Source organism: Micrasema longulum, unplaced genomic scaffold (genome assembly GCF_059751315.1).
Source record: "Micrasema longulum isolate JH-2025_06_02 unplaced genomic scaffold, ASM5975131v1 h1tg001067l, whole genome shotgun sequence".
Lineage (NCBI taxonomy): Eukaryota > Metazoa > Arthropoda > Insecta > Trichoptera > Brachycentridae > Micrasema > Micrasema longulum.
The window spans coordinates 1-288,358 of record NW_028278255.1 but is presented as its reverse complement, the minus strand read 5'-3'; the positions used below and the strand labels follow the sequence as shown (position 1 = coordinate 288,358).

The 288,358-nt window shown below is 33.0% G+C and overlaps 5 protein-coding genes across 12 annotated transcripts; 2 read left to right on the top strand and 3 right to left on the bottom strand.

Moving 5' to 3' along the window:
• The first annotated feature begins 84,629 nt into the window (after nt 1-84,629).
• Nucleotides 84,630-87,873, top strand: LOC148277225 (actin-5C). Of its 2 annotated transcripts, none has more exons than XM_088233156.1 (3): nt 84,630-84,678; nt 86,484-86,844; nt 86,926-87,873. In XM_088233156.1, the coding sequence occupies exons 2-3, from the start codon at nt 86,495-86,497 to the stop codon at nt 87,704-87,706; spliced, it is 1,131 nt and encodes a 376-aa protein (XP_088089282.1). In that variant the 5' UTR covers nt 84,630-84,678; nt 86,484-86,494; the 3' UTR covers nt 87,707-87,873. The 2 variants fall into 2 exon arrangements, with proteins under 2 accessions (XP_088089282.1, XP_088089281.1); XM_088233155.1 differs by lacking the exon at nt 84,630-84,678 and adding an exon at nt 85,379-85,473.
• Nucleotides 87,874-94,967: 7,094 nt separating this feature from the next.
• Nucleotides 94,968-134,017, bottom strand: LOC148277224 (klaroid protein-like). 4 transcript variants are annotated; one of them, XM_088233151.1, is made up of 10 exons: nt 133,362-134,017; nt 123,648-123,855; nt 110,833-111,059; nt 107,613-107,883; nt 104,756-104,987; nt 104,199-104,282; nt 97,980-98,681; nt 96,930-97,100; nt 95,972-96,084; nt 94,968-95,407 (listed from the first exon to the last, which is right to left on the bottom strand). In XM_088233151.1, the coding sequence occupies exons 1-10, from the start codon at nt 133,502-133,504 to the stop codon at nt 95,153-95,155; spliced, it is 2,406 nt and encodes an 801-aa protein (XP_088089277.1). In that variant the 5' UTR covers nt 133,505-134,017; the 3' UTR covers nt 94,968-95,152. The 4 variants fall into 4 exon arrangements, with proteins under 4 accessions (XP_088089277.1, XP_088089278.1, XP_088089280.1 ...); XM_088233152.1 differs by lacking the exons at nt 110,833-111,059; nt 123,648-123,855; nt 133,362-134,017 and adding an exon at nt 108,219-108,431; XM_088233153.1 differs by lacking the exons at nt 94,968-95,407; nt 95,972-96,084; nt 96,930-97,100; nt 97,980-98,681 and adding an exon at nt 102,839-103,307.
• A 2,557-nt stretch (nt 134,018-136,574) lies between these two features.
• LOC148277223 (monocarboxylate transporter 12-like) lies at nt 136,575-267,049 on the top strand. Of its 4 annotated transcripts, XM_088233180.1 has the most exons (5): nt 136,575-137,071; nt 168,610-168,679; nt 258,134-260,287; nt 264,383-264,665; nt 266,757-267,049. In XM_088233180.1, exons 3-5 carry the CDS (start codon nt 258,290-258,292, stop codon nt 266,993-266,995), a joined length of 2,520 nt encoding a protein of 839 aa, XP_088089306.1. In that variant the 5' UTR covers nt 136,575-137,071; nt 168,610-168,679; nt 258,134-258,289; the 3' UTR covers nt 266,996-267,049. The 4 variants fall into 4 exon arrangements, with proteins under 4 accessions (XP_088089306.1, XP_088089303.1, XP_088089304.1 ...); XM_088233177.1 differs by lacking the exon at nt 168,610-168,679; XM_088233178.1 differs by lacking the exons at nt 136,575-137,071; nt 168,610-168,679 and adding an exon at nt 213,751-214,133.
• A 6,623-nt stretch (nt 267,050-273,672) lies between these two features.
• RpS24 (ribosomal protein S24) lies at nt 273,673-276,110 on the bottom strand. The gene is made up of 2 exons (XM_088233182.1): nt 275,987-276,110; nt 273,673-274,119 (listed from the first exon to the last, which is right to left on the bottom strand). The coding sequence occupies exons 1-2, from the start codon at nt 276,034-276,036 to the stop codon at nt 273,771-273,773; spliced, it is 399 nt and encodes a 132-aa protein (XP_088089308.1). The 5' UTR covers nt 276,037-276,110; the 3' UTR covers nt 273,673-273,770.
• A 6,338-nt stretch (nt 276,111-282,448) lies between these two features.
• On the bottom strand, nt 282,449-288,351 carry LOC148277221 (monocarboxylate transporter 14-like). Its single transcript, XM_088233158.1, is given in 6 exon segments — nt 282,449-283,464; nt 284,436-284,721; nt 285,669-285,890; nt 285,991-286,440; nt 286,442-286,522; nt 286,612-288,351. Coding segments are annotated over 6 exon segments (2,565 nt in total). The 5' UTR covers nt 287,944-288,351; the 3' UTR covers nt 282,449-283,270.
• Between the last annotated feature and the right edge of the window lie 7 nt (nt 288,352-288,358).

Sequence of the window (288,358 nt, the reverse complement as noted above, 5' to 3'; positions counted from 1 at the left end):
GCTTGCATTGGTATACAAATCGCCGCGTATCGTAATCATTTTAGTTACATGAAGATAGATGATCAGTCTTACGTGTTTTATCATTTATCATTTATCATTTATTTATTCATATATATGTACATTACAAAATAAAATATCTTAATTCATACATATAGAAATAATTAGGTAAAATTAGGTATATATAAAAAAAACACATTAGTATACATAATATCCAAAAAATAATATGTTAAAAAAGTAAGAGAATCTTGTAACGAAAAACTCCCTCAGAGACGTGAAAAATGTCAATGTCCAAAGTGATATTGTTCAACATAGAGATAGCCCTTCCAACAGGCATAACCATTGGCAGATTGGTCCTGTATATTGGAATGTGAAACAGTCTATGTTGACGCTGTCTAAGGTAATTATCAGGAACATAAAAGCTAATGCTCCGCATAATTTCAGGGTTGTCAATAATACCGCGCAACAATCGAAAGAGTGCGTTGTTAAATACACATTCTTTCTAGTATTCAAACTGCTGTAACCAAGCATACCCTGGAGGAACTCAGTGGGATAAAGCCACGGATAATATCCGTATCACGTGCCGATGTAGTGTAGCACACAGAGAATAAATATTCAAAGTACAACAGATCAATTGAGACGACACGAAGATGTTGTGTATTATTTAAAAGACATTACAAAAAGCCATTATACTGTTATACTTAAAAGCTACCGTATTTATTTAAACTAATACCCGTATGCAGATAAAAAACTTAAGGTGAGGAAAGTACGTTCTAATTTCAAATGCAGAAAATAACCCGAAGGTGAAGACAGTAGAATGTACTTTCCTCACCTTAAGGTTTGTCTCTGCATACGGGTATAAGTATTACTAAGTACATATATTAACTGGGCACTTTAAACACAGTGTAGCACTCATTATTCTGCCTGTATTTGAAGGTATATACACCTTCAATTCTTCTGTTGACGTCTTTAACTTCACTAACGTCAACAGATGGAAGAATCTTAGGAGTAGAGATGTTTAAATATTGTCAGAATGGTGAATCTTACACAGTATGTAAAGTGGTCACTTGAACCAGCCAATGATAGGTCATAAGCCCTGTGGATGTCTAGACTTCCACATTCCCTTCTATAAAGTGTTCTTTATCTCTATTGTATTGTGTTAATTATCAATTATACTTGACTCAGATTTACACTCTCGCCTGATTTCATCATTCGTAACCCTGTCGTACATTGATTTCCCAGACATTCGTAAAATATATCTCGTTTCAACCGCGTTCACTCGGCTTTCATCCTTCCTCCGCCAGTTCCATGTTTCACTTCCATACATAAGTGTTGGGACTAAATTTATGTATGATTTAATGGGAGGTGAAAATGCCTTCTATAAGAGAGGTCAACAGCCGGTCCGAATTCCAAATCCGAAATGCACAAATTCGCAAATTGTGCATTGCGGAGATATCGCGGGCGAGGGGGGTAGGGAAGGGAGAGAAGCGATATAAGTTGGGTGGAGAACTGGAGAATGAGTGGATTCTACGTGGAGTTGGTTGGATAGTCCTACAATCCACACTAGTGACGTGAAAAACAGATAATTATGTTTTTCTTGTTCGATGGAAATAATCGAATAGCCTATTATAACGGGAGCATTCGATTAATTGATTATATCCAAATGAATCAAGCACGGGGATTCCGGTCTCGATCCCGGTGTGATCTCAGTTATTTAATATAGTTTTCTCAAGCCCGTTATGGCGTGATTCACCAGTGTAATTAGATTTTGGTCCATCGATTGAGAGAATAAAATATGAATCCGTTAGTATTTTTCATAATCTGTTTATGGAATTTTTTCACGCTGTCATTCCCTCCCCGTATTATTGGTGCATGGGGTACTGCATTGGTGCACTAATCACAGCGTATCTTGATCATTTTTGGTACAGGAATGTAAGTGATGTGTTGCTTACATAAATAATGAACGACTAACTGAAATTGAACATGTTAAATACTTAGGACTAACAATAGACAGACAATTGACATGGACAGTTCATATCAACAATTTAATTAGCAAAGTGGCGACTTTATCGAGTATTTTTTTTAAATCAAAAACTTTGTTCCAATAAAATAAAAAATAAAAATATATGATGCCTATGTAAAAACTAAAAAAAGTTATATGCAACTACTATAGGGACCAGGAAATCAAAATGACACAACCAGACTACAAAGACAACAAAATAAAATATTAAAGGTAGTAAATGACCTACCCTATCTAACAGCAACTAAAGAACTTTTTAAACAAACTAAACAATTAAATGTAACTGAACTCTTTAAACTAGAATCCTTAAAAATTATTCATAAATTAGCAACTGATGTAATTGTAGACGAAGAATTAAAACTTGAAAAAAACTGAAGTAAACATGAACACAATACGAGAATATCAGAAGAATATCATATACAACCTTTTAAAACGAGAAAAGAACAATCGAGACTAATAAACCCTGGACTAAAATTATACAATAAACTACCAGACAAAACTAAACAAAAGACTCAGACAACATTTACAAAAGATATTAAAAATATTATTATTAACAGTAGAATTTGAATATTAAAAGTAAAAATATATATGAAAACACCTTTCCCAATGAATATGTTATGCCAAATATTTTGGGAATCGAACCCGAGACCTTTTGCTTGGTAGGGAAATGCGCTGACCATTATTACACTACGAGACGGACAGAATACATCCAATATAAATTCTTCATAAGTATAATTATTATTTAGAATTATTTATTTGACGCCATTTTAGTAGAAGTCACCTCAAAAGCGCTCTACAATAAACATCACAACACCTCTTACAGCTACAGAGAATATAAGCGGTTGAAAATCTAGTTCCTCGTTTAAAGTTACAATAAATTATGGTAAATTTAAATTATAGATAAGAGTTAGATTAAACATGTCTCCCTCAGAGAAGATATAATGCATAGGTATTAACTTATACAAATTCTTATAATATTTTCATCAAGTTGTTTGGAATTTAGCTTTAAAAAGCATCCTCTCATTCAAGTTGATGATTAATTTTTAAGGAATATAAAAAAAAACCTCAAGAAATGTAGACGTTTTTCAATTTTTAAAAGTTTTTTTCGGGTTTCATGTTGCTATTTTAGCCAAGGAAATGGAAAATTTACATATATTTTTTGGTAAAACTCCTTAGGTAATCTTTTAAACTATCTTAAAACCTTTTGGTTTTGTTCTACTTATTGTTTATCGACCAAAGAGCGCTTTCGCCTAATTAGGTATACTTATTTGACTATTATAGAAAACGCCCGCTTATTCGAAAGCACTAAGAATTATTAGTTAAACAAAATTAAGAACATGTCAATGCAAAAGAAAGGAAAATTGTTATAATATGAGACATGAGGTGGCGGGAGAATTTCATTTTACAAAAACATTAACATGTTATTTATCAGAAAGCGTCAAACTGTATTCTACCCATCACCTGTATCGAATAACATTGTCTTTTCTTTTGCACTGAAATATTATTGTAATATATTTGTTCATACCGTTTATGATAACATAGGTGATTACTTAATTACAACGGGATTTCGTGAAGAATTGTCAATAAATAACATACTAAATTAAGAACTTTTATAGGGTAGGTAGGGAGCAATTGAAACCACGATGATCAGTATGGGCAAGAAGACATATTAGCATATTTCAAAAAATATTTAGAAGGATAAACGTGCCAATATGACTTCTTGTTCATACTGATCATCGTGGTTTCGGATGTGACAGGGTTTAAAGAACACCCTGTATGTATATAACGTGTTTAAATAAACTCATACTTTGTATCAAAATTATTGCTCTTATACAAACCATTACGTCAAATCCCGGTAGGCGTAAGCAGAGAGGATATAACGCCATTATTATGTTTGCATACAGATCTTGCTTATTTTACATTCATAATTTTTCTCATGCATACGCGCCGAATATTCTGACTTTTGACATGTCTATTTTGAAGTATTTGTTGAATTTGATAATGTGCTCTTTTGCCGTCTATTCACTTTATGTCCAAACCAACGCAAAACTCTTTTCTAGATTTTGTCGTAATGCTTTTCTCTGCATGACGTAATGTACGGATTTAAACATTTTTAATGCATTTAGAGTTTTTCGAACGCTGTAAGTCTTGTTTTTTATTAATCCGTCATCTCAATAATAATTTTATTACCGATTCTTGTCGATTAAAATTGGGGGTTTACTCGAATACCTCCGTTATGAAAATAATCGAATATTTTATTGTTTTCAGTTATAAGCCGTTGTGTCCATTGCTATTGGTTACAAAAAAGGACTCACGGGAAAGAGCAGGATAGAGATGTATCAGGTATAACAACGAATAAAAACGTGGCTATAGAATAGGATCCGTCGCGTCATATAACTGCATCGTCTGACTGTCTGGGACAGGGATGCAAAATTCAGGCACCAGACACACAAGACGCCAAAAACGGCGAGTCATCATTTTTTAATAGAAAAAATGCCTTTATTTAAATTACAAAAATATTTTGATTTTGAGCCCATTTTCAAACAGTTCTTAGTCGTAAATAATCGTGACAGAAATAATTTCGGAGTTGCGATAGAATAGAACTCTAACTTCAAACCTCTGCTCCGTGAGCCGGCGACACCTACGTACAGATCATCTGAGCACTTTTACCTGTAATTTACACTGTACCTAATCCAAAAGTACATAACATGCACTTCGTTGGATTGAGAATAAGAGACACGAATATTCTCTGACTGGGATGAAATTGATTGGACCTGATCATTTTGCCGAAATAATTACAAAACTTTTTTAGAGTCTTTAAATTCTTTTTGGAAGCCACTAGATCTGTTTATCCGACAGGACCTATAAAAGGGCCAACGATAATAGCAAGAAGCTCTATTTTATATTTATAGAGAGGGAAAGTAACTTAAATTTCGTCCATGTCGTAGGCATAAATTTTAAAAGTTGTAAGAGAGAGAAGTAAAAAGAAAGTTAAAAATATTACTATCTACAACCATTACCTACGCCATTTCCCTATTAGGGAGAGGCGAGAGAGGATGGAACTTCAGCCCGACGGGAAATTGAATACACAAAATGTTTTCTTGCGCGCGGTATCAATTAGAGCATTAAATTGTACGGCAAAGTTTCTGGAAAATCTTCGAAAAAAATATTTTTGTAAAAACGCACTACTTTGATTGACGTCACTGGTTCATATGAACCAACCAATGATGCGAGAGTTGGGAAGGATATCCGGTTGGCTTACCGTAAACGAACCAATGGGAAGAACTAACAGAGAACAACCTCTGACATCATACGCGGAGTTATTTCAGAAATATCAAACTTTAAAAAATCATAGCGCTGATAATACGATAAGTAAAAAAAAATTGGCTTAGTTTAATATTCTTTTAACAAATAAAACAAGGGAAAAAAAGACACTGATCTCCCTCATTTCACACGCGTCTGACATAAATTCCTTGCATCTTCTATGCAAGTACCTACATTAATACTTTTAACTAGTCATACACGCCCTTCGGTTGTTTGTGCTTTTGACATGACCAGACATAAGATTTTGGTATATCTGATCATACCACATCATTCTTGGTCGTCCTTGTTCTACGTTACCATTTATTCGGGGCATATACAGGATGTTCTTTAAACCCTGTCACATCCGAAACCACGATGATCAGTATGAGCAAGAAGACATATTGGCACATTAAAATATTTTTTTAGAACAAATAAAATTTAAAAAAATAAAATATCAAAAAATCCAATGGTTGCTTACTTCTGCAGGGGTGAAACGATGAGGGGGAAGGGGGGGAGTCTGACACTGCGCCGCGCTCCCCCCACTTCTCCCCTGCAGAAGTAAGCAACCATTTGGTTTTTTAAAAATATTTTTTTCAAAAATTTCTCGGTCTTCCTCGTTTTCTTCATCCATCAACATTTGCATCGTAGATCCTTTTAGATTTTTTTTTGCTGTCTATTTGCTCTACATGTTCAAACCATCGCAGCACCCCTTTCTTGATTATGTCGATAATGCATATCTCAGCCCTACATAGTTCATGGATCTCGACATTTGTGCACCTATAATGCATCGTTTTACAACACATTCGCCTGAGGGATCGCATTTCGACAGTATTTTTTTAAAAATTGTTTTTTAATTTTATTTATAAATCGTAGTAAGTATAGTACGTTGAATTACATTCCCAGGAGTTACAACTCAATTCGGGACATAAATAATATTAACATTTAGAAAATAACACATATTGAAAACAACAAAGAAACAAAGCAAGTTTAGCATCTCTATAACTAAATATAGCACAACAATATATACGCCAAAACCCCTTTCTTACACAAGCAGAATAAATATATTAAAAAAAACGTTTTTAAGAAAAAAAAAAGTAGTGAATCTACAAAGGAAGATAAGGTCATTAACATCACATGACATGCAGATGATGCAGCCATAGTGATGATGAGACCATATCCATCTCAGTTAGTAAACATCTGGATGCCTAAGAAATATCGTATAGTGCAATAAACACATGATTATTGGAAACATAATTCGGATATACAAAACGTGTGTCAGACCAAATCATGGTGTAAACAACAGAAGCGAGGATAAATAGAGAGAAAATAAAAAATACGAATAACCAAGAAAAAAAGTAAATAGAAAAACATTTAACCTACTTTCATCATCATTTTTCCAATTGCATACTTCGCTCCCATCCATTAGAGTAAATGTTTATGTACATAATGTGAATGTTATTTGTACATTGGCGGGCTTATTGCCAAATGGCAATTTCTTCCAACCAACCAATAAAATAAAAGTTTTATTTTTATTATTCAAGTTACAGAACATGTACGAGTATATAAAGTGTTTAAATAGTAAATAATAATAAATAGCTTCGCTCGCGGGGTTTCGGGTTAGATCCCTAATATTCTGATAAGGTAAAAATAATTAAAATGCAGTTTTTCTCAATGCGGGTGCTCTGTGGCCAAATTTACCACACAACGGTGGTCCTACTAGCCTTTTGTGGCGATTTTTTAATTGAAATTCTTTATTCCGTATGTCACGGTTGAAAGTTGGAACTCAGAACGTACATAGTATGAAATCTCCTCAAATGTACGCGTGTTATTTATATTCAATACATCAAATGGGTAGGTACAAATATTTTAATGGTCAAGTGAAGACGCACGGAGAGCAGAAACGGTTGGAGATGACATCACCAATAACCGCCAAATTTTACCAGTACAACGGGTAACCATGGCGCAAAAAAACATGTTTAAAAAAAACTTATTAACTCCGTATTTTTTGTACTTCGATTGCAGCGAATGGCCGATTTCACAAAGGTCGTCGAAATCCACAGCACCGTATTCTTCATCCACCTGGAAATGGTGTTTTGAAAAAAGTTGTTCTGTGAAGACATTTTTTTAATATATTATTTAAACGGCTTACTATCCCTTTGACAAAGTAAAAAAAACAATCATAGGAGGAACACACAAAACTCTTGTGAACATAAACAACATAAAACAAAAGAATTCAGTGGCATAGGTACATAGAAAAAAGAACATAATCATTTAAACCCAAAATTATATTAGTACATATAAAAAAGAAACATAATCACTTGAATCCAAAATTCTGTGCTTGGGTCTAGAAGGTCCATCGTCCAGATTTCATATTTTTCATGCCTCTATTTTGTAGAGCGTCGATGTCAATTAAAAAACTTGTAAACTAAATAATTACTCTCCTGTAATATTACGATTAACGACATTGGTCCTTATAGATCCAAGCTACAGGACTTTAGCATGCAAGACAAAATCAAAGTCGTCATTCCCTTTCCGCACCTAATGGTGCATAGGGCACTGCATTGATACACCTATCGGAGCGTTTCTTGGTCATTTTTTTTTTATGTGAAGATAAGATGACCAGTCTTACGCTTTAGGTGCCAGTTCAGGGACTATGAAATATTCTAGTGTAATAACACCCCTTTCAAATAAATATTTCAATGTCCAATTTTTTCCAAAGTTTGTCCAAACTCAAAATATTGCTGATAAATCCACCTGGTCCATGAAGAAGTATAGATAGATTCAGCTCTTTAACTTCACTTAAATTAACAAATGGAAGAACTGATGAAATATGGATGTTCAAACATAGGCAAAATGGTGAATGTTACACAGTGTGTAAAGTGGCCACTTAAACCAGCCAATGACAGGTCATAAGCCCTGTAAATGCCTTGACTTCCATATTCCCTTATTTAAGGTATTCTCCATACCTGCTGTAATTTGTTAATCTTTATAACTCCCGAGGGGGTGAAATCCAGTCTTTTGTCTACGAACATTTGTATAAACTCAAATATTGTTATTCATCTTTGTTGTAATATGTTAATGTTACAGCTCCCCGGGAAACTGAATCCAGTCCTTGTCTACAAAACTTTGGACAAACTCAAAATATTGTGAATAAAAACACGTGTAAATATTTTTTTAAATATATATTTGTAGGTTTTTCTTGAATCCTGCACATAGTCGATGTGTTGAAGCTTACTTATGATTCATACCATGGTCACCTCACCTCAAGCCGCGCAAGGATACGAAATATTTGAATTTTTTATTCCACCAATAGCCAACTTGCCAAGGTTCCGTCTATGGCGAAAATTCCTCGACTGCAATAAAAACATTATAAAATTAATGATTGTGCAAATGTACCTAAGCAACCGAAGACAAACTTCGGGAAGAAAATTATTTTATATCCTACCCTAAGGTCCCTACGTTATTTTTATGTAAATTAATATTGATTTATTTACACTTTTTATCAAAATACAATTCCATGTTCACTTTGCCCAGCTAACAAGGGTACAAACCCCGTTCCAAGCTAGGCAATTACATTTTAATATATTATAATAGTCAACAAATTAATATAGAGCACAGACAAACAAAATATAAACTTATTCGTATACACATTTTGGTACATATACATACACACATATATATACATACACACATTTACACATGTACATACACACACACATACATACACTCATGCGCATACACATACATACATTCATAAAAACATAGACAATTTATTTATGCGAAACTTCATGGTTGCCATCAAATATATATTTTTTAATTATTCCTTATTTTTATATTTTATTTTCGACATCCAGTAAGAACCTTCAATCCGTAGCATGCATCAACTTTTCTGACTCCCTACGACCAATGTCATGAAAGAGCGAGGTCAACACCTTCCGCAACTTGACAACACTCCCGTCTTTCCACGATTCTGGCTAAAGGTTATGGACCTTTTTGCCTAGGTAATAGTGTTGTCTCGATGCCAGAACAGTGCTGACCCCTTCACTTAGTATCAGATCCCTATTAGAGTATCTTGTATTACAGTATGTTTTTTTTATTTTAAACCATTTTTTTTATTATAGTATTGTTGCCAGTCTAATGAGGGTTTCGTAATAAGTGTTTTTTTTTTCAAAATGTAAATTCCGTTTATACAATAAAGTATGACGTACTTCTTTTACATCTTCAAATTAAAATATTTTTTGCAACCATAAAATAACGAGAGCTTTAACAGTAAGAGAAAAAGATTTTTGCCAATTTTTTTTGTCTTTCTTTAATAGTCCTTAATTCATCTGACTCCCCCGACGCATGGCAATAACACGAAGAAATGACTTCAGGGCCCCGATTACAATGGGAAGTTATCATTTATCTTCAATTTTATTTACAAAGTAAAATTAAGTTTTCTGTATGAAAAGCAAAGTACGCATACCATTTTTTATTTTAAACATGTTTGATTATAGGTTACCGACGAAGATACTTTAAATGTTCACGAAAATATACTCATTTTCGTACACAATTATTGCTTTTTCTTTATAGACAGTCGAAGATAACTCTGTTAACTTCCCCATTGTAATCGAGGTACAGCATTTGCTTTAGCTCGACAACACCGCCACATTTCCGTGTTATAGGAATAAGCTTGTATTTCATTTATTTATTTATTTGCATACGTAACTTTATTGTCCATTATTTGAGACATAAGTCCCAACTCCATGGGACTAAAAGTCCTGTGTTGTGATGGGACTAGCAATTTGTTGACACAAACACATGAGTAAAGGAATAAATAAATAAAGGAATAGAAACATATATATATATATATATATATATTTTAAATACATATTTATATGGCACATCAATATGGTAAACAGTAAACTCAAACATTCGGAAAATCATCAGGGCGTTTCCTACTCAAATCCCTTCCACTAAGGAAAATCCAGTCAACTACTTTTTTTGAAAATAGTATTTGTCCTTGAGAGCTTAATACGCTCTTTCAAAATATTGAACACTATCGGTGCGATAAATGAGAAATGTCTCTGAGCAAAATTCGTTCATAATTCATGCTCTAGGAAAACCTCGTACGGATATTTGTTGTCAAATGTAGTAGTGTTGCCTTTGTAAAAAGAGTTATTGACCATTTTTTAAAGAATCAGATTCTCATTGGAATTTCTAGCAGAGAAGATAAAACACCATATAACGTTCTTTGCATACAGACCTCGCTGCCTCTATATTCATACATCTTTTCAGGCACGAGCGCCGATTTTTCCGGCTTTTGACATGTCCATCTTCAAGTATTAGTTGGGTTTGGTCATGCATGTCTTTATCGGTCTTCTTCGTTTTCTGCATCCATCAACATTCGCATCGTAAATTTTTTTAAGCCATTTTCTTGCCGTTCGTTCGCTCTTCATATCCAAAGCAGCGCAGAAGTCCATTCTTGATTTTGTCGGTAGTGCTTATCGCTGGCTTACATAATGCACGGATATCGACATTTTTTGTACTCCTCTTGAACATAGTTTTACCATTCGTGTTCACCCTCGTATTTTCAATTCCATAATTCGCTTCCATAGGTAAGGGTCGGCAGCGGGGCTCCATTGTGAACAGCTTAATTCGCATTGCAAGCCAACCGCTGGTGTTAATGGATGTGCAGTCCGCTCTGAACAAAAATCACTACATCTGAAGAAACGACGGGCGAGCATTCTACGAAACTGTACGGTGGCATCGTGCGTTCGATTCTCGCCAGTTGCAAGAAAAAAAAATCAAACAAAGTTTTTTTGCTCAATTGGTCCGGGTGTTGGTGGTGGATAATTTCATATCATTTAATAATAATAATAATATTTGGCTGATTTATTTAGGGCCATTTTTGTAAAAAATCACCTCAAGGGCGCTTTACAATTTTATACCTAAACATACATTCTATCTGAACTAAAGTAATATATTATATTTCCAGATTTAAAATTGAGAGTATAATAGTCTAAAGAAGTGGGATTTTAGTTGGGATCTGAACTGACTGGGATTGTCTATGATTCGTAAGTTTGAAGGCAATTGGTTCCAGGCAGAGGGGCCGGCAACGGCAAAAGCACGATCTCCAAGTTTTCCTCTCCCTGAATCAAATGCTGACCTTAGAGTAGATTTTCTTTGACATGTACTTCCCTAATACAAAGGTCCGATAGGTATTTTGGAGCCATTTATTTCCTAGCCTTTATTTCCTACCTGCTGACAAGCCTCTAAAATAAAGGCCTAGCGGGATATTCCTTAAATAAAAAATATTCGAAATAATTTGCTGACTTTTATTATATAATCATTCGAATCAAAATTCAGTTGAAGATAAATATTACGATACTGCCAAATTTTGTTTAACACGTTTATAAAACAATATAAACTAATCAATCATCATTAGTAATTATCATGAGATTACATATTTCAGGCGCCGATACGTAGTACGCAGTTCTATAAAAAAAATGACTAATGCATGGTAACATATACATACATATAAACATTATATCATTATAATATTTATCTGCTTAAGTTCTCCGGAGAAAAGTAAAATTGGAAATACTAGACATGAAATTACTTTATGATAATTATTACAAAATTATACACACATACACAATCACCTATTTCATTGATTTTCTAATCGCACTAAGTGGTGCATAGGGCATCTCATTGGTATGCCAAATGCAGCGTATTCAGATCTTTCTCGTATTTTATGATTAGCGCTTTTGGTCTAGATAAGTTGGAATTTAGGAGACAGATTTTAGACTTGATGTGTTTTTTTAATATCGATTCGACTTTTTATTTAAAAATGTACTCCGAATGTCCGCAGTCGGTGATTGAGATCGTACACTACATTTTATTTTTCAACCTTCAATAATAATATGGCGCTCTTTACTGCATTGTCACGTATGTTAAGATTATATATAATTATGTAGAAAGTAATGCTAATATTGATATCTTTAATGATACATGAAATAATTATATGCGGACTGAACGCAATTTAAATAATCAAATAGTCCCTCATATTAGGTAAAATTTATTGTAATAACTTTCATTATATTAATATTATTTAATTAAGCTAGTTAATTTCATCATCATCATCATTCCCTTTCCGCACATAATGGTGCATAGGGTACTGCATTAATACACCAATCGCAACAGGTCCCGTGGCTAGTGTCTCGGACTCACGGCTCAAATGTCACTGGTTTGAATCCCGCTCTACCCCAACTTGATTCCCATTTTCTAATTGTGAGTTATTTAAAACTCGTTGAAATGGCCCTCAAATTTAAATATATTATAAGAACGCAAATATGACTTGTTTATTACAAAAAAATATAATGATAATTTTTTTGTTATATGAAGGTAAGATGATCAGTCTTACGCTTCAGGTACTAGTCCATGGACTATGAAATATTTTGGTGTAAAAACACCGTTTTAAATAAATATGTCATTTCAACCATGTCGGGAATCGAACCCGAGACCTGTTGCATGGTAAGCAAGCAAGGTGACCATTACAAGTCAATTTTAAAAAAATAAATACAAATAAACACTTTTTTCCTTATTTGTGTATGTTGTGTTTACATAATTGTTAAACAATATCTTAACACAAAAAAATATGATTATTAGACAAATGTTTATTGTTTGTAAAACAAAATAAATCAAATAAAATATGTTACAAGACGGTAAGTCAGAAAGACAGTAAAATATTGCAGTAAACAACCTTCAAAATAAATATTGCACCTAGACCCGTCAGGAATTGAACCACGATGCACACGTGCCAACCACTACTCTACGAGGCGGACTTAAATATCCGTTTCTCAGATTTCTTTATTCAAGATTTTAACCTGAGAGTAGCCATCGAGTAGAAATCGCTCGTCCAGGTTTCTGGTTTTTTTTTATACACAGAACTGTATTCATTTTGCCTGGACACGAACACAAAAAGGAAATATTTATAATAAATCAATAAATTATTTATATTATATATAATTAAATCTTTTATTGAGTAACTTTATTCAATAATGATTTGAGTATATCTAAATGTTTGCTGATAGGCTGAATTTCCTTCCTAGAGAGTTATTTAGATCTTAATTTGTCGCAACATAGAGAGAAAACTTTTTTGTGAAGGAAATATGGAAGTCTACAAGGTTTATGACCTGTCATTGGCTGTTTTAAGTGGCCATTTTTCACACTGTGTAACACTCACCATTCTGCCTATGTTGAAACATACTAATTTCCTCAACCCTTCCATCTGTTGACTTTTGTGAAGTAAAATAGCCTAAACCTTTATCATGTGGGTGAGATTCATCCGGCTGAACCTATTCACCTACTAGTCAACGCCTGTAGCTCAATCACAAATAACTATCGACGTGCTAATAAGCGACGTGATAACAATTTCTCACCATGGTTGTTTATCATATTCGCGATCACAATGGAACATCCGTGAACACCTAATATTAAATGTCAAAATATTTACGTTTCGTGACGTATAATCCTGCTGCGCAATCACATATTTGAATTTCAAAATTCTAAAGCTGCTATTTTTATTTATTTATTGTTTATTTATCATGCTATTTATTGCATTTAGCCTGTGGTTGGTAAGCCAAATGTCATGAAAAGCAGTCGCCATAGTAATTGTATTTTAATTTTTACTTTTTTGTATTAGATACTCCTTACTATTTTGCAAATGCAATATATATTATTGTTTTTTATAGTAAACGCCGATTTTTCACCAATGAACTGTATTTATTTACGAGGAAAACAAAAAACAAACCGACACGAGCGTTGGCTTAGAGATTACACACGCGTTGGCTTATGACTGCGATAACTTAAGCATGTTCATTATTTTTATTGTGATCGCTCACATGCTTAGCGTGTTTAGCTCTTCGATAGTTATTTGTGATTGAGCTACTGGGCTGGTATTCCGAACGCATTTACAGCGCGCTATAACACTTATTTTTAAAGTAAAAACGCGCTTTACCGCACTATCATTGCGTTCAGAATACCAGCCCTGAAAACAATTATTGCGAGCAATCTCTGTTGCAACAAATTTATATCTGTATATCTCCCTAGGAAGGAAATCTAGCTTATCACAGACCACCATTTTTTATAATACGAATACCTCCAGGGCGTAAATAAAATTAATTTGCCGGTTATAAAAAATTGTAGAAAATTAAAACATTTTATATTGGCTAATTGACTTAAGACTAATAATTAAAAAAAAGCTTATTTCCTTTGTATTTTCACTACTTTGACCCATTACTAAACCTTAACTCTTCTCTAATTTCATGTTTCGAGCTACAAACATACACAACTAAAAAGCTCGGTCTAATCTAAAGCGATGGTATATTTCGACCTCCGAGTGCTCGCGGTAGTGTTCACCTTGACTTCCTTTCCATTCAAGTGTGGCCTAAATGTTTCCATTACTTTCTCCACATGTACATAAAAGAAATATATCAACGAAAGCTTCGTGACAAGATGTCGTGTGAACAAATCACAAATGTACATCACTTATCTACTAAATAATGCGTTAATACAATAAATCTTTCACATATATCATGGAAGTTAAGTAACATCTTCATCACTGTCCCCTTACCAAGGTGCATAGGGCACTGCATTTTAAACTTATAACATATATTTTTTTCAAAAATTATTTCTTTAATCGTTACAATAATTGATAAAAAAATATTTTCGTTTTTGAATTCATTCTATTTTTCTAAATTTGTTGCAACAGAGATGAAAAACATTTTTGAGAAGGGAATATGGAAGTCTAGGCATCCACAAGGTCTATGACTTGTCATTGGTTGGTCTTAGTGGCCACTCTACACATTATGTAAATTCCCCATTTTGCCCATGTTTAAACATCCACATTTCCTCAACTCTTCCATCAGTTGACTTTTGCGAAGCAATAGAGCTGAAACCTTTATCATATGGGTGAGATTCATCCGGCTGTCCAATTCACCCACTAGGCAAAGCCTGAAAACAATTGCAAGCAATCTCTGTTGCAACAAATTTAGATTTTAATAATTCCCTAGGGAGGAAATCCAGCCTGTATGCAAACATTTGAACATATTCAAAACATTGGGAAAAAATCTTCTTCCACAGAATCAACGTATATATCACCATACAATCCTATTCTTTTTTATTAAAAATATCTTTAACTTCTTTTGTAAAGGTTTTTATTATTGTGGAAATACTATCATTTTCGTAATAAAATACCAATAGGCCGGCCGCTTTAAACATTTATTTATTTATTCACACTCTTTATCAAAATTCAATTTATATTGATTTTAATTTTATCAAAAATTTAAGCTAAATTTTTATTAAAACCGTTAATTTTTCCATTGCATTTTTCGGATTTAATCAAATGATTTAGTGAACGGGTGGGTTTTCTCCCACTTCACTCTTACAGTTTCGCACTTCTGCTGAGAGAGCAATCTGAATTATCTCTTTCTTTTATTGAGTCTTTCGTTTAGTTTGGTCTGATAGTTTGTTGCATAATTTCAGTTCCCAGTTTATAAGTTTCGACTGTCCTTTAGTTACTATTTTTTGTTTATTTTATGGATACATTTTTAAGATTCCAGTTGAAAAAAATCATTTCCTTTTGGCTAGTGTTTAAAAATTACCAAGAGTACCAAAAAAGTTTAAGTAGAATTTTCACCACATTTTATTTAAAATGGACCGAACGTTAGGCATCAAAATATGTAAGACAATGAAAGTTGCCCATTTTGATGAAAAAGTAACGCTTATTTAACTTACTTTAACTTTGTTTTATTTTGGTTTTTTTGTAGGTACTTTTTATTCATTTATTTATTCACACTCTTTATCAAAATACAATTTTACATACCCCGTTCCAAGCCAGGCAATTACATTTTAAATATTATAATAGTTAAAAAAATAATAGAGAGCACAGACAAATAAAATATAAACTTATTCGTATACACGTTTTGATACATATACATACACACATACACATATATACACACACATATATATACACACACACATACATACACATAAAAACATAGACAATTTATTTATGCGAAACTTCATGGTTGCCATCTATAAATATATTTTTTTTAATTATTCCTTATTTTTATATTTTATTTTCGACATCCAGTAAGAATCTCCAATCCGTAGCATGCATCAACTTTTCTGACTCCCTACGACCAATGTCATGAAAGAGCGAGGTCAACACCTTCCGCAACTTGACAACACTCCCGTCTTTCCACGATTCTGGCAAAAGGTTATGGACCTTTTTGCCCACGCAATAGTGTTGTCTCGATGCCAGAACAGTGTTGACCCCTTCTATTAGTATCAGATCCCTATTAGAGTATCTTGTATTATGCTTGTGGTCGACGCTTGGGTAAATGTCTATATTTATGTGTGTAACCACTACCGTTCTCAATATATACTGTTGAATAATAATCAGAACTCTGAATATACTCTTACAAATGATCAAACAACTCGCACTTAATAAAACCATCAAAACTTTTAAAATTACATATCTAAAAGCCGCGTGAGCACCACATGACTTTTTATAGGAACTTTGAACCCTATTTTAAAAAAAAAAAATTCCGGCCTTCCGCTTAGCCCAGTATGGTCACATAACTACACACTACTTGGTTTGTAATGTCTAAAACGCTGATTTGTCTGTTTAGTTCATTATTCAATTGACCCCGAAAAGTGCGAATGTGTAGAACCAAAATAAGAATACATGGTCATTGCGTTTATCTTCTGCATCTTTGGTCGTGACGTTAAATTATCTATGAATAATAGGCGCATGCAATGATCCGGCTCTGTGCTAGTACTTCTTTGCGATTGCCCTTTCCTCGCCACATGTCAAAGCCTTTACTACCCCCGACGGACACTAAAAAAGGCTGTGGTTTATGCAGCCTTGAAGTTTAAATTCACACCTCTTGTGTTAAACCGTAGTATGTGCAAAAATAGTGTAGTTTAGATTTTTGGCGGCTTAAAGATTTTTTTCCCCTTTTACACTTTTAAGCTTGTGACAAATGTGATTATTTTTTATTTATGCCTCCAAAATTAGAAATTTGCGCTTTAGTACGCTCATGCTCGCGCAAAACATACGATTTGACCAATCTAGCTGGACAAAAATCCAAATCAGACTTGTAGGGTTTTAAATTACTCGAAGTGACAGTTTAGAGATGTGCCAGCAAATAAAATACAGAGTGTTCGTTAAACCCTATCACATCCGAAACCACGATGATCAGCGAGAAGACATTTTGGCACATTGAAATAATGTTTTAGAACGACTAAAATCTTAAAAAATAAAAAATAAATAAAAAACAAATGGTTGCTTACTTCTGCAGCGGAGAAACGGGGAGGGGGGAGTCTGATACACCGGCAACTGCACGGCCGCGCCCCCCTCGCTTCTCCCCTGCAGAAATAAGCAACCATTTGTTTTTTTCAAATATTTTATTTCAAAAAAATTACTTCGTTCTAAATATTTTTAAATATGCTAATATGTCTTCTTTCCCATACTGATCATCGTGGTTTCGGATGTGACAGGGTTTAAAGAACACCCTATATAATTTCGTTGATTCCACTCAATTTATTTTGATTAAAAAAATGTTTTTATATTAGTTAAATATTTCTTGCTGCTTTTCTTAGACGTTTTCGGCTAGAAATAAATATAGGAATCAGATGACATCTATACAAATTTAATTAAACTATAATTTATACGAACACGAGTAGTTTTTTATGTGTGACCCAATCTAACCTTTTTAATTTCTTTTTTGTCGGTGTCTAAAGCCTTTTCGAACATTACCATCCTATTGGTATGACAAAATATTTTCTCATTTCTGCTTCGTGCACTAGGATCTTATCTTTTGTGTAAAAGAATAGAAGATCGCGGGTTTAGGTAATAATTTTTTTTCTTCTTCTTTATACGCGGGCACATATAAAGAAAATTAAAAAAAAAAAATGAAATCACAAATAATCGCACGAAATAATAATACATATGTTGAGTCCTTTTTCATGCCGCGACTTAGCTTGACTACATACTTTAGGAGCATCCGAAATTAAATTATGCTATTTTTAATGTTTTATTTATTTATTTTATTTTATTCCAGTAAAATGGCTATATAGTGCAGAGCCAATTCTACCATATAAACATAAACATCATTATAAACATAACCATAAACATAAATATAAACAAAAATGTAACAATAAACATAAATATAACAATAAACATAAATATAAACATAAAATAAAATTTTAAATTTGCAGCACTTATGGTGGTCTTAGCATATCGCGCCATCGCTCGAACAACGGGGATTGGATTTCGTTATTAGAGCTTTTCAGGCGTTCCCATAGGTTCCAGGCTCTTTGGCAAAGAGGGCAGCGAATGTGTTTATTCGTCCAGCTGTAAATTTTCAGAGGCACTGCAGTACCTAGGCAATCCGAATAATTGTCTGTATGAATTATTATACGTGACCCTTAATTTATTCCACGCTGCTTGCGTATAGTTGATCCATAGTTCCGCTGTATACATGGACGTCAAATACGAAGTAAAGATGATTTTCTTCACTTCGTTACTGCATTGAAAGAAGCGTCTCGCTAGCGTAGAGGCCCTGACATTGATGGCTCTTCTCTGTCTCTCTATGTCCTGATCGTCTTTACAATCATCAGTCAGTATGTGCCCTAAATATTTGACTTTTGCAGTTACCGTTAAACTGTTGTTGTCTAGGAATACAGGTGGTGATGGGTGCACGAACTCAGAAAGTGACGTCTTGTGTTTAAATATAAGTACGGCAGATTTTTTTGCATTGTATGTCATATTGTTGTCATATTGAGATCAATTGCATATTTTATGACAGTATTGTTAAGTTTCAGCGAATATTTTGGTAAATTAAAATGCAATAATAAATAAATTATTACCTCTACTTGAAGAATCCATCAGTGGAGAGTTCTTCAAGTTACATAAAACACAGTTATACTCGCATATGCCTAAAGTTAACGTTCACGGTCGCCCCGAGCGGGCCGCCGCGCCGCGCCAGCTACATGCATCCGAAACGGCAACTTCACTCATTGTTTTTGCCGAGACCATGGCACAATAAATAGTTTGGAGCGCATTACCGGTTGAAGGAAACATTCAAGGAAACATCCATATTAAGGAAAATCAATATTAAACATTTCAATTGAGGACTTTTGTCTCTCTTTCAAATCGTATGCTGTGTCACGGTACGCTCAAGGAAGCGCCACAATAACTAAAATTGAGTTTTAGCCCCATTTTACATCATAGTAAAAATCCACACGACATGATCAAATAGCATGAGGCCGATTGATTTTTAATGTATTATAATCTTTATCACCTCTATTAATCGTCTATAACACATATTCTCCTCTAGCTGTCTCAGAAGAATCTTGGGTGTACGGCGCTTTAACTTTGAGCGGAATGAAGTATGAATAAGAGATGAATGAATAAGAGAACGGACGCAGCAAATCCCGGTGACAACTGTCGTCAAGCTAAGGCGATGTGGTCGGCTAGGCCATATACTGCTGACGCCTCCTGAGAGCCTTAACTACGCTTGCCTACTTCGTCTGGACGTCCACTGCTGGCTGTTCGTCGGCAGTTGTGCCAGTGTCTCCACTCCCATTCATTTTGCAGGATTTTTAGCTGAATGGTTTTTTAATACATCATATTTATTCCCCTTTTTGCACCTAATGGGGCATAGCAGGGGCGAACCGTGTATATAAGCGATTATGCGCAATATTTGACTAACTATAATAATGTTTTATTGTAACTTTATTTACAGAAAAACAAATAAATAATTAACATTCGTTTTAAATCATTTCTACCGTTTGTATTTTTATCCTAATATAAATATAAAATTTATTAATTCGCGCCCAGCGCCTGTGGTGAGCCAAGAAACTAGCCGATTATTCCAGCTTATTTTTTCATACAAAAAGCATACTATATTTTTAATGTATTAACCCCAGTGCGGGTTTTTTCTCCTAAATTAAACTTGCATATTACACAAATTATTTTAAGATTCTTGATTTAGAAAACAGTATTTCAAACATTATTTCTTAAGGGCTCTTTGAGATGGTACTTTTGATATAAGACCATAATTACTATATCGACCAAATTCATAGTGGTATTTTTTATTTATTTTTAATGAATTATACATGAAAATCATGGATAATATTTCTATATAATATAACATATCACAAAGTTACATCGTTTGAGATGATTTCATGGATGAGAGTTGTTATATCACACAGAACCACAGAAAAATATCAATTTATAGTATGTATTACTTACATTATATTATGTACCTCTTATGTTGGTACAAATTTATGATTTTTATATAGCTTACTTGTAAATAAAATCATCATTCGCCACTGGGGCATAGGGCACTATTAGTACACTAATTGCAGCGTATTTCGATCATTTTTCTTGCGTTTTGAAGAAGTGGGATAATTACTACTGCTAGGTAACTTCAAAATCAGAATTTTTCAGTTAACATCTAAAAGCACTTTTTTGCATGATAGTAGTGCATTCGAATCATAATATTATCATTATTTGAATGCACCACTTGTCTATTTCTAGCATTTACAAAGGAGGATACAAAGAAGTGTTTTTAGCGGTTTACTAAGAAATTCTGATTTTATAGTTACCTAGTTGTAGTGATTACCTGTCCTGGGGCAGTGAAATATTTCAGTGTTACCTTTTAAAACAATATTTCGAACCCGGGACCTCAAGAACGGTAGGCGAATGCGCCAACCGCCGCAGCAAGGCCGACTTAAGTATTATAGGACCTTTCTTCTAAGGAGTTATTAAAAAAAACTCATTTGGGACGGTACATTAAATCAGTTAATACAATCTAAACCAGTAAGAAAACATATAATTGAAAACAAAAAACCCAGTATTATACACTATCTATTTATTTAAATTGTATTAATAACTATCACTATCGAAGATATTTATGTAATATTTTTTGATTGCAACACTTTTAGATTTTAGATTTTAGATTTTCTATTAGCTTTTTTTTGTTTTTTTAGTTCATCGGGAAGTTTATTAAATTGGAAATGGCCAATATTTTCCAGAGACCTTTTGGTGAAATTTAGGTACATGATTTTTTTTTGAGTTTCGTGTACTGTGGTTTTGAATATCATGATTTAATGCGAATTTTAAATTTGGATGAGAGGAAAAATTCATAATATTCAAACTAATGTTAATGATGTCATGCAGTGGAAAAAATATTTTAAGAAATTAGATTAAATCAACAGTAATTTATGACACGTAATAATTTAACGACGTACGTATTCTTACGATGGGAATGATTAACAAATTCCTCGAGATAAACCACGTTATTGGAGGTGTTAAAGTACGCGAGATAAACCGATTACCTGTTCTGCTTTATCGGGCTATTCTCATTATACGTGATTATTTAAAAACAACTATTTATTTGATAAAATACATCCGTGATAAAACAATAATGCAATATTACACATATTTATGATCCCGGGAATAATACAGTCGTCCAATGACAAAGGGTATAGATTCCTTTTATACCAAAAACCTTTAGTCTGATAATATAGGGAAGCCATACGATTCCGCTAAATTAAAACGCCGATCTTTTGAAATAGCGCCGTCAAAAAATGAAATAAATTAACATAATATAAAAACAAAAATCGTATTAGGTGTTTTTGTTAAAAAAATATAAGTACTTGCATGTTTTTTTTTTTACACCACAACAGGCCAGAAGGCCCAATTACAGTGGTGAATTACATCACAGAACACCCAGGCTTGAGAAAAATCACATTGTATTTTTTGTGTTCTCACCGGGAATCGAACCCGGAACCTTCCGTGCGTGAGTCAAGCGTCTTGACCATTACACCACGGAGGCCGCCAATTCTTTTTCCGCGGGAGATTACGCTTCTTAAAATTTAGGCTAAACTCGGTACCTTCTTATAATAAATACTTTGATACTCATATAAAGAGTAAAGTTCGTTCTATTTTATTTTTTTTAATTACGTTTTTTGTCTTTTTTGAGAAGAATGTTTTGGATGTAAATATTTCATTTCTACAAGTATTTTTAGCAAAATTGAAATGATTACATCGGCCATTCGACAGCCCCTGAAAGGGGTTGAAAATGAAATATTTTCGTAATACTATAAATATCTCAAGGGTGCTTTCCAAAGTAATTCTATGAATAATTTTTTTATTCGCCTTAAAATATTTATTGGTAAAACAGCTTATTTTGTGATTTATTCAAATGAAACGAGAGACAAATTAAATGCATACGCTAAAATTTGCCGGTTGATGCCGCCCGTCAATTAATAAATGCGTTCGTAGTTGCTAAAATTGATTATTGTAATGGTATCTATGCAGGTCAGCCAATGAACAAAATGACTCCCCTACAGTCTGTATTGAATGCTGCAGTGAGATTTATTTTCGGAATCTCTAAGTTCAGTCATATCACTCCACTACTTCGGGGATTGCGCTGGCTACGTTTTCCACAGAGGGTCGAATACAACCTCTTTTGGCTTATGTATAAATCACTGCACAACTCTGCTCCGAAATATCTAAGGGAACTATGCATTCCGGATGAACTAGCTGACAGGCGTCTCACGGTTAGATCAGCTACGTCTACGGCGAGAGGAAAAGTTATCATACCTCTACGTAAACAGCGCACTAAATTCGGCAATAATAAATACGATTTCGATTTATCCTTTTGCGGAATAAGAAAGAATATACTAAACGATAGCCTGACGTGCTAAGTGGTCAGTGGACGTCATGCGCGACAAAATTTATACATATTTAAAATTAAAATCCTGTATAATCCACGTGTATAAATAAAACCCGACTTACAAGATACAATTCAAAATGCGGTTAAAATGGTAGCCTAAATGTAATTATTGTGATATTTTTAATATCGTTAAGGCGGAGCAAGTGACGTCACAGACTAACGGATAAGGACATGAATGTATACGATGGCGGATGTCGTAACAGATGTTCAAGCAAATTATGAAAATTCCGATTTAATTCATTTTTTCTGCATTTTGCGTATTCTGCATACTAGAGTCCTTAAAATATAGCTTGATTAAAATGGCATTTGTCAGAAAAGGTGACAACATAACTTTGTAGTAACGTCATAGGAGTTATTTATTTATTTACACACGAAAAATCATTCATATCTGGCGTGTTAATTGAATTAAAAATGAGCGTTGTCGGGTGAACATTGTCGTGCAAAACGCGTAGTAGAGAAAAAAAGACTAACTGTCTATGCCAGTTTACTGTGAATTCAAAACTGTATGTCACGCCTTTTACGCTGCTTCACTCTTACTGACTACAAGTTAGGATCCGCAACTTAGGTTGAATGGAACACAAGACGGGTGCTTAGTGCCGCATCTATAGTCCTTAAATATAGCTTGATTAGAATGACATTTGTCAGAAAAAGTGACGACATAACTTTGTAGTAACGTCAAAGGAGTCATTTATATTGACACACGAAAAATCATTCGTATCTGGCGTGTTAATTATTTTTTTGATACAATGCATGACACATAAATCAACATTAATATATAAAATCAGCTTTAAAACTAAAAAAAACTCAAATAAACCTAATTATTAACGACGTTCTTACAAGGTTACATCATTTTGCAAAAACGTTAGAGATGGGACAAATTGATCAAATAAAAAAATAATTCATTTGAGTTTGTTCATGAAAAAAGTATAATTGTCTTATTTTTTGGTGAATAATTGAGTTAAACACACTATAATAGGCTTGTTTTTGCGTTTTTATATCAATTTTCGGAAACAGAGTTTTGTGATTGCATGAAATAACTGATACAATCAATATGATTAGTGATCAGTAATTTCCATCACTAATGAAATTAGTTTGACAGCTGTCATTCCAATCAAGGTATATTTTAGGGACTATAAGTAATTTATTAATGATAAGTCATTTCAACGGAAATTAAGAACCTCTTCGAGGAGGTGAAATTAAAATATAGGCATCTGCGATGTTCAAGACCTGTAATTAACTGATTTGAGTAATCAAATACCTTAAAACCATCAGGGGTGCTATTCCGAAACGCTCTCGCGGCACGAAAACAGTTTTTCTCGTAATTTCTAGGTAAATACGTGAGATAATACGGCCGCGAGAGCATTTGGAATACCACCACGGATATAATAATTAAACGTAGTTATGCAGAAAGCAGTCAGCCATAGAAAAGTAAAAGTGAATTAATAGCACCATTGTGAAAAGAGTGAATAATCAAATCTACACAACAGTTGTGGCTTTGACAAATGATAAACAATGAATACACAATTTTTTTAAATATTACAAACAAGAATCTAATTATGCATTTGACCAATTCTAATGATTTTAAAAACCGTAAGATTTTTCTAGTGCTGTGGGTGTTTTCTGCAAATTGAAAAATGCAATTTTTGTGATCGACGAAGGTTATTTATTACAGTATTACAGTTTTTGGCATAAAAGCGGTCTGACTGTTAGTAGCAGAACATAGAATTGACCTTACTACACCTGATAACACCAATATATATATATATATATTTTACGAAATTGTGGACTGGCTGCTTTCTGCATAACTACGTTAAATTGAATGTGAAAACATGGGCAGAATGGTGAATGAATACGTGATCACTTCGAAATATTTTGAAATTAGTTTTCTGTTATTATCTTATTCTTCCTCCTGTCACATTTACTCGTAGACGTACACATCGGACTAGGAGATTTGTTGTATGGTTTCTGTTTTACGACCGGTTGCCACCTGATGCCAATACGGTAACCCATCTTGCTAACTGGGGCTTAGGATGCCACCTATTGCTCCTCCGCTGCCATCCTCAACACAACGTCTTGCCCGACGCCGCTGTCTCCCAACAGCCCATTGCCCGAAGCACGTCCGGGTGGCCTGAGATAAGATTTGCGCCGCTTCCGCCAGTTCCGCCGCTGATGCACCTTATCTCCGCCATCGCAGCCGTTGAGGTCTTCACCCGTAGCCCCGGGCAAGGGATTGCGGCATACCCCGCAAAACTGGGTCCTCAACCAAACTTGACCACCTAAACACTTCGGTCTTCTGAAGTGAAAGGTGCCCACCCCCGCGACGTGGACGCGCTGAATGAGAATTACTCCAGCGAGAACTGAGAAGGTGACTCAGTCCTCCAGGAGCCGGGTTAATGTCCTTGTTTAGGTATGAGATATGACAAGTAAATATATGCCTACGAACCGTCGGCGTCGCCAAGACAAAGCGCATTTTTTTGTTATTAAAAAATAATTAAATTAATATCTTTAGCTTTTATGCTTTTGCTGTATCCTTTGCTATTTTTTTGTTTATAACTCATTGCATTCTGTAAATAATAATTATACATGGTAAGGGGTCAAGCAATATGACATATGTTGTATATATATATATGTTTGGATAATTTATATAGCGCCATTTTTTCGAAAATCACCTCAAGGGCGCGTACAATAAATAAATATCCTTGCACGTCTTGCAGCTACAGAGCGCATGGACGGTTGGGATTCTAGTTCCTCGTCTCCAATTATAATATATAACAATTATGATATATGGGAGCTAGATTACAGCACGTCTTGCAGCTACAGAGCGCGTGGATAGTAAGAAATCTAGCCACTATTTATTTATTTTAATTTTATTTTATTTGACAATGAAGTTTAGAGTTTAAGTGAAATTTTAAAAAACCAAATAAAAAACAAATTTATAAAAATAGAAGTTAGATTACAACAAGTCTTGCAGCTACTGAGCGCATGGACGGTTAAAATTCTAGACCCCATTGGCTAAATTTAGATATTTGATAGTTGATCACATTTACATAATATGATTTATATACTATGATAGCTAACATCACAAAAAGTCTTGCAGCTACAAAGCGCATCGACGAGTGGGATTTCAGCAACATAAGAATGATTTTGAAATCTTGTATGTTATCTAATTACTTATTATGTATGCCACTGTTCCTTGATATATATGTATATATATTTTAGGTAAGTTGAACTGAAAAAATTAAATTCTTTAAAATACACTTAAACCACGAGGCCAACTTTTGATTAGACGGTGAACATTATTTTATTACACAATTATTTCGGCATAATTTAATAACATGAAATCTGCCGGAATATCAGATACCTTAGTTTCACAAGGTTCTTCGAACAACGTAGCAATTATTAATTTAAGGTATCCCAGAGCTTCATTTTATTTTCTCATTTATACACGGTGTTTCAGGGATCAAAAGTCAGTTTAAATTATTAAAGCATTACTAAAAATCCATTAAAAATAAGTTGATGTGTAGAAATTAATAAATTGTAGGGAAATTATTTAGGCAATTCAGTATCCATTAAAAATATATTTTTTTGTAAACGTTAAAATTCAAACTTTTTAAATATACAATTAAACAACATCCTCCGATTTTTTCAATATATGCATTTCAGTCGAATGCAACCCTGGAAAATCGATGAAAACGCACTTGTTAAACAAGAATAAGCCGGTTTTGCATTAAATTTTAGCACGTTTCAAATAATTTGGAGTAGGTAAATCAGAATATGAAAAATTGAGGGTCAGGCCACTTTTGCGCTTCTACTTACTTCTAACTTTTTACTCAACATTTTAAAGATGTTATTATTTGTAAACCTAGAGGACGTGAATATTTGCGAAAAACCGCACGTAAATCTGTCAAGCCATTTAAAACAAATATCTTACGTCTACCCTCCAGAAATCAAACTCAAGACCTCAATGACCATGTACCGGACTTACCCTCACTCGATTTCCGTATTCGGGGCGTTCACCTGAGAGCAACCTTCGAGCTGATTACATTTGTCCAGGATTCCGGTTCTATTTCGCAAACTGAACTGTATTCTTTAACCGCCCGGATACAGAAAATAACCACTAATCGGCTTGATAAGAAGTGATAACGCAACACAACTCAGGTCACTCATCTTTTTAAACTTGTGTTATTTACGACTGCCAGAAAACGGCCAAAGATTGACATATTTGTAAATGTATTACAACAGAGAGAGAGAAATATTTTTTGCCAAGGGAATATGGAAGTCTAGGCATTTACAGAGTTTATGACCTGTTAAGGAAATGCGGATGTTATAACATAGGCACAATGGTGAATCTTAGACTGAGTGTAAAGTGGTCACTTAAACCAGCCAATGACAGGTCATAACCCCTCAAAATGCCTAGACTTCCGTATTTCTTTCTTAAAATTGCTTTCGCTCTCTGTTGCAATGAAAGTAGATCTCAATAACTCCCTAGGTAGAAAATCCAGCCTTTTTACAAACGTACCTATATGTATTTTACATTTTATTTTATTTTCGTATTTATTTTATTTTGTAAGGTAATTCAACATAGATACATACTAGAAAACATCTAATTCGAAGGTATTCGTCGATACAATTTCACATGCTTGTATATCTTCAATAGGGAAATATCACATACTACGAATACCGATAAAAATATATGAAATGGATGTAGAATAATTAATTGTATTTTCAAAATCAATATGGACATCGTGGAGACATCTTTTAATTCATTAATGCAAAAAAGAAATTCAATTAAAATACGTTCGTAAAAAAACGCGACGTGTTTGGCCTTAGTTGTTGTGACGTCAAGATTTGTGATATTGTTCTACACAAATTTCAATGACAAAGAACAGATAAACATGAATCGTGACGTATAAGGGGCGTGGCCAATGGAATCACCGTTTTTGCGGGAATTCTAAATTACAAATTTAAAAGTATTTTTTATGCTATTAATTATTGGCAAAATTTTTTTTTAGTGGATAGTATTTTATGGATCTTTATTACTTTTAAAATGTTTAAAGAAACGTGATATTTCCCTATTATAGAATTACATTGTTTTCATGAAATTGATTTTATTCGTGTACCACCTAGGTTAAGCAGAACTTTTACAATATTTTATCGTCAGAATTCTCGAACGGTAGCTCAATATAACTCACAAATTTTTAGATTACAGAATACCGGGAATGAATATGCATCATATTTTGATATATTTCGTTTATCTCTGCCTAACTTAAAAAAGAAAGTGACCAAAATATTTTTATCAAAAAGAGCAAATCAACTCCAGGAGATCGGGTTAGAATAGTTATAATTTGATTGGTTAAAGTATTTTGTTATTTTATAATTACTTTAAAACATGTATGTATTTCAAGTAATTTATAATGTGTATAGTACGAGTATATTAATAAATAATACTCGATTTTTATTTTTTTATTTTCGAGCACTCTTTATGCTACATATATGTAAATGGCAGAAATGCCGTATATAAATAAATATTTGTGTAAATCATAAGAACCTAAACATTTATTTTAAAGTAAGAAAATATTTTTAATAAATATTTACATTCCTGTTAGACCGTTCTGTTCAATTCATATTATTACGTGTAATTGGAACAATTTAAAAGAAGTGATGGAACTCGTATTCTGCTTTCACAGTTTTGGATACCGCAAGACACCTGTAATAATAATTTGCGTACACAAGATGTGGAGGTTCAATAGTAATAAAGATACACATCTGACCGGTTTGAAAGTGTAGTAGTGGTAACATCCATCACCTTCCTTTTTTCATTAAACAGTTACCATTGCTTACCTTTAGTTACCTTTGAATTCATACTTCGCATGCAAAATAGCAACCACAAGAAAATAAATTTCATAAAAACTTCGCATGCTATGCTTTCGTTTTTTCGTTCGACCAAGTTTTAAGGTAATAAGTACGAACATCGATACCTCAGAGTAATAATTCGTTCCCACTTACAGAGGTGCCCATTCGCTCTGTTGTACGGGTTCCTGACCAGCGGAACGCGCCTCACTCGGGGGGCGTAGAGTGGCCCACAGGGGGGCGCGACGGACGGCTCCAAAAATAAACTGCGCATTTAAATTATGTTATTTATCCTATAATGAGCAAAGAAGCACTGCGTGTCCTTTTGCCATTCTCAACTACCTATCTTTGTGAATGTGGTTTTGCAACTCTGTTAGGAAAAAATAATATAATAAAATCCCAAAATTCCACTCAAGTCATGGTCAAAATAACTTTGTCTTCAAAGGTGCCAAAAATTTCAATAATCTCCCCCAATGAACCAAAAACTATTAAAACTAATGTATTAAGTATATTAAGTTCAAAGTAAATTGAAAGTTTTTTTTTAAACAAGTGTAAAAACTGCATTCAATTTTGTTTAGTATGAATGTATTATTATTATTTTCTATTTTTCCTTTTATATTCCATAAGTTTTTTTTGCTCATGCACTTGTATATTCAAAATTATATCTATTCTAATAAAGAAATAATAACTTTGACAGTGAAGTCACTCTCCATGGACAAGAGTTGGTCACATTTACTAGATGTATAAAAGTAGATTTGTATGTTATAAAAAAAACATGTACCATTTATGAAATATATTGATTAATAAAAATTTAAAAAACAAAAATATTCTACATATTCTCAATAACTTTGAAGCCAAGGATTCACAAAATGGTTAATAAAGTGAAGCCACAGTACTCTCACTAATTATAATGAAACACTTTATCTGTCATTTAATAAAAAATAAACACGCCTATTATTATTTTAATCGTTCGTTAAAATTTAAAATGATGACGGGGAGGGGGGGGCGTTGAGATTTTAGGTGAAAGTTGGGGGAGGCGCGATCGTGGTAAAAGTTTGGTAACCGCTGCTCTATTGCATAGGACGTGTAATGGACCGTTTCGGTTTGCGCTTGCAATTCTCGACCTGAGTACCAACGGCCCGTTGTATCGCTGTAAACTGTATCTAACTTCGTGATTGATGATCATCGAATGATTTTTGTCCGAATGGGCGACTCTATAAGCGGGTGGCGTATTATTACTCTGAGATCGATGCCTATCTAGGGCCCCCGTAGTGCCGCACGGAACCCATCTTTACGCACCGGGAGTGACTAAAACCATGTCCAAGCGAGCACTTTTTGGTTTCATTGCAATTTAATTTATGGAAGCCTATATAAAATAAGCCAATATTATTTTGACAGCTAGTCAGCAGTGACGGCATCATCTACCGGTTATGATTTGAAAATTCGAGGTAGTTGCGGCGCAAGCGTCTCATTTGACGTTTAAGATGACATAATGCGCATGCGCTGTAAGGTGAAATTGCTGGTGGCAACGATTCGGAGGAAATGTTACCGCTATGAAAAATAAATATTACTTCTTTTTTTTTCATTTTAGCCATAATAAAAATTTGTAAATTTTATAGCGCCGTTTTCATGAGCAATCACGCTGTAGATTACACTTAATTTTGAAAAATAAAATAAGGTCAATCTACAGGCTAACTCTTAATTGATATTTCATAATCATCATTAAAATTCCCTTTTCGCACCTAATGGTGCATAGGGCACTGCATTGGTACACCAATTGTAGCGTATCTTCATCATTTTTGCTACATTAAGGTAAGATGATTAGTTTTACACTTCAGGTACCAGTCCAGGGACCATGTATTCTAGTGTAAAAACACCCTTTTAAATCAATATTTCATTTCAACCATGTCGGGAACCGAACCCGAGACCTCTCGCATGGTAGGCAAACGCACTTACCATTACACCACGAGGCCAGCAGATTATTACTATTGACTTACAAACAAATTTTACAAATATTATATTATTTGTACTTGTAAAAATTATATCTAAAAAGTAGCACTTCTGAAGTCTGGAAAACGATTTCACAAATAAACAAGTTTTTAATTAGTATATCTTCCTGAAAACTACGTATATCATTCTGAAAACACGCATCTATATGTTGGAAGATCCGGCTTCACCTCGGTAGATACAGTAGATAAAGATGGTAGAAAAGTTAAGTATACCGGATAAAAATAGCGTTTGTAATCTCGCCCCTGCATACTATCTTCTTATATTGTGTACCTTTGTGAATAAATAATGCCTATACGTACAACGTCTGGCGCCATCGTGTCTTTATATGGCTGTATTAATACAAAATGTTATATTATGTTAACAGACAGGTACCGTCATTATGACGTTCTCTGCAGACTTCTACAGATGTCGGTTGCCTGGAAAATAATATGACGTCATCGCGCCTGAGTAACGCGGCTGATTTATATAACGTCATTTTACTATGCATTATCTTATAAGTTCAATATTACCAAAACTCGATTATAAGCTCTTTTTACATTTCTGTTGTTCGTTCTCAATGCAAAAAATCCTTAATAATTCAAATAGTTTTTTTTCATTTCGATGGTCTAGTTCTAGAAAAAGAATCGTACGCTCGTTAGTGTAAATTTTTAATTTTCAGTTACGCTTCTTTTCTTGCCTAATAATAAAATGACTTCAATTATCGCGAAGTACTAATTTATAAGCACTCTAGTCTAGTAAAAAAATATATAAATACATACCCTAATAATAAATTTTATTTCAGTTCATTATTTACTTACGTATCGTAAACTTATGCACAGTATATATATATTTATTAATTTCAATAAATACATGTATGTCCATTGGCGGACTTGTTCCAATAGCAATATCTTCCAAACCAACCAATAAAGCAATATATCGTAATATGACATAGCTTTTATTTTAGATTATTCAACTTAATGTTTTAGTTTCATTATCTTTAATCCTTTTTTATTTTTTTTTATAATTTTAAAAAAGTAAATTTATTTATTTTATAATTTTTAGGGAATCATGTTTTTATTGATTTTTTCCTTAATACTTTATAGGGTCAAAGCACCAATGAATGACCGTTTAAGGTTCATCTTGTAGTTAAACCCACATCAAAGGTAAAAATTTCATTATTTAAGCGTACAAAATAAAAGAAAACAATAAAAATACATTAATTTTTCCAAGTACTTTTTTATTGAAATACGAGTATTACAATTACGATTAATATTACTTTAAAAAAATAGCAGAATCCCCAGTGCCTACTCTAGTAAAAATAATACTCAGATTTAGTTACATCATAACATTATAAAACACCCTAACACATTAGAATATGGATATATTCAAAGAATTGCATAAGAAATAGCATAAAATAAAACACTTTCCACACCTTTCCTTATAAAAACACTATCTATCTCAGAACAATAACGGAAAGACGCACTATTATCTTTTGACAACTCACAGTTCAAAACGGATAGATTTGTTTCTTATCAAAAGATGTGTCCGCCTACTGCTTTCGTCATGGTTTCTAATGTTAAAAGTTTTTTGACTGGACACATGTAGCAATTCTTATTATATTGTGTTTTATTAACCAATGGTCATTTACTGGGGGGTGGTCATTTACTGGTGCTTTGACCCTACTTCGTACTTTTATACGCGTGGTCCCCGATTACAATAGGAAGTTAACAGAGTTATCTTCGACGGTCCATAAAGGAAAACCAATATTTGTGTACGGAAATGAGTATATTTGCATGAACATTCGAAGTATCTTTGTCGGTAAGCTATAATTAAACATGTTTAGAAGAAAAACATGTATGCATATTCTAATTTTAACGCAGAAAACTTAATTTTACTTTGTAGGTAAAATTGAAGATAAATGTTAACTTCCCATTGAAATCAAGCCCTATGCGGAACTTTAGCCCTACGGGAAATGGGATACAAAAATTGCTTTCTTTCGCGCGGTTAAAATTAGAGCATTAAATTGTACGGCAAAGTTTCTTGAAAATGTACGAAAAAAATAATTAACAATATTTTAATTTAAAAAAAACTATGTACGTTTAACGACGCGACGTCACTAGTTCATATGAACTAATTAATTACAAGAGAGCTGTGAAAGATATTCGGTTTACTTACCGACAATGGACCAATCAGCAGAACCGACCGAAAATAAGCGGAAGAGAACCTCTGACGTCAAATGCGGAGTAATTTCAGAATCACATTACAAAAAAAATTAACGCGCTTAAAAATATATTTTTTTTAAATTTTGGCTTGGGTTATTAACAAACAGTTTTTTTTAAACCACAAACTTCCTCTTTAAGCTGGAATAAAAAAATACATAGGTATTATTAATATTCATTCAACTTCGAATGTTAGAAAATGTATTAAATAACAAATCTACACTTTTCTTAGGGACTATCATTCCATCTCAATACAAATATCGTTTTTCGAGTAAAACAAAAATATAAGAATATTTTTTGTGCGTAACATTGGAATGATATTTGTAACGCCTTATCATTATCAGTACGTAATGTGACCATAATCAGTATCACACCTCAAAACCACAAACTTCCACACTCAGTTACTAGTTATTTCTGATAACTGATAAGGTGTAAATATTTATTTTATTTATCTGCAGAATTATATACGCAGTACAAAAATGACTTGATTGATTTTTTTAAATCAATATTTCATGTCAACTATGTCAGGCATCGAATCCAAGACCTCTGGCATGGTAGGCAAACGCGCTGAACACTATACCACGAGGCTGAAAATATGTAACACATATTTTTTTTAATCTTTGCATATCTGTGAATACATATTTTGAATCTTTGTTTATCTGTCAATTTTTAACATCGTCCTGTTGCCTGTTTTCAGTATTTTGGTGTATCAAGTACCGAATCAGTGCGCTATGCACCATTAGTTGCGGATTATGATAAAAGTCATGAATAAGAAGATAATAAAAATAATTCGTGTGCACATTATTTTTTCCACATATACCTAGTTTTATGTATAATATGTACATGTACGTATATTATCTATGTATACTATTAGGGAGGAATTCGTTTTGTCGTTTACAAATAAAAAAATCCTCCATACAATGATATATTTTTTCGGAAAAAAGTAGGCTGTATCGATTGCCGGCCCTCTAACTATCGGTATGCAAATATACAATTATATCTGTACTAGGTTTTACCCGCAGCTTCGTTCGCATAATATTAGGGAGAAATTCGTTTTGTCGTTTAACATTTAAAAAAATCCCCACAAAATGAAATGTACCTAATTTTCGGAAAAAAGTAGACTGTATCAATTTCCGGCCCTCCAACTATCGGTATGCAAAAATACAACGATCCTCTATTTTAATTTGACGTAGCATCGTTATTCTGTTTTAATCTTATTTAATTTTCCAAAAATAATAATCTAGAGAGAGTGACATATTTTTTTCGGGGAAAAGTAGCTTTTGACATTTGTTGGCTCTTCGGCTATCCCTATATAAAAAAATACGTCAAACGGTCACTCCGTTGCGACGTAAAAAAAGATGTCATTTTTCTACCATAATTTTCCCGAAAAAAGGTTTGAAAAGTAGCCTGTTTTACTACTTAGCTCTCTGGCTATCTCTATGCAAAAAAAAATCATCAGTCAGTCGCTCCGCTGCGACGTGAAGGAAACACAAACAGACAAACTCACTTTCGCATTTATATTAGTATGGATGGATTTATGTGTACATTCAATAAAATTTCATTTCGATTAATTTATATGTTATATTAAATGCATGTTTTAATATGTATTACTTTTTAGTGTTGTTTTTGCGCACATGAATGCATTAATGTTTAATCGTTTAATTTATTAACGTAACAATTATTTCTAAACATTTAATCGAATTTCTACAAACGAGTTTGATTGAAATTTCCAAAATGTAAATTAATTACAAATCGATTGTTAATCTGCGCAGAAAGTGTGCTATGAACCCGCTACGAATAATGTATTATAAAGATTATTCGAGAAATTTAGCTGTGGTTTTGATAAATACATTTTTTTTTTTTTTTTAATATTTAACGAAATTTAATTATCTTATTTTAAACACGAAGAGCAAATATGTATATACGCAAATTGCGTGTGCTAAAATTTCTATTGAATATATTAAATGTTATTTTCTAAAATCTCGATTGAAAAAACTTCTGGATTTATGTAAAGAATAACACTATGTGCAACGAGCATTAATTAGTATCTTTATATGTGTCCGGACACAATTAATTTGCAGTTATAAACGAAATTTACCAAATCTAAGTTTAGGGATCCGCGCCAACCACTAACACTAGGAGGTGGATTTGTCTCCGCTCGATAAATCGAGCGGAGACAAATCCACCTCCTAGTGTAGTGGTTGGCGCGGTTCCCTAACTTTGTTTTAAAATGTCGTTTTACACTGCAACATTTAATTGTGTCCGGACTGGCACCTGTAGCTGAAGACTAACCTTACATTATATTTATGTAACAAAAATAATTCAGATACGCTGCAATTTGAGTAGCAATGCAGTGCCCTTTGCACAACTGGGTTAGGTTAGGGAAATGATGCTGATGATGATGATGTATAATAACCATAATTAATTTTTTTGCTTTATTTTTACTAAGATTCTTCAGTTTACCTCTTTTTCTATGATAACTTATATTCTATAATACAGCCAATCGCAGGTCATAAGCCCTGTAAAAGCCTAGAATTCCAAATCGCCTTCTCTAAAATCTTCTCCATCTCTGTTGTAATTAGTTATGTTTATTATAATTTCACTTTGAATATATACCTACCTATTAAATATACCTACTACCAAAACGTTAGAGGTCTGAATATATAAAAAAAATATATTTATCGTAAGAAATTTAAAATAAAAGATACACAAATGATATATACTTACTTTTTATTACATGCCTAAAGATATTTCATAAGCTTAGAGCCTATAAAAAGAATTAACTATTAATAAAAATAAATAATCATATGATTTTTTAATAAACATTCTGTTTTTATAATGACCGTTTTACTTTTTGCTGTTCTATCATATGAAATAACTAAAATTATCAAACAACTCATTAAATTTTTCCCGTTTTTTTTATTGGCTAACAGTGAATAATGTGGTATCAGTTAAAGGAAATGATGTGTACCGGACGCTGATAGCAAATATCAAGCAGAATTTTAGTTAAAATGGAAAAAAAAACTTTTAAACTGGTACACGAGATAAAAATGAAATACAACAAACTGCAAAAAGTTATTTTGACTAAAGCCGTGTTTATCGTGTTATTTTGAGCTTTGGGGATAATTATATACATAATATTTTAAAACATGTGTTTTTGATAAACATATTAATGCGTTGGCTTGGCATATGATATTGTTCACTTATGATAAATAATTCTAGAGAAATAAAAGTTAAATTAAATAGTTTATTTTTAACCACGTATAATTTATATTTAATTACCGATCAATTTCGGCACTACTACGTGCTCCTTATCAAGGTATATTTTAGAAATGAATGTTATCCTGTTTTATGATTTGCACAATGTATACATAAAATGAGTGTGTTATTTTAGAATACTAGCAGATTAAAGTTGACCTAAATGGTAAATAATATGTTTTAGTATAAATATCGTAAATCTAAATAAATTATCATTTAAAAAAAAATTTGCTAATAGAAGATTTTCCATTACAAACCGTTATTTTATTTGTGTACATTTTGAAACGATTTTTTTTAACAATAAAAGTTTGTTTTTATTTAATTTTTTTTTCTTGCAAAACAATAGGCCAGGATGCCCAATTGCAGTGGGGGACTACAGCACGGAATACCCAGGCTTGATAAAGAAATCACAATTATTTTTTATTAGTTTACCGATAATCGAACCCGAAACTCTTCGCGCTTGAGATATGTCTTCTTGCCCATACTGATCATCGTGGTTTTGGATGTGACAGGGTTTAAAGAACACCCTGTATAATCACTTTGTAAAGCGCCCTTGAGGTATTATATTACGAAAATGGCGCTATATAATTTATCCATAATAATAATGATAATAATAAAGGATATTATCTCACAATTACGTCCTGGACCCGTCAAGGTCATTAGTCTTTAAAGGACTCTCGCCTTTAAACGCATACCATTACTGAATACTGACTACTAACGTACTAACTACTAACCAGCGACAGCGAGGGGTACAGTGTACACTGTACAGTCAACTTCCAATAGCTAACAGCCCGTATATTAATGTAGGATACGTCAGTAAAGGATCGTACATAATATTAATGTGGAATATCCTCCGGAAATCACGTCCTACGGAGTAAATGGCGCCACGTCCCAGTGACAGGTCACTCGAATTATGTGCATTGTATTACAGTGATAAATTGTATAGAAATACATTTTTTATGGACGTAAAATAAACATATCTTATCTACTATTATTATTTATTATTTTATTAATTATTTATTTAGGAACACATCGTAAAAGAAATATCTTATATTCCAATGAGTTTTTGAAAAATACTCATTTATGGACAACCGAATTACACGTGATTTAGCACTCGATGATAAACTATTTATATTTTCATCATTTTTTTCGTTATAAACTATGATCAATAATAAAAATAATGTGACCTCACTGGGGTTGCCCATGCCGAGGACACCTAACAATATCCTTTTTTTTAAAAATATTTTTACATTTGAGAATAAACCAAGAAGACTTAATAAACAGAGATAATTAAAAAATATTCATACAGTTTTAAACACTACTTATTTATGGTAATAAAAAAATTATGTTCATCTATGACTGAATGTAAGATTGTAGTAAATGGAGATAGTTTGAAACAGGTCGAAGAATTTGTATATCTGGGTAGTATGTTTACTAGAGATGGAAATATGGACAAGGATATTGAAAGGAGGGTTAGTGCCGGTAACAGAGTTAATGGTGCCTTAAAGTCTGTCGTAGCAAATAAGTGTCTATCGCAAGAGGCTAAATTAGCAGTTCATAATGGAGTTCTGGTACCAACCCTAATGTATGGAAGCGAAGCATGGATTTGGAAAAAAAGGGACGAAAGTAGACTGAATGCTGTTGAAATGCGATCCCTCAGGCGAATGTGCGGAAAAACAATGTATGATAGGTGCCCTAATGTCGAAATTAGAGCAGAATGCAAGGCTGAGTTAAGCATTATCGACAAAATTAAGAAAGGTCTTTTGCGATGGTTCGGTCATGTGGAGCGAATGAATGATGAAAGAACGGCTAAAAAGATTTATGATGCGAATGTGTTTGGTTGTAGAAGTCGAGGAAGGCCGAGAAAGACATGGCATGATCAAGTACAACAAATTCTTGAAAGTGGTCATGTGAGAAGTCGGAATAATCGACGTGCGTGCATGAGAAGATGTATGAATGTGAAGGAAGCAAAGGAAGTGTGCCAGGACAGAGTGGTGTGGCGTTCTATCCTCTCTGCCTACCCCTCTGGGGAAATGGCGTGATGGTTAGTTAGTTAGTTAGTTAGTTAGTTATGTTCATCTATATTATTTATGTTACAAAACGCACAATGAAAGAACAAAAACATAACATAAGCCATACATTTGTAGAACACTTATTCAGAGGCGCGGTTTATCATTTATATATCTGTTTACTCTTTACTACTATATTTTAGTTTTTTTAATAAAATGATGCATGCATGTCTGTTTTTTTTTATTCTTTAACCGTAGATATAAAAATACAAGACCTTAAAAATAGTAAAAATAAAACCAAGAAAAATTCTCACAATGGTTGATAGTACCTTCTTAAAATTATAAAACTAATTAAAAAGAATTTTGAATTTCTTATTATTTACATAAATATTAAAATTTTCAGACTAAAAGTCTCTTAAAATTGTTTAAAGGTCGTCAATAACTTGTGTTGGAAAAATGGGAATCCAGTTGTGGTAGAGTGGTATTTGAACCTCGAACCTATTTATCCAAAATGTATGTAAACATAGAAACTTACTATATGAATATTCTAAAATAAATGGGAGTATTTTTTGATAAGATTTTTTAATTCAAAACTTTTGATAATATCAGTTTGAAAAAAATATTCAAAGTCGCAAAATCAAATACAGCATTTAAAAATACTAAAAACTTATGCAAAATTAACATACCACAATATTATGTAACGTCAGATTGATTCTTTATTGGAATGGTTTCCTTAAAACTGTTTTTTAAACTTGTAACAGCGCATAGTTAAATAATATTCCAGAATTTCAGAAATAATACCGTATTTATAGATAAGAATGTATTAATTTTAAGTAAACCTTATATTTTTATTGAATTGATCAGACATACGTACATATATGGTCGTTTTTAGTGGAAAGTAAACTTGTTGGAAGAAGAAAGTGATTTCGCTTTGCCGAGGTTTCGCGTTTTCTATGTGAAATCTACCAATCTAATAACTTATAAGGAATAGTTGCAACACATCAATCAATTTAAACATCAGTATCAGTTTCTGTTTGTCATATAAATAATAATTATGTAGGCGTTTGTACTTGGAGCAAAAAACATAAAAACCATATTTATTAAATCTATACAAAATCACCGTAGGGTACACCTCATTCAAAATAATTTTGATTTTATTACTCGTAGATATGAAATCGCAATTTTTCAAATTGGCCAGTTTGAATGCGGCTTACATTGGTTTGCGTGCGAATTCCAAATTCAATGATTTTTTGCTTTAAAGCCATGTTATTTTTTTAATAAACGAATTAGTCATTTCTTTTTTCGTCGTTTGTTTCCTCAGATATTTTCGTTTCGTTTGCTCAGATATTTTTTATGAGTTAAATGATTCGAATATTTTTTAACGGTCTTTAAGCTGCAAGAGCTTAAACTGGAGACTCTTTCACCCACTTTACTCGCTGGACCTTTCAAAATTTGGATAACCTTTTACAACGGAAAAAAATCACTTCGAAGTGTCGGGGAAAATACCTTTATAGCATTTGTCGACTCCTGCCCACAGGACTTTTAGAGGAAAGGCATCAATCAATAAACTACCATTAAAATAGAAAAAAATTGTGTATACAATATGTTAGTGGAGCGTTTTTCATCTTTTACCAGGGCTGCATTCTCCGAGAACGCGTACACAAAAAATGGAAGGACATTATTTTTTTGTGTTCGAAAAAGTTTATTTTTTAATGTTTACAAACAACTTTCGTTTATTATGGATCCTAATCAGATTATTTCGTTAAACTCTTTATAATTTCTACCTATTTATTTATTTTTACTGGATTTTTGGTATTAACTTACATTCAATATATTTTTGAAAATCGTATTTCTAAATAGAGTGCACCCCTGTTGATGATAAGAGAAGAGTTTGATATTTGCAAAAATAATAGTTTTGAAAATGAACTATTTTATGTTTTGGATATTCATAAATAAACAAAAACTTAGATACCTACTTTAATTCAATATAAGAATATTAATAATTTCTAGATTGGAATACAATTAATGCGTTGGGAATACAATTAATCGGGCATTTGGGTTTCAAATGAAATATCAAGAATACGTCAAAACTGGCTGGCGGTTAAAGAACTACTAAATACGCGTTAGCCATGACTGAGCGTTTGGGCATGAAGTAAGCGTCATAATTTTAGAGGGCTCAGGGTGCGTCTATGTGAACGTCGATGGTTTTATTTAAGAAAATCAAATCTGTTTCTTTGGATACGTAAAAACATTATGAAACAATATTTGTTAGTATGCTTAATCATGTTTAATCTTCAGAGGAAACGCGGCCTAACTTTTCTTTCTATATATCTAATTTTAACTTAATACAATAATTGATATGAAACTTCCGATTGTGTTCGTTTAATATATGTATATATACGAGTATGTACTCAAATCTAGCAATAGCAAAGCATTGCCGGGTTCGACTCGTATATCATATATCTTAAAATGGCAAAGTAAATTTGTACATGAAAATAAAAATCCCTATAAAGAGAAAATACTTCTAATAAAATACATTTTAAATGATTAATTAATTAAACACGTTATAATAGATCATTTCGCAAAAATCGAATACAATAAATCGTTTAAAAAATATGAAAATACAGTTGATACATATGGGCAGAATGAGTAAAAAAATAGCCTTTAAATAACACCTGCCAACGACAGGTCGTAAGCCTTGCAAATACCTAGACATCCACATCAATATTTAATAATTTAAGACAAAATATCCAATGGTTATGATTTATTATTTATGTAAAACAATTTTTTTTATTATTTTTTTTATTTCTCATTGAATACATTTTTGTTATTTTCTTAGGTTAACCTTTTCTTTTACTTCTTTCTTATTTCATTTACATTTTTTAGATCCTAATTTTAATATGTACTTTTAATTTTCTTATTATTATTTTTTATTTAATATGAATTGAAATTCTCGATTTACTTTATTTTGTTTAATTCATTTTTTATATTTTTTTGATTACATTTATGAGCACACACTGTTTATATACGTGTTTATTTTTTTTTCTTATATTTAAAATATATTCAAGTAAATTACTTTTCTTTAATTTTAATTGTATTATTTTACTCTATTTTCCTACTTAAAAAAATAAAAATAAAATTCTTTAAACTATTTTTTATGTTTATTATTTTATACGTATACAGTATTATGTCTGTACTCTTCTTATTTGATTATTAATTAAAACTAATGCCTGAGCACCCGATGACAAACTATTATTGAATAGTTTATCGGGACAAAATATATCTTAATTAAAAAAAAAAAAAAAAAATTAAAAAATATATTATAATATGCTAATATTTATGGCGCTCAAGCGTTTAAGAGTTTTTTGATATTTGTTTTTTTTTTATGAAATGACAATTAAATTTTCACCGTGTTTGTCTTATATAGGTAGTTGTTTCTTCAAAACCGAGACACGAAAGATTTTCTTTATTTTATCGTTAGAAACCTGTTATAGCGTTATCTATTTATTATGTTGACACGCTATAAAAGCATTGACCCGACATCGACATGTCGGAAGCGAGAGCCACTAATTTTCTCTGAAGTAAGGTTAGGAATACATATTATATTATACTCAATGTCTTATTTATAAATGGGTTAAATCAGATAGCGGTAAGTGGTAAGAATAAATAAGTGGATAATATGACACTCCAAGTATACACAATATGGTAAATAGCCTCGAATCTTTATTTAAGTTGATTATTGTGATACAATTTACTTTAAGATGTCAATTTACAAATAAACACAATGAAATTTGATGTAATACGCGATAAAAATTTGCAAAAAATGCTTCATGAACATTTTTTAAAACTAACAAAATGGGCGTATGACTAAAGAATAAATTCTAATAAAACAAAATATGTTGTGTATCCTCAATGCTAATTTTAAATCAAAATACGAACTGATCTAAGTTCTTGCCTTCGTGCAAATTCAAATATATAATTAGGTAAATTAATTATTCTATTATGGATGTTGTAAATAATCATAAATATTTAGGACCAATTATTAATTTCAGATTTAGTTAATAAGATCATATCGATAGAATCTGCGACGGACTAAGTCTAAGGTACTGAATCCAAGTTATTTACGGTGTAAAAAGTAAATTATCTTCAGAACATTCATATATATACCATGTACATACATAAATATACCATGTACATTGAATTGATTATATCTTACGAAATCGTATTAGAGGTCTCACCTACCTGGCCTATGCCTGGGGCATCTATGTAAAATTTATTATATTAAGGTAAGACTATTAAGGGTGACTACACCGAATTCTTTCGCCAAATAAATCACTTTTAAAAAATGGGAAACAAGTTGTGGCAGAGCTGGGTTCGAACCTCGGACGTTTGTTCCGTAAGTCCATCACACTAAACGCGGCACCACAACCCGCTTTGATTCCCGAAATAATTTAAGATGATTTTTTTACTTAAGTATCAACCTTGTTGGTTTAGATTTGGATAAGTTACCATAGAAGGCTTCCCGTTTCATAGATAATATTTATAATATACAGGATGTTCTTTAAACCCTGTCACATCCGAAACCACGATGATCAGTATAGGCAAGAAGACATATTAGCATATTAAAAAAATATTTAGAACGAAGAAAAATTTTAAAAAATAAAATATTTAAAAAAACAAATGGTTGCTTACTTCTGCAAGGGATAAGCGAGGGGTGCGCGACCGCGCGGTTGACGGTGTATTAGACTCCCCCTTCCCTTCTCCTCGTTTCTATCCTGCAGAAGTAAGCAACCATTTGTTTTTTTCTATATTTTATTTTTAAAGATTTTAGTCGTTCTAAAATTTTATTTTAAAATGCCAATATGTCTTTTTGCTCATGCTGATCATCGTGGTTTCGGATGTGACAGGGTTAAAAAACACCCTGTATAAGATTCAGATGTATACAAATTGTAAAAATGATTTTTTAATATATTTTTAAAATACTATTTTTTCCTAAATTAATTGTGCATTGTACAAATAAAAATGCACATATAACAAAACATATAGTATTAGAAATCTATTTGTCTATGTACGCATTTAAATATTATGCAGGTTTTTATGCTTTCTTCCCGCAACTTTTTAATTGCAACATAATTAAAACAATAAAAAACGTGTATAATAATGATGAAATAAAACCAATGCCATACTTACAAAACATAAATATTTATTCAGCCTAAAATTTTTGAAATTGTGCAATTTCTGATAAATGTTTAACTTGTAATATTTTTGTCATGGTCAGTACGTCAGACGACAAATTTGCGATGCATAATGATTAATTTGTGAATTCTTGCTGCCGACATATGAATAAATTAGGTTATGATCTTGCCATTTCAGGAAACATGTTCATAGTTAATATATTATTATTATTTAACAACCCAATAAAATTACAAATAATTTGACACTTAAATGTGAAGGTTTTCTCTGTTATGATTTTGTGAACAATACTTATACAAAGTTTCATTTAAAAAATCCACATAATTTATGTATACGTATTTTTAAAAATCATCATTTTTCCCCCAATATTAATATTTTTTCATTCAAAGTAACCACCATCGGATATAATATACTTATGCCAGCGTTTTCTCCGATCCTAGAAAAAATTCAGGGACGCACTGTTTGGTATGGCCATTAGTTCCGTCAGCGATTCGGTCTTTACTATTATTATTATAGTAGGATAATTTATATAGCGCCATTTTTGTGTAAATCACCTCAAGGGCGCCATCACCTCAACGGCGTTATCTCTTCTATGATCTCAAAATGACATACTTTCTTAGTCTTCATCTTTGGGAACAGGAAAATGTCGCGGAGGGGCCAAGTCTGATGAATACGTTGGCTGGCTATTATAACCTGTCATCATCTTAAACTTTACACATATCCATATTTTTTCAATTCTTCCATCTGTTGAATTGTGAAGTGAAACAGCCGAAACCTTTATTGGTGTGAATAAGATTTCGAATGAGGAAGTTCAGTGTTTTTATTTTTTGTTTTCTATTTGAAATTAATGGTCGAAATGCGATCTCTTAGACGAATGTGTGGGAAATCAATGTATGACAGGGTTACGAATGATGAATCAGGCGAGAGTGTAAATCTGAGTCAGGTATAATTGATAATATTCAGAAAGGGTCTCTGAGATGGTTTGGTAATGTAGAACGAATGGATGACGAAAGAATGGTAAAACAAGTATATATGTCGAAAATGAACGGTAACGTGAGATAAGGACGACCAAGGAAGACGTGGCATGATCAGATAAACTAAAATCCTAAGTCTGGTCATGTCAAAAGCAGGCAGAATCGAAGGGCATGTATGACAAGATGTATCCCTACGGGGAAATGGCGTGATGGTAGTAGTAGTAGTATTTAAAATTACTTACACGTATGACGTCTCAAGTTATCTTCCGCTTCTTTTGCTGATTGGTCAGTTGAGTTACCGTAAACACTTTTGTCATTGGTCGAAAAAAACTAATGACGCTATTCAAAGTAGTTCGTTTTTATAAACAAAATAATTATACGTTTTTAAGAAACTTCGCTTTATAATTTAATGCTCTAATTTTTATAACGCGCAAGAATCCATTTTTTATATCCAATTCCCGTGGGGTTGAACTTTTTTATTATTTCACAAACTAAGCAGCGTCCGCAATTTTCGTACCTTTTGAACGAATAGTGTTTATTGTTTTTTGGTTTGCTCGTCCCAACTCTACATGGATTTGGAAGTAAGCTAATTTTAGAATTGAGCCTTAGAATATTATGGATTGTCAAATTAAATTCAAGTTTTTTGTTTCCCGAGTTATAATTTCTAATATCCATCGGTTTTGAGAATTCGATTTTAATGCACCGCCTCCCAATCGATATTTGATTCTCACAAAATTTCCCATAGGTACTCGTAGTTCACCGCGTGCCAAGGACATTATTTAAATAAGGACGCATTCAAATAAAGGATACAAATCGTTTCATATTCATAGCCGACAGTGCTGTGGTTTGCCAGGAAATTTGCTTTGACTTTCATTGAAACGCATTTTGACGTCACATTTCTAAAATTGGATACGCTGTAACTTGTCCTTACATTTATGGATTTACTGTGTCAATTCGTTCGTGATTATTATAGATATTATTTATATTTTATGGATCGTGGTGAGTCAAGGTAATCTTAAAGTAAATCAATTCATTAAACTGCTATCTATTTATTTTGTTGTAAATCGATTGATACAGAATAATATAATGCGTATAATAAAGTGCAGTGGACGAACAAAAAATAACAAAACAATCGGTCAACAATATTTTGAGTTTGTCCAAATTTTTGTAGACAAGGACTGGATTCAACTCCCTGGGGATCCTTTTATATTAACATTTTACAACAGAGATGAAGAACATTTAAGAGAAGGTAATATAGAAGTCTAGGCGTCTACAGGACTTATGACATGTCAATTAGATGAATCTCACCCGCATAAATAAAGGTTTCAGCTCTTTAACTTCACAAACATCAACAGATGAAAGAATTGAAGGAATATAGATGTTCAAATATAGGCAGAATGGTGAATGTTACACAGTGTGTAAAGTGGCCACTTAAACCAGCCATTGACGGGTCATAAGCCCTGTAGATGCCTAGACTTCTATATTACCTTCTCGTAAATGTTCTTCATCTCTGTTGTAAAATGTTAATAAAAACAATCGGTATTATAATTATGTCAATTGATCAGATAATCTTTGCCATGTTTAAAAATTGGCTACCATACAAAGGACTAAAAACGGTGAAGAAATATCATGGCCCCGATTACATTAGAAAGTCAACAGAGTCATCTTCAATTGTTTAAAAAGTCAGTTTACTTCGGTTTCAAACTATTTCCTTTTTTTAATGCGAATATGTTAATATTCGTAATAAAAATTGAAATATCTTCGTCGGTAAGATGAAGTTAAACGTGTTTTAAAATAAAACAATACATTTTCGTTCAGAAGTTTCGATTTTACTTTATAGACCAAAAGATAACTCTAAAAGCTTTCCACTGTGATTGGGACCCTGGACCAAAACCTCTCTTTAAAGTATTTTCTGTTTAGAAATCTATGTTTTGCTAGGTTTCTTATAGGGATACATCCGATACTAACATCGATATATCGGCGATATTTCAGTGCTTCCCATATATCCGACATAGAATTAAGAATAGTCTAGAAACTGCATACGCACATCAAACAGAAGGCGACTAAACTACTCATGAATGAGTGAGTTTACGTTTTTTGACCCATTAAGTTCTTTGTAGACGTCGCTCAGTACGCAACTCCTGATTTGAATTCAACTACAACCGTGTTGTGTCCTTTTGAAGTGTAGAAATACTGCTAGGATCTTAGTGAAACCGGATGCAATTACATTTCATGTGTAATTAGCAAATTAATGTGTATGCAACAAATGCATTACTTCAAAATTTAATTATTTTTCCATCTGTCAGATTGTCGAAGACACAAAATGAACATTTCGTTAGTGTTGCCAGGGTAGTAAATTGTTTTACCCTACTTTGCGTATCTAATGAGAGAACTGATGAAAATTGGATTTCGGATTAAATATTTGTACATTTGACCGACATTATCTTCAAAACATCAAATATTATTACACATGATATAAAAATATCCGTTTTATGTTGACATAAAACGGATATTTTTATATCATGTATAATTTATTTGAATACAATTTGTATTATATTTTAAGTTTAAAGTTAATTAATTCAATTACTCTTTACTTATCTACTATGTTGTGTCAATCAATATTTCCGCGTGCACAATAAAATTTTAGAGAAATTAACAGATTGCTTTTTTTTACCTTACATTTGTGTTATAATTATATTTTTTCCCATCGTGCAACATTTACACGACGGCATCACGAAAGCGCGCGGCAAAAGTGAGGCATAGTGGGGGAATTATTGGACACAGTCCGATGTATTCAAATATGATTCTCCGCTCCTTTTGGATTATTCTTAATTCTATGATATCCGATATGCTTTAAATAATTTTGCCCTTTATGAAACCTTCGCACGTGCACGCGCGATTGTGTGTAGCAATAATGATAAATTGAATGAAATTTCGATTAAAACGATATTCATTGTAACTAAGTAAAAATAACTCGGTATTCCTCGAGCATAATCTTTATATTTACCCTTTTAGTCAGTTAAATTTACTATCCGTATAGATACCGGCATATTCGAAACTTTTCTATAAATGTCGGTATCTTATCGACAGAAACGCGTATAGATGCATCCCTAGGTTCTAATAAACTAGAATACGTTAGTACCACCTGTTTTTGAACATTAATCATTAGAGTGACCTTTAACACACATTCTGATACATTATCTTTGGAAATATGAAGCAGGGACAGTGAGGGCAAACGTCCTTATTAGGCACCTCCGAGGTAAAGCAGATAACAGCAACTTATTGTACATAATAAGACTTGCAATGCCCAAACTCGTCACTTGTGTCACCTTGGGAAGCTATTCCAAAATGGCGACGTTCCATTCTCGAGAGAACATCTGAATATCGATACCATATAAACTCCCGCCAATTACATAAGGTATTGCCACACTGAACGTACCGGAGAGAATTATAATGTATTCGAAACCTGGAGCCTACTTTGACCATTTATGGGAACTGTCACTGTCATATCTGGAAATGCGATTTGAAATTGGAAAGCAAATCATCTCCAAAAGTCACCAATAAATTTACACATGTTACGAAATCTTACGTAAACCGTGGACGTGCTTCAGATTATTAGGTCCATACACATGACATATGTATCAGGTGACTAAAATCGGAGAGATCTTTACACTCCCACAATTTAATCCACACATTAAAAGGAGAATATGGAAGAATATAATGTTAAATGGCTTTTGGTTTGTTCTAAGTAAATACATATTCGATGATATTTACATGTCTAAAAAATATTTATTTTTATTTATTTTATTTATTGGGGGTATGATGGGATGGGATATTCACGTAACAAATAAAATATACAGATAATAAAACCAATGACAGATATCCACAGAAATACATTAAATACACGTACAATACATACTAGTGTGTTTGTGTGAGTGTAAATGAGTGAGAGGGAGGGTGAGTGGGTGTTTGTGTCAAGTGTCGAAAATATAAATATGTATAAACTATTAAGAATTAGAGATAAAATAAAATAAAATAAAATAAAATAAGATAAAATAAGACTTTATTATTGAATCTAAGTATAAGACAAAAAAATATGTTTTAAGACGCGCATTTAAGATGTTATTTTTTTACAATCAAATGGATCAATAAGAGGAAAGTTTAAATTATATTCACGGGCAAACCGTATAAGTGGAGAGTTCAGGGCATAGTTCGTACGAACTGCTGGCACATGAAATAGAGAGCTCGACGTGTGACGGGTGCGGTAGCCGGGGACATTTAATGATAACTCCGACAAAAGAGCCGGACTATCAAGCCGTCCACTAAGTATGTCATGAAGCACCCCCTTGTCTAATAGTAGACGGCGATCTTCTAAAGTAAGCAAGTGGTGCTTTTTGCAGGAAGACATATAATTGAGATCGGTATTCCTGCATCTCCAGTTAAGATGTCTAAGAAATTTCCATTGAATTTTCTCGAACTTTTCTTTATGTGTGACATATTGTGGAGACCAAACAGAAGAGGCATACTCGAGCAAACTGCGAACATAAGCAAAGTAGAACATTTTAATACACGCGATATCTTTAAATACCTGACATGTACGAAGTACAAAACCAAGGTTTCTATGTGCACGGGTCAGTATGTCATCGAAGTGATTCTCAAATGTAAGTTTGCTATCAAGAATAACACCCAGATCGCGTACGGTATCAACTCTCTGAACAGGTTGGTTTTCTAATATATAATGATATGGGATGGGATGTCGACCTCGCGAAAAAGAAATAAGCAAACACTTTGATACATTGACGTTAATACGATTTTTCAAATAGTATCCTGTCAAACGGTTTAGATCATCTTGAAGTTTGAGACAGTCAAGGGAACTCTTAACTTTGAGGTATTTTTTTTTTATCATCTGCGTAGATTAAAAACTTTGCGTTCATAAATACAATATAAATATCATAGAGATACGCGTTATTAAACAATGGTCCCAAATGCGATCCCTGGGGTACTCCGGAGGAAATATCAGTAAACTCAGATCAAAAACCCCCAAGAACAACAGCTTGACTTCTATCGCTGAGATAAGATAAGATCCATCTGTGAACGTCACCTTGTACACCCAAGTTTAAAAGTTTTCTCATAAGAATTATGTGATCCACTCGGTCGAAAGCTTTTTCGAAGTCTGTATAGATTACATCAACCTGCTCGAGTTTGTCCATGCAATGAAAAACATAGTCTATTAATTCTATCAAATTGGAGATAGTAGATTTGCCTTTCAGAAACCTATGTCGTTGGGGAGGTATTCCTTTAATTTTTTAATATTTGCATACTATTATGGCAACCAAGTTGTTCAAAATTACATAAATACCAAATACCACCATTTGCTGAAAGCATGAATCTGTATAACATATTCATGAATATGATTTCCCGCTTGATATTTGTTAAATACAAACATAGTAAATACTGGTAAACTAAATATGTAACTTTAACGTTTACTCATTATTAAATGTTCATGTGATGGTATTTATAATCAAGTTATTTTTAAATGTCGTCTTTATCTTTCATACTAAAGTTTTGTTCAAATTACAGCTGATAACATACAACCCTTGTTGTCACTTGCACAAATAAAAGTTCAGTTAAATTACTGTAACAATGTTTTGCGTACTTCCAAATGCTTGCAAACTTGCTGGATTCCCCCCCTAGGGAGTTATTCATACCTAAATTTGTCGCAACTGAGAAGGAAAACATTTTGAGAAGGGAATATGAAAGTCTAGGCATTTACAAGGCTTATGCCTGTCATTGGCTGGTTTAAGTGGCCACCTTACACGCTGTGTAACAGTCACCTATCTGCCTATGTTTGAACATCATATACAGGTTGTTCTTTAAACCCTGTCACATCCGAAACCACGATGATCAGTAATGAGCAAGAAGACATATTGGCACATTAAAATAAATTTTTAAAACGACTGAAATCTTAAAAAATATAATATAGAAAAAATCAAATGGTTGCTTACTTCTGCGGGGGAGAAACGAGGAGGGGGAGGGGGGAGTCTCATACACCGTCAACCGCACGTTCGCGCCCCACTCGCTTCTCCCCTGCAGAAATAAGCAACCATTTGGTTTTTTTCTATATTAAAAAAATATTTTTTTTAATAAAATTTTAATTTTTTTTAACATGCTAATATGTCTTCTTGCCTATGCTGATCATTGTGGTTTCGGATGTGACAGGGTTTAAAGAACATCAGTCAATTAATTCTAACTTTTCTAAAAGATAATCCTTTTATTTTAATTTAATTCAACGATTTATAGCTTTAAACATTAAAACGAAATACAAAATACTTATGTTGGTTTATAAACAAAATGAACCAAAAATTAAAATACATCCAAACAGTGGGAAATATAGCAACTACAAAGAAATATCATAAATAATTTAAACCCATAACTTTAGCATAAAAACAAAATAACATAATATAAAAACAAAACTTTTTACATCAACAGAGGCAATGAATGTATCATAATGTATTACTTTATATTAAGCTCCAGAAATTGTATTTCACATGATTAATTAATAATTCTTTTGGAAAATAAATACTCAAAAGTAGAAATTTTAATTTTGAATAAGGACAAATTAAATGAGTCTACATTTCCTCGTTTTTCTGATTCGTTTACCTACTTGTTTTATATTTCTTTAAATATTTAATAGTAAAAATAGTGACGCGAGTTATTCTTAGTCACTATTCAGTACAAGTTCTGATGAGATAGTAACCTCGAAACTGGTCTACGTATAATTGAAAAGTAAAGTGGTCTATAATTTAGTAGCAAAACCGTATACACATGTACAGTTTATATTATTTTTAACTCCCGCATAATGAACGCTGTATAGTATTTTTACATTTGTAAATAAACGTTAAAATAGACGGATATCTGTTTTTATTCATTCGCGTGTAAACGTAATACAGAGTACGAGAAGAAGACGATGACTGGCAAATAAAAGCAAATAGACACACTACCGCTTCCATTACGAAACAATATAAACCTAACGAAAATATTGTGTAGCTCGTCTGCTCGCGCTTATATTTAGTGAGGTAATGTTCCAGTGTTTACGCACACTATGTTTGTACAGTTGTAGCCTAGAAAAGGAGGCCCATTAGGCAAATGTCATAGCGGAAGAAGGAATATGTTTCACCGTTGCCGGGCCAAGTAGGAAGCAATAATATGGATGGAGATAATACGTGGTGGGTTAATCAGTTCGGCGCGAATACAAAATGAAATAAATCCTCGAGAAAGCCCACGGCTGCTCCGCCCATTGGTGACTGGATTTGGTATCAGCTGGATCGACTCACGGCCGACTCTGCTTCGATCCGTAATCCATAATCCGACCATCCGCAGTTTCAGGTTCCCGATGAGAAAAGCATGATACTGATGGCACCCGTGAAACTCCAAAGGGGAATAATTTCTGTTCTATTAAAAACAAGCCACCCACTTCATCTTGAGTAACTTTGTTTTTTTTTTAATTAACGCAATAGAGAGGTTTATCACCTGTTCGGAATCCAAGTCCGGGACTCTGCCATTTGCGAATGTCAGCTTGATGAGGAAGATTTAAACCATGTTTTTTTGGATGCCCCATAAATGATTATTATCCTGATTTCATATCCGACCTCTCAGAGACTAATATCCCATTCCCTATTCACATTCTTACCGTCCTGCCCCCACCCAATAAACGTGTATTTAAAATTTTATGTAAATATCTAGTTATAAATGGTGTAAAGCTGTAAATATGTTATATGACTATATGTATATATTATATTAAATACTAACTTACTAACTTGTAAATATTATATTACTAACACATGTGTAAATACGTAAAAAAAAACAAAAAACTCGACACTGGCCAGAACACCCGAGTTGAGAGGTGAAAATGTAATGCCACTGCATGACATAACCAATACTATTTTTAATATCATCAACTTTTCTGCTCACTCAAATTTAAAATACACATTTGGTCATAATATTAATAATTACAATACGCGTTATTCGGGGAATCTTCATTTGTCTAAGTTTCGCTCAACAAAATTTGGCAGTAGGTCCTTGGAAAATATTGGCCATTCCGAATATAATAAACTGCCTGATGAGCTAAGACATAAGACATAAAAACTTAATAAAAAATCCAGAAATGTCGCAATAAAAAATATTTCTTAAATCTTTTTGACAGTGATAATTATTAATTAGTTTATATAAGATGGTGTTTTATGTTTTTTATAGAATAATTTTTTCTTTTTATTTCGGATGTATTAATTTGTATGATATTATGTATTGTCAAAAAAATGTTTTTTCTTATGTACGGTCCCAAATGAGTTTCTTTAATAACTCCTGGGAGTATAATATGTCATTTTTGTATTATATGTTTTATTAATAATAAAAAAATTAATTAAAAAAATAAATAAATAACTAATGAAAAAAAGAAGAAGAAGACGAGAGGTTTATGTTCATAAAATCATCATACTACAAATTCCGAAAATATTTTTTTTCCCCAGAGAGACAAGAGTCGGCAAGTTACATAATAATCGTCAAAAAGGGAAACAAGTTAAGAATTTTCTATATTTCAAAAGCGAACTTTGGTTCAATAATGCAATAAATCTCGATCATTTGTTACATGAATGTAAGATGATCAGTCTTATGCTGCAGTCGCCAGTCCAGGGACAGTGAAATATTTCAGTAATAAACACGTATCGATGGTCATCTGGCAATTGGCAATAGTAGATTGAGAAACAATGAAGTACTGTTCATCGATCAGCATAGAACAAACTATGGCCTTAATTCTCCAATGACCCGTCTTTGTCGTATACATACTCAAGACAAGATTTTGACTTTTTTGGTTTGAGTTTACAACGATTTAAACGAGCACTAAATAAATAGTCCAGATCTTGTCTCGATGTCCCTTATGTTTGTCAATGCTTCTTTTCTTTTTTTTAAATGGTTTAAACTATTCTTTATTGTAATATTTAAACCTTATAAATTGTATACATGGACAATGTCCGTTAATAAATAAATAAATAACATCGTAATATGTCACCATCATCTTTAAATGTATACACATAATAGTGTAGAAAGAGAATAGTGTTATAATAAGTAGTTATCACAGCCTATAGTTATTACTTTTATTACAAAAAAGTAAAACGTTCAGTCTTGCGCTTAGATGTCAGTCTACTATGAGATATTCTAGTGTATAAACACATTTTTTAATAAATACTGTATTTCGTGTTAATGAGAAAGTTCAGTATTAAAAAAATATTGATTGATAGACTATTAAACTAAGCCAAAAATTTTTTTTTAATTTTTATATATTGTATTATCAAAATATATTTTTTTCGTACAATTTCAACAAACTTTGCGGTTCAATTTAATGCTCTAACTTTTACCGCGCGTAAGAAAACATTTTTTGTATCCAATTTCTCTTAGGGCTGAAGTTCCTCATTATGCCGGGAATTGAACCTGAGATCTCTAGCATGGTAAACAAACGCATTAAGCATTTGACCACGAGTAATTCTGAACTTATTGGAAGTTTAAATTTAATCATTATAATTTAAATAGCTACTTTGATATTGTTAACGCATAACTTATTTGTATGAAAAACACGTAAAAAATATATAAGGACATATTGACAGATCACCAACGATATCAATAAATGTTTTACGTCAACCTTGGCGGGAATCGAACCTGGGATGTAAAACGTGGTAAGCAAATACGCAAATCACTACACTAGAAGGCTAACTTATCTACACTCAATTATTTTTTTCAGGATTTTTACTTGAAGCAGCCATTTAGAATTCAGTTAGGATTAACTAGATAACAGCCTAGATTTTTACCTTAAGGATATTCAGGAATATGACTTAGCAAGGGCAGCAAGGTCGACGCATATGTAAGTATATGGACGATTTTTAATTGCATTAAGTATTTATGGTTTTAAGACTGGCGTCTATGGGGTGAGACGTGAGACTGACCATCTTACCTACATATTTATTATACATTGACGGTGATAGAAATAAAATTAAGTCGAAAAATCGTCATTGACAGCTCCCAGGACGGCGCGGCGCTGCTGGAGCCCGCGGGTGTGAAGAAAAAGCGATTTGGGTTATTATTATTATTATGGATAACTTATATAGCGCCATTTTCGTAATATAATACCTCAAGGGCGCTTTACATGGTGATTCTATAGTTAGTTTTTTTTTATTGAAGCTTTTAAATTTGTAATTTAATTAAAACAATTTATTTTGTTGACAAATGCTACGGATTTATTCAAATGATTTAGAGAACAAGTGGGTTTTAAGTTTTTTCCGAAATATCACTTCACTTTTACAGCCTCGCATCTTTGCTGAGAGAGCATTCCATGCCATAGGGCCTGCGACCGCAAATGCGCGTTCACTAAATTTAGTGCGCTGTTCTCGCCGTAGACGTAGCTGATCTAAGCGTGAGACGCCTGTAAGCTAGTTCATCTGGAATGCATAATTCTCTTAGATATTCCGGAGCAGAGTTGTGCAGTGACTTATACATAATCCAACAGAGTTTGTATTCGACCCTCTGTGGAAAACGTAGCCAGTGTAGTTCCCGAAGTAGTGGAGTGATATGACTGAACTTAGAGATTCCAAAAATAAGTCTCGCTGCAGCATTTTTTGCAGGTTATGGTACTAATATGATTTAAAAGCATTTATATTTGTAATAATATAAAGATAAATTTATTCTGAAAGATATTGAAAGGAGGGTGAGTGCCGGGAACAGAGTGAACGGTGCACTTAAATCGACCTTGGCAAATAAATGGTTGTCACAAGAGGCAAAATTGGCAGTTCACAACGGAGTCCTGGTCCCATCCCTGATGTATGGGAGTGAAGTATGGACTTGGAAAAACAGGGATGAAAGTAAGCTGAATGCTGTCGAAATGCGATCTCTCAGGCGAATATGTGGTAAAACTATGTACGATAGATGCACAAATGTTGAGATCCGTACATTATGTAAGGCTGAGACAAGCATTATCGACAAAATCAAGAAAGGAGCTCTGCGCTGGTTTGGACATGTAGAACGAATGGACAGCGAGAGAACGGCTAAGAATATTTACAATGCGAATGTTGATGGATGCAGAAATAGAGGAAGACCGAGAAAGACATGGCATGACCAAATCCAACAAATACTTAAAGATGGACATGTCAAAAGTCGGAATAATCGGCGCGCGTGCATGAGAAGATGTATGAATGTAGAGGAAGCGAGATCTTTATGCAAAGATAGAGTGTTGTGGCGTTCTATCCTCTCTGCCTACCCTTACGGGGAAACGGCGTGATGGTTTGTTGTTGTTGTTTGTTAAATTTATTCTTAAGGCTGTTGGTAATCTGGTAAAACGTAAAAGGCACAAAAAGTTTAAAAAAACGTACGATTTTTTCATTACCGTTTTCTTCGAAATTGCGCCGTTTGCAAATAAACTGCTCAAAAATGCAAGGTTATTGCCTTTTTATGCCTTTTTTAAAATTATTATTATTATGGATAACTTATAAAGCGTCATTTTCGTAATGTAATACCTCAAGGGCGCTTAACAAAGTGATTATACAGGATGTTCATTTAACCCTGTCAAACCTGAAACCACGATGATCAGTTTGAGCAAGAAGACATATTGGCACATAAAAATATTTTTTTAGAACGAATAAATTTTTTTAAAATAAAATATTGAAAAAAACAAATGGTTGCTTACTTCTGCAGGGGAGAAACAAGGAGGGGGGGAGGGGGGAGTCTGATACTGTGCCGCGCTCCCCTCACTTCTCCCCTGCAGAAGTAAGCAACCATTTGTTTTTTTAAATATTTTTTTAATATTCTAAGATGTCTTCTTGCCCATACTGATCATCGTGGTTTCGGATGTGACAGGGTTTAAAGAACACCCTGTATAAATATATATATATATTTTTTAAATTTGTAATTTAAGTCAAATAGTTTACTTTGTTGTCAAATGCTTCGGAATTATTCAAATGATTTAGAGAACAGGTGGGTTTAAAGATTTTTCCGAAACATCACTTCACTCTCACAGTTTCGCACTTCCGCTGGAAGAGCATTCCATGCCAAAGGGCCCGCGACCGCAAACGATTACTATCATAAGTATTGTGTAAACATCTGTACGCTCAGCTCAAATGCACATTATTGCATTAATGTTCAATTGCTGGTAACAAAAGAAATAAACTGTATTATTTGATAAACACATCATCATTAATGAGAGTCCACTGAGAGCTAAGATTGACCAGTCACACGAGGAGTCATCGATTAAACAACTCATGAGTCACACTCGTGAATACAAAACACTGAATTTATCTGTTATTGTTTACAGAATCATGTTTACATTATTAATTTCGTATGGAAAAATGGCATCATCGAATTAAATATTATTTTTTTAAACACGCATTGTTTGTCAAACGACGCTTTATAACAAAATAACTCACTTAAATCAGCCAATGACAGGCCATAAGCCCTGTAAAATATAAATGGCTAGACTTTCATATATAATTCCACCAGAGATGGAGAACATTTTATAATAAGGAGTATGGAAGACTAGGCATTAACAGGGTTTTTGCCTATCATTGGCTGTAAGTAATTACTTTTATTGATTGATTTGGTGTTTATTTTGTAGAACTCCATATTTAAACTTATAATATAAGAAATCAAACACTGATTTAAGTCTACTGAACACTTTATTTTATTTTAATTCTAATAATAAATAATTATATAACTATGTCAGGACATTCAATCCATCTAATATTTACATTCGTTTGAAAATGCACTAACAAGGCGAAACAATTGTCACGAAATTTTTGTTTTAATATTTGTAAAAATAAAATAAAGTGTTCAGTAGACTCAAATCAGTGTTCGGTTTCTTATATTATAAGTTTTAATTACTTAAATACTGTGATTTTCACCATTTTGCCTACATTTGAACGTACGTATGTTTTCAATTCTTCTATCGTAATTTTTACCCAAAAATCTAACATGAACGCTATACTAAGCATTGTAGCATTGCATCATAGCAAACGCGCTGACCGCTAACTAGACTATGAAGCAAGGGCATGTTTAAAATGAAATATAAAGTTGTTTTATACATTCGTGGGTCATTTTTTCAGAATCCCTGGCGTCAGACTATCCTTCATGTTGGTACTTATCGAAAAATGATCGAGATAGGTACCCTGCGATTAGATTACTATTGCAGTGCCGTATACACCATTGGATGTCATGTAATATAAATATATTCAAAGCATACTCGTAAATGCATATTATTAAGTTTCTGTAGACGGATATAAAACACGGCTATATGTGTGCAATAGGACCAAAATTCTGGAGTGTTTTAGGCTGGACGACTGCTCTAAGGTAAAAATCCTAAAAAATCTGATCGAGTGGAGAATCGCCACGTTGTGCAGTGGTTGGCGCGTTCGCCTATCACGCTTGAGTTCCCGGGCTGAATTCCTGGGAAGGTCGGCATGAAAAATAAGTTTGTGGTGATTTTTTGACTAGGACATTTCGATGTCCCTGGGCTAGAACCTGAAGCGTAAGACCTATTTGATCTAGATACGCTACATTTTGTGCACTAATACTGTTCCCTATGCCCTATAAGTTATGGATAAGTTTTTGATGATGATGACTAGCTTAAATTAACTATCTAACATATCATTTGTCACAATAATCGTGTTTACTCTTTTTTTTGCTCAACAGGCCAGGAGGCCCAATTATTGTGGTGAATTACAGCACAGTCCCCCACCTAGGCTTGAGAAAAATCATATTTCATTTTTGTGTTCATAAAGTAAGTTGTATTAAAGTGCAAATATATTATAATATACCTGAAAAATGACTTACAATTTACTATCCTTAACTGAACAGTTTTGGTAGGTAGAAATAAATTGACATAAGGCAATATGTCCGCCCTTATATGTATGTAAAGTGTTTAATAAATAAATACAAAATGTTTATTTTATCAACTAGTGATTACTTCACAGTGCAATAATAATTTAAACTAATTGTTTCTTATTATTCAATTTAGGTTTTTTATTGACGATTCTTGATGGAATTCCATTGTAATGATATACTAACTTATATTAAAATATAAGTTACAAATTAAAGGTACACTTCCACTTATTCATATGACTAATTAGCGCTTTCAGCCTCTAATGGGCATCTTCAGACTGGTAAATATTATACAGTGTAAGGATTATCGGTCTCGAGGTGTAATGGCCAGCGCGTTTGCCTACCATGCAAGGGGTCTCGGGTTCGATTCCCGACATGGTTGACATGAAATATTTATTTTAAAGGGTATTTTCACACTAGAATATTTCATAGTCCCTGGGCTGGTACCTGAAGCGTGAGACTGATCACCTTACCTTCATGTAACAAAATTGATCGAGATATGCTGTTATTGGTGTACCAATCCAGCGCCCTATGCACCATTAGGTGCGGAAAAGGGAATGATGAAGGATTATTTTTATAAAAGTTAATATTCTCTTAAATATTATGTATTCTCTTAATAAATAAAATTAATTGTAGGTACATTAAAAAAAATATTAAGTCAAAAGATCTACAATACTAATGTAAAAACATTTCAAAAAAGCATATTGTTAAGTGTCCTCGGCACGGGTAACCCCAGTGAGGACACATTATTTTTTTTATTAATTACAGTTTGTAAGAGAAAAATATGAACAAAAAAAAAACATAATATTTCAATAAAACAGAGCGTGACAAAGTTATTAAAAACGTGTGTTGGCGGTGTACCTATTGTAAGGGAAGATTCTATTCTATAAAAATATTTATTTGCAAGGGAAGATTCTATTCTATACTACTACTACTACTACTACCATCACGCCATTTCCCCGTAGAGGTAGGCAGAGAGAATGGACCGCCACACACGTCTATCCTGGCATACAATCCTAGCCTCTTCCACATTCATACATCTTGTCATATATGCCCTTCAGTTCTGTCTGCTTTTGACATGACCAGACTTAAGATTTTGGTTTATCTGATCATGCCACGTCTTCCTTGGTCGTCCTCGTCTCACGTTGCCGTTCATTTTCGCCATATATACTTGTTTTACCATGCTTTCGTCGTCCATTCGTTCTACGTGACCAAACCATCTCAGAGACCCTTTCTTAATCTTATCAATTATACTTGACTCAGATTTACACTGTCGCCTGATTTCATCATTCGTAACCCTGTCATACATTGATTTCCCACACATTCGTCTAAGAGATCAATAGAAATATTTATTGTTTTATTGTAATGTACGTAGTTGTACTGCTGATTTATTACAATTCTATCGCTATTTTTTTTTATTGTGTTTATTTTTAAAAAATCTATCTATCCATATTTTTTCTTATTAATTTATATTAATTCTTATTAATTTAGACCAGAGGTTCCCAAACTTTTTTGTATCGTAGACCCCTTGCCATGTTTTTCGGTTTTTGGTAGACCCCCTACTTAACTATATTGATTTTTTATGAATGTCTAACTGTAGTGAAGTTTAATGTTAAAAACTTAAAGTTAAAACAAATGTTAAGTTTTATACCTTTATTAATTGAATTTAAATTAAAACTACTCAAAATATTTTTTTTTATCTGTTATATAAAATAAACGTAACATCAAATAAACATAAAATAAACTAGGCAATAAGTAAATGTTTTTAGTGGGAAGGATGAACCTGGAGCTTTAATAATAAATTATCAACATTAGGCGTCGATTTTGTCAGGTTTAATCTTTAATCTCCTCGGCCAATGATGTCCAGTCTGTTTCTTTTTTTCGTTAGGAGATTGGTAACAGCGCCGAACCCCCTTTCCACTAGGTATGACGATGGAAAGGAAATAAAAAATTTGCTCGCTCTATTCCATAATACAGGATAAGTAACGGGTATGTTTTTTTGCAGCCAGAAGTGCTGATATCCGTGCTTAAACTGAACCTTAAGTTCTTCGTTTTAACCTTTTTCAGTCAGTACCCCCTAGAGAGTTTATGCGTTTTTTTTACAATTGTGAGTTAAAAAGGTTCAATAAAATAATGCATTAAAAAAATAAATTACTAGGAGCATTAGAAATTTTACAAATTTTGAATTCCCGCAAAAACGCTTCATTGACCACACCCCTTATGCATCACAATTCAAAATAAATTTTGTCTTTCCAATACGTACTTTGTATGAAGAGACAGTCATATATTATTTCATCTGTGTTTATTTACATACATTGGTGATTTTACAACATTTTTTTTATGTGTTGTCTGGAAGAAAAGATTATAAATACTGCATAGTACCTAGATGCACAACAAATATATAATTCACAATGTCAAAACCCTTCATAGAAACCACGTGACAGAAGTACAGAAGTACTATCAGTGTATGTTGAGATCCACTTTCGTAGACCCCCATTTTCATTTCATGGACCCCCAAATTTTTTTTTCGTTGACGTAGACCCCTTGCAGGTTGTCTTAGACCCCTGGGGTTCGATATAGACCACTTTGTGAATCACTGATTTAGACTCACTCTGATGACACCGTTATAATAGTTAATTAGTTATATTTCGGTTTCTGTTCGTCCTTAATATTATTTTAATCAACTATTAATACTTGCTGATTATTCCGGCCCCTCACCAGCATATCCGTTCGTTCTTTAGTCCATTGGAAATGATCCAAGAATGATATTCTGATGACGAAGCCGATTAGTCATCAGTCATCGCGTCGGGTGACGTCACCGCTAGGATACCCCGGGCGCCGAAATGCGTCATCGGCTATTCCAACTATTTTGCCACTTGTTCTAGAGAAATGTGCTGGGCCAAATTACAAGACGCTGCCTCGCGCCGAAAACACGCCCTACATTAAGTAACCACGCTATTTCACGTTCGGGATACTTATGTTACGGTTGTATAATTTATTTAAAATTATGTTAGATAAATGTGCACTTTTATTAACATTTCTGTATTTAAATTCACAATAAAAGCATATTCCTCATTGTACAAATAATTCATAAAATATATCATAATTAGAAACGAGGAACTATAATCCCAACCGCCTATGCGCTCTGTATTTGCAAGACATGTTAGGATTATAAATTTAAAATTACGTAATTTTACCAAAAGTCGCGGTAAAATACCGTAATTTATGGTATTTTACGGTAATTTTCGGTAAGAAACGAATTTGACATACTAATTTTTATTTTTTAAAGATATTACAAATACGAGTAGATTTGTTTTAGGACACTTTACATGTCTGCGAAAACCAGGTTTAGATCCATCGGGTGGTTGTCGAGATTTATTATAAGTATGGGACGTTCAAGGTCATTCGGTATGTACTTTTTTCACTTTTTTTTATAAAAACGGTTATTATGTTTTAAAACTTAACAGGATCGGCGAACATAGGGTCCTTAGGAAAAAAGTTAAAAACCTTAAGTTTGTGACCTTGAACGACCACCGCTTATGCCGCGATTTAAAAAAAAAAGGTGCTTAAAATCAGTTTTTTGTGTATAATTACGTCCCTGAAAGTTTTATAGAGAAAAAATATACTAAAGTCTAAGAAAATAAAATCTACTTAAAAATCGTTTAAAAATGTTTGCTAGAAAGTCACAAATAAACTATGCACAACAGGCAATTGACGTTGGGTCACACCACATAGACAATGTCAATTCCTTTAAATATTTAGGTACTGAAATGACTAATGATAACAATTATCGTACCGAGATTAGAGCACGGCTATCGGCAGCAAACATATGCTATTATGGCTTGTTTAAACATCTGGGATCCAAATTGCTCACTAGAAAAACTAAGACCATTATTTGCAAAACTCTCCTCAGACCGGTCATTGTATATGGTACCGAATGCTGGGTTATGACCAAAAGAGGCGAAAATATGGTATTAGTATTTGAAAGAAAAATATTAAGGAAGATATTTGGTGCTGTCAACCATAACGGAGTGTGGAGGAGACGGTTTGATCGTGAATTAGAGGCACTGTATGGCGAACCCAACATTGCACAATTCATCAAAATAAGAAGATTACAATGGTTGGGCCATGTGCACAGAATGAATAATAACTGTACTGTGTGGAGAAGAGCCGTGGGGAGCAGGGACTAAAATATTTATTTAAAAATTGTTATTTAGCTCTGGTAAACAAGTTTAGTATTATGATTGTGTTCAATTTTCATACTAAAAAAAATCGCTCAACACAATTATTTACCTAATCAACTAAAATACGTTCAATATGATCCTTAAGATAAAAATAACTTTATTTAATTTACTTTCATATGATTTTGAATTATCTATCCTTACCTCTGTTTTGTATAAATACATTGAACTCCTTAATAAAGATACCGGTCTCAAAGATGTCGCGAAAGCGATGAAACCGGTCACTGTACATTCCAAATTTGTGGATTAAAGTATCACTTGTCTTTTATTTATATAATAAATTACAATGAACTTCCATCAAGAATTTTCACTTACAAACTTAAATGTTTAAAGTTATAAATGTTCTCCTTGGTTTGAAACATGGTCAATTATCATATTTTTATTTGTGAAGAACTTTAACTGGGTGTATGTACTATTTTTTATACTTATTTATTTGAATAATTTGTGTTCTTTTTCCTAATAAAAATAAAATAATGTTTACAATTGAATGCAGTAAATGTAAATAGTTATTATTTAAATGTTCTGTACCACATTTATCGATTGTAAAATTATCGTATTACTGATTACATATCAAAACCTGTTTTTCGCAGACCTTGGTGACGTTCTATCAATAAAATGTCGGAATGTTTATATTAACACCTTCTGTTTCATAAATTGTTTACATAATATGTATGTGTTTCAATATTTTCTTGGTGTTGATGACTTTTGTTTGCATTCTCTTCACGCTGGCAATATTTGAAAATGTATATTATTGCAATAATTACGCTTAAGGAATCTGTCATTCAAAACATGATTTAAACAATCGATAAATATTACAAACCGCCTTAAATAATCGCTTAAACCACCCATAGAGAAGTCATAAGCCCTGTAAATGTTTCATAAACTTATATGTACGATTATATTATCTTCTTACAGACTTTATTTACTAATTTCGAAAAGTAATAAGGTAAACTGTATTCAGTGGGTTTAGGCCCCTATTACAATGGGAAGTTAACAGAGTTACCCTCGACTGTATATAAAGAAAAACCGATATTTGTGTACGAAAATGAGTATATTTGCATGAACATTTAAAGTATCTTCGTCAGTAGCCTATAATTGAACATGTTTAGAAAAAAAAATTGTATGCATATTCTGATTTTCATACAGAAAACTTATTTTTACGTTGTAGATAAAATGTGAATTATAAAACATGTATGTATTTCAGTTTCAGTGCTGCAGAACAGCGTTTATTTGATATTTTTAAAATACACATAAAATTTGTTACCCACTAAGTTCTAAAGACTTTTCGGTGGAACACATTTTATATTTTTAAGACAGGTTTTTTTGCATTATTTTCATTATATTGTACATATCATTACCATTTAACAGAAACAATAAAGTAATTAGAAGATATTTCTTTAGTTTTTTTATTTTCAATTAAAGTTCTTTCATAGTAATGATGGTCTGTGGGGGATCATTGAACAACCTTGGAATAACGCAATTTAATGTTCGTTTTCCGAAGTAATTTGTAATTCGGGTTACGACCAGGGAACCTAAGTTTTTAATCTACTCTTTTGCGATTTTTCTTTATACCATCTCGATATGTACCGATGAAGATATCGTTTGTATTCACGGCCCTGGGCCTAGTACCTGGGTCTAGTACCTCGCGGTACACATATCTACTCATGAAAAGTGTCAAAAATTTTGTTCGACGGAGCAGTCTTTGCTTTAATCATAAATAATTTAATCGTTCTGAGGTGGCCAGATTTTTTCTTAGAAGGCCTATTTGAAATTTAAGAGGGAAATAAGTCAATTTTAAAGTCGAATTTAATTCTGACATAATTTTCAGTTTTTAAAACGAACGGCTAGAAGCACAGATAATGTGGCTAGACCCTGCCATATTAATATATAAGAACATCTAGCCGTAAAAAAGTTGCCACTATAAAAAATAAATTTCGTTATTGTATGTTTCTCAGCTGGTTTACTATCTTTCTGAGTGTACGCATCGAGATGTTAAAAGAGCCGGTTTTGTAATCGCTCGGTAGATAAATACAGACGGATGTTAAGCATACCGTCTTGGTAATTGACAAAAGTCATATAAAAATCATGTTCTCGCGAGCATTTTTAGTTTGAATTTGGATTTATTGGAGTATCTCTTTGCAGTGGCCACTTTTTATCACAGAAGCCAATTTAAAATAGAAATGAGAACTATTTCAAATGTTAACTAAGTAAGGAACGTGGACTATATTTTCGGGGTTATTCATTGGTTCGATTCTATCATATGACGTCGACATGACAAGTCAGTAGAACATACCGATGTGGATAGAGATAATACAGAAGTTAAGTATACCGTCTCGGTATGTACTGATGAAGATAGCCTTTATATTTATAATCGCGGCCCTGGTCTATATCCGGATTGATAAAGAATACAGTTTCCTTTGTAAAATGGAAACACAATCCTGGACGAGTGTTTTCCACTCGATGGCTTCTCTCTGGTACAAATCCTAAAAAAAGAAATGGTGTGTAAAAACAAGCACCTCGTAACGTGATTGGCGTCTTCGCCTACCATACTTGAGGTTCGGCGTTCGATTCTTGGGAGAATCAAGATTACATATTTGTTTATAAAGTACACTGTTACAAAAGAGATATTAGGTATTTTCCACATGGGTCTTTTTCACACCTAGACGACGATTTGCCAAAGTTAGCGATAAGTATGAGGTATGAGTGATGTATATACGGCGAATTTCTCACGCAATATTCACAAACAAATAGTTATTTGAATACAGATTTGGTACGATAACTCGAAATTAAAATACTCATCGTGACAAAATATGTACGTAGGTGGCAATAAGAATATGCGCCAAACTCATAATTGGGAGACCAAGGCTATTATTTATATAAAAGGAACGCAGACTGTAGCAACGGTTCGCAAATTTAATTAATCTTTATCCTTAAATTTGTCTTCATGTAAAAAAAGAGTGGGAAAGCAGTAACAATATTTGAGTTTGCATCGGTTGGCGGTTTAACTATTATTTGATTTTCATTATCATGTCTTTATCCGCACTCGATGGTGCATAGGGAAGTGCGCCGATCATCTCTCACATAAAGGTTAGGTGATCAGTTTAAGTTTGTGAGAGTCTAGAAAGTATAAAAATTACTAAATTGTACGAAAAAACACGCCAATTTTACAAATACTTGAAAGTTCTGACGATAAAAATTTTACAGAGAATTGCATAGGAAGACATACAAATGATGGCTTAGCTGTAACCAAAAATGCTAACATAGTACGAGTACCAGATAACAACACAAATATAGTACGAGTACCAGATAACAACACTACAATGAACGGAGAATTGCATTGGGAAACATACAAATGATGGCTTAACTTTAACCAAAAATTTTAACATACACAAATATAGTACGAGTACCAGATAACAACACTACAATGAACGGAGAATTGCATTGGGAAACATACAAATGATAGCTCAACTTTAACCAAAAAATTTAACATACACAAATATAGTACGAGTACCAGATAACAACACTACAATGAACGGAGAATTGCATTAGGAAACATACAAATGATGGCTTAACTTTAACCAAAAATTTTAACATACACAAATATAGTACGAGTACCAGATAACAACATTACAATGAACGGAGAATTGCATTGGGAAACATACAAATGATGGCTTAACTGTAACCAAAAATGCTGACATACACAAATAATTTACCAGACAACAACACTGCAATGACTTACATGACTACTTGAAAAATATTTTGGAGACAAATTAAAAATCAACATGAAAAATCACATTATTACACCAACCAGACGAGACAAAACATGATTTGACCTAATATGTTTATTGATTGACCTTATTGAGGTCCTGGGTTCGATTCCTGGTAATGCGAACATGAAATAATGATTTTTAAGGATGCTCAAACTGCAATATTTCATTGTTTCTGGGCGTAAGACCTTTTCATGTAATAAAAATTATCTAGATTCTCTGCGATTGAAGTGTCAATGCAGTGTCATATGCACCACTGCGTGCGGATAGAGAAATTATAATGATGAAGAACGGGCTTCTAAAATTGAAAGTAAATCAAAATAAAAAAATATCTGTGCGAAGCCACCTAGGTGTTGTTTATATCGATCTTGCTAGTAGAAATTGAACCTAGGACTTTAAGCTTGATAGGAGAACACGCCAACCACTATACTACCGAGCCTTATCTACTTTATGTATTTATTTGAAACTTTAAGTACTTTGGCGGGCTTATTGATAAAAGCAATTTTCAGCCAACCAATGACCAATTGATTTCCTTTTTAAATAACAGTCGTCCCGAATTCAGGCTCGATTTCCCACGCAGAACAGTTCAAATTCTTCATCCGCCCGGACATGGAGACATCCATATTCCGTACTTCAAATTATTTTTTGCATCTTCGTCGACATCATTAAGTAAACTACATTACATAAATGCGATACATTATTTGTGACGTGATGATGACGACATTAGCGTCAAGACTACTATAAGTAAATAATATTGTATTAATCGCGATGCTGCGTAGCTTGTACCTTTGTACCTATGTATTTAGCATAGCAGTGTTGGCTATTTTTGGGAGATTCTGACGTCTTACAATAAACATAATATAAATGTGTTAATGTTCACACAAGCAAAGGTTTCACATGCGCATCTATTGCCGAAGAAAATTAATAGTATTACGCATTAAAATTCCACCAAATTTCGATATGCAACACGTTGATCGATAAGTGATCATAAAAAATATAATGAAAATATTTTAAGTCCTTTTTATTTTATGCCCAATAAAAGTTTTGATTTGAACTATGAGAGAAATTCGATGCCAGGCTAGACTCCCTGAAAATCTGAATATCTAGTAACCGGCCAAACCACTATCCGTTTCACCGGCAAAGATGCCATTTCGCTCTATTGTATTGAACAAAAGCGTTCCAAATTTTTGGTTTGTTTTTTGTTTTAACAACAAACTTGTAATGGATGGTGGCGCTAAATATAAAAAAAAACAAACAAACCATCAGTAGGCAGAAAAAATAGATCGCTACATTAATCTGTCTTTGCATACAGTCCTCGCTTCCTCTACATCCATACATCTTCTCGTGCACGCACGCCGATTATTCCTACTCTTGACATGTCCATCTTCAAGTATTTGATGGTTTTGGTCGTGGCATGCCTTTATCGGTCTTCTTCGTTTTCTACATCCATCAACATTCTCATCGTAGATCCTTATAGCCGTTCTTTCGCTGTCCATTGGCTCTACATGTCCAAACCAACGAAGCACCCCATTCTTGATTCTGTCGATAAAGCAAGTCTCAGCCTTACTTAGTTCACGGGTCTCGACATTCGTGCACCTATCATACATCGTTTTACCACAAATTCGCCTCGCCGTCGAGGGATCGCATTTCGACAGCATTAAACCTACTTTCATCACTATTTTTCCAATTCCATACTTTGCTCCCATACCTAAATAACTTCTCCCTAATTCCAGGTGAGCGAAGCCGCGGGTACTAATAAAATAAAGATATTTTCCTTCTTTCTGTAGACTACTGAAATGCTACAAAGGGGCGTAAGTCTTATGAGTCATTGTTAGTCCAAAGGTCCCCCGCACTCGTGTATAAATAAGGAAGGTATGTACTCAATTCTAATGAGTAACAAAAATGCTAACAGCATTCTAGGAAAGGGTGTCTGAGTGTCTGATCCTGGTAATAATAAATCCCTCTATATTCATGTAGCGCCGATGAAAGCCATAAAGCAGTTGAGATGCTATTTAATTGTACCACCATGTTTTTAAAATATGTCATTTTCATCGCTTTTCTTGTACGATATTTCACATAACGTAAATTGCTGAAACATCGGGAAGGATTGCCACAAGTCTAAGGATTAAGAGTATCATTTTCGAAATACAAAAACAGGACGTGCGGATGAGGAAGTTCGGCGCTACTGAAAATTAAAGCATTTAATTGTACGTCGAACGTCGAATTTTCGTCAAAACGTACGAAAAAATAATAAAAATGAACTACCTTCAACCACGTCACAAATTCTCAATAATCAACCAATGAGAGAATGTCGTGATAGTTTTCCGGTTTCCGAGAAGCCAACTAACCAATCGGCTGAGTTATCAGACTAATTTCAAATTAAAGTCATTTCAAAATTATAAAACTTTAAAAATCATCGCACTGATTAATACTACACATATTTTTTTTTGCTTATTTTGATAGTCTCTCAACAAATAGTAAAAAAAAGCTGACTTCCCTTATTATTGAAAAAATATTTTTTTAAGGAGAGTTTTCAATCTATAACATTACTTTAGTGGTCCAAAGAAAGTTAATTATGTGTGTGTATTTTTCATGCATGTTTAGCTTTGAATTTAAAACAAAATGTTATAATTATTTTTTCGATTCATTTATTCTGCCTTCCTTGGGAAGAGTGCAGTATCTACATTTTTGACGACATTTTGTTAAATACAAATTCGGAATCACGAAGAAAAATATTCATCTTAACATGAAAACTTATATTAATCACTCAGTTTTTTCTTTTAACTGCAATAAAAACATTTTATCTTTTAGCGCGTTTTTCTCAGAAACATGTCTGACTGAAATACTCTTTATCCGGAGTGCAGTGTTATTGTCTATATAATCATAAGTTTTATTCTGTTTTTTTACATAATTGCTAAAAGTGAAATTGTAAATACGTCTATAAATAAATAATGTTAGGGTTGTACAACTGTCGTCTATGCATTATGTATCTGCAATACGTGTTATATTCTGGCATTATCTGTTACTTTTATATTTACCATTATTTATTTTAATTGTAGGCAAGTGATTTTTTTAAGCCAATCAACAGGCTTATGGAAGCCCTAACAAATTGGCATTAATAAGTATATATATATATATATATATATATCATAACACTTAATCTAAACAATCTTAAAATCTATTCAAATTTACAAAAGGTATACCATAAGCATAATTTTGGTGGACATGGCAAGTGTGTCATCGCGAGTCAGGATCATGAGTGTCAAAACCACTTGCTTCTTAAATGCTTGCGCTTGCTGTAGGAACAAAACGACAGTACCGTTTAATGAGATTTTGTCACTGTTCTGAGGATCCTTAGCAGAGGGGAAAAGAATCCGATATTAGTTTTATAATTTCCCACGGCAAAGACAGCATTGGTACGCAAGTTACGGTGAAGTTTATTAACCTCTTAGCAGGGGCGAACCGTGTATAGAAGCGATTATGCGCAGCTTACCATTATATTTGACTAACTATAGTAATGTTTTATTGTAACCTTATTTACAGAAAAACAAATAAATAATTAATATTCGTTTTAAATAATTTCTACCGTTTGTATTTTTATCCTAATATAAATCTAAATTTTAATAAAGCGCGCCCAGCGCCTGCGGTGAGCCAATAAACTAGCGAATTATTCCAGCTTATTTTTTCATACAAATAAGTATACTATATTTTGAATGTATTAACCCCAGTGCGGGTTTTTTCTCCTAGACTAAACTTGCAAATTACACAAATTATTTGAAGATTCTTGATTTGGAAAACAGTATTTCAATCATTTTTTCTTAAGGACTATTTTTCTTTGAGATGGTACTTTTGACATAAGACCATAATTACTTTCATGCGTCATATTGCAGGACATATAGCGCTCCACGCGGCCGATTTTAGCACTATTAATTACTAAAACAATGCGGCCAGTTGACATTTCAATTGAATACCTAATATCGACTGAATTCATAATGGCATTTTTTATTTATTTTTTAATGCATTATATATTAAAGTAATGGATAATATGATATATCACGAAGTTACATCGATTAAGTTGATTTCATGGATGAGAGTTGTTGTATCACACAGAACCACAGAAAAATATCAATTTTTAGTAAATATTACTTACATTATTATATATTACCTTTGTAGGTACAAATATATGATTTTTTTATGGCTTACCTGTAAATAAAACCACCATTCGCCACTGCCTCTTAGCACGTACCGCCCCACTTGTGGGTCGGGAAAAATCCTGCTTAAAAAGCGTATGGCCCCACGGTTGGGACCAAGTATTATTTCTCTTTAAAACCCAGATACTGTCTAAAATTTAATTACTTTTGACATCTGTGGCGCTGTTGACGATTCGACAAAGAAAAATAAATCGTTTGTAAAATATTTATTTTACAGTCATTTTAAAATGTCTATAATATCTTACTACTGTAGCGGTTAAGGTGTATCTGAGCAAGGGTATCATGACCATATATCTATACAGTTAGATATTAATTTGTGCAAGAATATTGAACCAGCCAAAATCCTTCCGAATTCTAAACTGATGATCAAAATGTACTTTTATGATCGTCTAGAGTACTTTCACAATAGTTAACTATGAAAGTATTTTATCCAATTCTAAATATTAACGATTTTAAACACTCACGTTACGCCGATTCAATCCGCGTTATATGAATATTATAATTAGGAGACCATATTATAGAATTAAATTCAAGCAAGCAATTTGAAGAAAAATGTCGCTACGTAAATCATCCTAACTAATAATTATTATGAAAATATACCAAAGGATTTTCGTGAAGCGTTGTGCCTTATGACTTGTGGCTTATAGCTCGGTTCCCAAATAATGAAGTTCAGTGTTGCGTTTTGTGGGGCTCGAGATGATGAAAGATGAAAGGCCTATTTGGATTTGAATTCAATGGACGCGCAGGTTTGTACCTTACTTGACACCGATATTAACAATGGACGAGGACACCCACAGCTTTTGTTTGTTGAGCCCAGCAGCGCCACAAAAAATCCCCTTCAATCTATTATTCCTTCTGCAGTCTACACACCCTTTTTGAACCTATACTGGGTGATTCAGACAGTTCATTAATAACCAATACTTCATGAAAATAAAATTTTCGTTATAAATTAATGGCTCTTTTGAGTTATAGGTATTAATATTTTGTACGGGAACTATCGCCATACTTCGGCGACCCCTGTTGGGGTCTTGTTGGGGTTTACTAATTTAATATATTTTTTATAAGCTACTGCTACAATCACAATAGTTATATGTATGAAGAAACATATGTTCAAGAAACTTAATAAACTATGTAGCAAAAACAAACAAGGGCAATACGAGCAATACGGAAATATTAGTTCTTTTTTGACATTTTAAAAGTAATAAAGGTCTATTATATACTGCCCAGTAAAAAAAAAATTTTCGCTAATTATTAGTAGCATAAAAATATTTTAATGCTACTAATAAAAAATACGTTGCTAGAAAAATGTGACGTGTTTGGCCTTGGTTGCTGTGACATCAAGATTCGTGATATTGTTCTACGCAAATTTCAATGGCCAGAGACAAATAAACACGAAATTCGATTCACGAATCCTAATACGTCGTGACGTACGGGCGCGGCCAATGGAATGACCGTTTTCGCGGGAATTAAAAATTAAAAACTATTTTTTACTGGGCAGTATTTCATGGACCTTTATTACTGTAATAAAAAGTGATATTTTCCTATTGACGGCGTTACTTCTATTTTATGTTTCCTTTATTCATATACATATTTTGTTTAATATTATTAGACTTACATTAGCAGTGCCTAACTATTAGAGCATGGTAATATTTCTGTAGAATATTTTGTCCAGTTTTAAATTATTAATCCTTTAATTCATTAGGTGCATTCATCCGCATTCATATTTTATAAGGAATCTTAATAAGATAACATTACATTTCACTTTTTTTAACACTTTTTTATTCCGACCACGTTTCTTTCAGTTATCTTCTTATTAAATTAAACCCATAACGTCCAAGTAGAGTGTAGTGGGATAGTGGGAATGGTGGTATGTTCAATGTTCATACTGCATGCCACACACTCTTAGACATGATCATTGATTTTCTATTAGGACTGCCGCAGACAGTAGACAGTCGACACTTCCTACAATTCATCGTGTACTTCTTGCTCCCGCTATTACTATTAGGGTTAAACTGAAACTGAAAATATTTGTACTTTTGTCGCAATACAAGGTGTAACTTTCTTCAAAATATTGTCGTCATATAACTTTAGTTTATTCCTAAACACTTACTGTCACCATCACCATATAATAAAACAGGAATTATATTACATTTCATTCAAATCACCTCTTTATAAATATCTTATGATTTTCTATAAAAGCGATTAACAATTAATTTGCAAAAGCTACTTATGCTAATAATCTGCTGTTAACTCGTTTTACCTTCATAGTATACCGACTTTTTCATATCTTATGTATGCCAACATCCATATCTTCTTCTTCTTTATATATATATAATTCCTCGGTACGTGTGATGTCACCGTACTCCTGCTAAACAGCTTAACTGATTTACGTGCGGTTTTAAGAGAAATATAGATCTTTACGCTGTGCGTGTTCGTAGATATTAAAATCTTCAATCGAATATGTAAAAAATAAGTAAGGAGCATCGATGTTTTATTCATCGATCTACCAGGGTTGCATTCGAGGAGCATGCATTTGCAAAAAAATGGAAAGATGTTGTTTTTTGTGTATAAAAAAAGTTTGTTTTTGAATGTTTACAAACAGCATTTGTTTTTTGTGGATCTCAATCAGATTATTTCCTTAAATTCTTTATAATTTCTACCCATTTATTTATTTATATTGGATTTTTGGTAAGACTAAAATAATATTAAATTCAATACAGTTTGAAAAAATCGTATTCCTACATTAGTACACCCCTTTGTTGGTGAGACGACCGGAGTTTGACATTTGCAAAAAGAATGCCATATTTGAAAAAATATTTATTTCATGTTTTGGAATTCAACCAAAAACAAGGACCTAGATACCTTCTTTAATTCAAATTAACAATTTTTAGTTTTGGAATTCAACCACAAACAAGTACCTAGGTACCTACTTATCAATGAAAAGTATTTTGCCAACGTTCGGGCAGGACAACGTCTGTCGAGTCCGCTAGTATGTATATATATTTTCTTGTTATTTTTCTTTTTCTTTTTATATATCCATGTTTTAATATTATTTGTTTGTTTTTGTATAACTGAACTGTTTATAATGTTATATTTTATATTGTAAAAGGCACTTGTGCCGTATAATAAATAAAACATAAAAATTGGTGCAATATTGGCAATTTCACTAAACATGTTTTGATTTTAGCATAATTTTAAACTAAGTCAACAATTTTATGTTTAACAATATCCTCGCTAAACAGGCAAACGCCAATATCCCTACAAATACATTTTTTAGTTAAATATGCCATTCGAATTATAAAATTATGTTCTGTACGAGGCATACATCACCAAAGTAACTTAGAAAAAACTTGCGTAAATTAGAAATATTTGTTTTTCACTAGGTGACTTTATATAATTAAAACATTTTTGAAAAACATAAAAAAATATTTTTAGCCACAACATTATAATAATAATATTTCCTTCCTTTCACTAACTCTTATGGTTTACATACGTTGTCCAGGTTATAAACTACCAAAGGTCACATAACCACCTTTTAGCCACCTTGTCTCATTTAAAATCATCATAATTTATTTTTTTTCAAAAGTCATCATCATTACCTTTCCGCAACTAATGGTGCATAGGGCACTGCATTGGTACACCAATCGCAGCGTCTCTTGATCATTTTTTTTGTTACATAAAGATAAGATAGTCAGTCTTATGCTTAAGGTACCAGTCCAGGGACTATGAAATATTCTGGTGTGAAAACACCCTTTTAAATAAATATTTCAGATCAAACATGTCGGGAATCGAACCCGAGACCTCTTGCTTGGTAGGCAAACGCGCTGACCGTTACACCGCATGGCCGACAATATTTTTTTTTTATTGATTTATATTGAAATTTACAGTCATATATACAAAAATACGATTATAATATAATGGATACTTAATACTAGACTAAAAATGATTTCAAACTTATAATTAACAACATACGTAATGTGTCACAAATAAAGTTATAATATACAAGAATAGAATTTGAAAAGCCATAAATGAAATGTTTGTGCATATCTATCTTGTAAATTTAAAATTAAATTAAAAAATAATATTGATACCAGTAAATGCCTAGACTTCCATATCCCCTTCTCAATCTCCTCCACTTAAACCAGCCAATGACAGGTCATAAGCCGTGTAAATGTCTAGACTTCCATGTTCTCTTCTCAATCTTCACTACCTGGTAAAATAAAAAGTGTAACAATTGGAAAATTGATTTCGGGCGTTGCCTAGTAGGTGACTTGGTTCAGCCGGATGAATCTCGCCCACGTAATAAAGGTTTCAGCTCCTTTACTTCACAAAAGTCAACAGATGGAAGAGTTTTAGGAAATGTGGATGTTCAAACATGGGCAGAATGGTGAATGTTACACAGTGTGTAAAGTGGCCATTTAAACCAGCCAATGACAAGCCATAAGCCCTGTAAATGCCTAGACTTCCATATTCCCTTCTCAATAATGTTTTCCCTCTTTGTTGCAATAAATTTCAATAATATTTAATTTACTCATCACTACTCAACCCCGAAGACAATGCCTGCAATCGAAAAACCTCTCAGATATATTTTTATGTTTCAAAAGGAAAACGTTATCAATACAATGTATAAAAATACATGAACAAATAATTTTGTGTGCACAAAAACCTCTAAAACAAATATATCAGTTTTTTCCTTGGTCTCCAAACTTTCGAATCTCGATTTCTCAAAATGCTTTTTTGGGCTAATGTTTTTTGCCTAAGCGGCGACCAGTGGCGAATGGTGATTTTATTTACAGGTAAGCTATAAAAAAATATCATATATTTGTACCTACAAAGGAGGTACATAATATAATGTAAGTAATATATACTAAAAATTGATATTTTTCTGTGGTTCTGTGTGATACAACAACTCTCATCCATGAAATCAACTTAATCGATGTAACTTCGTGATATATTATATTATCCATTACTTTAATATTTAATGCATTAAAAAATAAATAAAAAATGCCATTATGAATTCAGTCGATATTAGGTATTCAATTGAAATGTCAACTGGTCGCATTGTTTTAGTAATTAATAGTGCTAAAAACGGCCGCGTGGAGCGCTATATGTCCTGGCAATATGACGCATGAAAGTAATTATGGTCTTATGTCAAAAGTACCATCTCAAAGAAAAATAGTCCTTAAGAAATAATGTTTAAAATATTGTTTTCCGAATCAAGAATCTTCAAATAATTTGTGTAATCTGCAAGTTAAATCTAGGAGAAAAAACCCCCACTGGGGTTAATACATTCAAAACATAGTATACTTATATTTGTATGAAAAAATAAGCTGGAGAAATGCTCACCGCAAGCGCTGGGCGCGGCGCGCTTTATGAAAAATTATATTTATATTAGGATAAAAGTACAAACGGTGGAAATGATTAAAAATAAATGATAATTATTTATTTGTTTTTCTGTAAATAAAGTTACAATAAAACATTATTATGGTTAGTCAAATATTATGGTAAGCTGCGCTTGCTACACGGTTCGCCCCTGGCGGCGACGACATAATGCTGGAATCAACAGAAATCATAGACGTGTTATGACAAAATGGTGAAATAATAATGACAATATTTTTCAGTCAATCAATTCATTAGTAACTAAAAATTCGCATTGATTAACAGCGTCGTAGCTAGAGGCTGCCGGCGGGCGGCTGTCAGGGGCGCAACCCTCAGGGGGCGCACTTTGCAGACCCACAGCCTTTTTTCCTTGTTCTCTTCCTAGAAAAGAAGTCTTGGGGGCGCAAAATTAAAATCTTGCTAGGGGCGCATAGTGATGACGCATCTGATTAATCAATTTTAGCCTCTTACGCTCGTCATCAGAACTGAAAATGTTTTCGAGAAGGAATGGAAATGTCGAAAATAAGATTTTTTTATCTTAAAGTGAAGTGTCAAAAAGGTTTATATCGCATTTAATCTTTAAAAAGATAAAAAAATATAAATGATTAAAGTAAGGTTAATTATGATAAAATTCATTCTAAATAATCAATGAAAGAAATCGACATTTTAATCTAATTAGTCATTTTGTAAATAAATTAAGCATTTCGAGAAAAAAATATAGATATTTGATCGGAGGGGTTGATTTTCCGAACATTGCGTTGGTTAGTAAATAGTAAATTACATTTTTTCACCCTCCAAAAGTTTCCCCCCAAGAAAATCGATACCTCTCACATTATGGTAACAGAAACATTTACAGCAGGTAAACTAAAACATTTAACACTATTTTGAGTTTGTCCAAATGTTTGTAAACAAGGACGGGATCTCAGCTCATAGGGAGTTATTAACATTAACATATTACAACAGAGATGGGTATCATTTTAGATATAATAAAATATAGGTATATAACCTGTCATTGGCTGGTTTAAGTGGCCACTTAACACTCTTCACATGTTTGAACATCATCATTCTCTTTTCGTATCTAATGGTACATAGGGAACTACATCAAATCGTATCTTGATATTTTTTATTACACGAAGGTAAGATGAACGGTCGTACGCTTCAGGTTCCAGTCCAGGAAGTAGGAAATATTCTAAAGTAAAAACAAATTTTAAGTTAATATTTCATGTCAACCATGTCAGAAATCGAACCCGAGACGTCTTGCGCGGTAAGCAAACGAACTGACCACTACACCACGAAGCCGACAAACATACCTGGGCCCCGATTACAATGGGAAGTTAAAATTTATCTTTAATTTTATCTGCAAAGTAAAATTAAATTTTCTGTATGTAAAATAGAATACGTTGACAATTTTTTTTTATAAATATATTTAATTACTTGTTACCGACGAAGAATTTTCATACACATATACGCACTTTCGTACATTGATATCGACATTTTATTCCTTAAAATATAGCTTGATTAGAATGACAGTTGTCAGCAAAAGTGACGACATAACTTTGTAGTAACGTCTAAGGAGTGATTTATATTGACACCCGAAAAATCATTCGTATCTGGCTTGTTTTTTTTTTAATACAGTGCTTGGCATATAAATCCACATAATTATATAAAATCAGCTTTAAAACTAACATAAACCTAATTATTAACGACGTTTTTACAAGGTTACGTCATTTTGCAAAAATTTTACAGGTGGGAAAGAAAACATTTGTTGTTGTTCATGAAAAAAAGTATAAAATGTCTTATTTTTTAGTAAATAATTGTCTTAAACACACTGAAATAGGTTTTTATATCAATTTTCGGGAACAGAGTTTCATGTTTGCATGAAAAAACTGATAAAATCGATTTGATCGGTACATGATCAGTAATTTCCCGTCAGTTTAATCAAGCTATATTTTAAGGACTATAGTTTATACCGTCTCAGTATATACCGATGAAGATAGTCGTTCATAATCCTTTTGCTGACAAGCCTTGAAAGGAGGCTTAGCGGGTTATTCTTTAAAAAAAACAAAAATCCTCATTGAAACGGTTATTAAGTATCCCAATACACATCAAAGTGTACTCAATTTTACTAAACGTTTATGTGTTTACAATATGCAAGTCAGTAAGTTTTATTCTTATTTGTTTGGATTAGAGATCCAATTAAAGAGTAAGTGGTTGAATTTACGTTTATTTGAGTACGTGGCCCCGGGCCCAGGCAAAGCGATGAAGAGAAAATAAGCAAGGAATTTTAAAAATATTGCAGCAAGGCTTATTGCGGGAGTACAAAAATATTCTCACATCTCACATCTTCGAAATTTGCACTGGTTAAAAAGCCCAGAGAGAATAAAATACAAGCTTTGCCGGACAGTATTCAAATCCCTTCATGAAATGGCTTCAAAATACCTATCGGACCTTTGTTTTAGGGAAAATACATGTCAAAGAAAATCTACTCTTAGGTCAGCATTTGATTCAGGAAGAGGAAAACTTGTCGAAATCCATCGCTCCCCAAACACTAGATTTCGAGATCGTGCTTTTGCCGCCGCCAGCCCCTCTGCCTGGAACCTATTGCCTTCAAACTTACGAATCATCGACAGTCCCAGTCAGTTCAGATCCCAACTAAAATCCCACTTCTTTAGACTATCATACCCTCAATTTAAAATCTGGAAATATAATATATCACTTTAGTTTAGTTAGAATGTAAGTTTAGATATATAATCGTAAAGCGCCCTTGAGGTGATTTTTTACAAAAATGGCGCTATACAAATCAGCCAAATATTATTATTATTATTAATACAGCGTCTACGCCGTTTACTGCTAACGCTGCCGCTGTCTGGCAAGAGAAAATGCAAACATATTATTATACTAGTTTTTACCCCCGGCTACGCTCGCGTAGTATAAGGAAGAAATAATTATAAAGGAATGATATATTTTTTCGGAACAGAAAGTAGTTTGTATCGACTGCCGGTCTTCCAACTATCGCCATGAAAAAAATACGAAGATCCGTAGTAAATGGCGACATTGCGTCGTTATTCTGCCCACAAATCCAAAATCCTACAACAAAACCAAAACGAAAAGCAACCGAACTAACCATTATAGAACTTTAAAGAATTAATTTCAAATTTATTATTTTTGATATCCCGCATACTCATTTTCAAATAAAGTTTTCAGTTTTTTTAAATTCAGGATAAAAAATAAGTGTCTTAAAACATTTAAGTTTGTAAGCGAAAATTCTTGATAGAAGTTCATTGTAATTTATTATATAAATAAAAGACGAATGATACATTAATCCACAAATTTGGAATATCCAGTGACCGGTTTCATTGCTTTCGCGACATCTTCGAGACTGGTATCTTTATTAAGGAGTTCAATGTATTTATACAAAGCAGAGGTAAGGATAGGATACTAAAAATGAAATCCTTAAACTCATTAAAATAGCATTATATCAACTTATTAGTTAACCTGAAAAAATCTTGATAATGATCCTTAAGATAAAAATAACTTTATTTAATTTACTTTCATATGATTTTGAATTATCTGTCCTTACCTCTGTTTTGTAAAAATACATTGAACTCTTAATAAAGATACCAGTCTCGAAAGCAATGAAATCGGTCACCGGATATTCCAAATTTGTGGATTAAGTATCACTCGTCTTTTATTTATGAAATAAGTATCTTAGTTTACTTCTCACCTCTGCGGCTATCCCCATGCAAAAAATTATGTCGATCGGTCCTCCGTTGAGACGTGAAGGAAACACAAACAAGCTAACACATACAATTGTAGACACCGAACCAGACAGACTGCATAGTACCCAATCGATTTTTAGGAAATCTTATTTAATTTTAAATCTTTTTTTTTTTTCACAATAATAGGTTTCCGTTCTGTGCTAAATAAAACCAGAATCCTGGACTAGTGATTTCGACTTGATTGCTGCTTTAGCAAATGGAGAAATGGTCGCCTAGTAGTGTAGTGGTGGGAACGTTCGCCTTCCACGTTTGGGGTCCTGGGTTCAATTCCTGGGAGGGTCGACATGAAATGTTTGTTTATACGGTGATTTTCACTGAAATATTTCATTTTTAAACCTAAATTTTCGAAATACACATATTTTTTAACTGAACAGCTACAAAGAAATTTAGGAACACGAAAGTTTTTTATTATTTTCATCATCACTATTCCAGGTCCGCTCCCTAGTTGGAGCATATGGTGTCCGCGAAGATCCTCCAGGCATTTCTGTTGGCTGCCAGCTCCTGTACATCATTCCGAGTCAGGTTCGTGTCCCGTAGTTCTGACTTGAACTGCAGACGAACAGTCAGCAGTGGACATCCAGGACGTCGAGAACCTGGAAACTTGTCAAGTAGGCAAGCGTGGTTAAGGCTCCCAGGAGGCATTTGCAGTACGTGGCCACGCCAACCGTATCGCCTCCGCTTAAAAGTGTAAGACCGATCGCCCCACCTTCCTGAAACAGATGATCGAGATATTCTGCGTTCAAACGCACAATGCGGTACCCATGGATTGATTTTGATGATGACTATTAAAATCATTTTTAAATTGTTAGAATTCCATCCTTGAATGTGCTCTGTAGCTGCTAGACGCGTAGTAATTAATCAAGTTACATGGGTATTTTATTTAAATGAAATCAACTATCAAATTATAATTCATTTTTGAATGGGGTCTTGAATTTTGTCTGTTTTATAAGCACGAAGTTTCATTTTTTTTTGCGTTACAATAATTTAGACTTTCGCTAAAGCACTCATATGTGAAAATGCGAGGGGAACCACCCAAAACTCGCCACGTCATTCTCCCTTTTCGTCCCCTATGTTACTGTTTCCGTGTTCTCTCCTACGAGGGGATGATTCACCGTCTGTCAGGAGTCGAAGGGGTCCTACCCTCACACAATTATAACAAGAGGGAATGTCAAGGTCGTAGAGAATCAGCTGTTTTAAATAATTTCGCTGACGTATTTGTGGTGGATTTTTCATAACCTCCTTCCATATCACCTCTTTCCCACCTGCTGACAAGCCTTTATATTGAGGCTTAATGGGTTAATCCTTTTTTTTTAAATAAAAAAAATAGTGCGTCCAAATTTTATCACCACCATTCTCTCATTGCATCCAACTGCATTGGTTATGCAATTGCATTCTATCTCGATCCTTTTTTTCTGACACGAAGGGAAGGGAAGATGATCGGTCTTACTCTTCTTATAAAGCGCAAGATTTATCGTTCTTTCAAAACAGTAGATCGAGACATCTTCACTACAATGTGTACAATGCAGTCCAAGGGGGCCATATATGTCCATCCTTATGGACCGCTCGATTCAGATATGGCTAAGAAGGACTAATTTACTGAAAAAAAAAAATATTTAAGTTCCGTAAAACTTCAACTATCCGGATTAATGGGTGCCAGATTTCATTGCTTTTAAAATAATATGGCGAATTGGAATAGCATTAAAAAATTACTCAAACGTGTCCAGCGAAGATTGCACAGTTCAATTAAAATTACAAACGCCTCTTATATTGTTAATATCGTGATGACGATCTGGATATTTGGTTCAGTGGATTTCTACCTATACATACATCTTAATAGAGACATTTTTGTGAAGTTTAAAAAAATCGGATTTTGAATCCTATCGTAATGATGCCAAGTTTTTAAAACGATAAAACATAAAATATTCATATCATGGCTAAGACACTTGACTCACGCACGGAAGGTCCCGGGTTCGATTCCCGCTGAGAACACAAAAATCTAATGTGATATTTCTCAAGCCCTGGTGTTCTGTGCCTCGCCTCTGTGTGTCGGCCTCGTGGTGTAATGGTCGGCGCGTTTGCCTACAAGAGGTCTCGGGTTCGATTCCCGTGGCGCTAAAAATATTTAAAAAGCGAATAGGTAGTCGATCGTGATTGTAAGTGTTTTGATTGTAAAGCACATAGAAAAATGTATGGTGATATTGAAAGCATTTCTTTTTTAATGTTCAGTTTTTAAAATTTATTTAGTTACAGGACCTTGACTCACGTGTTAATTAATTAATTAATTATTTCATTCATTCATTTTTATTCATCATAACGAAGTTTTTTCTGAAATTTAGGCAGCATGCAAACGAATTGTACCTACTCGTAATTAAGTATGCCAAATTTAATTTTTGTATGTTTTAGTAAATTTATTTAAAATTTAAATGGTTTTCTATTGCATTTTCGATCTATTTATATTTGAATTTATTATTTTTCAATAGAGCCTCGATGGTGGTTATGTGTTACCTATTTTTTTTTACACAGTAGAACTCTGTTTATCCAAACTCCAGTTATCCGGAACTCAGATCGTTATCAATAAATAAAAAAGAAAGGAGAAGTTTTTAATTTTAATTTAATTATGCAATTGACTTTGCTAGACACGTTAGAGTAGGTTTTTAATATGTTCGCTGTATTATTGAAAAAAACAATAAAATCTGTCACTCATTAATTTGGACAGTTGGGGTTTTACTGTATTTGCAATGATTTAATAAATCAACAATATTTTGAGTTTGTCCAAATTTTTGTAGACAAGGACTGGATTCGACTCCCTGGGGAGCTGTTAATATTAACATATTACAACAGAGATGAGCATTTAATAGAAAGTAATATAGAAGTCTGAGAACCACTCAATGGCAGGTCATAAGCCCTGTAGATACCTGGACTTCTGTATTACCTTCTCTGAAATGTTCTTCATCTCTGTTGTAATATGTTGATTTAATAAATAAAATTCACATTGAATATTATGAATCAATCAAATAATTTAATCATGTTTAATAAGTTGTATAAACAACGCCTCCGTGGTGTAGTGGTTAAGACACTTGACTCACGCACGGAAAGGTTTCCGGGTTCGATTCCCGGCGAGAACATAAAAAAAAAAAATGATTGTTCTCAAGCCTGGGCGTTCTGTGCTGTAATTTACCACTGTAATTGGGTCTCTTGGCCTGTTGTGATGAAAAAATATATATACCTACTCGTATGTACATTTTTTCCAATTCATGGTTTAGCTTAATTTTAAGATGTATTTTTCTTAAGTGAATTTTTGTAATTATACATCTTTGTAAATAATATGTGTATGGAAAAATAAACAAATAATTTTTTTTTTTTATATGTAACGGTATTTTTTTGTTGAGAATTTCTTTGCTTATTAAATTTGATTTATTAATTATTTAATAATACTTTAAGTATGGATAATATTTTCGTTTTTACTTCAATGCCGTGTTTTTTATGTTTATTATTGCCAAATAGCTCGTTTGTCAATATTATAATATTTATTCGGTATGCAGTATGTCATATATTATGCAGGTACTTACTATGTCTTATAATAGATAGTAAATAATATGCGATGATTTTTATAGTGTCATTTTTGTTCAAATTACAGTAAAGGCTCTTCTAAACATTAATTAGCATTACCTACCTAAATATTGAAAAGAAAAGTTTAAAAGCGTTTGAAAGCAAACGCGAATTCAATCTTGTTTTAATAATTTATTACGGATATTATTATATTACATTTAAAATCAATATAAATACCTACAATCTTAATTACTAATAATAATCTAACCTTAACAACAACAGGTTGGCTATTTTTTTGTCACGTTTGTGTTAAAAATCATACAGGTACCTACATTATGTGGTGAGGTTTTTTTATGCGCCCCATTTGCAAAAAAAAATGATAATGTCTACCTGTTAAACTTGCCCAAATATTAGGTAGGAAAAACATGTATATTGTATCGTTGTAAGTAGGTAGGTACCCAGCTAAAATTAATTCTCAATCTAATCTATTCATGTTCATATTGTAATATCAATTTTTGCAAGAATTTTCTTCTCATTTTAATGATTAGAATTTTGTCGATCAGCAATGTGAAACGAGTCTCTTTCCAGTTACATCCATAATGTCGCCCCTACTCACTACTCACGTGTAACCTAATGGGAAACGGTAGGTAGATACTTGCAATCTTGCATAGCTAGAATTCTCGCTTCTCAGCCATCGGCAGCATATTATGGCTATAGTAAGTCCGTATGGTGATACGCGAGAGAATAGAGAATAGTGAACTTGCTCAAATAATAGGTAATAGGTACCTACAGGTAGAAGTTTCCGATCCACGTCGGGTTTACTACTACTATCGCAGTGTACCAACGAGCATGCCCGCTCTCGACCAATCACGAGCCAGGATTTTCTTTATGCCCATATATGGTAATGCTACCGGCTCGATAGCGGTGGGGGAACTGGGCGATACTACTATTCAAATCGAAGGGGTTTTCCGAGAAACATATGATTCGAAAAGCGACAAAACAAAGGCTGTCTGCGCGTTTTTTCACTCGCATTGTCCGCCAAATTGGATTTGAGCTTGTCTTTCGATAAAATAATCCCTATTGAGGTTTTAAATTAATATTTATATCGACGATTTCCTATCTGCGTCCCCCGGCGATTCCAACAGGCGTAGGAGACGTTTGATTCAACCGGCCGTTCCCACTTGCGACAATATTCGCGCGTGGTCCGCTTGTGTTTAAGGAGACTCCGGTAAGTACGTTTTTATATCGATTCATAATTGAATTTCACGAATTGGGGGTGTTGTCTTTTAATGTTATAACGGCAAAGGAATATGTTTTATCAGACGTGCGTGTTAATGACGCGAAAAGTTGGCAGCCGGCCAAGGGAGGAGTGTTGTGTCTAGGCAGTGTCTGCAAGTGTCCCGACTGACGTTCGGGTTTGGCTGGCGGCCAACCGCCGCCCGCTGCAGGCTGGATGGGCTTCTACGCCCGAATATGTCAGCCCCAGCGCCGTAGCCGACGAAGATGTTTCCATGTTCGAGCGTGATGTGCCGACTAGCGGAATATGTATCGCGATTTCATTGACCGGGTTTTTAACCGGCACGAGTAATGGGTAATGGCCGATGCGGTCCGCCAATTTCTCGCGCTTCGTGTCCGCGGCTCGCCTTGTCATTACGCTCTTTTCGTGAATCATTATTACTTATGACCATCGTACGAAATTGTGTATTATCTCTCGACTTATCAGCGGGGAAAAGCTGTGTGCCGTATCTGCGGAATTGTAGTACGCGCCAGAAAGAGAGCTACGCCGTAGTATATGCCCCTCCCTGTCTAGCCAGGCGCGGTGCATTGCAATACCATATATGGTAAAGACGCTCGCCATTGGTCCGGACGGGAGGGAGGGGGCCGAGATAAGCGCGCATTTATATTGTCCTAACCGGGCATTTGGCATCATTCGTCGAAGAGTTCTTGTGTTGTGAGCTTTGTGCAGTATCTTGGCTGTGCAAACCGACTGTTATTAATTTATTGTTACCTGTAATTAATCAATGTAAGTTTGATTAGCTTTTTAGAATAATCGGTTACGAGTTTAGCGCCCCAAATTCTCGAATGTGTCTAGTGGTGTAGTGAACAAGTGTCCGAATCCCCCAGGTGGTCGCGCCTGTTACCCCGTGTCGGCCCAGTATCCTCGTGACTAAAATAATGGCGAATAATTGTGCAATTTGGATTAAATCATTTCGGAATCACCTTCACTCGGGAATACGAAGTTTTTCAAATATCTCGGAAATTCGGATTAGAAATTGCCGGTTCTCCGAAGTGCCGGACGGGGCGTGGTAGCGTGTGGCCGTTATTTTTTAAATTGAGCCGCTCGCGCTCGGCAGTTATCCATCTGATATTTAAAAAATTATGCAACTTAATCCCTAAATATCTGTCGGTGGGTCCGGAAATAATGTACAATCGCCATAAGTCCACTTATCCGTTATAAAATAACCGGCCGGTCTGCGGAAAGATCGCGAATTTTATCGATTTCATTTTAGTTTCACGTGTAGGTAGACACCTCCGGACGGAGGAATTTGCCCTCAATATAGATATCGCTTTCGCTACCCTCGAAAGTGTTTATTGGTATGGGAAATTTTCCTCAGACTTCGGGAATACTAATAGTTTATTGCAGTACTTATTTTTATAGCGCTCCTGTTTAATAAATGTTACTCTTTTAATTAACTATGAATATTAACGTATATTTTTTCGGTTTTTTTCATTTTTAATTTTAATATTTTTTTATTTAATAAACATACAGGACACTTATAATTTATTACGTTTTAACGTTTGAGATAAATCAATGTTTGTAATAGCTAACAATATATTTTTTCAAACGGCTAGTATGAACTCAACCGACAAGATTTCCTTTTAAATACTTTTTGTAAACCTTTGGGCGGAGTGAATAAATGTTTCGTTGAACGATAGATATTAAATAATATTTTATCATTATGTAATCTATTTTCAGTAAAATAGTTTGATGTGTGACGGTCTTTTACAATGTTTGTTTCGCTTTCTCCCCAGACTAACTCAATATGTGTGACGAAGAGGTCGCCGCTCTGGTTGTGGACAATGGGTCCGGAATGTGCAAGGCCGGGTTCGCCGGAGACGACGCCCCCAGGGCCGTGTTCCCCTCGATCGTGGGCCGCCCGCGTCACCAGGGTGTCATGGTCGGCATGGGACAGAAAGACTCATACGTCGGAGACGAGGCCCAGAGCAAGAGAGGTATCCTCACCCTGAAGTACCCCATCGAGCACGGCATCGTCACCAACTGGGACGACATGGAGAAGATCTGGCATCACACCTTCTACAATGAGCTCAGAGTTGCTCCGGAGGAACACCCCGTCTTGCTCACGGAAGCTCCCCTCAACCCCAAAGCCAACAGGTAACTAGCAGTCTGCTCACATCTCTTCCACCCCTTACCCCGTTCCACCCGGCCTCACTAACCTCTTTCTATCGTCCGCAGGGAGAAGATGACCCAAATCATGTTCGAGACCTTCAACACACCCGCCATGTACGTGGCCATCCAGGCTGTCCTGTCCCTGTACGCCTCCGGTCGTACCACCGGTATCGTGCTGGACTCCGGAGACGGCGTCTCCCACACGGTCCCCATCTACGAAGGTTACGCCCTGCCCCACGCCATCCTCCGTCTGGACTTGGCCGGCCGCGACCTGACCGACTACCTCATGAAGATCCTCACCGAGAGAGGCTATTCCTTCACCACCACCGCCGAGAGAGAAATCGTACGCGACATCAAGGAGAAACTCTGCTACGTCGCTCTCGACTTCGAGCAGGAGATGGCCACCGCCGCCTCCTCCTCCTCCCTGGAGAAGAGCTACGAACTCCCCGACGGACAGGTCATCACCATCGGAAACGAGAGATTCCGCTGCCCCGAAGCCCTGTTCCAGCCCTCATTCCTGGGGATGGAAGCCTGCGGCATCCACGAGACCACTTACAACTCAATCATGAAATGCGACGTGGACATCCGTAAGGACCTGTACGCCAACACCGTGCTGTCCGGAGGCACCACCATGTACCCCGGCATCGCCGACCGCATGCAGAAGGAGATCACCGCCCTCGCTCCCTCAACCATGAAGATCAAGATCATCGCCCCGCCCGAGAGGAAGTACTCCGTCTGGATCGGAGGCTCCATCCTGGCTTCCCTGTCCACCTTCCAGCAGATGTGGATCTCCAAGCAGGAGTACGACGAGTCCGGCCCCTCCATCGTGCACAGGAAGTGCTTCTAAGTCTCCTCCCCCCTCCCCCGCCACCCGCGGCCCGCCGCGGCTGGCGCTATGTTAGAAGCCGCGCCGCGGCCGGCCGCCGCGCGTTATTTATCCGCCAGCTCAAACCAAGCTTACTCTTCGTCATTTCTTGTAATTGTAAGATATTATTAAATACATTTTATTATAAAGTGTCGAGTTTTGTATTGGACCGAAGAATACAGGATACCCACCACCTCCCCGTGGTGGGAAAAGCGCGAGCCGTGATGACGATGATGATGATGAGTAGTTATTTATTTTTGTAATTTAATTTAATCCTCGAGTATGAAAATTGGCTCCTCGGAGCGTCATGGAAGTGTTTGCACTTACGCCAAAGCTTTTTTTTATATTTTTCGTACTAGCTGAACAAGACTTACTACTTTCTAGGTCATTTATATTTTCAAAATAAAAAAAATAAAACATAAAAATTGAAAAATAATCAGTCTTTTTTCTCACGACCTCATCCGATCCCCACCTCTTAACCCTTTATTATCTTGTTTCTCTTTATTCTTTGTTTTTGGTTATAAATTATTCGCCACATTATTTCCACTTGAAATCTAAGGGGAAATCTCTTAGCAGGCGATCGTGATTTGATTTTTTAAAAAGTAGTTGGGCTTTTCATGAAGGGTTAAGTGGAGGATTGCGGTCTTGGGATTGCCTGGTTTAAATCATTAAAAAAAATCAAAAAGTCATTAAAATTCATTGTCTTCCATATAAGTAGCGTTTTTGCCTTGCTCTAGTTAAAACCGCATTTTTTTCGCACATCGATATCGAACTCAAGGTTAAGAGTGAAATTGAGTCTGTCATTGCTAAAAGGCAGTATATACCGCATTTTGCGCGGCAAGTTTTTACTCATTTTTAAAAAAATAAATATTTGCATTGTTATTTACCCGAATGTTTCGATTTTGAGGCCATTTTTAATGAGTTTTAAATAACTCGTATACCGCATTTTGCGCGGCAAGTTTTTACTCATTTTTAAAAAAATAAATATTTGCATTGTTATTTACCCGAATGTTTCGATTTTGAGGCCATTTTTAATGAGTTTTAAATAACTCGCTATTAGAAAACGGAAATCAAGTTAGGGCAGGGTAGGGTTCGAGCCTCGGGCCTCTGATCCGCGAGGCAGCAACACTAGCCATGAGACCACAACCCGATTCACACATCAGTTAAAAAAATATATATCTTAAGATTTAATGACACTCAATTATTCTGGAATATCAATATTACTATTTCTCTGATTGTTTGAAAGAATAAAAGTATTTATGAATAATAAACTATGAGTATGAAGTAAATCGCTAGAAGAGATCATGGTCTAGAAATTAAACAAAGGTAGGTTAAAACAGTTTGTTTTAAAAATATAAGGCCTTTAAAAAATAACTAAAACTAGAATCGTCAGCTTGCTGCTATCTATAGGTGGATTGCTCATTTATTGAGGTAGGTGTTTTACTTAATACGATTTTTATCTTATAAAATTGACAGTTTGGCTGTTTTCTTAGCTTTTATTTGCACATTTTGGGTGCATAGGGCACTTCATTGGTATTCCAGCCACATATTGATCATTCTGGGTGTCAAATTTCAAAACTAGGTAAAGGAGGAATCGTTTGAAATCATATTGTAGCTTTCAAATTTTGTATGTAGTCAGTTTTTAGGGGTTTCAGGGTCTTAAATCTAGCAAGGAACAGTCCATTAAATTAATACTCGGTTATGGAATTACTACGTCACACACCAAGTTTTGATATTTTTTTACCGTTGCCTTCATAACTAATTCCTGTACATTCTTGTCCTTAACAATTATTCAAAACTTTCAAATTATTAAGTGGAAACGACTGGGTTGGTCCTGTGGTTAGTTCCTGAACCCATGGAACAGAGGTTCGAACCCCAGTCTACCCTAACTTAGTTCCCATTTTCTAGTATTCAAAACTTGTCTGTTGAAAATGGCCTTCAAAATTGAAATATTTGTTTTCTCATTACTTTACCTTTCATATTAGAAAAATGATCTAGATATGCTCTAATTAGTGTACCAGTGCCCTATACACCACTGGGTGCGGATAGGAAAATGATACATAGTGATAAGAAACAAACCTTTATTTGTTGGTCTCGAGTGATTATCAAAGGCAAGTATAAACACATGCTAGATTACAGAAATTATTTTGAAAAAGTAATATTTTGAGGATGTTCAGTTCTATGGAAAATTGGATATAAAATTGTTTTCTTACACATGGCATAATTTAGAGTATTTAATTGTGCAGTGAAGTTTTTTAAAAATGTATGAAAAAATTAATAAAAATGAACTACTTTTAAACATCACAAGTTTAATTATAATAGGTATACATTATGTGTTGCGATTTAGTTTCGGGGTGGCCATTTTTTTCTATGTTAAGTGTATTTTGATAGCTACGAGGTTCTACTTTTATATGTCAGCACAACTCACCGACGACAACTCGTGATTAGGGTTTCTAGTCTTGAGACTCGGAAACCAAGTTTCGATATCTTGAGACTTGGAGACTTTCATACTCACGATAATTCGCATAAAAAAATCACTTAATGAAACTTTTTATTAAAATGAATACAAATCTCTATTTATTGATAACAATAGCATAACTAAAATTTAACAGAAAAATCTTAAATCAACAACTATTTGAGGGTGAAGTCGGCTAGGAACCAGCAGCCATCATGCTCCAGACGAAGCTAAAGAGAAAATATGTGCAGCTTTGGCATACTTTGCCGCACTGATCCAGCCTCAGCCTAATTAAAAAGTGGCAGTTTGACCCGTTGAGTGTATTTCTTGCTTTGGATTCTTAGTGTTCCTACACTAGCACAGAGAATGTAAAATTCTACCTTGGTTTTCATTATTATGTTATATAATATGATATTGTCATTGTTATATTTTTTTATTAGTACGTAAATAATGTGCTAGTAAAACGTTTTCTACTCCCTTGAGAGTTTATGCGTTTTTTTTACAATTGTGAGTTAAAAAATATCAATAAAATGAATTAAAAAAATAAATTACTAGGAGCATTAGAAATATTACAAATGTTGAATTCCCGCAAAAACGCTTCTTAGCATTGACAACACCCCTTATGCATCACAATTCAAAATAAATTTTGACATTTTGTCTTTCCAATACGTACTTTGTATGAAGAGACAGTCATATATTATTTCATCTGTGTTTATTTACATACATTGGTGATTTTACAACAATTTTTTTATATGTTATATCTGGAAGAAAAGATTATAAATACTGCATAGTACCCAGAGATGCACAACAAATATACAATTCACAATGTCAAAATCCTTCATAGAAACCGCGTGACAATAACGGCCTATACAAATATAGTAAGAAATAAAAAATAACAAACATTATAGACGAATGTGAATCTTGACGTTAGGATTGTCATGATCAATCATGGCGCGTTTTCGTGAAGGGGTATTTTTTAACAATTTATTTATAATGAATTTTTTTAACATATGTGAAATGGATTCAGAAAATTAAAAACAGACGTTTCCCAATTAGATGGAAACTATTAAATTTAATCCACTTACGTCTTGTGGCAAGATTACCACTTTCATACAAGGTATATTCAGAAAGTATGTTCTGTTTGTATTTCCTGCCAACGCAACGCTGCGATAGCAGTTTTGCGTATGCGTGGTACTTACCCTAGCTTTTTGATAAGGAATTGACGCCATTATGGCATTATTAGCCAACCGAAAACTGACTGAAAGTGTTGAATAAAATTGAAAATTCCACCGCTTATGGGATTTGTAATTCGTTTCCTAAACACAGAGAACATTAAACCGGTCCACATTCATCAAAGATCTGTGAGGTATACGGAGAACATGTGACAATAAGATGATGATGGGTGAGACCAGTCGTGAAAATGATCACATACATTGGTTATTTTATATTATGCACATTAGTGCTCAGCAAGGAACGAAGTGAACGTCCCCTTTAATGAAGTGGGAATACAAAAGCTCGTGCCGCGCTTTGTCAAGTGCCTACAAAATGGTGGGAGTTATGTAGAAATCTAGGTCTAAAGATTTTTTCATATGTTTTTTTTCTGAATATTTACTTGTTTTCTTTAATGTGTCAAAGGGAACCTTACTATCTGGATATATATACCTCGTACACATGACATTTAAAATGGAAGGGTTTTCTACCGGAAGAAAGAAATAAAACATTCATTTAAAAAATTAGAATTATATATTTAAAATATTTTTTTAAATACGTACTTAATTATGAGACTTACATAAGTACCATGTATTATGAATCTAGCTGCTGTCAACACTAACATTTAAGAGGTGGTAACTGTATACCCTAAATCCGAGAACACAAAACGATTCTAGGAAATAAGATGCATTCTTAACACAATATATTACTAATAATTAATCCCCATCGGAATAATTGACTCACGATATGAAAGAAGTACATTTTACAAACAACATTACTGTGCATTAAACAAAACTACTAGTTTGCAACAAGAAAGATAAATAGATTGATGTCTATGTTAAAAACTCAAAATGTGTAGGTAAAAACAGTAAAGTAAGTCAAGAAAACGGGATCTTCAAATGAAGATGTGCAAAATGCACTCAATTTATATCATTGATATAGTTAATGAAAAACTTAGGTTTTGTAAGTTCTACTCTCAAGATTTATGTATGAATTTTTCACAATTTATATAATCATACATATTTTTTGTGACTGTTGAGTGGAAATTGATATGTTATCAATTTTTAAATCATGTATGTGGCATAGTAAGCTCGTCATATGGTAGCCATGAAATAATTCAGTGTATGTTTTTGAAAAATACAATTATTTTTATATATTAATATACAAAGTTTTTTTTAAACAAATGTTTGAAAAATAAAGCTATGTTTTCACAGGCATAATGCAAGTACCTAATATTAATAGTGCTCGGTATAAGTTTCTAAATTTGCTATAAAGCTGCTCAAACTAATTATTTTAAAAATATTATAGTACATAAGCATTAATGTTTTTTTCACAAGAAGTTAACTCCCCACAAATTAAAATATAAACTAATAAAAAATACATGATTTATGGCACAATCTAAGAAAAAATACTCACTAAATAATATTGAATAAATATAAGATCTACATACATGAATGGTGACGTTTTAGTACATACATAAATAGCTGAAATCTCATAGAAAGCATACACTGGTTATATGCTGTTCCATTTATTTAAACAAATATACAAGGATATTAAAGAGTTGGTAGCTCAAATAATGAAAGTTTCTTCCAAGACTGACTTTAGGAAAGAAAGGATAAAAATGTATATTTAAAATGTGTATTCCACATGCTTTTATGTATGATTATAGAAATAAACTGAGATGAATTAAGATGGGTTTATATGTATTTAAAATCACAGCAAAAAATATTTTAGCTAACGCAAATATGATGCATCACATTAGACATATATCAAATCAATTAATACAAAGGAAGAATTTTGCTAAGTATACGGATTGTAAAGGAAAGAACAACATATAAATTACACAAGAGAGAGATGAGAGCTTTACACAGCTTTACATAGATATTACGCTATATATTGCCAAATCTATTGCGAATCAAAGTACATAGTAATGCTGCAACAGATCTAACAATGTTTAAAAATAAAGGTTAAAAACTCAGAGTATATATAAATAAGGGTTGTACTCAAAATAAATAAACTTTAGAAAATACAAAGTATATATTAAGGATAGTTAATGATTTGTACTGACTTGTTAATAAAATATAAAAGTTTTAAGAAAAGAAAAACATAATTAGGAAAACACTCTGCCTTAATTATAATAATCTTAAATTTGTCGGATCAACGAAACCTAATCGTAGTTTGTACACATCTTAATCATAATTTTGTAATGCGGCACTCAATTTTCTCAAAATAAATTTACATAACGCACGCCTTAATTTGAAAAAGCACCATAAACAAAATAATTTGTTGGTAGTGCATATTAATTTGTGGATATGAATACATAGTAATGACAGTAGTAAAATGTTTTATGGTATTCCATTGATTCTATCGTTAGTATATAAAACATTAAACCAAATATAAAAATACCTCATTTTTAAATCATCAAAGATTATGCAAGGAAACTAATTTTATGTTAAAAAATATGGAATACTTTCAAGAGATTTAAAAAATAAATTTAACCTACTTCTTTTTTGTTATCAAATCCAATATGAAAAACGTAGGTTTATTGGTTTTAAAGGCACAGTTTTGTTATATCCTTATCATTTACTTATTCATCAACATCGTTAAATCTACAATCGAGAATAATAATCTTATGACTAGGCCGGGGAAAAATATAAATTACATTATGAAGTTATGTACTTTGATCAGAGTCGTATCTATAAAAATGTGTAGTACCACTACTCGTGACCAAAAACATAACTTGGAACTCGTGAAGGTTTTAAAATAACAAGCAAAATTATTTTTTTATATCTACACAATACAAATGCTCGGCATTTCCAAGAAAAAAGGAATTTCCAAAAGTTAAATCACACAAAAATATAATTATAACATTACTTTGTGAACATCGTGATGGTGTATAAATTATCATAACAAATACATTAAATCAATTCGTAACTTTTTGGAGTAAATAAACGCATCTTCAGAACTTTACAAATTCAAAAGAGAAAAAAAACTTCTTGCAAAAATTAAAAAAAACATCGAGTGCAAAAGTGAAATGTTCCTAAAAATTGTAAAGATGGTTTGTGCAAAGTGGAATCGTTGGGCCAGTGTCAAAGTTGCAGAAACTTCATTAAGATATTGAAGTTTTAAGTTTACAACTCTCATTATATTTTGTCTGTGTCCAGACCGATGAAGAATACAATTCTGTTAGCGAAATAGTACCAGAACCCCAGGGTCCAGACGAGTGTTTGGGACTCGATGCTATAATAAGGTAAAAATCCTGAAAAATAAAACAGAGTGAGGACAAGTCAACCTCGTAGTGTGGCGGTTGGCGCATTAGCCTACCATGCTGGAGGTGCCAGGTTTGATTCCTGGCAGGGTTGACACGAAATATTTGTTTCGTAGTGGTTTATTTCTATCTCAAAACTGGTACATAAAGCGTAAGACTGATCATCTTACCTTCATGTGTTAAATGATCAAGATGAACCACTGATTCAGTGACCTATGCACCACTGGGTGTGGATGAATGAATAGAATCTATTTGAATTTTAGCAAAACCAGCTTTGTAACATAATTTGATATCCGGTGTTATTTCAAAAATTTTTTGCCGTTTCAATTGTGCCTCTTTGAAATTGCATCTGTTTGTAATGCAGACTTGGCACAGCGCCACGACGAAACGTTATAAATATTGTAAGATTTATATTGTTATTGGACGGACACTTTAATTCTGAAGATATTGTTTAAGTATATCCAAATGACTTGGATCACTAGACTTTGTACCGCCACTATCTGTCAGGTCCGTCCCCGAAGAAGGTGAACTCGTCCACGGGATCCCCGTGCACCCGGAACCTGTAGAGGCACGTGTACACGGGGTTGCCGTGGTTGCTCTCCACACGGATCTCCACCAGCTCGTGGCCCGGGACACTTCCGCTCGGGACCTCAACGGCAGCTGCCGGGAAGTACTGGATGGCAGTGCTATCGTTCAGATACTCGTAACTTCCGAACTGAACGGGCTCGTGGTCAGACACGTCTTGGAGACCCTGAAATAAAAAAATATAAACATAGCTAAAATAAAAATTTTCAAAAAAACTTCATTTGAAAAATGTATATTAGAGTACATTTTATTTCCTGAATTTTATAGTAAATTTATCAAATTAAAAGAAAAAATCTTTGTCAAAAAAAACTTTAAAATGTATTCCTCATCACGGTATTTCCCAGTTAGGAATACATTATAAGATTGGTCCATGATTATTATCAATAATAATTTATTTTGTCGGCCTCGTGGCGTACTGGTCAGCACGTTTGCCTACCATGCAAGAAGGCTCGTGTTCGATTCCTATACTAGAATATTTTTATAGTCCCAGGACTGGTGCCTGAAACGTAAGACTGATCATCTTACCTTCATGTAACAAAAATTATATGCTGCGATTGGTGTACCAATGCAGTGCCCTTATGCACCATTAGGTGTGGAAAGGGAATGATGATGAATAATTTACTTAACGAATTAATAGATACCCATAAATTAAATAGAGAGTTGATAAAAATGCTTACATATTTATATTTAGTTCATAGTATAAATTTTAAGTAAAGAAGGAAAAACATACCCATACTGTAAACTTGTTAAGCGCTGATTCAATTTTACCGTGTGGCGACAGTAAACTCGGCGTATGTTCCAGAGTGAATCCCGTCACCTTTATTCTCTTGAACAGCTTAATAACTAGAAAAAGAAGAGTTTTAATAACACAGTAGACTTGATATATATTATTTATCATTTACATATTGTTGGCAATTTACGCCGATGATATTGATAACAATATTGGGGTCTGAAGTATTGAAGAGCTTTATGCGGGGGACAATGAAGCGTTGAAATGAATTGAAATACTTCTTGGCATGAACACTTGACAAACTTACTACTACGCTCTATTTTTTGTAAATTTATTGATATCATTCTAACTTTGCTAGAATTCCACTCGTCCATGCGCTTTGTAGCTGCACGATGATTGGTTATCTAGCTTTCATATATATACTTTAAAATACCTAAATTTTGTAAATGGGGTCTAGAATGCCAATCGTCTATGCGCTTAGTAGCTGCAAGACGTGTTGTAATCTTACTCCTTTTTACTATTCATATTATTTTATTTTTTTTAGTATCATTAGTACACTAAATTTATTTGTCAATTTTTAAAATGTGTAAATGGGGGCTAAATTTCTAACTGTCTATGCGCTCTGTAGCTGCAAGACGTCCTGTAATCTAGCTCCTATCTGTTATAATTTTTGATTGATCTTAATTGAAAACGAGAACCTAGAATCCCAAACGTCCATGCGCTCTGTAGCTGCAAGACGTACTGCGATATTTATTAATTGTACAGCGCCCTTGAGGTGATTTTCACAAAAATGGCGCTATATAAATTATCCAACTATATATATATAACATATCTGCAGTATCTGCGTGCCCACATAACCTCATTTCACGAGTCTCTCCTAAAGTTCAACAAGTTTATAAATAAATAAGTGTACTATATTATTATTTTCATGTTTGTGATTTAGTTGGACTGGACTTACCGAGATAACCGGGGAAACCCTTGAAAGCCCAGCACTCTCCGGGTGTGGTGCCCGGAGTGATAACGGTGCGCGGAGAGTTGGAAGGGTACCAGAAGGGAATACCAAACAGAGAGTACACGGCACTGTTGGGCTGGTAGGATTCCGTGCAGCGTGTTGAGACCACTTGGCCACCTGGAAAACAGATTCAACGGTTATACTTTTAAGATTTTTTAGAAACTTAGTTGTTTTTCTGGGTTAATAGATACATATTAAGTTATTAAACTTTTTAGCCTCGCTTGATAGTGTTTTTCTGCATTGTCATAGGGTGTGTTGTTCGCCCTTCGTATCAATGATTCAGATAGCGTGGCAACGTCCGTCATCTGGTCTGTCCTTCACATAAGAAAAATAAAAATCCAGAAAAATACAAGAAAAGATGTATGAAATAAGAAATTCATTATCTATTATAAAAATGTTTATATATTTAAATATGTGAACCCTCACTCTTATAGATATGCTCCACCATTCACGGGTTGGACAAATGTTTTACCAGAAAGATATAAAAATGTTGGAGCATCACCGAAAGAAATGCATACAATTCCAGGGGGGCAACGTTGAAAAATACAGTGCAAAAAGTTTTTCTCATCCTCTTAGAAATAGGACAGGGAGTGGAGTATATCAATCGACCCTCGTATTTACATTATGAATTAATTGTGTATTATTATGATTAGATCATAGGCTAGCAGCTGTTACTTGTTGAGCTTATAAAATCTAGTAAGTAAATATTTTGTATATGGTATTCTTCCTTCGAAAACAAAGGTAGTTACATAAGTAAAAACAAAGAAAAATTCAGAACATCAGACGATTAAATTATTTAGCATTTATGCAGACTATAAGAAACTATCTTAACTTGCACTTTTTATCTGAAGTTTTCAATTTGATTTTAACCCAGTGTAAACAGTTAAATAAGAAGTAGTACAAGAACTCTGATGTCCAGCGTAATATATTAAAATCGTAGATTGAAATAGATAAAATTCGCATACAGCGTATGTTATAAATAAATTGTTTACTAACCAGCTGATTCCAAAGCGTAATCAACCAATCCCGTTTTGTCAGCATCATATATCATCAGTTCTCTCAAAACAATCTTCTTCACCAATTCATCGCACTGGCAACCAGAGTCCATATGCACCACTTGTTGCGTCCCTCCCAAGACAGATGTAAAATCTTTCTTCACATCTTTAATTTCCATCTTTACACCTTCGGCAATCCTGCCTATATCATCGGTTACCGATCGCTGGAAACCGATCAACTTTTCATCTATGTACTGTTGCGATTCTTTCAATAATCCTCGCTTGACATCTTCCTTTGTAACGGTAGAACCATCCCCAGTTGACAGTCCTAATAACTGAACGATTGCTCTCGTTGTATGTTTTGAAATTAAAATGTTCCTCGTTTCTTCATCGTCAGGTTTGTTAGCTGCCTTGAGAAGGTTTATTTCAGCGGTAAGTTGGTCGATCAGCGCTTGTTGCCGAGTAATAAGTGAAGGATCAAAATTGTTTTCCGATTTTTCAATGATTTTTTCGATAATCTGGGGTGCCGAATTCTCCGTGGGTAAACTTTGCTTGACGCGCATTACGATTGCGTTGATGATGTCATCGGTAAGTTCAAATTTAGTGGATTGGTCGACCATAGGTAGATAATAGGTCTCAGAGGAGTATACTGTTCTCGGATACCAACTGGTGAGCATCGCCAGACTACCCCCATAGAGCCACCCTAAAAACCACAAAACTCATTCATTAAAGTTGCGAGAACTAGATAAGAGACGCAAGTTAAAATTTTGGCTATATTTTAAATAGAATATTTGTAAATGTGTGCTGCATTGAAGAATATTATACTTAATACTGTCTTAACTCAATTTCGTGTTTATGGATTTTATGATTTTTAATTAGATATCTTATTTTATGACTATAAAAATTAATTGAATGAACATTTGCCTCTTTGAAAAAAAATATTTAGTACGTTATGTTGATGAGTCGAAGCAGCATCCATAAGTCTAAACAACATATTATTTGGAGTTTTTACATTAAAAAAAAATGCAAATGAATAATTTTAATACATTGATAGTGGAATTTGCTGTAAAAATATGTAGAAAAAAAAACTTCGCCACAAGAGAAGCAAAACTGTCTATAGAAAACACCTGTGAGCATCAGCAGACAATATAATGACGAGTGCAGATAGTTTATGGTAAAAGGATACCTTACCACGGCCTCCAAGGTCGCCCCACAGTAATGGTGTTTTCTATTGGAGTTTTACTTCATCTTTTGAGGGAAGGATCGAGTGTAACATCTCAAAATGACTCACCGGATCCAAATCCAGATTGGCTCATTAAACCAATGTTACCCGAGCGTTTATAGACTTCCATATGCGATATTTCCGGAGAGCTGAAATCATATCACGCTCAACCCTTCCCTCCCTATCGCTTTTCTAAATTCTCTTCTTTCTTACTCTCTCCCTATTGCCTCTGAACCAATTAGTCGGATAGGATGAGTGGGTAGCGGATGAAAGAAGGTGTTAGATGATAAAAAAAAGGAAAGTCGGATAACGCACATTGTTAAAATATTCATAAATGGTATATTCCCAAAATGTTAATAGTAACAGCAATTAGAAACATTCATACATGGAACATAGTGACAAGATTCTTAGGTTAATTATAATTAATATTAATTATTTATTAAGCCAATTATACATATTAATTCCTAAAATTCACAGGGAGATAATTATTTTTATGTATTAACCATAATATTTAAGTAAAAATATATAAACTAAAGACAGAAGAAAACATAAATAGCACTGATTTTCACAACACATTAAGAATGGAATAACTATAAATATATTTGTGATATAATGGTTTCCTTCAAATACAAGAGATCTTTTTTACACACGTTAGATAAGGAAAATAAATTATACAAAATATTAAAATTAAATAAACATTTTAAATGTTGAAACTAAGTATTTTGTACTAAGTAAAAAAAATGTGTTTTAATAATTAAACATGGAGAATGTTAGAAGACTAGACTGAAGTATAACAAGGATTGCTTATGATGAATTGTGACGCCACACAAATACAATAAATATTAAATTATTATAGATACAGAGAAATATATCAATTTATGCAAAATAGTTAAACAAAATTATTTTTTTTCAATAAAAATAATACCAAATCAAAATTAGGTGGATGGACAGGTTGTAATATTAAAAATATAATTCTTAAAAAAATACTGATGTATTGTAAAAAAATAAACTAATACTATTAGATCATTCTTACTTGTAATAGTATTATATAAAGTCTTTTGTAATAAATCCCTTAGCTTATAATTATTTTATGACACATTGAATATTATTTAAACATACATAGAATTGATAATGTAAAGGCAAGAGAAATTTTAACAATTCTCAGTAAAATTGTTTAGAAACATTTCCTTGGCCTAAATCCACAAATGGTCAAGAATTATATTTTGGTGTTTTCTGTTAGGACTTCAAATTATTTATATGTGTGTAAAACTTATTTTCAGCATGTATGGAGGAAGATACAAATATGTGTTTTTAGAGGGCAACATTAAAATGCTGACTTTGAGGTTACATTTTTAGATTGAAGTCTCGCAAAGTTTTTGATTGAAGTCTGCTAGTCTATTATTTCGGTTACAGCAAACTTCCGCCAAGAATTTTCACTAACTAAAATGTTTCAAATATGTATATATATACGTACAACTGATAAGTTTATGGTTATTGTGGCACTTCAGTCATTATTATTCTGCGGATAACTCATATACTTTAATTTTATAGGAAGTTGAATGACTATTAAATCTCAGTCGGGTTGTGGTCCTGCAGTAGTGATGTGGTCAGAGGTTTAATCCCCACTCTCCACAACTTGATTCATATTTTCTAGCACAGCTACTCATGACTAGTTTAAAATAGCCCCGAAATTGGAATATTTGACTAAATTATCATAATATGAGGATGTAGTTATGTATTTTTCATTAAAGAATAGAGACTCATATCCTAATTCATTTTGCACACGGGAAGTTATGAAAAAATATTCAAAATCTATTTAACTAAGAATTATCAAACATTTCTCTGGCTATTAACCTCAGTTCTATTCAATTACCACGTAATACACAATATAATTACACATTTCCGGTATCATTAACTATCGGTTAACTTGTAGATTCCTTAATTAAACTAACTCGTAATTTAGTTCATAAATTAAACTATCCATCAACTAAACTTAGTTAGTAAACAAACTATCAATTGAACGTAGTTATGCAGAAAGCAGCCAGTCCACGATTTATAAAAAATTAGATATTGGTGTTTGGGTCCAGTAAGGTCAATTATATGTTCTGCTAAAAACAGACAAGCCGCTTTCATACAAAAAACTATGATAATCACCTTCTGAAAATGGTGGCGATCACAAAAATGGCATTTCTCAATTTGCAGAAAAACACCCACAAAATCTTACGGTACTTCAAAAATCATTTAACCCGTCAAATACGTAATTAGATATTTGTTTCTAATATAAAAAAATAATGTATTCATTTTTTATCATTTGTCAAAAGTCGAAAACATTCTAACTGTTGTGTAGATTTGATTACTTACTCTTTTCACAAGTGTGCAAATATCTCAGTTTCAATTTTTTATGACTGGCTGCTTTCTGCGTAACTACGTTCAATTATGTATCTTATAGTTTCATAACTTTTAAACACAATAAAACATATTATCAAATGGTTAGAATTTTTTAAAACCATTTAAAAGACAAAAGTAACACAAAATCAGTGTAAATTATCTTTCCAAAACAATAATAGAAAAATGAGCCACTGGTATTTTTGGCAAATAAACAGTAAAATAAATAAATACTTATGATACAATAATCAGTTTGGGACATTTACCTAAGATGTATTTTAATCTTGATTAAAGATAATGTCTTTGTAAAAGTAAAGTGACAGACACCTCTACATAAATATATTTTACCTTTACACCTTATATTTTAGCACATAAATATATATTTTAATGATGAGTTTATATAAGTATTTTATTATTCTACACAATCGATATTAATAACTCTACGGACAGTTGTTAAGCATTTCATTTTATCAGTGACTCAAAATGAGCTTTACATTCCAAACTGAAAAGCATTTTTTTTTAAAGATGTGCTAGATACATATTGTCATAATACGTCAATTCCATTATTATGGCATAAGCGTAATCAGACATAATTATTGAGTATCTCTCTTAACATTCAGACTGACCACTAATCTAATAAGAGATTCACATATCCGCAATAAATTATCCAAATAAAGGTAAAATAATTCTGATGGTGCAATTAATAAAGGTGTTTTTAATAAGACAGCCAAATTAAAAAATATCACAACTTTTCTTTCCGTATTTTTAAATGAAAATCGATTCATCGATTCAAAAATCGATTTAAAGAGAATTACGCATTTTTATTGCGCAAAGGGATTACAAGTTTTCTTGGATATTTATTTTTCATAAAATTGACAGAACATGTTTTAACTCTTTATAGGACACATATTTTGTGTTGATTTATGTCTTGAAAACATATTAAAATATATTATTTTTTAAGATAATAAATACATTGCATTTGAAAAAGCTGAGTGGAAGACTGCTCTACCAGTGTATGTTATTACGATACTCTTGTGACATAAGACTTATTATTAATATGAAATATTAGAAAATAAATACCTCAATTCCAGTGGTATTTTTATGAATCACTTTGTTATAGATGTCTTGTCTAATAAAGGGTTAATATGCATTGAAACTTATGAGAGTTTCAATAGTGAAAATATTGCCAGTACTCTAAATGCAAAACCCGCACAAATGAAAAATAACTTAAATTAACATTATACAATTTGCGCTTTTTATTTTTTGTAATATCATGTACTCGTAGTTTTAGGAACTATTATGTAATGTGCTATACAAGAGTTATCAGAAATGTTTGTTTACTATAAATGTATGTAATATAATAAAAAAACTAGTTTAAATTCTATGTTATGATACCGTTCCAAAGCTTTTGCATTTCATTGAACCAGTTTTGACCGACGGTGCTGATATAATCAGCCACGTCGGACATTTGATTTGAGGCCGCTGTTTTGTATTCGTAATAAGCCTCTGGCATTTCGACGTTTTGAAGTTTAAGAGCTTCCGGAATGGACAGTTCGGGAAATGTGATGTTGGGAATGGAAAATTCTGGAAGGGTTATGTTAGGCATGTCAGGGAGTGTAATATTGGGGAGCTTTAGTTCAGAGGCAGTGAGTAGTGCGTAGTTGTATGCGTCATCTTTATATTTAGATGCCCTTTCTCTGTACTCGGGGTATGAATAAAAAACTGAAAAAGTAGTAATACATATATCATTATACTATCTATAACTACTTATGGAAGAAAAAATAAAATTACATACATTACGCATATTATGTAACCTTCTAAAAAAATCAATATAAATCCATTAAAAAAAACATAATTTACTGTAGTCATAATTTAAATTAATTATAAGAATCCAACAAAAAGTACTGCTAATTACAATGTTTAAAAAAATAATTAGGAAAAGCTCACTGACAAACAACCCTGCCGCTGTTAAATAAATAATTCCCTTAATAAGATTTGAGGCTAAGGTATCTGATGAAATGTGGAAGTTCAGTGCTATGAAAAATTGGACATAAAAAATGTTTTTCAAACGTGTGGTAAAAATTATAGCATTTAATGGTACTGTCAAGTTTCTTGAAAATGCATGAAAAATTAATAAAAATGAACTAAATAGGTGCGAAGGATTTATTCCGACGTTTCGGCTACCATTGCAGGAGCCATCTTCACTCAGTTTACCCTGAAGATGGCTCCTGCAATGGCAGCCGAAACGTCGGAACAAATCCAACACACACGGTATCACCCAAAAAAGAAACATATTAAAAATGAACTACTTTGAAACATGGTTAATAACCAATAATTTAAAGCGTTGATAGATTTCTGAGAAGCGATGTTTTTCGACGTTGAGCGTATTTTGACGGGTACAGGATTCTACTTTTTAATTCAAAAACTCACTGACTTCAACTTGTGACGTCACGGGCGGTGTACTTGCAAAATTATAAAACTTTACAAAGTCATAACAATGATAGAATACGATACATAAATGTTTTTTTTTTTTTTTACATTATTTAAAAAATCGCATAAAAAGTAAAACCCTGCAAGTTGAGGGGATAGGTGAATAAAAAAAAGTAGTCTTACATGCGAACGGAAGAAGTAAAAGCAGCAATAGGAGAATCCACCAGCGCCGTTTTTTAACTGACTCTCCCACTGAAGTATACCAACCTGAAAATAAAATACAGTCACCACCCAATTGAAAAAAAATATTTATGACAATTACTTAATTTTTATTTATGACTTTTGCTAACAAAAAAGAGCTGCATATTCGCTGGAAAAGGAATGACAAGGGACACTTTGGTAATTCGAAAGATAAGCAAAAAATACATCCCCAACTCCAAGTATTTGTTGGATTTGGTCATGCCATGTCTTTCTCGGTCTTCCTTGTTTTCAGCATCAATCAACATTCGCATAGCAAATCTTTTTAGCCATTCTTTCGCTCTGCATGTCCAAACCAACGCAGGACTCCTTTTCTGATTTTGTCGATAACGCTTATCTCAGCCTTGCATACGGATCTCGACATTTTAGAGGGAAATTTAATAGAAGTACATAAATTCAAAACTAAACAACACATTATTACATCGCATAGTTTACGGATTGCATTAATTTATGGAGCACAAAAATACATAAAATGTTCTTACTTGTTTCCTCGGTAGTTCTTGTGGCGTATGTTCGATAGTTGGCGTTGTTGTTAGAGTACAGGTATCTTGGTCTGTCTCGTCCGAGTACCTTAGAAGTTATGGTGGTGGTGGTAGTGACTATAGTGGTGCACACTGTGATGATCATTTGTGTGATCCACCAATGATTGTCTTTGGACGATTGCGTCTTACTTCGTCTGACATCTACTTCATCCATTTCCGTGTCTGAGATACTCTGGAGACAATAAAATCTCATTTAGTGTTTTTGATCTAAATTAAATTAATTTCCACATGAAATTTATTGCAACAGAGGGAAAACATTTTAAGTAAGGGAATATAGAAGAATAGGTTTGAGTGCTCACTTTACACACTGTGTAACATTTACAAAAATTAGATAATTGAAATGCTGTGCATGACAAACTATAACAGAATAGTGGATATATATTGCTATTTTTATAGGAGGAAGTTTAATGTTTTCATCTTTTTAAGTTTTCACCTCATCTTTTTCACACCCATCACACCATATAGCACTGCATTGCATTGGTATATTAACCCATTGCACCACTAATAAAGATGACATAATTTGTTCACACTATTTAATTTTGACACATTTTTTTCTTACAATATAAGACTAAATGAATATTTTGTAATAAATACAGTAAGACCCCTGTTTTACGTTTTTCAAGGGAGCAACAAAAAAGTGTAAAACTGAGGAAAACTTCAAAGTGAGGAAATGAAAAATGTATGGGAAAAATTAAATTTCATTAAATTATAATTAAACCATACTAAATATACTGCAGACAAATTGTAAGAACTGTCATGATTGGGGATTATTCATATAAAAAATATTTTGTATTTTTTTAAGCAATACTACAATAATGTTTGATTATGTCCAAATGCTTGCAGACTGGCTGGATTTCCTCCCTAGGGAGTTGTTCATATTTAAATTTATTTCAACAGAGAGACAAAAGTCAACAGATGGAAGAGTTGAGGAAATGTGGATGTTCAAACATGGGCAGAATGGTGAGTGTTACAGTGTGTAAAGTGGCCACTTAAACCAGCCAATGACAGGTCATAAGCCCTGTAAATGCCTAGACATCCATATTCTCTTCTCAAAAATGTTTTCCCTCTCTGTTGAAATAAATTTAAATACTACAATATGTTATTTCCTATTGAATTAAAAAAACACGTTTAAATAATTTTATCTGGGTACTTAACCTTTAAAACACGAAAATAAAAATTTGAATTTGCATAAAATGCATACAACGAATTTTTCCCTTAATATTGGGAAAATTTATTTATAAGTTTAATTTTTTTTAGTATGGCACCACAAAATTACAACAGGCATTTACATCGCGGCAATTTCACACATTTATGATAACTGTTTGAACTATCTCCTCTTCACATAAATCAAATAATATTTCTATTGCCAATTTTTCAAACATTCTGCATCGCAATTTATTGATGTACAGACTAACCTTCCTAAACATGCATCAACTGCATGTCACTATTTAGTAAAATGTCAAAATTAGACACTTAAACAAAATGGTCAATTACACTGCACCTACTTTGAATTTAGTTTGAGACAATAATTTACACATTTTTTTATTTACCTCGATTTTATTTTCCATTCACGCGGCGGCGCGCGGCTCGTCTTTTGACAGATCGAATGAGTTATGGAAAAATTTCGACGTAAAACCGGGGTTATGAAAAACGTAAAAAACGTTAATTGGGGGGAATATTGAATGAGAATGTATGGAAAAAAATGGGACCTAAATATTTTGGTGTAAAAAGCGGGAAAACGTAAAATCGAGGAATGTAAAAACGAGGTTTTACTGTAATGTGAAATAAAATTATGATTATTACGTTTTATTATGAAATCAGTAACCGAAATATACTTATTTATGTCATTTTTATGAATAAAGTTATTGCCATTCAGTTTTAATGTTTAAAAAAATCACTTCAAAGACAAACTGGCGAATTTTTTTATTTTTTTTCAAAAGAAAAAGAAATATTTGAGTTCTTATTATTTACTCAAGTACATAAATTTTTAGACCATTTCCTAAAAGTAGTAAATAACTTGTGCTGGAAAAATGGAAATCGAGTTGTGGTAGATTGGGATTTGAACCTCGGACCTTTGCCCGAACCACAACCCGAAATGATCGCAAAAAAATCGCCAGCTTTGAGGGTCAGTGACAAATTGACTTTGGCCGGCTTTGTGTTGCAATGGGTTAAATACAGTGTATCTGAATATAAACTTTTGGTTACATGAAGGTAAGATGATCAATCTTACGCTTCAAATGCCAGTTCAGGGACTATGAAATACTGCAGTGTAAAAATACCATTTTAAATAAATATTTCATGTCAAAATGTCGGCCATAGAACCTGAGACCTCTTGCGTGGTAAGCAAACGCGCTGACCATTTGATCACGAGACGGCAAAAGCTTCCACATTACACTTGTTATTAAATAACTCAAATGAAAGGGAAAACTTTCTCAAAAAGGGAATATGGAGGTCTAAATATTTATTTACAATGTTCATAACCTGTGATCGGCTGGTTTAAACAGCCACTTTATGCACTACGTAACAAGAATCGAGGTACCTCAAATATCTGTATAGAGGGCTAAAGATATTTAATGAGTTGCCGAAAGAGATTAAGGATGGCGGGTCTATCGCATCGTTTCATAGGATGCGATGGTATTCGTTAAAAACAAATATCCATATAGGTAGAATGTCATTAAAAAACGTCAGAATAAATAAGACTTTTTTTAAAAATTATTTTGTACAACTATCTACAAAAACACATGACATTCACTATTCTGCTTATGTTTGTTTTATTTAGTAAATTGTTATATTTTACCTCGTATCTCCTGAGATGATTCCCGTAGCTGTTCCGGCTATTGGAGTTCCAGCGATTGCGCACCTCCGAGGAGTCAGAGAGCAGCGAGGATGCGGCTGAGCTCGTCAGCAGCGTGCGGCTGTCCATGTTCAGGTCTCTGGAGAAGGAGTACGTGCCCCGGAAGTTGTGCAGCGAGGGACGGGACATGTTGGGCACTGCCACCTGCCCGGGGGCCAGCTCCACCCTGTCCTTTGATAGCCGAGAGTAAGTGTAGTCTGTCTTGGGGTACTTACTGAAATAAAAAAGTATTATGTTATATTAGAAATTGAGAAACTTAAGCGACATTTAAACAGTTTTTAGCAAAATGGCCTCCAAACATATATGACTTAAAAAACTTAAAAGAACAGACTACAGTTGTTAATGTTACATAAATAAAAAGGAAATAAATTATGTAAACTGACAGCACATACAAATTTGGCTGTTATGTTTTTCTGGCATAATTTTTTATGCAAGTTTAATTTAGCTATATGGATTTTTTTTATTTATTTAGTTTCATATTAATACTCTCATTTAAATACCAAAAAAAGTACAACTTTACTTAAAACTTAAACCATATAATAATATAACCTGTTATTATTTCCGAATACATTATCTTCCTGGTTAGATGTGTTTGTTGATAATTTCACGGAAATCATTTGAAATTCAACTTCAGAAACATCGTCACTCTCTTCGTTGCTCATATTGAATAACACTCAACAATTACTGCATAATAAAATTGGCATTACATTTGCGACATGCGCTTTCATTGAACACTAGGATTTGACAACTGGCAATATTGTTGTTGCATAAAAATAAAATAAATACCCCCTTGAAATGTCAGAGTATTAATAATTTCAATGTTGGCTCAGGTGAATATTTTTATTGAGTGGAAAAATTAATATTTATTATGTGAACATACAAATGACTCAGAGTGTATTTAAAAAAAAAAACATTTTGTATAAAAATTTAATACAATATGTTAAAAAAAAACACCTGAAAATATGCTAACATTGAGACTCGCGATTTTTATTATGTTACTTGTACTGCCATCTGTAGTCGATTGTTGTTAGTTCTTGATTGCTCTGTTAGTTCATTTATAAAAATTTAGTTATGTCCATACAATTAAAAATAATTGAAGATAATATTCTGAATAATACCGAATATTTCTGGAGATACACTAGTACCCTAAACAATGGAATCTATGAGATATGGGAATAATGGGTCTAGTAATATGGAAGATACAGTAAATACGTTCGCTGACGTTTTCTCAAATGTTGATGATGATGCCATAACTTTGAATAACACGATAGAAAACAAATTAACTAGGCTTAACTTTAAGATTTCTTATAATAAAATGATTAAGTTTGTCAAATCATTAGATAAACGTAAGTCTGCTGGCCCAGATGGTATTCCTTCAGTCTACATTATAAATTGTATTGATGCGCTCATCCTGTTAAAATTTTGTTCAATAAGTCATTAACATATTTCCGGGAAATGTAGCCATATTTCACCTATAATTAAGAGGGGTAGTAAAGATGAAATATCTAACTATATTTATTGTGTATGCAGATAATTGGTAGAATTCCATATTTAATTTGGTAATGTATCCAAAATAAAACAAGTTTATTGGATTGTAATTCTACTTTATTTTTTATAAAATATACAAAGGGTATATTGTGACGCGTTTCGTCTTGTTAGGACATTTTCAAACAAACTAACTTAAATATTTACAAAGTTTCCTTATATACTAAAAAAAATTGCTATTTTATGTTTGTGGATTTCTATACAAGCCAAAATAAGTAGAGTAATTAAAATTCAATTAGGGTATACTGAGTATATTAGAGGAATATTTTGGTTATATTGGGGAAAAACCTTCCATTATTTAGAAACATTTGTAAGGGTTTGTCCCTATATAAGGAAACTTTGTATATATTTAAGTTAGTTTGTTTGAAAATGTCCTAACAAGACGAAGAGAGTCACAATATACCCTTTGTATATTTTATAAAAAATAAAGTAGAATTACAATCCAATAAACTTGTTTTATTTTGGATACATTACCAAATTATCTAACTATAGACCAATTTGTATACAGTATACCCTCCCTAAATTATTTGAACAACTTGTAAGCGATAAATTAATTACATTTTTAAAACAAATTATCCCTCCTGAACAACATGGGTTTATTCCTGGTCGTTCAACAGCCACTAATCTCATTCTGTAAGATAATTATATTGCGAGTGCACTTCATAAGATGCACCAGGTGGACGCTTTGTACACTGACTTCAGTAAGGCCTCTGACAAAGTTTACCACTCTAACTTGCTACAAAAACTTGGTCGGTTAGGAATAATAGATGAACTCTTAAAATGGTTCATTAGTTATTTATATATAAGAACAAAATTGCAGTTAAAATAAATTCCCATAGCTCCAATATTTTTTTTAGCAACAAGCGGCATTCCCCAAGGATCGCAGCGCAATAATAATACTCATGCTTTCAACAAAATTTTACGGTTTGCTGGTATTAAAGCAGTGGATACCTAATAAATTAAACAATTTTGATAACAAACACTACCTCTGACGCAGCGAGGAATTTATGGAGAAGCCCTGAAAATACGTAGACTCCCATATCCCTTCTCAAAAATGTTTTCCCTGTTGCAACAAATTTAAATATGAACAACTCCCTAGGGAAAAAATCCAGCCAGTCTGCAAGCACTTGGATATACTTAAAACATTGTTGAAAATACAATCGTTCAGGCCTCATTTAATAGCCTCCAGATTCTCCGTTAGTCGGCCCTTCAGGCCTCAGTCAATCTTCTAATGAACTGTTTTTAGTTTTGCAATAACTACTTGCAATCAACCATTTATGTACCAGTTTTTTTTTTATTCTATGTAATATTACTTTGTATTATTATTACACTCATTCAACCCCCAAGTATCCACCCACATATCATCACTCAACCATCAAAACCCATCCACCAACGCACCCAGCTTATTGATATTCAGTGTTTAATCACATCAATAAGCCTCAAATTGCTTTCATTACAGGTACATAGTTTCAGGTTTTCTTCTTGCGCGGTGGTTGATGTAACCGATTTTTTTATATTTTTAAATATCAGTATTTAATCACGTCTATAGAGTTCAAATTGCATTCTGTAGTGACACTTACAGCATCAACATTAGAGAAATTATATAGATAATACTCACTTCCAATATTCTCCGGCGTTCTTGTACACCTTGTAGGGCAGGTGGTCTATCCCCTCCCCAGAGATGCGACAGCTGTCGGCGAGGATAGACTCTGCGAAGCTTTCATTGGAGCGGTCGCTGTCAGAGGGACTCGGCTGAGTGCGGCCGAAGGAGCGCCGCTGCTCGTTGCCATATGACGACGTAGACGTTGCGATGCGCTCATACTCGTACGAGTAATTCTTCACATTCTGCGGAAAGCAACATCGCCTTTATAATAAATAGCTTATAACATGTTTCCAATTTATTTTTACAGAAACAATGGCTACTTCTATTTTTACATTATCACTCTTAATTTATATAACCAACACATTATTAGCTGTATAACTCTTAAAAGACTGTACTGAAAAATCCCTATCGAAATGGAGCTGTAACATTGTGTTACATTGAGGAAAAAAACAGGATATTTTGAAATCAACAGATGGAAGAGTTGAGAAAATATGGATGTTCAAACATAGGCAGAATGGTGAATGTTACACAGTGTGTAAAATGGCCACTTAAACCAGCCAATGACAGGTCATAAGCCCTGTAAATGCCTAGACTTCCATATTCCCTTCTCAAAAATGTTTTCCCTGTCTGTTGCAACAAATTTAGAGATAATATTATATCAAGTCTTGAATTCCATGTAGACTTTTGTGACATCATAGCCACACAAGGGTTAACTAGAACACTAATTGCTAAAATATGTTAAAATTTCTTATCTAATCTAATTTGGTTAAATTCAATCCTTTCATTCGTAATTATACATAATGGATCTGATATAATCTGGATTATTTCAAATACGATATGATGTAATTATTTTCACCTCAGTTTATGCAATATTAAATTAACCACAAACTTGTAACACTTACAAATAGATGTGGTATTAAATAAAATATTTTGCTTAAGTGGTGACTTTATAATTAAAATTATTTTTATTTAGCTGAACTTTGGAATTGTAGAAAATGCTTCTTTTACCATGTCCTTAGGATCATTATCTATGGAACCGCCTAACCTAAGATTTTTTTTTAAAACTCCTTTTCCATTCTTCCTTTTCTTGTTATATTTTATTTTTAAAAATAAGAAAAAACTATTGTACAAATGCATTTGTTAGCATTATTGTTGTTTTTATTATTATAAACTTAGCTTTTATGATTATTTTCATTTGTTTTGTTTATTTAATGAAACATATAGCAATAAATCCTCAAATTAATCCATGTTAATCATTAAATTGCTATTAAGAAATGGATAGTGGAGGTGGGTTGCACATGGATCGATGAGTGGATCAAGCCAAATAGGTAAAATGTGTGTACTGTTTATGAAATTTGTTCTATTGGTCTATATAAATTGGTTATGTTTTTAATGATTATTTTAGTTTTTTATTGATTATTATTACATTTACTTTGTTAAATAGCTAATTTAAGGCATGTTTCACATTTTGTAAAAATTTTCCCTCGGCACGGGACACCCCAGTGAGGGAACATTATTATGTATAAAAAATAGAATACAAACAATGTAAAAGTATAAACAAATAAATATGCAAAAAAAATAATAAAATGTACACAAGTAATAATGTTTATATTTTAATTAGGTATAACATCATTCACAACTGTTTCAATTTAATTATTACATACTTTGATCTAAATTTTGTGATATATTTATTTTAATTTTATTTAAGATGTCCAAAAACAATGTCATTTTCACAAAAAATCGTATGCTGTCTCAACTAATAAACTTCTCAACAATATTTTGAGTTTGTCCAAATTTTTGTAGACAAGGACTGGATTCAACTCCCTGGGGAGCTGTTTATATTAACATATTACAACAGAGATGAAGTACATTTAAGAGAAGGTAATATAGAAGTCTAGGCATCTACAGGGCTTATGACCTGTCAGTGGCTGGTTTAAGTGGCCACTTTACACACTGGTAACATTCACCATTCTGCCCATATTTGAACATCTATATTCCTTCAATTCTTTCATCTGTTGATGTTTGTGAAGTTAAAGAGCTGAAACCTTTATTTATGCGGGTGAGATTCATCTAATTGAATTATTTCACCTACATACTAGGCAACGCCTGAAAATGTTATTTTTTCAATTTCTATACTTCTTCATGAACCAGGTGGATTTATCAACAATATTTTGAGTTTGTCCAAATTTCAATTTCTATACTTCTTCATGGACCAGGTGGATTTATCAACAATATTTTGAGTTTGTCCAAATTTTAGGCGTTGCCTAGTATGTAGGTGAAATAATTCAATTAGATGAATCTCACCCGCATAAATGAAGGTTTCAGCTCTTTAACTTCACAAACATTAACAGATGAAAGAATTGAAGGAATATAGATGTTCAAATATGGGCAGAATGGTGAATGTTACCAGTGTGTAAAGTGGCCACTTAAACCAGCCATTGACAGGTCATAAGCCCTGTAGATGCCTAGACTTCTATATTACCTTCTCTTAAATGTTCTTCATCTCTGTTGTAATTATTTTAGTAATTTTATCATCATATTAACCATTTAAAAAATTTATATAGGTCCTATCTTAGAAAGGTTTTTTTTCAATCACATGGATGATTCAGTACATAATGTAATAATATTGCCTACAAAAAACAATTACCATGAATTAATGTAAATGTTTCAAATGTCGGAGCAGTTGTGTTTACAGCTTTTCATTGCGATACTAATAGTAGGTATTAATGAATGTTTGATCAATAAACAAAGCCAACAAGTATGTAGAAGACAAACAGAACACTCCAAAATTCATAACCCGGCTCAGTAAACAGAGAACAGGCGGGTAGGTGGGTAGGTGGGTACCCACAATATTGCTCAAGCCGGCCAGGTAGTTTAGTGTAGTTCTAATGTCATTAACGCACATTTAGCAAAACTATCATTAAAGTTTATGGCCAATAAATATGAGAAACTTGCGGCTAACTGAACCAAACATGACATCACTCGAGGTTCTTTGCTTGTATGCTTGTAACTGTATGGCAATTAAACCAAGGAAAATCCTTGATGATTTTAACACAAGACACTTTAATCCCATACACACACACACATAGTAATTTCTAGAATTTACCGATATGTATCAATAGAAATTGCTTTTACACATATGTACTAAAGGTGTGACATCACAATAAATACATATGGATTTTAACCTTAATCGTTAATGTTGATTTTACATCATCAATTCTTAGAATTTTTTAAGAATATTACATACACAGGACAAGGCATTGGAGTTAATCTTATTATTTTTCTCGCATAATTTAGATTAATGTCAGGAATAAAAGTTCCAAATGAGGTTAAAAATCAAAACAAACAATTTAAGAATTATACTTCAAAGAAGTAGCCACGAGTGTCTGTTAATACATAAATTTAATATAAAACCGTAACTAAATTAGCCTGATATTAATTTTTGCTTCAACACAAAAACACACTTTAAAGAAACGAAATTTTATTTAATTCCTTATGTTTTTTGAGAAAATTCCATCTTCTCACAAGGGAGTTATGTTTAGTACTACTGTTCTATATCCAACATTCCCCCCTGCTCACTGTGTACTGTGTATCGGGGTGAATGGGTACTTAACGGCTATATTTAGATCAGGCCACATGTGCCCAACACATTTAGAGGAAGGGGGAAAAAAACCAAGACAGAGAATGTATAATTTGATTAATAATAACCAAAATGGCGACTCGTCTCTTTGCAACAAGTTAGTGGCGCAATCTTTTAAGCAACTTCAGAAAATAAAAAAAATATATAATAATTATCCCAATTGGGTTATAATTTTTTTTGACACTACAATATGAAAGAATCCTCCTAAGAAAATCTATTCTGAGGACTGCAATATTTCAATATTTTTCAAATTTCTTCTTTGTGAATATGTTTTTTTATTGAAAATATCTTTCTAATATACCTTCTGAATTTTTTGGGATTTTTTGCAGAATATAACTACACTTTTTGATTTTAACCTTTATATATGTATAATTTCCAGGGCCTGTATTAAAATGAGAAGTTAACAGGGTTATCTTCAATTGTCTATAAGGAAAAATAAATGTTTACATTTTTAAAAAGATGTATTTGATTTTTTTTAAACATGTTCAATTTCAGGTTACCTATGAAGATACTTTAAATTTTCATATATGTAGGATTAGAACAGTGAATAGGATAAAACGAAAACATTTCTTATTAAACTTCTTTATTAGACTTGATTCATACAATCACTTTTAAGATTTCAACTGGGTCTCCGCACAACGCCGCTCGTACATTGACTGGCGTCTCGCATCCGCTTCCGCCCGGTGTTGCCAGAATTCCCACAACTCGGTCATCCTGCAAGTCATCCGCCTCGGATGAATCATCATCGGTGTCGTCCACTCTCCAAGGCTTCATCAGGTCTGCTGACGCCGTCGTCTCCCGTGAGCCTTCAGTTCCACCAACTCTTAGCAGGTTATATCTGTCTTTCCCACATACTTTGGTGACCTTGTATGGTCCAAAGAACTTAGCACAGAGCTTTAGACCAGGTCCATATTGACTTCGCTTCACTGCAACTAAATCATCAACAGCATACTTGTTACTAGCTTTCCTTTTCTTATTAAATTCGCGCCGGTTCTCTCTTTGTACTTTTTCGATTTCCTGCCTTGCAGATTCACGCACTTCTTCCCGCTCACTCATAAATTGTTCCAGAAGCTCAGTGCTGATTATTTCTTCAATCTTGAAGTCCTCCTGACTCCTTTGCTTTTTACCTACCAATACTTCAAATGGTGTGCGACCAATACTTCTTTGGAATGTGTTGTTTAAAAACTGCTGTGTCCTACTGGTAAATTTGTACCACTTAGTGGGGTCATCTATGCTAAGCTTTGATATGACAGCAATGATAATCTGGTGCATGCGTTCTACTTGCCCATTCGCACGTGGTTGTCCAGTTGTTATGTTGATAAGCTCAATATTTTGTATCTCACAGTATTCTTTAAATTCCGTGGACGTGAATGCAGCACCTCTGTCTGTTATAATTCTTCTGGAATTCCCGAACGTCTGTTGCTGCAGGTTCAGGGCATTTAAAACTTCTGTAGTATTTGTAGTCTTTGTGCTATAGATCCACACAAACTTAGTAAAAGCATCTACTATTGTTAGAATATATTTATAGTTTTTATTTGTTGAAGGCAGCGGTCCTAAGTGGTCTATGTGATAAGTGTCTAATGGGCTATCACCTTTGTCTATAGGATGTAGGAAACCTTCCCGCTTTCCTCTCTTTCGGTCTACTAATATACAGGCCACGCAATTTTCAATGCATCGTTTTATTTTTGCTGCACAATCTTTTATCCAGAACTCTCTCTCTAGAAGTTCTCTTGTCTTGGTAATGCCAAAATGGCCACGATCATGGTACATTCTTATTAATTCAGTCTGCATAGTTTTTGGAACTACTATAAGCTTATAGCCTCCTTGTTCCCTGTAGACTACTCCTCCATCTAAGGTGTAGTCTTCGTGTCTCTTCCCAAGAGTGAGTAACTCTCGTATGGCATTTAAATACTCATCGTTGGATTGGGCCCTTCTCAATCGCGCTATTAGTTCGTTTTCAAGAATAAAGCAATCAACAGGGTGTCGGCTTAGTGAATCAGCGTGTCTTAGTCTCTCGCCAGCTCGATGTTCCACGACGTAATCATACTCTTCAAGCAGTAGTGCCCACCTGGCGACTCGTGGTGCGAGATCCTTCTTCTTCAGGGTAAGGACAAAGGCCTTACAGTCTGTCACAATCTTGAAGCTCAGTCCCAATAGGTAAACTCTGAATTTCTTTAAAGCATTTATAATCGCAAGTACCTCTAGTTCATAGCTGGGATATTTTCGTTCTGCATCTGTTGTCTTCTTACTCATATAATATACGGGATGCATCTTATTATCGTACGGATCCTTTTGAAGTAAAACTGCACCGTATCCCTCGCAGCTTGCATCTGTGTGTAGTTCAGTTGGTAAATGAGGATCATAGATCTTTAAAACGGGGTCATTTGACAAAATCTTCTTCAACATCTCAAAGGCCGTCTTTTCCTCGATTTCGAATATGAATTCATTTTCCTTCTTCAGTAGATTCGTCAGTGGTTTTGCTATTTTAGAATAGTTATGTATAAACTTCCGAAAGTATCCTGTCAGCCCTAAGTAAGACTGGACATCTTTTAAGGTTTTCGGTATTGGATACCTAGTCACAGCGTTGGTCTTTAATCTACTCGGTCTAATTTCATTCTCTTGGATCTCATGTCCGAGATACTCTACGGACCTCATCAGTATTCTGCACTTCTTCCAATTAATTATTAGTCCATACTCATTCATTCTATTCAGGACTAGTTCCAATCTTTGTAGGCCTTCTTCTTCATCGTTGGAAGGAACAATTAGGTCATCTAGGTAAGTAAGGACAATTCCACTCAGCATCATATCTCTAAACACAGCATTGATGAAAGTTTGAAAAACAGCTGGTCCGTTGGATAAACCAAAAGGGGTTTTCAAGAACTCAAATTGTCCATTTGGTATGATAAACGAAGTGTATTTGATGGAATTATCTTCTACTGGTACATGGAAAAATGCATTTTTCAAATCAAGCGTAGTGAAAACTTTGGCATTTCGTAGTTTGTCTATTTGATCATCTATCAGCGGGATTGGAAATCTTTCTTTGATCGTCTTCTTGTTAAGTCTCCTGTAGTCTATGCACAGACGCATCTCCCCACTTTTCTTTTTTGACAACACTACTGGACTCGCGAAGTCGGATCTGCTTGGGCGAATAATCCCATCGTTGAGCCATTCCGCTACTTGGTTATTTACAACTTCTAGTTCCCGAGGGGATAAACGTCGGGGTGGCTGGTAAATGGGTGCCTCATCTTCCAAAGCAATTCTCATCTTAATATTTGTTTCTTTAACTCTAGGCAACTCCCTAGAATAATTGAAGGCCATTGTGTTTATTCTCTCTCGGTAAATCTCGTCTCCTAACTCTACATGATCGTAGTTATCTTTTGTTTCGATTGAGTATAAACTCTTTACTTGTTCATCTACAGTATTCTCTGTGACTTCAACTCCTCCAACACGCACCATCATGTCGACGTTCTGTAAAATAGCCCTGCCAAGGAGGACTGTCATGGGAAGCACTGCGTCATGTACTATATGAAAGGTAGTTGGGAACTCACAATCATCTATCTTCATCATCGTCTCGAAATGTCCAACTGTGGTCACCTTTTTTTCTGCTATTCCTCGGAGCTCTAAGGGATCGTCGATTAGATTAACCTGGTCCATCTTCAATAACTGCGAAATTGTCATCAAATTTAAATCACTACCAGTGTCTATGAATGCTTTTGCTGATTTCCCTCCTAACATTACTGTTTTGTAGAGCGGAGATTCTGATTCTTGGACGGTTACTTTCAGTGTGGTCTTGGAGGTATTTACTCTTAAATTAGAACATTTGGACGCAATGTGTCCAAAGTCGTTACATTTAAAACACCTCGTTCCCTTATCTTTAAATTTACATTCTCCAGACCTGTGGCCAATCCCTCCGCAGTTAAAACACCTGTCTTTCGATACTTTAGGATAACTTTCTTTTAATTGATTTTTAAAGGTCTCACCCTTTGACCTTTGCTTTATCGATATTTTGGAATATATATCGAGTTTACATTTAAATTCTTTCAGACTTGTTACACCATATAGAATGGATTTGTTTATTTCCGAATCAGATATGCCGTCGATAACGTATTCCATTAAAGATTCATCATCTATGTTTCCGCGATTGCTTATCTCCCTCATTTGATAAAAATAATGGATGCAACTTTGGTCGCGTAGTTTCATTGTCGTTGCTAGTAGGCGATGAATGGCGGCTGGATTAACTTTTTTCCCAAACTCTTCTTGTAGGCCCTTTTTCAACTCGTACCATGATTTAAATGACTCCGATTTAACGAAAAGCTGAGCCGTTCCTCGTAATAATTTTTTCGTATAAATAAATTTCTCCACGCTGTTCCAATTCGCCAAATTCGCAGCATCTTCGAAATCTTCAAAAAACTTGTCGACGCAGAAGTTGTCTTCGCCGCTAAATACAGTCAGGGCATCTTCAATGTCCTTAAATGTGAATTTTGCCGTTTCTCCATCCGCCTTGTCGATTTTCGGAGGCATGTTGCGCGCTGTCACCGAGTCGAAAACGATTCAAAATTTACAAAATGTCGCTTCACGGTTATGTCAAAATCGGCACGAAATGTTTTTAGATATAATATAAATCTATGTTTGCAATTTACACAATTGTTCTCGGAATCACTCGATTCGTAATTTCACTTGAATATGAATTGCAAATCGCAACGGCTATTTTAAAAATGGCGTCTTTTTTTTTCTTCTCGTAACTCGCTATTTCCGATTTTAATTCACTTTATGAATCGCAAATCGCAACGGCTATTTTAAAAATGGCGTCTTTTTTCTTCTCGAAACTTCTTCGTAACTCGCTATTTCCGATTTAATTCACTTTTTTTCGTATCCCGGACGAGCCCCCAAGTTGTAGGATTAGAACAGTGAATAGGATAAAACGAAAACATTTCTTATTAAACTTCTTTATTAGACTTGATTCATACAATCACTTTTAAGATTTCAACTGGGTCTCCGCACAACGCCGCTCGTACATTGACTGGCGTCTCGCATCCGCTTCCGCCCGGTGTTGCCAGAATTCCCACATATATACACATTTTTGTACATAAAATTATATTTTACTTAACACACAATCAAGGATAACTATGTTAGCTTCACATTGTAATCGGGACCCTGTTGCATTTAAACATTTAAAATATGAGAATAAACACATATATAGATAATTATTCCATTTTAAGAATTTAATTATTACAAAATATATCGCTCTTGAATTTTGAGTTTCTTTTATTGTAATAATTACTAAACAAATAAGCGAACACCCACCATCACACCATTTCTCTGCAAGAATAGGTAGAGGATAGAATGCCATATCATGCTGTCTTTGCATACAGACCTCTCTTCCTCTGCATTACTACATCTTCTCACGCACACATGCCGATTATTCCGCCTTTTGACATAATAATTACTAAATTATAACACTGCATTTAAATTTATTTTTACATTATTTACCAGGTTTAGATCGAAGCCTTTGAAACGTGGTGCTACAGGAGGATATTAAAAATCTCCCAGGTGGACAGAGTTCAAAATGATGATGTTTTCCGAAGGATGGAAAAAGATACAGAGGTAATGAAGACAATAAACAAAAGGAAACTCGAGTACTTTGAGCATGTAATGAGAGGCAAAAAAAAAAATATTTTACAAGTCAGACGCATCTCTTGGCTAAGGAACTTGCGTGACCGATTCCATTGCAGCACTCAGTCCTTAATCAGGACAGCTGCCAAAAAATTGAGAATCGCTGCGATGATTTCCAACCTCCATCGGAGAGAAGAAAGATAAGAAGAAGACTAGGTTTAAACATAAGTGATTCTGTGATAAAACATCCCGTATACCTTAGTAAAAAAAAAAAAACAAGGTGTTAACACAGCATGTGTTCTGTTGCATTATAGTGAGTACCTTCCTATCTATATAAAGCCAGGTGACACGCGTACCTATATATACAATGATGATAGCATCAGTCAACACTTATGCAAAATAAATAAAAGACTTATGTGAGTAACACGCTTGAGCCAATTTTACATCTCACAAAAGGTTATTCACTTTATTTCCTGGTTAGATTTAGTGTGAATACTTATGGTACTAAAATATACAACTTAGCAAATTTGTTCAAAACACTTACGCAAATAAAATGTTATATTTATATTTAAATTTATTTCAACAGAGAGGAAAGACGTTTTTGAAAGGGAATATGGAAGTCTAGGCATTTACAGGGCTTATGTCCTGTCATTGACTGGTTTAAGTGGCCACTTTACACACTGTGTAACATTCACCATTCTGCCCATGTTTGAACATCCACATTTCCTCAACTCTTCCATCTGTTGGCTTTTGTGAAGTAAAAGAGCTGAAACCTTTATCACGTGGGTGAGATTCATCCGGCTGAACCAAATCACCTACTAGGCAACGCCTGAAAACAATTTTCCAATTTTTATACTTCGTCACATAAGCCCTGTAAATGCCTAGACTTCCATATTCCCTTCTCAAAAACGTCTTCCCTCTCTGTTGAAATAAATTTAAATATGAACAACTCCCTAGGGAGAAAATCCAGCCAGCCTGCAAGCATTTGGACATACTTAAACATTGTTGTTATATTTATTATTAAATGATCCAATAAAGAATTTTTTTAGTACATTAAATTTAAAAATAGTTTCTGAAAACTTGGGTAATTGTTTGAAAATCTCATGATCTTTAATCGAAGTTCACATGCATTTAATAAATTCACAGCTCATAGATAAATATAATCAAAGAAGTGGAAATGGTTTTATTTTATTACTTCATCAAAACTTTCTATTACCAATTATATTCAATCTAAATTGGCAAATTAACATATTTACTGACTGGAAGAGAATGTCTTAACAAATTATTTATTTTTGATTGTTTTTTTACAGAACAATGCGGAAATATCACATACTAAGAATACCGATAAAAATATATGAAATGGATTTAGAAAAATTAATTGTATTTTCAAAATCAATATGGATATTGTGGAGAAATGTTATCACACATAACTTTAAAAAATATGTCCCTACAAAAACGCGACATGCTTGGATTGTGACGTCAAGATTCGTGATGATGATCTATTTAAATTTAAACGATCACAAACAAAGTTTAAAATTTACACGAATCGTGATGTATGATATTAGGGGCGTGGCCAAATGCATTGGACCGTTTTTGCTAGAATTTAAAAATATTTTTTATGCTACTAATAAAGTTTTAAAAAAAAATTTACTCGACAGTATTTCATTGACTCTTTTAATTGTAAATTTAAAAAAAAGTGATATTTCTATAAATAAAGATGAATATTAAAAAAAAAAAAAGAACGGGATGAAAGGGTTTTATAAAGGCTTTATATTCTAGGTCTGAAAAAAAACATAAATAACCCAAATATCAAAGGTCCTCCTTAGAACAGGTTTCCCTAATAATGAGGGCTCTTAATTTAATTTTGTATAAAATTTAAATTATGAATTATATTAATAAAAAAATATTTGTACTTATCAAGTTAGACATTTTTTTTTTTTAAAACCGCTCCCATGTAAAGTTTAAGAAAATCATATGCGTCGTTGTTCTACGACTATGACTCAATGAGCAAGAAAAAGAAGTCAAAATGGCTTTCATTCAAATTCAGGGCCAATTTTATTATTATTATTTATTTTATTATTTATTATATTATTTAATTATTGAAAATTTGGACAAACTCAAAATATTGTTGATAAATTACCTGGTCCATGAAGAAGTATAGAAATTGAAAAAATAATGTTTTCAGGCGTTGCCTAGTATGTAGGTGAAATAATTCAATTAGATGAATCTCACCCGCATAAATAAAAGTTTCAGCTCTTTAACTTCACAAACATCAACAGACGAAAGAATTGAAGGAATATAGATGTTCAAATATAGGCAGAATGGTGAATGTTACACAGTGTGTAAAGTGGCCACTTAAACCAGCCATTGACAGGTCATAAGCCCTGTAGATGTCTGGGCTTCTATATTACCTTCTCTTAAATGTTCTTCATCTCTGTTGTAATATGTTAATATAGCTGGTATATCGGTACTGGATGTATCCTTACATCCAGTGGCGGCTTTCCCTAATGTCCATTAGGTTAATGGACCCCAAAATTTGCCACTAATTAAAATAATTTACCTAAAATACATTATAAAGAATATAATAGAATATAATATAATGCAATTAGGTTTTGTAATATTAAAAAAAAACATTTATTAAAATATATAAGGACCTATTAATCTTCATGTTTATATAGATGTTATATAGAATACTATTAAAGCACGTGCGCCGTCAAATATTCATGTTATGTCGAATGCGAGGGTCATTTCTGTAACTGTCCCAAGCTAATGTCTTATATCTAGATTTTCTCATGAGAAAGAAAGAGATGAAACGTTCCGTGCGTACATGAACATCGGAACATTTCGCCCAAAATTAGTTCGATTGCGGGCATTGTCCCGGGAGATAACAATATGAAACAAGGAAGATAAGAATAAGATTGATGATGATAATAATAATAATAATATGATATTGGCATTGGTCTGGACTGGAAGAGATACGATTATAAATTAATTCCTATGTATTTTATATACTTACACAAGGACGAATTCTTAAAGGAAAGGATTAATATAAGCTTATATTTTCTCATCCCTTTTTACAAGCTTGAAATGAGCTTTGTGAATAATTATATAATTATAATATTACATTGTTTCTTGCACGTGTTCAATTACCCGGTGTTTGTCCTTTTTCGTATGCACTAAACTCATATTGACTGGTAAAATTTAAATCCTGTACATTTTTAGTAATTTGTTTGTGTTTTAAAAGTTAAATATACTAATAATTTTTATTTGTGGAATTACGATGATGGCAGTTTAGAGTGAAGGTGCTTTTCGACGCAAAAGCGAATTAAGACCCTTATAAGAAACTATGGGCCAAGATAAAGTGCAATCGCTATGTTAGGTATTTTGTAAATTTGTGTATCATATTAGAAAAATCTATATAAACATAAATATATTCATGTATTTTTACAAAAAAAGATTGTGTGAAAATTATTGTGAAATACACATGTACCTACATATTTAGTAAAAGAAATGACCCCCCATTTTTAACCCCTTCAGCCGCCACTGCCTACATCAAATATTAATAATCAATGATTACCTGCGCATGTTCCTCACTCAAGTATTGGGAAGATTTGGAAGGCGACTGGTCATCGAAGCCTGATGTGAAGTTATCGGTGAAGCCGCCGGTCTTGGGTATAGGAGTCGTTCTCTGCCGCAGAGCATTCCTAGTCCTGTGGGCCGGCGGAGATGTGAATACTTCCTGCTCCGCATCTTCCACTATTACCTCCACTGGGGTTGTCAATGATCTAAAACAAAGATGAATGATTTCACTGGCTTGGATATTGCATTTCGAAGAGAGATTTGGCAACTGCCCATATCCCGATATAGTCGAAGATTATTAATAGAAATAAAAACTAACTAAACTGAGTTTAAATGAGGAAATGAGCGACAAACTCGCTTAAACATTTATTCAATTACTCAAGTAAATGATCAAATAAATGATCTGAAAAATCACTTGAAGGCAGGATTTGAAAATATGATATTTTATACATGTTTATCAGGTACATATAAAAAAGTTATACAGTGGTCTCTCAGTAATTCGGTAGATTTTGGAACAGAACACTGCCGGATTACACATTTAAAAGGCAGAAGCTAGGTTTTATTATATACACATATTTCTACCACCTGTTTTATGTACCAATAAGTAAAACATCGTATGCTAAAAATCCTTTTTTTCGTAGGACTTTTTCAGTGTACAATACAAAATTTACAAATATAGATTACACAAACATCACTCAGTCAGATTTAAAATTTACACTAAAAATGCATTATGTAACTTAGTAGACATTATAATAATAAATATGTACATCTCCCTTCCCCTCCTTATCCTCTCTTCAAGCATTCTTGTCCTAATCCTGCCCAATTTACAGTAACTATTGGAATACCATCAAAATGACGAGGAATCTTCTTTACCATATGTGACCAATGTCTTTCAAACCCAATTCAAACAGGAATGTCTGGCTTCAGGGTGTTGGTTTAAAAAAATAGAGGAATACTCGTTTCACGGCCTAATTTTAAGTTTGGACTGAACCAAACCGAAGGATGAAAAGTATCTCTCTAGACCTGCTGTTGCTGCATATTATTCCCTCGCTTCGGGCGAATCCCCATTCCGGTCCACAACATGCAACAAACGCAACTCTATGGTGCCCGGGAAATCTCAGTCAAGTTAAACACAGAGAAACACAGGAATGTCTCGTAAAAACAGAAACACCTTCTACATTATAAATATCATGATATATATCCTTCAAACCCTGATTAAAAGATGTTCGAATCATACTATAAATGAATTGCTATATTATGTGGTGTTAATTATTTTTCTACCTATTTTAATCGCCTAAAGGCATTTTTCTTCCATAACCTTACAATTACTTAACTCAAATGTATTAAATTTATCTTTGAAATATGTTTGAGTTTGTTATTTAAAAGTATAAGACAGTATTAAAATGTAAAGCTCCACCATGCACTTTGTAAATATTTACATGAGAGAAGTATAAATAGGATTCATTCAGCGCAGTCAAGGTGAAGAAAAATCCCAGAATAAGTTTGCCGATTATCCGCCCTGCTCTGTTTACATTTCAATCGATATATTTACTAAAATCTTTAAATACTGTATTAAAAGAGAATATTTTTGATTCAACCAAATATTTCAATTTGGTGGCTGTTTTCAGTTTAGTTGTGAATCTGTGTTGGAAAATTGTAATTAAGTTGTGGTACATCAGAGAGAAAATCTCTGAAATACTACCACAAGGCCACAAACAGACTCGTAAGAGAAAAAGTATAAGACGAGAGAGCTCTTTATGTAGCGATTAATATAAATTACACTGTTAATGTTTTTTCAACTTGAGTTGTTTTAAAACAACAAAAAACAAAACTTAAAAAATTATTTGCAAAGTACTGAACCTATTTACTGGTGGCTTTTTTAGAATTGATTTGTCGGCCTCGTGGTGTAATGGTCAGGACGTTTTCCTACCATGCGAGAGGTCTCAGGTTCGATTCCCGACATGGTTGATGTGAAACATTTATGGAATTTTTTGGAATTTATGGAAAAGGGTGTTTTTACACAAGAATATTTATTAGTCCCTGGACTGGTACCTGAAGCGTAAGACTGATCATCTTACCTTTATGTAAAAAAAAATGATCAAGATACGCAGCGATTGGTGTACCAATGCAGTGCCCTATGCACCATTAAGTGCGGAAAGGGTGATTGAAAAATGATGATTTCTGAAAACGATTTTTATTGCTAGGTTCACTGTGAACAAACTTTATACCATAATCGAACTGCCATGTTCGCCTCTTTCGAAAAATTATGTCACCCAAGGTAGCTGTTATTACCAAGTTTAAATAAATTTATTTAGCAAAATAAATATAAAACAACTTTGTTTTTAGCCCCTTATTTTTTTTCTTTCCACTGACCGGTTTCAAAACTACACAAGCTTCTTTATCAAGGTACACTTAACTAATGAATTCTATCCTATTTTATTTTTACTGTGATACTAAATATTACATCGATACATATATGTATCAATAAAGGGAAAAAAGGTAGGCACCCACTTCGATGAATGAACCAAAGATTTTTTTTTTTTTAATGATCTGACTAGGCAAGATTAAGAAAGCATATTAACATATTTCTGTGACATAACTACCAGTATTTGGATGGCAGGTGTACAGAAGACATAAAAGGAGCTTACTATGTAAATTATTCTATGCAATGGTAACTTTATACGAATGCTAAGCCCACACAGCGTTGAAAAAAGGACACATTAAATCAATTGGTAATATGAATTCAAATAATATTGTTTATTATAGCTGTGGTTCTACCCAAAAACTGTGTAAACCCTTGAAGGATAAGGATTTTGTTTAATATATAAACAATTTTTTTTACTAAAAATTCGTCATTCATTCCACAAAATTTATTCACACACACACACACACACCACATACTAAAGATCATATTTTTCAGGGCTGAAATATAGTAAATGCAAACATATTTAATTTTAAAAAGGAAGAGTGAAACTGTAACACTATCCTCGGTCACGCTCGCACTTGAAGGGTTATTAAGGAAGGCTAGATATTAATTTAATAAAAATATTTCAAGGAGTATTTTATAGAAATTTAGGTACATGTGAACTCAACTCACAAATAAATGCGTTTTTGACACAAATTCATTCCTATTTTATGATAGTTATTTTGACTAACTTTCCACTGTAAATAACTAACTAACTAACTAACCATCACGCCATTTCCCCAGAGGGGTAGGCAGAGAGGATAGAACGCCACACCACTCTGTCCTGGCACACTTCCTTTGCTTCCTTCACATTCATACATCTTCTCATGCACGCACGTCGATTATTCCGACTTTTCACATGACCACTTTCAAGAATTTGTTGTACTTGATCATGCCATGTCTTTCTCGGCCTTCCTCGACTTCTACAACCAGACACATTCGCATCATAAATCTTTTTAGCCGTTCTTTCATCATTCATTCGCTCCACATGACCGAACCATCGCAAAAGACCTTTCTTAATTTTGTCGATAATGCTTAACTCAGCCTTGCATTCTGCTCTAATTTCGACATTAGGGCACCTATCATACATTGTTTTTCCGCACATTCGCCTGAGGGATCGCATTTCAACAGCATTCAGTCTATTTTCGTCCCTTTTTTTCCAACTCCATGCTTCGCTTCCATACATTAGGGTTGGTACCAGAACTCCATTATGAACTGCTAATTTAGCCTCTTGCGATAGACACTTATTCCACTGTAAATTCTAGCCTTAATACATAATTTACATTTAACCAAAATAATAGCGCATAAATGAATGAAAAAATAAAGTTTACTTGTATTAACTGTGTAACAACTCAATTTATTTATTTATACAAACTGTAAAATATATTTATGTTAATTACTATTGTTAAAATGGAGCATGTATAAAATACATATGAATTTTAAGAAAGCGAGAATGTAAGACGATTGATGATTGGTGTATTTATTTAGTTTTTTTTTTAAATAATATAATTTTTCTGCTTTTTTGTTCTTTATCAGGCAGGCCCGTATCAGGGCAGATTCAACACCAATCTACCGAGTGATTTTATCACGCAGAACAGGTATCACAGTACTCACAAATCCATTATATATTTTTGTTATTTGTGAAATACAAAGTTGACTTTGAGTTTTAAATGATCGACAGCGCCTACGACATAAAATGTTTCCAATAAATTTTTTACCTGCGCAGACTTGCCGTCAATTGTCGGATTGTAAATTTCAATTTACGTTTTTAGGAGTTCTTTTGTTTCAAAACAAAACACCATCTTGATTTTTTGAATTTATGACTGAAAACTAGTTTCGAGATAAAGCGCAAACAAAGATTAAGTACCACAAGATATTGAGCCTGAATTACTATATTTTGCCATCTACAAAAAGCACACTGAGAGGAATGTATATCAAAGAATGTTGATAATGCTGTGATGGATGGGGAAATTTAGGAAACAGTGAAATCAATTTATAGATTATAAGTTAGTATATTACATAAAAATAGATTATGGTGGCCTCCGTGGTGTAGTGGTTCTGAACACATCCTGTGGTCTTGTCCCTTTTACCCTCTCTATGATTATCGAATGGAGCTTCTCGCTATTATCTATGGCCCTGTTATAGGTCTTGTCGGATATACAGATCTGGTGGCTTCCAAAAATAATTTCTAGGCTTTTAAAAAGTTTTGTAATCATTTCGGCGAATTGATCATGTCCAATCAATTTAATCCCAGTCAGTGAAGAATTCACTTCCCTCGTTTCTCAATCCAATGAAGTACATATTGTGTACTTCTGGATTACTTTCTTTCAGCACAAAGATGCTAAGGCTACTAGATTACAGAGAGCTCCTTCAGGCAGATTTTCTCGTTCGGCAACGAGCGAATTTTCCGTGTATGTGGGCACCGCCAAGGAGACTTATGCCCTCAGATGCGGTTTGTGGTGAGCAAGTTGTAGTGGTAAGATGCTTGAGTCACGCATAGATGGTTCCGGGTTCGATTCCCGGTGAGAAGACAACATTTTTTTTGTGAGTTTTCTTAAGCCTGGGTGTTCTGTACAGTTAATCACCATTGTAATTGGGCCTCGTGGGGTGGTATTCTGAATTTTCTCTAACCCTATAGAGTGATTAATTTGTGGATTTAAATTTTTTCCATACATTTACACTTTGCTTCATATCTGGCCACGCTGATGATTAAACGTCAAATGAATATGAGCACATGACATCAAATGTGATGATTTTTATTTGGAACATTATTGCGACCTTAACCATTACCCATACCCACTCTACCCCAACTTGATTTTCATTTATGAGTAAATTATAAGAACGCTAATATTTCTTTTTCGATTTAATAAAAAAATATCAGCACAACTCACCGAAGAGAATTCGTGACGCCACGGGCGGAGTAATTTCAAAATTACATTTTTTTTTCAAAATCGTAGCAATGATAATACCATACATATATTTTTTTTAATTTTGGCTAAATTTGATAATATATTAACAAATAAAATTTAAAAAATACTGAACGTTTATTATATGTTTTTTAATGTGTCCTTACTGGGCCAAACGCAAATTTACTTATGTTTATAGTTTATTTTTTGTTATGTACCGGTAGTTTTATCACACATTTGCCCGAGATCACATTTTAACAGTATTCAGTTAACTAAAGAACTTTAACAGTATTTATGTAATACCTATATAATTTATTAATTTACTTGATCATGAAATATAAAAAAATAATTATAATATTACCATGAATCAAATAATCAGTATACTTAATGTGAATGTAGAGGTAAATAATCTACAATAACTACTTAAGTATAAACAATTATTTTTGACTCCACACATAAATACAATTTTTGAAATTATACTTAATTTATTACTCAGATAAAGTTATGATTCCTCTATACCTTATTTCTATTGTTATCTTTTCATACATTATATAGCAATATACAAATGCAATTTATACTCACATTACATAAAAATAACAAAACTTATTACAAAACAACGTATGTAAACACACAAAAGAATTTGCGTATTCAAATTAAGTTTGATGTTAAAATGGAGATAAAAATGGGTCGAAACACCAAAATGAGATTAAATGAATCCTTGTAAGTTTATTGTGCTGTGACAAAAAGCAATAAATTACTCGAATTCATGGTCACCCAAAAATAAAAGAGAATGTTACATAGATTGTACACATTTATACTGTATCTCTGTGCTTTAGGTCAATTACTTTGGATTCATAGGAAACCATTTCAACAATGTGAAACAACTTTATAATTACGTGGTGTAATAAATTGTACCAACATTTTGATACAATCAAAATTAAAAACAAGTACAGTGCCTTCAAATGTTTAATAGCCCAATGTTAATATGTTCGTGGCTGTAGGTGAACCAAGTAAACAAATAAATTTTGTTTGTGCTAATGGGCACATTAGAATGATTCAGATCAAACTCTTTTGACCCACGGACCTCTTTTCATAGTCGAAACTTGGCCACGGACCCTGGGTGAAAAACTACATAAATGCGTAACAGAAAAATTACAAATTTTACTTTGATGTCCTGAATGGTAAATGGTGACGTAAAAATAAAATATAAATAACACATTTTGTAGAAGAAGTATTTATTGAAATTATAACTTTTGTTTTAACATACAAAAAAAAAAAATTACTCGGATGAACCTGATGTTATAAGTGTATTTATGTCCGGCTTTATGTTTGTGAGTAGCAACTCCCCACAAGCACTAATTTCTAATCTGTTTAATTTTATTGTGATGGGGTTCATAAAGGCACTGAATCCACGTTCTACCAAATAGGATCAATCAACAGCTTTTGTTCAATAACCTATAATGCTGGATATAAAATTGGGATCTGTTTTTGTAACCAGAAATTGTCGTATCCTTGTTTAAACGTCTTAAGTTTAGATGAAAACTTATTGCTACGCACACATTAAGCAGAAGTTATTAAATATTTGAATGGACTGTATTTACTAACTGTTCTGTTTGTTTCCACCTTTGAATGATAAATAATGTAAAAAATAATTATGAGAATAAGACTATCCATACATAGTAGTGCATAGGGCATTGAATAGGCACGCCAACTGCAACATATCTTAATTATTTGTTACAAATGCATTTAGACGCTGGAAATGACAGGACCGAGCAACACGTAGCAACTTTCCAGAAGAGCCAATTAAAGTTTTTTTTTTAATTAAAAAATTCATATATGCATATTATTTTGGCATGATTCCTACATAATAAAAAAAAAAAATGTGATTCTTTATTACATAAAAAAATAATTAAATTGACTGTTCAGTTAAATTGCTAAATGTTGCTCGGCAACTTTTTTATTTCCAGATAAACAATTTTTCATCAGAGTAAGAAAACCTCTTTGAGAACGAACCTAACCTAACCTATCATTATGAAGGAATATGGATGTTCCTTTAGAGGTAGAATGGTAAATTAAAGTCAGACATTTAAAGCTCTTAAGCCCTGTGCCCAGGCTTACAAATTCCCTTCTACGAGGTATTCTCCATTTCTTTTGAAAATATTAGTCAATCGTGAATTCCTAGCTAATTAAACCTAGTAAGTATTTGTCTACAACAATTTGGACATACTTACTTCACATATTTTTGACTCGATTTATACATTCCATTATATGTCAGTCCAAGAAAAGTAATAAGCGAAAATTAATTTATATTTCATTTTAGTCAAAAACCTACTTAATATTTATGCAAAGCACATATATTTACCAAAAACACCTTGTATTTAAAATAGTAAATTAGAATAAAAAATTATGAAATATAAATGCACCTATGTGCTTGCATAATGCATGCATAAATACTGATTAACTATTTAAACGTTGTTAATTTAACGCATGATAAAATTCAACGAGTGATTGGTTACATTATCATATTTCATCTCAGTTGAGAATATGTAATTAATTATAATACATACATAAAGCGATAAAACTGCAGTATGGCTTCGATTTAAAATTATATAAACTCTTATAAATTGTGTAAGTCACTCTCCAAGCACAAGCGTTAGTCTCTTTTTTGGAGAGTTACAGTGATAACATTTACTAGATGTGTAAAAGTAGATATGTATGGATTTTTTTTAAAACATGTACCTTGTATGAAATTTATTAATAAAAAAACAATCGAACCCGCGAAGCTAGGTTCACAACTTTTCCAAATTGGAATGTAAAATGACAGAACTAATGTTGATGTATTACTGAAAGTGGTTTAACGGATAAGTCGCCCACCTGATGTGCAAGGGTTCTGGGTTAGTTTCACAGTAAAGTAAAATAATTCTTACAGTAAAATTATTTTTTAAATGTATATTGTGTAAGAAGTAGAAATAATTAAAATTGTGTTGTGGTCCCGTGGTAGTATTGCGGACTCACGGATCAAAGGTCTGAGGTTCAAACCCCACTATACCACAACTCAATTTCCATTTTTCTAGCACAAGTTAAGACTTTTAGGAAACGGTCTGAAAATTGAATTAGTTTAGTAAATAATATATATATAGTTGGATAATTTATAAAGCGCCATTTTTGTGAAAATCACCTCAAGGGCGCTGTACAATTAATAAATATCCCAGTACGTCTTGCAGCTACAGAGCGCATGGACGGTTGGGATTCTAGTTCCTCGTTTTCAATTAAGATCAATCAAAAATTATAATAGATAGGAGCTAGATTACAGGACGTCTTGCAGCTACAGAGCGCATAGACAGTTAGAAATTTAGCCCCCATTTACACATTTTAAAAAATGACAAATAAATTTAGTGTATTACAAAATAATAATAATATCAATAGTAAAAAGGAGTAAGATTACAACACGCCTTGCTGCTACTAAGCGCATAGACGATTGGAATTCTAGACCCCGTTTACAAAATTAAGGTATTTTAAAGTTGAAATATGAAAGCTAGATAACCAATCATCGTGCAGCTACAAAGCGCATGGATGAGAGGAATTCCAGCAAAGTTAAAACAATATCAATAAATTTATAAAAAATAGAGTATAGTAGTAAATTGGTCAAGTGTTCATACCAAGAAGTAAGCAATAAAAAACTAAATAAATAAAGCAATGTATCAACTCCATGGTTAACAAAGGGAGATAGATGTCCGAAGAGAATCTTTTGTAGACAATATGAACTCAAGTATGTATTTATCTTTTTTATTTAAAAAAAAAAAGGAAAACGTAATCATAGAAAATTACAATAGTAATTGGAGGTGATTTTAGTGAGACGGTTATTTCCTAATTGCATTATTTTCATTTATTATTTAAAAGAACTACTATGTACGCTTCGTGGTCAAATGGTCAGCGCAGGTTCAGTTCCTGACATGTTTGACATTAAATATTTATTTAAACTAGAATATTTCATAGTCCCTGAAACGTAAGATTGATCATCTTACCTTTATGTCACAAAAATGACCAAGATACGCTACGATTGCTGTACCAATTCAGCGTCTATGCACCATAATGAAAAGGAATATGATAGATCACAGGAAATTACAATTAATGAAAATAGTATTTGGAGGTGATTTTTCTAGTGAAAAAGTTATTATTTATTATTAGCTAACATTTTTTCTTACTTAAAAATATCTTATTCAAAAGTAATAACTGCAATATTTACGGTGATTTTTTTTACAACGTTGTGAAATGCTAGTTTCTAAATCGTAATAACAGACAAAACAGTATTTTTAATAATAAATACAACAATAATACTAACCGGGTAGGCGTGTCTCTGCCTGTGACAGGAGTCCTTCTACCAGATTTGGTCTGAACACCATCTTCACGGTCACGGTTCAACTGAATCAAAGGAGTTTTGGATCGTGACCTAGATCTCAAATTAGGAACGGCGGTTTCCTCCATCACGACAAATCAATTCTGCCGACGCAACATAAACAATATCTTAACCTTCCATCTGCCAAATGTCAAAGGCGCACAACTATCCGGATGGAAATGGACTAAAACGCACTTTTCGGCCCGGCCTTCCAAATAGACGAAACCTGTTCAAATGCAAATCACTGACCTCATTACAGTCCACGGTTTTTCGACACAAAAAACATTGCACAACGTTTAATCTATTTGCGGCACTGCCGAATAGCGTCTCCCGCGTACTCTAATAATGCGATTCTAACGACAGTCCACACAGCACAGAAACACTTTCAAACCGCCAAGCACGCGGTTTAAAACCAAACTCGTTTCCTCAGACTAGACGAGCCAATATCTACCGCAATAATACGTAACGACTATTTTGCGTCTAACGGAAATCTCAAAAGGAACTTGTATTGACTTGAATATTCGCGACGACAAAATGACAAAAACCTCGTCAATCGTCAAACCTAAACATAAACTGATGACGTCAGTCTAAAATTCAAAACCAAAAACTAAGGTGGATATTTTATTTTACTGGACAAGTAGGAAACTGCACATCAAAAGGTTTTAAATAAGTAGCGCTGTCCTTGTTTCTCTTTCGAGAAATGCTGTGATAACAATTCAACCATAAAATATTAGAAAGAGATAACAATAATATTATAAAAATGTCGGTTATTGCCATCTCTTGGCTTAAAATTTACAGGAAACGGTAGAATCATTTTGATAAACATTAAATGAATAGATGGCGCTACTAGTATTATTTTGAGAGAAAATTTTATATTTTTAGTCTGTATGATATTGGTTTGGTTAATTCTCGACGCTTCATAGACGTATTTTTTTCTTTTTGGCATTTATTATAATAAAAAATAACGTAAGAGCAATAAACAAATACAATCAAGATGAATAGGGATGCAAATTTTCCAGGGAATACATTATGTTTCGAAAAGATTGCTAAAAAAGCGAAAAAACAAAACAAACAAACCATCACACCGTTTCACGTGAGCAGAGAGATTAAACGCCACATAAAATGTATTTACATAAGGACCTCGCTTCCTCTACATTCAAACAAAGATAGCTCACAAACGTAAAATTAACTCACAGAGCCACATAAATCTTTTATGCGCATGGGTATTATATTATAGCCTAAAATAACAAACAGAAATTTTACAATTACATTTAAAGAATTTATGGTTATTAAAATATAATCTTCTTCTCCAGCCTTAAGCCGTCCACTCCTGAACAAAAGCCTCGTCGACGTGGTTTATTCAGAGGGGGATTATGGCATTTAAACGCCACGCTTGCCAAGCAGATTGGCAAGTTCGGCAGTATTGTGTTCTTTGCCAGAACTGATGTTGATTCTGTCAGAGTTGCTGCCCTTCAGATTTCTTTCTAGCTAATTTGTTCTCAGTTTTGTGACGCTGGAAACTCGTCATTCGTCCTCTCCCTATCTGATATGACACTGATGGTAAAGTTAATGGTATCTATATTGTCCGGGGTTCACGGGGTGTAATACCAATCTAGGACGCTAAAGAGTAGGACTTGTTAGTATAGTGTTGCTGGTGTTATATGCAACATGGGATTTTGTATTAATTTTTAGGCATACTCCATTGGCCAGAGATATGTTTATCAGGAGTGTACTACTACGACCTTACTAACCATTTGAACCCCTAGGCTAATTTTAGAAAAGCAACCAATGATATTTATTTAAACGTAGCTATAACCATCAGTGTTTTTAATATGTATATGCAAATGTTATAAAGTATTTGGCACAAAAAATGTCTCGATAACTTTTTAATATAAAACATACCTACATAATTTATTGATACATTAATGTCAGTAGTTAATAATATATTGTAAAATAATGTTGTTTGAGTTTATATATTGAGGTTATGAAATTTTCTTCTCCACGTTTTGCCGCATTTCGTTATGTAAAAGGAGAGAAGGGAAAAACGGAAAGGGACGCTGCGGTGATTAAATTTACAGCGCATGGCTTTTGGCGGGCTTAAAAACGCGCATGCGCAAACAGTCAATGTGCGCACGCATACTGCGTTCTGTCAAATTTGTTGTTGCCATCCTCATAATGTAAAATACGAATAGCCAAATTTTAGATGACGTAAATTCGACAACAGCCTAAAAAATAAATATTTTCAGTTTTCCATATTTAAATCACGCATATAAAAAACACATCATTCAACAGATGTTTTAGATATTTTTGTGTTTCTTAAATAAATTTTACTTCATATCAAACGTATTTTTTACTACTTATTATACGCATAAATTATTTACGAATTAAGGTACTCTTCAATAAATAATAAATTTTATGTTTTTGCACCGTCTCGTAATAAAGCTTAACAAAATTTATGATTGAAATATTTAAGGCTGTTAATATAATCCATAAAGTTTTTAATAATAATTTTTTTGAAGAGGGGCTGGAAATTATTATTTTCACAAAACATCACTTTTTTTATTGCTGGTTGGCTAACTTTAGAAGGTACTTTACTTTTGAATGGTTTGTAAAAGTAAAAATATTTGCTTCATACGTGAAAAGTAATTGCAAAATAAATTTTGTGCACTTGGGCTTAGATTTAAATATTTAAATTGCGTCGTGGCAAGAGTCATGAGTGCTCCTGACAATATTTGAATTTTGCGCCCCCCAAAACTTATTTTCTAGGAAGAGAAAAAGAAAAGATGACCGTGGGTCGGCATAGTGCGACCCCCTGGCAGCCACTCGCCTGGTTAGCCCTTAGTTGTATCTGAACATTTAACATGTAACGTCCGTCTGTCAAATAAATTTAAATACCGTACTGATGTAAAAATATGTTTCATAAATTTAAATTAATTTGATAATTTTTTGGAAATTTTCTCATAACTTTGCCAATAATAGCGCAATCTTAAGCATTGCACGCTTAATTTGGTGTATTATATAATAAATATTACTAAATAATTATATTGATATTGTTATGAATCGCATTTCAAAATATAATGTTTGACGTTTACAAAGTATAAAAGTATCCAGCATACTGTTAAGATGCTGGCAACACTCTAGACCAGCTGTAGGCCGTATACAAATTAAATTTATATTTATACAGAACGCAGCAGAATAGCGAATTACCTGTCCTCGGCTTTGTTTTTCTCATAACGCACATTTATTTACTTTAAATTTGGTGCCTAATAGCATAGCGATTGTGAAACTTACACTATCGAATAAAATTTGGCATCTAATCGTATCGGTGATCCATCGTAGTCTAAAATAAAGTCCACTTGTGACGCGAAGTTTACGACAAAATTTCACTTTCAAATGTGTGGATAGAATTGAACATTTACAGAAATCGAAGATCTACAACCGTGTTAACTTTTTAGTTTCGCAATAATTGTTTGGACAGGAACTCGCATTGTTCTGTAACCTCGAGATTGCGGAAAGTGAATTGAATTATTTGGTTCTTTACCACAAAGAAAACCTATAAACTTTTGTGTTTTAAATTTTGAATAAGTGCTTTTTAGACGTTCCCGCTATGGTCGGGGACGTTTTTTAGCGGTCTACGCCAGTGGTTTGGTTTTCAGGTAAGAATGTTACTTTAATTCTAATGAGAATGGAGACAGTTTGACAATACATCATTGTATATTGTGTATCGACATCGACGCCCGCATGTCTGGCTAGAGGCATACGAGTCATATCGAGGTTCATTATTATTATTGCAAATGTACCAACTTCTGCAAAACCACTCTGTTACTATAATTGTTTAATATTGTTATACGTATTTGATACACTTTAATTAATTGTTTGATTCTCGTTTAATTATTTATATTTATTAAATTGTTGAATTGGAATATGAATTAATTTGTTTAGTATCTGTATTTACTTAGTTAATACAAAACTACATTAAATTATAACGCTGATTTTCTTATTGACACCACCCACATAAAAACACAATTTCTTGTTTTTCGAAATAGCTTAGGTTATAAGTTAAAGTTGGTTTTATTTTATTGAAAATGCTAACAATAACGACTTTTCGCGATAAATCTCTGGCCTTCGTAAAGTATCAAACGTGTACACAGTGCATACCGTTCACTCCATTTGAATTTTGTTAAAAGATGGATTTGGCACGTTTTGTAAATTCTGTGTATACCTAGTTAGTTTTGTTGGTGGTCCATATTGTTTTTTATGTTCAATAAATAAAAAATGTGGAAATCTCTGGAGCGATTGGACGAGGACAAAACGATTAACAAGTATAATTTTAAAATTCAGTTAGTACTTACCTGCTGCGCAATTTATTATGAGTGGTTATCACTATACAAATTGCTATAGTCCATGAAATAAAGCCCCGGAGTAAATCACAATATAAATATAAAATTTATGTTCGAAAGATATATTGACGGAATTTCGTAAAAATATTTATATTGCTTAAAAATTCGACATATTAATATCGGTTCGTAACAATGCAATGAGATGATAAGAGATTCGACGTCGATATTGCCCCTAATGGCGAATTTTCCAAACGTTTTTTTATTGATATATAACAACAGAGATTAAGAACCTTGTATAAAAGGGAATATAAAAGTCTAGGCACTTACAGGGCTTATGACCTGTCATTGGCTGGTTTAAGTGAGCACTTTTCAAGCTGTGTAACAAACCAGTTCTTGTCTTCAAAAACTTAAGACAAATTCAAAATATTGTTGAAAAAAATATTGGCGGTTACTATGTGAGCAACGGCGACGCCGACGAAGGTAACTTTTATACAAATACATATTAACATTTCGGAAAAGAAAATTCGAGTGCACTTCGTTAGAAAATCTGTTACTTTTTAATCGGGCCTGGAAAACGAACCCGGGACCTCACGTATGATATAAAAATGCCCATCGTAAGTAAAACAAATGATTTCAATAATAAATACTAGGTTTGAGATACAAGTAGGCATAACGCTGAATTTACTCAGTTTTTGGCGGATGTATTTTGTTGCCAGATATAATTTGTAACAGTAGGTGTAGTTTGCAAGGCGCATTAGTTGTCACTGTTAATTATTATATTTTAAATGATTGCCAGAAAAACAGTAAAAGCAGAAAGAAAGCCGCAAAATCTTCGATTATCATCGCTGCTTTTGCCTAAACATTAAACTGCATAATTTAATTTGAAAATCAGGTTGTGGTCCCGTGGCTAGTGTCACGGACTCATGGATCAGAGGACCGAGGTTCGAACACCGCACTATCAGAACATAATTCCAACCAACATCAACGTGATCAAGCTACGACGCTGCATTAATATCATTATTTAATTAATTGGATTAGATTGTTTGCAATGTTTTATTTTTTAAAAATCTTTGTACAAAAATGTACGCACTTCGACAGACTAATTGCTCAAAGCAATATTTTCTATCAATATTTTCCAGTTTGTTAACCATTTCCGAGCCTAAGCGTGGAAAATTTCCGCAAGTTCCTGAGGAGGGTACCAGGAATACTCCAACTAAAACGCTATAAATACGACTTGAAAAAAATGTCATTATGATTGTCATGGTATTTTTTATAAAACTGTTTTACGAGTATAATATTTCAAGTTTTCTGTGAAATTCATAATTTTTTTCATAAAATACTGTTGCGAGAGAATGCTAAAATCACGCAATCCGTTAGCGGAGGCGGAGAGTTGATGGGGGAAATGCAATAATGCATGTAAAATCTCCTATACTAAAAATATAAGATTGCTTATAAGCGTTGACAGTGAGTATGTCATTAAAAATTTATATTCATGTTTATGTTTTGTATCTTCTTCAATATTATTACATAAGTTGTTTTTTTAATTTGTTTTTGTAAAATATATTTATAAATGTGCTTATTTAATAAATATACAGAGTGTTCTTTAAACCCTGTCACATCCGAAACCACGGTGATCAGTGTGAGCAAGAAGACATATTGGCACATTAAAATAAATTTTTAAAACCACTAAAATCTTTAAAAATAAAATATTAAAAAAACAAATGGTTGCTTACGAGGGGGGAAGGGGAGTCTGATTCAACATCAACCGCGCGACCGCGCCCCCCTCACTTCTCCCCTGCAGAAGTTAGTAACCATTTGTTTTTTTTTAATATATTTTTTTTTTAAATTTACTTTGTTTTAAATATTTTTTTTAATAAGCTAATATGTCTTCTTGCCCATACTGATCATCCTGGTTTTGGATGTGACAGGGTTTAAAGAACATCCTATATATGTATATATTATTTTTATTTTTTATTTCTATTTTTTTCGTTTTATTTACTTATGTTATTTATTATTTTTCCATATATTATTTGCAGTTTCTGAATTGCTAACATTTCTTAAATTTTAAATTAATTTAATTCTATTACTGGGTTATTTTAATGTGTACACTTGATTAATAACTTACATAGCTGTGGAAAATGATTATTGACTGTTTTTACAATTTAAGTTCCAATGTACCCTTATCTTCAATGTGAATCATATGTAAAAACTGTTGTTTTTTCCCAAATAAATAAATAAAATCTCACGCCTGAAATCCGGATTCTTGTGGTTATTGCTGGAATTAGGCGACCAAATAGCAAGAAGCACACGTGCGAACTGACCAACATATCAAATATTAGATATTAAACTGTAGAGCGATGAATTGTAATTTTTGCTGTTTGCACGGGGGAAAAGAAAAGACATACATAAATAATTATTGAAAGACTCCGACAGAAAAATATTTTTTATAAGTTTGATACATTCTTGACATTATGAGGTAGGATTATGCAAAAAATTCAATCAATATGATAAATAACAAAATAATCTTGAAAGGAATATACTTCTGAGGGGTCCTAGATATATCCCTTAGGCCATGATGAGTTTATAATTTAGTATTATATTTATTTATAATGAAATAATTTATTTGGGAGCCCACAGGTAACTTCCTAAAGCTGTCACCGTACCGCGTCATATGGCGACTGCAACCTTGTTATGTCGTGTCAACCAATTAGAAATAATTTAAGTAATCACCACACCGATTGATAATGACCTCTATTACCAAATTGGCAGCATTGCCAACCCTACCGATTTTTCAGTAATCTACTACTTTTATATAAATCTATCGAATCCGACGGGTCGGACAATGCCCGACGAATTCGGTAATTCTTTTGGTTTGAATTGGGAACGTCGCTGAAATCTGATGGATACTAAAAAAATCTAGACGACCGACCAACAATCAACACCTACTTTTTCCGGTGGAAAATTAAAATTACAGTAGAACTCCGTTTATTCGAACTCTAGTTTTTTTATATTTTTTTATTTATTTAACTTTTTGTACATAATGCTAATTGTACATTGGCGGGCTTATTGCCAAATGGCAATTTCTTCCAACCAACCAATAAAATAAAAGTTTCATTTTTATAATTCAAGTTGAAAACATATTCAAGATATCTAAAAATATTTGAAGCACTACTTTTGTGGTTATTCATTATAATAATATAAATAAAACAACTTTATTTTTAACCACAATTTTTTTTTTCCTTTCCAATAATAACAATATTTCTTTTAGTATAAATAAATAAACAATAAATAGATAAACCATATTTCTTTTAGTCCTCTCCTGTCTAGCTTCGAAAATATTGACATCAAATTACCACCCTTGTGAGAAAAAAAGACTTGATTTATTGGGTCCACGTGTAGTATTTAGTGAAAATGATAAAAATAAAATAGGAATTAATTCATTAGTTACGTAAACCTTGACGAAGAAACTTGTTTGCTTTGAAACCGGTCGGTGGAAGAAAAAAAAAGTGGTTTAAAACATAGTTGTTTTATTAGAAATAAATGTATTTGTGTATAAATTACCTCAAATCAATACCATTACTCAATGGAAAAATGAGGAAAGAGGAAAGGAGGAGAGATTAAGGAAGAGAAAGGAGATGTTTCTTCAGACGTGATTTAAACAGAGATACTGTAGTAACATCTTTGATGGTGGATGAGAGATGATTCCACATTCGAGCGGCATGGAGACAATATGAGTTAGAGAAGAAGGAAGAATTGCGGATGGGTATAGAGAGCTTTGAGAATTAGAACGAAGAGGTAAACTATGAACTGATGAGCGTTAAAATTTTTCACGCAGGTATATAGCAGCGTTAGGACTATGAAGTACATTGAACAGAAGTGAGAGGGAGTGATAGTCTCTCCGCTCTCCGCTGTCTAATTTAGCCATCCGGATCGCCAAATATCAGGATCGTTATCAGGAAATAAAAAATAAAAGAGTGTTGTAATATCAAACAAAAAAGCCGCGGCGGCCGACTCGTTTCTTCATCAAAGTAATTAACTTTTTAGGGCCCCGATTACAATGGGAAGTTAACATTTATCTTCAATTTTATCTACAAAGTAAAATTAAGTTTTCTGTATGAAAAGCAAAATATGCATACAATTTTTTCTTCTAAAGATGTTCAATTATAAGTTACCGACGAAGATACTTTAAATGTGCGTGCAAATATACTCATTTTTGTACAAAAATATCGGGTTTTCTTTATAGACAGTCGACGATAAGTCTGTTAAATTTCCATTATAATCGGGACCTTGGTCATGTTTAAGTAAGTTTTTATGTGATAACGTCCGACACTCATTAATCCGGATAGTTGGTGTTTTACTGTACTTCAAATTTCCAACCCTTTCCTCCCGTCAGCGATCTATCGATTTTTGTGTTTGGCTACTGAATTTAATTACAGTGACATTAGACATAAATGTAAATTCGTAAAAAGCGATACATTTATCTAATTTTAGTCACTTTAAAAAAAACAGTTCAAAGCTAATTTTAACAAGATATGGCGGAATTATGTATATAATACCCCGCCATCTTGTTTATCTAAACTCAGGCATATTATGTAGGTACATACAAATATGTAGCCTGTTTTGCGAAAAGGCAGCCTGGAAATTTAGTTCCATGTAAGCAATATTATGAAGTACAGAGGGTGCCCACTTTATAATGCCCAGGACAATTTTTCAAGTATTAATTATTTGTGAACAACTTTAGTTTGATCAACCATACTATAATTATTACAATACAGAGTGATATTCTCTCTGCTTACCCTAACGGAGAAACAATGTGTTGGTTTGTTGGTTTGTTTGTTTGTTTGTTTGTTTAGTGTATCTCCAAACCCTGCGCTCACATTCATAGTTTCATATTGAACGCTAGATATTAGTTACACTGCATGGATGAATCTCACTCACATAATAAAGGTTTCAGCTCATTTACCTCACAAAAGTCGACAGATGGAAGAGTTGAAGAAATGTGGATGTTTAAACATGGGCAGAATGGTGAATGTTACACAGTGTGTAAAGTGGCCACTTAAACCAGCCAATGACAGGTCATAAGCCCTGTAAATGCCTAGACATCCATATTCCCTTTTCAATAATGTTTTTCTTCTCTGTCGAAATAAATTAAAATAGGATAGAATCCATTAGTTAAGTATACCTCGATAAAGAGACTTATGTAGCTTTGTAACTGGTCAGTAGAAAAAATAAAAATAAGTAGTTAAAAACATAGTAGTTTTATATTTATTTTATTAAATATATTTTTATCAGGTTTTTTGTTTTTCTTTTCACCCATTTAAGCAATGCCAATGTGTCATATATTTAGTTTCGTTTAAAAACGCTACGTTTTATAAAGAAAATCTCGAGTGTCATAAAAGAAATAGTAAACATGACACGGCGGCGTAAGTGTGTCATACAGCCATCAAGCGGGTAAATCTTAAATCTAGAATAATTTATTTTAAAAATAATTTATTATGTATACGTGACTAAAAAATCTGTTTTTTTTTTGTTATGACTATTTTTTTCCCGAATGTGCAATAACAATATACCTAATGATAGCAAAGAACTAAAATTTCGGAGTCACGTAAATGAAATTAGTGAAGTACCCCCACGAAAAAACAAAAAATAATTATTAGTATAATAAAGTGAGCACCCTATGTGTACATGGGTAACACAGTACATACTAATTTATACAATGGTATGTTTTCGTTTTAATATCGCTCTATTTACGATAATGTTAAATATGATAACCTATATCAAACAGTGAAAGCACTCTCTCCACATACCCAAATTCGTTTTGAAGACCGTAGGTCTTCATATAAATAAAATAAAAATCCGTAAATTAATAACATTCAGAATACCACCCCTTTCTACTTTTTTGAGTTACGACTCTATTTTATCGGATGTGCGATATGTTATTTTCCTATATCGAACAATATAATTGTTATAATTGTCAGTGTGTAATAAGTTTATGTTCCTTTAATTATGTTTATTTTATTTTATCAAAATTTTGAATTGGTCAACTATATTACGAAAATCCCTCTCCTCCACTCTCTTTCCTCATCCCTTAACCTTCTTACGAGCTCTTTTTTTTCTGTCTTATATAATATATTATTTTTCTTTTTACTGTGTAACATGTTCTCTCATTATATTTGTGAAAAACTTTAACTGGATGTATGTACTTTTTTTAATATTTTGTATTCTTATATAACAACTGTTGTTTTTCCTTAATAAATAAAAATAAAATAAATGTTAGTTAAGAATTACATAGTATTATGTACAATATATACGGGAAGGTAATTTTCGCCAGTTGACGATAATATGGTCAGTATTAAACATAATAACAATGACTTAGGTATAAACTGACGTAGTCGAATCTAAGCAGGGTGACTTTATAACTTAAACAAGAACACAAAAATTAAACCATAAAGACAATATATATAGGACGGACAATATGAACAGTGTTAAAGTAAGGGTCTTAGAACAGGGGTAACAGTAATTTAATTGCCATAGTAATATTCTGGGCTGCTGGGTTGCTTTTTGTATTGGGCAAATAAATCGATTACTCGCTGCTCAAAGTTTCATCCTTCAAGTCATCTTCTAAACGCTCATTATAAATTACAAAACTATCTCCGTTATTATCTGGGCCTTGATTATGATAGGAAGATAAAGGCGTCATACCTTCACCTTGACGGTATAGTTGAAGATAAATTCTTTCTAGCGATTACGAAGATTCACTACCGACCCCCCCCCACCTTCATGTTTTGAGTAGGTACATCAATATGAATCAATGGGAAGCGTACGTCGCGGTACACATATTATATCTACGCACTAAAATGACATATCTTCAGTATGACGTTATAGTTAAAGATAAAATTCTCCCGACCGATTACGAAGGCACACTACCGATCCCCCCCTCCATCAAGTTTTGATGTAAGTCGGTTTGTACCGACGGGTCTAGTGTTCAGATGAAAATAAAAGCAGGTCCAAATTATTATTTTCATAAAACCACCAACATATTGTAGTATATGTTGTTAAAACAGCATTAATGTATCTTTGGGTGTACCACAGGGTGTTCACCTTGCTCCTTTGCTTTTCAATCTATTCATCAATGATCTAAAAAATGTTTTTCTTACTTCATCAATTTGGCTGTTTGCTGATGACACTAAAATTCTCAAACAGATTGACACCCCTTGCGATTGTTCACTTTTACAATCTGATCTACTATCTTTTGGCACTTGGTGCTTATACAATAATCTACATCTCAACTTAAGTAAGTGCAAGGTTATGACATTTTTTCGACTGGAAAATCCAATCATATACGACTACTCACTGAACAATGAAATATTATCATCTGTGTCTAGTATACGTGATTTGGGTATTATACTTGACACTAAACTTTCTTTTACAATTCATATTGAACATGTTATCAATAAATCCTTAAAACTCCTTGGATTTATTAACAGAAGCACAACTGACTTCAAAAATATCAATACCCTTAAAGCTCTCTTCTGTTCCCTAGTTCGCCCGCACCTAGAGTATTCCTCTGTTATCTGGTCTCCATATTATGGTGTTTACATCAAGAATATTGAATCAGTTCAACATCGATTTTTGAGAAAGATAGGCTGGAGGTTGGGCTTATCCAGAGACCAATATACGTATAATGAGTTAGAAACTACCTTAAATATATCTTCTCTTCAAGACCGTCGAAATAAATTCGACCTTCTAGTCCTATTTAAAATTCTCAACTCACTCTTTGATGCGCCTGAACTACTGAGCTCAATAAAATTAAATATCCCAATTAGAAACCTCAGTCAAAACTTACTCTTTCATACCGATAACCATAGAATGGTTTTCATTCCCCTATGCTCAGAATTCTTAGGTCTGCCAACAAACATACCAGTCTTGATTTTTTTGATGAAACCTATTTTTCTATATTGACACAATGCCCACTCGATCTTCTGCAGCGCCCCCTAAATACTAAAAATTTAAAAACGCCTCACCCGAACTACAAAACGCCCACCAAGGGGTGCTGGCGCCCCGGTTAAGAATCACTGGACTGTAAAAGTACGTTTTAAAATAAATTTTTCAAATTGTCAACCATATTGGGAATTGAAATTGAGACCTTATGCATGGTAGGCAACGCGACCATTACATAAAATGTTAAATAATTTCTAATGTATAAAATATTTAAAAAAATAAAAAAATAATCAAAATCAAATAATTCATACAGAATACAAAATATATTTTATGTCCACAGGAATAAATCCAGGTTTGAATGGATTAATAAATAATGTTCATAATGCTTTCCTCGTTTGCATAAATATACATATATATATACTATATACGTGTATCGCCAAAAGCATTTTGCTACATGTTTGCTGGGTTCTCTTATGTGCCTAAGTATCATAATATTTCGCATATTAATACAGTACCCCACACACATTCCATACTTCACACAAATATGTGAAATTCCGACATGGATAGTGTACCAACCTTCTTTGTTAATTGCTAAAATAAACATATATGAAATAATGCGTTTTTTATTAAATAAGCTTGATCAACAAAACTCGCAAGAAATTAAACGGTTATTTATTATAATATTCAACGGGAGTAGTTTTTTTTAATATTATAATTAATACAGTATTGTGCTAATTAATGGAATAAAATTCCTTGTAATCATAAAATACGTTTTTTATTAATATTTTGAGTTACAGGTAACGTACAATCATTTTTTTTTATTTAATAGGAAATATGTCCTCATTTTGCTTTTATAACAGCCTGAACACGTTTTGGCATGGAATCAATTAAACTTCGGCAATTTTCTTTTATTTTGTCATCTCAGAACCACATCTGCATAACAGCTTCTATCATATTTATCTTGGTGGTGCAGTCCAATTTTTGTATCCTAGATTTACAAATCGCCTACAAATTTTGTATAGGTTTAAGTTTAGATGAATTTCCAGGCCAGTCTAAAAGAGTTATCTTATCATTGAAATACTTAAGCATAAACATCGATACGTGACAAGGAACTGAGTCTTGTTGAAATACAGCCCCATCATTAGGACAACATTTACTCAGTTCTGTACTAAAGTGCTGCTCCAATAGAGCTTTATACTTTAGGCTATTATTTTTATTGGTATCAAAGATCCGGTCCCCATATACGAAAAGCGGCCCCAAAACATCTTCTTCACAGGATATTTTACCATTTGATCAATATGAGCCACAGTAAATTTTTCATCCCCACTTTTTCTAACAAATTTTGTGCGATATCCCTGCATGAGAAAGTAGGTCTCATCTGAAAACAGCACCTTCCTCGAGTCTTCTACGGTCTATTTGATATATTTTCTACCCCAAATGAGCCTTTGCTTTATCATATGTGCCGTCAGGAGTTGTTTCTTCTGCGGTCGAATTGCTTTTCTTCCAGATTCAATGAGTCTTCTTCGTTCTATTGAGTCATGTATCATCACCCCAGTGGCTGCCATATCTCTATGAAGTTCGTAACTGGTTTTTCTGGGGTTAGACTTACTATTTATGATTAAAGATATTTCATCTTGGACACTAGTTTTCCGGTTTCTTCAAAATTTCCCAATTCTCTTTGCTTCAACTGACCCTGTTTCTCTTTTCTGCTTAATAATCTTACTGACTGCTCCCTGACTCACAAACCATCTCCTTCTGAGTCATAGATGTATGTTCACTTAGGGTTATAATCTTTTCCGTTTTCCTCGGCGTGATGACTATAATTTAAACCAACTCAAAAACACTGTTTAAATGCAAGCAATTTATAAAATTAGTCTTTTATTCAGAAAATAGTACAGTAAAATATTAGTAAAATAGTGAAAAAAACAACAGATAGTACACCAACAAACACCAATATGCGCTCCCAAAGGATTAATGAACTATAAGTCATTATTTTTGCCGCTAAACAAATCTCAATTTGACATTATGAGTGTTGCTATACGTAAAATATAACAAAAATTACTCTTATTCCATTAATTCGCACAATACTGTGTCTAAACAAATACGAAAAAATATTTTGAGTATGGAAAAAAGTATTGACAATGACGAAGGGTTTTGAAATTTTTAACTTCAGAAATATTCAATTGCTTGATACATATTCAATAAACAGAGAAAATTATAAGGATACGTAAAAATAAAAATAAGGGAACAATAAAAACATTTTCTCTTTGTCCAGGCGGATAAAAATACAGTTCTGTGTGCGAAATAAAACCAGAACCCGGGAGGAGTGTTTTCGACTCGATCGAAAGCTGCCCTCGGATAAAAATACTGACTAATAAAAGATTAGTCCGCCTTGTTGTGTAGTGGTTGGCGCGATCACATACCATTTTTGAGGTCCTAGGTTTAATTCCTGGCAGGGTGGACGTAAAAAACTTTAAGCGTAAGACTGACCTCCTTACCTTCTTTACGCAGATGATCGAAATGCGCTGCATTTGGTTTACTAATGCAGTTCCCTATGCATTACTGGGTGTAGAAAGGGGAATAATGATGATGAAAAACATTGGTAATACCTAAAAATCCTAATATTATTTCTTCGAACCCCCAAATTTCACCAATCTTTTTTATTATAATAAGAAAAATACGTATATAGTTTTATTACACTTTTTTTATTTTTTTATTTCTTAATAATTTTTTTACCAGTGACCGGGTGTCGTCGTGACCGACATCGTCAGACTGGTGGGAGACTAAACAAATTTGGTTATAAATCATGATTTTAGATAATTATGGAAATAAAAGAATTTAAATTAAAATCTAATATAAATTTTATATTTGAAGCACTAACTTTGTGGTTATTCATTATAATAAAATAAATAAAACAACTTTGTTTTTAACCACTAATTTTTATTTTTCACCGACCAGTTTCAAAGCAAACAAGCTTCTTTGTCAAGGTTTACGTAACTAATGAATTGATTCCTTTTTATTTTATTTCTATCATGTTCACTAAATACTACACGTGGACCCAATAAATCAAGTGTTTTTTTCTTACACGGGTGGTAATTTGATATCCTTATTTTCGAAGTAAGCCAGGAGAGGACTAAAAGAAATATTGTTTATTAAAATTAGACAATAATAAATTAAATATTAAAATTAGACAACTTAGAAATCTTAGAAATTAAAAAAGTGATTCATAAAAAGAAAACAATAATTAATAACCAAATAAACAATATTTATTTTAGTCCTCTCCTGGCTTACTTCGAAAATAAGGATATCAAATTACCACCCGTGTAAGAAAAAACCACTTGATTTATTGGGTCCACGTGTAGTATTTAGTGAACATGATAGAAATAAAATAAAAAGGAATCATTTCATTAGTTTCGTAAACCTTGACAAAGAAGCTTGTTTGCTTTGAAACCGGTCGGTGAAAAATAAAAATTAGTGGTTCAAAACAAAGTTGTTTTAATTATTTTATTTTATTAAATTAAAATCATTTAAGTATAAGGTAATAACAATTATAAGAATATAATTTTTGTTTGAATGTATATTATAAAAACTGGTGTAAAATATATAATTTTATAAAGTTTTATAATGAAAATGTATTTGAATTACATGTATTTCAATCTAATTAAATCTTTTTTATGTATATTTTTCTATCTCGCTGAATTTAGTATTATTATATATTAATTCGTAATACTTTTGATCTTTCTGCATAATATCTGAAACTTAATTAAATGTTATCGTGAATCTTTTCAATATCTGTTCTCAGAAATCAGCCTGTTGACTAATTTATTCTGGAAAAGTTTTCTATAAGTGAAAAGTTAGGTGACGTTCTAGTCGCGTGGTTTGAAATCCATTTTAATGTTCCGAACTTCTTCGTCCGCCCTTTTCTCTTTTTATCCTTACACAAAAGGCGAAATGTTCTTTCTTCTCACATAATTGCGGTCTAAATCTAAAGTTTGAAATCAAGTTTCAAACCCATCGATTTGAATTAAAACTTGTCGCAAAAGGTTAACTTATATCAAATACAATATACGTTTTAGCCATTCTATAAAATAAATAACTCTTATTAAACCACGAGTGATACTTTAATCCACAAATTTGGAATATCCAGTGACCGGTTTCATCGCTTTCGCGACATCTTCGAGACTGGTATATTTATTAAAAAGTTAAATGTATTTATACAGAACAGAGGTAAGGATACATAATTCAAAGTTATATGTAAGTTATATGTACCTGTGTTCTGTATAAATACATTTAACTTTTTAATAAATATACCAGTCTCGAAGATGTCGCGAAAGCGATGAAACCGGTCACTGGATATTCCAAATTTGTGGATTAAAGTATCACTCGTGTTTTATTTATATAATAAATTACAATGAACTTCCATCAAGAATTTTCACTTACAAACTTAAATGTCTTATTAAACCAATAATCAAAACTCTCAATATGTTTTTAAAAATATCTCGTAACGTGGGTTATCCATTTTTATTTATGTTTTACTCTGAAGCATTCTTTAAGATCAGCTTTTTTATTATAACAACAACAGCAAACACGTCGTTTCCCTATAGGGGTAGGAAGAGAGAACATAATGCCATATTACTCTGTCTTTGCATACATACCTTGATTCATCTACATTCATAGGTACATATTTTTTTGCCCGAACGCCGATTATTATGACTTTTGACCGTCTTCAAGTATTTATTTTATTTTTTTATTAATAATTTAATAATCATAAAAGGTACATGTTTTTTAAAAATTCTATACATATCTACTTTTACACATCTAGTAAATGTTATCACTGTAACTCACAAAAAAGAGACTAACTCTTGTGCTTGAAGAGTGACTTACACTGGTGTAGTTGTTTATTTATACGAGTTTATATAATTTTTTAATACGAGTACATGAGAAAAAACCACTATATAAAGAAAAAACATGAAACAATAATACATTCATAATAATTAAATTTATTTGTTTTATTTGTTTGTGTCATGTCTTTCTCGATCTTCCTCGTTTTCTGCATCCATCAACATTCACATCATGTTTACGATACGAATGTTGATAAATGTTTATTTTAGCCGTTCTTTCGCTGTCCATTCGCCAACCAACGCATCCTTTCTTGATTTTGTCGATAGTGCTAGTTTCAGCCTAACATAATTTATTTATTATATTCGCCCAGTGGTAATATTCTGAATCTTCTCTACCCCCTAGAGAGTGATTAATTTTACGATTTTTATTTTTTTAAATGCGTTGACACTTTGCTTCACATAATGGCCACGCTGATGTCAAATGGTGTATAAAGCTGTTTCAAAAACGGAAATAAAACTAATACGGTTTGGTCAATTCAACCTGATTAAGTGTTTAAAGTAATGCTTACGGTCGCAATAATGTTCTAAATGAAAATCATCGTGTTTGATTTCACGTGGTCATATTTTTTTAAGTTTAAATCAGTGTTGTCATATATAAAGCGAAAATTAGTCGCATGGAAAAAATATACATCCCCAAATTAACCACTCTCTAGGGGATAGAGAAGACTCATAATTACACCCCGCCCCCGAGGGCTTTTACGTGACAGGTGCAAAATAAAAATTCAAGCGTTTCGACGCACAACAAGTCAATATGTATTAAATCTCATAAGAAAAAAATACACAAACAAACATGCTTTCGCATGTTTCGGATTTATAATATTAGTCTGGATTTTAATTTGGAAGACCGGGCCACGTTCATAAAAAGCTTTCGAAAAATGAATCAGTCCCATGCGAGAATTTTAATTCACTTTACATGTGTAAAATGTTCGCATGGAAAATTGTAATTAACACACTCGACAAATCTGTCAAAAATGACTGATGTTCTAAAGATGTTCAATCCGAAAAATTGACGGAACACGTCTCCTATAGGAGTCAACCTTATATTCGACATTAGTTTAGAGTCACCCATTTATTTTTATTTATTATTTTCATACAATATTACATTAAAAAAAAAAAACACATTTTTTAATTATTTTTTTTACAGGACTCACCAAGCCAATTAATATGGCTTGTCGGTAAAGATCCTTTACATGAAAACATATGATAACACTACATAGTTGTATAATAATAATTACTACTAACTTAAAAATAAGGAACGAAAAAAAAAACCCGGAATACCAACATTTGAAACAGAAGTGTGTACATAATTAATAGGCACAAAGCCTTTAAAAAAAACATTGTTTCTTTACATATCCATATCTATATTTATACCCGTACATGTACACACACATATATACACATACATATACATGAACATATATATACCTAGGTATATAAATATCCATGTCAATATTACATATTTATATTCCAGCCTTATATATATCTATATTTACAAATATTCAATTTTATTAATATATAAACTCCTGATCGAATAGCCAGTCTCTTATTTTGCCCTTGTCACTTTTGGTAGTGCCATTTCTATGATTGTTTGGTAACAAATTAAACACAACTGGAACCATATATTTCAGAGTTCTTTTTCCATGTTTGTTGCTTGTCTTTACAATCACTAAACCTTCATTTTGTGTAAATCTTGTATAATAACCATGTTCTAATATATTTTTGAATGTATCACTTTTTCTTTGTTTCAAAATGAAACAGTCACAGAATTCCTTCATTTTTCATTTCTACTCTGTTGTCCCGTTAATGTACCTACCTATTGGAGGTTGACTTGCCTCGCGGGGCAGTTTGATGAGGGCATGATATCGGCATTTTATTTAATTAATTATAGAAGTAAATATAGAAATGACGCACAATGTTCCAATGGGAGCGGAAGGGGGAGGGTGTTACGGATCAAGCTATTAAATAACTGCCACGTAAGGCTGGTCAAGCTATACCCACCCTGTTTTCCTGAATAATAATAAAAATCAATGCTTGCAATCTAGTTACCATAATAATCTATAATGTACAATACATATGTACGTTGGCGGGTTTATTGCTTTAAGCAATGTCTTCCAACCGAACAGAACACAGTGGTGCAAGTTTGTCTTGGTTTGTACTAGATTTGAACGGTTTTACAAATTAAACTGTTTTGTTAAATGGTCTCTTAATAAAGTTATCAATAATGCAAATTAAAATCAATATTCTCGAATTTTCGCTCTATAAGTTATCCAATGATGTACATATTATGTACTTCTGGATTACTTTCTTTCAGCACAAAGATGCTAAGGCTACCAGATTTTAGAGAGCTCGTTCGGGCAGCTTTTCTCGTTTGACAACGAGCAAATTTTCCGTGTATGTGGGCACCGCCAAGGAGACTTATGTCCTCAGATGCGGTGTGCGGTATGTGGTGGGCAAGCTGTATAAGTTATCCATAATAATGATAAAAAAAAATTATATATTGTATGTTATTTCGGATACAAATAAATTATTTTCGCAGTGAAAATTATAATTTAATTTATCTATTATAAAAATATTCTTGAAGTCATTTAAATATTGTCAGCATATAAAGATATTCCTGAATTATAATCGACAGTCTAATAATACATTTAAAGTAAATAAAACATATTCTCGTAACTCCTTTTGAAAAAAATAAACATTAGAGGTAAATATTGTAATAATAAAATACAACTGTGGAGAAAATTATCTTAAAATAAATTATTATTTATCTCTCCGTGTATTGCTCGTTCAACATTGGGTAATAAATGTAAAGAGTCAATAGTTTGCAAGAATTAATTTATAATAATGAGAATTAAAATAAGGAAGTGTTTAAAAGTGGAAAACACATTTTTTAAACTATTTTATTAAAGTCTCAAACTTTTTAAATTTGTACATTTATTTGACTATCCGTCCTTACAGTTTTACCTTACGGGTTTACAGTTTTATCGTACGCGGATTAAATTATTGGGAAAGCAATTCGCCAAATTTTAACAAATGAAAATGACCCTGATTTTTAGTTGACACCACAATAATAAGGCTGAAATTCCTGTACGCGAGTATAAGTGACAGACGCAATCCATCAATTCTAGAGTAATTATTATATAGATAGATGATCAGATAAGAAATCATGGAAAGTGGAATCAGGTATGCAATGGGAAAGCAAGAAGATTCGGGAAAAAAGAGGGATGATACCATATCATCTTTATATATATAATTCCTCTGTACGTGTGATGTCACCGTACTCCTCCCAAACGGCTTAACCGATTTACGTGCGGTTTTCAGAGAAATATAGATCTTTGCGCTGTGCGTGTTCGTAGATATTAAAATCTTCAATTTAATATATAAAAAAAGAAGTAAGGAGCATAAATGTTTTATTCATCGATCTACCGGGGTTGCATTCGAGAAGAATGCATTTGCAAAAAAATGGAAAGCTATTGTTTTTTTGTGTATAAAAAAATATTGTTTTTGAATGTTTACAAACAGCATTTGTTTTTTGTGGATCTCAATTAGATTCTTTCCTTAAATTCCTTATAATTTCTACCCATTTATTTATTTTTACTGGATTTTTAATAATACTAAAATAATATTAAATTCAATACATTTTTAAAAATCGTATTCCCACAAAAGTAAACCCCTTTGTTGGTGAGAAGACCGGAGTTTGACGTTTGCAAAAAGAATGCCATATTTGAAAAAACATTAATTTTATGTTTTGGAATTCAACCATAAACAGGTACCTAGGTACCTACTTATTAAATAAAAGTATTTTTCTAAGCTAACAGCAAGCAAACCAACGGTTGGGCAGGACAATGTCTGTCAGGTCCGCTAGTATATATGTATAATACGTATTATAGCTAGATCGTATCATAGCTGCTCCGTGGTGCAGTGGTCAAGACGCTTGACTCACACACGGAAGGTTCCGGGTTCGTTTCCCGGTGAGAACACATAAATTAAACGTGATTTTACTCAAGCCTGGGTGTTCTGTGATGTAATTGGGCCTCCTGGCCTATTGTAGTAGGAAAAAAATAGCAACAAAAACTCATCGCAAGCCTATTAGGCACTTCGGATAGTAACTGAATAGATATACAAAAATAATACATCAATAATATCATCGACTAATAATTCACGTGGGATAAAAATCAATACTACTTGGTAGTGGTTGAAGAAACAAGATATATCATCACAATATTCCTTTCATCTCGCGTCTTCTCACCTTGGTACTTTGTACAGACGAATGTACAAAATGTACAACGCGCTTATACAATTTCTATTTATTTTCAAAATTATATTGTTTTTGTTTTGTAGAATATCCGTTCGTTATCTTGGGGATCAAATCTTTTATCAGTAGAGAATGCAACACCATTAGAATGGCCAAAATCAGTGTTATTACTATCAGGGAAGGGCAATAGGAAGTTAACAGAGTTATATTCGACTGTCTATAAAGAAAAACCGATGTTTGTGAACAAAAATGAGTATATTTGCGTGAATATTTCAAGCATCTTCGACGGTCACCTATACTTGAACATGTTCAGAAGAAGAAATTGTATGTGTATATTGCTTTTTATACAAAAAACTAAATTTTACTTTGCAGAGAAAATCGAAGATACATGCTAACTTCCCATTGTAATCCCTGGTATTCCGAACGCATTTACAGCGCGCTATAACGCGTATTTAGTAAGTAAAAACGCGCTATAATGGGAAGTTTAGTTTTTTTTCTATATTTTTATTTGTGAATAGAATATTAATCGAAGCCATTTTTTTATTTTTATGTATCGTATTATCAGCGTTATGATTTTTTGAAGTTTTGTATTTCTGAAATAACTCCGCGTGTGACGTCAGAGGTTGTTCTATGACAGTTTTTTTTTTATAAAAAAAGAAATATTTGCGTTCTTATGATTTACCCAAATATTTAATTTTGACGGCCATTTTCAACGAGTTGTAAATAACTCACTATTAGAAAATGGAATCGAGTTGGGGTAGAGTGGGATTCGATCCGAGACACTAGCCACAGGACCACAACCCGAGTTCTTCCAATTGGTTCGTTTACGGTGACCAAACCGGATATCCTTCAAAGCTCTCATATCATTGGATGATGACATATGAACCTGTGACGTCATTCAAAGTAGTGCGTGCATTATTTTTTTCGTACATTTTTAAGAAATTTTACTGCACAATTCAATGCTCTAATTTTTACTGCGCGCACGAAAACATTTTCTATATCCAATTTCCCGTAGGGCTGAAGTTCCTCATTGTGTTCGGGATACTAGCCCAGGGGAGATAAATATTGATTTAAATAAATCTTTATTGTTTTTACTTTAATGTAGATTTATTAAAAATACACTTTTACTAAGAAGTAATAAACTTTTGTTCGACTCCCAGCATGGCTGACATGAAATATTGATTTAAAAATATGGTTTTTCACTGTAGTGTTTCATAGTCCCTAGACTGGCACTTGAAGCCTGGTCCTGGTCTTCATAATATGATAATAATCGAGATACGTCGCAATTTTTTGTACCAACGCAAAAATATAACCTTTTTAGTCCATCAATCACAATCACAATAAATTAAAACAGGGACGGATAACATTTTAGAGAAGGAATTATGGATGTCTAGGCATTTACAGGGCTTATGCCCTGTCATTGGCTGGTTTAAGTGGCCACTTTATAAACTGTTTAACAATTCAGTTCTTGTCTTAAAAAATATGGTCAAACTTAAAATATTGTTAAAATAATAACATTTATTGGCTGTTACTATGTGAGCTACGGCGACGCCGACGAAGGCAATTTTTATACAAATACATATTAACATTTCGCAAAAGAAAATTCGAGTGCACTTCGTCAGCAAATATCTGTTACTTTTTAATCGGGCCTGGAAAACGAACTCGGGACTTCACTTATAATATAAAAATGCCCATCATAAGTAAAACAAATGATTTCAATAATACGAGTAAATACTAGATTTGAGACACAAGTAGGCACAACGCCGAATTTACTCAATTTTTGGCGGATGTATTTTGTTGCCAGATATAATTTGTAACAGTAGGTGTAGTTTGCAAGGCGTATTAGTTGTCACTGTTAATTATTATATTTTAAATGATTACCAGAAAAACAGTAAAAGCAGAAAGAAAGCTGTTCTCAGGTGGACTCTGTAGTTTTTTTTAAGCCGCAAAATCTTCGATTCTCATCGCTGCTTTTGACTAAACATTGAACTGCATCAATGTGCATACTTTTATTTGAAAATCAAGCGAATCAGGTTGTGGTGTAGCCTCTTTACACACTGTAACATTCACCATTTTGACTATGTTCAATTTCAAATTTAATTAATTTAATACGTCTGTGTGTTTTTTGTCCGAATGACCTTGTATATGGTTGCTTTAGTAGCGATGCGGTTATTTAAAGGCATCATAACTCTTGTTTTCCTAAAATTCAATATCTGTATATTATGGGTTGGCTTTAATCAATTGCAAACTATGTTCTGTGGAACGATGGTTTAGAAAATACACAATCCTCTGCGGTAGTCCATCTTGTGACTGTTTGTCCACTTCTGTATCAAAATAATCCTTAATAGCATCTGTTATTGTATAGCTAAAAAATACATACACGAGAAAAAACAATAGCTGTACAATTTAAATGCGATAAAATGGTAAAATAAAACTAGCTAGTAATTAGAGTAAAAGGAAGCTCTCCTTTAAGGATAGACGTCGATATCCGAAAAGATACGGTTAAGTTAAGACATAGCATGAACATCCATTTTTCCTCAATTTTTCCATCTCTTTATTTTAGTTAAGTTAAAGAGCTGAAATTTTTATTGTTGTGAAGAGATTCATTCGATGAAATTATTTCTCGTACTGAGAAGAGAATGTGGAAGTTAAGACATTAACAGGGCGTATGACCTGTCATTGGCTGATTTAAGTGGGTACTTTACACACTGTAACAATCACCATTCTGCCCATGTCTAAACATTTAATTTTTCTCAACTCATTTTTAGAAGAAAAAATTGTATACATGTTCTGCTTTTCATACAGAAAACTTAATTTTCCTGTTGTAATCGAGGTCCTCAGAGCCTTGACCACGCTTGCCTACTTTACAAGGCATCAGGTTCTTGACGTCCTGGACGTACACGGAATGATGATGATGTACAGTAGTAATATTGACAACATCATCTGGCGAATCTTTTATTATATTTTCTACAGACTGCTTTCCTTGTGATTTCCATCTGAATGTTTTGGCCATTAATACACCTGTCAAGGGTCTGCATCACGCCAACCCAGAGCTATCAAACTGTGGTTTTAGACAAATTAATATTTATACTTCTATTTATTAGCTTAATGTGTAATATATAGTAAACATTGATAATATCAAATAGGATAGATTTCATCCGTTAAGTACACCTTTATAAAGGAGCTTGTATAGCTTTAAAACCGGTGGGTAGAAAAATAAAATAATAAATGGTTAAAAACAAAATTGTTTTTTTTTTATTATATAAATAAATTACAATGAACTTCCATCAAGAATTTTCACTTACAAACTTAAATGTTTTAAAGTTGTTTTTATTTCTTTTATTAGAATTTATATTAATTCATTAGTATTAAGCATATTTTAAATATTTGAAACATACCTACCTACCCTAAATTGATATAAATCTTGCTTTCACAATATATTATTTTATTTTTATTTTAAGTCTTGAAGTACGAGGCACACATAAACATATTCTTATGTGTGCTATATAAACATTGTAAATACAATATTAAATATAGTTTTTCACTAAATGTTGTTAAATATTTAAAATATTTCATACTCCCTGGACTGGTACCTGAAGCGTAAGGGTGATCATCTTACCTTCATATAATAAAAAATTATCAAGATACGTTGCGATTGGTGTACCAATGATGGATTATATTTTTGAAAAATGTTTGACCACAAAGCTAATAATGCTTTAAATATGATAACATAATATTATTTTAATAAAATAAATAAAACAACTTTTTTTTAACCATTATTTTTTTTTTTCACCGACCGGTTTCAAAGCAAACAAGCTACTTCGTCAAGGTTTACGTAACTAATGAATTAATTTTTCCTATTTTATTTTTATCATGTTTACCAAATACTACACGTAGAGCCAATAAATCAAGTCTTTTTTGCCCTTAAAGGGTGGTAATTTGAGATTAATATTTTCGAAGCTAGACAGAAGTGGACTAAAAGAAATATTTATTTGGTAATTAATATTTTATTTCCAACATGAAGTACTTTTAATCCAGTGTCTTTATTGAAGTGATGATTATTTTCTTTCAGTATTTTTTTTTTTACTGTAATAAATAATCACAAAGTTAGTGTTTCAAATACGAAATTTATGTAACATATATTTTATTACAATATTTCAGTTTGTCCAAATGTTTGTAGACAAAAGACTAGATTTCACCCCCTCGGGAGTCATTAAGATTAACAAATTACAACAGGGATGGAGAATACCTTAAATAAGGGAATATGGAAGTCTAGGCATTTACAGGGCTTATAAACTGTCATTTGCTGGTTTAAGTGGCCACTTTACACACTGTGTAACATTCACCATTTTGCCTATGTTTGAACATTTATATTGCTTCAACTTCCATATTCCCTTATTTAAGGTATTCTCCATCCCTGTTGTAATTTGTTATTATATTTTATTTGTAAGTTGTTAAACACATATTAAGTTAAATTTTTCTTTTTTCCCATGTATTATTTTTTTACTGCCTTACATAAAATTAAATTTCGTGACTATCGTTTTCCCAAATGATTTTCTTCTTTCGAGTGTAATTTTTACCTTTTCTCTGATATTGTGATCATGTTCATAAACGGCTCTTTTAACTTACGGGAACTCGTTAAAATAGATGAAGCATCTTTAGCATTGACCCCTGTCTTTAATAATTATTAAATCACTTAAAAAGGGCCCACCTCCTTCGTTTTAAAAAATATATATTTAAATGTTCTTTGTAATTGATTATTTCACCGTTATCAATGGTTTGTCATCAATGGATTGGGTCATCCCACCTCGACACTGCATTAGTGGGGGCGTGAAATTATTTTTATTTTGGCACCGAACTTATTCTCTTCTGGCATTTCGTTTGAAGATCTACATAGCAAAAGCGAATACTATTTTAAAGTTGACACGTTTATTTTTACATTTTAGAAAGCTAAAAAATGGTTTGTTTTTCAAAACAATGACGTCCTTGCAAATATATGTAGCGTTACTTAGAATAAAATTTGTATAATGTTTTGTCACTGTAAGCTGTGTCTTGTGTACATAAATGTAAATTTAAAAAATATTAAATAAATAAGTAAAACGCCAGATTTACTCAGTTTTTGGCAGAGGTATTTTGTTGCCAGATGTGATTTGTAACAGTATAGCTTGCGAGGCGTTATTATCTTTTAAATGATTGCCAAAAAAATAGTAAAATCATAAAGAAAGCTCTTCTCAGGTCGAATTTTTTTGTCGAAATTTCCATTGTTATTTTCAACTGGATAAAAATTAAAGTGTATCAAAGTATTTTACGCTGTCCGTCCATGGATTGGATGATACCAATGCTTCTCTAAAATTTGACTTCTAAGCAACCAGTACTTATTTTTTATATTATAAAATCAGCTATTAGTAAACTAATATTTTTAGTAACTACAACAAATATTTTAAAATTATTTTGTTGTTAATCGTAGCGATCTGAGATGGGTTCGATTTTCATCCACTAATAACTTCTAAAAACACACATAACCTCTCGCATGCGCATTTAAGTGTAAACTGAACTAAATACGAGCACATATAAAGTTTTGTAATGAAACGCTTGAATTGTAATTTTGTATCTGTCTTGTAAAAGGCCTCTGGGCGTATATACTAAATTAAATAAAAAATACAATCGCTCGCACTCCGTAATACTGAAATAATATGGAACTGCGTAAGTATGTTGGTTCTGATATGGCCGTCTCCACAGTACTGAATTAACAACTCCGCGCAATCGCAAATTGAGATCTTACTAGCTTGTGGAAGCAGTTCTAACAAACCAATCTATGCTTATTTTTCACATATTGTGAGTGTTTTATAGCAAATTTAGCACTAAAGTCGGCATGATAAAGGCTTCAGCTCTTTTACTTTACAAAAGTTAACAGATGGAAGAGTTGGGGAAATGTGGATGTTCGGACATAGGCAGAATAGTAAATATTAGACAGTGTGTAAAGTGGCCACTTAAACCAGCGAATGACAGGTCATAAGCCCTGTAAATGCCTGACTCCCATATTCCCTTCTCAAAAATGTTTTCCCTCTCTGTTGCAACAAATTTTAATAGCTTACTCCTGTATAAAACATATGTACTAGACATACATTTGAAATGTCTAAAATGGAATATCGTATAATGAGCTATATTGAAAAGTCATTTGATTATTGGCTAAAGGGACATTATTTTTCAAAGCCTTCATAATATTGAATATTTTCGCATTATTTACCTTTTTTTTGTAATTTGTATGTAAGATTGTAACTTCTGTATCTTCATCAAAGTCATAATTTGAAACATTAGTTTTGTGGTCAAACATTTACTGAAGATATAAAAAAAGTCAATTATTATTATCGTATTTAACGAACGCAAGGTTATTCTGACACAATTTTGTTCCTTAAGTTCATTCGTTACGACACGGGGGTATTATAATATTAAACTATGAAATATAACAATTTTATGCTGAAATAATGGCATAAAATTACTTTTTAGTTTATTTGAAAGCTAATTTTGCACTCGGTTTTCACTCGAATTACTCTGTTGGTAGTTTATGTACGTATTTTACCAATGTATCTAGTAACAAATGATTGCTTCCCTAATTGCAAACCTCACCGCACGCCTCTGTAATGTATCTACATATTTGAAAATCAAGTCAACCGGGTTGGGTCCCGTAGCTAGTGTCGCGGACTCTTGAGGTCTGAGGTTCTAACCCCACTCTACCACAACTTAGTTCCCATTTGTTAATAGTAAGATACAATATGTAGTCGGTTTTGTATATTTAGGGCAAAGAAGCCATTTTTAGGAAAATCAGATTATCCATAAAAAAAATCTAATGCACATATTTTTTTATGTTCAATGGCAAGTAATATGCCTAGACTATCATGTGAAAATAAACATATATTATATTTTTGCATAAGATAGCTCAAAAAGTAATCGGAAAGTTAAAAATGCTTCTCCTGTAAAATTGGTTAATTCGCCTTTTACGATATTTAAAACTAGTTGAAAATGACCTCTAAAATGGAAATAATTGCTTATATCATAAGAACGCAAATATTTCGTTAAAAAAAACGTTGTCTGTAATACTGAATATGCAAATAATATTAAGTACCCAAAAGATTCCGCTATTAACTAACGTTTTTGTCCCTTTTGTAGTTACTGTGTTATTTGGCATGTATAAATGTACATGATTTATCTTCGCTTGCCCTTTTTATCGGGTCAAAGCACCAATGAATGACTGTTTAAGGTTCAGCTTGTAGTGAAACCCACATCAAAGGTAAAAATTTCATTATTTAAGCGTACAAAATAAAAGAAAACAATAAAAATACATTAATTTTTCCAAGTATTACAATTATGATTAATATTACTTTAAAAAAATAGCAGAATCCCTAGTGAATGACCACTACCTACTCCAGTAAAAATAATACTCAGATTTAGTTACATCATAACATTATAAAACACCCTAACACATTAGAATATGGATATATTCAAAGAATTGCATAAGAAATAGCATACTCGTAAAATAAAACACTTACCACACCTTTCCTTATAAAAACACTATCAATCTCAGAACAATAACGGGAAGACGCACTATTACCTTTCGACAACTCACAGTTCAAAACTGATAGATTTGTTTCTTACCAAAAGATGTGTCCGACTACTGTTTTTTTTTTAAAGTTTTTTTGTCTGGACACATCTAGCAATTCTTATTATATTATGTTTTATTAACCAATGGTCATTTACTGTGGGTTGTTATTTACTGATGCTTTGACCCTACATTATTTTGTTAATTTATTTGTGTTTTTCAATTAATAATTTTATTTACATTATCTGGAACAAGTTCCAAGTTCATGGGAATAAAGTCCCGTGCTGAGTTGGGTCGAATGGTGTGCTAATAAAACAAACAATATAACTCGAAAATATAAATTAGAATCATAATACATAAACCAAACAAATAAAATTTTAATATAAAAATAATTTCACCGGTAAATATTTCATTTACATAAAATAACTGAACACCAATTTAAATCATTGAAACGCATCAAGGAGTTTTCTACTTAAATTACTCTCCGTAAAATCTAGTTCGCTCAAAGGTTGTTTTTGTCCTCAAGAGCGAGCTTAATACGTTCTTTCAAAATATCAAATAAATTGAGGAAAACTAAACTTAATGAGTTTCTTGATTCTTGTATGCTAGTATTAAAAAAATAAATACATATATAGATTAATAAGATATTTAATTATGACGTCAGAAAGGAATGTACGCCCTTGTCTAACCCAAGAGTAATTAAGTAGATTATGAAAGGGTCTCTAAGATGGTTTAGTTCTGTGAAGCGCAATGATGTTCAAACGAATATATATGGCTTTGTAAATTGGAAAGTACGAGTAAGACTTGAATTAATAAAGGAGACTAGACTTGTTACTTGGCGTTATCTATGGAATGTTTTATGTAATTTAAATTACCAAGTTCTCTTTAAAAAGGTCAAAAGGGAAATAAAAATATTGGTAACCTAAATGAAAAATAAAATGAAATTTTTAATAATATCGTTTACAGCTACGTGATAATAATACTCTTTTTGACCCAATTCTTTAGTACGAGCGCGCTAAAATGAAATTTATTATTCGCCTTGCGAAGCCAGAAGTTATTTCTTGATTCTGAATTTTATAATTCTCTAGTTCTTATTTTTTCACAATAAATTTAAATGAAATAAACTTTTGAAATTTTAATTCCCGAGATTATTGAATACTGTCGGGTTTAACCTGGGCCGCAATTATAAAGGCTATCTTCATCGGTACATACAGAGACTTCTGTACTATCTCTATCTACCTCGACTTGCTTCTGTGGCAAAAAGTGACTTCTTTATAAATTCTAATAAATCCCAATTCAAGCAAAAAATTCTCGCTTGTACATGAGTTTCATATAACTTTTGACAATTACCAAAACGGTATGCTTACCTTTCGTCTGTATGTATTTACGGAGGTTTTACAAACCCGGCTCTTTTAGCATCTCGATACGTACACTCAGGAAGATAGTAAAACAGATGAAAGAAAATATAGTAACCATATAATTTTTTAATGGAGGCAACGTTTTTGCGTCTAGATGCTCTTATATGCTAATAGGAAAGCATGTAGCTAGTCTAGCCACTACATCTAGCCGTTCGAATTCAAAATCGAAAGTTATGTCAGAATTTAAATCGACTTCAAAATGTACTTATTAATCTCTCATATTTTGAATAGGCTTTTAAGAAAAAAACTGGCCACCTCAGAACGATTAATCAAATAACACTAAAAAATCATTTCCTTAAATTATTTATCGATAACCCCTGACCTATGTAAGTTAATGTGAAATAATATATTATAATTTGTTTTTAAAAAAGGTTTCCGAGATATGTCCATTTTTGTTTTAATTATGTTCAACTAAATGTATTTTTATCTTTATCTGATAATCTTTAATTGTATCTATCCCATAATGAGTTTGCTAACTAATGGGAATACAATTATGTTTTGTACATTTTTGTATTTTGAAATAAAAAATAAAAAAATAAATAAAAAATAAACTAAACAAACTTTAATTTTAAAAGTAGACTACTCGGTGGAACAAAATTTTTGTCACTTTAAATGAGTGATTCTACATTTTACTGCATTTTCTGTTATGGTTTAAATAAGAACTGAGGGGTTGGGACCCCTAGCGGCCAGGTTCTATAGTAATATGTCTACCTAGACAAAAAATGCGTTTCATAAAATACGTAGCAGGTGAATTTTCATCATTTTTACAGCAAGTTTTCTTTCTTCGTTGGGGGTCCCCTGGTGGTTTGCCCCCTACGCCTGGGCCTGCCGTGCCTATTATAGCGGTATTGCGGCCTTGCACTTACGTAATATTAATTCTGGAACGTACCTACATAATTGTTCGCATTGGACGATAACCATTGATTAGATTACTCTGAAGTCCTCGAGTAAGTCGGCACCTAACAAACGCAGGACGCGCTTACAGGACTAATTAACGCGGCAGTAAATTGCCTTTTGCTTAATTTGTGTGGGATTTAAATTGTGGCCGAGCAATTTTAAGTTTACCAAACTTTCCATTTCAGAAAATTTGTGAACATATATTATCTACCTTGACAATCTACCACTCTTCTTTTGGCTATTATCTGTCTCGAAGGTAACCGGGCGGATGAAGAGTGCAGTTCTGATTGTGAAGATTCCTTGAAGAGTGTTTTCTACAACTCCGGTAAAAATCCTGAAAAAGGAACTCGAGTGGAGCAAAATCCGCCTCGTAGTGTAATGGTTGTCGTGTTTGCCTACCATGCTTCAGATTCTGGGCTCGATTCCTGGGATGGTCAAAATAAAATATTTGTAAGATAGTTTTACACGGCAATATTTCACTGCATCTGGATTGGCGCCTAAAGCATAAGACTGATCACCTTACCTTCCTGTGACATATTATCGCGATATGCTTACTGTTTACTGTTTTTTTTGCATACCTTTGTTGTTATTGTTTTTTTTTTTTTTACTTTGTAAAACTTTTTATCATATCTTTTTTAACTAATTTCACTTTTTTTTTCTGTATATTCTCTTTATTATTTAGTAAGCATGTATTTCATTTTTATTTTTTGTAAATGCCTTTTGGGCGTTAATGAACAAAATAAATAAATAAACTCCTTGTACTTTTCTAATGCAGTGGCCCATGCAACACCAGGTGCGGATTAAGGTTTTATGATAATAATATTTGGCTGATTTATATAGCGTTATTTTTTGAGAAAAATCACCTCAAGGGCGCTTTACAATTGTATACCTAAACTTACATTCGAATTAAGCAAAAGTGACGTATTATATTTTCTGATTTAAAATATTGAGGGTACGATAAACTTAAGAAGTGAGATTTTATTTGGGATCTGAACTGATTGGGACTGTCGATGATTCGTAAGCTTTAAGACAATTGGTTCCAGGCCGAGGGAAATGGTGAGATGATTAATACTCTTGATGGTTTGTACCACGTAAAACGTGAAACCTGTACATTTTTGTAAAAAAGGGGTTCGATTACAATATATTTTTTGCCCGATAAAATAATATGTGCATTATGCAATTATGTCAGTTTTCAATTAAATGTGTTTGTTACTCGACCTGAGAAATCGTAAGTCTTGCGTGTTGCTATTTATGTAGATACGCTTAAACACCTTATCGAGGGTGAGAAAACAAGTATGTACATATGTTAATTAAGTTTCGCTATTGAATTATGGTCGAAAGCCGCCCTCAGCGAAACCCTTCCCAGTGTAAATGAAAAATGCGTTTTGTAGCTGCAAGACAATATCAAATACTTGCCTTTAGAAAATGGGGTCTAGAATTTTAACCGTCCATGCGCTCAGTAGCTGTGAGACTTTTAATAACTAACTAAATCTAACTCTTACTAACTAAATAATCTAGCTTCTATTTTTAAAAACGATATATTTATATTTATTTTAACGCAATTCAAGCACTAAACTTCATTGTCAAATTAAAACTGCAGCTGCAAGACGTGCTGTAATCTAGCTCCTATTTGTTATAATGTAAATATGTCACAATTGGAAACAAGTAACTAGAATCCTAATCGTCTATGCGCTCTGTAGCTGTAAGACGTGCTGGGATATTTATTTACTGTACAGCGCCCTTGAGGTGATTTTCACAAAATTGGCGCTTTAGAAATTATCCAGCTGTAATAATACATATTTTTGATTAAAATCTATATTTGAAGCACAGACTTTGTGGTCGTTCATTTTATTAAATTAATATATAACAACTTAACTTAAAGTATACCTTGATAAAGAAGCTTGTGTAGCTTTGAAACAGGGCAGTAGAAAAAATAAAAAATAAGTGGTTAAAAAAAAAGTGTTTTATATTTATTTTAATATGCATTTTATATATAGGCACATAAGGGCGGGCATATTGCTTATTGTAATTTCTTCCCACCAACCCAAACAGTTCAGTTTGAAAAAATAATAAGTATATGGACATGTTCTAGGTATAAATAAATAAGTAGATCAATCCTCTGCGATGTATATAAATACCAAAACAATTATAATTTGAAACAAAAATAAACTAAAAATATACTCTATACAATGAAGAGAAAAGGGGGGGAGGGGGAGAAAAGAAGAAGTAGAAAGAGAAAAACTCACATTTTTGATAGTGACATTTCAATCTTGTTTTTTTTTTTTAAGGAATAACCCGCTAAGCCTCTATTTTGAGGCTTGTCAGCAGGTGGGATAATGGGGATATGAAAGGAGGTAATGAAAAATACACTACAACATCCAGACCAATCGAGAAAAAAATCTTTCTTGGATTTTTTTCTTGCAACTGGCGGGAATCGAACCTGCGACGCCAGTTTCCCAGATAGCCGTCTAACCAACTGCGCCACGGCGCCTGTTTAATTTAAATGTAAATAAAGAAGGGGGCGTCTCTGACATTAGTGGGTAGATTATTCCACAATTGAGCAACTACTACTGTGATACTGGAGGGAAAAAAATAGTGCGGTGAATGGGTATTAAAAAATGCCAGGCCAGGAACATTGATATATATCATTTAAAAAAAGCTTTAAAATCTATATTTCACACCCACGCTGTGTAATCGAGTCGGAAGCACTCGTCTAGGGTTCCGGTTCTATTTTACTCACAGAACTCCAAATATTGGTGATGAATTAAATGCTGATATTATAATTAATTTTGCAATTGTTTGCATCTCTCAAAAGGTTCTTATATCCTAGTTCCTAGCTATAGTCTGTTCATTATTACAAGAATTTCCAAATAAACAAACCAGCTACGTGATATCCGACGGAGAATAGCTTATTTCACCTTAATCTAAACGGCACGGTAAAATTAAAGTGGTTTGACATTTATTAGCTTCGTTTGTACCTTTAGAATTAGTATTACTTATTTTTTGTTTATTAAGAAAAACAACAGCATCAAAATAAAAATTAAATAAATTATAAAAGTTCTTTTTTAAAAACCGTCTACTTTTCCCACTGTTCAATTGTTTAGAAATATTTAAGGTTTTAAATATAAAAATTTTATACAAAAATAATTGTTTGCTTGAAATACATAAAGACAAAATGAATAGTAGTGTTTCTCGGTCACAAAACGTAAGTACGCGACTAATGCCCGTATGCAGAGACAAAACTTAAGGTGAGGAAAGTACATTCTTATTTCAAATGCAGAGAATAACTCGAAGGTGAAGACAATAGAATGTACTTTCCTCACCTTAAGGTTTGTCTCTGCATACGGGTATTAGAACAGGTGGTAATATCTTAATTCCCAAATTCAAAACAACTACAGCGCAACATCATTAAAAGTGCAGTCAGGAATACAATATATTCAAGAAAGAAATGAAAAGCTACATCTATAATTCTTCTTTGTGTAGCACTGATAAAAAACACCGTTTATTTTTTTTTGTAAATTATATGTTACTCGTAAATTATATGTTATACGTCACTCCTCATTATGTGCACAAGAATTGTTTTTTTTCTTTTACGCAATGGGAAAGGTTAATGTAAATATATGTATTTGATTACTATAAAAATTGTATTTAGTAGTAATATTGTATATTTTCATTTGTTATCTGAATAATAAATATTCAGGGTGTTCATTAAATCTCTGTCACATCCGAAACCACGATGGTCAGTATGAGCAAGAAGACATATTGGCACACTAAAATATTTTTTTAGAACGAATAAAATTTAAAAAAATAAAATATCAAAAAAAGCCAACGGTTGCTTACTTTTGCAGGATAAAAACGAGGAGGGGGGAGGGGGAGTCTGAGACTGCGCCGCGCTCCCCTCACTTCTTCCCTGCAGAAGTAAGCAACCATTTGTTTTTTAAATATTTTATTTGAAAAAAAAAACTTTGTTCTAAATATTTTTTTTAATATACCAATATGTCTTCTTGCCTTTACGGATCATCGTGGTTTCAGATGTGACAGGGCTTAAAGAACATCCTGTATATATATACATACAACATTATAAGGAGAACAGTAGTAATTGATAATATTTATATTTTTATTTTTTTTTATTCACAAATCTCTATAGATAATGACTTTAATCAAAATATCAGTAAAAACGCCTCGGTTAATATATTGTTTTTAAAAAAAAGAAATATTATCGTTCTTATAATTTACCCAAATATTTCAATTTTAGTGACCATTTTCAATGAGTTGTAAATAACTCACTATTAGAAAATGGAAATCAAGTTAAGGTAGAGTAAGGTTCGAACCCCGGACCTCTGATTCGTGAGTCCGCAACACAAGACACGGGACCACAACCCGAAATACAGTAAAACTAAACAAAAGAGATTTAATGATAATTTTATTAAAAACATTATTTTAATTTAGCTAGTACTCCCGGGTAAAAATCCTGCAAAAGGAAATCGACTAGAGATTAGATCTCACGGTGTACTGGTTATTGCGTTTGCCAGGCATGAAATAAATAAATAATTGTAAAACAATAAATATCGATCCACCGTATTGTGTTTTATCATGCCGTGTAGATTTTTGCCGTGGTGTAAAATGGGCCGATCATGCGATATCACGCAGTGGGCTCGCGGTTTGCACGTGCACAGCGGTCCAGTCTCTGTGAATGTACGGTAGAGGCCTAGTCCGTACGTAATACCACCTACTTCAGGGTCGCCGCTAATTTGGTTAGTTTCAGGGCTTCTCTTGCGAAATTCGACAACTTGTACGGCTTCCTTGGCTTTAGGTAAAATAATACTCTTCTAAAGGGGTGGTCTTACGGTCGCGGTCGCGGTAACTTCGTCTCAGAAGGAATGTGACTTCAAATGAGAAAGTTCAGTGCTACGGGAAAATGGATATAAAAAATATTTTCTTACGCGCGGTAAACATTAAGGCCTTAAATTGTACGGTTAAAATTCATGAAAATGCATGAAATATATTTTTTAATATAAACGAACTACTTTATTTATTTACGCTTTATTAAGTTTTTTTTTGTTGTTCTTTTTACAATATACGTAAGAGGTAAAACAGAGAATTAAAAAAATAAATGATAATTACATAGGAATGAAATACATATTAATAGTAAAAATAGTAAACGAAAAATCCCACAAAGTCATGTCCTGTTCGTTGGTATACAAGAAAATGTAAATGAATATTTGCTTCAATAATAAATAGACAGTTAAAAAAGGAAATAAAAAATATTTAAAAAAAACATAAAAATCTTCCTCAAAGGACAGCAAAATATATCATAGAAAAAAAGAGTTATTATATTTAGTTTGAATTCAGGATAGTGCGTGTTTTTTAAAAGAAGGAAAATTTTGAAAGTTTGGGATCAATGAAATATTATCAGTAAAAAAATAATTAAAAATATTTGGACCTATAAAATATGCATGTCTCTGTGCTAGCCTCGTTTTACAATGTGGTATTTCTAACACACGATTCCTTCTTTGGCTTGATCTATTTGAATAACTTGTAAATAAATTTTGGTTCTTAAATATATATTTTAAACATTGAAAACAATATATTTGTCTTATGTCTAAAAGTTTAGCTTCTCGGAACAATTGGAAAGAGGAAAAAGTGCGATTTTTATGAAGCATTATTTTTAATATAAATTTTTAACAGTTTCGAATGGTTTAATATGGTTGTTGTAAGTTCCCCCCATCCAATTATTCCATAGGAAAGCGATGACTGTGCAAGTGCATAATATAACATTTTAATAGTATTTAGCTGGGCGTAAATACTTAGTCGTTTGAACACATAGGTTAAAGTTAATTCATGCATTACAATATTTTTATCAAAATTTCTCAAGAACATATTTTTCAAATTAATTTGAAATAATTCAATCCCATCTATTTCTTCAGGTAACTCATTGTAAAGCTTCAATCCCTGGTAAAATGAGTTTTGAGATTTCGTTTTTCTCCTCGTTGGTAATCTACAACAACAACAACAACAAACCATCACGCCGTTTCCCCGTAGGGGTAGGCAGAGAGGATAGAACGCCATAACACTCTATCTTGGCATACAGACCTCGCTTCCTCTACATTCATACATCTTCTTATGCACGCACGCCGATTATTCCTACTTTTGACATGTCCATCTTCAAGTATTTGATGGACTTGATCGTGCCATGTCTTTCTCGGTCTTCCTCGTTTTCTGCATCCATCAACATTTGCATCGTAGATCCTTTTAGTCATTCTTTCGCTGTCCATTCGCTCTACATGTCCAAAGCAACGCAGCACCCCTTTCTTGATTCTGTCAATAATGCATGTCTCAGCCTTACACACTTCACGGATCTCGACATTTGTTCACCTATCATACATCGTTTTACCACACATTCGCCTGAGGGATCGCATTTCGACAGCATTTAACCTACTTTCATCATTAATCTAATATAATCTAATATTTTTTTATCTCTTGTTTCATATGTATGACATTGTTAGTTAAATTTTATTATTTTTTTTATTTTATTCATCCCTAATTTTAACGACGTCACTAGTTCTTCTGAATCAACCAATGTTAGAGTGTTGTCATAGATTTCCAGTTCACGGGAAGTCAACTCGCCAACCAGCAGAACTCACCGAAGATAAATTGTGAAGTCACGCGGAGTAATTTTAAAATTACAAAACAACAATTAAATGCTGTGATTTTTACCGCCTGTAAGAAAACATATTTTATCCAATTAATGTAGCACTGAAATTCCTCATTATACGAAAGCGAACGATTCAAATTATTGATGCTTAAATGTAGATTCTGTTTTCATACGAGCACATCTAAATTTCTGTTTAAAACGTGTTTTTGAAAACTGAAGTTCCCTTTTGTAAAATAATTTACCACGGGTTGATCTTTTTCTGAAAACGGGCCATTTTGGCGTCCCGAAGCGGTGCTTGTTACAGTGGGACAGGCTACCTAAGAACGGGACGGTCCCGTTCAAAACGCGACGTATGGTCACGTTACTTACGTGCTAATATTGGTACAACGTTATAATTAGTTCAGAAACTACTTAAATATAATTACCTAATATATTATCAGCGCAAATATCCAAGAAGAATTACTCAGCCAAGCATTGAAAATCGTTCATTAAACACGCCTGTTTAAAGTTTAACCCTTTTGCTACTATTTTAATACAATATAATACAACGCGCTGTTTGCTAACGGGTATATGGGGGTAGAAAGGATATAATAAAAAATAATAATTATTCTTTATTTACCATAAAATATACAACGTGCTAAATACAAAAAAAATAAAGGTATTCACGGTTAAATGGTGGACTTATTTCCTCTAGAAATTTCGTACAGTCTGACCATAAACAAATAAAATACCTACGCAATAATAATAAAAAATAATTTTAAAGATAAACATAAATAAAGAAAAAGTTAAGAAAACACAAACAGTAAAAACATTATATTAGTTATTGTCTATTGCTTAATTTATTCAATTGCATCTTCCAAATATTCATTTATACTAACTTCTTCTTGCGGTGCCTTATCATTCGAAAATAAATTTCGAATTAAGAATGCCATTGTAATCACAATAAAAAGCTGCATAACCAGCAAGAAATTAAATTAAATTTATATTATAATTATTTCATGAACTGTCATTAAATCCGATACTTGAAAGCTTTACAATTTCACACCTTTCCTAAAAATGCTCTAAAATATCCTTATATATTAATAACCTGACAGCAAATTACCAAAATGTATTTAATTGATTTGATTGTATGAATCGATTCTTAAATTGCTTTGAAATGTCAATTAAAAAATCACTTGATCTGATAAAAATAACTGTTTTCTCCTAAACAGTTTTTGATTTAGGCCACTTTGAAAAATCACTCTTCAAATTTAGTTTACCACTTTTTTAAATAATTTTGTTAGTTTCCCTCTAGTTTTAAGCGGGGAAGATAAAACGCCACACCACTTTTTTTTTCGGTTTTAGTACCGTAATTAAACGGCGTTCAATTAAAAACCTATACTAGTACAGCTTATAATAAAATAAACAAAACATAAATATACCTAATCACATAGCTTGTCAATTTTACACATTCAGCATTAAGTAATTATTCCACAAATCCATAGATATTACTTTTTTTCATTCTAGAAGGGTAAATGCCTGTTATACATTATGTGTTAAAAAATACGCATTCGACATATTGTGTAACTAAACGATGATTTGTTTTAGAACAAGAAAATGAGTCTTAATAATTTGCGGTAAACTTGTGGTTGCTGTATTGTTTTTTAATTTTTCCCCTACATATTTCTATTTTAAGGGCCCTTTTCAACGAGTTGTAAATATAACTTTCAATGGAATTGGGAATCAAGTTGTGGATCTCGGATCTTTGATATGTGAGCTTGCAATATTAGCCACAGGACCGATTCAATTCTATACATAGTTGAATCATTGTACTATTAAAAAATAGATCGATTGCCGAAAACACTGCGAGACCGAGTCAAAAATGACTTTATATAGGAAACGAGCAAAATCGAAGATATGGTGCGCGTAGAACATTCTGAAGTAATCACATAATTAGAGAATTAGCAGCGAAAGACTGGTGTCCACAGCAGCCAAAGAATTGCCTTCCGGACGACGCCGACGTCCACCTGGATGACCCCCTAAGCGATAGAAGGATAGTTGGGCCTCATTACGGGATACTGAGTAGTCTAAGTAGAATAGATCATCAAATCTACAAAAAGACAAAGAAGAAGACGATAGAAAAAAAAAAACGTTTTTTCACATAAGTATACTGAATAAAAAAATGCTGAAATTACATTTTGTAATAGAAAAAATTACTAAATAAAAACGAAAATATTATTTATTGATTTGTTGAAAACATGGTTAGTTATAATTATTTCAAATCACCTCGTTATATCTATTTTGTCACCTACATTAAACATAATCATCTGCGTATTCTATGACGCACGTAACTTCAAAGAAAAACTATTCTATTGATACGTTGCATTGTTCTTATGATTTCACAGAAATATCTGTCGTGAAGGTATTATTTTAATTCCTGCCTTATATTAATAGTGCAGTAATTTATTTATTTATTTAGAATTTATTCAAGCCGCTAGACACAAACTAGCGGACCGCCGAAGTATTTTGTGTACTTACACAGTTCCACACCCCGACTTAAATTTAAAAAAAAAAAATCAATCCGATGTACGTCCAGCTCAAAGTATTTATCCAAACTGACCAATACATTAATATATGATCATAATTATTTCGGCGCGCTGCCACCGACCGTGTGTCAAAACTCCAATATAAATTTATATGGAGACTTGCGATTCGAGCGTTTGGAAATATTCCCAATATTTGGTTGAATTACACTGAAAAATCAATTACTTTGAATTAGTTTTTAATGCGTTTAGAGTATTATTTAACTCATTTTAAATGGCATTTTGACAGGATTTTTTTTAATAAGATTTCCGTAACTGGCGACGGAGCATTACAGAAAATGCATTTTCGCTTGTTTTTACGTAAGTTAGTTCTTATCGGAAATTTCCATTTGAGATTTCAATCACTAAAATATTTACCGAACTATCCGCATAAATAGTTCAATCATCAGTAATATTACTTCTGTTGGGATAATTTGTAGTGATGTTTACAATATCTGACCCCTAACGCCACGCACCATAAAATGATATATTTAGTACCCATGTCTTCCTGGAAATGTGGGGTATTTTTTTATATTTAGTACCCATTTCTTCGTAGAAATGCGGGGTAATTTTTAAGTTGAATTTAGGCCTTTCCAATTTGCTGTATGTCCTTTAAGTTGTGTATTTTAATGAAATGTTTTAAACATCCACGATTATCCACAAAAAAATAATTGTTGCAATATAAATGATCAAACAAAAGCAGAATGGCGTTAAGTTTTCTAGTGGTTAGTTAAGTTGTAACCTAAGCTAAGGTTCGAATCTCGATCTTCTTAAAAGCGACTCTAACCGGGACGAAAACCCTGTTCAGATCGTATAAGCATTACTACTACCCATTCTAGATTACGCTGATGTTTCCATGACTGATTTAAGCTGTGAGCAACTCGATAAACTTGAACGACTTCGAAATATGATAACATTTCTGATTATCGTAGGCAACTAAAATGGCTCAAAATTAGACTGCGGAGAGACTATCACTCCGTCTCACTTCTGTTCAATGTACTTAATAGTCCTAACGCTCGTATATACCTGCGTGAAAATTTTAACGCTTATCAGTTCATGGTTTGCCTCTTCGTTCTAATTCTCAAGGCACTTTCTTAATACCCATCCACAATTCTTATTTCTTCTCTAACTCATATAGTGTCCATGCGCCTCGACTGTGGAATCATCTCCCATCCACCATCAAAGATGTTACTACATTATATCTGTTTAAATCACGTCTAAAAAACCATCTCCTTTCTCTTCCTTAATCTCTCCTCCTTTCCTTTTTCCCTTTTTTCCCTTTATCCCATTTAGTAATAGTTTCGATTTAAGGTAATTTATAAACAAATACGTTTATTTCTATTTTTATATATCTTTAGCTTTTTAATATTTTTTCCTATTGAATATGTTCTGTTACTTGAATTATAAAAATAAAACTTTTATTTTATTGGTTGGTTAGGAGAAATTGCCATTTGGCAATAAGCCCGCCAATGTACAAATAACATTATGTACAAAAAGTTAAATAAATATAAACAGAAAACAAAAATAAATAAAATTTCTTGCTTCAGTCGAGACAGTCATTTAAATACTGCTGTATAAGTTGTGCCTTCATGTTAATCGTATATTTTAATAAGTCATTATTGATCACAATCACGTTTTATTGATCTTAATTATAGTATTGCACTATCTGGTCTTAGCTGGTTCGTACCGAATATCCTAGGATTACTAGAGGTAGACTAGGTCCCGTTACAATGGGAAGTTAATAGAGGTACTTCGATTGTGTGTAAAGTAGGAACGATTTTTCCCAAGATTACAAAAATATTTGTTTAAAAACTTTATATCGGTAATATCTGAATCGGTAATATCTGAATCGGTAACATATTATAACTAAACATGTTTTAAAATAAAAATATACACATTATCGTAGATAACTCTATAAACTTTCCATCGTAATCGCCCTGATTTTGTAATGCGTATTTTATTGTTTTTTTTAAATACAGTAAAACCTCTATCTATCGTTTCTAAGGGGACTTATTGAAATAAACTATGAATGCGGAAAAACAATGAATGCGGGAATAAGAGGTCAATACACGAGGAGATAAAATCGGGTAAAGATACTGCCCTGGCAATCTGCATTACCATTGGCAGGTTAGAATTCTAAAAAAGAGATAAGTTTCAGGTGTAAATAAATGTAATTAAATAAAATTAGAAAACAGAACAAAAACAAAAAAAAAGTTTATTGCATTGAAAATAATCTTTCATCGACGTTTGTTTTTTTACTGTTTTATTCCCGTAAGTCAACATTATATTTTCGGCTTTGCAAATAATATTTTTTTCGGCATTAGTTATTGAATGTGAGTAGTAGAATGTTTTTAATCTTTCGAAGATAGTGCATGCTTCTGAAAATGAAGGTACAGGCGGCGGCTCCTCTTCGTCGATATCGACCTCTTCAGCTGTCTCCTTCAACCTTGCGTCACACAAGCTTTCGATAGTTTCTATCCCAAACGTTGGGATATTGTCGTCAAATGTAACAAAATTGTTGAAATTCGTCTGTGTATCAAGTCTTAGCCAATCATCTTCAGAAACCTTAACTTGTTCTAATTGTCATTATATCTCTCTTTCTCTTTCGAACGTTCCGCATTAGAACATACACAAAATATTAAAATATGTCAAATACGCATCGTAATTCAAACGATGAATGCGATAAATTGGTGGATAGAGAATCGATCGATGCGATCAATTTTTGTATGTTTTATATGAAATTATTTTGGAGTTGGAAGAAATAAACGACACATCCGGGAAAACGATTATTCGAGGAACGATAGAAAGAGGTTTCACTACATATTTTTATCCCTTTTTTTCCCTTGGTTTCTCTTTCTCTTTACTTCCAAACTGATTCCACATTCATCATCCTTTAAAAAGTATGACATAATGTACCTTTGTTTAAGTTAATATGTGCAATCCTTATCTCCCTATTAAAAAACAGCTGTTATTTCGAATTAATTAGTTTTTTTTTCATGTATGTATCTTTTGAAATATATTTTCGTTTTTTTAGTACAAAATTTTAATCAACTCTTTTTGACCAGTCTGTTTTTTTGTTGGCAGGAATATTTTGCATTTTACAAATTCTTCTTACGATTTAAATAAATAAATATATATGAACGGATAATAAACCATACCATCTTAGGAAGTTCAAGCCAGCATTGTTTGCTTTAATTGCGATTTATTTCAATTTTTAATCATTTTGAAGTGGCTGTTCTGTATCGCAGAAGCCTATTTAAAATAAGAAAAAAAACTTAAATTTTAATTTATCATGGAACGCGGAGTAAAATTTTGGCGACACTGATTGGTTGAATTTGATTATATGACGTCTGAGATAACGTAATGAAAACACGTATCGGCAGGTCGGTAGAGCATATCTAGATAGATAGAGATAGTAGGGATGTTAGATATAACGTCTCTGTATGTACCTATGAAGATAGCGTTTGTAATTGCGGCCCTGGAATAATACGATGTATGTATGTCACAAATGAATAACTTTTTACTAACAATATTTATTATAGGTATGTGTATTTTTTTGTAGGCAAAAACTGGATTTAACTGTAGTTTATCAAGATTGACAACTTTTATATTTAAATTCCCGTTCATTTTTAATAATTAACTAACCTAATAAATTTCCATTATAATATGTTTTTTGACCGTATATATTCCACCAATGTCTGTACGCCTGCAACAAACATACTTTTATGGAAAACTGAGCCCATTGCAGTTAAGTAACTGAAAGTTTAAAAGTGATGATAATCAATTTCTTATATTACATTTTTGCAATCAGTATAATCAAAAAAATATATTTTTGGTTCTTTATGTGTAAAACACCCAAGTTAATTAAAAATATGAAACAAGTTAAGTTAAACAATATAGGCAAAAGCTCATAAAGATAAAATAATAAGCTTTTAATACGAAAGTTCGATTATTTTGTCAGCTGGTTCAGTTTACATACAATGGGCTTAACTTATGAAGATATTCTTTTATTTCTCCAAAGATCATTGACTTTCTGTCACTTTTGTGAAAAAGATCCAAGAATTCCCTGAACATAAAACTCTTGTTGTTAGAATATGAAATCTATGCATATGATCAAAACTGTTATTAGTTTATAGTAGTATTATTGCGACGCAAGATTGGAAAGTTGGTGACGCGTTCGCCTACTATTATTTAGGTCCTGGGTTCGATTCCTGGCAGGGTGAACGTGAAAGATTGATTTAAAAGGTTTTTTAACTGCTATATTTTAAAAAGAAAGCGTTCCTCTGTTATTAGTGGCGTCCGTCTACTCCCAACTGAAGGAATGTCTCAATCGAATATGAAACAATGTCTTTAAATTATCTTCTTGACGATTGGCAATCGCGATGGGATCTTCCCATTCAGGAAGAATTACCTTTCTTTTTTTTCCCTAAAATCCGTCAGCGCCCAAAATTTTCTTGGGTTATCCCCGATCACTGGACTACGCAATTTTTAGCAGGTCATCGTAAATTTTATTAAAAAATATTTGTTTTCAATATTGTTGATTCCCCTTCGTGCTGCTGCGGATATCCTAATCAGTCTCAACACGTCCTGTGTTCTCGTCCCTTTTCCCCCTCTCTATGATTACCGTGGTCCTGTTATAGGTCATGTCGGATATACAGATCTGGTAGCTTCCAAAAATAATTTCAAGGCTTTTAAAAAGTTTTGTAATCATTTCGGCAAATTGATCATGTTCAATCAATTTAATCACTTCCCTCTTTTCTCAATCCAATGAAATACTTCTTTCAGCACAAAGAAGCTAAGGCTACCAGATTACAGGGAACTCCTTCGGGCAGCTTTTCTCGTTCGGCAACGAGCAAATTTTCCGTGATGAGGGCACCGCCAAGGAGACGTATGTCCTCAGATGCGGTATATGGTAGGCAAGCTGCAGCTGTGATATTTTACTGTTCCTGGACTGGCACTTGAAGCGTAAGACTGGTCACTTTACCTTCATGTAACCGGTGATCAAACTAAGTTGAATTTAGTTTATCAATGCAGTGCCCTATACACCACTGAGTGCGGAAAGGGGGATGATGATGTAGATCGGAAAGTTCTTTATAGTTTATATTCCCCAGAAGCACGCCATTTTATAGTCAGAAATCTCTCGAAACGCGGTATATGACTTTACCTGTTTTATTGACTGGATTATAGAGGGTCATAAATACAATATTTTTCGCATGACCTTTTATTATTGCTTTTTCCTCAGACAATATTGATAAAAAATGAAAAATTATTTATTTTACACAATTTATATTTGTATCACTAACATTGTGGTTATTCATTATATAATTTAAATGGAAATAAGACACTTTGTTTTTACCCATTAGTTTTAAAAAATACGACCCTGTTTCTGAGCTGCTCGTGGTTGCACTCAGTGCTCCCTTATCAAGGTATAATTTAGAAAAAAATGCCTTAAAATTGACATTTGTATCGCTTTTTCCATCAAAGGAGAGTAGTGTTGCCTGTCTCATTTATATATGTTACAAAAGAAAAAAACATGAAGAAAAAAAAACAACTAAATTTAAACCGAAGGTTAAGTAATGTGTTAAATAACTTATAAATGAAATATTTGTAAATTGTTATTATTAGAGCACACATAAGAATATATTTATGTGTGGCCAATTTCAAGATTAAAAAATAAGTTATTTATTTATTTATTAAAACGCTCTAGGCTTTTACATGTTTTTACATACATATTTACAAATAAAGACATATGTATTTTACAAAGAAGTAGCAAAAAAGATATAAATGATTTTTAGGAGAAAAAGAAAAATATTAAAAACATCATCTTTACATATTAGTATAAAAGTGGATTCAGAAGTGCATTTTTAAATATGAAGACAGAAATGCATTTTACACAAAGAAAGGAGCAAAGAATAAAAATGAATTAAGAAGAGAAAGAAAAAAAAAAAATCATTACATATTAGTAGAAAATAAATGGGGATACATAATAATACATACATACCTATATTGCAGTGGAGAACAGGAGTACATTTTTCGTATAGGTTGTATTAAAATAATCTTAAAATTAGATGAAGTTAGAAAAATACTTATTTATAATACATATATAAGTCAATAAACGGTAAACAATTGAAATAAATAAAGTGTTATTTAGGTATTACAATTTGAAGATAGTAAATTGATACACTGCCTTTTAAAATTCAAAAGTAATGTAATAAATTGACAAATGAACGTAGTGATGCAGAAAGCAGCCAGCCATAGAATATCGAAACTGAGATAATAGCACTTTTTTGAAAAGAGTGAATTATCAAATCTATGCAACAAACAGTTTAATTGTTTTTTACTTTGACAAATGATAAATAATTCATATATTATGTTTTGTTTATAATTAAAAAAATATTTAATTATGTATTTGACTAGTTTTAATAATTTTTAATGTTTGGCTGACCACACAACCTAAGATGCGCATTTTGCAGAAATCAACCGGCCGTAGTAAATCTCTGATGTATGTTGGTTGTGTCATTATGTATTTAACATATTATTTTATTAATGTTAGTAAATATTTGTATCTAACCACTTACCGACTTTTTATTTCCACCGGTCTTGAGACGTACCCGTCTCTTCGTCAGGACTCAATACACCAACATGCAAATACTAAAATACACATTCACCTTTACCATCACCGTAGTATACAAAGTATTTACGAAAAAATACACAAATTACATGCGGAATTAAAGGCGATGCAAATACCACCATCCCCCATGTCCGAACATGCACTAAAATTAGCTCCGCCTCTTTCATCTCCACACCCCTATTACATATTGCTGAATATTATTAACTTATTTTAACGGAATTCAATTAAGTATAAAGTAATTTTGGTGTTTTTACCAGATCTTATATTGAATAATACCTCATTCTCACTTTGAATGTATAAGGTGACATTCTGATGAATGAATTTATAAAATTAGAATAAGTGAGCACTCATCAATTTTAAGAGAACTAGATTTCTGGATGCATTAATCTTCCCATCAGCATCTATACCGTAATATTTTTCTATAAGAGAGTGCTGGGGCTCAATGACAAATGACTATCGACGTGCTAAAAAACGTGCTAAGTATTTGAGCGATCACAACGAACAGTTATGAACACGCTGAAGTTATCGCGGTCGCGTTGCAAAACGCCAAACGCCTTCAACAATTGTTTAGTTTAATAGCTTTCTCAATTTGATTCAAAACAAATAAATAGCATGATAAATTGTGAACAAAAAAATAAAACTAAATTATTTTACTTACAGTTTAGGAATATTCTCCATATTTACACCGGTAAAATTAAAATATGTGATTGATTATGCGTTGCGAAACGTAAATATTTTGAATTTAGACATTTAATATTAGGTGTTGCCAAGCATCAAGTTGAAGTATGACAATATTAAAAAAATATAATAATCCCGATCGATAACTTTCACGGATGTTTCATTGTGACCGCGCATACGATAAACAACCACGGTGAAAAATTGTTATCACGCCGCTAATTAGCACGTCGATAGTCATTTGTGATTGTGCTGCTGGGGGTGTTTTCTGCAAATTAAGAAATCCCGTTTTTGTGATCAACACTATTTTAAGGTGATTATATGAAATCGGCCTGGCTGTTTTTAGCAGATCATGGAATCGACCAATAAGGTGTTATCGGGTGCAATAAGCAATAAGGGTTAATAATGATACTAGGCCACGAGAAAGAATGACAATATCCAGCAGAAGAAAAAATGACTCGCCTTCAATCTGTATTGAATGCCGCAGCGAGACTTATTTTCGGAATCTCTAAGTTCAGTCATATCACTCCACTACTTCGGGAACTACACTGGCTACGTTTTCCACAGAGGGTCGAATACAAACTCTGTTGGCTTATGTATAAGTCACTGCACAACTCTGCTCCGGAATATCTAAGGGAACTATACATTCCAGATGAACTAGCTGACAGGCGTCTCACGCTTAGATCAGCTACGTCTACGGCGAGAGGAAAAGTTATTATACCTCTACGCAAACAGCGCACTAAATTTAGTGAACGCGCATTTGCGGTCGCAGGCCCTATGGCATAGAATGCTCTCCCAGCACAGGTGCGAGGCTGTGAAAGTGAAGTGATGTTTCGGAAAAACTTAAAACCCACTTGTTCTCTAAATCATTTAAATAAATCCGTAGCATGTGACAACAAAATAAATTGTTTTAATTAAATTACAAATGTAAAAGCTTCAATTAAATTAATTTAACAATAGAATCACCATGTAAAGCGCTCTTGAGGTATTTTATTACGAAAATGGCGCTCTATAAGTTAACCATAATAATAATAAGAAGCCCTTTATATAACTCGCGGTGAAAGCGGCAATAAAAGCAGTAGAATTAAATTGAATTAAAATCGCGGTGTATGATATTAAAAAAAAAAGCTACTTGATTTTCGACAAAAAAAAACATATTTAGTATGAGCGAAACCGATAGAAAGACCCTCGTTCTATAAAACACTTTTCGGGTATGTGGAGGAAGTACTGCTTTATTTCATCGTTTCCGGACTGACCGCTGAAGCGTAAGACTGATCACCTTACCTTCCATGTATACGCTGCAATGAGGAAGGTCAGTGCTACGGGAATTTGGATATAAATAATGTTTTATTTACACGTAGTACAAATTTAAAGCGTTTAATTGTACGGCGAAATTTCTCTAAAATGTATGAAAAGAATAATATAAATGAACTATTTTAAATGACGTCAATGACTTTCTACTTAATCGACTTAAGATTGTTGTGATAGATTTCCGGTTTCCGGGATGTCAACTCACCCATCAGGACAACACATCGAAGAGAACTAGTGAACTGACGCGCGGAGTAATAAAAAAAATACAAAACTTAAATGAATCGTAGCAATGATAATATTATGATACATAAAAATAAAAATAATGGTTTGAGTTAGTTTGATGGTCTATTAACAATTATAAAAACGAAATGCCGAATAAAGAATTTTGGCCAAAGCATTTTTTGTGAAACTTCACAATTGTCCGTGCCGTTTATTATTCTTTTATGTAAACCGCTCATCATATCTAATCTAATCGAACTTTTAAAACTACCTTTTTTAATTATCATTTTCCTCAAAACGAATGCTATAAAAGGATGTTACCTTGTTATCTTTTGATTCTGTTGTCTTTTTTTATCTTCTTAATTATTGATAGTGTTAACGCACATGAATTATTTGATCGATAATCGAGGTTGCTAGCAAATATAATATATCACGAAAATGTATGTATGGTGCATCGTAATTTTTATTAAAAATAATTGTTAAATTAAATATGCCCTTAGAATTAAGAATAGTCCAAAAGGAGCGTAGAATCATATTTGAATACATCGGACTGTGTCTAAAAAAACCCCCACTTTGCTCCACTTTTGCCGTGCGCATGCGCGAAGTCGCCGCGCAATGTTGCCAGATCGCGAAAAATATAGTCATAATACAAAGATAATTATATATTTTTTAAATGTTCTCTAAAATTTTATTGTACACACGGAAACATTGATTGACACAACAGAGTAGATAAGTAAAGAGTCAATTTTTATTTGACATAAAACGGATATTTTTATGTCATGTTAAATAATGTATGATGAGCAAAGTAGCGTTAAAAATTTTACTACCCTGGCAACACTGACAAAATGTCCGTTTTGTTTTCTTTGACAATCTAACAGATGGAAAAGTTCCAGGATGCAGAACTAAGTTCGCACAGAGACACTCCTTACATGTTGGTCCAAGATCCTTCAATCTTCTAAGGAACTACAAAACATTAAATCACTGGTACAGTTTTAAGTAGGTTTGAGGTCTTGGATTAGCATGGAAGGAACAGATAGACACCTTCTTTAAAAAAATAAATGAACGCATACTGCAAATAAATCATGTTTTCGTAATATCAGCATATGACAATTTGGTTTTTCTTTTCTTTTTATTTTCTTTTCAATGTCATATCATACCATATTTATATGCTTTAAATCTCAATTATATGTCTTCCTGCAAAAAACACCACTTGCTTACTTTAGAAGATCGCCGTCTACTGTTGGACATGGGGGTGCTTCGTGACATACTTAGTGGACGCCTTGATAGTCCGGCTCTTTTGTCGGAGTTATCATTAAATGTCCCCGGCTACCGCACCCGTCACACGTCGAGCTCTCTATTTCATCTGCCAGCAGTTCGTACGAACTATGCCCAGAACTCTCCACTTATACGTTTTGTTAGTGAATATAATTTGAACTTTCCCCTTTTTAAGCCATTTGATTGTAAAAAAAAAAAAACATTTAAAATGCGCGTCTTAAAACATACTTTTTTGTCTTATACTTAGTTTCAATAATGAAGTCTTATTTTATCTTATTTTATTTTATTATATTTTATCACTAATTATTAATATTTTAAATATTAAGAATTTATATTTTCGACACTTGACACTTGTGCAATATTTACACACATGTCCACCCTCATTCCAATATAACACCCACCCTCTCATTCACTTACACTCACACAAACACACTAGTATGTATTGTACGTGTATTTAATGTATTTCTGTGGATATCTGTCATTGGTTTTATTCTCTGTATATTTTATTTTTTGTATTTTTGTTACACGTATTACTGTTGATATCCCCAATAAATAAAATAAAAAAATAAAAAACCTTTTATAATTAAAAAAGAAATGGCCCACGCTCAGACGCTGAAGTATTTGTGGGCATTTTTTCCCAATTTGTGTTATTGCTTAATTTTAAGATGTATGTATTATTCTAAAGTGTATTTTTGTAAATATATGTATGGAAAAATAAACATATAAAAAATATAAAAAAGTGCGCTGTTTACGTAGATGTATAATAACTTTTCCTTTCGCCGTAGACGTTGCTTATCTAAGCGTAAGACGCCTGTCAGCTAGTTCATCTGGAATACATAGTTCTCTGGAGTGACTTATACATAAGCCAACCGAGTTTGTATTCCAACCTCTGTGAAAAACGTAGCTAGTGTAATTCCCGAAGTAGTGGAGTGATACGACTGAACTTACAAATTCCGAAAATAAGTGTCGCTGCGGTATTTAATAGACTGTAGGCGAGTATTTTTTTCATTGGTAGACCTGTGGTCTACCGCAGACCTTTGTTTAAAAAAAACTAATTTTCCGAATGATTAAATTTTTTAATCATTGTTTAGCGTCACAAATTGGTCCATTATTAAATATTAAAATTAAACATTGTATCCACCGATTACGTGTCATATCCGCCATTGTGTACATATAAACTATAGATGTAATAGCTAAATAATAGCATTTATCGTACATAGATAAGTTGTATTTTGATTTGGCTTTCGGATGCATGTCATGTGAATTCCTGAAAATTCATTTGCGTTCTTGGCCCGGGAATGAAAACACGTCCATGACGTCACCCGTCACTGAAGTTTGGCCGCTGAAAATAATTTCTGCCATTGATTTACTGACCCTAGCCAGACGAGGCTGTATGCTAGACGCCACAGGGGTCATTGTTGCATAACTTAAAGGCGAACGATTCCACCCATTTGCAACTTTTTACTATCGAAAGAACTTCTTTATAAGTACAAAGGTTACTTTTTTCTTATAATATGTAAATGAGAGCAGACAATATAAAAATATTAAGTTGGACAGAGTTGATTCAATTAAATATTTAGATACTTATATATATGGTAATTTGAGATGGAATAATCAAATCAAACATGTTGAAAATAAATCTTAAAAACAAATGAACTTTTTTGAAACTATAAGAAATATAATCAGCCTTAAAGAACTTGTAAAAATATATTTCGCAATAAGTCGATCAGTTTTAGAATATGGAATAATTGGGTGGGGATGTGCAAATGATACATTGATCAAACGAATAATCATTGCACAAAAAGCTTCAATAAAAAATATCTTAAGAGTTCCAATCAGAACTAGCTCCCTCGGTATATTCGTACATTTTACGGGACGGGACAAAATTGTAAAAGTATAAATAAATAAAAATAAAAATCCATAGTAATATTATAAATGCGCAAGTGTGTTTGTTTGTGACTTTTTCACGTCGTAATGCAACGACTGACCGACGTAATTTTCGCATAGGGATAGCCAGAGATCTGACAAGTAACATAAGTGACTTTTCATCCCAAAAAAAATATCACTCCCTTGTTAAAATTCGTAACGGAAAAATAAATTAATATCAAAACAGAATAACGATGTTGCGTCGCCATAGACTAACGTTGTTATGGTAGAATTATTTTGAGTGACAGATTCTTGTTTATGACATTTCTACATTGTTCCGAACAACAAAAAATATATTGTGATGCCCAAAGGACGATAATTCTAGATATCCGAGAACACAAACAACCGAGGCCTGAAAGGCCGGTCAACTATCAACAAATAAGGCCCAGAGGGGCAATTACATGAGGGGCGAATTTTCTAGCATATTTTTTTTCTGTTTATCTAAAATTTCTGTTATACCGAATAATGAGTATCTTCCTGATCTCAGTTTAGTAGAAAAATATTTTTTAAATCTTTATAAATCGATAAACATTAGGTTAACATAAGTTGTGTCCGTTTTTTTCCAAATTTAGAAATGAGCACCGAAAGTAAAACCAAATGGCAAGGTTTTACGTTATTTTAAAGAAAATATTCTGCTCTTTAAGATATTGTGTTTGCTTTTACGTTACATGTATTATTTTATTTGATTACAAGCCTTCAAAATGGAATGTCAAGTTGATAAAAGAGCATTTTCGACACCTACTTCTGTTAGCATTCAATCGAGGAATGAAGCTGCTAAAGGTGCTTGTGATTTTACGCAGTGTACGGTTGCTGTGAATTATTGACTAATTTGTTGTAAACACATGCCTTTCGATTGTCTGCTTTTGACATGACCAGACTTTGGTTTTGTTTTTGACCAAATTTTTAGTTCATCTATTCGTAGGAAACTTCAAATCAAAGAACCTGATTGTGGTCCCGTGGCTAGTGTTGCGGACTCGCACCCCACTCTACCACAGCTTGATTTTCTTTTTCTAATAGTGAGTTTTTTACGACTCGTTGAAAATGGCCCCAAATATTCAAATATTTGGGTCCATCATAAGAACGTAAATATTTTTTTATAAATAAAAAGATGCATACATTTTATGAGTGCTAACTTTAAAAAAAAAAAATTCGGATGAAGACATTGAGTGAGACTCGCAAGGGAAGCGTGTTTATATATTTATTAAACGTTTTTTTTACCTTAATTGTTTATTGAAATCATTTAACAAACAAATGCATATCGCTAAAATACCGTATCTGACAGAGTTCTCCAGAGCTGCGATTCTGGACGCTCTATAGAGGGTATAGAACGCGTAACTAGCACGTAATGTACGTACCAATTAGTGCTAACAACCCTTTCTCTGCCTCCTATAGAGTGTTCAAAATCTGAGGGAAGAAAGTTTTTATTTTATTAATATAACAGTTACGGGTGGAGGTGAGTTTTCTTCCTCTAGTTTTAACTTAACAATAGTGTAGACATGTAGTTTACCAGAAGAAAATATTTTTAAACTGTATTAAAAATCAATTTTATATTATGAAAAAGAATAAATTAGATGACAAAAATCACATTCTACAATCGTTTTTTTTCCTTTAAGGAAGTTTAGCATAAATGATTTTTCTAAAAAAAATACCTCATAGGTAGGAAGATACTGAACTTCGGATAAAAATTGTTAAGAACTTCTCTGTGACCGAAGATTTTATTACTGCACTACTTATGGTCACGTGGTTTATATACATCATTGAGTGAAAAACATGGCCTACTATTAGGTGTACCCATAAGTAATCGATTATTTTTAGGGTTTGATAATGACTCTTTAAAAACACTGGTGGAAACGAATCCTAAACTGAGTAACCACGAAATAGCTAACACTTCAGGCTACTTGGTTAACAGTTCAAAGACATCTTCATGAAATCAGGAAGGTTTGCAGACGGGTATATGGGTCACCATCTATTGTCGGAGATGAATATACATATATCAACGGCTTACAATTTGTACATCTCTTTTGTGCAGAGAAAGAAGTGATCCATTTTTACGAAGATTTGTTACTAGTGACGAGAAATGGGTCTTGTACAACAACAACAAGAGCACTAAAATATGGCTTTCTCCAAATCAACTGGCCGTACCTACTCCTAAACCATCCCTCACTTTAAAGAAGGTGTTATTGTGCGTTTGGTGGGACTGTGGTGGCATCATTCATTTTGAACTATTGAAACCGGAAGTTACAGTTACGGCTGAATTGTATTGCCAACAATTGAATAGATTGCACAGCCAATTGTTGGTAAAACGACCAGGTCTGGTCAACAGAAAAGGGGTAATATGGCAACATGATAATGCCCGGCCGCATACAGCAAGATTAACTCAGGAAAAAATAAGGCAGCTAAACTGGGAGGTTTTACCACAACCCCCACATCCCCCATATTTTCCCATACATAGCACCATCCGATTTTTATTTATTCCGGTCCATAGAAGAATAAAAAATTTAAAAATATCGATATTGTTCAAACTCACCTAGAATCATATTTTTCTTCAAAAGATACGGAATTTTATGAAAAGGGAATTAAAAGTCTACCAACAAGATGGCAAAAGATCCTAGATAACGACGGAGATTATATAACCAATAAAAAATTAAACTAAATGTAAAATTTATATTTAAAGCACTAACTTTGTGGTTATTCATTATAATAAAATAAATCAAACAACTTTGTTTTTAACCACTAATTACGTAAACCTTGACGAAGAAGCTTGTTTGCTTTGAAACCGGACGATGAAAAATGAAAATTATTGGTTAAAAACAAAGTTGTTTGATTTATTTTATTAAACTAAATGTAGTTAAAAAATATTTTGTCGTCACTTAAACAATTGATTACTTGTGGGTAAACCTAATATATCGAGGCTATACTGACAGAATGCATTAAGTCAACAGTATAGACTGTATATACAGATATATATATATATAGATGTATATATAGATATTTAAAATATTTTTAAATATTGGTGCAAGATGTCCAAATTTTATGCTATGCGTACAAAAAAGATTACTTTTTCAAAGCTTTAAAAATAGAAAATCGTGGAAGAAATAATGCGTTTAAAGAACAAAAAAGCCTTAAATGTGATTATCTCGGAACTTGACTTAATGCATTCTGTCAGTAAAGCCTCGATATGTAGTAGGCCTTAGTGAAAAAGCTCCGTTAGGTTCCTGTGCGTAATAATTATAAATCGAGTTGTTTGTCCCTTGGCAGTTTTCCGTAGTATTTCCCTCCGTAACGGAAGCGTGAAGCTGATGAACTTCTCACCACGAAATAATTTAACAAAGTAATTTAGTCTGCAAGATAAATTAAATTTTGCTAATGCGCGTGGTTAAGTAAATAAAATAATTATGTGGGCTATCCGTCATTCACGAGGTGTGTGTACTCTGTAAGCCTAATGGGTTTAAAAGCCAAACCTAAATTCATAATTTAAACCTTTTAACACTGTAAAACTCTTTGTGTTGTTGTTTAAAAATTTAGTAATACAGAGGAATTTTTCGGTAATCTTTAAGAATTTAGTGATAGTAAGAAGGTACATCATAATAATATACAATAAATATTTTTTATGTTAAATTTAAATGTATGTATTAGTTAGTTAGAATGTAAGTTTAAATATACTATTTTAAAGCGCACTTGAGGTGATTTTTCTCAAAAATGGCGCTGTATAAATCAAACAAATATTATTATTTAAATTTATTTCAACAGAGAGGGAAAACATTTTTGAGAAAGGACTATGGAAGTCTAAGTATTTACAGGGCTTGTGACCTGTCATTGGCTAGTTTAAGTGGCTACTTTACACACTGTGTAACATTCATCATTCTGCCCATGTTTAAACATCTGCATGACTTTTGTGAAGTAAAAGAACTAAAACATTTATCACGTGGGTGAGATTCATCCGGCTGAACCAAATCACCTACTAGGCAACGCCTGAAAACAAAAATTGTAAAGTGGCCACTTAAACCAGCCAATGACAGGTCATTAGTCCTGTAAATGCCTAAACTTCCATATTCCCGTCTCAAAAATGTTTTCCCTCTCTGTTGAAATAAATTTGAATATGAATAACTCCCTAGGGAGGAAATCAAGCCAGTCTGCAAGCATTTCGACATACTCAAACATGGTTGAAATATTATTATTATTATTATCGTACGCATAAAACCGATAACCTTCATTTCATGTTACAGATGATCGATATACGCTGCATTTGGTGTACGAATGTAGTGCCCTATGCAACATCGGGTAAGATTTTGTAGACCGCAGATTCTGTGGTCAGAACTCTCCTGAATCTGGCAGTACCACGGCAACCCACCCACACGCTGCGCTGGCCTTATAACGTAATTTTCAGCCCAAGTAAAGTTCTCGTACGTGGGCGTTACGTTTAGCATTATGGAAAGTAGCGTTAGAACGCAATGCGTCTTCTTGGGTTTATTGACTTTCGGTTAGTAACACTTTAAAATCGTTCGATACAACATATTACAACAAAGATGGAGAACATTTTAGAGAAGGGAATACGGAGGTCTAGACATTTACAGGGCTTATGACCTGTAAATGCTAAGACCCACTTCTATAAATGTTTCAGATATTTAAATTCACAAAAATTGATAGATGGAAGAATTGAATTATCGATGTTCAAGCTTAGGCCGAATGGTGAATGTTACACACTGTGTAAAGTAGTTGACTTCTATATTAACGTAAGGCATTTTTTTTATTCTCTGTATATGCATATGATTCTCTATATCGCTAGCCCAATGCAACAGTGAGATATCTCTGAAAAACATATTCTGAGATAATCGGACTTTAGGTTCAATATTTTATTGTTTTAAAATATTAATTAATCAACATACCTGCATGTGTATTTCAAAATAAAAAAAATCGGGTTTATCTCACTGCTGCTTTGGGCTAATGATATGTGCATTTAATCGAGTTGTGGACCCGTGGCTAGTATCGCGGATTCACGGATCAGAGATCCGAGGTTCTAACCCTGCCTCTACCCAACTTGATTCCCGTTTTCCAATAGTGAAATGGCCCTGAAATCGACATATTTCCGTAAGTAACAAAAACGCATTCTTTTTCTTCGTAGTCCCAATGCTGGGGATTGGTTTTGCAGCAAAGTCCTGCATCTCGTCCTCCATTGGTCTCTATTCTCTGCAGCCCTCTTCAGCTCGACATCTGAGGCGCGATTCTAATCCTCGCACACTTGCTCCTAATACCCCCGTCGGGGGGCCCTCCGTAATTTATCCCCTCAGCCATTCCCTCTATTATGTCATGCAGGAGACCCACACAGCGTATAATGTGGCCGATCCGTTGGGCTCGCCTTTTTGAAATGGCTTTGATTAGGTGCCTCCCTTCTTCGATTCTGCGGAGAACCTCGTCAATAGTGATGCGGTCTCTCCAGGAAATTCCTAGTATTTTTCTGTAGCACCACATCTCAAAGGCCTCTAGCCTATCTCTTTCGTAAATTAGTTTTTATCTCTTTCGGTAAGGCACCATGTCTCACAGTCGTACATCAATATGCTCGGTATATACAATGTCTTAGCAAGTTGCTTTCGGAGTTTTAGGTTTATATTGTAAGACTCAAAAATCTTCGATTTTTTGGTAAACGCAAGCCTTGCTTGGTGTATTCGGCAGTCGACGTCTCTTTTTGTTCTCCGATCCCAGGTGATCCTGCTTCCAATTGTTATTAAACTGTTATTAAAAATGTATATTTAACTGTAATTATTTATTATCAACTGTAAGCATGGTATTAATTTCATTTTTCAATTTGAAATTGCTTTCTATACACATCCATTTATGGAGTCTAAAGAGATGCCCATTAGAGAGTGAAAGCGCTAATTGGCCCTATCTGCATTAACAATGAATTAATGAAAATAAGTTATAGTTATAATGTAGATTAAGTTAGTATGTATAAAAAAAACAATTATATTGTTAATATATATAAAATGTTATATGCATCCAACAACATTGTCATTTAGTAGTGTATTTGGCAGTAAAATGAAAATCTCTACATACAAGTTCAAACATTTGTATAATAAATATCATGTCAGTTCCGCATCCATCACACCGATACTAAACAGAATTACTTTCGTCATCCGAGTCTATTTTCGGCCTAAAGAACTGATGCCAGCTTTATCACTTTTATATTTTTGTAATGAAAAGAAAATATTATTTTCGATCCACTTTGCATACTAAAAATGTATTTGGATTTTCGTGCTTTTTTCCGATCAGTTTTTCCCACGGTATTCGCACGCGACGTCATATTTCATATTTTAAAACAGCTGTCAGGAATCGAATAATGTATGTAGGTAAGCTGAAAGCGGACCTAAAAATGTACTAGCCCGTTTTAATTTCCAAAACGATAAGGGCAGGTCTGAAGGTCATAAAAACGTAAATAAGATGTTGTTATAAATTAAATATTACCACCAGAATTATCTTCTTTTTTAAACAAAAAGAGAATACAATTCTATAAAAAAAGGTTTTAACAAAAGCATTTCAATATTTAATTTTTTTTGTATTACCGAAGGCATAATTTTACGTAGAAATAAAGGAAAATTTCACAAAAATGTATGTGATTATAAATGCTTGTATTTCTTTTCAAAATCCAAAAATTAAAATTTGTCTTTAAATTCTTAGTCTTACAAATCTTAAAATTATTATAACAAATGTTAGCTCAATACTTAGTCTTTATTGAGATCCCAGATACCTAATTTTAGTATAAATTTGAAATGGCGTAATCTGCTGTTCTAAAGTAATTATATTTTAGTTACATAAAATTTTTAAGTAAGTTTTATAACAGAAGTACCTTTTAAAAATATTGTTTTTATCTAATTTATGTTTTTTATTTTTTTTTTATTATTGCGCGATTAAAAAAAAACATTTGATTTAAAATGACAAAGTCGTATGATTTCCTAATTTTGCGTTCGTTTTACCAGACTGCAGCCTTAATGTATCTGGCTAGGTAGTACGGGCGAGCGCTCTTGTGCGGCTGTGATGTCACACTAGTCTACATATGATACAAGACTTGATATCTCTCTTATTTTTTAAATCATGAAGTTGTATATTTTGTAATCTTCAAATGGACATTTTCCTACCGGATTTGGAAAGTAAAATTTGTATAAATATGCAGGATTTTAAAACAAAAAAAAATTCTTTGCTATGTGGAGAATGAATATGACTCCAATACAGCGATAGATCTGTATAAGAGAGAGCACGAAGATATAAGTCATAACAAGGAAGACAGAGACCCTGTTCTGTAGCCGGTGTTTGTGTGAAAGAGATTCAGTATTCAGTCGGTCATTCGCAGTGAGCGGGGGTGCACGCATGTAATATGACCTGCCTATTTATGAGTTTTAATTTATTTTGCTATAACATGGCTAAATTGTATTTTTATAAATTATGGAATCGGAACTATTAAGCAGTATGTCTCTGTTTTTTTTTTAAATTTCTGAACTTCAGATATTCTAAAAAAATGTACACATAATCTACTTTCTTATACAGAAAACTTTATTTTACTTTTAGATAAAATTGAAGATAAATCTTAACCTCCCATTGTAATTCGGGCGCTGAAATTGAAATATTTCGGCAAATCATAAAAAGTAAATATCGACGGTGAAAGGTAAAATTTTCCTAGCGACATGTTTTTTTTGTTTTTTATTTCATTTAATAAAAAAAGTCTCATTATACTGGCGTGATTTCTACATAATCAAAAGAGAATTTCAAAATATGAGATTTGAGAAGTCAGGTCCTGTTGTTAGCAAAATATGCTTTTTTAATGGATACTATTTCGAAAGAATCTCCACCAACTTCTGTAAATAACTCCGTCCCTGATGAGACATCTTTGCGCATCTTTATCATCATAATCCTCCTTACCGCGCCTAGTGGTGCAAAGGGCACTGTATTGGTAAACCAAATGCAGCGTATTTCTATCATCTGTAGCTCGAAGGTAAGGTGGTCAGTCCAACGCTTCATCTGCCAGTCCAGGCTCAATAAAATATTTATTTTTTTACTTACATAAGGTTATTGTACATTTTTTGAGACAGTAAATCCCAACTCCATGGGACTAAAAGTCCTGTGTTAAGATGGGACGAGCAATTATATGACACAGAAAAATGAGTATATCACCACAAATATAGGATTAGAAACATAAAAAAAAAAAAAATATTTAAAAAAACACATACATGGCACATCAATATGGTAAACAGTAAACTCAAGCATTTGGAAAATCATCAAGGAGTTTCAGTTCTTAACTCCTTTCTTGAAAATAATTTTTGTCCTTGAGAGCTTAATACGTTCTTCCAAAATATTGAACACTTTCGGTGTGATAAATGAGTGCAGTTTAAACAACATTTAAAATTGATCATTCACGTCCACCCTGCCAGGAATCGAACCCAGGACCCCAAGAATGGTAGGCGAACGCGCCACCACTACAGGGTGGACTTATCTTCTCTTGGATTTTCACCTGAGAGTAGCCATCGAGTCGAAAACACTCGTCCAGTGTTCTGATTATAGTTCGCACACCGAACTGTCTTCTTATCCGCTTGGACATAGAACAAAATCGCATCTCATCCGTTTATTATTTAATCTCATGATCCTAAAAGCTTCCATACAAAGCTCCCCTTGGTTCGATATGCACCCTGTGACGCCATAATGCCCCACTTCGTGCACCAGTGACCCGATTTCTACACCCGACTTTAGCACAAAGGACTCCCTCCCCGCTTGCAACAGTACTAACAAGCTATCTATTTACACAATAAATATATATATACAATGGATTATTTATATATCTATTTAGTCATAATAACTAATACCGGCAAGACGATAAAATGAATAGTTAACATAGTTATCTTCAATTATTAAAACTGAATTTTCTTTTTCAAAATGTGTATATTTCTATGAAAATTTAAAGGGCATTCGTTGGAAACCTGTAATTTAACATATTTGAAAAAAATAATCAAGTATACTCATTTTCGTACATTTTATTATTAACTCTAAACATGAATTCTAGAAATAACTGACGATCTAGACCACAGGTTATATAAGGTCTCATTATGTTTTATATTCATATTGAATCAGTCCGGAAAAAAAAAAAAATGGTCGGACTTATTATGCGGGTATCGAAACCATCTAAACATGCAGAGACATATGAAAAACTTTACAAAACATTTGTTCGTCCCCAGCTAGAATACTGTACTCCTATTTGGTCACCTTACTATAATGTAAGTATTAATAGACTAGAAAGGGTCTAACAATTTTTTTCAAGCAGGTCGACTACCGGTTAAACATTAACTTCTCTAACCATGCTAAAAGTATGCAGTACCATGGACTAAACTCTCTTAAAAATCGAAGAATAGTGTTAGACCAGTTATTTTTATGCAAATTAATAAATAATGAAATTGATTCTCCTAACCTACTTGAAAGACTTCCATTCCGTGTGCCATCTAGACCGACAAAACAAAATCTTCTGCTTTACGTATATTTCACACAGAAAACGCGTCAACAGACTATTTGAAACAATTAACAATACCTAGAATATGCGACCAATATAACAATAGATTTACCGAAGCTGATACTTTTTGTGACAACGTATGTAAATTTAGGTAAAAAAATCATAGAATTTTTGAGAGAATATTTTATTTAATTTTTATATAAATATTTTTCCATTTTTTTTCTTTTACATTTGTTATATTTGACATAATTTAAATTATTGGATTAAGTGTAAACCATTTTTCTTGGTGTGTACATGAGTGTCCTACACTAATATACAAAGAAATTGTCAATATTTGTGTACATACTGTTTGTTTACCCAATAAAATAAATAAATGATCTATTCAGTGATATGGAAGATCGAGTTGGGTCTATTCGAAATACTATATTTTATTTGGGACATCAACAGTTCTACATACATATTTACAGTAAACAAACAGACATAGTGTGTAAACTCAGAACTAATAACAGATTTCCACATAGTATACAAAGTTAGTAAAGAAAATATAAAACATAAATAAAAATAAATTAAATTTGAATAACCCTCAGAGATTTGGCACACATTTCGCAAATCGAAATAAAATGAACAAATTAAAATCTTGTACAAGTGTTTTTATTATTCAGAATTATTTTTATCTTTCTCCGTTTAAGATTTTCCGGAATTGTATGCAATGCAAATAGTTCTTTATAATTATAATTATTATCTCATGTAATATTTGTGCCCATTTCTCATTTGTCTGATAATATTTCATAAGAGCAGAATAGTAATTGATCAAACAGTGCTAGAAGATAAAATTGTGTGTTTGTCTTTTACGTGCAGTGAGTTAAAATAATTATGACAGTTTTGTTTTACAACGACAAGCGGGCCACCGACGTTAGACGTTTTAGGGACTTACACAGCCGCTCATCCTGCCTTCAATCAAGTATCAAAAATTCTACAATTCAAGCCGACGTGCGTCCAGCTCAAGGTATTTCTCCGAACTAACAACCTCCACCATTACGTGGGGGTCACCAATTTGTGAAGGTTTACTTATTCTACAAGTTTGTAGCAGTTTTGTAGTCCATGTAAAGTAGATGAAAAGGATTTAACAGATTTTACCTCAAGGAAATACAGAAATAAAACATTTTGAGTCACTTTTAATTTTTGGCTTTATTGACACTTGCAAATATAGTGGTTTCACAGATTTAATAAAAAACACGAATAATTTTATTTGAATGCTGGCCGAAGCAGAGAAAGGCAAGTGTCGTGTTGCGCGCCCTTATATTTGTCCATTGGGCACTGCGCGCATAGGCAATTTTATACCGTGGTCTCTTCCATTCGACAAAATCCAGTTATGGATGTTCATCTTAAATATTGTCATTGTTTTGGAGAACTTTATGTTCATCTAAGACGTTAAACATTTTTAGAGCTTAAATGAAATGTGTCTCCGAGCAAACGTACAGAGAAATATCACGTACTACAAAAACCGATAAAAATACATGAAATGGATTTAGAATAATTAATTGTATTTTCAAAATCAATATGGATATTGTGGGGAAATGTTTTCATATGTAACTTTAAAAAATAAAAATATAACTTAAGAAAAACGTGACATGTTTGGCATTGATAGTTGTGGTGTCAAGATTCGTGACGATGTTCGATAAAAATTTGAATGGTTTGCAACAAAGAATTAATGAACATGAATCGTGACGTATTAGGCGCGTGGCCAATGCAATGAGCGTTTTTGCGGGAATTCAAAATTACAAAATTAAAAATATTTTTTATGCCACTAATAAGTAGAAAAATATTTTTTTTACTGGACAGTATTTCATAGATCCTTATTACTTTTTAAAAAACATAATATTTCACTATTCCTGGCCGGGGGTGGACGAAATATATTTATTTTGAAGGTTTTTTTGAACTGCAATATTTCATTGTTCTTGGACTGGCACCTAAAGCCCAAGACTGCTCACCATACGTTCATATAAAATATCATTGAAGTACGCTTTATTTGGTTTTCCAATGCAAATGGGGTCGATGATCATGGTGTTTGTATTAAAACCAGATACTAACACGTTAACGTAATCGTTTCGAAATTTATCATTAACAAGTTTAGTAACGTAAAAATGATTTTGTGTTACGGAAGATTTTTAAAAATGAAATGCAATAAACAAGGAATAAACACACTATTCTTACCGGCGTTTTTCCGCTTTCAGACTTTAAATTTTGATTTTTTTAAAGCAATAATCTCCATAGATAGTCAAACTCATTCATAACCGGTTGGGTATAAATAATTCGAATATAACCGATATTCGGATGGCGGGATTATTTTGCCGCCAATTGGCCGTCCGCCAGAACTGATACGGCCTTGACCCCAACCGCCTCTGGCGGAGTTTTCCGCAACTTAAACTTGAATATGGAATCGGGCGTCTAGATGTTTCTATGACACACGATTTTGCAGAGTTCCTAACTTTCTCTTGATTCTCCAAACCCTAGGCATGCTAAAGGCAGCCGCCCAAAACCCATTCATTCTTTAAGTAATCAATAAGTTACGTACTACAAAACATACATTTACTTAAACGTTTCAATCGTTTTTGTTAATTTAATTATGTCATCATCATCACTACCCTTTCCGCACACAGTGGTGCATAGAGCACTGTATTTATAAACCAAATGCCATGTATTTCGATTATCTATTTCATGAAGACAAGGTGATCAGTCCTGCGCTTTAGATGCCACTCCAGGTGCAATAAAACATTGTTTAAAAAACCTCTTTTTTAAATTTGTTTTTATTTTAAATAAATTTTAAAACCCTTACGGATTATTACATTCATTTAAGAAAATATTTTTAACTTTTTAATTCATGCTATATTGTTAATGATATAACTCTAGTGTATTTTGTTTAGTTTTGTCCGGTAGTTTGTTGTTATTTTAGTCCCCGATTTATTAGTATTGATTGTTTTATTCTCATTTGACAATGTTGTATGTGATATATGTATATTTATTTGTGACAAAATACATTAAATTACATATTACATTACATTACATATTTTATTTGTACAAAATATTCCCAATCAGCAAAAGTGCTGATATGAGGGGATATAATATACAGGGTGTTCATTAAACCCTGTCACATCCGAAACCACGATGATCAGTATGAGCAAGAAGACATATTGACACATTTAAATAAATTTTTAGAACGAATGAAACTAAAAAAAAAATAATCAAAAAAAGCAAATGCTTACTTCTGCATGGGAGAAACGAGGAGCGATGAGGGGGGAGTATTTTAGGCCGACAACAGCGCGGCCGCGGCCCCTCACTTCTCCCCTGCAGAAGTAAGCAACTATTTGTTTTTTTTAAATATTTTATTTTCAATAATTTTCTTTGTTCTTAACATTTTTTTAAATATGCTAATATGTTTTCTTGCCCATACTGATCATCGTGGTTTCACTAATACAAGTCTATAAAATAACATCACATATCACTCGTCACATGGGCTGCAAGAACAGTTGTTTTAATGTGTTTTTTAAGTGCGTATATATTTTGTATAATGTTTTAAATCATTAGAATGTGAATTGTAGAACTTTATAGCTGTATACACAAAACTGTTTCTTTTTCTGTAAGTCCTAGATTGTTCGTGAGTTAAATTATTTGACGATCTTGTTTTTCTCGGATGTATATTGTTCTGATATTCTCACATTGTGCCCGTGTATATTACCATTTTTTTATTAAAGTTTTAGTTCTTTGTCTACAATTACATAAGTGGTTGATTTATGAATAAATTTTAACGTTTCTAGTTAAAAAAGTTCACTTACATTTAATTGTTTATTTTTTTATTTAAATGAGTTTGTTTAAATTTTAAAAAGTTGATACATCAACAAAGTCGTCTTCTTATTCATTGTAAAACAAATGGAATTGCAATTAAGCACGAATTATCCGGATTAATGAGTGCTAGACGTTATCCGTATATGCGAAAATTCGGATAGTGGATTAACCTTTAAATTAAAGCAATGTTTTGAAAGAAAATCCAAAAACTCTAAAATCAGTTTTTTATTGCTTTTGAAATAATACAGCTAATTAAAATCACATTAAAAACTTACTGAAACATGGCGCGCCGGTCGCCAGCGCCCTTTTTTATTTGTTACTAGGTACTTGTTTATGATTGAATTCCAAATCTAAAATTTAAGTGCTTACCTAAGTACTTGTTTATGTTTGAATTCATAAAATAATCTATTTTCAAATGTATTATTCTGTTTGCAAACGTCAAACTCAGCTCTTCTCACCAACAGGGGTTCATTTTTTTACAAATGCGATTTTCAAAAATGTGTTCCATTTCAGTTGATATTATTTTAGTATTACCAAAAATCCCGTTAAAATAAATAAATGGGTAGAAATTATAAGGAATTAAAGAAAAAAATCTGATTGGGAACCAAAGTTGTTTGTTAATATTCAAAAACAAAGAAACCAATACACAAAAAATAACATCCTTTCCTGTTGAACGATGAAAAAAACATTTAAGCTTCTCACTTTTTTTATACCTAATAAATTGATGATATTAAGAGTTATAAATATGCTTGTGGCAAAGATCTACATTTCGCTGAAAACCGCACGTAAATCAGATCATTGCCTTTTTGTACTATATAGATTATAACATCGCCTTTATTTTTTATTACTTGATACGATCCGGATGGCTGGAGCTCGGATAAATGAAGTTCTTCTGTATGATTGTGTTCTCTATAATTCCCTGGAGGTTTAAAACTTACGTAAAAAATCCGTCTAAAGCTCGGGTCAAATAACGCTTTTTGACATTTATGTACAATTCTCGGAGGCTCTTTACTTAATTGGAATAAAAAATGTCTACCCCCCTCCCCTGGGAGGTTTCTATTTCGTTTTCCTCGAGTGCTCATTAATTTCTTTTCCAATTTATTTTATCTTATTAGTACTTACGTAAAGCTTTTTAATACTACATAAAAACTGGCCTTCGTGGTTTTTTGAGTGTTTAATAGAACAGTCATAGAATGAGTATATTTTCTCATATATTTATAATAGATTAGGGTGGTGTAATAACATTTTACATTTTCGCTAGTGTCATATTTATCCAAACGAATTATTTTTTGCTTATACAAAATGACAGTTTATAATTGAAATTACAAACCATTTTCCTTGCATTCTTGTGATTCACCCAAATATTTCAATTTCTGAGCAATTTTCAATTGCGCTTTAAAATAAAAAAAATGTTTTTGGTAGATTAAAGTTCAATCGTTCGTAATAAGAAAAAAATAACCAAATAAACAATATTTTCTTTAGTCCACTCCTTTCTAGTTTTGGGCGTATCCATCTCATACAAGACAAAAATACTTGATTTATTAGTTCCATACACAGCATAATACTGTTTTTTTTTTATTATTGAATATAATTCATTAGTTAAGTGTACCTTGATAACGAAGCTTTCAAAGCTTTGAAACCGGTCGGTAGGGAATAAAATAAAATAAGTAGTTTAAAACAAAATTGTTTTTATTTATTTAATTTTAAAATGAATAACCACAAAGTTAGTTCTTCAAAATAAAAATGTACATATAGAAAATGTGTATATTTATTGGAATGAAAAATTGCAGTTTCTTTGTCGGTAACCTGCAGTTTTTTTATAAAAATGTATGCCCATTTAATTTTTCATACAGGAAATTCAATTTCATTTTATAAACGATTAAAATTATATAATATTGTGAATAATGTTATAGATTGTCCATGCTTGGTAAATGAAATAAATTTTTGGATTCCTTTTAAGACCACCAGGCTTGGATGTACTTTCCATACTAAATCATTCCAAACAAATTGTGCTCAGTTATCTCCGTTAGTTCGATTTCACCTAAATGTCAATAAATTTAGCCATCTTTTTGATATATTTAACATTTAATACTTCGCCTGTTTTAATTTTTTTTTAATATGTTAAGTACAATGTAATAAGTTACCAGTTAAATTAATGTTTAAATTAGTCACTCCCTTGCTACTAAATTATTACAGTGATGAAATAATATTTCTATATTTGTTTTTATAAAAATGTGTATACGATTTTAAGATTTTTGATTTATTATTTGAAACTATTAAAAAAACATGTGGGATAAGTATTTTTTAACTTGAAATAATACGATTCACACAATATCTTGATATGTTACATGTTTTATACAATCAGACAAAACCGACGTAGATACTTTGAATTTTCATACAAATATACTCACTTTCGTTCATAAATATCGATATTAGTTTATACCGTCTCAGTAAATACCGATGAAGATAGCCGTTCATAATCGCGGCCCGGGGACCTAGGATGGAAGGATTCTTGTTCTTTTTTACACCTAGAACTGTATTATTTAATGAAATAAATTAGCGTCTCTTGGTATCCTTACTACACTTTGACATTATTACGTCTGATATTTGAATTCTGCGAGTGATAAATGATAATGCCAGAATTCCCTCACCTACAAGGCAACTCAATTTTTCACCTTTCTAAACTACTTAACCTTTCGTCCCTTCCAGCTTAACCTTTCAACTTCCACTTCAACTAACAATAAGGAAAGTCAACGCAAACTGAGTTATCCACATCTACATTTGCCGCTAACTAATTTAAGATAAGGTCAGGAGTATTTCTATATTGTTAGTAATCGTGAAAATAATCATTAATTTTAACGCCCATGTAGCGTAAACATGCAAGTGATATAAAACATGGGTACGTACATCAAATACATTTAAAAAATACAAGAAAAAAATAGTGTAGAAAAATATTTTATGTATTTAAATAATTGTTGCAATTGAATTTTAATGATACCTGTGGCGGTATTCTGAATCTCCCCCCAGAGAGTGATTAATTTGGGGATTTTTTTTAATACGACGACGCTTTGTTTTATATTATGGCCACACTGGTGATTAGGCGTCAAGTGATGTATAAAACTGTTTAAAAAACGAATACGGTTTGGTTAATTCAAGAGGAAAACTTGTTGAAATCCGGCGCTCACCAAACACTAGATTTGGAGATCGTGCTTTTGCCGCCGCCGGCCCCTCGGCCTGGAACCAATTGCCTTCAAACTTACGAATCATCGACAGTCCCAGTCAGTTCAGATCCCAACTAAAATCCAACTTCTTTGAACTATCATACCCTCAATTTTAAATCTGGAAATATAATGTATCACTTAAGTTTAGTTAGAATGTAAGTTTAGATATACAATTGTAAAGCGCCCTTGAGGTGATTTTTTTACAAAAACGGCGCTATATAAATCAGCCAAATATTATTATTATTATTATTATTAAGTGTTTTCGGTAATGCTTAAGGTCGCAAAAATGTTCTAAATGAAAATCATCATGTTTCATTTCACGTGATCATATTTTTTGACGTTTAATCATCAGCGTGGCCATTATATAAGGCAAAGTGTCGTCGTATTAAAACTTCAAATTAATCACTCTCTAGACGGTAGAGAAGATCCCGAATACCCCCCCCAGGGCACGTACTACAACGGGAAGTTCATTTATCTTAAATTTTATCTACAAAGAAACTTAATTTTTATTTATTAAAAATAGAATATATGTACAATTTTTTTCTTCAAAACATGTTTAATTACGGGTTACCAACGAAGATACTTTAAATTTTTATACAAATATATACATTTTCGTACATAAATATCGATTTTATTTTATTCCGTCTCGATGTACCGATGTACCGATGAAGATAGCTTTTTTAATCGCGGCCATTATATACTTAACATTTTTTTCATAATTATTATCTTCCATTTCTATATATTTTTTATTGTAATAAAGTTTAAAGTAATTTAAACTCTCAATAGTTTTTCTCTTTTTTAGAAGGGCGCTGCAAATTTAACATTGAAGTAAATTTAGGAGTTGATTAAAACACTATTTTTAAACTGTTTTCAAATATATGTATACTAAACAATAAGTCATTATAAATTTATGCCAGGTAAATAATAAAACAAATAAAAATATATTTATTATTTTTAAAATATCAATAAAAAATAAGTTCTGCGATGACATGTTGGGCGAATGGTCATTGAAAAATTAGTTTAAAAGAGATTACAATGCGAATATTTATTGATACAGGTAACAAGGAAGACGGAGAGAGACATTGCCAAATTTAACAAATACTTGGAAATGGCCTTGTTAAAATTAGAAATAATCGGCGGGCATGCACAATAAAATATATGATTGTAGAGAAAGCGAGGTCTTTAGGTACATGAAGATAGAGTGGAGTGACGTTATTTCATACCTGCCTTCCCCTACAAGGATACAGGCATAATATTTTTTCTTTGTTTTTAGGGATTTTTTTTCCAAATGTGTTAAACATGACTATAAATGTCTTTGATGCAATAATATCTCTCGCTTAAAACATAAATTTTCATTTCGTTGATGCTTAAGTGCTACCAGAAATAATTTAAAGAATTGTGATATTTGGTTATTTACCTTGTAAATTTAGAATCGTAAATACATTTACCTACTAATAACACTATAATTAAAATAAAAAAAAATATCTAACTTAAATTCTTCGTAATATATTATTTATCCCTAGTGTAGACAGAGCATTTTTATTAGAAAGTAGACGTTTCCAGCTTCCCTAAGACTTTCTGGTAACCCATTAAGCCCTTTCAAACTTTTTATTTTGCTTAGAGTTCCAGTCAGCCTCACCTTAGGAAGCCTGAAATCGCCCCCACGTATGCCTAGACTTCTACATTTTCTTCTTAAGGTGATTCTAAACGAAAATATGAAACTAATTATTCATGGATGACGCTTTTATATTTTTTTATTGAAAAATGCCATTTTTACTTTTTTTTTTAATGGAAATTTTACAAAACTTGGTTTTCGGAAACTTTACACTATATTGATTGTAACAAATATAACAATATAATTTAGGTCCTTTTCACAAAATGGTGTACAAAACAAAAAAAATAATCTTTTTATTAATAAATAAATTATATTGTTATGGTATTTAATAGATTTAGTTCTTTTACTGACATTTCTTGGTGGAACTGCAATTTAATTGTAATAATAAAAATACGTATAAGTTTTATTCCACTTTTATTTCTAAATTCATACAATTGTTTTTACATTATACTTTAATTATTTTACTTTAAACTCTTTTTTTTCCATAAATATATAAAATAATGGTTTACAACCCCTGCTTGCACTCGTATATAACATAGACATTTTTTAAGTCTCCCACCAGTCTGACGATGTCGGTCACGACGAAACCCGGTCACTGGTAAAAAATTATGAATATAAGTGGAATAAACTAAATACGTATTTTTATTATTATAAGTCATGGTTTTTTTACAATCAATATAGTGTAAAGTTTCTGCAAACCAAGTTTTGTAAAATTTCTATTGAAAATAAACGTAAAAATTGCATTTTTCAATAAAAAATTATAAAAGCGCCATCTATGAATAATTAGTTTCATAGGTCCTTCTTCTCAATCTTAATAAAATAACTTAGTTGAATCCAATTTTCATAGATTTGATAAAGTAAGCATAAAAAAATATTTTTCGCATTGGTTTAATTTCGACTAAAACTTTTATTCCATTAATACATTTTTTTTGTATCTAATAAGCTATGAATGTTCTTTTTGTGGACCTTATTTACGTTACATAATTTTGTTATTTACATATATATATATTTCTTTTAAATATAATACAGTTGAAACAACATCCCTGCCCCTGTGAGCACCTCGGGTAAACCTTGAATAAATAATAAACCCGAAACTTCTGGATGTTCTTTCCTTAATTTCCTCGCTCTGTTCCAGTTGGGGGGTGAGTATTATAAATAAAATAAAGCAACCTTTAAAGATACATACAGAGTGCCTGCTACCAACTACATACGGTACTGAGGCTTATTTTATTTATTATGGTTCACATACAATATTTATTTTATTATTATATGTACGGTCTAAGCCAATTACAAAAGTTATGTAAAGAAACATTTGTACAAGGAACTGGACATAAAACTATATTACAAAGACAAATCAGGGCAATAAAATAATGGTATACAAATATTCAAGAACACGATTAACTTATAAGACTTCCAGCTAACCCACGCCAGTCATGTACAAATTAGTCCAAAAAATACTTTTTTTATGGAAACGCTTAATTAATTTCTATCAATATCAGGTTAACTATTAATTGCAATTTTATTTATTTATTTATTTGACACTTTATATACACATACAATATATATACACATAAGGGCGGCATATTGCCTTAAGGCAATTTCTTCCTACCTACCCAAACCGTTCAGTTTGAGAAAATTACAAGTACATGGTCATATTAAATCTTATGATTTTATACAAAATTAAAAACAACGATTAACAAAATAAAAATATATTTTAAAAAATTAACACTATACTATGAAGAGAGGAGAGGGGATGGGAAGGAAAGAAGAAGGATAAAGGAACAATTTAAATATTTAGATAGTGACATTTCAATCTTGACTTAAATGTAAATAACAAAGGGGCGTCTATAACATTAGTGGGTAGATTATTCCACAATCGAGCGGCTACTACCGTGAAACAAGAGGCAAAAAAATTAGAGCTATGACAGGGTATTAAAAGGGTTCTCTCGTTACTAGAACGAAGGGATAGTCCGTGTTTTGAAAGAGGTTGGATGAGCTCTCCCAGATAAAGATGCAATCAATTATGCCTACAAATTATTACAATTTTGTTTAATTAAAATATGGGACTATTTTATTTTATGAATTCGGTAATTGTTCTCCGTCAATAATTTGAAGTAGGTATCATTAGATATATTGATATCATCATTACTTTCTGTTTCTTTTATTTATATGGATAAATACATATATATTTTTTTTCCCTTAAGGTGATTTTTCTCAAAAATGGCGCTGTATAAATCAGACAAATATTATTATTAGTATTATCGTACGCGTAAAACCGATCACCTTCATTTCATCTTGAATATTATTTTTTTTTTAAATTTTATATTTATTTTTTGAAGCCAATCAACAGGCTTAAGTGAGTCCTAATATATTGGCATTAATGAGTAATACTTAATCTAAACAGTCTTAAAATCTAATTAAATTTACAAAATGTACAATCAACAAAAGGTATAATCTAGGCAGAAATAGCAAGTGTGACACCTCGAGTCAGGAGTCAGGAGAGACAACACCGCTTGCTTCTTAAATGCCTGCCCGTGCTTAAATAAATTGGTATGTATTTGTTGATTTGTCCCAAGTTTTTTATGTTATGTATATATTTAATGAACAAATATGGCATTATTGCTTCCAGAATTATGTTTAATTAGGGGTGTCAATAACCAATCGAACGACCGATTCACGGAATCACATTAGGAATTTTTCCTAGTTTAAAATGCGCATTAATATAAATTAAACTACAGTTATTATGTGGTTAAACAATAAATGATATTATCAAAGTTTATATAGATTATAATAATTAAAAAAACACGAAGTGGGAAAATATTTTGAGAAGGGTACATGGAAATTCAGGCATTTACATTTTTTACTACACAAAAGTCAACAGATGGAAGAATTGAGAAAATGTGGATATTTAAAGGTAGGTAGAATGGTGAATGTTATACAGTGTGTAAAGTGGCCACTTAAACCAGCTAATGACAGGTCATAAGCCTTGTAAATGCCGAGACTTCCATGTTACCATCTCAAAATGTTTTGCAACAGTGCAACAAATTTAGATCTATATAACTCCCTAGGGAGGAAATCCAGCATGTCGACAAAAATTCAGACAAACTCAAAACATTGTTAAAATATGAAACTACATTTCAACTGCATACAATTCAAATCATATTTTTTTAATTCCTTGAAACACCTCTAAAACTTGGGCTAAAACTTTATATTTCTTGCTGTAACAGAACTAGAGCGCCAAACGTCGAACATAATCCTTCTAGAGATTAAGTAGTCTGAGTCTGAAAGGAAAAAAAGGAAATATTAACCGCAGTGGCGCATGGTGGCAGCTGTTTTTGATGTTTTTCAAATTAAAATATTTAAGAGAATAACACAAAATCAAAATAAAAGCGGAGTCTTGCAGAGAAAAAAACTGCAGGTCGAGGCAAACTTTATGAACATTTTTTTATACTCTAAAAATCGTACTTCTGATTTGATTGATTTACTGTTTTTAATTATTTTAAAATCGCTTAATTCATTTTAAACTATGAATAACATGCCTTCAATTGACATATCCATATTAAAATTGAGCTGTTTTTGTATAAATTTTTAGTAAAAAGGCCTTATACGAACTCGGGTAAACGAACGCGACTAAAACAACACAGAAAAGTTCTAGAATTGAAAGGTAAACTTGGTACCGCCCTTACGAATAAATAGTATCGATAAGTAAATTATTTAATTATTTTCTGGAGGTTTGGACATTTCAGAATACGTCAATAATATAAAAAAGATAATTTTAATATTTAAAAAAAATTATGAACGCCTAGTCAGATTTGACTTTCCAACCACTGTGCGCCGTTGTTCCTAGGTCGTGGGCAGAGATAATTGAACGCCACACTACTCTGTACTTGCATACATACCTCACCTCTCCTATTTTCATACATTTACGCACGCCGATTATTCCAAGTTTTGACATGTCCATATTACTCTAAAACTAATACAGTCAAGCTCCTACGCTTTTAATCCGATTTTTTTTAACATTTTAAGGTGGTTTATGTGTCACATACACGCAAAATCATCATCATCGTCAAACCCTTATCTGCACCTGGCGGGGCATAGGGTACTGCACTGTTAAATGAAATGCTGCGTATCTATGTAATGTATGTTACATGTTACAGGAAGAAAAGGTGATCAGTCTTACGCCTCAGGTGCCAGTCCGGAGATATTGAAATGTTTACGTGATAACCATCTTACAAACAAATCGTCGGTATACTGATAAAACCATCTAAATGACAAAATTTGAGAAAACAAGTCAATAAATAATGCAGTAATATGTCATTTTTTGAGTTTTATCAACTGATAAAATCCTTTGATGTTTAGTTTAAAAAATAGCATTTATAAAAATCCGCTAAAAGTTATTTTGAAAAATATGTTTTCTTTTGCAAATCATTAATTCCATTTACCTCTTTACCCTTACTTTAGTGGTGGTGTCAAAAATATACCCCCTAGAGAGTGATTAATTAAAAAAAAATAATTTTTTAATGCGACGACACTTTGCTTCATATGATGGCCACACTGATGATTTAAAAATGTCAAATGGTGTATAAAACTGCGTCAAAAACTGAAATAAAACTGATACGGTTTGTTCAATTCAACTTAATTAATTTGGGTAATGCTTAAGGTCGCAATAATGTTCTAAATAAAAATCATCATGTTTGATTTCACGTGTTCATATTTTTTGACGTTTAATCATCATTGTCGCCATACATGAAGCAAAAACTAGTCGCATGGAAAAAATAAATATCCCCAAACTCTAGGGGGTGGAGAAGATTCATAATTGCACCCCAATATTTGCATTACGCAATATGACAGAAAAGTTTTTGGCGAAAAACCAGAAGCTTTTTTGCGCTTTTGTTGATTTGCAAAAAGCATTTGATCGAGTTGATAGGAAAAAATTATGGATGGTTCTATCGGAGTATGGAGTGAGTGACAACCTTGTCCGCGCTATTGCTTCCTTGTACAAAGATAGTGTAGCGTGTGTAAGGGTAAATGGGTCATTAACTTCCTGGTTTGACATCCCTAAAGGAGTCAAACAGGGATGTGTAATGTCACCGTGGTTATTCAACATATACATGGATAAATGTATGAGAGAATTGAAAAGTATGGATGTGGGAGCGAAAATGAGTAATCTTACTGTCAGTTGCCTTCTGTACGCCGATGACGCAGTCCTCCTAGCTGACAGCGAAGAGGAACTGCAATCCTTGGTTACAAAGGTTTACGAAGTGTGCAAGGAGAGTGATTTGCTAATGAATGTGCAAAAGTCGAACGTCATGGTCTTTGAAAGAAATGTAACTATGACTGAATGTAAGATTGTAGTAAATGGAGATAGTTTGAAACAGGTCGAAGAAATTGTATATCTGGGTAGTATGTTTACTAGAGATGGAAATATGGACAAGGATATTGAAAGGAGGGTTAGTGCCGGTAACAGAGTTAATGGTGCCTTAAAGTCTGTCGTAGCAAATAAGTGTCTATCGCAAGAGGCTAAATTAGCAGTTCATAATGGAGTTCTGGTACCAACCCTAATGTATGGAAGCGAAGCATGGAGTTGGAAAAAAAGGGACGAAAGTAGACTGAATGCTGTTGAAATGCGATCCCTCAGGCGAATGTGCGGAAAAACAATGTATGATAGGTGCCCTAATGTCGAAATTAGAGCAGAATGCAAGGCTGAGTTAAGCATTATCGACAAAATTAAGAAAGGTCTTTTGCGATGGTTCGGTCATGTGGAGCGAATGAATGATGAAAGAACGGCTAAAAAGATTTATGATGCGAATGTGTCTGGTTGTAGAAGTCGAGGAAGGCCGAGAAAGACATGGCATGATCAAGTACAACAAATTCTTGAAAGTGGTCATGTGAAAAGTCGGAATAATCGACGTGCGTGCATGAGAAGATGTATGAATGTGAAGGAAGCAAAGGAAGTGTGCCAGGACAGAGTGGTGTGGCGTTCTATCCTCTCTGCCTACCCCTCTGGGGAAATGGCGTGATGGTTAGTTAGTTAGTTAGTTAGATAGTTATTTCTTTACAAAAAGTCTCATTTCTTGAAACAATAAAAAAAATCGGTTCCAAACCTTTTACCGTGCGCGCTTCCCTCAACATTCTCCTCAAATCATTTTTCTCCCCCCTCTATTCTAATTTTTTTTAAATAAATTAATCAAACTTTTTAAATAATGATGGGAGTTTTTATTTTTAGTCAAATGACAGGTAAATAATCAATTTACAAAAGTTTATCATTAAAATTATTAAGAGGACTGGGCTGCACTTTATTAACCAATTGGTGAATCCTCGGCTTTATAGAAATCAGTGCAAAGCGGAGATAATTTTCTACATTTACCGTATTTTGTGGACGACAAGACGTACGTCAATTTTTGATTGAATTTTCAAAGTGCGTCTTACGGTCTGAAAAATACAGTATCCTATTTCTTTGTTTTGTCTTATTCCCAACAGAGTTGAAAAACTACGTTTACAAATGTTAACATAGATATAGTTATTCAGAAAGCAGCCAGTCCACAATTTTGAAAAAATGAGGTATTTGTGTAATCAAATTCATGAAGGTCAATTTTATGTTCTGTTTAAAACAGCCAGGCCGCTTTCATACAAAAAACTATTATAATCACCTTCTGAAAATTTCATGCTGTCAAAATGTCATGAAAATTAATGTCACCTCATACATTCAGAGTTTGTATGAAGTTTTAATCAATATTAAATCTGGCTGTTATTAAAATCATTAAATCTGGTCAAATGTATAATTGAATTGTTTTTTGTATTATAAAAAAACGAACGCATGTATTATTTATCATTTTCCACAAGTAAAAAACATTCCAACTCTTGAGCAGAATTAATTATTCACTCTTTTCACAAAAGTGCTATTATCTCAGTTTCACTTTTCTATGGCTAGCCGCTTTCTGCATAACTGCGTTAAATTATAGGTAGTTAAAAATAGTAATAGGACACGCAGTGCTGCTTTACCGATAATAGGATAAACGGCATAATTTTTAATGTACAGTTTATTTTTGGAGCCATCGAGTCACCGCTGTGAGTCACTCTACACCCCCCAAGTAGGGCGTGCCCCACTGGTTAGGATCTCGTGATTTAAAGGCACTAAGGTGGTCTCATGAGTATGCATCGTGTCAAAAATATAAATAAGGAAGACCGGAAAAGACTTGTTGTGTCCAACATTCAAATGGATTTTTCTCAGCACAGGCAATTATGAATTTAGAGAGATGAAGTATTTCATGCTGACCCTCACATGACCTTAAGCATGATGGACGAACGCGCCAACCACTACACTACATTAAAAGCCACCTTCAACTGCAAAAAAATATATTAGTCTTAAAAAGAAGTAAAAGAAGTTTATTCGCGGATAACCGCAACCGGTTTCGTACTCAATATTATTACTTTTATATCAGTGACCTGTAATGAATGTCCGCCTCTAAATGCCTCCTTCAACCGGTTAAATATTTTGGCGAGATTTTGACAACTTAATCTTAAGTACCTGCCTGAAAACAGTTATCTGCCTACGTAAATCTCAAACCACGGACCTCATTTGTGGTGATACTCGTTTGTGAGATTTTACATTATATTATTTTACTAAAAATATTTTCAGGCGTTGCCTAGTATGAATGTAGGTGAAATAATTCACATAGATAAATGTTATCCGCATTAATAAAAGTTTCAGCTCTTCAAAAATCAACAGATGGTAGAATGAGGAAGTTCAGTGGTTTTTAATGTTTTATTATTTGTCAATATACTAGAATATTATTATTTTTAAAAGAAAGTAAATATATATGAGGGTATAAGAAGCAAGCTTAGAAATCTCCATTGAAGGAGTTACTGAGATATTACATACGAAAAACTTTGAAAAAAATTTTGTGAGATTTCTAATTATGCTTTACTAACTCAATGGAGAATGCTAAGTTTGCGGTGTCAAGTAGTATAATAGAAATCTGTTTTTGCAAGATTTGGAGACGGTTTTGAATTACGCTATTATTAAGGTAGGTAGATATTTAAGTATAGTTTATTTTGGCATCAATGACTAATTTTTCATTTTTAGTGGAGATTTCCAAGTTTGCTTTAAATACCCTCATGTATCGTATTATCAGCGGTATGATTTTTCAAAGTTTTGCATTTTTAAAATTATTCTGCGTGTGACGTCTTAAGTTCTCTTTTATTTAACTTTTTGTTCATAATGTTAATTTTACGATGGCGGGCTTATTTCCAAATGGCAATTTCTTCCAACCAACCAATAAAATTAAAATTTAATTTTTATAATTCAAGTTACAAAACATATTCAACAGAAAAATAAAAATTAAAAAGCCAATGATATATAAAAATGGAAATAAGTGTATTTGTGTATAAATAAATCAATACCATTACTCAATGGAAAAAGGGAAAAAAGATGAAACAGGAAAAGAGGAGAGATTAAGGAAGAGAAAGGAGAAGTTTCTTCAGACGTGATTTTAACACAGATACTGTAGTAACATCTTTGATGGGAGATGATTCCACAGTCTCTTTTCTCGGAGAATTTTGCTGGTTGGTCAGTCGACTTACCGTAAACGTATCACAACTCTCTTATCATTGGTTGATTGGAAAGAACTAGTGACGTCGTTCAAAGTTCGTTTTTATTATTTTTTTCATACATTTTCAAGAAACTTCGCCGTACGATTTAATTATTACTCTAATTTTTACCGCGCCTAAGAATACATTTTTAAATTCAATTTCCCTTAGAATTGAACCTCTTCATTGAAAAAATATGTTTCACCGTTTGTAAAATGGCCTCGTAAACTAACGACGCCAAACGACGTGGCATGAGCCCTGTAAATTAATGTCTATGTTCCCTTCTCTAAAATGTTCTTCATCTCTGTTTGACAATATAATAAAGTTATGTTCTTTCAGGCGCTATAGGCTGATACGGGTTAGTAAAAATACTGAAATTCTTGCCTCGATGCATGATACTTATTCCGTCACAATTTCGTTTCGTACGTTCGTTCGTTCGTCATATATCCATCTCACTCTAACGCAATCAAAATCGTATTTCGCTCTCGTTCCCTCTCATACGGTACGAATGAATTTAGAAACGAATTAGTTACAAAATTACCACAGGTTTACCTAGTGACGCAGACATACAATAAGTTAAGTGAATGGCAATGATTCGTTCTTACTGAAAATTATTTTACACGTTTTCTAAATTTCTGATAATTTGTTTATGGCGGATGGCATATTTTGTAAATACATGACTCACGTAGCGATATTCGTAACTATACCAACGTTCACTCATACTTCTTTTATCACACGCGTTTTCGTCATTCTTTTATCTCTTTGTTGATTTCATAGACATATCACTTGCTGCCACTTGCTCGACACAGCGCCAGCGATCGTCGGCGCGAAGATTGTGTGTATAAATATATATGTACAATGTACATGAATATTATATCCATGCATTGGCAAAGGTCGCGAGGAAGTACGTACGAACCAATGTAATACAATATCTATATACGTACATTCGATCTATGACCAAAAAGAGTTCAGTTGTCGCGGTTCAGTATTGTCAGTTTTATTTCCCGCGCGGTCGCTTGTTCCGAGTTGCGCCGATTCGTCGCTAGAGTCGCTAGCGTAAACATCAGAACTGTCATTATTTTGACTATAGAAGAAAACAAAACAAATGCTCGCGGTTCTCGCGAATTTTTCTGAAATGGCATACTGACAGTGTGTTCAAATGCTTCAAGTTTGAAGCGGCCGCGTGTGCGTGCTGATGTCAACAGTTATCAATTTTGATATTTTGTGTACTTACAATTTGAAATAATTGTATTTACTTTAAAGTTAGTGTTCCAGTGTTAATTACTGTATGTAATTATTTGATTTTGTGTATGTTGTTTTGGAGTAGTTTCGTCATGCTTCGATCATTACAAAAGGATTATGAAACGGTATGTCACATTTATTTTCGATATAAATCTGTAAATGATTTTGAGATTCATAAATAATGTTAACATCAACACATCTTAATTATCAAATTTTTGTTACCGAACTCCACTATGGTATGGAGTAGGCTAAGACGATATATTTCAATTGAAGAAACTGTGGCCTTATTCTGTAACTAATCCGCTTCGTAAATTAATTCGTATCGTATGGGAAGGAACGAGAGCGAAATACGGTCTTGATTGCGTTAAAGTGAGATGGATATATGTCGAACGAACGAATTTACGAAATAAAACTGTGATAGAATAACAGGACTGAAACTTGATGCGTTCCACGTGGCGTGGCATATGTTTTTTTTTCTTTAAAATTGTGATAATTTTACTTACCTTTGCTTCATTTTATAGTTATTATTTTGTTATACTCGTATTTTATTTTATTTTATTTGGGAAATCGACAGTTCTACATACATATTTTTAGTAAACAAACAGATATAGTGTATAAACTCAGAACTAATAACAGATTTCCACATAGTATACAAAGTTAGTAAAGAAAATATATTACATATCAAATAAATACATACAATTTATATATACAAAAATGTTATTTTCATGTACTCAATAATCAAAGATTTTTTAAATATTTATTTTCAAAACATTAAGTTACTGTAAATTTTGCGGGATAAGGACAAAAATGCTTGAAGAGAGGATAAGGAGGGGAGGGGAGATGTACATATTTATTATTATAATGTCTACTAAGTTACATAATACATTTTTAGTGTAAATTTTAAATCTGACAGAGTGATGTTTGTGTAATCTATATTTTTAAATTTTGTATTGTACATTGAAAAAGTCCTACGAAAAAAAGCATTTATAACATACGATGTTTTACTTATTGGTACATGAAACAGGTGGTACCGTCTACAAATCCTGGCTGGCACATGTATTGTTATTAAACCAAGCAGCTCTGTACAGTCAACCATTCCTGTCATAATTTTGTAAAGCAGTAGTTGGTCCGCACACACTCTGCGGTATTGTAGAGAAATGATTCCATGGAAGGTGGAGGCAGTGAGAGTAGATACATAAGAAATACTCATATATAGACTCGCCCTATAGAGTAAACTATTTTTTAATGTAGTGACTCGAAAACGTACCAATAGTTACTAAGTTTAATTGTTTAATATGCACACGATACTAACAATTGGAGGATACTCATTTTCGGTACATAAAAAAGTTTGTATTTTAGTTAAAAATCAAAATTCCTTTTTGGTGGATCACAATCAGATTCTTTCCTCAAATTCCTTATAATTCCGACCCATTAATTTATTTTCACTGAATTTTGGGGAATGCAACATAAAGTTAACTCCCGTTTATTATATTTTGAAAACGTATTCTAATCAGTGCTACCCTGTAACTAAGAAGAGCTTCGAATTGCGCCGTTAGGCGTAATTAAACGTTTACACAAACTAATATTTGCTGGGGGGGGGGGGGGCTATTAAAAGTATAGTAAGCAGGTAGGTAAATTCCTAGCATGGAGTGCCTTATGTTTTAAAATAATGGTTTGCGAGTCTGAGTACTAAGTTACTGTAGTAGGATTTAGACAATTTGGCGACTGACAACCCTTTACTTATAAATTACAGCCCTTCCTAAAACTCAGTTGAAACAGAATCGGTCAATTGAGAAACCCCATAAGGCAGGATTTTGGCGGATGTGACTTTGACTTAAAACGCACTCCATTTCGTTAAGAAACCAATGTTTTACCAAAAAATAAAGGTTATTAATAAAATAATACGCTTTTTGCTTATTTTTTTTTAATTTGAGTTAGAACATTTCATTCAAAATTTTATATTTAAAAAAAAAAACTGTGATTTCTGAAAAGTTTAGACTGACTTACCAATTATGAAATTCAAATTTCCTCTTAAACATAACCATAATACACGCTTCACGTATAATGATGGTTCGGTAGTACCAAAAGTATGTAATAAGTATGGTAATAGAACTCTGAAATATTTAGTACCTAGTATTTTTAATTTATTGCCGAAAGAACTTAAATTTAACTCACAATATAACAAGAGCAAAATAAGAGAGTGGCTAGTGGAGAGATCAAGAGTTTATATATGAATAGTAGCTTATGTGTATATATTTTAATTTTTCATATATTTTCTTGTATTTAAAAAATATTTATATTATTATTTGTATATACATGTATATTCTGATCTTTCCGGCTGTTAATTTATATCTGTTATTCATTGTTTTTATAAATGTAGATAATGTTATATAAGTTAGTATAAATATAATCTCCACCAACAAGCTACAGAAAGTGGCTCGGTGGGATTTTAGTTTTAGTAAAAATATAACATTTGAAATTTTGAAAACTGTAAAATGTGTGATTATATAATTTAAATAAAATGAAAATAAAATATTTAAAAAAATGTAGTTTGACCATAATTCTTCTGGCATAAAAGGACAATATATGATTCTTAATTTCATTTTGTTTTTATTTTAATACTTCACAAGAATACATTACATAATTTAACTAGCGGACCCGACAGACGTTGTCCTGCCCGAACGTTAGCTTGCCTGCTATTAGCTTGGAAAAATACTTTTAATCTAGGTACTTGTTTGTGATTAAATTCCAAAACTAAAAATGGTTAATGTATTGAATTTAAGTAGGTACATAGGCACTTGTTTATGGTTGAATTCCAAAACATAAAATATGTTTTTTTTTTAAATATGGCTTTCTTTTTCCAAACGTCAAACTCTGGTCGTCTCACCAACAGAGGGGTGTACTTATGTAGGAAAACGATTTTTTTAAATGTATTGAATTTAATTTTTGTTTTTTCCAAAAAATCCAGTAAAAAGAAATAAATGGGTAGAAATTAAAAGGAATTTAAGAAAAGGATCTGATTAAGATCAACAACAAACAAAAAACCCTGTTTGTAAACATTCAAAAACAAACTTTTTATGCACAAAAAACAACACCTTTCCATTTTTTGTAAATGCATTCTCCTCGAATGCAATCCCGGTAGATTGACGAATAAAACATTTATGCTCCTTACTTCTTTTTTACATATTAGATTGAAGATTTTAATATCTACGAACACGCACAGCGCCAAGATCTATATTTCTCTAAAAACCGCACGGAAATCGGTTAAGCCGTCTAGAAGGAGTACAGTGACATCACACGTACAGAGGAATCATATATATAAAGATTAGCTTATTCCTCAAAAACCCGTGCTTAGGAAGACATTTTTCAATACAAACTGATATAGATTTAGAAAAGACTTTTTACACGGATATACAATAAATAATTGATTTTAAATATAATTTTTATTGTTACAAATCTCAACTATCTGTATTTTAGCTTGGATTGTAGGGATTATAGGGTGACCACAATTTCCGGGTTAATTGCATTTCTGTCCATTCTGGCAACTCGAGTTCGAGGCTAAACTTAGATACGTGAATCTTATTAAGTAGGTACACATGTTTATTTTTCAATTGCCGAGCTTTAAATATGGCGCCCAATCACAGCAGCCGATTGCTATTCGCACAAATACACTTGGTAAAATGTTTTAAGACGACGTTTGCGATTGCTTACTAGGATATCCTACTGTTTTGAGGTCAGTATGGTCTTATTTTATTGAGTCTGTATACGATCTGATGTTAGATTATCCTGATTCCATATTATTTAACTACAATTGCTTAGAACGATGAAGTTCAGAGCTACGGAAAGTTGGATATTAAAAAAAATTTAACACGCGGTAAAAATTAGAACATTTAATTGTACTGCGAAGTTTCTCGAAAATGTATGGAAAAAATAATAAAAATCGTTTTGCCAAAAATGAACTACTTTAAAACGTCACCAGTTCTTGAGAACAATAACCAATCAATTAAAGCGTTGTGTTATGTGTTATGTGTTGTAATAGATTTTCGGTTTCCTGGTACCCATTACAGCGTCTATCATCGGGGTTGATGTTATTTGTGTAGATATATGATATGTAACGTTATGTACTTAGGATCTGTACCATCTCGGAGTCGTTGCTGTAGTATACAGCTTGTTAATTTGAAATCTGTTTTTTTTTTTAATTTAAAAAAAAAATTTATAAACCCTTACGGATTATTACTTTCATTAAAAAAATAATATAAACATTTTTCATTCAAAATCTGTTGTTTAAAATAATATTTTTTACATCTTTTGAAAAGTTTGTCTGAGTCTTTTGTTTAGTTTTGTCTGGTAGTTTATCGTATAATTTCAGTCCCTGGTTCAATAGTCCTTGTCTTGTTTTAGAAAGTTGAATATGGTATTTGTCTGATATTCTCGTATTATGTCCATGTTGACTACAATTTTTTACAAGTTTTAGTTCTTCGTCTACTTACATTAGTGGCTAATTTATGGATAAATTTTAATGATTCTAGTTGAAAGAGTTCAGGTATATTTAATTGCTTAGTTTGTTTAAAAAGTTCTCCAGTTGCAGATAGGGAAGGTCATATACTAACTTTAATATTTGATTTTGTTGTCTTTGTAGACTGTTTATGTCATTTTGATATCCCGTTCCCCATAGTAGTTGCGTATAGCATATTTTAGTTTTTACATAGGCTTCAAACATTAGAATTTTTTCTGTTTTCGTTTCACTGTATACGCTTTTATTTGATTTATTTCCAACTGGATACTAGAATTATTTTAATCACACACATCCCATCCCAAAGCGTAGACCGTGAATCGACGTAGATTTCAAATTGATAAGCTGCATTCAGCATTGACTGCAACACGGTATATATCTTAAGTTCATAACGTTACATATACACACCCCAAGGGCTGTAAAACAAGGCAAATGTGTTCAATAAATTGTGAACCGTTTCTGAGATATAATTTGTAACATGAGGTACTAGACCCGTCGGTATATACCGATGTGCTTACCTCAAACCTTGAAGGTGGGGGGTCGGTAATGTATCTTCGGAATTGCTCGGGATAATTTATGTATGACATCGTTAGCTTCGCGTTGTAATCGCGGCCCAGGTCAGTAGTCGAAAAGGTCATAAAAGTGGCACTCTCCACATTGCCCTCAAGATTTGATAAATTTTGTGCCAATAAACAATAACTCTCGCATTAAATTTGGAATTATTTAAAAATATAATACTAAATTAAATATACTAGTACGTGTATGTTAAAGCAAAGCCTTTTTATCATTCTGTTCATTGCTGTTAACATTTTTTTTTTGTAAGCAAGTTTTTTTTATTATTTAAAACGTGTCTATTTTATTATATCTATTAAGACAATAAAAGGTTGAGAGGCGCGGATTTTTTTATTTTTTGAGGGGGACGTACTGTAGTACCATGAAGGTTGGAAACCGCTATTGTAATGCGATCCGAAACCTCGGAAAAGAGTACAAACGACGCACCGCATAATAAACCCAGAAAAACTCATTGCGCATCTGAACGGCCGTGAAATATAAGAAATTTTATCTTGTTTATCACTGATTCGGCATTTTTCATTAAACGAGTAGATTCGTAATATTATATTTTATTCTTGAAAAGTATTTAAATTACGTTTTTGTTATTCGCATTAGGGAAGGGTCAAGATAAACAGGATTGATAGCATAAAAAACAATCTCATACCACCAAATTTAGCTGTAACCTTTCACTGAGAATAATTTTCCTGTATTTCACACCAGAAAGTTTTCTTTTGTTTGAATTTTCTTTTTAAAACTTACCAAATCGTTCTTAGGTGCTGTGAGGCTCGTACAATATTCCCAAGAAAATATAAAAAACTATTTAAGTAACAAACGTTGTACTTCCAGAAGTAACTAAAACTGAATGCAAAATCATGTTTTTTTCTAAGTATCAATATATTGTTAAAGTTAGCTTTAATACAGCCGTGAAATGATGACCATTCTAGAGGGCCGACCTTACAATCTTATAAAACACAGTAAGTTAAATCAATAGAACAGAGTAATAATTTAGTCATTTTGTGCCGTTATAGTGAACTGTTTGAGGTCTACGATAGCAAAAAATAATTTAAAACATTTCAACACATGTATGTGTGCATAAAATAGTTTAATATAAAAGTTTTTTTTAAATTGACATCGACTCCCTGCAAAATGGTGACAAGAGAAAAATGAAATTTGACATTGGCCCTTTTATGACCAAGTCCAAGCCACAGATATATAAACGTGAATAAAAATATTACAAACAATCTACAAAAAGTAATGCTTTAGAAATACAGAAATTATAATCTGATACGTCCAAATACGACCATTGAAAAAAAACTAATTGAATAACCCATTTAGTCATGATCGTAGAACAACGACGAATGTGATTTTATTCAACTTTACACGAGAGAGGTTTAAAAAAAAGTCACTTCATGTCACAACTTGAAACGTACAAAAGTATATCATTCGATACTTGGGTTAGTTACATGTATAATTGTTTTTTAAAGCCTGGAATATAAAGTCTATGGGCCTTACTTATAAATCGGGTATAAAGTTAAGCTTGAGAATAGTGGTAGAATAATGATGGTATAGCAAAAAGTATTACTTATAAAGCTCGCATAGAGTTAAACTCAGTTTAAATCTGGGATAGCGACCATAGAAACTTATACCTGCATATATGTGGTATAACGCTGGAATAAGCACGCGGTCTACCAAAAGTCATATTTTTCGGTAATCAAAATAGATAGTTTATCAGTTTTTTTTTCAATTTCAAACAAATTCGAAATACGGCCTTCTCAATGCGATTTACGTGATTTTTAATTATTTGTTTAAATACTATCTGAAATGATAATTGTTTGTGTGTGTTTTAATTAATTGTGATGAAAAAGAAACACGAATAAACTAAATAATTGGTTTTTAACTTCTCCGCTTCTTCCTAATGTTGATTTCCTTTTCTAACGGTTTTCTCCATGTTTGCTCTCAATTACACTGACAGTAGTCTCGATTTGACTTTGACGCTTGTTTGTGTTGTTATAAAAGTTACTGCGCACGCGCACATACCAGTGTTGACTGTTTAAAAAAATTAAGCATGAAATAACCTGTGAATTATTATTATAGGTTGTAAACATTTTTATAACTAAGCTTTTGTTCTATCGGTTATAAATAGTTAAACCGAGTATACTTATTTCTTAATATAAATATGGTATAAGGAAATCTAATTAGTAAGGCCCTTTATATAACCTTTTCAAGATCAAATATAAAAGAAAGTCAATGTCGCATTTTTTGCAGATCCGTCTTTGTTCTACGATCACGACTATTTTTATAGATCTTTATATTGTTTCCTTGTAACGTATCTTTTTTCTAGACAATGGAAATGGATTAATTTTAATGGCATAAGTCTAGATTACACAGATTTCCTTCAGGCAGCCTTTTCCGTTCGGCTTCTAGCATTTTTTTATCTGAGCACCGCACCCCCAATGAGACTTTAGTCCTCAGATGCGGTTAGCGGTACATGGTATATGGTAAGCTACTGTGCAATAACAGTGAACATGGAAATCTGACACAAAGCCCCCCCCCACCCCCCACCTACTTAAAACACCTCTTACACACTGCTTCAGGCTGTACTCGTAACTATCCTATAGGGATTCTGTAGCACTCTATTGTACTAAAATATTCGCAACAAGTACAGCAGAGATTTATTTCACTTTTTTTAAAGATTAAACAGAGAAAGTTCTAAGATGTTGTATACACTTCTGCAGCATCGAAACCCGTTCTAAGGGTTATTCACATTTTACTCGTTTACAGTTGATTTCATAATTATTATCAGCTTTGTTATCAGTTCAATGGCTTTGTTTTGTATTTATAAAATATAATGTCAGACATGTAAGCGGCTGTTTAGTTCCTGTAATTGGTTCTGATTTATTATTATAACCTTGACATATAATAAATTGTGCCTACATAATTTAGTTCTGTATGCAATTATCTAATACCACTTAACCTCTACTGACATTCTTTATATTGTTTTGTTATAATATGCTATACTAACGTTTTTGAATAGTTTACTATTATATAATGACGTTTATCAATGCAATCTGTTTATTCACCACGTAAACTGAAGAACAGACATTCCTCTGTGAAATTAAATCTCTATCTCAATTATTGTATCATTTTTTGTTATGTTGTTCTTAATTTAAACCATCCTTACTCTTTTTTTACAATACAATACACCTTTAAATAAGTATACAGAGATTTCTTACTTTGAATATAACAATACTAAATTTATTTTATTTAAAATCACGATTTCATAAATAAAAAATGCAAATAAGCTGCCTTAATTCGGCCGATTAATATTAAGCCGATTCATTAATATGAACTTATTTTAAAACAAACATCTTATTAATTCAATTAAAATTTTGCCGATTCATTAATATGATAAATCACAAATGAGATACCTAATTAAATTAATTATAAATAATAAAATAAATAAAACCACTTTGCTTTTATCCACTATTTTGTTATTTTTTTCCACCGACCGGATTCAAAGCAAACGAGCTTTTTCGTCAAGGTTTACGTAAGTAATGAATTATTTCCTATATTATTTTATCTATGTTTACTAAATAATACACATGGAGCTAATAAGTATTTTTTTTCGCGTAGTACTTAGTAAACATGGATAAAATAAAATAGGAAATAATTCATTAGTTACGTAAACATTCACGAAGAAGCTTTTTTGCTTTGAAACCGGTCGGTGGAAAAAAATAAAAAAATAGTGGTTAAAAACAAAGTTGTTTTATTAATTTTATTACACTGAATAACCACAAGATAAGTGCTTTAAATATTTAAAAAAATATGTATAATTATAAATATGTAAGTTTTTAAAAATAATATTTTTAAAAAATCAAAAACAGTTACTTAAGAATTAATTTTAAAAACTCGGTTTGTTTAAGGTGTTCAGTTTCAGGTATACACCCGATTACGGGTTTTAACTAAATATGTGAAACATGCTTTCATTTCCCGATTAAACTCATGTTGTGTGGATTGAAAACTAAAGTAGCCGTAATTATTTCCTTATGATTAGAATTTTTTTTTAAAATTGCAATTCAATAAACCATAATTCCATTCTACTTAATTTGAATATGCAAAGCTGGAAAATAATTTTAATTTCAACTACGCCGACAAAATCGGCGTTTATTAAAATTTCCTAAAACTTCATTCTTACATGCAACAATACGGTAAATAATGTGCAATTATAAACTATCTCTTTGTCAAAAATATAAAAAACAACCAGCTACCAATTTTACCCCGAACAAGTTGTATTAAAATTTATCGTCGTTTCATGGCAAAAAAAAAAATTACCGTACATAGTACATAGGTACAAATAAAAGTATTATAGATTTCATTTCATTTTTGTGGTCAAATGCTCAGTGCGTTTGCCTACCATGTAAGAGGACTCGAGTTCGATTTCCGCCATAATTGACATGAAGTATTTATTCAATAAGGTGTTTTTACTTTTATAATATTTCATAGTCCTGAAGCGTAAGACTGACCATCTAAAAAATATTAATTATGCTGCAGTTGGCGTAATGACGACGATGAATAAAATTTTATACTTGTTTTATATTTCATTCTTTGATGTAGGTGTTTAATTTAGACTTATTTGTGGGTCTGTGAAACTGACTTTATTATACGATATGTACTGTGTACTATTCCATTCCTTTACTTATGAGATACCCCTTTGTCGTTGGACCATTTCCCCTCTATCTACTTTGGTATTATCTGTCTTCTCTTTTTTCTCCTCTTTGCTCCTCTTTCCCGTCTAGTGTATATTGCCTTTATATCATACTTCTGTATTTGACCCCGTAGACTTGGAATATTCCATTTCAATAAAAAACCCGATAGGGCTTGATTATAATATATCATGTACATTGTGCATATTGCGCATCACCATTGGTCTAAGTGACAATTAGTTGTTATTTAAAACATTAAACGTTTAGCGTTTTTCGTTCGTAAAAAGTCGGATTAAGTGTATAAAAAGATATGTGTATGATACTGTCCTAAAAACAGTAATCGTAGGTAGATAAATAGGTATATACCAACCTAAAACTTACGTTTGTGAAAATTCTCCGTGGAAGTTCTTGTAACTTTGATTCTTGATCTTAAGTAATTTTTTAATGTTTTACTATTGCTGTACATGCTCGTAAATAGATTAAATGAACACAATCGAAAGTTTGATATCAATTATTGTATTTAGTCCAAATTAGATGTGAACGTATACATGATTATTTTTGTGTTTCGGTTTACATAATTTGTGAGGACAGAGAATTTTGATAAATTGGTATTCGAACATTGGTTTCCGGTCACTGCAAGGTAAAAAAATTGTTAACTTTTTTGTATGGAGTAATCGGCTAGTTTCTTTAGAACGGGCTGGGCCCACTTTAAATATATTTTTTTTTGTAGAAAGATATAAACGGTGGTGATGATTTATAAGGAATAACAATTATTTTCCCATAAACATACTTACGTAAGACATTATTATCGGTAAGCTGTGCATAATCTCTTATTTGGACGATTTGCCCCTGGTATATAAATTATTCTTTTATTTTCTGTTATTAATTACACTCAGTGAAATGATCAGACTTTATGATCTTAATCATCTCAAGTTCTGATTTAAAGTAATTTACTAACCTGCTTTACTAAACTGAGATGATTTAAAATGTTATTTGTCTCAAGTGTGCTTTGTTCAGATTGCTCTCAGCCTCAGCCAACTGAATACATATTTTACTCGTATGTATGTATTTATGTAAATAATATGGGGAGGATCATAAAATATTATCAGACGAGAGAAGTTAATGATTTATTTTGTCTTTGAGCATTTATTTTATTAACTGTTATTCGTCTACTGTTTTTGTCACTCAGTACATACATAAATTTGACAAGATGTTTACAATGTATTGGTAATTTATTTATACGTAAATATACGGTGTTCGTATTGTTGTCAACTGGCGGAAACACGTGTAAGTTCAATTAAATGTCGATCAATGTTTACACAGTATTTATAAGTTTTATTCTAAGCTGTTCATTATCACTCTGTATTAATGACGAGAATAATCGAAATATTTAGACAATCGAAATACAAGCATTAGATACATGCAAATAATCGAATTCAAACATCGAATAAATCGTTTTTTTTTACCGTGAAATGTCAGAAAACGGCCAAAAAAATAAAATTGCTGACTGTTGGGGGAGGGGGGGGGGGTAAACAAATACATGTGTAATAACAAAATACTTTAAAGTAATAATGAGGGAGTTCAGCCCTACGGTAAATTTGATATAAAACATGTTTTATTACGCACGGTAAAAATTAGAGCAAGAAATTGTAAATTGCTTGAAAATGTATGTGTATAAGGGTGTTTTCACACTAAAATATTTCATAGTCCCTGGACTGGTATCTGAAGCGTAAGACTGATAGTCTTACCTTCATGTAATACAAAATGATTAAGATGCGCTGCGATTGGTTTACCAATGCAGTGCCCTATCCACCATTAGGTGTGGAAAGGGGATGATGATGATAGTTATCCTATTTCCGGGAAACAAACTAAAAGACGTGAACTTAATACGTCTCACGCAGAGTAATTTCAAAATAAAATAAAAATTAAAACCATAGCGCTGATAATACGACACAAAAAAATTATAAAAGTTGTGAATGTTTACCCACGTCTTAATCAGCTCAGGCTAGTCCCTTTATATTATACACACGAACCTATAGCAACAATTTATTTAACATTACATACTTGAATTTTATTGAACACGAATGATATTTTACACTTCCGAAAAATCATTAAAATTAATTACCATTGCTTTTGAAATGTCATGTCCGAATTCATATCTCGATTGTCTCGAAATGTCAAGTCCGAAATCATATTTCGATTGTCTCGAAATTTCAAGTCCGAAATCATATCTCGATTGCCTTGAAATGTAAAGTCCGAATTCATATCTCGGTTATCTCGAAATGTAAAGCCCGAATTCATATCTCGATTGTCTCAAAATGTCAAGTCCGAAATCATATTTCGATTGTCTCGAAATGTCAAGTCCGAAATCATATTTCGATTGTTTCGAAACCTTAAGTCCGAAATCATATTTCGATTGTCTCGGAATCTCAAGTCCGAATTCATATCTTGACTGTCCCGGAAAACCATTTCGAATGAATTCACTCGAGATATCTCGATTACTTTTCCGATTAGTACGAGTGAACTCGATTAATTGTAAGCATTTCGAAATGCCTCGATCTTTTTAATAATCCAATATTTCGATTATTTTAATTCGATTATTCCCACCATTACTCTGTATGAGCTTGAGAGCAATATTATAGACAACAGACGGATCGCGCGCCATCGTATGTGCCAGCGCGTGTGCCAGCTCTACCAGCCACAAATAATAGCTCCCTCGCACGTTGACAAATCCATTGGCCATTTTATTATTGTATTCATAGTATTTCGTATTCATCGTATTATTATTGAATTCATTCAATATATATATTACTTTTTTTACATTAATGATAATGTTCTCTCACTTGTGTGTCCCGTCTCGATGGAGACATTTTATATAATTTTGAAACATGCCTTATTAAACAATTGAATCGTAATATCAAATACATATAAAACATAATAGAAACACATAAACAAATGAAAACATTTGTCCACCTATTTGGCCTGATCCACGCATCAATCCGTGCGCATCCCACCTCCATTGTCCATTTCTTAATGGCGATTTTATAGTAAGAGTATTTATCCTTATGGATAATAGATGTAGGTTGTACACTTTAATGGAGAAGTAGACCAATCCTCTTTGACCGAAAGTTGTTTTAATTTTTTATTGCTCTTGCAGCATCAGGGTGGAATGTCTAGTGACTCTAGTAGTTGTGTTTAGTGTTATGGGAGGTATTTCATATTTTTTTTATGCATACATAAGTAAAGCTTTTGCATAAATTTGAATAGGTCACTAATACACATTATGATACATAGTTAGAGAGGAAGAGGCTTAAACTGGTAATCCCAACATGGAAAAGATCCACCTCTCTCAGTAGGCTGTTTAACAGACCAATCATTCGTATGTATCGTGATGTGCTATCTCTTTATTTCGGATTGTCGATGGTAACGCAAGATTTGTTAAATGTGAATGGTTAGTAATAAAATAACATTCTTATTATGAGTAGTGAATGTTGATTGTTTCAGGACTTGTGCCAGTAGTACTACTTAACAGGCGTTGAAAGTTGAAACCACGACCAATCTTAGGAGAACAGGTTTACGAAAATATTTTGCAAACGTTAATTCTTTGCTACTAATTACATTTAAAGTGGCTTTGCACTCGGCTATTAAATGCACGCTCTGGCTTCATGCTCACGATTTCAAGTCTCCATTTCAGAAAATTGTTTTCTATTTACCCACTTCACGGCGTATTGAAGTCGAGATGCAGCGAAACTGCTAGGAGATTTTTATTCACAGAGCACTAACACGCCATTCAAAATAAAATGCACATCACAGCCGTAAGGCTGATTAAAGATTTACATTAGTTTAATAGTGATAATTTATTTTATATACTAACACTAAACAATATTATACGAATTCTTATGCTACACTAAAAAAAACATTTTATACATATTTGTAAAGTATATTTTTTTATACTTGAGAGTTGTATGATGTACAGTGTTTTCGTAGTTTCTTTACTAGACTTTCGCCTATTAAAATGTTCACCGAATATTTTGTTTTGTTTGAGCTGTAAGTTTTAAAATTATTTATTTATTTTATTTTGTTATGGATTTTTACAGCTATTACACAACAATAAGTAGAAATATGCCAACAGCACTAGAGCCAATAAAAATCCACAGTTAATTTGATAATACATAATATAGGAGAGAATGAGCAAAACTCATGTTTTTTTTTTAGCTAATAAATTCATTAAACAAAATCACAAGACAATCAGTATTATTTTTATTCAAATCTGTTTACAAGTAAGGAAAATCTGTACTAAGTGTTCTACTTATTTTACTGTTTATACTATGATACATCGCCTCTGTTACTCCAATTACTCCAATTACTTCAATACTTTTTTTATATTTAAACTCATTATTTATTGTTAATTTGCTACATACCTATGCTGTAATTTCTGGTTTTATTTTCCTTATGTTATTTCTTTATTTTCTGCTGATTTTATGTATCCTATGTTTTCTTCACTTGTGTACAGGTGTTTTGTGTTTTGTTTAATTATAATTGTTTTTTATACTTCGTTAAAGGCATAAGCCAGTGAATAAATAATTAAAGCATTGCGTTCTAGTCATTTCAACAATGCGAAAAACGAACAATTCGTGACGTCATCGATTGTTTTTCCCAAAATCTTTGTGGTTAGTGCTAAAGCTACCTATTTCTATGGGTCGTTTGTCGGAGTTTACGGAGTTCATGTCCTGAGACTTATCAATTGTTGTTACGAGAACGGGGTGTCGTACGATTAAAAATATTAAATATATATTCAACTAAATACAATGCTTTCTGCTGTTAGTCCGTCATGATAAATCGAAATAAATTTAGAAGATGTTCAAAAATACTGAAAATAATAAAAAAAACCTTGAAACTTTATCTGTTTTTATTATCATTTGTCAATGTCTGGAATGCGGAAGGTAAAGTGTGGGGGTGGTAAGAATATAGACAACAATATTATATCGTAGACGCATATTTTTATTTTTTTCTATGGCATTGTCAACAATAAAATAAATGTATCACCCCTGGACTTACGTGACTAAATGTATTGCCAACTTACGAAACTGCCTTTTTAAGATAGTGAATTTTGCAAATGCAATTTCTGAATGACAGTATTCTTTATAAGCGATATTATAAACACCAAAAGAGTTTTTGAATTTTTTTATGTGTTAAATCCTATAATCCTTTTGAGTGAAAATACCCTATTTACAATAAAATATTTACAGAGCTTTATGACCTGTCATTGGCTGGTTCAAGTTATTACTTTTCGTAGTGTGTAACCCCATTCTGCCCATGTTAGATTAATCCAAATTATTTCCCCCAGTTTCAATGCCTTAAAACTTATAAACGTATTTTTAAATAGGATAAAATCCAAACCTTATCTATAAACATTTAGACATACCAAAAATATTATGTTTTATGTTAGTATTTAAATAGTAATTATAGAGTATTTTTTTCAAAATCGATTACTAGATTAAGTACAAAGCATTTGTAATTCAGTCGGCCTCGTGGTGTGATGGTGAGCGCGTTTGCCGACCATGCAAGAGGTCTCGGGTTTGATTCCCGACATGGTTGATATGAAATATTTATTTAAAAGGATGTTTTTACACTTGAATATTTCGCAGTCCCTGGACTGGTACCTGAACCGTAACTAATCATCTTACCCTTATTTAACAGAAATGATCAAGATACGCTGCGATTGATGTACTAATGCAGTGCCCTATGCATTATTAAGTGCGAAAGGAGAATGATAATGATTTTTAATTCAAGGCATTTTTACATAAACTTTTTTTTTTGCACCACAACAGGCCAGGAGGCCTAATTACAGTGGTGAATTACATCACAGAGCACCCAGGCTTGAGAAAAATCACTTTTTTTTTTTTGTGTTCTCACCGGGAATCGAACCCGTAACCTTCCGTGCGTGAGTCAAGCGTCTTGACCACTACACCACGGAAGCCGCCATGTACGAAACGGTAACTGAATAGGGAATTCCTTAATTTAATGATTACTGTGACAAAAATATTATTTTAATATAATAAAATGGTGTTTAATTATCTTGTGTTTTCCTCGTTTATCGATTTACTAAATCAATAAATTGAAATCGCGAAAAGTGGCAATTTTTTATCGCACTAAGCCAGTTAAGTTTCAAAGCTTAGCTTATGTGTAATATTTTACTGTTTAAACTATGTCAAATGCACTTGAAAAGATAAGATAAAACATGAACGCCTCAATTGAACACTCAACGTGGGCTGTGAGAGATACATAAATTAGTAGCACTGAAAAGTCGTATAATTTCTGGAGAATTCAGGCCTGTAGTAATATAGCCTGATCATTAGCCTCAGAATTTTTTCCCCATCACTGTACAATGCCTTCACACATTTCTGCTTTTTTTAACCTCAGAAATTTTATTCATAATTCGGATTCATTTAGGAACATACAGTTACAATATATTGTAATTACAATTAAAATTGTAAACAAAATTGTGTTGCGAAACATACAAGACATAACAGTTGCCGAAAATGCGAACATACACAAATATAATACCTGACAACAACTTAACAACATAAAAAAGTAAGGGTAAATTCGGGGCTGTCAAAAATACTACACAATGGACTTAAAACGAGCTGAGAGATTTAGGTGCGATTATGGATGAAAAACTATTATTTGATTCCTATATTCAGGCGTCTATAGATAAGGCTTACAGAAATCTGGGCTTTTTTATACGCACCACTCTACCACTATACCAACCATTTAAAACAACCGCATCCCTCAAAATCTTATTTAATGCATACGTTCGCAGCCATCTTGAGTTTGCATCTGTTGTTTGGAATCCTCGAGATACAATTTATATATCATAACTAGATAAAATACAGAATAGATTCCTTAAACTTCCGGATCGTAAATCTCTTACATATTTTGACTCGTATAAAGACTCTTCTTCCTTTCATAGTTTAACTTCCCTTACTAAACGTAAAAGCATTTCTGATCTGTCTTTCCTCTTCAAAATTTTAAACAATTTTATCGATAGTTCATATCTCTTGGAGCGTATTTCAATCAATTGGCCCGTAAAGTCTACACGACAAGTTATTTTTTTTTGTAATTCATTGCCAACAAAAAAATATGTTCAAAACTCGTTTATTTATCGTAGCTGCTCCAAATTTAATTTACTTTGTCCCCATTTAGACATTTTTAATACAACATTTTGTGACTTCAAAGAAAAACTTTTTGAAACACTGTAAAATGAAACATTTGTCAGTGTGTAATAAGTTTATGTTCCTTTAATTATGTTTATTTTATTATAATATCAAAATTTTGAATTGGTCAACTATATTATGAAAATCCCTCTCCTCCACTCCTCCACTTTATTTCCTCATCCCTTAACCTTCTTACAAGCTCTTTTTTTCTCATGTCTTATATAAAATATTATTTTTCTCTTTACTGTGTAACATGTTCTCTCATTATATTTGTGAAAAACTTTAACTGGATGTATGTACTATTTTTTATATTTTGTATTCTTATATAACAACTGTGGTTTTTCCTTAATAAATAAAATTAAATTAAAAAAACACTACCGACTTACAAGATTTACAAGAAGTCTGGGCATTTACAGGGCTTATGACCTGTCATTGGCTGGTTTAAGTGGCCACTTCACGCACTTTGTAACATTCACCATTCTGCCTATGTTGGCCTTAATTAATAATTTTGATTGTTAAAATTGTTTAAAATGTTTTTTTCTATACAAATACATTTTTCTGTTGGTTCAATGTGTGTTTTTTTTAATACTTACAAAAAAATCCATAAGTATGAAATTCGTTGTAATATTTTTTTTATTATGTCTGTATGTGCGGCCCTCAGGAAAATTTTAGGTCGTCGATACGGCCCGGGGTGCAATTTGGGTTGCCAGGCCTGATCTACACCATTATTTGTTCTCAAACCAACAGTGGTACGTGAAAACCAGCACAGACAGAACTTTCAGGTGAGGGGGTCGCCTTTCCTTCTCAAGTCAAACAACTGGTGAACTTTTTTAACTCAAGCACTTTATTATAACAAAGAACAGGTTGTTAAAAATAAAGCGGTGAATCACTGTTGAATCTCCAGATGGTGTCTCGAATTTCTTCTTTGGGCGATCTCCACTCGTCTCTTTCTTGCGGCTTCTTGTTCGGAACTGCCTGTCTCTCTCAGAAATCTTATCTTAAATAATTACCCTCGATCCCTGGAGCCATTACCTTTTTTACTACATCTGGGTGCGCCTATTTTCTAGGACACTCCCTTTTTTATGGTTTATTTTTATTCCATACACATATTCTTAATTTAAGATATAATTACACAACACCTAGGCTAATTATTGCTTATATTATCATAGACTTATATATCCTACAATTTTGTATAATGATTTATATAATAAAAAGTTCAAATAAATCCTACAAGTCAATGCTACTACTCTAGTTTATCTAGCTAAAACATATGAATGTTACATTAAAATAAAATTACAATACATTATTCCTATTCAGGAAAGACAATGTCATCTTATCATTTACCGGGCCAAAGTATTTCCGTATTATTTACGCAATTATTTCAAATTTACTAACTGTAAGAACACACAAATACCTAGATCCAACGCAACGATTGCATCCTTTTGTAAAGCGCTGTCTGTAATTGGTGCATTCTTAGCCAATGAGAAGTCGTCTTATGTTAACGTAAATAGTAAAAACTAGCGTCGCCTTTGTCCACGGTATCGATTGTTTACGTAAATTGCATGTGCCAAAAAGAGCCGACTATATCTCCGGTTGCATCCCGCCTCTAGTTCATTTCAGCTCCGACCTTGTCGCCAAGAACACGTGTTCCGGATCCCGGTCAGATTTCATAAAATTTATGAGACTCCCTTGGTCCATAATATAACTGCATAAAAAACATTTGTTAGCGAAACAATGTAACCTACTACAATATGTTAAATGAATTTAGGTTTCTTAATAAAATCTACCCTACTCTATTCGTATTACGTAAAACTAATTTTGGAACTAACACCATAGTGTTCATAATGTATTCTATATTTAGTATACCCACGCACAGGCCATGCATATATGCCTATGTAGGATAGTTCTGTTTTGATTAATGTAATAAATGTTTAAAAAAATACCAAAACGAACACAAAAAAAATGTAAATAAAAAAATAGGGAGACGCCAATGGTAGATATCTATACTGTGTAAAAAAATCATTGCTTAAGTACTATAATCCAGGAAGAAAATACAGGAATAAGATTGTACGAAGAAAAGTCAGACCGTGTATCCTCTAAAAGGCATACTGCTAAATAATGATGTATCGGTTCTAAAATAGCTACCTCCTTGTAGCTTGCTGTGTTTGTTTATATCATAACCGCCTCGCATGTTTAGTAACAAAATGGAAACAATGCGTAATACTATTTAGAAAAACATAAAATGTGATGGTTTACGTTGACATACATGGCGGGACGTAAAATATTGCATTTTTAAATATTTATACAATTTCTCGATATTTTAAACAAAATGAAAAGTTTTTTCATTTCGTTTGTACGTTTATACAAATTACATGCATTCTATCAGACATCTGCATCTAAACGTCTCCAACTTTATAATTTTTTTGTACAAAAATGCTACATTTGAATATTATTATTTTTTTATTGTTTTTATTTATTTATTTGGAAAAGCAACAGAAAATTTATATACAGTTCATATTATAATACATATAATGTATGAGTCCAATTAAAGTTTTTCACAACTATATAATACTTTTTGATATGTAAATAAAACATATGTAGGAGTGTATAAAATTATTTTAAAAATATACGAGAGAGCTAAATGAAATAGTAATAATTATTTCTTTCCCAAAGCGTTAGGAGGGATGAAAAGGATAATAAAAGATTAGGATAAAATAGGAAATATGAGGGATTCTGTTGAGGAGATTACCCTTAAAATGCCTATAAAGAATAGAGACAGGAGAATATCGCGATAGTGATACATATTTGATTAAAGTAGTTCTAATAAAATAAAAAATGAGAAAGTTTTGAATCAAATATATCAAGGGGTAAAAAAAATTCCTAAACGACAAGTGGCCAACTTAACAAAAAAAAACGAATTTTCTAATAAATAAATTATGTAGGAATCTCGCTAAAATAATCTTTATTCATATTTGAGATATTTTATTGATTAAAATAAAATATTAATTTGGTTCTTCTGTAAAGCTGTTAGAAACTTGTTCCTCTCCACCGTCGATAGTTTTATTACACCCAGTTAAAACCATTATTTTAAGTTGTTTTTTTTATATGTATAGACTGGTAATTTTTGTCCACTACAGCATTTGTACGCTGTTTATTTATCGGTACACCTACTGCAACTAAAAAATAATCATTCGTAAAAACAAAACAAAAATATAATATCCATCATGTATAGGTCTTTCACGTATCGATAATAATGATAACATAAACTGAGTTAAATCAAACGACATTGGAAATTCTAGTAACAAAAAAAATAAATTTTACATAAAATTCACTATTTGATTTCGTAGTACAATGAAATTTATTAGTGCCAAACATTAATAAATAGTGGAGATCAGATCAAAAAAATTAACAAACGTCATGTTAACGAATTGACATGCAACTGCCCCGAATCATAATAACTAATAATAATTGGTCGGTGAAATTAGTGGAAGTTTACCAAGTTATTTAATTTATAACGAATGAAAATATAAATTACCTAATTGTAAATTCCAGTATATTTCTGCTTCAAATTTATGTTTTCATGCAAAAAAATAGTATATCTTTAATTATTTCATATTTAATGTTTTCATTATTTTCATTATTTTCAAAAATTCTTTAATATCAGATTCACAAAAATCATAATCATTCCCATTTCGGCTCAACCAAATGCATTTATTTCAAAAATCTGTGACAAAGGTAAGTTGATCAATCTTACGCTTTAGGTACTAGTGCACTGAAATGAAATATTACATATTTAAATTTATTTCAACACAGAGGGAAAACATTGTTGAGAAGGGAATATTGAAGTCTAGGCATTTACAGGGCTTATGACCTGTCATTGGCTGATTTAAGTGGCCACTTTACACACTGTGTAACATTCACCATTCTGCCCATGTTTAAACATCCACATTTCCTCAACTCTTCCATCTGTTGACTTATGTGAAGTAAAGGAGCTGAAACCTTGTGTGGGTGAGATTCATCCGGCTGAACCAAATCATCTACTAGGCAACGCCTGAAAACAATTTTCCAATATTTATACTTCTTCTTTTACCAGGTAGTTAATTCAACAATGTTCAAAAACATTGTTGAGAAGTGACAATGTTTTCTCTCTCTGTTGAAATAAATTGAAATATGAATATTTCCCTAGGGAGAAAATCCAGCCGGTCAGCAAGCATTTGGACATACTCAAACATTGTTGAAATATTACAGTTTAAACTGGCCTCAAAATAAATATTTCACATTCGCCTTGCCAGGAATTGAACCCAGGACCTCAAGAATTGTAGGCGAACGCGCCAACCACTGCATAACGAGGTGGACTCACCTCCACTCGATTTTCTTATTTGTTATTTTTAACCGAGGGCAGCCATTGAGTCTAAAACAGTCGTCATGTGTTTTGACTCTATTTCACACACAGAACTGATTTACAAAAAATGTTCATGTTAGTGTTTGGCATCACAGTGGTCTCTCGATAATCCGGACCAGAACGCTGTCTGATTACTGAAAACGCCGGATTTCTGGAACTTATAATGACGCATTTAAACGGCAGAGACTCTGTTTTATTGTATACATATATGTATGTAATACTGTATGATACACTAAATTAGTACATAAACACAATGAGGAAATTCAGTGCAACGGAAAAATGGATATAAAAAATGTTTTCTTACGCGCGGTAAAAATTAGATCATTAAATTGTATGGCGAAGTTTCTCTAAAATGTATGAAAAAAATAATAAGAATGATTTTTTATAAAAATGAAGGACCTTGTACGACGTTACTAGTTCTCCGAAATCAACCAATGACAGAGTGTTGATACATTTTGGTTACTGGGAAGCCAACCCACCAATCGAAACAACTTACCGCACCGTAGAAAACTTGCGACGTCACAAGCGGAGTAATTTCAAAATCGCAATACTAAAAAAAAAATATAGCGCTGATAATACGATTCATAATTTTTTTTTTTATTATTTTTTTCTTTGTTTGATACTCCTTATTCCTATGAAGTGTATACATAAACTAAAACTACACCAACAAAAAACAACTGACAAAACAGTACTATTGTAGTTTTTTTATAAATACTCTTTATTATTCCATCGAAGTGGAAGGCCTGTATAAACACGCCGGATTACTGGCAGGGCCGGAAAATTGATGTGCCCGGTTATAGAGGGAGTACTGTATTCGTTATGGTTGTTGCTTGCTCAGTAACCTTTAATTTAATATGATTATTATTTTGGTTTTGATTCAGCCTTATCAATAATTGCAATCAGGTCAATACACATAATATTAAGGAGTATTTTTATAACATGTGTTTGTCAGTTTGGTATCGATTGGTTGAGTCTCTATTCAGCACTCTATATCAGCACTTTAATATATATTTTCCAAGTTAACACTAAACACAATTGAGTGGAATCAAACAAAGCGAATAATTCCCTTTAGTTAATCGACTTAATGACCCACTAAGCTCTACTCTTTTTGATTAGAGTATATTGTTATATTATTTTGCAATAATCTACTGTGGATTTTATTTTAAGTATCGTTTCAAATAAGGCGTAGTAACGAATATAAACTACTAGCGTAGTAACGAATAATACTATTGGTCCCGATTTTTTCGCTTCACAAAGTCATTAAATTTAATATGTATATTAGATATATTTTCAACTTCAACAGATCTGTTGAGAAATATTGAAGTCTGGGCACTTGCAGAGATTATGATCTGCGTAGATCACGCTGTGTAGAATTTATCACTCTGCCAATGAGTTGACTATCATATTCTCGTATGCCATTTTTCGATTGTCTATATATGCTTGCTTTGAATATAACGTAACTCTTTTCAACAATAATATATGTTGATTGTTGAACATTAATTTAGATTGTGTGCACATATGTGTGCATATATGTGTGTATATATGTGTATATATATTTGTATGTGTATGTATATATGCATGTATATCGAGGCTTTACTGACATAATGCAGTCATTAAAACAAGTTGCGGGATAATCGCACTTAAAGCTTTTTTATTCTTTCAACGCATTATTTATTATTTCTCCCACAATCTTTCTTTATTTTAAAGCTTTAAAAGAGTAATCTTTATTCTAGGCATAGCATAAAATTTGAAATCAGCATCTTGCACCTATACATATAAAAATATTTTAAATATATTAAGACCGTTGACTTAATGCATTCTGTCAGTATAGCCTCGATATATTTAATTTTAAAAAAATATATAAATGCAAGATGTTGATTTCAAATTGTATGATATGCCTAGAATAAAGGTTACTCTTTTAAAGCTTTAAAATAAAATAAAATTGTGGGAGAAATATTGCGTTGAAAGAATAAAAATGCTTTAAGTGCGATTATCCCGCAACTTATTTAAATGACTTATAAAATCAGTACACCCACGAACAGGCCATGCCTATGTGGGATTATTTTTCCGCTCATTTTATACTGTCGTTTTTATCAATCTATGTATATATATGTATAAGAAAAAATATTTTAATCAACAAAAATTCAATTGATCATGTTCAGATATTTTTCGCAGTTTTCGTTTAGAAAAAATAAAACACCAAATACTCGCATTTACATTTATTTATCTTACATTTACGGCTAAATTTACAAAAAGTTAATTCACAATTAATTTCAAAAAAGTATTTAAGTTTTTCTAAGAAAATCAAAAGCTTTTCTTTTTATGGTTTCATTATCTCTATGAGCGCTTCTTAAACATTTCCCGTTTTTCCTTCAATGTCCAGTTAATTCCAATATTTTTTTATAATTTCCTTTCTTTTGAGTGTTGTTTATTTTTAACAAAATACTCCCAGGAAATGATTGTATTCTTTATTCTTCTCAAAATATATAATTACTTATACTTAGTTAAATATTACTTAGTAATTTGTTCGTAAACAACGAAATTTTTAATTATGAGTAGCTTTTAAGTACGAATTTAATTTCAATGCCAAACGAATAAATAATGATTTTATTTAAGTAATTTGTTGACAATTCTTGATGGGATCCCATTGTAATTATACAATAACTTATATTTAATTACTAGTTATAAATTAATTATTTTTTTACTCTTCCACTCAATTATTTGACCAATTAGCGCTTTAACCCTCTAATGCGCACCAGTCTGAAGATGCCCATTAGAAGGTGAAAGCGCTAATTGCTCAAATAAATAAGTGAGAGTGTACCAAGTATTTTCAATTTATAACTTGTATTGAAATATAATATACTTGCTAGTTATTATATAATAAATAAACAAATAATTAAACAAATAAAAAAACATCGCAATAAGGAATCAATTTTAATAAATGTCATTAAACATTTGTATATAACCTCATACCGACTTTTCTATGTCTACCGGTTTCGAGACGTACCCGAGGCGAGACGAGACGGCGAGTGGTTTTATACAAATATTTAATAACATTGAGTAAAATGTTTGACCACAAAGTTAATGTTTTAAATATTGATAATCATAATTTTTTTTTTGTTTTTCACAAATTTAGTCTATTTTAAAAATTTTCACATTTATTATTACATTCGCATTATTTAATCATTCACCCAAAAGTATTTTCTGTTGAGGAAATTGGAAATCAGTCTATAAAATTCGATACATAAAGTTTATTGTAGAATCAACACCGCAACACGAAGATTCTCGCTAAAATACTCATATATAAAGTTTTTCCATACCAAAATTTATATTCAAAGTAACTTTAACTGTTTAATAAGCAATTTGTTTTACTTTGGCATTTATTAATATGTAATTTGTCGTCGCCTTAATTTAAATACAACGTAAGTCACTAAATGATAACTTTTTCAGTCGACAAAAAAAACTTTATAAATTAGTATTTTCGTACGAAACTTAAGTGTTTTTTTACTATACTACTGACCACCTACTGACTTGCGCTGTATTCCTTGATGTATTCTTTGAGATACGCGTTATTCAAAAAAAAAAATCTGTTTTCTCTCGACCATTTGCTGTTATCCAGTAGATGCTATTATGTACGGTAATAAATATTCAATTATAATCTCGACTACATAAAAAAATTACATACGCTGAATTCAAATTAAGGCGACAATATGTATACAATATACTACGGCTAAGGGTTCCCCGGATATTATTTTATAAGATTTTATATTCTTAACCTTATTTAATACAAGCATTGGGGTTGTGTGCCGAAACGTTATTTGACAATTTAATATTTTTTATTTTATTGTGCATTGCAATTACAGTTTGTAATCAAAGTTTACATACACATTTATAAGATGTGCCTACGTACATTTTATAAGTTGCACGTTTATTTCCCGTTTTCAGAAGAACGCTGTCGAAAAACATCCTAAATTACATCAAATATATGAACAATATTTTGAGTTTGTCCAAATTTTTGTAGACAAGGACTGGATTCAACTCCCTGGGAAGCTGTTAACATTAACATATTACAACAGAGGTGAAGAATGTTTAAGAGAAGGTGACTTATAAGATGTCAACCGTTAGAGAAGAAGTGATTATTTTTGTTTGATTTTCAAATTAATATGGCATTTTTAGATTTACAAATTTAATTAGAGGGTAGTAATGGAGAGTTACGGAAAACACTTCACAATTAAAAGAGGTGGGTACATTATATACTCATGAGTCATTAGTCATTACTAAGACCTAGACAGTTCGTCATATTTACACATGAAATATTTTACCTAATCTAATAATTTCTAAATTGAATTTATTTCAATTGCTTTAACGGGGATTTTCAAAAACATAATTGCTTATTTAGGATTTCCAAAATTGATTGAATATTAATGTACCCACCTCTTTTAATTGTGAGGTGTTTTCCGTAACTCCCCATTATTACCCTCCAATAAGATTTTTTTTGTTCCTAACAAGTTGTAAATCTAAAAATACCGCATTAATTTGTAAACCGAACAAAAACAAACGATCCCTTCTTCTCTAACGCTTGAAATCTCATAAGTCATTAGTTATAAAAATGCTTACAGTTATTTATTATTTATAATGCTTACAATTATAAGTGTGATAACTTTAACAACCCTGCTCTGATTCCAATTTGAATCGAGCAAAAGAGACGACGCTATACAATGTCAAGTCTGATGACAAGGCCGGCAGACTCTTTCTGAACGATATATAATGCCGGAAACTGTACTCTGTAGTGTGTACGTTAATATGGGATGAATACGATTCCTATAAATCTTTGTTCCGGTTTTCAGCGTCCCGTTTTACAATAGATATTTTTCTTGAAGCGCTGTACTGAGAAATAATACAGCATAATGTTTACACGTTCGGTTCGCCGATTCCCCGAAAATCTAATTAGTCTACCTGTACCTACCTGCCGTATCCGGGTTCACTATTTTCCCTTTTCCAATCTCCTAAAGTCTTAAGACCAGCGCCAACCTACATACGAAATTGACCGATAAATAATAATAGTTGTAGGTACATTATCGACTGGCTTCTAGCAGTAACGCAGGTGGTATATTGAATGTTTCTGTTGACCCTTTCGATTGTTAATTTCTTAGTCTCAAAAATAATTTATGAATTTTTTAATATTAACTTTAATTTAATAGGGAAATATCATGTATATTTTTTTGTAATTTTAAAATACTGCCGAGTGAAAAAGAAAATTGTTCTTAGTGCTTAAAAGGTATTTTAAAATTTATAATTTTAACCCGTGAAAACGGTTTATTGCATTGGCCATACCGAGGTACGAGTCGGTTAAATTTTAAACTTTGGGACCGTTTAAATTTAAAGAGAACATCGTCACGAATCTTGACGTCACAATTGAAAAGACCAAACTTGTCGCGTTTTCGTAAAGACATATTTTGTTAACAATTTTATTTGAAAATTAAGTATGCGAACATTTCTCCACAATATCCATATTGATTTAGAAAATTCAACTATTTTTTCTAAATCCATTTTACACGTTTTTATCGGTATGTTATATTTCCCTATAATCAGTAAACTATGTATTAATTATTAATATCAATATAATACTACAATGTGTGTTTAAGCAACGCAACAAAATAATTTTAAATATTCTAATAATTTGCTCAACGAACCTCCGATCTTTTGCACGCGCACGACCATTTACACTTACACCAACCAGACACAGTAGCAGAGACATGACGGGGCGTTATGTCGGTTCTAGACCGAAGCGATTGAAATTAAACATTTTGTTTACAGAAATCGAATTTAATTACGTAATACAATTTTGTTGACATCTCCTAAATGATCTTTACCTAATTGATTCTAGAATCTTTTATATCAAGAGCTATAATACAAGTGGCGCAAAAGTTGTCACCCGATGTTCTTTGACTGTATTTTTTTTTAATAATGAAAAAAATTAGTTCTGATTTTAAATTGTGTTTATTTCTCAATTTTTTTTTTCGTTAAGTCGAGAAAATGATATCGGCCAAGTGGCCACCGTCAGAATTGATGACCATGCGGGCCCGATTTATGGCATTTTCCATCACTCTTTCCAGAACTTCTGGCCGTGGGTCCTCGCATTCTTCACAGACGTTCTCTTCGAAAGCTTCAAAAGTCTGAAACTTGTTGACTTAGACTCGTGACTTCAAGAAATTTTACAAAAAGAAGACGGAAACGGTTAAATCGGGTGATCTTGCTGGCCAGTGAAAATCACCAAAGCAAGAGATTAGGCTACTTGGAAATGTAGCCCTCAGAATATTGGTTGTGGTTCGTGTAGTATGCGCCATTGCTCCATCCTGTTGGAACCACTTGTTCTCCCATTCCAATTCATCCAATTGAGGAAGAAGAAAGTCGTTGAGCATGGCTCCGAAGCGCTCGCCATCCACAGTAGTCGTTTTGCCCGTGGCGTGTTCGAAAAAATTATACCAGATGGCGCCCCCAGCGTAAACACCACATTATGCAGTTACTTTGAGGGAGTGTAATGGCTCTTCGTGGGTTATTCGCGGGTTTTAAGTGCCCCAGAAGCGATACTTCTGATTATTCACATATCCATAGAGATGGAAATGAGCCTCGTCGCTTATGACGATTTTCGATAAAAAGTTGCCTTCTTCGCGGTCGAGATTTAGGATGGCTTGAGCGTAGGTTAAACGCGCTTGGCGGTCAATGACTAACAGCTGATGCACTTTGTAAGGGAACATCTTCAAGTCGTTTACCGAAATTATCTTCTTCGAAAGGCCGTGGATTGATGCCCAATTGCATGGCACGTCGTCTGGTTAATACTCCGGGGCCCTCTTCGACATCTTCAGCCACAGCCGCGATATTCTCAGCAGAATAGCTGCTCCGGGGCCGGCCAGACCTGCCAACACCTTGCGTTGTCACATACTCTTCTAGGCGAGCGGCTAAATGTCGTAGTGTTTGCCCCGTTGGCGTCGGACGACCGGGAAATCTTCGCCTAAATTCTCGCTGCGCCAACACCACTGACGAAATATCCGCAAAAAATTGTCAATTTTTCCGCGTTCTTGAGGAATATGGCACTTTATGTCTTGTTGCGGTGTATTTTGTATCTGTTTACTCCAAAGCAGAACTGACATTTGCCGCCATTTGCAAAAATTATGGCATCTTCCGATAGGCTAATGTCTTTTACGCCACCTTGTTTAATAATAAAATGAAATACTCTAGGCCTAAATTTAAATTGACAAAAAATGGTACAACGTTTATAATATAGAATAATATTATCAATAAATTTTGATTAACACATTACAACAGGGATGCAAATCATTAAAAAAATAAAATAGTATGACAGTCTAGGCATTTTAAGACTTACGACCTGTCATTGGCTGGTTTACGTGGCCACTTTATACACTGTATTAATAATATTCACTATTCTGCCACATTCATATTTTTTATTCTTTCGTCTGTTGATTTTTGTGAAGTTAAAGGGTTGAAACCTTTATTATTGAAATCAAATTCTAATCCGCACCTAATGGTCTCTAGGGACAGCATTGGAAAAGTACATGCGGTGTATTTCGATCATGTGTTACGGGAAGATAAGGAGATCAGTCAGTCAGGTTTTACGCGTCAGGTGCCAATCCAGGGACGGTAAAATATTGTAGTGTAGAACCAACTTATAAACAAATATTTTATGTCAAACCTAGGACCTCAAGCATGGTAGGCGAACACTTAAACCACTACATTATGAGGGGAACTTTTCAGAATTTTTCCATTAGAGTAGTAGTCGAGTCGAAAACACTCGTTCAGGATTCTGGTTCGATTCACACACATAACCGACCGATTGTAGAGGTACCAAGTTGAAATTTGGCAAAATTTTATTTGAATTATTAGCGACTTTCTTCTATTTTATTTAGTTATACAGGCAACGCACAATTAATAAATTTAGATACGAATTATATATAAATTTCTCAACGTCCAATTAGACGTTTCTCCTAATTGGTTACATTAATATAATGTAATTTATTTATTCTTTTTTTTTATACAAAATAATGTTCCCTCACTGGGTGTTCCGTGCCGAGGGAAACATTTTACAAAAAGTTAAACATGCCTTAAATGAGTTATTTAACAAAGTCAACATAATAATAAAAAAATAAAAAAAAGTAATTAATCTATTAAACCTAATTATCATTAACATAATGAGCAATATAAAGTAAAATAATCATAAAAAAACATAACCAATTTATATAGACCTGTAGACCAAATTACATATTCATTACACTAATTTGACCTATTTGGCTTGATCCACTCATCGATCCGTGCGCAACCCACCTCCACTATCCATTTCTTAATAGCACTTTTATATCGTGAGTATTTACTAATTGTCCTTATGGATAATGGAAGTAGATTGTACACTTTAACCGAGTAGTAGGCCAACCTCTCTGACCGAAGGTTGTTTTAAATGTTAATTGTTTTTGCATCATCAGGGTATCAGAGTATCTAGTAATTCTTGTATTTGTGAAAGAAGTTATGGAAGCAAAATCTTAAGTCTGGTCATGTCAAAAGCAGACAGAACCGAAGGGCATGTATGACAAGATGTATGAATGTGGAAGAGGCTAGGAGTGTATGCCAGGATAGACGTGTGTGGCGGTCCATTCTCTCTGCCTACCCCTACGGGGAAATGGCGTGATGGTAGTAGTAGTAGTAGTAGTAGTAGTAGTAGTAGTAGTTATGGAAGATAGAGAATAATGTAATGTAAAATAAGTAATAATACACATCATCATCATCATCATTCCATGTCCGTTCCTGGACATATGGTATCCACAAAGAGCCTCCATGCATATCTGTCGGCCGCCAAATCATTTGCGTCCATCCAAGTCAGGTTCTCGTCCCGATGCTCTGACATAAACTGCCGGCGAACTGTCAGCAGTGGACGTCCAGGACGTCGAGAACCGAAAGTAGGCTAGCGTGGTTAAGGCTCTCAGGAGGCATCCGCAGTATATGACCTAGCCAACCGTATCGCCTCCGCTTGACGACAGTTGTCACCGGAGTTTCCTGCGTCCGTTCTCTTATTACCTCGTTCTTCACAAAGCCAAACCGCCGCACACCCAAGATATGATAATGATACACAAATTATTATAAATATGGAGACAGATGTACACTTGAATGCAGAATACCAGTGTCGGTCGCAACGGTACAGTGCTGCTGACTTGAAGGATACTTCGTCGTTTGCTGAAGTAGTAGTCACGTGCGAGGTAAATTGCGGATAATCTGACAGTGAAGAGCTATGGAGGTCTTTACCAAATGATTGATATCTTTGGCGTGGGACGTAAAGGGTTAGCACATAATATCGACATTTTTCTCCTCATTTACTTTACTCACACACCACCCTCGCCCCACCCTCGCCCCACCCTATCCGCGGAGGAAGGCTGTAGTAAGAAAACTCTCCCAGTTCTGCTCTGATAAACAACTTTTGTTTTAGGTTCCACCTTGCTAGCGTAAAATTTATTGCTTCAGATACCTGCTGAAAAAATCGAAATATCCGAAAAAAATAATATTTCCCTTACACAACACTTGGTACTTTAAACTATTACTATTTTTTTAAATTTTGATATGATAAGCTTTTATTTAATTTTTTTGTACGGTATTTGTTTAGCTTTTGAAATTTTTATCATTCTGGAACTATCCACGTCACATTTTATTTATTTATTTATTATATACACGGCTCGCAGTGCCTTTTACTTTACAAAAAATATATATTGTGTAGAAATAAACACTTCAATACAGTAGATAAAAGAGGAAAAAAAAAAGCATTAAAATTTTATATGTACATATTATATCACAATGGTTTCATTTAATGAACACGCTAACATATTGTGTAAAAAAATAGAAAATTATAATAAGGAATAAAAAAAAATACAAAAAAACATTAAAAGGAATATAAAAATTAAAAAGTACAAAAAATGTTTTAGATTTAAAAAAAAAAGTTATTTAAAAAAAGGACAGGTAGGTATATCTTTAACCATAATTACATTGAACAAAAATGTACAAAGTTACAAAATCTAAGTTACGAAGAAAAAATGTTTTTTTTTATTAAAAATAAGAATTCAATAAACATATAATATGTGTACACTAAAATATACAAAAACTAGAAAAAAAGTAAAGAGAAAGCAATTAAAATTTTAAAAATATAGTATAGGTACATAACTATAGCTTGACAAATGTAAGTTACAGTTCACCATCTTTAAAATAATGAAAAAAAGTTGATTTATATAAACTATACTTTATGTTAAATATATCAGCAACGTCAGAATAGTTATTTTGTGTCATCAAGGAAATATTGGCGCGATACGTGTGTAACGGGCGCGGCATGACAGACACAATCAATCATTTTTAGAATAATAATAAAAAGAAATTATTATTAATACATTATTGTATCTTAATAACATATTATATGAGTAACAAAACATATAAAGTACTGTTGTGGTCCCGTTGGTAGTGTCATTGATTCCGGATCAGGAGGTCCAAGGTGCAAACCCTATTTTACTTAACCTTGTTTCTCATTTTCTAGCATGGTTATTTACGACTTGAAGAAAATGGCCCCGAAATTGAAATATTTGGGTAAGTCATAAGAACGCAAATATTTCTTTATTAAAAAAAATATAGATCTCTCTGTCCCGGGAGATGAAGAATACAGTTCTGTGTGTGAAATAGAACCAGAACCCTTAACGAGTGTTTTCGAATCAATGGCTGCTCTCAGATAAAAATCCTGAATACGGAAATTTAGCAGAGATAAGTTCGCCTAGGTTCGATTCCTGCCAGATTGGACGTGAAATGTTGATTTGAAAGGTTTGTTGAACTGAAATACTTCATTGTTCCTGGTCTGGGAACTGAAGCATAAGACTGATCACTTTACCTTCACATGATCAAAATACGCTGCATTTGATTTACCAATGCAGTGCCCTATACACCACTAGGTGTGGAAAAAGGAACAACGAGTGATGTTCCCTGATCTTACACATGTCAAATTCCGGAGGAAGTAATAAGCCCGGTTTCAGCAAATGAAAGGTTATATTGGAAGAAATCGTACAAAAGATTAACCTTTTGAATATTGTACGTTTTACCATTCGCGAAATGTGGGCAGGGCTTACAATGGTAAGAAAAAATATAAAATAGATAGATACTGCATTTCATGCAAACAAACATCTTTCAAAATAATAACTTTAATGAAACTCATCAAGACACGACGGTTTTCAACCCTTTACTTGGCAATGTATTCTATAGGATGTGATTGATTTTTATCTCATGAACTAAAGCACGAGTAATTCGGCATTTAATTTAAGCTGATTCGTCATTCATCACAATTCTGACTAAAACAAAAAAAAGATTTTTATTCTTAAACCTTTACAACCATCAAATGTGTAAAAAAATATATTTGCGTTCTGCAAAGAAAAAAGTTAATCATGGATTATGTATCTATATTGAAAGGCATTTAATCATATTATATTTCCTTGAGATACTTATATGACAAATCGTTTCAAAACTGTCACTGTACATTTGCTTAATGCATTAAATTCCGCATTGTACAATAATAATTAATGTAATCCACTGGGCAGGTATACGTAATCACCTGAACGGCGGGTAGTCTGACGGGCACGGGGCCACGGGGGCACGTCAGGCGCATCTGTGTCTTTATTTTGCGTAATAAGGAGATAAGCAGATACAGAAACTCTCGCCGGTAGCCGGGAGTCCGAGGTACAGTGACCCATTTTCCGATATAAAGCATTATTGTTCGAGCCAACCAAGTCACCATCCCAACTCTATAAAATAAACCACTTAAAATATACAATACTCGTCCAATGAAATGAACAGAATAGTGTTTAGTTTTTATGACAGATAAAATAAAATACATTTACATTTGCTTTACTGACCGCGCGAACCTTGTTCTAAACTTCAGCCCTACGGGAAATTGGATACGAAAAATCTTTTCTTGCGCTGGGTTAAAATTAGAGCATTAAATTTTACGGCCAAACTTCTTTAAAATGTACGAAAAAAATAATGCACGCACTACTTTGAATGACGTCACTGGTTCATGTGAATCAACCTATGATTGAGAGCTATGGAAGATTTCCGGTCTGCTTTTCGCTTCTGGACCAATGGGAAGAACTGAATGAGAATAAGCGGAAATGAACCTCTGACGTTACACGCGGAGTTATTTTAGAAATACAAAACTTTAAAAAATCGTAGCGCTGATAATACGATATTTAAAAATTGAAAAAATAATTTTGACTTAGTTTAATAGTCTATTAAGAAATATATATTTTTTTAAAAACCACTGAACTTCCTCATTGTGGCAGTTACGTATGGCGGCATCGCTGTATTGCCTTTACGCAAATCGAGTACGTCTCATCTTTGCTTCTTTATTAGAGGATTCATTCGCGGTACTAAATTCAATCGAATGCAAGCATTCTATTGGTCAATTTCGGAACTTAAATATACCAATCAATGCGGTTTGTCCTATTCAATTGAAAACGCCAAAAAAACCTATTTTGATTTTTTTGGCTCATGCACGGTACTGAACTTACATAGACAAAATATATTAAGTCCTAACAGAAAACGCAAAAACACATATTTTTTACCATTCGTGGGCTTATGAGTTTTACAAGTAAGGGTGACGATATGTATGTCATCGGGTTGTGGTCCCGTGGCTAGTGTCTCGGACTTACGGACCAAAGGTCCGTGGTTCGAATCCCACTCTACCCCAACTCATTTTCTAATAGTGAGTTATTTACAACTCGTTAAAAATGGCCCTCAAAATTAAATATTTGGGTAAATCATAAGAACGCAAATATTTCTTTTTTATTAAAAAAAAAATAATAATAATAAAATAAATAAAATTTTTAAAAAATCTAGTAAAAAATGTCATAAAATATATGCTTAGATAAACGATGAACGACTAATTGAATGTAGTTATGCAGAAAGCAGCCAGCCATAAAAAAGTGAAACTGAGATAATAGCACTTTTGTGAAAAGACTGAATAATCAAATTGGAATATTTTTGACTTTAACAAATGATAAACAATGAATACATTAGTATTTTTTTATATTTTCTAAAAACAATCATACTATGTAATTGACCAGTTTTAATGATTTTCAAAGTACCGTAAGATTTTTCTAGTGCTGTGGGTGTTTTCTGCAAATTGAGAAATGCCATTTTTGTAATCAATACCATTTTCAGATGGTGATTAATACAGTTTTTTTGTATGAAAGCGGTCTAGCTGCTTTTAGCAGAAAATAGAAATGACTTTACTGCACCCGAAAACAGCAATTTATCATTTTTTCAAAATTGTGGACTGGCTGCTTTCTACATAATTACATTCAATTGAAATTGAACATGCTTAATACTTAGGACTAACAATAGACATAGACATTACATATCAATAATTTAATTTGCAAAATCGCAACATTATCGAGTTTTTTTTTTCACCAAAAACTTGGTAAAAAGTATGAAGCCTATTTAAAATCTTAAATATTTTAGATGCAACGACTAAGGGGAACAGGAAACCAAAATGACATAAATATACCACAGAGACAGCAAAGTTAAATACCAAAGTTAGTATATGACCTCCCCTTATTCAACAGAAACTAAAGAACTCTTTAAACAAACTAACTGAACTTTTTGAAACTAGAATCCTTAAAATTGATTAATAAATTAACCACTCGTGTAATCGTAGATAACGAACTAAAACTTTAAAAAAATTGTGGTAAACGCGGAACAACACAAAAATATCAGAGCAATATCACATAGAACATTCTAAATTTCTACCATGCTTGAGATGAGGTCCTGGATTCGATTCCTGACAGGGGGGACATGAAATATTAGTTTTAAAGGTGGTTCTACATTTCAGTATTTCATTGTTCCTCGGACTGTCACCTAAAGCTTAAGACTGCTCACCCTACCTTCATGTAACAGATGATCGCGGCGCGTTTCATTTGATGTTGCAATTCACAATGAATGATGATGTGTAAAAATGGTTCTTCAGGTTAGTTTTTTTGTACCAGTTTCTTTTTACATTTTTTATATGAATCAATTGAAAGTTGACAAAAAAGGTGGTCTTTACAAATGGGTAACTTCTTGTTTTTTTTTTAGGCAGCGTTTCGTATTTTGACTCCTTGCACGGATTCAGAAAATCAGGGCCTTTTTTTAAATCCCCCGAAAAAAAGACAGTGTTACGTACATAATAATATGTAATAAATATGTACATAGGTGTTCGGCTTATTTATCTTTTCTGTGTTAAGCCCCAAGTGATATCTGTCTGGTTACTGATAACTAACGCTGGGTTTACACGAGGACAATACTATAGACAGGAGCATATTGTCCTGTCTCAGTTTCGTATATAGTCTGTACCGCAAAAGGGCGGGACAATGCGACGATTCGATCGTTGTTTACATGCAATACGCAAAGACACGCGTTACGAGCGAGTTCGCGTAAAATATGATTTCTTTTATACCAATATGTATTGGAATTATTGCAGGGCGAACTAAATAATAAAAAGGCGTTTTTTATGCGGACGTTTTTGGCAGAAAAAATGCGCGGGAGTGACACGCACGGCGCACGCGCTAAGAAAATGGCTACGGTCCTACCGTTCTGTCCGTACGCGTTCACACGAGGACAATGCGGTCCCGCGCGGTAGAGGTAATCCATTGTCCTTCTGAGATAGCCTGCACGTCTATCTCTAAGGCAACGTCTCGGACAATTGTCCTTTGAATTTATGTTTATACAAGGACAATAGGTCCGATTCTGGGACAAGACAATATTATCCTGTTCTCGTGTGAACCCTACTAAGCTACTATCCACTGACCACCACACACCGGCACCGTCAGACAAAGCTACTTCCAGCAGTATCCTCGGGCTTTGTGATCCAATCAGGTGGTAAATTGGTGGATCGTCTGCGTCGAGGATGGAGCGGTGATTGATTTCCACACGTCATTAATCAGTTCTTTAACCCTGCGGTCGCCGATCGCATTACCAGCCAGGAATCTGTCAATTGCCATTCTCTTCTCTGTTTCTTAATCACGATATTATCAATTCATTGCGGTAATAAGAAGAACTTGACCCAAACGACCATTCGTTGTTCACGGAATCAGACGATTCAGTAAAAATAGCCTTTTATCTCTTCGGATTCAATGTCCTGCAAGCGGTCACTCTAGAGCAGTTCCGCTAAAGTGGATAAATGTTATTAAGTAGTCAAAATATATATGGCGAAATCACTAGCGTAATTTCATTTAAGCTAAATTTAATATTAACAAATCTAGTACTTGCCTCTTTACAGACTATATTTGCAATGAATGATATCTTTTGCTGTTCAATATCATAATTTAAAGAAGTAGAAGAAGATTTTAGTAACGGTAATTCAGCCGTTTTGGATTAACTTTTTATAAAGAAATATAAGCGTTCTTATAATTTACCCAAATATTTCAAATTTGATAGCCATTTTCAACGAGTTGCAAATAACTCACTATTAGAAAATGGAAATCAAGTTAGGGTATTCGAACCTCGGACCTCTGATCCGTGAGTCCGCAACACTAGCCGCGGGACCACAACCTGATTCATTTTGATTCCCATGATTGTTTTTTGGTTTTATTTATATATTTTTTCATTTGTATTTGTCTTTTTTTAACAAATATATAAATTTGCTAATTTACTAATTTAAAAGAAAAATTAAAGCCCGCTGAAGGCGTTAAATATATATATAAAATACATAAAAAATAAATTATCACACTGAGTGAATTTCGTCTCTTAAAATTTGTGTATTGCATCTTTGAAAAATTAAGAAAATCGTATATTAGTAGCCAAGTACTTACCTGATGTACAAAATTAAATGTACCTAATTAAAAAAAACGTTATTTTATCTAACGACGTACATTTCGCAAATCAATATTTTAATGCTTTTTTTATGCGACAGTCATACAGTAATATCGTTTCTATACGAACCCGATAATATTGAAAGATTTTATCATGCTTGCTTAATTTAATTTGTAAGTACACCTATTTTTCAATATTTGGCGCCTTCAATGAAAAAAAATCTGTTTACAAATCCGTCGTTATTAGACGTTATTCAAAGTGAAATCAATCAATAAAACCGCGGACGATAAACTATAATATAATTATATCTCGTCGTGTGAAATAAATTAAACTACAGTACGTTGAAAACATTAGAATTTCCGAAACCTTAGGCGTCAGGCAAAAATCCACCCCACTGAGAGTGACTACGATATTGGCTGTATCTCCTGAGACAATTCAAAATACCAATTCAAAAGGTTGTCACCTAAATAAATATAACGTAGGTGCACAGTTATAAAAAGTACTTTATGTCATTATTTACGGAACTCAAAATTTCTTACTGGTCTACCGAGAAACTGAAAAAATATTAAAGAACTCCCTTAGTTCAAATGTAATGAGTTTCCTTTGAGAATCATTATTTCGTCGTGCATTTCACACAAATCGGAAAAAAGTATGTCATCTTGTTTTACATTTAAATAAATACTTTATAGCCCCAAAGATATAAACTGAAATAGTGCGATGGCATATAAATTCCAACCCCTTAAATCTAGAGTTCTAGATTGCTTTTGATTTGCAAAATCGCCTACTTAAGTAAGTTAAAATTAAACTAATCTAATAAAGCATTACTGATTTTAGATTCATTCTTGTAAGCTTTGCGTGAAAATACGGACCACATTAGAAATTCTCACTTTGAGAGAATTTAATTAACGAAATCGAATTTTAACAATTGAGGTGAAATACCACATTGATCATTAATTGGGCTTTTAGACTCCAAATGACGTTATTGACCCTCTACTAATACATATATTATTTTGGAAGAGCTAGTTGCGACCCAGACGGGCCGCTTTACCCGAGTAGCATGAGCCAGATCAATATTTTTTGGTCGTAACTGCTAAAGCATGAACCTTAATTATTATTTATTTCTAGTTAATTATAATACTCCAATCCACACCCGGTCGTGCACAGGCCAATATATTTGAACACCAAATGCAGCGCACTTCGATTATCTGTTACACGAATGTTTTTTTACAGTAACTTACTCAATAAAAAAACGAACAAATAATTATTATTTCTTATAAACCATTGCCTCCGTTTGTGTTTTTCTCCAAATATAAATAAAACTATTTTAAAATGCGCCTAGCGCCAGCAGTGAGCCAAGAAATAAGCAGATTATTCCAGCTTATTTCTTCGTACAAATATGTACAGGTACTATATTTTGAATATCTTAAACCTGTGGCGGTTTTTTTCTCCTAGAGTAAGCTTGCAGATTACACAAATTATTTAAAGATTTTCGATTTAGAAAACAGTATTTCGAACATTATTTCTTAAGGGCTGTTTTTCTTTGAGATGATACAGTTGACATATGACCATAATTACTTTCATGCGTCATATCGCAGGATATGTGGGGCTCGACGCGGGAGTTTTTGGCATTATTCATTTCTAGAACATATCGTCCAGTTTACATTTCAATCGTAATGGGAATACTTAATACCTACTGAATCCAATTTTTTGCCGAAACCGCGGCTGAAACTCGTTTTATTGTCCGAAACCGAAACTTCGGTCGTTCATTAGCGGTTGGCGTCTTCGCCTACCATTCTTGAAGTCACGGGTTGATTCGATTCCTGGCAGGGTGGACGTGAAATATTAATTTTAGAATTGCAATATTTCTGTATGACTGATGATTGAAAAACGCTGCATTTTATTTACCCGTGTAATTTGATTTATATATGAATCAATAGGTGCGAAAAGGTTATAATGATGATTGTAATACTCGTAGTATGGAATCTCGCTCTAAATACTATTGAAATAATGGACGCGTTCCTAAATACAATGTTTAATTTAACTGGACCTTGTTAAAGCTCCGGAAAACATGCCTCGTTGGATAAATAATGAGAAACTCTGGAATACTTCGTAACAATTTGTATGTGTTGATATAAAATGTATATTTTCTCATTACTGTTCGTCTAATTTAAACGAAATCTCTGTTGGCTTTAAGTATTTTGTCGATATTTTCTCACTGCGACGCGTCGTTTAAATAATTTTACCGCTTACTTTTAGCGAAGTAGCTTACATTATAATTAAATATCTGAAAATTGCTTCACTTACATAATCCCCCGTATTTAAACACAATAAACGTTTCATTCATTTTGAACTCGCAATTTGGTGTTAGATGTTTGTGTAGATAGTTGATACTCTATATATTTATTTTGTCATACTCGGCGTTTCAGGGTCAAACCGCGAAACTTTTTAGGAACATTCCTCATGGTATTTTTTAAACCCCAACCCCTGCCTTACTCAACCGCTTTCCTAGTCCGCGTCCGGTGCGTATCGTTTCGTCGGTCAAATACGTATTCATCTCAATTTTTTTTTCTCAGATAGTGATTTAATAATATAATGAAACATAATATTTCATTTTAGACCTACATTTAATGATTTTGTGACATTCCGCTTCATGAAATTCTAAGGAAAAATCTAATTATATTTCTGGGTTATACCATTTTGCAAGACGATTGCGGGTTACCACCAATACACCGATTTTTTTAAAAAAAAATTGTATCTGTGGCGCTTGCGACATTTAACGGTTGCATGGTTTTTTATTTCAATGTTTTTCAATAAGTTAAAAAAAACATTTTCTTTTTTGTAGTTATTTAGTAAATTGATGTTTTGTGCGCCTCCGTTTTCTGTTCACCCGGCAACTGGAGCTAAGCAGGCATACATTTTACAAATATATCCTTTTTAGGTCTCTGTTTTTATCCATTTTATTTGGCACATCCTGAAATTCGCACTTTCGGGGAAAATATCGACATCCCTAGGCTTTGTGGCAGTGAAAACCACAAATTTACTGACACAATCTGATCTCTACTTTAGCTTCAGCTACTGCGTCGTTTTTTAGAATTTCGTTGCCAAAATGTTAGCTTTTTGCTCGACTGTAATTTCGATTTTTTATATGTCGTCATTCACTTATATAATTGTAAATAAGATTTAGATTCAGGTAATCCTCCAAAATAATGAAGATAGTAATCTAATAGTGATTATGGATTTTAAAAACTAGATTAAATAAGTGAATAAACAGTTTTTGCTACTGTTTCTGTAATTGCAATTTAATCACGATGAACGATGACAATATCCCACAAACGCCCTCCATACGATTTGTCAATCTCACAGTGAAGGAGGCAATGAAAGCAATTAAATTAAATTAAATTGTGGTTTATGAAATTGGAATTGAAAATAAAGCTGCTCGATATTTGTCAAAAAATGTTTTTTTTTTAGTATGAACGAAACATATAGGATGACCATTGGTCTTTAAAACGGTTTTCGGGTTTGTGGAGGGAATACTTTTACTTATATAAATGTTGATTGTAGGTTTGGTTTAAATGTTGTTTGTTTTGTTTTTTATTATTGTTTTCCACCCTTTTACTAAAATTTACCCATCCACCGCGTTCTTCAGATCCCCCAGTGACTTTTTCCTGTTTGCAGACCTCAAAAGAATGCACGCCGGGAATAAATTCAAAACTGATTAAGAGGTAATCGCCGAAACTGAGGCTTATTTTAAGGCTAAAGAGAAATCGTACTATAAAAATTGTATGACCACTATAATCGTTGTATCGCCCTCGAAGGCAACTATTTTGAATAATGAAATCGAATTTTACCAAAAAAATATGTTTTACTATGTTAGCCTACGAACTTTTCAGTCCAACTGTTGATATTTCGATTCCATCTTCAAAATTAAAGTAGTGGTTATTTGTCAAAATATGCTCAGCAAATTCCAAAAAATGGTTATTGCTGAGACATTTCATGTATTCTCTTATTCTAATGCTGAATGTAAGCGATGTTTTTCCTATTTAAAAATCTTTGCAATCTGGGCATGTTGGTTTGTACACATGTACACCCCTGATATATCTCATTTTTGTTAAGTTGTTAAATAAGCCCCAAGAGGGCAACGCGTTGTTGCCGAAACTAGTCGGTTGTGTAAACGAATAAAGTGGTTCACGAAACAAGTATTTTCATTTACTTTAAAATTAGGTTAAACTAAAAATTCTTAAAAATTTTCTTCCCAGCAAAAAATCACGTTATGAATGTGATGTAACGTTATGTAATTTAGTAATAAGTGTGGTATTTGGAGTTTTGTATTACAATTTCTGTACCACGCCACGCCCCAGGAGAAATACCAACAACTCATTCCCCAAAGCCCAAATTAATGGGGAAAAAAACAACCTTTTTATGCTGACTTGGTTTTAAGTTATTTAATACTTGATTGCATTACCCTCGCGGTAGCGTGCACTTTGTTTTAGTATTAACATTTCACGAATATGATGTTCCACGCACCCCCGCCCCGCCGGCTTCGTTATTTTGTATTTCCCAGTGGGCTTGAAAATGGAGTTTGCCGCAAATGTTTATTTTACTAGTGATGTATAAATATTTAGCGTTCTTGCTACGGATACATAATGTATCTCCGATGATTCGATATGCTATACGAACGAATATCCATTGCGGTCGTAAATTATTCGTAACCACTTCTATAAAATATATCACTTCTATCACTTCTCTGCAATACCGCAGAGTGTGCGGACCAACTACTGCTTCACAAAATTATGACAGGAATAGTTGACTGTGCAGAATTACTTAGTTTATTAACAATACATGTTCCAGTCAGTATTTGTAGACGGCACCACCTGTTTTATGTACCAATAGGTAAAACATCGTATGTTAAAATAAATTCGTAGGTCTTTTTCAGTGTACAATACAAAATTTAAAGACATAGACTACATCAATGCATTATGTAACTTAGTAGACATTATAATGGTAAATATGTACATCTCCCTTCCCCCCCTTATTCTCCCTTCCCCTACTTATCCTCTCTTGGTGCATCCTTGTCCTAACCCCGCCCGATTTACAGTAACTGTTCTTTAAAAAAAGAAAATGCTATCTAACAAGATTTACATCTGTTGATGACCTAGTTGTACGAAAATTTAAAAATAAATATGGACAACGCACGCTGGATTATATTATTTCAAAAATATTCAATATGTTGCCACTTGACTTGAAAACATGTCATAATAAAATAAAATTTTGTTTTTATTACGAAAGTGGTTAGTAGGCAGAACGTTCCCATATTGTTTTTTTTTTCATTTAAATTATTCATTGACAATTCTTGATGGAATTCCATTGTAATGATGTAATAACTTATAAAAGTTATTAATTTAAAAAAATACTTGGTACACTTCCACTTATTTATTTTGACCAATTAGCGCTTTCACCCTCTACTAGGCATCATAACTTATATGTAAATATAAGTTATTACATCGTTCCTATACTGATTTATTATTTTTGTAAAACATTTTTTTATCTCTTATTGAATACATTTTTGTTATTTTCTTAGGTTAACCTTTTCTTTTTTTTCTTTTTTATTTTATTTACATCTTTTAGATTTTAATTTTAATAGGTACTTTGAATTTTTTCACTTTTTTTATTTTTTCTGTAGATTTATCTAATATTGGCGAACTTTTTCTGCCCCTTGGAGATGTTTGTCACCTTATTAGTTCGTTAATATGAAGTTTCATTCTCCGTTTTTCGATCACCAATTGAAGCCATTATTGTTTATTGATATTGTTTAAAGGACTGTTAAAAATTAAACTCATTTTAAAAGGTACTGTCAAACGTATTATCTTTAGGGAAAAATTAAGCTGTTTTAAATACGCTTTGTCGCCTGATGTTTTTTGTCGTTTTTCGTGAATTTGATTCCAAATCATTTCGGAAGAGTACTCTTCCCATTGACAGATGTTGCTAAGTTACGATAATGTATTCTGAGAAATCTTTAGCAATCAGTTTGTGAAAAACGACAATGTTTTAAGTTCATCTGTTAAAATATGGGACACTTCCTGGCAAACGTTGCTCGAGTTCATTGCCGTGGCTCTGTTCTCCACAGGCCTCGGTAGAGGGGTAGATGGCCTCTTGTCACGCTAAACTTGGCTTCTAGTAAGCGAGCATAACACATTTTACCGTGTCTACACGCGTTTTCATATTTTCTTCACGAAAAACTAAGTTTTCGCTTTTTGTATTTATTGCTTAAAGACCGTACGAGTAGTATGAGGAAAATTATGAATCATCTTTGATATGCTCGTTAATTAATTGACTCTGGGAATGGCTTCTTTCATTAATCTAATTTGTTCTCAATTCGCTCGTGAGATGATAAATAACCGTTGAATTTTAGATACCTATGTATTTTTCAATGAACATTTTGTTATGGATTGATGTTTGACCATGACTTTTTACCACTCATGCTTACTAGAGGTCCAAGGGTCATTCCTTTTTACGAAATATGAGTATTTCGACCTTGAAAAACATCATGTTGAGGATCTCGGTTGCGTGTTGCTGATTCCTTATTATGTTTAATACCCCTCGGATCGAGAAACTACAATTTGTCGAATTCTCAACTCCCATGATATTATAAAGGTCATGACTTCGCACCTCTGTCGATGTATGTACGTATTGCACCCATAACTTGTATTTTTGCTTCGCCTTAGAGGTGCCCGGGAAGATTATACATTATGGCGCCTTTCTGGTTCTATTTGACCGACGTGCGTCGCGTCGTATAGATCTATGATAGCGTAGTAACAACGAGATAGTATTTGATGCGGTTGTTTAAGAACAGCTTCTCTTGTTACAGGTTGGAGCGTTGTGGGGTAGTGGCGCGCATGGCAGCAGCCGGGAGGCAGCGCCGCTCGTCCGCTGAGCCCCGCCGGGCGCCGCCCGCGCCCCGCCCCGCGCCCGCCCCGCGCCTGCTGCACGCGCTGCGCAGGCAGTTCCGCAGAGACCTGTCGGAATGGATCACGTTTCCCCGGCCGCTGTGCAAAGGGACGCTAGTGCGACCAGTGTTAGTGCGAGTGCTCAGTGTGGGGCCCGCGGGGGCGAGGCAGTGAGCGGCGAGCCGTCCTGCCCGCCCCCGGCGGACGACCCCGAGACTCCTCGGTGCGCGGCTCTGCAGGAACGGCGCGCGCGCCTGCATCTGCCGCTTGTTCCCTGCAACGGGGATGCGAATCGTATGTGCAGTATAAAAGAGTCCGACGCGGATGAAGATTCGGCTCTGCTGAACGAGCACGTCGCGTCTCGACCTCCTAAAAGTATCGTGAAAACTCCATCCGAAAGGAGTTTCGGCAATGGCAATAGAAAGATCTTATTCAAATCCGACTCCGTTCGATCCAAGGGTCGGGGAATCGTCAAGTCCGACTCGACGGAAGGTGATCGCCCCGTGCTACATGTGCAGTTCAACAGCGGGTGTCTGAATGGTTCCGTGTCCACCGGGGCTGGACCCGGGGAGTCTCCCACCAGCCCCGGCTCCAGTATCGAGGACTCCGGCAGCAGTTCCAGCTCGGAGGACAACTGTGCCGGACTCACGGAGGCGAGGGCTCCGGACGGCGGATGGGGTTGGGTGGTCGTGTTCGCCACATTCATGGTTAACCTTATTGCCGATGGCATAACCTTTAGTTTTGGAGTAATGTATGTTCATTTTCTGGAATACTTCGGTGAAGGAAAGGCGAAAACCGCTTGGATCGGAAGTCTCTTTATGGCGATGCCACTATTATCCGGACCGATCGCCAGCTTCCTGACCGACAGGTACGGGTGTCGGAAGATGTGTATTTGTGGATCCATACTCGCGAGTCTAGGATTCGTCGCCTCGGCATTTACGACCAACATGGAGAGTTTATTTTTTACATTTGGTATCGTATCTGGGTTCGGCTTGAGCCTTTGTTACGTAGCAGCCGTAGTCATTGTTGCTTACTATTTCGAGAAAAAAAGATCGCTCGCTACCGGGTTATCGGTTTGCGGAAGCGGCATAGGGACATTCATCTTCGCTCCTTTGACTCAAATTATGCTCGACGAATATGGGTGGAGGGGTACAACCCTTATTCTAGCCGGACTATTTTTAAATATTTCTGTTTGCGGGGCCCTTATGAGAGATTTAGCGTGGACGGCCGTGATGGCGAAAGCGAAGGCGCAGGATAGAAAACGATCTCGAGAACAGAAGCGTCTCAAGAGGTACGGCTCCTCCGCCGATTCGTTCTCCGACAGTAAGAGCACCAACACCGTAGGCACAGGGGGGCAGCCCGCTGTGGCGAGTGCGGGAGCAGGAGCGGGCGCTGGAGACGCCCCAGGACAGACGGTGACGCGCCAGTGCTGTTCTCTGGTCAACTTACCGACCTATGTCAACAACGGAGAAAATGTCCCCGTAGAAGTCCTAGAACTGTTAGCGTCCAGGAAGAACGTTTATAATGTACTGATGCAAAATTACCCTAGCATGCTTATCGCTTCGCGAAGTTTCAGCGACAGCGGGCGGCTCAACGAGTCGGGATCTAGACAGGGCACTAGTCCCCTGGGAGTGCCCGTTCCCGCATCGGAGCACCCCAGCGGTTTATCGCGGGCGCCCGCCCCCTCGCGCCCCCCGACCGCCTACCTGAAAGACCTCAGGATACACCGTCACTCCCTGACCTACAGAGGAGCCATGTTAAACATTAATCGCTACCGCCTCCGCGCCTCATCCTGCCCCAATATCTATCGAAATTCAATGACTACAATCGCGAAGGAGAAGCTACAGTGGTACGCTGGACTGTGGGAGTTCTGGGATTTAGTCGTGGACATGATGGACTTTTATCATTTCGGAAATTCCAAGTTCCTGCTATTCGCCATATCCAATTTCCTGCTTTATACTTGGTACGATGTTCCGTATGTGTACATCACCGACAATGCGGTGGAGTTGGGCTACAGTGAAACAGACGCATCCATCCTGATATCCGTTATTGGCATTGTCAACATGGTTGGAGAGGTGAGATCTTTAATACTATGTTTTAAAAATTGTTTGTTTATTTAGAACACCATATTTAATTGGGTATTAACATATGATTTTTCTTTTTTTCCAAACGAGGAGAACAAGAGGACGCAACAAAAAAATGATAACAAATTAATCAATAATATCATTTGTTATCTTTAATCATTTTACAACAAATTCGTCAATAATAAATCATTACATCTTCACCATATACTGCACAAATATCACGAACAGCTTTGGCGGCTTTATTATCTCGATTGAACGCGAACAGAAGGTTTTGAAAATGCTCAGTCGAAGGCTTTTAATGAAATAAAATAACATATATGAGGGTTTTAGAAGAAAACTTAGAAATCTCCATTGAATATTTTGAGATATTCTGGGATATTTTTTAAAAAGAATTGTGAGATTTCTAATTGAACGTAGTTATGGAAAAGCATCCAGTCCACAATTTTGAAAAAATGTGATATTGGTGTTATCGGGTGCAGCAAGATCAATTCTATATTCTGCTAAAAACAGCCAGTTTGCTTTCATACAAAAAACTGTAATAATCACCTTCTGAAAATAGTGTTGATCACCAAAACGGCATTTCTCAATTTGCAGAAAACACCCACAGCACTTGAAACAGTTTACGGATAGATGCCGGTGGGAATATTAATGCCCCTAGAAATCTTGTTCTCTTAAATAAATTAAATTGGATAATTCCGCAAGTATTTTTAATTAAACTCATTAATTTAAAATATCCGCAATGAAAAAACATGTTTTATTACAGAATGTCACTCCGTACATTCAAAGTTTGAATGGGGCAGCATTAAGATCTGTCCGTTGTCTGCAAAATGCATATTTTAGATATAGTGGTCAGCCAGACTGTGAAAAATCACCAAAATTCTTTTAACACGTGATTAAATTATTTTTAAAGTTATTATAATAAATTAGATAAGTGATTCTTTTCAATTAAGAATCCTAATAATAAATATAAAATAACATGTTCAGTACATAATGACACAACATACATTAGATTTTTTTCTGTTTCCTGTTTTCGGTAAAATGCACATCTTAGGTTTTGTGGTCAGCTAGACTTTAGAAATCATCAAAACTGGTAAAATACATCATTAAATTCATTTCTGTATTATAAAAAAAATGTTACCATTATGTATTATCTGTCAAAGGAAAAAACATTCCAACAGTAGTAAGTCAAGTAGTATAATTGAAATCTGTTTTTGCAAGATTTAGAGACGGTTTTGAATTACGCTATTATTTAGGTAGGTAGGTAGGTAGGTTTTTACGTATAGTTTATTTTGGCATCAATAACTAATTTTCCGTTTTTGGTGGAGATTTCTAAGTTTGCTTTTAATACCCTCATACAACGTAAAAGCGAACTCAATTTCTTATAGAGCAGAAAATGTTCTTTCAAATGACGATATTAGATTTTTTTATTATTACTCTTTTGGCGCTCATTTTTAAATTTAGAAAAAAACGAACACAACTTATACATTTACGAATCGTGATCGCAAAAATATTTGAAAGAGAAATTTCTGTCATAATCTTTTAATGTAATTATTTTGATAATTTATCACGAGAGACTGACGGGACACCTTTAAAAGCCTAAAATAACAACGGGACTATCCAGTCTAAAACGTGACGTATGGCCACCCTAATAATGTAACACTTAATGATAAATTATTATTGTTGTTATTTCTGTGTCCGGGCGGCCGAAGAATACAGTTCTGTATGTGAAATAGAACCAGAACCCTGGACGAGTGTTTTCCAGTCGATGGCTCGGTAAAACTCCCGAAATAGGAAATTGAGTCGTTGGGGTCCCGGGTTCGATTCCTGGCTGTAGTGGCGTGAAATATTAGTTTTAAAGGCAGTTTTCACTGCAATATTTCATTGTCTCAACAGGCGATGATATGCTACATTTGTCGTTCCAATGCTTTCTCTAATTGTCAAAAGTAGTACCTGCCCACTAGCAATCTTTTCACCGTGACTTAATTAAATTGAAATACTTAATAACTTTTTAATAAGCGGTGTAAATCGCATGATTATGAAAATTGTCTTTTGGTGACTTATGGGCGTCGGAAAAATAATGATAATAATCTAGATTGACGTTTACCTACCGCGCAAGAGGTCTCAGGTTTGATTCCCGGCATGGTTGACATGAAATATTTATTTAAAAAGGTGTTTTTACACTAGGATATTTCATACTCCCTGGACTAGCGTAAGATTGATCATATTACTTTCATGTAAAACAAATAAAATAATCAAGATACACCGCGATTGGTGTACCAATGCAGTGCCCTATGCACCATTAAGGGTGGAAAAGTAATGATGATGAAAAAATTGATGTTATCGAGCAAAAAAAAAACCCCATAGTGGAAATAGATATTTGTAACTGAATTTAAAACAAGTAAACACAGTTCCTGCCACTATTCGTGTTTGCAATATGGTCATGACGAAGAATGATAATATCCGACATAACCCCACCGTAGAATTCGCCAAACTTATAGTAAAAGGGGCATCGAAAGCAGTAGAGTTAATTTAAATTAAAATCGCGGTTTATTAAATTGAAATTTTTAAAGAGTAGCTCGTTTGTTGGCAATTTTTTTTTTTGTATGAGGGAAATTGATGGGAAGACGCACGGTCTTCAAATAATGTCCTGCCGGTAAAACTTTATTAATCCGGAATATAAAAAAAGAGTTTCCCAAACTCAGATTACATTAAAAACTAAGGGCTCCCGTCGTTCCCCGAATTACTAATTACTGTGGAAAACGAACTTTAAATTGAGTTATTCTAAGATTGTTCAATAATCTCTCAATAACATGGACGATTTTGAAGAAAGTTCGGGTTGTGGTCCCGTGGCTAGTGTCTTGGACTCACGGCTCAAAGGTACGTGGTTTGAATCCCACTTTATCCCAACTTGATTCCCATTTTTTCTAATAGTTGAGTTATTTACAACTCGTTGAAAATGGTCCTCAAAATTAAATATTTGGGTAAATCATAAGAACGAAAATATTACTTTTCTTAAAAAAAAAAATTACTGTAAAAATACCTCTTTTTATAGTAAATGTTAATTAATTTTATGTGTGAGTTTTAAAAAAAATGTGTCTCACTGAAAAGTTACTAGATTTAGTGGGTGTAACTAAAAAATAACAGCATCATCATCATCATTCCCTTTCCGCACCTAATGGTGCGTAGGGCACTGCATTGCTACACCAATCGCAGTGAATATTGATCATTTTTGTTAGATGAAGGTAAGATGATCAGTCTTACGCTTCAGGTACCAATCCAGGGACTATGAAATATTCTAGTGTAAAAACACCCTCTTAAATAAATATTTTATATCAACCATGTCGGGAATCGAACCCGAGACTTCTTGCATGGTAGGCAAACGCGCTAACCATTACACCTTGCGGTATAAAGGCCGACAAAATAACACGTTTCTAAATATTATTCTTCGCATTCTAAATCCTGGGGTTTGGTTTCCAGCAAAGTACTAAATCTCATCCTCCACTCGTCTCTATTCTCTGCAGCCCTCTTCAGCTCAATACATGAGGCGCAATTCAAATCCCCGCACACTTGCTCCAAATACTCCCGTCGGCGTCGGGGGCACCCTCTGTAATTTGTCCCCTCAGCCATTCCCTCTATTATGTCATGCAGGGGACCCTCATGGCGTATAAAGTGGCCGATCCATTGGACTCGCCTCTCTGAAATGGTTTTGATCAGGTGCCTCCCTTCTTCGATTCCGCTAAGAACCTCATCATTAGAGATGTGGTCTCCAGGAAATTCCTGATATTCTTCTGTAGCATTACCCCTCAAAGGCCTCTAGTCTTTTTTTATCTCTTTCGGCAAGGCACCATGTCTCACAGCCGTACATCAATATGCTTCGTACATATGTCTTGCCAAGTTGCTTGCGGAGTTATAGGTTTATATTATTCGACTAAATATTATAATAAATAGACGCTGTTCTGGACCACTGAATGAAAAAAAACGTTTTCGGTTACGTGGAGGGAGGGCTTTTACTGTAGCAATGCCCTGTGCGGAAAATGAAAAATGATTGTTGAAAGAAAATATTAATTCCATTGTTTGATGTTCCAGATATTTTTGGGGTGGTGCGGAGACTGGGATTTTGTGGATTCGGGGTGCGTGTACGCCTTCTGCATGGTCCTGTGCGGGGCGGTGACGGCCATGGTGCCCCTGCTCACGTCGTACTACGCTCTGTGCGCAGCGTCCGGAGCCTTCGGGCTGTTCATCGCGGCCAACTACTCCCTCACCAGTATCATCCTTGTGGAGCTCATCACCCTGGAGAACTTCACCAGCGCCTACGGGCTGCTGCTCCTCGTGCAGGGGGTGGCTAACCTCGTCGGTCCGCCCTTGGCCGGTAACCGCATTATTAAAAAAAAAACAACATATTTTTACGAACAACATGAAGTTATATTGTGTTCCCTGAAGCTCTGATTACTCATTGTGGGACCAATTCTAACAATCTGGAGAACATTTTAGAGAAGGGGTTTGATCTTTATCCAAAGATTGAAAACTGATTCGAGTCTACGAATTCTTTTTTTAATAAAAAATCTGACAATGAGGAAATTCAAGATTTTTTTCAAATTTTTTATTTCTTCGCCAATATAATTTTATGTATCGTATTATCAGCGCCATGATTTTTTGCGTTTTGGAATTACTGCGCGTGTGATGTCACAAATTCTCTTCGGTAAGTTCTGCTGATTTAAATCGGCTTCCCATAAACCGGAAATCTATCACAACACTCTGTCATTAGTTGATTCGGAAGAATTAGTGACATTGTTCAAAGTAATTTGTTTTTATTATTTTTTAATACATTTTCAAGAAACTTCAATTTAATGCTCCTACAATTTTTCACCGCGAGTAAAAAAACATTTTTATAACCAATTTCCTATAGCACTAAACTTTCTCGTTGTTTCGCCTTATTCGAAAAGGTGTGAAACAATCTAATTTTTCATTTCTTTTTTTTGAAGTCAATCAAATTTAGACTCAAATCGGTGTTTACTTTTAATATTAAGATTATAAAATGAAGTTCTATAAAATAAACGCCAACTCATTAAAAAATTAAAAGAAAGGGATATGTTTATTTAGGCATAAAAAAACTTTGATAGCAAGAAATTAAGAAAATAAATAAATAAAAAATAAGATTAAAGGAATACCTTGCAAAACACAATGTATAAAGGACTAATAAAAAGTGTTAATGTTTTATATTTTTATTAAATTAAGGACTTTTTTTAAAGAAAAAAAATTATTTATTTTCTTATGATTTACCTAATTATTAAAATTTTTGTTAATGATAATAAATAACTCACTAGAAAATGGGAATTAAGTTGTAGTAGAGCGGGGTTTAAACTTCGGACCTCTGACCCGTGAGTCCGCAACACTACCCACGGTACCACAACCCGGGTCAATTTATTACACTCGTATTAATAAATCAGTGGAAGTCCCTACAAGCGCAAAAGCTTTTCTCTCTTTTTTGGAGAGTAACAGCATTAATAATAAAACTTGATATTATACTTTTATGATATCTAATAAACTGTAATAAATGTACCTTAATTATTGTGATATATTAAATAAATTAATAAAAAATAATAGCCATTCTTTTCTTATGGCTTATGATCTGTCATGGTTTGTTTAGAGCGATCACTTTGCACACTGTATAACATTCGTAATTCTGCTTGAATTTCCTCATTTCTGAAATTCTTATATTTGTTGATTTTTGCGAAGTAAGAGTTAAAACCTTCATCGGAATTATTTCACTTACTAAGGGCCTTCTCAAAAATGTTCTCCATAAATGTATATATTTTTTATTTATTTAAAACTTAAAATACGAAGAATAAGTACTCTGGCGGACTTATTGCTAAAAGCAATATCTTCCAGCCAACCAAAAAACAGATTGGTCAAAAAGAAGATATCGGTCAAAATTTTGTACTAAAAACAACATCAATTAAAAAGATACATAAATTTAAAAAAAAATCTAATTAATTAAAAATAATCGCCGTATTTTAATTGGGAGATAAGGCTTGCACATATTAACTTCAATAAAATAAAAAAAGTAAATTATGTTATACATGTTAAATGATGAGGAATGTGGGATCAGATAGTGTGTTTAGAAGGAGAGAGAAAGAAGAACCAAGGAAAGAATAAAAGGAATAAAAATACATATTTAAGAAAAATAAAAAAAAAGCAGTAAAAGTCGGGGAGTTCAGGATTCTGGGGATATATAATAATGTTTCAGGTGTTTCTTGAAAGTGGCTAGAGAAGGTGCATTTTTTATATGAAGAGGTAGCTCATTCCAAAGTCTAGCAGCTTGGACGGAAACGGAATAGCTGAAAAATGATGTGCTATGTCGAGGAATGGAAAGTGTTCTCTCTCTCTCCTAAGAAGAGCGAAGCGATGTTGCATATCATTCAAAATATTGTTGATTAAATAACGTGTTTTGTATTTCTAGGGTGGTTATACGACCTCACTGGTACATACGAGCTGTCGTTCTATCTCGCCGGCTTCTTCATCTTCTTTTCCGGATTGCTTCTCCTCGTTCTTCCCATCAACAAAAGGTTAAGAAAGTACCGAGCTCTGCGCAGGAGAGAGACGGCCTCGGCTTCCACATCCAGTATAGAGGAAAATACTGGAATGGTGACTGCCAATGGTATTTGTAAAAACGAAAAGAATAATCGAATATTTGTCTGAACGATAGGGAGCTTGCAGAAAAACACATGTACTATCAAAGAAAAGAACAGAAAATTTTTAAAGAAAATATTTAACATTGTGTCACTTAAAAATAGCAGTCAAATAGAATATCACGGTGTAACCAAAAAGAAGTTACAATCAGCAAAAAAATTCATTTGTAGTTCTGATTTTTATTTGTTTAGAGTAGTTTCTCAAGTTAGATTTGAATGAAACTAATGTCTTTGGTTTATAATATGTATTGTAATGATAGACAGTTGCTAAAAGGGCAACATTGACCTTTTGTAGTTCGTACTCGGAAATACACAAGTAGGTGTATTTGTAGATTAAAAAACAATTTAAATTCGATTCTAAAGCTAACATTGTGATAATAAGTAGATTGTCATTTTGCACAGTATATCATTTTAGTTTAGCCATTGAGTTATCATTGTATATAATGATCAACTTTTATTTGTGGTAATGATTTAGGTGCCAAGAATACGTAAGAACGTTTCTGATTGGCTTTGTGTTGACTCAACACTGTTTTTGTCAATATATTTTATTAGAAGTTGTTAATACGAACAATTAACATGCATGTTTAGGGAATTTTACCAGGAATTATGTAATATTTTAAAAATACATTTTAACCTTTTTCACTAAATCATTGATTTTATGATTACACTTTTTTCATTTATATACAAATTAATTATGTAAATAATTTATGACGGTTTATATACTACTTGTCATGTCAACTTATCTACTTAATGTAGGTTCTGTCTAATGTTTAAAAATGTTATTATTTGAATACAGTGAAACCTCAATATTCATCAACTCTGTAATATTTTATAGTCGTCACATTTGAATGACAATCGTTTTCCCCCATATTGATTAGTATTTTCCATATTCCATTCCGTCACTTCCACCGCCGCCATCACTTGTGCTGCAACCCCATGGTCAGAATTGTAATTACTGTTGACTGTTTTGCTTTAATTGATAGCAACTCTTGTTCTTAACACTTACCTTCCTTTTCTTCCACTTCTATCACTATGTATATCTATTTTCAAATTCGAATTTCAGTTATTTTTTATGGGAAAAATTGTTTCTATATCCGTCATACGTCGTCATTCGGTGATGCTACAATGCCGCGTAAACTAGTTTTTTAAAAATGTTTTACGCAATCAATTTGTTATAGGGACTAAGAGTCTTTAGTTTCAAATTATTGCCGTTTTTACTCTGAATAATGATAGTTTTTCTGATACACTTGCTGTATTTTTGGTTGATCAAAATCATAAGCAATATATTAACAGAACACTTTTAAGGTTCCCCTGCAAAAAAATTTAGTTGATAGTTTTTTTCTTTTATTTAGGAAACATACAGTACGGTTACATAGTTTTATATTTTACACAGTTAGGTTTAACTCTAATGGGCCAGTGAAGTTTCCATATTATATTATATCTAAGGTTATCAATGAACTATTTTTTTTTTTTAAGTACAACAAAGAGAAGGAAAAAAACATAAATGGAAGTAGTTTAAAAATTAAAATCAAAGTAAAAAAGTAATTAAATGTTTGTAGTTAGTATTTAAAAATGGAAATAATATTAAAAATGAAGAAATTTTTTTTGTAAAAGTAATTAAAAGGTAAGAATGAAAAACATGCTCAGATGTAAAAAAAAAAAAAAACATTTTCAAAAAGGAAAAACATTATCCGGTATTGCAGTATCACCGACGATAATCTGTATTATTTAGACCCCTAGGAACAGATTAGCGATGAATGTGCAGGTTCCACTGTATTTTGTTTATTGTATTTGGTTACCATGTAGTATATCTACATAATTAATGATACCTACCATAGCATCTAAGAATTTAAATATTTTCTGCAATTTTGATCATGTTGATGTACGATAATAAATTCTTGTATCTTATTTTTTATATATTTCAAAGTATTGTCTATGTAGATTTTGTCCCGTAGTGTTTCATTTAATGTACAATACAAATGCGCTCTTTGTAGAGTCCATATTTTGATGTTACAGTATTGGAATAACATAAGTATTATATTTAGATAGATATTTCAATAAATTGTTGACTGCTTCCGTTTGTAGCAGCAATACCATATAATATTAAGTAGGTAAATCCCAACCACTCCAAAATCTATATTTTGAATGATCAATCTTTCTTCATGTTCTGGAAAGAATATCACTACGGTTTTGTGAAACAGTGTTGGATGTAATAAATTGACTTGCAGGAGTTGGAGGTTTGGTCCAAATGGATTTCATCATTTGGTTTGGAGTTTTTAAACTAAGAGATTTTGTAAGGAAGTTTGTAATGTTTGGCTTTGCTTAATATTTTTACCTCATTGATAATTCATATTATTGCTTCAATCGGCTTTTAAATTACAATGTATGGAGCAGTTTGTCATTGAAGAGAAATGTGAAAATAAAATTCATATTGCCTTTCTGTAGCATTGAGATAGAAACAAAACAAATAATATGAAACTTCGCTATAAACTTTCAAATAAAATCTTTAAATGTCTGATAAAATTTAAAATTTCAGCTCTAATTTCTACAAAATGTTGAGTAAAAAGCGGGGTCTATGAAGATGCCTTAAAAGGGTCCGAATTCTGGTTGTATTTTATGGTACGGGTAAAAGAAGAATGTCTTATGATTATATTTCGTACTTTTGCAGTTAGATGTAACAGTCTTGTATTTTGAATTCCTGCTATGAATATGTCAAATTCTAGAGTCGGTTGAAACACGCAATACAATATAAAATAACAGAGTAAAAACGCATTCATGCCTTTTAATATAAAAATCCAAAATTTTAACCTTAAATTGACTACTGCTCAATCGTTGTAGGAACTTCAAGTTATCTAAGTCTAGGTAGTCTTGCGATTTATCAAATTATTCTTCTTGTATAGGTGCAAAAATACGAGTCTAACTACTGTAAAATTAATATTTAACATACATAGAATGTTAACATATTTGGAATATATATATATATATAGATAGAATTTTAATAAATTTCTCTTTGAACTTTGAATATAAAGTTGTTACATTTTGTGTTTGTATTTTTAAGAGATTCCTCAAAAATGTCACTGAATTTATAAATGCAATTTTAAGTAGAAATAATGTCAAAAGATGAAAGTCTTACATACTTGCCACTTTCAATTATATTTGCCTTAGATACCTGTAGCGGCATGATACGGTGTCTATTAGATGACTAGAAACAGTATACAACGTCAAACAATGAAACTATAGATAGGATTATAACCCGTACTATATATTAGAAATTGTGCTTATAAACGATTTATTAGATTTAGACTACTTTGTTATTATTAATAATAAGTACAGAAATTCTTTCTTGTTTGGCTTAACATTATACTGAAGATATGTTATTACATTTTGTCCATACCTATCTTTCGATGAAATGTGCCGTCACGTACAACCTGTTGATATTTAATTATTTTTGCTAAACATTAAGAATCACAGGAGCAAGAAAGCAATATGGAATTATTCTCAAATATATTTAAACTGAATGAAAAATTTACATCCAATTCAGTTACTAAGTTATAGCAATTTATAGTTATAGTATTAGTATCATAATAGACCATGCATGTGCCTCATATACTTGTAAATTCCAATAACAATTCTGGTTAATGTTAAGTGTTTATATATAAACTATATTATTTGTGAGTTAACAAACTTGGAAAGTAGTGATGTGTCTTTTCTTGGGATGTTATAATATATTGTAATGATTGTTGGCAGTAAGGGGGAACGAAAATATGAATGCAAGACCTGAGACCATGATAACAACCCCATTGCACATCACTAAGAAAAATAACTTCATTTGTATGGTTTTACAATATTTATTATTTACCGAGACTAGTAATTTGGACACCATATCGGTGCGCCCCGGTACAAGTGTTGTGAGGATTGTAAATAATATTGCATTGCCAAGAGAAAACTGTTAATATTGTGATTGAGGGAGATTGTATTATCTGTGATCTTGTGGATGTGTGCACACCTCTTTATTTTATTATCAAATATTATTTGTCAATATTTTACTTATCTATCTGTGTATGAATAAAGAATATGTAATTTTGAAATCTAAAAATATTAATTTATTTTAAGACTGAATTGGTGTTTTATTTAGAGAACCATTTGGAAAATCTGATGTAGAATTATTTGGTTCAAATGACGGAAGTAAGCAGTCTGCTTGCCAACAGCTCTGCTCCAATTAGTGAAAGAAAACGGCTTCACCCGAATAACCCAGAGAAGTGATCATCTTCCGACCACAAAACCTCCGTCCTATATTAAGCACTTATTTTATGATGTGGCAATTCATAATCGAGTATCCCAAAATAGATACTTGAATTACCTTTACTAAAAAAAACTTATTCTGGCCGTTTTTCTAGTATATTACTACTTTGAATAAATAATTACATTTTACTAATGTTTTGGAGATTCGCAAAACTCTGAGAGTGGTCATCAACTAACTTGAACCGTTTAATTTAATTAGTTTTGGGTTGGTGCATAATTTTTAACAGTTTAGTAAAAAAAAAACATTTACAGTTTTTGAAAAAAAAAACCCACTGAAAATTAATAACTAATGACATTAGTGATGACTTAAATATTTTGGCAACCTCATGGTGTAATAGCCAGCGTGTTTTCCTACCAAGCGAGAGGTCTTGGGTTGGATTCCCGGCATGGTTGATATGAAATCGTGGTTGGTTAGACGGGCGTCGTGGCGCAGTTGGTTAGACGGCCGACTGTGAAACTGGCGTCGCGGGTTCGATTCCCACCAGTTGTAAGAAAAAAATCCATGAAAGGTTTTCTTCTCCATTGGTTTGGGTGTTGTGGTGAATTTTTAACTACCTCCTTCCACATCCCCTCTTTCCCACCTGCTGAAAAGCCTCTAAAATAGAGGCTTTGCGGGTTATTCCCTTTAAAAAAAGAAAAAAAAAACATTTATTTAAAAGGGTGTTTTCACTCTAGAATATTTTATAGTCCAACTGATCATCTTATCTTCATGTAACTAAAGAAAAAAAAAATTATCAAGATACTCTGCGATTGGTGTATCAATGCAGTGGCCTATGCACCATTCGGTACGTAAAGGGCACGATGATGATGATGATTCATTATCTGGTCGAATTACTAAATAAATACGAACTATATGATGCGGAAAATATTAAAATACAAAATGACACAAACAGACTACAAAGACAGCAAAATAAAATATTAAAGTTAGTATAGGACCTCCTATATCTAATAACAGCAACTAAAGAACTCTTTAAACGAACTAAGCAACTCTTTAAACTAAAATCCTTAAAATTTATTCATAAATTAGCCACTGATGTAATTGCAGACGAAGAACTAAAACTTGAAAAAAAATTGTAGTAAACATGGACACAATAAGAAAATATCAGGAAAACATCATATACAACCTTCTAAAAGGAAACAAGGACAGTCAAGACTAATAAACCAGGGACTGAAATTATACTTTTTCTTTATTCAGAAGCGTATTACAGTCGAACTCCGTTAATCCGAACTCCAGTCATCCGGATTGCCAAATATCCAGATCATTTTCAGGAAATAAAAAATAAAGGAGAAGTTCTTCATTATAATTTAATTGCCCCAACAACTTTGCTGGACATGTTTTAGTAAGTTTTTGATGTGAAATGCAATAAAATCTGGCACTCATTAATCCAGATGATTGGAATTTTACTGTATTATCATAATACTCCATTATAATAATACACTAATACAGTGTATTCTTATTATTATAATGCGCAAGGATAGGTGATATTGAATAATATCTGATACGATTTTTTTAAGTAATTGGTTGTCAATGTTTCTTTTTTGGGTGCAGGAGCCATCTTCAAGGTAAACCCTGCACTCCTCCGGTGGTAAAACTCCTTATCCTCAAACTCCTGCAATGGTAGCTGAAACGTCAGAACAAATCCAACACACGCGGTATTACCCAAAAAAGAAACATATTGATAACAGTGACCGTGAAAACCTTTGCACCTATTTAATTTGTTGTCTTTCTTATTTTTAGTGGTGGGGGTCAGTGATATGCAAGCTCCTGACTTCACTGCGACCTGAGAAGATCTGTTTTGACAAATTTGCTGTCATGTTATATTTTTTAATAAAATTCCAGCACAGTAAATAGTAAACAATTTAATATTTTTGAAATCCCTTATTGATTTTTTTGTAAACAAACACTTACGTTTTACTGTTCATTTTTTAATATGCTTTTTTTACATGGCACTGCGTATAACGTATTGTCTGTCTAAAAAGGTTCCGGTGTATAAATTTATTGCAACAGGAAAGAAACACTTTTTAAAGGGGAATATGGAAGGCATTTACAGGGCTAATGAAGTGTCCATTTGCTGGTTTGAATGGCTTCCCTCTTGGTTGCAATAAATTTAGATATGAATAATTCAGAGTACAGCTTGTCTACAAACATTTTGACATACTCAAAACATTGTTTATAATAAATTGAATTGAAAAGTTACCCATGCTCATTTATAAATTAGTTGAAAAAAGTTATTCATTAAAAAATTCTGAGATTAACATAATTAAAGTAAAAACATGCAAACCTCGTCATTTTGGAGGTGCGATTTGTCCTGGATAAAATTGCTAAACATTGCCATTAACCGTATTGCTTAAATGCGATCCATTATGAAGAAATAAAACAGGAAGTGGCTTAGCTTAGTTCTTTTATTATAAGAATAACACGGAATATGAGCGAGTGTCCATACTTATAACTGAAGAGTGGATAACTATAGAATAGGGTCAGTTTACTTCTTGGCAGCGGCTCCGACTTTGGTCTTCTTGGTTCCGCGGACCTTCTTCATCCTGTTCTTCCTCTCCTTGCGCTGCTTGCGCGTCGGTCGCACCTTCTCGTACAGCCCGTGCCTGGCCAGCCTGTGCTTGGGCTCGAACTTCTTGGCGTTGTCGAGGGTGTCGTAGATGAGGGCGAAGCCGGTGGACTTGCCGCCCCCGAACTTTGTCCTGAAGCCGAACACGAACACTACGTCGGGGGTGATCTTGTAGATCTTGGCGAGCTTCTCGCGGATCTCCGTCTTGCTCACGGTGGGTTTACCGGGGTGGAGGACATCGCAGACCATCTGTTTGCGAGCCAGCAGCCTGAAAAAGAAAATCAGTCAAATACATTTATAAAAACAAAAAATAACACCATCCACTCGTATAGACATAGGTATATATCCTATTTTTTTTTCATTTTATATATTTCCCTTCCGATTGGACAGTGGTTGGTTTGAATTAAATCTCATTTAAATAACATACTGGGACACTTTTGTTGCAGAATATTTTTTATATGGACACAGTATCTCCCCCAGTATCCAGTATCTCCCCAGTACTTCAGTTTCACACAGGTTATAGCCGTCTTATTTAGTAAATACTGCAAACGTGTTAATCTTTTATATTTTTTCGTAACAGGTAAAGAAGCACAATTATTACGGTAGAGGATTAATTACTTTACAAAACATCCTCACTGGATAAAAGTGCAAGATAAAATCTTAACCACCGCACCACGTGGGTCTTAAAGTTAAAAATTTTGCTTCTAGTGGTAAGATTGTTTGAAATGAAAAATGTGACGGTAGATTTTTAACATTAAAATATGCTATTTATATAAACAGTAAAAGCGAAGCGATGTTTCAGAAAAAAAACTTAAAACCTACCTGCTCTCTAAATCCATAGCATGGGATGAAGTAATAAATTATTATAGTTAAATTTTAGGTCAAATCAAATACAATAATGCATACAATAAATTTTTCCCTCGAGGCATTATATTGAAAAAAAGGGTGCTGTACAAGTTATCCATAATAATAATCCAAAATTATAAAGCTATTGATTGAACTGCAGAATTTTCATATCATCGGTGATACTGCAATACCATGGAACTATGAATGGATTTTTTTGGCAGGGGAAGATCCTACAAAGTGTTTTGTTAATATATTACTTACGATTTTATTTATCCAAAAATATCGCTAGTAGAATCTAAATAGCAATAATTTAGCAGCATTTAGTTCCTGTGAAAAAAATTATTGCAGTGGAACATTTTAATTTAAAAAAAAACAAGTTGTGTGGTATGATTAGCTTATTGCACAAATGCACTTAATAATTAATTTTACCCAGGTTTCAAACAAAAATGTGCATGTTTTTTTTAATGCAGCAATGAAATACAATTAAATTGTTGAAACTTATTGTAATAAGTATCTTATAATTCGTGACACAAAATTAATAACTGATATTTTATTATGGTTTGTCACCTGACTTTTGCGTCACTGTTGAAAAACCTGTCGATATTTCATTTTTATCATTTCAACTTTCTTCTAAAAATAAAAGATGTACTTAAATATTGTTAAAATAAACGTATCAAATAACCGGGTAGCCTATGGTCGTTTTATAATATAACTTTAGTATGACATTCTACAGTAGCTCTTCTAAAAGTTGACCACTGTACAGCACAAAATTTGTGTCTACCCGGTAAGGACGCAGGAACGAAAAATATGACAATTTAATTATTATGTTTTAAGTGTTATTACTTATAGAGAATGGAGACAATTGAAAAAACTCGTAGTTAACCTATAACGAAATCTAATTCTAAAATAAAACTGACGGCACACATTAATTTAACCGGAGCTATAAAAAAACAAGTAAAAATATTACGCCACTGAAAGCTGTATTCGATGTACGCGTGTAAAATATTGAATAATACACGTTCAATATACAAAATACGGTGCCACGATAATGCGAACACAAGATGTTATTACTTCTTAGAGTATGATATATCGAACAGAAAAAAATTAGGGAGCGAACTAAAGTCATTTCGCTTTTCTACACGCTTTCTTCGGAGTTATAAATAATATAAAAGTTATTCCGCTGCAAGTAACGCTGTAAAATTAGGTTAGGGCGAGTGACAGTACTGTCAAGATGGAATGTGTTATTTAGTAGATAAAAAAATATTTTAACACTTTGATAATTATCCTACCTGTTTGTCATGAATTTCCGCGTACGGATAGTCGCTGTGCCGTCACTCATTTTGGTTTTATGTCAATTTTTGTAGCAAACAACTACAAAACGCCACACGTGTTACCGATAGTAATGGCGGAAAGGAAGCATAGAGCTTAGAAACGTCAGAGGATGTAGCCGCTAAACTACGTTTCTATTGGAGGAATATTTTTGATTCAGCCAACCTGACTATTTCTATTTGTCTATGGTTTTCTTTTTCTCTCGTTTTTATAACACACAAATAAATGCTTTATGTAACCAGATTTTCTTAACTAAATACAAAAATGCGTTTTTTTCTCGTTCGAATTAAATTAATAAAATAATTTACAATTTCGATATGTTGAATGATTATTTATTTAGGATTATTTATAAAACGCGATCTTTTTTAAAAATCCGCCTCAAGGGTGCCGTACAATAAACATCTTAACATGATCTGTAGTTACAGAGGGCATATGCGGTTGGGATCCTAGTTCCTTATTTCGGATTATATTAATATTTGATAATTTTATAGAAGCTAGATTACAACACCTCTTACAATTACATAGTTTTGAAATCTAGTCCCCATTTACGCTGTGCAAAATAAATGCTAAAAATAGTTTTAAATTAATTATTTACAAATATAATCGAGATCACATGTCCTGCAGTTAAAGAGCGCATGAGTGGCTGACCACTTTTTATATCCAATGAAGCAAACACATTTTTTATTACTGTTTTTGCCAACGTTATTTATAATTTTATAAAAAATTGCAATGCATACATTTAGTTATTTCAAATTTTAAATGCTAAACATTTTTTGTAGAAAATTATAATACAAATAATAGCTACTTACTTCCCATTTGCAGTTATTAATAATAATAACGGCTAGTAATAGTAATAATTAGTGTAATTAAACAATAATTTACACATCATTTGCCCAAAACAAAACAGTGAGATAAACCTAAAATTTCCAATTTTGAGATACACATGCAGATATGTTCATAAATGAAATAAATAAATGTTTTCAAATAATAAAATATTGAAGTTAACCTAATGTGGAAATATAAAATTCACTATCTAATTAAAATAATTTGATTTAGTCAGTCCCTTTGCATACCCCAAAGTCCAAATATCCCAGAATATGTTCTTCAGAGATATCTCACTGTTGCTTTGGGCTAGCGACATCTTTGTTAAAATTGTTGAATTGACTTATTTCGGAGGATTGCAGAAAGATAACGAAGGTTTTTTTATAAAATCATTTATTCTAAATTCAATTCTTACAAACTTCTGTATTAAATATTCATTAACATACCAATATTTAGAACTAGACAAAATGCGCTATGTATCTTTGTCACTCACCTATACTGCATATACATCGACTAGGGAATGAATACCATCTCATGTTATCATATTATCATCCAGTCTCTGTAAATTTTAATTATCTCTAAATAAATATTTTATGATGTACAGTACATCATTGATGATTCGTAAAAGGCACTATGCCGTATAATAAATAAATGTATCTAAATCCAAATCTTTAAGTACCTATGTAAGATGCATATTATGGACTTTTTGAAAATTAATTATAGATACATATGTGAACGTTGTTAATGTAGGTATAATAGTAAATCTTAAATCAATCACTTACTATTTAATGATAGGTCACGAGCAGGGCCATCTTAGGCCATGCAGGGCCCTTGGGCACACATAAGTTAGGGGTTTTAGAAAGGGGCCCTTTTAGAATTTCAAGGTCCCTACCAGGCCAGGGGCCCTGGGCTCATGCTCCCGGTGCCCTTATGGAAAAGATGGCCCTGGTACGAGCCCTATAAATGTCCAGACTTCCAAATTTCCTACTCTTAAATTTCTTAATATTATTGAAGATCACTAACCTTGAATATTAATTTATCAGTTCATATTTGGTTGAATACATTATTCTAGACGTACATATTTCACAGGTACAGTCCAAATGTTTAAAAAGTACCTATTTAAGACATTGATTTCCTTCTGATATTTTATTTAGCATTTAGCTACTTTCCACGAGGTTTGACGTGAAATTATTACATTTGTTTTTTGCTTTAATATTTCATGTAAGACTGGTAATCTTGTCTTCATGTAACACATTAAGATACTCCGCAACTGGTCCACCAAATGAGTGCCCTATATACTATTGATCGAAATCGGCACAGTTGATCGAAATCTCTCAAAACATCTATGCAGATAGAAAAACTAATTTGCATAACTGCTTAAAGACAATTATTGGCGACCTCATTCTAAAAGCAAGCTCACGCTGTTCTCGTCTGTTGTGGAGTGGTGATATGTTCCTAAAGGTGAAAAATAAAACATCTTTTTGTTATGGTTATATACTGATTTATTATACGAAAACATAGATATATTTTTAAAAATTACTTAAAGTACATAGTTGGCACCTAAAACTTTGAGAACAGAAGTTAGGCAGTATATTTTGTGGAAGCCTCTTTATGACGATTGCTTTATACGTGTTTTTATTCTCCGCGGGGTTATATGATTGTTCTCAAAGCCTCGGCCTTACTGAATTACATTACATTAAAGAATATTGTGAATTACAAAATACTGAAGTGATCTATGTAGTAAATTTACATGAATCATAAGGCCATGAACTAACGAGAGATTCTTAAGTAAAAATTTTCTATAATATTTTCTACTTATTATTATGTAGGTTAGAATTCATACTACAATCTAAACGGGGATGTGAAGAATTCATTTTTATATATCAAAAATAAATTGTTGCAAAACTGTAGTATAAATTCTAATCTTTGTTCGTTAGATAGGTAGGTATACAAATGTCATAGAGAAAAATGGTACAAATGTACAATTGAATCGCGATTTCTTTCGTTTAGGATCCACTTGTAAATGCATTTATTGACCTGAAGCATTATTGTATCCATACGTAAATGCTAGATTTATTTTGTACTTGAATTTTTTGTTATAACTATAATTTATGAATTTAGTAGAAATTAATAACAAGAGTTTTGATAATACTGATTAAATTCAACACGAACACAGACATGGATGAGGAAGTTCAGTGCCTAGGAAAATTAGATATAAAAAACGTATTCATACACGCAGCAAAAATAGGAGCATTTAATTGTACAGCTAATTTTCTCTAAAAAATAATAAAACTGGTTTTGATAAAATGAACTACTTTGAAACGTCACAAGTTATTGTGAACCAATCAATTATAGCGTTGTTATGTGTTGTGATAGATTTGCCGTATCCAGGTAGCCATTTTTTCAATGTTCAGTGTATTTTGACAGCCACAGGGTTCTACTTTTAAATAGCAGCACAACTTACCGACGACAACTCGTGACGTCATGGGGAGAGTAATTTCAAAATTACAAAACTTTAAAAACTCATAGCGAAGATAATACGATACATAAAAATTTATGAAAAAATTGCCTTAGTTTGATCGTCTATTGACAAATAAATAAAAACAAAGAACTTCTACATTTGAATCGGCAGTATTTTAATATTATATTTAGAGTTACAGATATATACGCATATCTTATATTATCTTGAATGTAACAATACTCAATTCATAATAAAATATACATGACATACTGTTAGTAATTTTAAAGAATGGCAAATCTACAAAACGTAATTTTGATAGCATGCACAACATGTACATAATGGCTTACGATATTCTTTTTAAAGGCACAATACTAGTTTAGTAACATGTTCTTCATTTAGAGCATGCTAGATCCGTAGCATGTTGACTCTTTACTAAAAAAAAGTAATTTTAATAAAAATCTCCAGTGACCCTTCTCAAAAAATTCCAACGATATTAAATGATGAAGAACGCACATATATGAGATCATTTATTAAAACAAAAATATTTGAAGAATACAAATTATTTGCATGTTATCTATAAACTACTAATGTATCAACTTTTAAGTTGACTCAGCACTAAATTTAAAAAAAGGTCATATATTAATTTTAGTGTTGTGAATTCACAGAAATGATATTTTTTGTACATTAGGATAAAATTCGAATTGAATAAAAAAATAAGTTTATTTCAATTACTCTTCTCTAAAGCCAACAGACCCGAGCCTCTCCTTTAATACAATCCATGGTTTCTTATTCCTGTCTTCTCGGTCTTCACCAACAATTACTTCAAAGCTCAAATTTTGCACGAACATTAATTTGTAGCAGAAACCAATTTTTTTTTGGGTCGCATGGAAAACAGAAATGAGGTTTAGTTGAGATTATTTACTCTACCAGGAAATAATATTTAAGTGCATAAAAAAAAAAGAATAATTAAAATAAAACAACTTTGTTTTTATGCACTTATTTTTTTTATCGACCGGTTTCGAAACTACATAAAGCTTCTTTATCAAGGTAGAATGTACAATACGATTCATGAGTAAATTATACCTTGGTAAAGAACCTTGTGTAGCTTTGAAACCGGTTAGTAAAAAAAAAGCGGTTAAAAAAACTAATTTGAATTATTATGATGAATAACCTCAAAGCTAGTGCTTCAAATATTATAATTTATAATTTTAAAATGAATTATTTTTATATTATTCTATTGACTAAAATAAAAAGATTCTATAAAAATTGTGACATTGGTTATAAATTTAAAAACCAAAGAATAATTAAATTTTATTTTAGACTTGCCAAATTTATTATTTAGATATGTAGAAAAAACTACAAATTGTCGAGTTAAGAAGTAGTCAAAATATCAAGTGCTAAAGAACAAACAGTATAGCACCAGGTTTACTATAAACTCTGTCTACTCCAAATTTCATATTTTCATTATCTAAGAATATACAAAACCACCTTTTCACATATGGCAAGGTATTCCACAGCTTTTCAATTTCCTAAAATGACTAAAAACATTGAGACATTATATTTTTGGAAAATGTTGATAAACTAATAAGAAATGAAAATAAATATTTTACAGTTTATCCAAAGTATTAAAATTAACATAATTATAATGATTAAGATTAAATTCCAACGTGGATCGTATTTTTTTTGTTAAATTTAAAAATAAATCTGAATGATTATATGAATAAACAAATACATACATAAGTTGTCAGAACATCTGTAATTTAAATGAAAAACTGATCTACAAAAACCAACATTCAAAATCAAATTGACCAATGTCGAAATCAGTCCTAACTATTTTTAATTAAAAAACATTATTATTTTAATTGTTCTTAAAAATTTATTCATGTTACATAATAAAAATTTACACAAAAATTGACAACTGCAACAAAAAAACTGTCAAAATCATATTATTTCTCAAAATTCAAAATGGCCTATTTGTCATACTTTTCTAACCATGAGTCTATGCATGGATTTCATTATGCATAAGTAGATTTATTAAATATATATGAGTCAGAACAATAACGTTCAAAAAACTATTTTAATATTGAATTAAAGTACTTAGCTCCCAGAAAACGTCTTCGTTAAAATGTCTTAATTTAGTTTTTTTGTTGATAATTTGTAACATTAAGTGAGGATAATAAAAACATTAATAATTTCAGCAACCCATTTGAATCATGATATAAATAAGTACAAAAGTATAGAACATTACGTGTTTTAAAAAAACATTTTGTAAATTCCTATAAAAAGTGTAGATACTATTGAAACGATGTAAGTATTTCTTATCGAGTAAATTCAAACTCAATGGCCCCATTGTATTGGAATCATAAAGAATTATAGTTTACAAAAAAAATCTATAAAAATTCAACTACTAATGTGACTGATGAATTCTCCGGTAAATTTATAATTATTGAATCCATTACTTCAGTACAATGTAATATATAAGTTTCAAAGTAATTGTTTGTATAAACAATGTTTAATAAAAAGAAACTTAATACTTAATAACTCTCGAAGCTAGTTGAGAGTGAATTCACCGCATTTTATACAAGGCCACAATCGATTACAGTTTAAATAATAATAAAAATTATGTAAATACACGAGTGCTGGAAATATTGCTAGCTTAGCATGAAACCAGTCTAACTCTAAGGCCAGTTTCGTACTAAGGTATAATGTATGAAAACAAAATTACTAAGTATTCATAAGTACACAAAGTTTATTGTAAAAATAAGTTCAGGAAAGTTTATAATGAAACATCCAGATTAAGTTACCAGCGCAATTAAGTAAATAACACAACAGACAAACAAAAATAATTTTAAACTACTCTCTTCAATCAATAGTAAAAATATGTTTTAGTTTCACAAAAATACCAAATACTTTTTCATTTATCATCTAAAAGCTCAAGACTAACAGTTTTAACAGGTCTTTTATTATCCCCGGAACAATACCGTAGCTAAATATGTCGATGGTATTGATAATAATTGCGAGGGAAAATAAACCTATGCGGGTCTCAAGCGCTTTAAGGAGTAAACGATATAAGGAACTAATTTTATGGCGACTTCAACGCTAAATTAGTATAGACCGTTGAACTCGCCTGAAAAACTTATTTTTTGGCCAGTTTAATTTGCTTAAACAATCCGTGACATAAATAAATCAAACACAATATGATGATTGCTTTTACTCAATTTTCGCCATGCATATGTAAATAATATTTAGCAAGGGAAAGAGTTAAACATGCAGTCTTAGTATAGATTGCATAGTTAAATATTTGTTCTTAATTTCTAAACTAACTATGTGGGCATTGTAAAAATATATTGCCGTCAACACATAATTATATAGTATAAAACACATAATAAAACACGGTCTGATTTCGGTTTCAAATATACAATTTGCGAAAACATCGGATAACTTAGATGCCAATAATAATCGCCGCAAGATTTTCCACATTCTATCGATTACTCGCCAGTACCTGACTGGTGTTGTCCAATCTTTACTCTTCACTTTCAATTAATCCTTTTCATTTCACACCGAACCGAAGGAAAGCGAAAATTAAAAAAGTCTCTCATAAAACTCGTAATTCTACAGTAAGGCGATATTACAAAAATATGATTACCTCACCTAAACTGATTCTCTTAAGATTGTGTAAGATACAATTAGCAAAATATAGAACTTATATATAAGGGGTCGATCCATTCTATCAACTACTTGAAATAATTTTTATAATAAACGGAAGCCGTAGCAAACCGAAATGTAGGGATAAAACAATTACCTACGTTCTTAATGATCTCACAAACGCAATTGTCACTAAAATATATTTCTCGAGATACTAAAATGGTTATTTCGGAAAATACAAATCTCCCTAACTTACAACTTTACTAAAGATAAATGAAAATATATGAATACTTTGAAATGTCTCAACTGGTGAGATTTAGGCAATACTTATACTGTCTTTTTGTGACAATTGCGAAATCTTTTCCAAGTCCTTTTCCAAGGGGGCCTCTCCCCATATGCGGAAGTTCTTTGTGTATGGGATGATTCCTACGAGGATTCCCGATATCACGATCCAAACTCCGGCTGTGTAGAATGAGAGGTCCCAAGTGTTAGTTATGTCAAACATCCAACCTAAACACACAAATTATATATGTAATTATATTTATCAACATGTCCATAAATAAACAAACAAATCAAAAACATTATAATACACTGCAATAAAAACCCATAAATATTGATATTTTACCACTTGTTACAAAATCTAGTACCAGCATTAGTGGTATATTGATGTGCCACTTTGTTTGATGTGTTCTACAAAGGGTCAAGTTATCTATTTTTTCCCAGCCTCCACTTGAGTCCACTCAATTTTAGTCTATTTTAAATTTTATGTTGCTGAATTCTATTGGGATTATTGAATTATAATAATTCATTAAAAAAAAACAGATATTTTTAGGTAGTACGTATTTGAATTTTTAAAACAATTTTTTTTATAGAAAACTAAAATAAATCATTTCAGTTCCATGATAACTAGCCTTAGTTCATACAAGGAACCATTTAAGATTTTATTATTTTTTATTTTGTCTCATAACAATTCTATTTATCATGTGGAAAAAAAATGACAAAAAAAAAACTAATTCTTAAAATATTAAACCAATCACTGGTTATGTATCTTTTTTGGGTGATACCGTGTATGTTGGATTTGATCCGACATTTCGGCTACCATTGCAGGAGCCATCTTCAGGGAAAACTGTGTTTTATAGGGAAATGTATGTGTTTAAATACATAATATTGATAACAGTGACCGTGAAAACCTTCGCACCTATTCAATCACTGGTTACTCCAAATTTGTGGATTTAAGTATCACTCGTCTTTTTTTCTATAATAAATTACAATGAACTTCCACTAAGAATTTTTACTGACAAACTCGAATGTTTTAAATACAGATAATGTTCTTCTGGGCTTTTATACCATGCATGCGATTCTAGACTTTGGCAAAAAAAAGCTATTGGCACACTGCATAACAAACCAAATAAATATATGTGTGACAGATGGTGCCTTATACACTATTTTTATTAAATTACAAGATATAAACAAAATGCTACCAGCGAGTGGAGGTCCAATTAGGTTGCCAATACCCTGCATGAGGAGGATGAGTCCATAGGCCGTGGTGAATCTCTCCAGGGGAATGAGTTCCACGAGGATGATGGGCGTAAAGGAGAAGCTGCTGGCGAAGAAGAGACCAAACAGGGCGGAGTTAACCACCAACATCCAGTAGGAGGTGGTGGCCAGAGGGTACGCGAGAGTGGCCAGCCCACAGCAGATCAGACAAGCTGAGTAAGACTTGGTCACATTCATCCACGGCTGGTCTCCAGCCCAACCCAGCGCCACCTACAGATATTTTCATAAAATACTGAGATGGTAATAGGAATAACAAGCTTCACAATGTTCTTCTTTTAGTTGGTGAAAAAAATCATTGGCAGTGAGGAGTTAATTTCTAAAAAAATAGTTTTAATAAAAACGGACTACTTGAACTAAATTACAAGTTCTTTAGAATCAAGTTGTGTGAGCGTGAGGTTTTTGTTGGCAGATTTTTTATTAATTCATGAACGTATTTCATATTACAGTACCATTAAATAAAGTGCATCGGGCTTAAAAGAGTCTGCCGGCCTAGTCGGCTAACTTTAGCTTTGTAGAGTGTCGTCTTTGTCATTCATGCATGTTACAGATACCGGACTCGTGCGACAGAGATGAGGCTCTACAAAGTCGGCAGTCTCTTCCTTAAGCCCGATGTACTTAATTAACTGCCGGGTACGGGAGAATAAATGGATATATTAAGATTCACGATATTGTAACTAAGATAGTGAGTTAAATATAATAAGATTTACATCAGAAAAAACGCAGAAAATTTCATGACTCACGATAGTTATCAGTTACAATCCTTATTAGATAAAAGGTGTCCTTTATGAAATAATAAAAATAAAAAAACATAAGTTGCTCTACAATTGGTATAAAAAATCAAATAGGAAATGAAAAATTAGTTTTTATTCATCATTATTCCCTTTCCGCACCTAATGGTGCATAGGGCACTTCATTGGTACACCAATCGCAGCTTATCTTGATCATTTTTGTAACATGAAGGTATGATAATCAGTCTTACACTTCAGGTACCAGTCCAGGGACTAAGAAATATGGTAGTGTGAATACACCCTTTTAAATAAATATTTCATATCAACCATGCCGGGAATCGAACCCGAGTCTTTTTCCATGGTAGGCATTGGCGCTGACTGAAGTAATTTTTATTTGTACGAGAATATTTTAAAAATAGAATGATTTACCATTCCTATAGTGTTGGTGATGCCTATAATACTTAGTTGGAGAGCTCCCTGATCCTCTGTGTACCCGTTCCTCGTCATGTGCTCAGCGAGGTAAAAGTAAGGCACAATGAACCAGATGAATAGCAGCAGCGTACCCAGACTCATTAGCAAGAAGTGAAACTCTAGGAACATCTTGAACTCAAACATTGACTTAATCATTTCCCAAACTTCATCGTACCATTTCTGAAATAAATAACATAATTAGAATATTAACATAATAAAAGATGTATTGAATTATTCTGAGAATATAATAATTTAATGTAAACAAGTGCAATTTGAATACCTCATCTTCCTCCTGTGGGATGGCGATCATAGAATTCCTATAAATATTAGGGCACGAAGATGCTCGTAGTCTATACTTGGAGATGTTCATCATTGCACCCCGATACATCACAGAATTCCTGTGCATTTTGATATCTCTCAAATAATGCTGGTTAGTAGAAAACTGGCGTTTCAGCCAGGGTTCCTGAGCTTTGGGGGATTTTATAATCGGGGTAAGCACAGGACTCTTCACAGGAGGGCTCTTGGCTACCACCGCTTTACTCTCCCCAGATTCTAGTAAAGGAGAGTTCACCATCTCTCCATTCGACTCGAAGCTGATTGTCTGGCCTCTCGTAATCATCGGCGGTTTCTTACTTTTCCTCAACTTCATGGACATTGTGACAGGCACTCGTGTGACAGGCTGATCTGGTTGTATCTTATTGAGTTTGTTCTCTGAACAACTTCTGCCAGTGCAATAAAGACGGATAGTTCTCCAGAATCACATTGTATAATTTTGTGTTGGCGCTTAGGGATTCCAAAACTTCTAAAGGTACCTGGGAATATAAAAACATGTTTTACAATTCATAAACTATGAACAATAGACGAATCATTAAAAAAAATACAACAATAAAAATATACAAACCTTTTCACTTTGCTTCACAAATGTGGGTAGACTCACAACGGAGTTATACAAGTGCTTTAGGTTTTCATTTTCAGCGGTGTTATCTTCAGCTCTATCTGCTACAATAGATGTGGCAAGTGTGGACAGAATATATTCCGGAGTCTGTCCACTCTTCATCAGAGATCTTAATTCTTCCACACCTGGGAATGTGGACTCTCCGCCACCAGATAAACGGGACACCGAACCACAGCTGGATGCTCCGCGGGTTGACTTGTTGCTTAAGTTGCTTTGTTTCTGTTGTTCTAAAATCCACCATTCGGGGTCCCTCATCACTGCACCACAAACACACATGTTCAGAAATGTTCCCGCCAACATTAAAATAGTTCCTCTCCAGCCAAATTCCTCGATGAAGTATTGCGTCATTGGTGCGTACACAAAGGTGCCGATACCTGTACCACACGCTCCGAGGCTCACGGCGAGAGAACGTTTCTTATCGAACCAGTAGGCGATGGACACAACCGCTGTGACATAGCACAGACCGAGACCGAGACCAGCTAACACTCCGAAGGTCAAAAGCAACATTTCTACCGAATTGGCAAATGTGGCCAGCACAAAACCCGTGCTAGATATAATTCCACCGAGAATCGTCATCTTTCTGCAGCCATATCTGTCCACAAGGGCACTCATTACAGGACCCGACATGAGAGGGACTGCCATGAACAGACTACCGATCCAGGACGTTTTAGATTTGCTTTGGTCAAAATGATTCAAGAACTCGATGTACAGTAGACCGAAGGAGAAACTGATTCCGTCGGCGATCATGGAAAGTATAAGTGATGAAAGAACAATTATCCATCCCCAGCCTCCGTCAGGAATGAGTGGTTTGTCATCTTTTTCATCCTCGTCATCGCTGTCATCTCCGTAAGAACTAGAAGAACAGATGCTGTCCTTGTCCGGGATTCCCACAAACTTGACTCCCTCGTAAGTAGGATTTTCGGAGACGTAAGTGAGAGAAGCCGGTGGAGAGGAACGAGATTCTCTATTGGTCAGAATTGGGGTCAACATTTTTTCCTTGACTTCTCCATTAATAATGTTCTTGTTATCATCTAAGTCGGATGTAGACTGGTGACCGTCATCCAGCTTGTCGTCGAACACCTCCGCCGACAGTCGACGGTCATCCCCCGCAGTGGAGGGGGCGGAGTACAGCTCATCCCCGGCCAACGTGGACTTGTCGGAGCCATCGGCGCCGATACCGGAGCTTGCAGCCGAGGACACGGAGCCCCCCAAGGCCCGCTTGGGGCTGGGCGGGCCGGGGGCGGGAGCGGGGGAGTTGTCGGCCCGAGGAGCCTCCATACTGGAGCCGCCCGAGCGCCGCGACCCGAGGAAACTAAGCGACTGCCCTCCGAAGCCCCCGATAATAATACGAAACCGAAATCGAACCGAATGAATAACCTAATACCGTATCAAGTAATGACTCGAAAATTATCACTCGTAGAAACGCGATTCCTACAACTCTGATCACTTTATTTATCACTTTCTGATATATCCTACTTCGAACTCGAACCGGCCCAATTCGGAATACTCTGGCGATATTGGCGCGGAAGATATAAGACTAAGGAGACGTAAAGTAACGCGTACACATGTAGTAACAGATTAAAACAAATAAGTATCACAGCGTTCGGTGGGGGTATCTGTCGAGGGCAGTCTTAACCTCGGGTCTCTGGCGGAGTACCTCGTGGCCACAGGCTCCAGCGCCCGAGCGCCTACA

Bases quoted from the DNA above. Each gene is read 5' to 3' on its own strand.
- LOC148277225 (XM_088233156.1), top strand. From the start codon at position 86,495: ATGTGTGACGAAGAGGTCGCCGCTCTGGTTGTGGACAATGGGTCCGGA. The intron at 86,845-86,925 runs GTAACTAGCAGT...TATCGTCCGCAG, and splicing joins CTCAACCCCAAAGCCAACAG to GGAGAAGATGACCCAAATCA.
- LOC148277224 (XM_088233151.1), bottom strand. From the start codon at position 133,504: ATGGAGGAAACCGCCGTTCCTAATTTGAGATCTAGGTCACGATCCAAA. The intron at 111,060-123,647 runs GTAATCATTGAT...TGCTTTCCGCAG, and splicing joins TGAGTGAGGAACATGCGCAG to AATGTGAAGAATTACTCGTA. The intron at 97,101-97,979 runs GTTAGTAAACAA...TCTGTTTTCCAG, and splicing joins TTACGCTTTGGAATCAGCTG to GTGGCCAAGTGGTCTCAACA.
- LOC148277223 (XM_088233177.1), top strand. From the start codon at position 258,290: ATGGATCACGTTTCCCCGGCCGCTGTGCAAAGGGACGCTAGTGCGACC. The intron at 260,288-264,382 runs GTGAGATCTTTA...TTGATGTTCCAG, and splicing joins TTGTCAACATGGTTGGAGAG to ATATTTTTGGGGTGGTGCGG. The intron at 264,666-266,756 runs GTAACCGCATTA...TTGTATTTCTAG, and splicing joins CGTCGGTCCGCCCTTGGCCG to GGTGGTTATACGACCTCACT.
- RpS24 (XM_088233182.1), bottom strand. From the start codon at position 276,036: ATGAGTGACGGCACAGCGACTATCCGTACGCGGAAATTCATGACAAAC. The intron at 274,120-275,986 runs GTAGGATAATTA...TTTCTTTTTCAG, and splicing joins CGGAAATTCATGACAAACAG to GCTGCTGGCTCGCAAACAGA.